At 40.2% G+C, this 288,358-nt stretch overlaps 1 protein-coding gene and 1 pseudogene across 1 annotated transcript; one reads left to right on the top strand and one right to left on the bottom strand.

Annotated features, from left to right (window-relative positions):
• Positions 1 to 93,224: 93,224 nt before the first annotated feature.
• PHEX (phosphate regulating endopeptidase X-linked) lies at positions 93,225 to 265,475 on the bottom strand. The gene is made up of 22 exons (XM_087726489.1): positions 265,041 to 265,475; positions 257,945 to 258,019; positions 251,219 to 251,380; positions 214,043 to 214,129; positions 212,048 to 212,274; positions 210,255 to 210,323; positions 209,163 to 209,279; positions 204,826 to 204,909; positions 204,420 to 204,565; positions 193,628 to 193,721; positions 192,992 to 193,120; positions 188,472 to 188,573; positions 154,845 to 154,922; positions 140,573 to 140,676; positions 121,738 to 121,796; positions 108,288 to 108,342; positions 99,697 to 99,764; positions 99,245 to 99,375; positions 98,779 to 98,844; positions 98,543 to 98,647; positions 97,895 to 97,971; positions 93,225 to 94,723 (listed from the first exon to the last, which is right to left on the bottom strand). Exons 1-22 carry the CDS (start codon positions 265,162 to 265,164, stop codon positions 94,621 to 94,623), a joined length of 2,262 nt encoding a protein of 753 aa, XP_087582615.1. The 5' UTR covers positions 265,165 to 265,475; the 3' UTR covers positions 93,225 to 94,620.
• Positions 132,463 to 133,381, top strand: LOC148043334 (E3 SUMO-protein ligase KIAA1586-like; annotated as a pseudogene).
• Positions 265,476 to 288,358: the final 22,883 nt, after the last annotated feature.

Genomic DNA, 288,358 nt, shown 5'->3' with positions numbered 1-288,358 from the left:
TCACAGCAATATGCATGCAAACTTTGGGGCTCAAAATATCCCTGCCATTTCGGGGGTTCTATTGGGGATCAGAGCCATCTCATAGGGATGGTGAGGAACAGAGGCATGTGTAGGCACAAATGGGGAAGTCACAAATCCCCTGGAGTGCCAGCAATAGCCTCCAACCCAATGGCCAGGAAGACAGCCATTGTGAGCTGCCATAAGCTGAGATGGCCAGAGAAGGAATGAGAAGAAAGCAAGGTGGATCATCTGGGTGTGACCATGAGACTATCTTGAGATACAGTGTATTCTTTTCTTTTTTACTCCATGTTTGAAAAGCGCTAAAAAGAGAACATCAAAAGTTGGGGGAGAGTGGACTTTTGACTATTCCCCCACCTCCGGAAGCAGCAGCGAAAAAGTGGACACCATAAAATAAATAAAACATTAAATGAATTTGAGGACTGATTTGAGAATGGAAAGCAGATTGGACAGAATGGGTTTTCACTAAAAAGTTTACACTGATTGATTCTATATTTGAAACTCTGAGATTTGCTTTTGGAACTCTTTTTTCCCATTAATTGAAAAATGGGAGTAAACTATAGTGCCATCTAGTGGTGCCAGAGGAAATATATTAAATTCAGTCAAAGAACAAAGAGGAAGATAAAAAGACATTCCCTTAGATTTTTAGATTTTTTTTAGATTTTATTTGTGATTTATAGGCCGCCCTTTTCCCTGAGGGGACTCAGGGTGGCTTACAATTCATGGGAGGGGGAGTGCAAGACAAAACATAAGACAATACGTGAATAAGAAAAAATAAAGCAATAAAACACAACTTTCATTCAACATTCGGGTGGGGGCGAATTAAAATCTTATCCCCAGGCCTGACAGGATAGCCAGATCTTAAGGGCTGTGCGGAAGGTCTGGACGGTGGTGAGGGTGCGAATCTCCACGGGGAGATCGTTCCAAAGGGTCAGAGCTGCTACTGAGAAGGCTCTCCTCCGCGTAGTCGCCAGTCGGCACTGACTGGCGGATGGAACTCGGAGGAGGCCTAATCTGTGCGATCTAATAGGTCGAAGGGAGGTAATCGGCAGGAGGCAGTCTCTCAAGTTAGAGACTTGGTAGAGTGCTTATAATAACTGTATCTTTAAAAAGGAAACAACACCAATTGTGTACTTATATTTTCTCTTTTTCTTTTCTCTTTTCCCCCCTATGACTTTGGAGCTTTGGAGCTTTGGGATATTTTCTATTTGGACTTAATTTTGGAAGACATCCTTTTTAAGCTATTTTTTTTCTTTTCCCCTTTTCTCTTCCCTCCCCTTTTTATTTTTCGGAGAGTTGGAGTTATTAAGGTGGATTATTTCTACTTTTGCTTTTTATCATTTTTTCTCTCTCTCACTGACTTTGTTCCTTCTGCGATTTTTCCATTTTTGATGGGGAAATACTCCACGTGAATATAAAACACATTTGGATTAGGATAACAAGAACCTGAAGATTTGAAAATTAATTTTGAATAGGTGAAAGTTGATTATCTGGGGGTAAAATTTGGTTGGTTTGGTTGGACTTCAGGATCCTAAAATTTGAATTACAGTTTAACTTGGAATTTGGATTACAAAATTAAATATAAGGAGCAAGATGAAGAAAATAACAGCATATTCATCAGCAGCAGCAACATCTTCTAGCCCTACAATACAAAAGTCATCAAAGATTAAAACACAACAAGACAAAACTAGTATGGAACTAAAAAGTATATGCTACAGGCTATGCATGAAGATCTTAAGGAAAGAATAAACAAAGTAGATTAGAGAATGGAAGAACTAGAAGAAGAATTAAAAGAGGTTAAGGAGATGTTGGGAAAAATGAACAAAGACTACAGAAGGTGGAAGAGAAAGTGGAAGTATCAGAAAAAAATGGGGAAGATGGACTAGAGACTTGCAATAACGGATAAGAATCAGGAAAGGATAAATATATCCTGGGAAATGGATAAGGCTGATTATTACTTAAGATTCCAAAATATTGAGCAAGAAAAAAGGAACTTAGCCAAAAGATTGCAGAGATTTTAGCAGAAGCATTAGAAGAGAGTAAGGAAAAGGTGTTAAATGGGATCAATATAAATATATAGGGTACATACAAGGTATGCCGTGAGAAACAATCTGCCTAGAGAGCTGTGGTGGGTTTCAAAATTTTTTAGAACCTCTTCTGTAGGTGTGACCTGCTTTGTGGGAGTGGCTTGCCACCCATGTAATCAGGTGGAAGTGGCTTGCTGGCCATGTGACCGAGTGGGAGTGGCTTGGCATTCATGTGACCAGGTGGGAGTGGCCAAGATGATGTCACTGAATTATTTGCCCTAATGGATGATCTACAAAAAGAAGATATAAAAAGGAAATTTATTATTTTGTGCACTTACTACTTAAATAAGATTAAAATTACACAAAACAATAAAAGAGCTATTTATAGAAGGAAGATAACTGTCCTTATCAGTCTTCAATATCACTGACTCCAATGAATGGCCTACACAAAGAAGAGACACAGAAATGAACTATTTAATTGCATGCACTGCATTAGGATGAAACAAACACAAAACAATAATGACAGCAACTTACAAAGGAAGGATGACTGTCCTAGCAGTCATACTCTGTTGCCTCCTCATCCTGTTAAATAATACTAACTGCAGAAGAAATAAAACAATATTGGACTTGATTGTGGTTGAGGACCACAGGTAACAGAAGGGACCTCTGTTTTCACCCAACAATGTACAGTCTTTTCAGAAAAGATGTCCCACAACAAACAGGAAAGATATAATTTTTCATCTAAGAAGTTAAATCAAGAATGAATGTCATAGGTAGATTCACAGAGCAATGCAGATTTCTTTTTCTGAAATTTATTACTGAGTTCAAAAAACAGGAATATACGAATTAGGTTCAGTACTTAGGACAGACCAAGTAGCTATTAAAGAGTTAGTGGTGTCAGAGGAGGATTGGGTTTACCTGATTGGGAGTTATATTACCAAGCAACAAACTTGATGTGGATTAAGGAGTGGATAAGACTAAAAAACTCTAGATTATTGAATATAGAGGGTCATGATTTACTGTTGGGATGGCATGCTTTTTTATGGTATAAGGGAACTAAAGCACATGGTTATTTTAGAAGACATTAAAAAAAGGAGGCCTTGTTATTAAATTGGGAAAAGGTTAAAAGATTACACTACTTAAAAATTCCAATCTGGATATCAACGATTGAAGCATTTTCATACCCAATAATATATAAAAAGGAACAAACAGTTAGATATGTTGAAATATTGAATGCAGAGGATGAACTCAAATCTATTCAAGAGTTGAAACAAGAAGGAATAGAAATGAATTGGTACTCATATGTACAAATATAATCTAGATATAATGAAGATGTATTTACAACAAAATGAGTTAGATAAAATTTTAACAGGTACTGATGAAAGTGTAAATTAAAAAAATTATATGGATATTTATTGGAGGTTAATTTACAAGAAGAACGAGTTAAAGAAAATATGATAGCTTGGGGGGAAAACTTTGGGCATGGGATTGATTTAGAGAAATGGCAGAAATTGTGGTCTCAAAATTATAAAATGACAATGTCTACTGCATATAGAGAAAATTTGTATAAGATGTTTTATAGGTGGCACCTATCCTCAATGAGAATTACAAGAATGTCCAAGAATAAATCAGAAAAGTGCTGGAAATGTCATCAGACACTGGGCTCATATTACCACATGTGGTAGACTTGTATTGAAGCCAAAAGATACTGGACTAAAATTCACATGTGGTTGGAGAAAATGGTACACAAACTGTTGCAGTATACGTGTAGGCATGCATATACAACAGAAGTAATGATTAACCATATAACAAGATCAGTAAAACAAACTGCTTAACTCTAGGCATTAATTAGATCAGTAAAACAAACTCTTGACTCTTAACACTAAGCAGATCAGTAATCACAGACTCTTAACTATAAGCATTAATTAAGTCAGAGGTTACAACTGATTAACTCTCAAACATTAATTAAGGATTAGAAGTTTGCATGCTGGTAAAAGATTTATTGACTATGAGTATTCTTTAAGTCTACATGGAAGTAAATGAGTTACCATATACCATAAACTTGTACAACCATGATTGGTCCACATAGACCATGTGAATCCACCCTTTCCTTGTGTATGCTCAATAAAAGAGGCCTCCGGATTCTATTCCGTGTCGGCCCATCCCAAGAGAGACCTGCCTCCGAGTCTTCTTTTATCATTGGCTTCATGGGCGACCCACGGAGAAGTCGCATCTGGTGACCCCGACGTGATCTTGCTGATCAAGCACGCCGCTTCATCTGTCCCATTTGGCACCCCCATTGCTTACCGGCGAAGGAACGCCTCTTGCATACCAGGACCGGTCGTCGCAGACGGAGCATCCTCCCAGAATCGTGAGTTATGGGGGCAGAATTCTCTAAGCCTCAGGTTGCACACCTTTTTGAACTTAGAGAATTGGCCAAATCCTCAATATTAACCTTAAAAAACCATGGGAACGTTCTCCCCATCCCCTCAAAAAAAGATCTTACTACATAAAGGTACTTAAAAGAAAAGGGAAAAATGTTGAGGTTTCTTTTTTCTCTTGTCTGTTTGTCTTTTTGTCTTCTATGTAACCACGTGGTTTGTTTGTTAAGATTTGTGCCTTCCCTAATTTAACAGATTTGTGCTGGGAATGTAGGATGTGAAAACCTGAGAGTTCTGTTTTTTCCCTTCTTATTTTCTCCTTGTTCTTGTGTAAATGTGTGCCTAAGTCTTTGTGCACCCTCAAGGTAATTGTAACTAAGATGTCTTCAATCCAAAAGACAGGGATTTTAAAGTGTTCAAAGAAAGAAAAGAGTAAACTGGCAGAAATTGCCTTCGCTCAGTTTGTTCCCCCCCCCAAAAAAAGAGTACAGAGAAGTGTTTTTTCCTTCCTTCCTTCCCTTTGCCTTAAAGTAACAACCCAGGAAATGTTTTAAGTTCATTTACAGGAAAAGTTTCATCCTTGCTTCTGTCGTGTGTTTAAATGATTTTACCTGTTTATTTCTTTCCTGAAGCATGTGAATCCAGACCCCATTTTGCATCTGTGATATCCCCATAATGTTACCAGTTTATCTGTTTAGTAACTGATGATTTTACCTTTTTTTAACTCTGCCTGCAAGCTTTCTACCCTCCCCAAGCCCCTCCCTTACCCTTAATCCCCCAACAATGCCTTTTCTGTGGGGGAGGGAACCTTGTTTTCATGTTTTTCAGGCCTGGAAGATTTACTCTTCAGGTGAGTAAAGATTTTTTTTCTTTTGGGGGAGGAGGAGAGTGTTGCCTTGTGTGTGCATGTATAAGATGAAGGAAATTCCTACTAAAGGTTTGCCTTCAACCTGAGTAAAACCCTCTGCACATCTATCTGGCCAACCTACTCGAAACCTGGCCTCTAGAAGACAGTTTTCATTTAGATTTTATAACAAATTTGCTGATTTTCTGGCCACCATCAGATGAACTGAAGAGAAGTTCTACCTGAGTTTCTTCCCCAAAGCGATTAAGGAGTCCACAGGGATATGTTAGAAAGCTGTTAATAGTTGTCTTGTAAAAGAAAAGTAGAGCTCGAGCCCCACCCAGATGCAAATGATGTGTTAATAAAATATCTATATATCTTGCTCTTTAAAACTATGCCAGCGCTCTGCTGGGAGAGCTAAGAGTTTGGACCTTTAAAACTATGCCAGCGCTCAGCTGGGAGGACCAACCTGGAACCCTGGCCTATGCAAACAATGTGGACAAACATCTCTATACATTGTCTCTATAAATCTTGACCTTTAAAAATATGCCAGAGCTGCTGGGAGATCAAGATAGAAATGGAACATCCCAGGGAGAGACAGATATTAACAATTTAGTGTTTAAGGAGATAGAATGGGCATAACTTCGAGCAAAAGTAAGAAATTTAGCAGCTAATGAGGTAAAGCCTGACTGAATGGGAAGACCTAGGTAATTGGACTTGATTACTTTGATGTAATGTCTATTAAAAAAAATTCTTAGGTGTGCATCTAATAACATGTAGAATTGAATTGATGGTGATATGTTTGATCAGCTAGCTAAGTAAATAAATAAGCTTGGGCTTGAAGCTGTGGGGGAGGGAAGAGTAGTTAGGATTTAAGCTGCTCTCTGAGTTTCCCCACTGCTTGGAGAATGAGCCACAAGTTCTCCAAGGAAAGAAATTTGAAGATTTAAAGTGACAGAACCTCCCCCAGGCCTGAAAGTGTTGTTTCATGGTATGTGTGCATATATGTGTGCATGTGTGTGTGTAATCATTTTCAGACCTGGAGGGAAGTTGAGATCCTTAATAATAGAAAATGGAGCTCATTGGCTTATGTACAGCTCCCTGAAATAATTGTAATAATTGCTTTGTATGAAAGAAGAATGAAATGGGATATTTTTGTATGTGAAATTAATTTACACAAGCAGTCTGATTGCAGTGCAAATGTATGTCGATGGTAAAAGTTGGTATGAATGTACTTTAATTTCTTTCATATAAAGAAACAGTAAGTTGCAAGGTTGTTTAATGGTATGTGTGTGTATGCTTGTGTGTTATCATTTCCAAACCTGAAGGGAGGGTGAGATCCTCTAATAAATAAAATGAAGCTTGGTGGCTTGTGAAAAAGCTTCCTGAAATAGTTATAATGATTGGTTGGCATGAGCAAGCATGAGCAAGCATGATTGCAGTATGAATGTATATGTCCCCAATGCCCCAGAAAGTGATAACTGAAGAGATCCAAAGACCTGTGATTGCCTGCGTGACCCCCCCCCCCTCTTTTCCCTCTGGGTCATTCTTTGGAGGGAAGCAGGAGAAATGGGGAGAGTGTGTGTCTGCTCATTTTGCAGTGAACGTGTGTATGAAATGCCCCCAGAGATACCTGTGAATGCCTCTGTGCATCCCCCCCCCTTCTTTCCCTCATTCCCTTTTGGGTCATTGAAGGGGGGATGAAGTTTTATGCTCACTTTAACTATTTTTTTTCCTCTCTCTTCTGAGAAATTTGGAGTAATTGGATGACTTGCTCCTTCACCCTTACCTTTCACTGTTATCTTTTCATCTATAAAAGTTATGCAATTACATTTTCTTTTCTGCTCTGAATACAATTTTGATTTTTTCTCTTTTCCTTCTGGAAATTTTTGAGGTTTAAAATGCTTAATTAAACCTATAAACAGAAATGATTTTGAGATATTTTGTTTACATTTGTAAATGTTCTAACATACTTGATGAGAATTTGCTTCCATCTGAATGGAATCTAATATTTTGGAGTGTTGACTCAAAGTACCTCTTTTTTTAATTGTATTTTTTTTAAAAAAGCTGTTTTTCTTCCCTTTCTCTTTTACACCTGAGTGCATTTTAAAAGCTTGTGAGTCAAGATGCTCTACCCTATGATATTTTGTTTGTTTGTTTGCAACACAAGTTGTTGTTCCTTTTGAAAATTTACTCATCTTACTGCAAAAGTGTTTCAATCATAGAAGCAGTGGGAATGTCCTGTTCCATGAAATTTACATCGTCTGCCTTCTGGAATAATGTTTGGATTTCCACATTTGGACAGAAAAGAACTGTATACTTGGCCTCTCTTTTTCTTTACCTCAGAAACAAAGGACTGCTAGCTCAAACATTAACTCTTGAATTGGCTGCTGGTGATTGCATCCTGATAAAATCTGACATGAGGAGAAAAAAAAAACTTACCCAAGCCTGGGACAGACTCTACCTGACTGACCACTCTTATCAGCAAGTTAAGCCTAATGCCGTCCAGCAGATATGAAAGAATGGACTCTGAGATGGAGAAGTAAAGACCAAAAGACTTTCTTCCATCCCCAGAAGACAGCTGTAAAGACTATTGGGGAGGATGAAAATTGATCCTAAAGTTTTTTTTTCTTTGCTTCCTTCACAGAAATTCATTGTAAGGTTTCTTTCTTGTCTCATTTATATTGTAATCAGTTTAATGTATTCATGTAAGAATTGTATTTTGTGAATGGCTAGCACAGCAATTTTGAACACCTTGGATTTATGTCTGTTGGGAGGGAAAGTTTGTCCAAAATGTCTGTATTTTCTGTATTGTAGAAGCAGCTACACACACACACACCAAGAAGAGAGAGAGAGAAAGAGAGAGAGAAGAGCCTATTCAGAATTAGATTGAAACTATCTCCTCCACACACAGTTTTTCCTAGGTTGATTTTTGCCCCAGGCACAAAAGCCTGGATTGCACATTAGCTAAACTCAATTTGGCCTCACTAAAATAAGAGCCAGGGCAGGTTCAAGAACCATCCCTTTTAAAATGGGCAGCCTATAACTTACAGGGAAAGCAAGGCTGTGGATAACTTTTAAAATTTCTGCTTGTTTAAAACCTGTCTGGAAGCTCATATAAAGTGATATCTGATACTAATTGGCATGGAAAATTGGATACTGTAAATTTCTTTCCAGAAATTTGTGCCCAGGTTGCTAGACCTTCATGGTTGAAAGCTATCTGGGAGCCACTAAAGAGATCTTCTACTGTCTCTCTCAATGCTTTTTCATCAGAAGAATTAGATCTTCCTGATCTGACCAATTTTAATCTTTTGTCAAACACATGTGCATTCCACTCACATGTTTTGAAGAAAAAACAAAAGGAAGGGGAGTATGTGGGAAATTTAATCTTACAAATTCCTGTCTTCAAAATTGATGAAACTGGCAAGGTAGTGGCCGATCTCACCGCGGACTTGCGGAAATTGGTTCACGTACCCGTGCAAAAATGGATAGGATTAATGGATGATGCAGGCTTCCTGGGAGGAATTTTTCGCAATTGGAAACAAGCCGCCTTCATGGCAGGCATGGCGCTCCTAGGGTTTCTCCTTTTGCCCTGCTTAATCCCAGTGCTCCGAATCATCATTCAGTCCACAGTAGAAAGTATGACACAGGGCAAAAACATTAACACAGCAACCTTTGACTCGCAACACAAAGCCCTGCTAACAGCCTTCTCTGATGAAGACCCAGAGAAAGACAATACTCCCTTCCGACTCCTCAAAATTTAAAACAAAAGGAGGAGATGTTGCAGTATACGTGTAGGCATGCATATACAACAGAAGTAATGATTAACCATATAACAAGATCAGTAAAACAAACTGCTTAACTCTAGGCATTAATTAGATCAGTAAAACAAACTCTTGACTCTTAACACTAAGCAGATCAGTAATCACAGACTCTTAACTATAAGCGTTAATTAAGTCAGAGGTTACAACTGATTAACTCTCAAACATTAATTAAGGATTAGAAGTTTGCATGCTGGTAAAAGATTTATTGACTATGAGTATTCTTTAAGTCTACATGGAAGTAAATGGGTTACCATATACCATAAACTTGTACAACCATGATTGGTCCACATAGACCATGTGAATCCACCCTTTCCTTGTGTATGCTCAATAAAAGAGGCCTCCGGATTCTATTCCGTGTCGGCCCATCCCGAGAGAGACCTGCCTCCGAGTCTTCTTTTATCATTGGCTTCATGGGCGACCCATGGAGAAGTCGCAACAAACACATAGATCTTAAACCAGAGATATTTTTATTGGAAATTATACCAGAAATCTATAACAAAGACTTAAAATATTTGATTGTAAACATTTTAACAGCAGCTAGAATCGTATTTGCAAAAAACTAAAAAAATGAAACAATACCAAAACAGGAAGAAGTTATTCGAAAAATAATGGTGTGTGCTGAAATGAGTATATTGACATTTGAAATTAGAGAACAAGAAGACGAGCAATTTTATAAGATATGGGATTTGTTTTATCAGTGGCTGGGAAAAAAACCTGGAAATGAAAAATGTTTTACTTATGTTTTAATTGAAGGAGTTAAGTGATAATACAATTATGTTGTGAAATAAATTAATAACGATATATATGAAATAGATTAATAATGATATATGAAAGACACACACACACACACACATATATATATATATATAGATAGAGATAGAGATAGAGAGAGAGATGATATATAGATGATATAGATGATATAGATATAGATATAGATATAGATATAGATATAGATATAGATATAGATATAGATATAGATATAGATATAGATATAGATATAGATATAGATATAGATATAGATATAGATATGAATTGAATAATTTAGAACTCTTTCCTTTAAAATGGATAAGGATAACAATGAATTTATGTATACTTGATAGAGGATTGGTGATATAATGTATAACCCTAAGTATATATTATAAAGATATCTTGCTGTTGATAAATAATTTTAATAAGGAAGTAATCAAAAATTGGTATATATATGAAGTGAATATTTAGAATACCTTGTTGAAAAATGAAGAATAACAAAACAGTGATATACAAATATAAATAGTTGGTAATTTTTTTAATATTGTAAAAATATTCAGAATGGGATAAGTGATTATATAAAGGTATATTGCTATTAAACAGACAATCAAGAATGTAAGGGAATTAGGTTTATTGAAAAGAAAAAAATATTAATCGTAATTGAATATATGTTGTACAATGAAAGTGAGGTATTTAGTTATATTAGATGGAAAATCTGTGATTGTATATGTAATTGAGAATATGGATGCAAAAACACTTGTAACCAAATAACATGTTGTATGTAATGGATGAGAATTTTTAATGTTTTTAATGCTTAAAAATAAATAAAAAAATGCAAAAAAAAAGAGTTAGTGGTGTCATGGTTAGAAGCAATGGTAAAGCAAGATACGGATTTAAAACCAGTAATATTTTGTTGGGTATTTCAAAGGGAATACAATACATATTTAATTTTACACATGTTAGCAGCTACTGGAATTGTGTTTGCACAACACTGGAAAAACAAAGATATTTAAATGAATACAAGAATGTGCAGGAATGAATAAATTGACAATTAAAATCAAGGCGGCTTCGAATACTTTTTCACATGGGGTTTGTTTTATCAATGGCTAACTAAAAGAAACAGAAATTAGAAATCTAAAAGTATGAAAGTAAGTAAGTAAGATCTTTATTACGGTCAAAAACCAGCAATATACATTTGTTTTTACACTATATTAAAAAATACTAACATCAAAATATAATTAAAAGTATTGACATTAAAAGTAGATAATAACATTATGGTTCAAAGATTGTTAAAGGTATGTCCAGATAATTGGTACAAGATGGTAATATACTGTAGCCAATTTTTTTCTTATGGACATTGCAGCAGCACAAAACTTTGCCACTGCATACGTGGTAACCGGGTTAGTGTCCTGGAGGAGAAAGCCTAGATAAAAATTGTCTGCCCTCCCTGGCAATCTCTCTAATAAGGGAAGAATATATGCAGACCTACAAGCTCTGTATAGCTCGCAGTGTAATAGTACATGTGAATTATCTTCCACTTCTCCTTTACCATATATACAAACGTGTTCGGCTTTAGGTGTTCTCTTATACCTGCCCTGAAGGAGTGCTGAAGGAAGAATGTTAAATCTGGCTCTGAAGAATGCTATTCTTTGTTTTGGGGAGATCAGGTCATTTAGATATCTTGCCGATTCCCACACACCCTGTTTGATTCTGTCCCTACTGTGGAGAGGCAACCTATTTAGTTCTTCTTGGAACTCCATGTCCCTCATTCTATTGATTACTACTTGCTTTGCTTGCTCAAAGCCTAAGGGACATTAAGAATAATGGTGAGAGCCCATAAGAGCCCAGCTTGTGATCTATTGCTTGTTTCCAGGGGGAAGGGAAATTGTCAGTCAACACTAGTGGGGACAGTCCCTCTGGAAAGAAATGCATTTTAAGCCAATAAATGATCATCATCTTCCAGGCTCTTATTTGAATTTGAAGCATGCCTGTCTCAATTCTTAACTGGGCATTTGGAGTTCCATTGGGAGCAGCTAAGATGGCTCGCAGGAATTTTGTTTGAATGGTTTCTAACAAGTCTCTCTTTGCAAAGATTTCTGTTTGTGCCCCGTAAAGAATTTGTGCCAATGTTTTGGCCTCAAAAAGTTTTAAGGCAGCAGGTACTAACTGACCTTCACCTGTATAAAAGAAATGTTTGATTGCATTTAAGGACCTAATGGCTACTTGCAATGTGTGATCCAGGTGTGCCTTCCATGTCCCTAGCGAGTGGAAAACCACACCAAGGTATCTAAATGTTCTAACCTGTTCCAAACGATATTCTTCTATTTGCCAGGAGTATTGGCTTGGTCTTTTAGCAAAAACTAAAATTTTTGATTTATCAAAGTTAAGGACCAGCTTGTTTTGCCTGCAATAGCCGAGTGTTGCCCTAATTGCTCTCTTCAGTCCTATGGGGGGTTTGTGAGATGATAGCGGCGTCATCAGCATATAAGAGAATTGGCACTTTGCGTTGTGCTAGGTTAGGAGGATGGAAATCAGGATTCTGTAAAAGATCAATCAGGTGATTAATATAGAAGTTGAAGAGGGAGGGGGACAGGATGCAACCCTGCCGTACCCCTTTTTGTACCCTTACTGAGCCGGTTAAACTCCCTTGGGGATTGCACCTCACTTTCAGGGTAGAATTGGCATACAATTTTTGTATGAGGAAGAGGAGGCGTTTATTGATAGTGGTGCATTATAACTTCTCCCAGAGGGTGATCCTGGATATTGAATTGAAGGCCTGTTTAAAATCCAGGAAGGCCACAAAAAGAGAGGACTTTTTTATGTCTGTATTTTTGTACTAAATGGTGGAGTACCAAGATATGATCCACTGTCGATCTTCCTTCTCTAAAACCGGTTTGTTCGTCTTTGATTATCTCAACTGAAATTAGCCAATCTTGAAGTTTATAATTTAGGTGTTTGGCATACAGTTTACTAATAACACTTAGAAGACTAATGGGTCTGTAGTTGCCTGGGTCATTTCTATTCCCTTTTTTATAAATTGGTATGATAATTGCTACTCCCCAATCTCTAGGCATATGGCCTGTATTGTCTATAAATGTAAACAGTGATGCTAAAAGTGGAGCCCACCAACTGGCGTTCTTTTTAATTATCTCTGCCAGGACATTATCAGCTCCGGGTGCCTTATTAGCCTTTAGGGCTCCAATCAACTGGGATATCTCTTCTGGTGTAACAGGGGGCCAGTGAGGAGTGTGGTCCAAACTAGCTTGGCTCTCCTTGGTTACATAGTCAGGATCTGTATAAAGCTCCCTAAAGTACTCTTCCCAGGCATGAATTGGAACCTGATTTGTTGGGGGTACAGGAGGTTTTCCCAATCCCCTGGTGATGTACCAAAAAAAGGATGTATTTTTTGTCCTGACTGCCGTAATTAGTCTATGCCAAGACTCCTTCAGGGCCGCACTTTTCTTTTCTTTTAGAAGGTTCTTATATTGTGCTTTCAGCTGCTTTAAGTAGTAAGTGTGCTCTTTGGAGGGGGCACTTTTACTTTTCTTGTATTCTTCATTATATATCTTTTTTAGTTGAACGCAATCTCTATCAAACCATTTTTTGCTTTTTGAAACTAGCATTTTGGGGTGAGCTAGTGATCTGTTACTGAGAACCAAATTCAAGATTAAAATTAAGGATTCAAACCCCTCTAGGTAAGATCCCCCACAGTTATTTCTTAGTAGAGATGTACGTAACTCTATGGTTTCAGGGGCTAATATCCATTTGGTAACTTCCTTAGCGTTTTTCTCATTCCATTTAATTTTTAGCTGGGTATTTTGAGTCTCTAACCTGGGTAGGTAGGCTGTGCCTGCCCTTAGAGAATTCTGGTGCAATGTGAGAGTAAGGAGTATTGTATTATGATCACTTTCCAGTCGTGAGTCTACCTCAATCTTCTGTAAGAACTTCAGGAGGTCATATGATATTATCCTGTAGTCAACTGTGGATTTTCTTCCTTTTGCATCTTGGAGCGAAGGGAAGGACGCGACAAGCGGGTATGCAAAACAGCAACCTTTATTGTGAACAGAGTAACTACGATTCAACGTGGCGTGGTTCGCGCCAAACATTTATACCCCCGGGTTTGAACGAGGAGCCAATGGGGCGTCGAGTAGCTCGACCTATCAGGGCGAGGATTGAACCGGCTCCGCCCGGAACCAATCAGAAAGGGAGTTCTTCCCGCGCTTGTATTCCCGCGCTAGTATTCAACACCCCTCCCCCCCTAGTCAAAGGGTTCCTTAGGAAGGGCAAACATAGTCTTTCAAGTAGGTGGGACGGTGACGTTCCCGCCCCGACCTTCGTGGCTCCCCGGCGGTTATCGTCGGGGGGGAAACCGCCGGCGGAGGTGTGTCCGTGGTGGGGCGGTGAATCTGCGACGCGGTTCCAAGAGATGGCGCTGGCCCCGGGCCCGGTGCCCGATGTCCATTTGCCCGGGGTGGCGTCTCCGTGGCAACAGGAGCGTCCGACAGTGGCCCCGTGCAGTCTGGTTGGGGTGTAGGTTCAGAGTCTCGATAAGGGCTTCGAGGAAAAGAGTAGCCGGGTGAGGCGCGTCTGTCCGCAAAGTTCGTATCGGCTTGTCTCCTGTTCCCCGAGTGGAGGCGGTCCGTTGGGGGGAAAGTCATCGAGGGTGGCTCATGCTGAGAGCGGGTGTCTGAGAGGTTCGGGCCGTCTGTTTCCGCGGGGAGGCGTCGCCTTAACTGGTCCACGTGGCGCCTCCATTGTGTTCCATCGGCCAGGCCGACCCTGAAGGAACAGGGGCCAGTCAGGGCTGTGATGGTTGCGGGAACCCACCGTGGATCCCCAGAAAAGGAGCGGGCCCATACAGGATCCCCTAACTTAAATACGTGGGAAGGGAGGGCCCCCAGGTTGCTCGGCAGATCCCCAGCGTAAAGTGGATGGAGCCTGTCTAGGGGGGTTCGCAATCTCCTACCCATCAAGAGCTCCGCAGGACTTTTATTTGTCGTTGGGCAGGGAATTGAGTGCTGGCTCAAGAGGTAAGCCGCCACTCTTTCCTGCCAGTCGCCCTGGTCCATGCGGCCCAAGGCTTCTTTGGCAGAGCGAACTGCGCGCTCCGCCCGGCCGTTGCTAGCTGGGTGATAAGGGGCTGTGGCTGCGTGTCTGATTCCTTGTTCGGCCAGGAATTCTTGGAACGTGGTGGAGGTAAACTGGGGCCCATTGTCCGAGACTATCACATCCGGTAACCCATGTGTGGCGAACATCTTACGCAGGGCCCTCACTGTACTCTCTGCTGTGGTGGAGGTCATGATTACCAGCTCCACCCACTTGGAGTAAGCATCTACTACTATCATAAAGTTTCGGCCGTGGAAGGGGCCTGCAAAGTCAATGTGTAAGCGGGACCATGGGCCTCTAGGGATTTCCCACTCACGAGGGGCGGCTGTGGGGGGATTCGGCCTGGAGTTTTGGCAAATCCTGCATCGGCCTACGTAGTCTGCAATTTCCGAATCTAACAAGGGCCACCACACATAGCTACGGGCTAAGGCTTTCATTCGCGCTATGCCTGGGTGGTTTTTGTGGAGTGCGGGCAGGATTCGTGCCCGCAGAGCTGTGGGAATCACTACCCTATCCCCCCAGACAAGACAACCCCCGTGAAGGGCGAGTTCGGCTTGTCGTGCTTTAAATGGTCGGAATTCTTCCGCTACCTTTTCCGCGGGCCAACCCCTCAAAACCCATGAAGCTACTTGGGATAGGACGGGGTCAGCCTTAGTGTAAGCTGCGACGTCCGCGGCAGAGACTGGGAGGTCGGATTCGGCTATGGACAAAATAGAGAGCGCGGGCACGTGGGCTGTGTCCGTCTCTGGCAAGGGGCAACGGCTCAGGGCGTCTGCGTGCCCTAGCTGCTTACCCGGACGGTATAACAGCGTATACGAATACGCCGTCAGGAACTCCGTCCAGCGTGTCATGCGGGGAGACAAAATGGGGGGGGGGGTTGGCTTGTCGCCTGCCAGTAGCCCCAGGAGTGGCTTGTGATCCGTGACAAGGGTGAAATTCCTACCATAAAGGTAGTCATGGAACCGCTTAATGCCGGACACTGCAGCCAGGGCTTCTTTATCGATTTGGCTGTAGTTCCGCTCCGTGGAGGAGAGTGTCCGGGAATAGAAGGCTATGGGGGCCTCCGAGCCGTTCGGGAGGGCATGGCTCAGGACCGCCCCTATACCATAGGGAGAGGCGTCGCAAGTCAGAACTAGGGGCATCTTATCGCTATATTGAATTAGGACTGCCGACGAGGTCAAGATGTCTTTTATAGCCGCGAACGCGTGCGCTTCACGGCTACCCCATTGCCAGGCCGCTGACCGGTCAAGCAGTCGGTGTAGCGGCTCAGCTAGCGACGCCTTGTGGGGAATAAAAGGGGCGTAGAAGTTTAAAAGCCCCAGGAACGCCTGCAATTCCGCCCTAGAGGTGGGTGCGGGTGCGTTTTTGATAGCGGCGACTTTGGAAGGAGTGGGGTGGATGCCTTGGGCATCAATGAGGAACCCCAAAAATTCTACTTGGGGAACAGCAATTTCGCATTTGCTGCGCTTTAGTTTCAGTCCTGCCTCCCTAAAACGTGTGAGGACCTCCCGCAGTGTTTTCAGGAGTTCCGAGTGGCTGGGGGCGGCGACCAGGACGTCGTCGAAGTAGGGAACGACGCCTGGGAGCCCGTGGAGCAACCGCTCCATGAGGCTCTGAAAAATCCCCGGGGCAACCGAAACGCCGAATTGGAGGCGGCGGCAACGGAAAGCCCCACGGTGGGTGACGATGGTCTGGGCTGTAGCCGCATTGTCGTCTACGGGAAGCTGCTGGTAGGCCTGTGCCATATCTAGCTTAGCGAAAATGCGGCCCTGTCCTAAGGAGTGGAGTAAGTGTTGCACTACGGGAACCGGATATGGATTTGCCTGCAGGGCCAAATTGATGGTCGACTTATAGTCGGCACATATTCTCACCGATCCGTCGGGTTTGACCGGGAGGACTATGGGGGTTTCCCAACGGGCGTGATCTACGGGCTCGATTACCCCTTGCTCTATAAGCTTATCAAGTTCAGCGTCTACCTTTGCTCTCAATGCGAAGGGGACCCTGCGTGCCTTCAGCCTAATGGGAGCGACCTGGGGATCGAGGCAGAGGGAAATGGGGGTGCCCTTATAACAGCCCAATTTCCCATCGAACACATCTGCGAACTCATCTAGAACGCTATCTACGGTGAGGGGAACTACCCTGTGCACCCCCTCTATGGTGAGGCCCAAAGCGGAAAACCAATCCAACCCAAGGAGAGCGGGCAGATCGTTCCTGACGATTAGAACTGGGAGTTTCCCCTTAAAATCTCCGTATTCCACCCGGATGTGGAATATTCCTGCCGTGGGAATCCCATTTCCCTGGTAGTCTAGGAGGGAGACCCCGACGGGGCGCAATTTGCTCTGGGGAACCCCGGGACAAAGGCGGGAAAACAAGGCCCAAGATAGGAGAGAACGGGAAGACCCGGAGTCCACCTCCATTCGACAAAGCTGACCTTCGAGTCGGACGGCGGTGCTGATTTTGCGATCGCCGGCGGGAACGTGGGACGCCTGGTAGACCACGCAGTCGGCGCTGGAGGGCTGGTAGGTTGAGTGGCAGTCCTCAGCTCGCCTCGCGGGACGTGGCTGTTGGCGGCGTTGCGGTGCCTGGCGCTGGTCGCTGGGCTGCATAAACGATGGGGCTGGCACGAGAGCCCGGCAGACCCTGGCGAGGTGTCCTTCTCCTCGGCAGCGGCGGCAGACGGCGGAACGGAACGGGCAGGATGCGCGGCTGTGGCGGCCGCCGCATCCGCGGCAAGGTGCGTTTGAGGCTGGCTGAGCGGGCGTCGGTGGTTGCTGGTGTGGCCTCCGCTTCGGCTGCGTACTCATTTGTCCGACGGTTTCCTCCTCCTCGTCTTCAGCAGGAGAGAGTTCGTCGACGAGGTTCGTCTGGGTGGAAGGCCCCGCGGCGGTTTGCGCGGGGGGTTTCAGCTGGAGGCGTTCGATGTCGGCCGTGGATTGTTCGGAGAGCTCCGCTGCTCGCGCGGTCTCCACGGCTTGCAACAAGGTAATTTTGTGATTCCGGAGCATGCGGCTGCGCAAATGCACGTCGCGGACCCCGCATACAAACTGCTCCACGAGGTTCTCCTCCAGGTCTGCAAAATCGCACTGGGCGGCCACTGTGCGTAAAGCCTCTAGAAACTGGCTGATGGATTCGTTGGGCTTTTGCACTCGGCGGCGGAAGGTGAAGCGGCGCGCGATCAGAGAGGGTGAGGGAGCGTAGTGGTTTCTCAGCCTGGACATCAGCTCGTCCCACCCAAGTTTGTAGGCTGGCCTCGGGGCGGCCAGGGCTCTCGCAGAGGCGAACATGGAAGGCTCACAGCAGGACAAGAAGAAGCTGCATTTCTCCTCGTCGGTCTGTGCCTGGTTCTTCGATGCGATTAAGTAGCACTCGAAACGCTCCATGAAGCCGTCCCATGATTCTCCGGCGGCTCCGAATGGCGCGAAAGGAGGAAGCGATGATGCCATCGTGGTGTGGAGCCAGAGAGAGGGAGGAAGGGCGGAGAAAATTTTGCGTTCGCTGCCGGAGTTCTCAGCCTGAGGATAGCTTTCGTGCTGGTTCAGACGCGGTGGCAGCTGGCTTGTTCTTCTCCGTGGTCGCGGGAATCGGAATCCCACCTTCGTCGCCAGTTTTGCATCTTGGAGCGAAGGGAAGGACGCGACAAGCGGGTATGCAAAACAGCAACCTTTATTGTGAACAGAGTAACTACAATTCAACGTGGCGTGGTTCGCGCCAAACATTTATACCCCCGGGTTTGAACGAGGAGCCAATGGGGCGTCGAGTAGCTCGACCTATCAGGGCGAGGATTGAACCGGCTCCGCCCGGAACCAATCAGAAAGGGAGTTCTTCCCGCGCTTGTATTCCCGCGCTAGTATTCAACACTTCCTGCTCCCCAGTAAGTATATTCTGCTGGGAAATCGCCCCATGGGGACGATTTTAAGGATACAAAGATCCAAACGTTCAGTCATTTGTCTTACACATAAGCCTGCCCGATTAGCTTTAGGGTCTTTAAATTGTCTGGCATGCAAAGATTCATCTGTTGCATTTTCATCATAGTGAATCTTAAACTGCTTATATAATGCTTGATCATTTGGACCCATCCTAGCATTTAAGTCCCCCCCCCCTATAATTATTGCAGCTCTGGGGAATTTGGCTGAACAGCCAAGAATAAAATCTTCTATGCTGTCCCAAATCTTGTTAATCACATTATTCTTATTAAGTGGAGCAATATAGATATTGAAAAGCAAAATCTCCACCTGTTTAAATAAGAGTAATGTAGTTACAACCCATGACTGGCAGTGGTACACATTTAAAATGCAAGGATGTATTAACTAATGTCACAATACTCCCTTTAGCTATCCCCACCCCACCTTGCTTGGGACAGCCGGAATTGAGTTAACCCAATAGCCATCTAACTGAATCTCTGTGGAGGCCCAGGTTTCCTACAAGAAGAGGATGTCAAATTGTGATATATAGTCAAAAAAGAGTTGGTCTTTTGATGGGACAGATCAACCTGCTATATTCCAGGTTATAAGGGAGAGTGGGTCAACTTTTGGAGCTCATCAGGAAACTTGATTTATACAAAGGGAAGTTGTCTGGTTGTTACCATGGATTGAGGTATCATCGCACACTGAATTGGTCTTCTTTAAAAATAGGGAGGACCCGTCTAGGTCATGTGTAGACTCTTGAGAAACTTGTTCAGGGTAAGAGGTTTTAGCACCAGCTAGCAGAGCTTGCCATTCCAAAGCCTCTTCTCTGTGTGGGGGGCAAGGCGTTATTAGGTCATCTTTCATTCTTTGCAATGGTGGCTCTGTTGTGAGTCGACTCTCAGTATCTTGGTTTGGAGCTGGTTTGGGATTTTCACACAGGGATGAAAACATCTCCATCTCTACTGGGGTCTCTAATACCCCCTTTGGGTCTTGGCTTCTATTTTCTATGATCTTGTATTCATGTAATCTCTTGTCTTCTTGGGGGGGGGGGCGTGAGAGGCTTAATTATTGGGGAAACCAGGTCTATAAGTGGCTCTGCTGTGTCCATTGTGACCAATAAGGATATCTTTAAATTTTCTAGCTTGAATAATATATTGTCTTGTTCTTTCCTTGGGAGAGCACCAAAAGCGTTAATGAGGCCAGCTTCTGTGCTGTTAAGTATCTCTTCTCTGGGCAAGACTGGTTGACTCCCACTATCATTCTCTTTCTTTTCCAAGGTTGAAAATGAGGTGGTGTCATGCACCTTGGAGGCTTGCATGTTAGCTATTAACGGAACAACCCTTTCCTCACCAAAGACTCTGATGGGAAAGATTTGGAAGGAGGCTAAAAATGCCTTCATCTTGAATAACACCTGTGGTATGGTGGGCGATGTGATTGTTGTAATTGAGGGAGGGATTCTTTCCTGATTTCTTCTTTATTGATACCTTTTCCTCTCGTTGCCCTGTCTGGGGGGGGGATTGTTTTTCTGAGAGGACTGCCTCCTTTTATCTGTCTCTTTAATTGTTTCTCTGGCTCTTTGCTCTATTTCCTTTTCCTTATCCTGCGAATGGGAGTTAATCAAATCTTCTGCCAGAACTTTAGTGGGAGTTCTTGGGGCCCGATATTGTATTTGGAGAAAAACAGCTAAATCTTTTTTCAATGACTCTACATCATGTTGGATGGCAATTAATTGTTCAAATATTGAAACCACCGCTTGCGCTGTGAGAAGGCATTGCTTTGCCATAAACTTGGTTGAATTTTCCCAGGGTAAACTCTCCATACTCTGAATTATCTGGTTGTTCTTTGCCTTTTTAGTCTTTAACTTAGACTCCATAAAGGAAGTTGTTGGGCTAGTTGTTTGTGATAAGAGCTGGCTTTCATTTTGTCCCCCCCCCCCACCAGATCAGAAAAGTCTAGTAAATGCTGATTTGCCATATCTTTTTGCTGGTCCTGTTCTAATCTCTCCAGATTGTTGGAGATGGGGAGGTTAGTTTTACTCACAGATCTCTTGCCAACAAAGAGCTCCTCAATTCTTGGTTGTTTTGCTGTCTTCACTGGAGGGAGAGATCCTGGGCTGGTGCCATAGCATTTCTTTCTTTTTCCCATACTTATTTAATTCTTCGGCAGCAACAAAAGTTTTTGTTTGTATTATGTTCTACGCTGTTATCTCTACCAAAAAATGTTAATTAAATAAAAAAGAATCCAGTAGGAGTACTAAAAAATGATAAAATAAAATAAAACCAGGAGGCACTGCTGCAAACACACTCCAGCTGCACGGGCTGCAACTCCGCCCCCCAAAGTATGAAAGAAAACACCAATTATGTAAGGAAAGGTCACTAAAATGTATAAGAAAATATTATTAGTACTTGATCATTATTAATGTGTAGATAACTGCAGAACATTACACACACACACACACACACACACACACACACAAACTATGACAGCACCAGGAAAACACCAAAAGTATAGCAGTTTCCCCCAAAAGACTGCAGATGAAACCAGTTTTTCCCCTAACCCTAAGGAAGTAAAGACAAAGCTACTGGAATAAAAACCATCAAGACATTGTTGGAAATTATAAAGGACAGTGCCAGGAAGCTCACAGAACCAGAAACCACCAAACAAAACACCAGCTGAAAGGTAAATTTTAAATATACCCATTAAGACAAATAGCTCCCCTGGCTCCCCTTTTCCTGTTTCCTGGCAGAACTAACCCCCAGGATAGGAAAGACAAAAGACCTAGGACCAAGATTAATCCAGGAAAACAGGAAAACAAAAGCAGGGCAATCAGAAACCATCAAAACCCATCAAGCTGCAGGAGCTCACAAAGTAGCACACAACATATGAAAACAGCCATGGAGTCACTTGGTTATTGCTGCAAGAAGCAACCACCTCACAATTACCTCAACAACCAGGTTGCACACAGAAACACACAAAATCTTGCAAAGCTGCCTTGCACCAACCTGGCCTGCTCATAGAAAAGCAGCCACTTTGAGGCATGTACATTTTATGTGCCTCAAAGTGGCTGCTTTTCTATGGGCAGGCTAGGTTGGTGCAAGGCAGCTTTGCAAAAATTTGTGTTTATTTCTGTAGTGAATTCACTACAGAAACATACAAATCTCCCAAACCATGTACCAACCTCTCATTTAAAAGCAACCTATTGCATCACAAATAAAATATTTCCAAAAAGCAATAGCAATAGCAATAGCAGTAGACTTATATACCGCTTCATAGGGGTTTCAGCCCTCTCTAAGCGGTTTACAGAGAGTCAGCATATTGCCCCCAACAATCTGGGTCCTCATTTTACCCACCTCGGAAGGATGGAAGGCTGAGTCAACCCTGAGCCGGTGGGATTTGAACCGCTGAACTGCTGATCTAGCAGTAGCTTGCAGTGCTGCATTTAACCACTGCGCCAGCAATAACATTTCTTGTAATAAACATTTTCTGAAAACAATAAAAAAATTATTCTCTAAAAACAATGAAAAAAAATTCTATAAACAATAAATTTGAAAAACCATTTAAAAATATTCTATAAACAATACATTTAAAAAAAAACCATTTAAAATATTCTATACACAATAAATTAAAGAAAAAACATTAAAAATATTCTATACACAATACATTTTTAAAAAACCATTTAAAATATTATATGCACAATATATTTTTTAAAAACCATTTAAAAATATTCTATACACAATACATTAAAAAAAACATTTAAAAATATTCTATAATCAATAAATAAAATATTCTTTAAAAAAACATTAAAAGCATAAAGGAAAAAAAACCGAGTCACTTACCAGCAAGCAGAATCAGTAGCTCTATGATGCAATGGATTCAGGCAGCAGGCAGGCAACCAGGCAGCAGGTAAGCTGGACTGGAGGGACACAGGGACAACCCAGTCAGATAGGTCTGCCACCTGGCAGGATTAGTAAGCCAGGCGAGGCTGGGGACTGGGTGGTGGGATTGCAAGAAAGGCCTCAGCCAAGTGCCACGTGGGCCTGTGGTCTAAGCAAGCTTGAGGATCGGCTCGAATGAAGGCCCCAAAGGATCCCCGGACTTACCCAGAGTGCAGAGCCACAGCAGGCCACTCCAACTGGCTTTCCGCTGCCCACCCCCCACCTACTTTCGGCCATGTGATATATGCAAGCCTGTGGCCTTCGTGAAGGACCCAGGCTTGTGTACCTGATCTGCTTGCTGTAGGCTCCTGCTGCCACCCACCCCCGCCTTCGGGAAGGCCCCAGACTTGCATACCATAGGCGCCTGCTGCTGCCAACCCACCACCTACTTTTGGCCATGCAGTATACGCAAGCCTGTGGCCTTTGTGAAGGCCTTCCTTCACAAAGACCCCTGGGTCATGTACCTGATCTGCTCGGCATAAGCTCCTGCGCTATGCTGCTGCCCACTCCCACCTACATTCGGCCATGTGGTGTATGCGAGCCTGAGGCCTTTGCGAAGGCCTTCCTTCTCAAAGGCCCTGGGCTCACATACCCGATCTGCTTGGTGTAGGCTCCCGCTGCTGCCCATCCCCCACCTTCATGCTTAGTTGCAGCTTACCTAGGCAGCAATAGCAGCAGGGAAGGCAAGCAAAGCAAGGATCCGATCAGCAAGCGACGATGAGAGAGCCAAACAGGAAAAGAGGTAAGTAGGCCATTCACACTGTGGTTTAAATCGGGCTCTTAGAGGTGGTGTGATTGGTGAGCCAGTCAATCAGTGAGCGGCGGGCGGGGCAAGCATAGTTCAGATGGGTGGGGGAGCAAGCAAGAGAGCGGTGACAGAACGGGCGGTGCAAGTGAGCAAGTGAGCGGCAACCGGACGGGTGGGGAGAGTGAGTGAGGAGGGAGCATTCTGGTACTGTCCCACCAGACGAACAGGTTCCAAAAAGTACACTAAATTTCATGAACGGGTTCTGGCGTACTGGTGCCAGAGAGGTACATGTAAGATTTAGTAAGAAAACATTAAGATCAGAGATTTTGCAGGTTGCAAGAAATACTATGATAAAATACAAAGCTAGAGATAGTGCTGTTAAAGCAAGTACCAAGAAAGGTTATTGACCCAAGAAAAGAATATTAATTCTTGAACAAATGTTCAAATGTCTGATTTAAAAAGGAGTGAATTTCAGATGGCTAATACTAGAAGGGATATTAGTGAATTGGCAGTAATAAAGATACAAACTGGACTCGATATTTATGAAAAAAATTTGGATTACAAGAGGAAGCGAGATTGAGAGAGGAAAGAGGAATTAAATATCAAGAAGAGAAGGAGAAAGAATCAAGAGAGTTAAGTAAAGAACAAGAAGAAAGAGAGTTAAGAGAAGAGGCAAGAGCAATGGAGATGAAAGAACAAAGGGAGATAAGAATGACTAGATCAACTAAACCCACAAACAAGTAAGACATGGAAGAAGAGATAAAAATGATTTCAATAAATATAAGCAGACTAAATTCGGCAATAAAAAGGAAAATAGCATTTAATAAACCAGAGAAATTAAAGTTAGATATTATATGTCTGCAAGAAGTGCACATAAAAAAAAAACAACACAATTTTTTTTGGACTATCCAAATTTGGAAACGTACACATGGCACTTGCCTGTCAAAGTAAAAGAGGGGTAGCACTATTAAAAAACAATACAATCAAAGCAAATATTTGAGGATGAGGAGGGGAGAATGCTAATAGTAGAAATAACAATGAACTGTAAAAAAATATTGTTGGTGGCAATATACGCACCAAATGAGAATCAAGAAGAATTTTACAGGAAATTACGCAGAAAGCTAATAAAATATGAACACCAAGACATGTGTATAATAAAAGATTTTAATTAATGCAATTGTAAATAATGAGCTGGATTTTAAAACTACAAAATTGAATAAGAAGCTAAGAAGAACCCTCCCTGAAACATTCTTTACAATGATAGTTGAATTAGGTCTACAGGATGCGTGGAGAAGAAGACACCCAAAAGAAAAGCAATATGCATTTTATTCAAACAGGCATATGTCATGGTCAAGAATAGACATGATTTGGATGACAACAGGATTAATTGCTAGAACACATAAGATTGATATAGAAATGAGTATGTGGGCAGATCATAATCCAATACCAACAACTTGGAAAGAACAGAGAAAAAGAATGAGATGGACATTAAATCAAACTCTATTAAATGAAAAGGAGTTCCAGCAGTACCTGGAAAAAGAATTAACTTTCTTTTTAAAAAAAAGAAAAACAGAAAAGAGGATACGTCACTGCAGAATGTGTGGGATACCAGCAAAGCATATATTAGAGGACTGGTAATGACATATTCAGGAAAAAGGAATAAACAAAACAGACAAACACGAAAGAAGATGGAGGAGGAATATAAGAGGTTGGAGATAGAATTACAGAAAAATCCACAAAATATAAAGATTAAGAATCTGATGGACTTGTAAAAACATAAATTGAATTCAATGGAAAATGAAGAAGTGGCAAATAAAATAAGATCAACAAGACAAAACTGTTTTGAGAATGCAAATAAATCAGGATGATGGCTGGCATATAAGATGAAAAAGGAGAAAGAAAAAAAAATGAATCAATTAATAGCTCAAGAAGGAAATATATGTTACCAAAATGAGGAAAAGAAAAAAATAGTGAATAATTATTATAAGAAATTATATCAATGGGAGAAAGTAGTAGAGGAAAAGATAAAAAATTTTTTTAGAAAAAGCTGAAACATCTAAGATTCCAGAAAAATTTAAAAACACACTGGAAGAGAGAATAACAATGATGGAAGTCATGGAGGGAATTAAAAGACAAAAAAATGGGAAAACACCAGGGCCAGATGGATTGCCATAGGATGCCATAGGATACATGGTTATTTTCAGAGACATTATGTAAGAAATGGCTTATTTACAGTATGGGAAAAAGTGAAAGGAAAACATTACTTGGAAATACCAATGTGGCTTTTAACAATGGAAGCTTTGACACATCTGAAGTTTAGTAGTATGAGAAATATTATTAGATACAAAGATATATTATTGATGGATTCAGAAACCAGTCATAGCAGAGTATCCAAAATGTCCGTCTGCCTTTGCAGAGTTTATTGCTTTTTATACAGTTTTTCACAAGCAGCAAAGAGTATATGGCAACAGCATCATTATTGGCATATTCTCTTTGTCAATCTCTAAGAACATCCCAGCCAGGGTAGAGTTTCACATATCTAGATGGTTCCTGGTAATGGCTGGTGGTGCTAATTAGGTGAGCTCATAGACATTTGAGGTAAACAGTTACTGAGACGTGGCAGTTTGCTGTTCACGGCCTCTACGTAACCTTTATATGACCTCTATTTCCACATCTCACTCTTTTCTATTTTGTTAGACAACGTATTGTAAGAGGGGTTAGTGAAAGGGTCGTAATCAGGAGAGGAACATCCTTGCAGTTGCTTATACAAGGCATATATCTGACTGTTGTGGCCAGGGGTGGGTTTCAAAAATTGTTCGAACCACCTCTGTGGGCGTGGCCTCCTTTGTGGGAGTGGCTTGCCGCCCATGTGACCGGATGGGAGTGGCTTGCCACCCATGTGACCGGATGGGAGTGGCTTGCCGCCCATGTGACCGGATGGGAGTGGCCTGCCACCCATGTGACCTGGTGGGAGTGGCCAAGACGATGTTATTACTAGATATTACTAATTACTAGATATTATTAATATTACTAGATCATTATTAATGCATAGATAACTGTGGGACATTACACACCCACCCACACCCACAAACTATGACAGTGCTAGGAAAACACCAAAAAAATAAAAATCCCCCCCCCCCCCCAAAAAAAGAAAGACTGCCAATGAAACCAGTTTTTTTTTTCCTAAGCCTAAGAACAGGAAAGACAAAGTCACTGGAATAAAAACCATCAAGGCAATGTGGAAAATGATAAAGGACAGGCACTCACAGAACCATCAACCACCTCAGAATTACCTAAACAAGTAAGGTGACCAGATTTTCAGATTGGTAAAGAGGGACACCATTGACCGTGGGGGGGGGGAGCTAGGCCGCGGCAGTTACTGCCAGCCTGCGACCTTGCTAGGGATGTCTGGTCACCTTAATTATATACATCCTCTCTCTCTCTCTATCCATCCATCTGTCTATCTGACTGCCTATCTAGTTATGGTATCCCTCCCCCTCTTTCCCCCCTCTCTTTCTCCATCCATCTATCTGCTTGCCTACCTATCTCTCTCTCTTTCTCTCTATCCATCCGTCTATCTGCCTGCCTATCTGTCTATCTAGTTATGGTCTCTCTCTCTCTCTCCCTCTCCCTCCCTCATTATCATCTATCTCAGTGTTTCTCCACCTTTTTATAAAAATAATTTTTTTTATTTTTTTTGTTACATAGACGACACATACCCACAACAATAAAAACAAAACAAAACAAAAAGAAAAAAACCCATCATCACATATAGCATGTCGTTTGGTTACAAGTGTTTTAACATTTATCATTCTTATACATTTATTATTTCATTTAATAGGTTACAGTTTGGGTTGCTTTGTTTACCATCCCTTCCTCCTGTTATAACACCACCTTATTTTCCCTTTCTTTTCTCCCTTCCTCCCTTCTCTACTTTCTTCCTTCCTGCTCTCCTTTCCCTTCCTTCTTCCTGTACCTTTCTCCTACTCCTGCTCTTCCTCATCCCCTTCCTACCCTCTCTCCTCCTCTTTCTCTCCTTTCCATCCTCCTCTCCTTACCTCTTTCTTTTCACCCTCCCTCCCTTCTCTACTTTCCTCCTTCTTCCTCTCCTTCCCCTTCCTTCTTCCCTTCCCTTTCTCTTACTCCTGCTCTTCCTCTTCCCCTTTCTACCCTCTCTCCCCCTCTTTCTCTCCTTTCCATCCTCCTCTCCTTACCTCTTTCTTCTTTCCCCCATCTTCCTTTCATTCTCTCCTCCTTTCTCCCTTTCTCCCAACTCCCTTTCTGGGAGTTGAAGTCCACACACTTTCAAGTCTCCAAGGTGGAGAAAGACTGATCTATCTAATTCATATAATTATTTCTCCCTCTCTTTTTCACTCTCTTTCCAGCGCACACACGCAAATGCATAGGGCAGCCCACCTCACACACAGGTAACTCCGGGAGGTTTACGGGAAGAGGACAGCCGACCACTCAACCACGCGGGGGGGGGGGGCAGGATTTCGCCAAGAAAAGTTAACTTTCCTGCGAAAGGGGCCGGCAGCCTCTCAGCTCTTCCCGGCCGGGAAGACCTCCCCCCACTTCCACTCCTGCGACCCTCCTCCCGCCTCCTCGGAGCTTCAAGCAAGCTAACTGGGAAGGCTGGGGAAGAAGAAGAAACGGAGGCGCGAGGTCAGCGGTCCTTGGGGGCGTGGCGGAAGCCCTGCAAAAGCGCTCCTTTCCCAGCTCGGCTGCCGTTGTTGCTGCTCATGGCAGAAGGGGAGGAGGAGGAGGAGGAAGAGAAAGCAACGGGGCGATCCCTGCAGCCGCCCACACGGGAAAGGTGCGCTTTGACAGGGCTGCCACAGCCCTGCAAAAGCGCCCCTTTCCCAGCTCGGCTGCCGTTGTTGCTGCTCATGGCAGAAGGGGAGGAGGAGGAGGAGGAAGAGAAAGCAACGGGGCGATCCCTGCAGCCGCCGACGCGGGAAAGGTGCGCTTTGACAGGGCTGCCACAGCCCTGCAAAAGCGCCCCTTTCCCAGCTTGGCTGCCGTTGTTGCTGCTCATGGCAGAAGGGGAGGAGGAGGAGGAGGAAGAGAAAGCAACGGGGCGATCCCTGCAGCCGCCGATGCGGGAAAGGTGCGCTTTGACAGGGCTGCCACAGCCCTGCAAAAGCGCCCCTTTCCCAGCTTGGCTGCCGTTGTTGCTGCTCATGGCAGAAGGGGAGGAGGAGGAGGAGGAAGAGAAAGCAACGGGGCGATCCCTGCAGCCGCCGACGCGGGAAAGGTGCGCTTTGACAGGGCTGCCACAGCCCTGCAAAAGCGCCCCTTTCCCAGCTTGGCTGCCGTTGTTGCTGCTCATGGCAGAAGGGGAGGAGGAGGAGGAGGAAGAGAAAGCAACGGGGCGATCCCTGCAGCCGCCGACGCGGGAAAGGTGCGCTTTGACAGGGCTGCCACAGCCCTGCAAAAGCGCCCCTTTCCCAGCTCGGCTGCCGTTGTTGCTGCTCATGGCAGAAGGGGAGGAGGAGGAGGAGGAAGAGAAAGCAACGGGGCGATCCCTGCAGCCGCCGACGCGGGAAAGGTGCGCTTTGACAGGGCTGCCACAGCCCTGCAAAAGCGCCCCTTTCCCAGCTTGGCTGCCGTTGTTGCTGCTCATGGCAGAAGGGGAGGAGGAGGAGGAGGAAGAGAAAGCAACGGGGCGATCCCTGCAGCCGCCGATGCGGGAAAGGTGCGCTTTGACAGGGCTGCCACAGCCCTGCAAAAGCGCCCCTTTCCCAGCTTGGCTGCCGTTGCTGCTGCTCATGGCAGAAGGGGAGGAGGAGGAGGAGGAAGAGAAAGCAACGGGGCGATCCCTGCAGCCGCCGACGCGGGAAAGGTGCGCTTTGACAGGGCTGCCACAGCCCTGCTAAAGCGCCCCTTTCCCAGCTCGGCTGCCATTGTTGCTGCTCATGGCAGAAGGGGAGGAGGAGGAGGAGGAAGAGAAAGCAACGGGGCGGTCCCTGCAGCCGCCGACGCGGGAAAGGTGCGCTTTGACAGGGCTGCCACAGCCCTGCTAAAGCGCCCCTTTCCCAGCTCGGCTGCCGTTGCTGCTGCTGTGGGCGGAAGGGGAGGAGGAGGAGGAGGAAGATAAAGCAGCGGGGTGGTCCCTGCAGCCGCCAAGGCAGGAAAGGTGCCCTTTGACAGGGCTTCCTCTCCGGAGAGGTGTTTTTTAAAAAGAAAAACCCTGCAGGCACCCAGCGACAGGGGCTAGGAACCCGGAAGTTAATTACTTCCGGGTTCACTGATGAACCGGATCGCAAGAACCAGTGCGAACCGGTAGGAACCCACCCCTGGTTGTGGCCCAGCAGGAGCTGTTGGGGCTGCAAACATACTCCGACAGCGAGGGGCCTTATGAATCGGCTCTGGAAGAGCTGGAGGACCCTGAACAGGGTTCCGACTCCGAGCAGGGCGCAGAGAGGCTGGTTGGCCACCAGGAGGTGCCTGAGGCATGGAGCAGCAGTGAGAGCCGAAGGGAGTGTGCTCATGATGTCAGGCCTTGGAGTAGTGATGAGGAGACAAGAGAGGCGATCCTGGATGCCCGGCAACGCCGGGCAGATCGACAGAGAAAACAGCAAAGCAGTTACAAAAGATAATTGGACCCAGCTGGTTGTAATTAGGCTCCTCTCAAGATTGTATTTAAGGAGGGACTTTGGGAGGAGTCTGGTTTGCAGGACTTAACTTCATTCTTAACGCTGGAGAAGCTGTTATCTGTCTCTGTCGAAGTCTGAGTTGATGCCAAGGTTCTTATCTGTTTGTTATACTTGGGCTTTCAGCCACCGAGATTTATGTTTCCTGCTAATAAAGTGCTGTAGAATTCCAGTTAAGCTTGTCTCGGCATTCGTTACTGGATGGAGGAGGGGGTCAGAACACATGACCCTGAGGCAGTGTGGGAGGGGGTTTAGGGCAAAAAGCTGTGATACATATATTGCAAAAGGAAGGAAGACACTGAACAAAACAGTACCCTCTAATCAAAATAGCACAAACAATGACTAAATAACATAGGACATTTCCCAATAAGCCTGTGGGCAACCAAGCCCAAAAGCTTTCCCACCAAGATCCTAAAGAATCAATTTTCAAATCAGAGACCAAATTGTGTAAAATATTGAGCTGGTGCTGGATTGTTTGTGATTCATCTGAAAGATTAAAACAACACATTCCTTCAAAACTTTCACAACCAAGTGCTGGCGCAGAAGCAAATAATCAATAGCAGTGCAATTTTGTAAAATAGCCTTTTGCAAAGCTTGCAACTCATGGTTAATTGCTGAAATAGCTAAAGAAGTAGCATGAATTGTTTTTGCCAAATTACACACAACAGTGTTCATGTTAAGATGAGCAGGAGAAGCAAGCGCTGGCACACCCACTATAGATATAGTCAATGCTACATATTCCGCTTTATTAAGTAAAGCTGTCTCAGAGTCACAAGTGCTATCTAGCGTGACTCCACGTCAAGAATGGTTTGACTGAATTTGCTGTTTGGAAAGCAAAACAGGAATCAACCGGCTGAGACAACACTGTGCTTCACTAATATTAGCAGGAATGTAATTAAAGATTTCTTGACCACATGTAAAAAACCATCCTTGCGGGAGCCAACCATGGGCAAAATTAAAGGAAGTCTCCTCAATAGCTGTGCAGTTTAAAACAAATGAACTAATATCAAGACAGTGAGGTTTTTTACTTGAAAATGTACAATTAACTATTTTTCTGCATGTTATATTCTTAGGGACTGCTACTACCGGGGTGTACAAAGCAATTGCTTCAGTGGGTGGATCATAGATAATCAACCCTCAACTAGATATAGTCTCATAGTTAAAGTTTTCATTTAATAGAAATCTACTCAAGCTAGTGAAGTTTTGAATTACTGCAGACGTGGTACAAACAGGGAGCAAGCATGTAGAAAGCAAATTTTCCATGTCATACGATTCAGATAAACATTGACATCATTTTGTGTGATGTTAGCTAGCTGCATCCATAGGTTTTGCTTCATTCACTGTTCAAGCGAGTGTTTGGGTGGAATGACAGCTGCTGTCGCTAGAAGGCAGCAATTAACAATCAAACAAACAAATGATCAAGAAACTATATAGCTATTTACTTAGAATTAAATTAGAGGAAAAATAAGTAAAAGAAACAATGATAGTATGGGCAAAAAACTTTGGTTACACGATTGAATTAGAAAAATGGCAACAACTATTTTGAAGGAATTATGAACTAATAATGGCAGCAGCATATAAAGAAAATTTATATAAAATGTTTTATAGATGCCACATGCCGCCTGAAAGATTAGCAAAAATGTTTAAGCATAAGTCAGCTAAATGTTGGAAGTGTCATCAATTATCAGGATCATATTACCATATGTGGTGGACTTGTAGGGAAGCAAGAAGTTATTGGGTAAAAATACAAACATGGTTAGAGAAAATGTTACACCGACATGTAGAGCTGAGGCCAGAGGTATTTTTATTGGGTATCTTACCAGAGAAATATAATGAAGAAGACACATACTTGATCATGCACACAATAACAGCAGCTAGAATTGTATTTGCACAGAATTGGAAAACAGACAAAATCCCGTCAGAAGGAGAGATAATAAAGAAAATATTGGACTGTGCAGAAATGAACAGGTTGACTTTGAGAATAAAGGACAAAGAGGAATTGGTGTACTTCAGGAAATGGGGGCGATTTTATGATTGGTTAGAAAAGGAATATGAATAAAAGACTACAGATTAAGTAGCCCAGATGACATACTATTTAATTAAGGGGAGGGGAGGGGAAAACAGAAAAATGTCAATATACAAATATATAGTTAAAAGATGATATATGTGGAATTATTATAATGAAAATAAAATGAGGAAGAGGAAATTTATTTTTATGTATTTGTATTTGTATTTTATTATTTGTATGCCGCCCTTCTCCGGGAGGACTCAGGGCGGCGAACAATTCAAGGGGGGGAAAAAAGGGGAACATAAAAGACAAAATACAAATAATAAAAGTAGACAACAGTTGCACAACCATACATGTCAAGAGGGGAGGGAACTCATCACCCCCAGGCCTGCCGGCAAAGCCAGGTTTTGACGGCTTTTCGGAAGGCCTGGAGAGAAGTGAGGGTCCGAATCCCTGCAGGGAGTTCATTCCAGAGGGCCGGAGCTGCCACAGAGAAGGCCCTCCCCCAGGTAATAGCCAGGTGGCATTGGCTGGTAGATGGCACCCGGAAGAGGCCAACCCTGTGAGATCTAATGGGTCTGTGGGAGGTAATTGGCAGCAGGCGGTCTCTCAAGTACCCAGATCCAATACCATGAAGGGCTTTATAAGTTACGACTAGCACCTTGAAGCGTATCCGGAGACTGATCGGTAACCAGTGCAGCTCGCGGAGGATAGCTGTAACGTGGGTGTACCGAGGTGCACCCACAATTGCTCGCGTGGCTGCGTTCTGGACGAGTTGAAGTCTCCGAATACTCTTCAAGGGCTGCCCCATGTAGAGCGCATTGCAGTAGTAATGTAAATATGAAACCAGGTTTGCTTGAATCCCACCACAAAAATCCATCAGAGTGAAGAAGAAAATAAGTAAATGCAACAACCGAAAGAGGAGGGAAATAAGAAAGGAGAGGAACTAAGGGATGAGTAGGAGAGTGGGAAGGAAGGAGAAGAGAGGAGGAGTGGGGGAGAGGGAGGGGGAGAAGAAAAGAGAAAGGAGAGGAGGAAAGAAGAAGGTAGAGAAGGGAGGTTGGGAGGATGAAGGAGTAGGGTTGTTGTAAAATAAGATGGATGTGCAGGGTGGCAGGAAATCAACCCCAATTATATTTTTAAATGAATTGTGATGAATGTTAAAAGACAACATATAAATATTAATAGTACTTTTGAGAATGTATATTTGTGAATGTATATATGAGAAAGAAAAATAAAACTTCAAAAAAAATTCCTAGTAACTCTGTCCCAGAGATCTCTTATCCAGTGAGCTACTCTGGCTTAAGACACCTTGGGATAACCTGAATTTGAATCTTGCTAAGGTTAGCTACTTTATCACCACATTTTACTGTACTATCACATGTGTGTATCAGCTGAGACAATGTTGTACAATACCTGGACTTGAGTAAGGATTCCTGTGCCTTGTTACATGAAGATACATTAGCTTCAAATAACTTGTAAATTAAGATCCAGCCAAAATGAATCAGAGATAGACTGATTTTTAAAAAATGTAAATATATTTAACATCTAAGCTTTGGAGAAATTCAGTCAAATGGAGTCAAATAGTCACCCATTTTTTTCAATTGATAATTAGATTGGAAATCTCAATTGCAATTCTAGAAAGTGTTGGTTAATAAAATATTAATATTTAAAATTACTGTATGTTGAATACAGGTACATCACTTTATGACCATAATTGAGCCCCAAATCTTCATTGCTAAGAAAGACAGTTGTTAACTGAATTTTGCCCTGTTTTATGACCATCCTTAACTGTTATCAAGTGAATCATTGCAGTTGCTAAGTTAGTAACACGGTTGTTAAGTGAATCTGCCTTCACCATTCACTCTTCTTGTCAGAAGGTGGCAAAAGGTGATCACTTGATCCCAGGACATTGCAACTGTCGTAAATGCATGCCAGATGCCAAACATGTGAATTTTGATCATGTGACTATAGAGATGTGTGAAAAATGATCATGTCACTTTTTTCAGTGCTATTTTAACTTCAAATGGTCACTAAACAAATAGTTATAAATCGAGGACTTCCTTGGTTAAGACATTGCTTCCCTAATCAATATATACTAGAGTTTCATTCATCATTAACTGAACTGAACTTTTCTGAGAGAGATTTTTCTGCTCTACAACTTTACTCTCCTGAAAGTCGGCCTCCTAATGATTCTGTTTTCCTGCCTGCAGGTAATGTGGAAAATTTGGGGAATTCTTTTTTGTTCGGCTTCAATGTGGCTCTCCTTGTGAATGAGAAATAGAATTCTTGCATCATGAATGCAGCTGAAACAAAAAAGCAAAAGCTGTTTTTTCTGTCTTCCCTTGTAATCTGTAAAACTGACTCCAAATCTTCAGATGTGCTGTAGAACAGATGGAACTCTGTGGGCTTAAGATGAGTGTGCTGTCCCAACAGTATATCACTAATGTAGGAATTAAGAAGTGTCTCCTTTAAGAAACTACCTCATGGGAAATGTAGCCACCTTATGGGAAATGTAGGCAGAACTGCCTTGTATGTAGTTCCATAACATGTGACTACATCTGTGTTCCCTGATTGGGCAGCGGTTATTCTGCCCAGGAAAAGTGATTTATTGCCAGTCAGACTTTGAATTGCCTCTTGTTAATCGAGATGGCAGCAGCCTTCTCATCTCCCCTCAATGTCTCCATTGGTCATCTGTGTTCATCGGGGGAATAGGAAACCACAGACTTTTTACACCATGTAATAGAACAAGATCATGGAAAGTCAGAAGTATCTTAACACTGAACTGTAAGTTTTGCTATTAAGAATGCCTGATAATAAACTTGATCTAAAGGAACGTCCTAAGCGTGGAGTTTAGCTGCCTGCCCCAGGCACATCTATACCACTGGGGCAGAACAATGAGGCAAAACAATTGTAGGCCATGATACAGTATTAAAATCTCATCCAGATGTTCTTGGTAGCAGTAGGGAAAGAAACTTGTCAGGAATGTAGTCTAACAGTTGGGTTAGCAATATATAAGCCATGATAGTAGTACTGTATCTTTAAGTACTGCTGTAAAAGTGATTGGTTGCTGTTACCTCAAGTGGCCATAAGATGGAGCCAGAATGACTGTTAGCTCTCTGTTTGTTAGATGCTGATCATTGGATACTCCTTGTAGATATGTTGTGTATTGCTCAGCATGAATTACTGTGAGTTTTGCTACTGTTAGCGACTTTGTGTGCTGAACTGATTATATGATACTGGACTGTGTTTTTTGGATCACTCCTTAACTGAAAACATTGATGACTGACTGTATTAACCGTGTATGAATTGGACTGTGCATACCTCTATTTCCACAGAAGTAAAATACTATCTGTTTTACAAATTCAGTGTCTCCATATGCTGGTTTATGTGTTCTTCCACACCACTCTCACTACACTTCTCTGCATGCCCTCGTTCTAACGGGGAGCTTACCTAACAAAACTGTCTCATGTAAAAATGTACCTCTACTCAGAGATGGTATTCAGCAGGTTCTGACCAGTTCTGGAGAACCGATAGTAGAAATTTTGAGTAGTTCGGGGAACTGGTAAATACCACCTCTGACTGGCCCCGCTCCCACCTATTCTCTGCCTCCTGAGTCCTAGCTGATTGGGAGGAAATGGTGATTTTGCAGTAACCTTCCCCTGGAGTGGGGAGGTAATGGAGATTTTACAGTATCCTTCCCCTGTCATGCCCATCAAGCCATGCCCACCAAGTCATGCCATGCCCACCAAGCCATGCCCACAGAACCGGTAGTAAAATGTTTTGAATCCCACCACTGCCTCTACTCCTTTCTAAAGTTTAGGCATGTTTGCCATAATCATCAACACAATAGTTTGTGTTTTGTTATCAGCAGCAGCCGATAAAATAATGGAACTTTCACAATATGATGAGCTTCATTTAGTAAAGTAAAGGAGAAAAGCTGTTAACTTTTAATGTTTAGTTTTGGATTTTGTATAGTTCTCAAATTTCAGTCTGCATAGTTTTAGCATTTTAACATATTTTAATTATTTTTCTATTTGTTGTATAAGCAAAGTAACCATTTTTATGGGTGGCATAAAATTTAATAAATAAATAATAAAATATGCAAACATATTTTGCAAACATGTCAATTCCTTAAAAATTAATACATAGTAATGCCATTGCCTTTTCAATAGTCAGCAGACATTTATGCTACTAGCGTTAAGCTCTTTCAAATTCAAGATACTAGCTACTGTACACTCTATTTATCCTTTATAATGATTACAGAAATTGTATCTCTTCCTTTCCATTTATATATAAAGCAACTGCCCAAATTTTCTTTGTAGAGTGAGATGGGTGGCATTTAAATTTAATAAGTAAATAAATTCTGCTTGTTTCAGCAAATGTGCAGGTTATAATAACATGGAAGAGATTTCAACCTTCTATAAATTACAATATGCAAATAGAAAACGAGTAATAAGTAACCATTTTATCAGTCTTCAAAAGAGGAATGGAAGGTAATGACACTTGGGTGGATTTAAAGGACAAATAGGATGCCCATTTCATCCTTTAAATTTCCCCCTCCCCCTCCCATAAACTTCGATCTAGCCTACTTTTGGAATGCAGCCCTTGACATAACTGGGAAACCACCCTTTAAAAGAGCATTAAAATTAAAGTGAATCTTTCCTCATATATTGGATAAATGATCAGAGGATCCTCATACTGTACCTATTTTTATTTCTGAGGGTGGGTGGGAGAGATATTTAAATGTTGGATATAGGTATATTTTTTGGATGATGCTCTCTTTGGGGAATTGGTTCAATTTTTTACTATTTTTATATGTTAAATTGTCCAAAATTTTGGAGTTGGACAACCTACACATCTGAAATATAAATGAATAAATACACCTGATGTGGTCCTTCAGCCAATTAAGTTGCACATGGTTTGGTTTTTGCTTCTCTTAGCAAGTCATCTGTCAGAAACTTTCATGAAAGACAGTCTCTTAGCCAACCATTTTGTGTCAACCTTACTCTTGACAAACATGGCATGCATAATTCAGTATTTTCTTGACTTGCTGATGATTTGTCTTTCAATTCTTCACATATCCATATAGATGCTGAGAAATAGAATTGCCAACTACACAAACATATGCAGGAATAACATGTTAGGCAGTACCACTGCTGTGAGTTGACATAAGACACCATGACCTCTGACCTGAAGTCCTTCCATCATGCAGTAGAAGACAGATAAGGAAGAAGCTCAGGATGTCTTTAGGTAAGGACAACATGTTCTATAGTTAGGGCTTGAGAGTATAATCTTGCTGTTTTCCTCTGACTCAGGGAATGAACCCTCCAGCAGAATCTCAATCTTCTCAGCATTGCAAAACTCTTAAACATTAAAACTAAGTGAGGAATTTATGTGAGGGTCATTGTGGTTTGAAAGGAATTACCTTGTTATAGATTGGCTGCCTATGTGTTTCCAGTTGGCTTTACATTACTGGTGGGATAGCATCAGAGTTGGGTTCCTCCCATTACAGTCTGATAAGCCAGAAGAGGTAGTGAAAATCTGGCATACCGGACCGGACTGGTAGTGATGGCAGCCTGGCCATGCCCCCCGTACTAGCGAAAGAAAGAAACAGCCAAGGAAGGAAGAGGAGCAGAGGCCGTGGCTGTTGGAAGAAGTGCCCGTGCTTCGTTCTCTTTGAGAACCGCGTTGCTTGCTGTAGGGAGAAATCAGGGGGAGAGAGGGAGGAGAAAGCTGAGGTTCTGCTAGGGATGGCCTTCTCCTCCCTCTCTCCCCCTGATTTCTCCCCGGCTGCACTTGTGGAGGAAGGAGGCAGGGATGCTGTCTGGTTCTTGCTTCCCTTAGTGCTCGCCAACGCCGCCCCTGTAGGATGGAGTGCTACCGCTCCCTCCCCATCGGTGCAGCCCTGCTTGCCCTGCTTAGCTGAGTGGCTGGCTGGGAAAGCAGCGAGGGGGTGAGTGACAGTGAGTGGTAAGAGAAGTGAGTGCTGGCCAGCATCCCAGCCTCCTTCCTCCGAGAGCAGGGGAAATTGATGCTCCTTTGCCAGCCACCAGCTGGCAAAATATTTTTTTGCGGTTCTGTGGGCATGGCTAGGTGGGGGGGGGGGCATGTGACTGCGTGTGTGTGAGAGTGACATCAAGTAGGCCACTCCCACTCAGTCACATGCCTCCCCCTCCCAGCTACACCCACAGAACTGGTAGTAAAAAAGTTTGGAATCCACCGCTGGATAATATTATTTGATGTTTTAATTTTAAGAAGAGCAAAATGTCTTCATTTGAGACTCATTTGGAGATATTCAAGAGCTTGTTTCTCCACTTTACTTTATCGGAATGATGGTGGGGCTATCTTGAGTTTGTCTAGTATATTTAATTTGCTTTGTTTTCCTGCACAGATTTAATCAATGCCCCTTAATTTTCTTTTCTCACTTAAATCTAATAGCATAAGTTTTCAATTGGAGGCAGCACAAAATGGGGCTTTTGCCTAAAATATTTAATTTTTCCTTAGAATATACAGAGCTATATTTCACCAGATCTTTAAGGGAAGAATTATGAAATTCATTCTGAGCTGGTGATTTTTCACATAATGCTAAAATTGAGGTTTGGAGGATATTTGGAGGGGCGCATAAAAGGACAGATATGGATGAATGTCTACTGTTTCTTTTGATGCCAAGTGCAATTTTCACTGCATCAGACAGATTTAGAGAAGAGAAGAAAACTTATTTTTTATTTTTATTAGGGAGAAACATTCCTTTAAAGGGTTTCTTGCCAATTCAAATGTAGACTTCTGAATTAATGAATTTTGCCCTCCTGATTGCTGCAGACAAATGAATGAAATTGCCTCTTAGACCGAAAATGATCATGTCTCTCACAGCTGATCCAAACGGAATATTAAAAAAATTAAAATCAAAAGATATTTAGTTCTAGATCACACTAATAAATACCCCGTGGCTTCTTATTTTTGTTACCTTAACAAAATTATTTTAGAATAAGTTTGTGAAGTAGCCAGCACATTGTCTACTATTCAAATGGTTGCATCTCTATGTCTTTGCTTGTCTTATCAGTGTATTATATTTAGTCCTCCACTTATTACTACAACTGAGCCCAAAATTTATGTTGCTAAGTTATTAAGTGAATTTTGCCCCATTTGACAATTTTTCTTACTACATTTGTTAAGTGAATCACTGCAGTTGTTAAGTTAGTGACCCAATTTTTAAGTGAATCTGGCTTCCCCATTGACTTTGTTCAGAAAAAGGAGGATTAGGACTTCCCGATTGGGAGCTTTATTATCAAGCAACAACTCTCACCTGGATAAGGGACTGGATCAATCTAAAAAAACAGAAGATTACTAACAATAGAAGGTTATAATTTGGAACTGGGTTGGCATGCCTTTATCTGATATGGGAAAGACAAAATTCATAGCTATTTCCAAAAACATTTAATCAGAAAAGCTCTACTTCAAATATGGTTAAAAATAAAAACAAAACACTATAACAAAATCCCAATTTTGCTATCCACCAGGGAAGCTCTGATATATCTGAACATATTGGACATAAATAAGATAATAAGATATACAGACATATTAGATAACCAAGAAAGACGAAAAACAAGGCAAGAATTGAAAGAAGAGGGAATAGATATAGGCTGGTGGCCCATACCAGGTAAGGTATAAAAAAGACAGGGAAAGGGATGGACTTTATAAGGAGATACAAGAGCTAGATAAAATCTTACAGGGAACTGAAGAAAAATTGATTAAAAATATATATCATTATTTATTAAAATGGAAGAAGAAACTGTGAAAGAAACAATGATTACATGGGCGACAAATTTTGGGTATAGTAGAGAATTGGCAGAATGGGAAAAAATTTGGGAAATAAATTACAAATTAACGATGGCAACAGCATATAGAGAGAACATGTACAAGATGTTCTACAGATGGCATCTCCCACCAGCGAGAATTGCAAAAATATTCCCAGAGCGCTCACCTACCTGTTGGAAATACCAACCAACAACATGGCACATACTACCATATGTGGTGGACATGCACATCTGCGAAAAAATATTGGAAAAAAATTAAAGTTTGGCTAGAGGAGATTACTACACACCAAATTGCATTAAAACCTGAATTATTTTTGTTAGGAATTATAAAAGGAAATTATGAAAAAAAATTAGATACTTAATTCTACACATAATCATGGCAGCAAGAATTACATTCGCACAAAACTGGAAAAATAATTATACACCAAAAGAAGAAAATGTAATAAAAAAATTGGAATGTGCAGAGAAGGATAGGCTGATGAAAGAACTAAAAGAGAAAGAAGAATCTGAATATTACCCCGTATGGAATTTGTGGTATAATTGGCTAGAGGAAAGTGGGGTGGGGAAGCAGGAAAGCAAAAAAGAAAGGAAGGAAGATTGACTTTGTTTGTCAGAAGGTTGCAAAAGGACTCAGGACACACTAGGTGTCATAAATATGAACCAGTTGTCAAGCGTCTGAATGTAAATCACATGACCATGGGGATGCTGCAACAGTGCTAAAGATGATCATAAGTCACTTTTTTCTATGCCATTGAATGGCCATTAAACAAACTGTTGTAACTCAAGGACTACCTGTATTTTGGCTTGCTGCCTACTTAACAAATTTAGGTAGGCTTTATGGAACACTGTAATAATATTATTTTCTCATTTTGACTCTGAAGATCTACAAGAAATTCCTCTGTACCCCAGAAAAAGGTACAGTGGGATTCTGGTATTTTCTTATCAAAAAGAGAAGGAAAATAATGTTTTCCCTCTCTAAAAGGAATGTATGAATTTAATTTTTTAAATCCCTTTTGTCATAAAACAAGCTGCTTTAAAAAGAATCAGGGACAGAAATAAGGACAATGTATTACTAAGCATTGTGTTATATACTACAGTACAACTGCAGAGATTACTAGCCATTTGAGCTCCACTAGTTAGAAGCACCAGTTGATAATAAATGTGCATACAGCCTGTTCTGCCCCATATATGCAAATCCTGATTTAAGAAGGAAGAGGAGCAGAAGGATCAGGATTAACAGCTTGCCTAACCTTATCTTGAAGAACTAGATCTACTGTATATCTGGCACTGATGAAATTGCATTCTTCAGCCTTGTGAATTCATCTGCATAGAAGCACCAATATGCTTCCTTCCTGTCTTTGACAATATATTAAGTATTGTATTTACAACCTACTTCACTGCCTTGGCAACAAGGCCACTCAGTGCTGCTGCCCACACACAGCTTAACATAGAATAGTTTCAGGACAACAATGGGTGGGTTCCTGGCTGGCCTTTCTCGGTCCTTACAAGTTATTTCCTGGAATGTGAGAGAAGGACAGCTGGGCAGGCAAATCCAGGTATATGAGTCAAGGCTGCTAATTGAAAAATGCTTTTTAAAAATATAAATCCAGGGCTTAATATTCCTGTGGTAGGAATTTTTTTAAAAGAACACTCTGTGATTTTAAAGCCCTCATTCTCCTCCACCTTCAGAGGGCTGTCAGGGCTGGTGGAAAATTCTTTCTTTATTCAATGTAGTAGAGCAAATCCATTCCCATTCCAGTTTTACTTCCCCTTCCCCCTTGCTTTCCTCCTTTGCAAACAAAAGGGTGGGAGAGGGGATAGAAGAAAGAATAAAATTGGTCAGGAAATAAGGAAGCCATTGGGAAATGTGGAATGAAGATTGGGTACAGGAGATGCTAAATTAATTGGCTGATCTGCACTTACTGTTTTGGACTCATTTTCACAAAGATTGATGGGGTTGGCATATTTGAGAAACAAATTCCCCTTTTTATTGCTGTTAGTTATCAATCAGGCTCACCTTGTTTGGGGGCTGGGGGGCACTAGAGCATCATATATTAAACCAAAGAGCAGCCAGCAGTGTCACAGAGTCTTGCAGCACTCCATAGCATTTGACCAGTGGGATAGGAAAATGTCTCAACTGGGATGAGAAAGGTAGTGGGATGTTCTGGTTGCTGTTTATCATGGTTCAGACCAGGGATGGGTTTCAATTTTTTTTTACTACTGGTTCTGTGTATGTGGCTTTCATTCCCTCCTTTCTTCCATACAGATTTCCTACAGCTCTGAACCCTTAAGGCAAACCAAATACAAGTGGTCCTTGCTTAATGGCCGGTTGCTTAGCAAGTGTTCTAATTTATGACTGACCTCTCAAGAACTACTTGATCTGTTTTTGGAGTTTTGACAGCCATGGGCTCCCTCCCTCCCCCACCTCTTTTTTGCAAGAAATTTTTATTTTTATTAAACAAACACAAAAAAAATCATAATCTTACAGTACATCTTGTAGAAAGTGTGTCAATTGGTTACAATTAGCTTTCGTGCATCTCTTCCACAGTCATTACTTATATTCATATAAGATGAATCTTACTATCAACATAACATAGTTCTCATTTGACTGAAGTTGTTTTAGTGTTCTTTTGCCTAAAATAATCCATAGTTAAAAACACAACCACCTGATGGCATTTCATTAGTTATTACAAAAATCATCCAATAACCTTAAGCCTTTATAACATAGTCTAAATAAAGATTAGTTGACAAAGTTTCTAAGCCCTTTTTTTCCCAAGTCACTGTTTACAATTTGTGTCCAGGTTCCTTTTGTTATGGTAGTACATGTATACATCAGTAACTGTATCCCTTATCATTATCATTTCATTATTAGTTGTTATAGTTAATATTGATTAACAGAAGATCCTTTACCGTTTATATCCATTTTCTTCTTATCAAACCAACACATATGTGTACCTTATTGCCATTATCGATTATTTATTTAACAGAACAATCTAAAAGTTACTAAATTAGAAAGAGAGTGGGGACAAAGAAAAAGATAAGAGAGAGAAAGAGAGAGAGACCTGTTTAAGTGAACCTTGTGGTCATTAAGTGAGCCTTGTGATTATTAAGCGAACACTGTGGTTGTTAAACAAGTCCATTTCCCCCAATGGGCATTTTAAAAGAGAAACCAGAAGTTGTTGTTGGAAACTGGCAAAAAACATAGAAATCCTCAGTCACATGATTGTGTGGGATGTTGTAATTGGTCATAAGAGAGAGAAAGGAGGAGCCAACGTCGCGATGGTATGGATGTGCGGTCTCGATGCTCTGAGACCGCCGCCGATACTTTTGCCACTGGGTGGTCCAATCGGACCTAAACCGTCCGGAAGAGATGATGAACAGAAAGACCACGTCTTGCTGATCTCAGGGACCCCGCAAAGTCCCTGATTGATCAAGCTGGCGACAAAAGGCAGCCTAGGTTGATGAAGTTGGGATGGCTTTGGAATGGAAGGAAACGGAAAGAGAAAGTGTGTTCATCTGGTGAGGAATCCTTTCTGTTTTGAAAAAGACTGCCCCCCAAAACCTTATTTTTCTATGCTAAATTAAATCCTTAAGCAGAAGAAGTAAGCGGTGAAATTGACCTGCAATATAATTCTAATGGTTGGGTTAGCAATATATACATTATGTAACAATGTTGTACCTGTTCCTTTACACATACTATAAAATGTGATTGGATGCTGTATTTCTCAATCGGCCATAAGAGGGAGCCAGAATGCCTGTTAGCTCTCTCTCTGTTTGTTAGATGCTGGGCTGATCTGGAAGTGCTGTGAGCTATTGTAACTTTTGCAATTATTAGCAAACTTTGTGTACTGAACTGATTATATGATACTGGACTATGTTATTTGGATTATCCCTTAACTGAAAGACATTGATGACTGACTGTCTTATCCATGTATGACTTGAACTGTTTGATGGACTCTGATACCTCTATTTCCATGAAAGTAAAAGTCTATTTAAACTGCAGTGTCTCTATATGCTGGTTTGTGTGTTCTCCGACACAACTCTTACAATGCTTCTCTGAACGTACTTGCTCTTCCAGCGGGGAGCTTACCTAACACTGGTTATGGGCCCAGAGTGTACCAGACGTAGCTAAAGGAGAGTTGGTGTTGATACACAAAACCGCATATGAACAGCTGTTTATTTAGTGATTGCACTATCCTGGAGAAGATAGCGAGCGACCCATCATCAAGCCTATCAATGATAACCCGGTTGGATGGAACAAATTGTGTTTCCTGGTCTATGAAATGCAGTCTACTCATGCGTAGGGAAGGTTTATGGGATGCTGAATAGAATCCACCGGATGTAACTGCTTGGAATCCAGATAACGATGAAGATGCCAAGAAGATAGCAAATTTTCAGCGATGCAATGAACAGGCATTGTGTATTATTGGTCTAACACTGAATGACCAACAATTAATACATATTTGTGGAGAAAATTTTGCGCAAGATGTTGGGAGAATTTGAAGAGGATTTATGTCTCACATGCAAACTGTTTAGGCACGTCTTCTGAAAGGTGGAGATATGTTAGCTCATTTAACCTTCATGAAAGGGGTTCTTCAGGAGCTAAAAAAGAATTATTTTTTTCTGAGCTACATCAAATTTATATCATACCCTCCTCACTGGATGAGAGTTATGATGTTTTTGTATCTTCTCTTGAAGTCCTAACCTGAAATGAACTAACAGTGACTGACATTACTGCATGACTGTTGGAAGAGTCAAGGAGAAGTATGGCGAGGGAACAATTGAGAGAGTAACCACCACAACATGAGGAGCCACTTTCTACTGCCTATACTGTTCAAAAATGTTTTTCTTGTGGGGCTAAGGGACATATAGCTAGGTTCTATAAAAAGGCAAAACAACAGAATGCCGGAAGAGCTAGAAAAAATGCTAATGTAAACTTATGTCTACTTTGGCTATGTCTAGCAATGCACCGGTAAACCATGATTTGTGGGTTGTTGATAGTGGAGCATCACAGTGCATTGCTAGAGATAGAAAAAGGAGATAGAAATAGAAAAATTCAACTTACTATCAGTTAGGGCTCTGGTTAACATTGGCTATGTGGTAAGCTTTAGGGGAGATAACTGTATAATTGAAAAAGAAGGTAATATGGTTACTGCCAAATTAACAAATGGTTTATACATTATGTCTGAAAGCTAACTCAGTTTATGATAATGTGAAACCACATGATGAATGTATACATTTACTACATAGATGTATGGGGCATATTAATTTCAAGATGCTGCAACAAACTGTTAAATTGTCAGAAGGAGTAAAACTAAAACCATGCAATAAATATTTAAACTGCAATGTTTGCAATCAGGAGAAGAGCAAAGTTACTCCAGCAAACAGACTGAATGGTTTTAAAACAAAGGAACCTCTGGAGGTTGTTTTTGCTGATTTAATTGGAACTATGAAACCCAGTTTGGGAGGTGCCTGTTATGTTTTGAGTATCATGAATCATTATTCAAGATACGGTTTCTGTTATTTAATGAAAAATAAAACAGAAACATTTCAGCATTTCTTTAATTGGCTGAGGTTTGCGGAAAGAAAGATGAAAGCCAAGGTTATTACTGTTGTAACAAATAACGGGACTGAGTTTACAAACCAGAAATTCCAAACAATGTTAAGATCAGCTGGTATCGAGCACAAACGTTCTGCTCCTTATAGGCCACAACATAACTCATTTGTAGAACGAAGGGGGCAAACATTACAGGCCATGGCTTGAACTATGATAGCTGTTTCAGGTTTGTCGGAAACTCTGTGGGGTCAAGCTATGATGTGTTGTAACCATGTTTTAAATAATATGGTGAATACAACCACCGGTGAATTGCCATTGACTAGGTGGCATGGCAGAAAACCTGATTTAAGTTACCTACATACATTTGGAGCCCCAGCATGGGTGCATATTCCCTCACAAGTAAGACTGAAAGGGCAGAAAAGAGCTTGACAGTTATTTTTTGTAGGCTACGAGGCCAACCATAGATCGTTTAGATTTTGGGAGAAAGGCACAACTAAGGTTCACTGTAGCACTAGTGCTAAGTTTATAGAACACATGGGGTGGAATAAATTAGAACCAACTGACAATGTAATTATTGACACCCAGGTAGTCCCTAGTGATGAAATAGTAAAACCAGCAATTAAAGAGGAAGTGCAGGTACAGGAGGAACTAGAAAAACAGGAGCAGGTGAAACAGGAGAGTCCACTGGTGAGCCCTGAGTTGCCTAGACGTTCAACCTGTGTAACATGACCACCTGACAGATATCAAGCTACTATAGCGTGTCAAGTAGATAAAGTTCCTGCTACTTATCATGAATTAACCCTGTATCCTAAGGAGGAGCAGATAGTTTGGAAAGCAGAAATGGAAAAGGAACTGAAATCCTTACAAAAGTTAGAGGTGTATGAAGATGTAAGGTTACCCCCAGGTAAACATGCCATAGGATGTAAATGGATCTACAAGATTAAAACAAGGGTAGATGGGACTGTTACCCATAAATCCACATTGGTAGCACAATGCTCAGTCAGCCAATGACTATGATGAGGTATTTGCACCTAGTCTAAAGGCTACAACATTACGTGCATCATTAGTTTGGGCAGCTAGGCATGGATATGAAGTGAATCATTTAGATGTAGAGACAGCATACCTTCATGCACCGTTGCAACATACTATATATTTAAAGAAGTCTTTAGGGTTAAACACTGGTAATAACACTGATTAAAAAAGAGTCTTTATGGCTTAAAGCAATCAGGCTATGAATGGAATCAATGCATAGTGAAGGAATTAGCAAAAATGGGTTTTAAAGCTGGCATAGCTGATCCATGTTTGTTTAAGAAAGAAAGTAATGGTGTGATTTCATTGTTGCTATTGTTCACTGATGACATAACATTAATCACTAAAACTGAGCAAGAAGCTACTGAGATTATAACACTGTTGAAAACGAAGTTCAGTATAAAACATCTCGGTGAGATTAGGCATTATCTTGGTTTACAAATAGATAAAACTAGGGGAGGATACAAAATCTCACAAACTGAGAAGATTAACCAGCTACTCAGAACGTTTAGAATGGAACTGTGTAAACCAGCTAAAACTCCAATGGGACTGGAATTTAGCCATGATGTTGTAAAAGCCCTATGTTTGATAAAAGTATTTATCAATAATTAATTGGTAGTTTATCGTATCTGAGTAATTGCTCAAGGCCCGACATAGTATATAGTGTAAATCGATTAGCCAGGTTTAATGCTGAACCTACTGAAAGGCATTGGCAAGCTGCTAAGAAGATATTAAGATATCTTAAGCAAACGATGCATTGTATTTAGAACCTAGAGATGATCTGAGCTTGACTGCATATGCTGATGCAAGCTTTGCTACAGATGCGTCTACATGGAAATCAACATCGGGGTTTGTTGTATTTCTGGGAAAGGCACTAATTGGATGGTGGTCTATTAGACAAACACATTTTAGTCTATCGACTATGGAGGCTGATTTCTCATGTCTGTCATTATTATGTACAGTTTTAGTGTGTTATAAACAACTCCTGTTGGATATGGGAATTAACATATGAGAGCCTATTGTTGTTCATGAAGACAATCAAGCAGCAATCCAGATGGCATCCAATCTTGCTGTAAAAACTAGGTCAAAACACACAGATATAAGATATCTGAATGTACGGCAAAGTGTGAATAGTAAATTAGTTTCACTGGAGTATTGTATGTCTGAAAACAACATCGCAGATCATTTTATTAAAACCCAAGGTAATATAAAGCATAAACGTTGTTGCGAGGAATATGGAAACTTTGTGTACTGAACTGATTATATGATACTGGACTATGTTATTCGGATTATCCCTTAACTGAAAGACATTGATGACTGACTGTCTTATCTGTGTATGACTTGGACTGCTGGATGGACTCTGATATCTCTATTTCCATGAAAGTAAAAGTCTATTTAAACTGCAGTGTCTCTGTATGCTGGTTTGTGTGTTCTCCAACACAACTCTTACAATGCTTCACTGAACGTACTCGCTCTCCCAGCGGGGAGCTTACCTAACAGGATTATTTTGGATAGTATTTTTTTTTCCTTTTGTAATTACACTTTGTGGATTGAAGTGCTCGCAACTTTTTTTTCCTCTCCTCTTCTTAAAGTGAACGGACCGGTTTTTCTTCTTCAACTTTTTCTTGCTTTACTTTTTAACTTAAGGATTAAAATCTCCTTCTCTACTCTAACAAAAGTTTCTATTATTTGCTATTAAACTCTATTTAAGAATTTTGTTTTCCTTAAGCCTCAGACAACATCAGAGAGTGAAAGGAAGCAATACTGCCGCTCGGAGGCTAGAGGCTAGAGTTTCTGAAACTATGCATTCGTTCCTGTTTCTCCTTTGATTTCATTGTCTTTGTACTTCAAAGTTCTGTAATTAAAAGTGATAAGAGCCAAGGGCATGAAATGTTTACACAGCAGTCCTATGAGAGCCTTACTGGCACTGGGAGGGCGGGGGAATGGAACCTCTTTCTTGTGAAGATTACAAATCTAAGATAAATATATATAAATAAATAATATATAAATGTTTAACCTAAATATATATATATATATAAATGTGAGTGCTGGGCAGGGACTTGAACTTTTGTTTGGGTGGGGAAAACCTGGAAACTTTCCAATATGACATCTCTAATAAAATGGAACTTTGAGGAGCTTCGAGCCTCAGAATCTTCTTTCATTGGTAGTGTTATATGGAACCCTGACATTAACCTGAATCCCTTTTAAAACCTCAACCAGCTCCCCCGAACCCCAAAGTGCTGTCCCAGGTCCTGATCATCAACCTGAAACCATGTGGTGTGAAGACTCAGGGAAGATGGAGGAAGACAAGAAAACCACAGAGAGGCATATACCCCCAACGAGAATTGCAAGAATGTCCAAGAATAAATCAGAAAAGTGCTGGAAATGTCATCAGATACCGGGCTCATATTACCACATGCGGTGGATTTGTATTGAAGCCATAAGATACTGGATTAAAATTCATATGTAGTTGGAGAAAATGATACACAAACACATAGACCTTAAACGAGAGATTTTTTATTGGGAATTATACTAGAAATCTATAACAACGACTTAAAATATTTGATTGTAAACATTTTAACAGCAGCTAGAATCGTATTTGCAAAAAACTGGAAAAATGAAACAATACCAAAACAGGAAGTTATTCCAAAAATAATGGAGTGTGCGTAAATTGACATTTGAAATTAGAGAACAAGAAGACGAGCAATTGTATAAGATATGAGACTTGTTTTATCAGTGGCTGGGGAAAAAAACCTGGTGAGGGTTGCTGTTTTCCCAACTGCTGAGCCACCCGGTCAGCATAAAATATCAGTGAACAATTAGGAGTAAGCCTTTTGAGATAAGAAGCTGAGATGAGACGCTTCTCTACAAATCTTCTTCTTTTTTTAAAACTTTTATATTCAAAGGTTTTATTTCTTTTAAAAAACAAATATTGCATCATTCATCAATCATTAAAACATCAAAGTACAATTTTTTTGTATGCCCCTCCCTCCACCCCTCCAACCCCCTCCTCCACCCCCCACTTCCCAGAACCCGTACACGGTATGGATTTTTAACACAGTCTAAAATCTATTGAGAAAAAAGAAATAAAGAAATTAATGACATTCTACATTGACCTTAGCTTCTTCTTGCTGAACTAACTTTAAACAATTTAAATCATTTCTGATCTTAAGCATAGGCTAACTGGAATTTCTTGGTCCCATATTTATTTTGTATATAGTCAATCCATTTTTTCCAGTCTCGTTTATATCTCTCATTTGAGTGATCTTTAAGATATGCCGATATTTTAGCCATCTCGGCTAAGTTTGTGACTTTCAATGTCCATTCTTGAATTGTAGGCAAGTATTCCTTCTTCCAGTATTGCGCCACCAACAGTCTTGCTGCCGTTATTAGGTTCAGAATCAAGTTAGTCTCTACCACTGTAAAGTCAGTACATATACCTAGTAAAAATAACTGAGGAGTAAACTTTATCCTTCTTTTAAAGATATTTTGCATAATCCACCATATTTTTATCCAGAATGTCTTAACCTTTTGGCAGGTCCACCATTTATGATAGTATGTAGCATCAAGAGAACCACACCTCCAACATTTAGGCTGTACATTCGGATACATAGAAGCCAACTTTTTAGGATCTAAATGCCATCTATAGAACATTTTGTAAAAATTTTCTCTCAGATTTTGAGCTTGTGTAAATTTCACATTTCTTACCCAGATTCTTTCCCATGTATCCAACATTATTGGTTCTTCAATATTTTGAGCCCATTTTATCATACAATCTTTAACTAATTCTGCTTCCGAATCCATCTGTATTAATACATTATATATCCTCTTTATATGCATTAAGCTTTGATCTCTTATTTGTTTAAACAAATTATCCTCAACTTGGATAAAACCAATTTTTTGATCTATTTTCCACCTAGCCTGTAATTGCCCATACTGGAACCATGTTTGAACTACCTTCTCCTCTTTTAATACCTCTAAAGATTTTAATTGTAATACTCCCCTTTCCGAGGTAAGAAGCTGTCTGTAAGTAATTCTGTCCTGTTTTTGTGCTATATTCATATTTTCAATTGCGTGTCTAGGAATTGCCCACATGGGTATATTGTATTGGTATTTTTTCCAGACCCACAGTAAAGCATTTCTTAAAATATGACTTTTGAAATTCTTATCCAATTTTTTGTTGAATAACAGGTAAGCATGCCAACCATATACCAGATCGTGTCCCTCAATATTCAATATTCTATCATTAGTTAAATGAGTGCAATCACTAATTACAGATAATGCCACTGCATCATAATATAGTTTTATGTTAGGTAGTTTCAAACCTCCTCTCTCACGTACATCTTGCATTATTTTCATCTTTACCCTCGGCTTCTTTCCTGCCCATACAAATTTGTTGATACCCTTCTGCCATTCTAGAAGATTCACATCTTTTTTAAGTATAGGTAACATTTGGAAAAGAAATAAAAATTTTGGTAAGATGTTCATTTTCACTGCCGCTATCCTACCCAACAAAGATAAGTGCAATTTCTCCCATTTTTTCATCTCTGTCTGTATACTATGCCAAAGTGGTTCATAATTATGCTTATATAATTTCCCATTTGAAGTTAAGATGTTAACTCCAAGATATTTGACTTTTTTAACTACCTCACATCCTAGCATCACTCCTAATTCTTCCTTTTGTTTAGTATTCATATTTATAGCTAATATTTTTGTTTTTCCTAAATTTATTTTAAAACCAGATACTTGACCATATTGATTAATCGTATTCATTAAGACCATACTGGATTCCTGCGGTTGTTCCAATATTATAACCAAATCATCCGCAAAAGCGCGGACTCTATATGCTTGCTGCCGAATCTTGATCCCTTTTAAACCATCCAAGCCCCGTATTTTATTCAACAATACTTCCAAAGTTATAATAAACAATAATGGGGACAAAGGGCAGCCCTGTCTTGTACCTTTTCCAATCTGAAAAGAGTCTGTTAAACTTGCGTTGACTATGATTTGTGCTGTTTGCTGTTGGTATATTGCTTTAATTGACTGTAAAAATTATCTCCTATCTGCATTTTTTGCAATATCTTCAACAGAAATTGCCAGTTAACTCGATCAAAGGCCTTCTCAGCATCCAAAAATATAAACGCAGCAGGGATCTGGTTGTTCTTTCCCAAATATTCTAATGCATTAATAATTAATCTGACATTACTACTATAAATTACTAAATTACTATAATTTTTTGGTTGGGTAGTATCTTGGTCTTCTTTGGGTATCAAGGATATGAACGCTGTCTTCCAAGATGGAGGCACTTTACCTTCCATTTGAATCATATTAAATAATTCTCTAAGAGGTTCTACCATTTCTAACTGTAAGTTTTTATAGTAAACCGCTGTCAAACCATTTCTACCTGTTGCTTTCCCTAACTTTAATTGCTTAATTACCTGCAAGATTTCCCCCCAGGTTATTGGTTGATTCAATTTTTGCCTGTGCTCTTCTCTAACTGAAGGTATTTTCTCTTTACCTAAATATTTGTCTATATCTAAACCATTAATTTTATCCCCTTTATACAGTTATGTAAAAAATTCCCGAAATGTCTTTTGAATCTCTTCCTGTTGAAAGACCTCCTTCCCTCTGTAAATCAGTTTAGATATATTTCGAGTTTTCCTTTTTTTCCTAATCTGATAAACTAACCATCTGCCAGGTTTGTTTGCATTACAAAAAGTATTGTGTTTTGCATATAATAAATTAGTGGCTACCTGGTCAGAGATCAACATGTCAAATTGAGATTTTAATATGTTAATAGCTTCCTTAACCTTTGTATCGCCTGGGTTCATTGTTAACTCCAACTCTTTTCTCTTAATTTCCTCTTCCAGTTCTGTTCATTTTAACCCTTGTTTATTTCTATGTGTTTTATTTATATTCATCAGCACTCCTCTCATATATGCTTTGCTTGCATCCCATACGAATTCCATAGATGTACCCTTATTCATATTCAAAACAAAATATTCAGATAGCAATTTTTTACAATCATTAATATACTTTTCATATCTAAATAAATTTTCATTCAATCTCCAAGACCTTCTTGCCTGCACTACTCTTCCCAACTCCATCCAAACTGGGTTATGGTCCGAAAGGACCCTAGCCGCAATCTTTGTCTTCTTGACCCTAGAAAGCAAATCATTAGTGGTTAGTATAAAATCAATCCTTGAAAGGGATTGATGCCTATCAGAGAAGAAAGTGAAGTCATATTCCTCTGCATTTCTTTCTCGCCAAATATCTCTCAATTCAAAGTCATCCATGATGTCAAAGAAAGGTTTGGGTAACTTTGCTCGCATCTTAGTATTTAGGCGGGAAATCTTCTTATCTCTCTTAGTGTCTATCACTCCATTCCAATCACCCAATAGTATACAGGAACTATAGTCCCACTGTACTAATTTAGCATGAAGATTTCTATAGAATCTATCTTGCTGTTGATTGGGGGCATAAATTCCCAAAAGTAATGTCTTTTTCCCTTCTAGGATTAGGTCTAAAGCAATATATCTTCTGAAGGGATCTGCTTCTATTAATTCAGCTTTCATATCTTTTCTTAAGTATACAACTATACCATTCTTCTTTTCCATAGCAGAAGCTACAAAATGTTGACCAAGTTTTGAGTTAATCAAATATTTTTGATCAGTTGACTTGATATGAGTTTCTTGCAAACAAATTACATCATTCTTAAACTGTTTGAGATAGTGAAATATTTTCTTTCTCTTCTGTGGAGAATTCAGTCCATTGACATTCCATGTTAAAATCTTAGTTGTCATCTTTGATTGGCTGAAGCATTTTTAGAGCTTCCTACATGGCCTGTTTAATCTTAGGCCTAGCTCCTCCCACTGCTTCCAGACTTGTTATTGTAGTTCCTTGATCGAAGGCCGGTGATTGTTGATATTGTTGCTTTTTAGCTTGTTTCTCCATTCGTCTAGTAATCATGCGGCTAGGTCTTTGTTCCATAACACTTTGCGCTTCTAGAAGAGAGAGATGCTCCATCTTATCTGGTGGTTGTGTAGTTTGCTGTCTATCCTGTCCTTCTTGTGATCTTCCTCCAGGTCCAGATGGTGCAGGGTATCCAGCCTTCAAAATATTATAATAAAAATCTCGGGCTTTCCATACAGAGTTGAGGCGATATCTTTGCCTATCAAATGTAAATATAATGCCAAATGGTGCATCCCATCTATACTGTATCTGACGATTTCTGAGTTCTTCAACCAAAAAAGCGTAGTCTCTCCTGGCTCTTAACATTTGAGGTGGTATCTCTTTCAAAACAATCAGGTCTTGACCGCCAACTTGAAGCTTAGTGTTATAAGACGCTTGTAGTACCATATTTCTAAGCTCTCTTGTAGTGAAGTATATAACGATGTCTCGAGGAAGCTGCTTCTGCTTTGCCAGCCAAGAGTTAACGCGATAAGCTTTGTCGATTTGCCAGTCAAGGTTGGTCCCTGGTCTTCCCATCAGGCGGTCAAAAGCTTCTGATAGGATCTGTTTCAGTTTCTCCTGTTTCTCCTCACGCAGCCCCCTTACTCTTAATGGGAACTCCATTTGTCGATACTGTATCATAATAATTTCTTTTTCAGCATTTTCCACTTTTTGTTCCACCACCTCTGTTTTCAATGTCAAGTTGGTATTGGTGTCATTAAGATCCTCTAGACTATCCTCAATTCCAGAAACATGTTCTGTCAATACAGTTACAAGTCTCAGCATTTCTTCTTTAATTTTAACAACCCTGGCATCGATTTTCTCATACAACTCCTGTTTAAGTCCTTTTATTTCACTTTTGATTTCTTCTTTCATTTCTTTTATTTCCTCTTTTCTCTCCTGCCTTATCACCTCTCTATGATCTCTAAGCTTATCTTCCATTGTAATTGTCTGTGAATTAAGAGCCACGCTTAATTCACTCAGGAAAAATTCTTTCGTTAACACATCCCCAGCAGGGGGCGTAGGAAGCGGAGGCTGCAGCCTTGTGCCAGGCACTGGGGATGTGCCCCTGGGAATAGAGGGTGACGGCTTCAAATTAAAACTTGGTTTTGAAGCCATTTCAAAATTTATCTTCCTGCAATTAATAGCTTTAAGCAGCTTTAAGTAAAGAAGCTGATTTTCTCCTTTTACTTTGAAATTTGAGGCTTGGCAAAACTTTCAGTGAGTAAACATTGTAACAAGACAGTTCAGCAGATTCATCACCATTTAACTTCCAGATAAGCAAGATTAATGAGGGAGTGAAAGTCTTGTAAAAATGAAACTAATTAAAAAGCTTCTGCTGGCTGATTGTAAAACAAGTGATAAGCATGCTCCTTTGAAATTTTGAGTTCTTGTGACAATTAACAAAAAGTATTCATTATTACCAGAGAAACCAGCCTGCTCGGCGCCATTTTAAAAGCCTCTAAGTAAATAGATTTTCAGAGGAGAAAAAGAAAAGAAGCTAAAATCTTGATAAACAATTATTGTTCACGCAAACGGATCCAGCTCGTGATAAGATTAAATCAATCAAAACTTTGAATTGAGTGGGGGAGACCTACTTTGTTTCGCACAAGGCAGTTTGAAGTTCCCAGCACGGAGGTCGTTCTGCTTTGGGCTAGCCCCCCTCTCTCTGCAAGCACAAAAGCTGCAAAAATTGAAGAGCATTTGCCAGCAGAACTATTTCTTCTTTCCTTCTTGCCTGAAGGGTAAGAAAACCTGTTAAGACGTCAGATGGAAGATCCTCTAAACAGGTACGTAGCCAGGAATTCAGAGGCAGCTGGTTTTTTGCTGCCACCACCAGCAGGCTCCACCCAGGAAGTCTCTACAAATCTTCAAAGGTAAAAGTAGTTTCACTTTTAAAATTTATTGCCACTGGCAAGAAGCCCAGTCTGTGGGGGATGGAAAGAAGAGGTATGAAGGAGCTTATTCTCAACGCGGAGAATGGATGGCATGAAGATCTGATGAATGGAGATTCCAGCCACCCTCATGCAGTCAGCTCCGATGGAGATCCCGGACCATTCCGGACAACTAAACGTGAGTGCATACTACTCCTCCTTCCCCCAGCCAAGGCTTGGAAAAAACCCTGGAGTGGAAATTTTGACTCCTTCCAAACAGGGGTAATTGAAATGAACCAATGCCCTGCAACTGAGTTGAAGATAGAATCCCTATCAAGATGGGATTTTCAACCCAGCCAGCAAGAAGGGATTTGGCCAGCATCTTTCACTTGCCAGCCACCAGAAACTGAGCTGCAGCTAGTGGATGAAGCACCACTAAATTGGGTTTTCTTCCCAGAGTATGGTTAAGATTCCAGTGGGCACCTCCTGGACTATCAACATGGGAAAGTTCCCCAAGCCAGCAGAGGGGCCCTTGGGCCAGAAATCCTCCAAGCCAGCAGAGGGGCCCTTGGGCCAGAAATCCCCCAAGCCAGCAGAGGGGCCCTTGGCACATAACCCCCCCTAACCAGCCATCATTGGGTGAACTGCAACCTGTGAATCAGGCACTCTCGGGATGGGTCTTAATCCCAGGTCATGGATGGAAGGGATTCCAATTGGTACCTGCCCTTCCTCAGCAGATGGCACCATGGCAGACAACTGGGCAGTGGCCAACCAAGGGATTGACCTCCCCACTAATTCCAGTCTCCCCTGCAATGCCCCAAAAGGTTCTTGCCCAACCTTCCTACAGAGAAAAGTTCTCAACAATGGAAGAAGGGATTACCAAGGGGCAACCTACAGCTACAGAATGGATGGTGGAAAAATGTGATGAGGTGGTTCCTAAGTTTAGAGATATAACTAGGTCCCTTTCCTCGTGGGGGCCAAAAAAATGCCACCTTTGCTGTCAACTTGGCCACAAAGCGTGCTTGGCTCCAGTCCCATTGCCACAAACATGCACACCAACCGCCACAGTGGAAAAGAGAAGGCCCCAGATACCACTGCAAAAGAGTCATTTGGGCCAAAAACTTCTAGAAGAGGATCCCCAACTTAAGGTGACAAAGAGTCCTACCAAGGGGGAGGCCTCGGAGGAGGAAAATGCTGAAGATGACCCAATGGTGAATGCACCCATCTGCCATTTCTCCTTCCAAGTGCCTAAGATGGGGTTGGAGGGGGAAGTTGAAGCAGTTGTGAGCACCAGTTGCGCTCGATGTTTAATCAGCACGTCGATTGTCAAGCAACTAGGCATAAGCACAAAACCTCTAGCCTGTCCCAGTCGGGTTGAGCAGGTAGATGGAATGCTAATTGGAGGGGCCCAAACCATGCTAGTAAATGATCTGGTGAAGTTACAAGTGGGCTGCCACTGCGAGCTTCTCAGATTCATTGTGGCTCCGGAGATGCCGGAGAAAATAATCTTGGGGCTTGCATGGCTTGACAAGTGGAAGCCTACGATAAAGTGGGAAGACGGTGGTAGGAAATTGAAGATGGTGGTTGAGCCGCTACCACCGATGGAGAAAATGAGCCAGCCAGGGATGATTGAACCCAAGAGCCCAGAACCTGCAGCAGAGACAAAAACCCCAGCTGTCCAACAAGTATCCAAAAACTTGTTGGGGGATGTTTTGTCGAGAAAGCTGCAGCATGACAGTAATGGAAACCAGGATAAGCTGATGACAGCTATGTAATTGGCGCTCCCAACAGACCAGTCTGGAGTGCTACAATGAGTAACCAGCCCTAACAGACCATGGGAAGAGGTCGCAATTGTGCAACAGCAGTGGAAACAGAGTAATCTGGACAGTTATGGACTTGGTTTCCAAGCAGGCGCACTTCATTGCTTGCTCAGAGTTGCCATCGGCAAAGAAATTAGCGAAAATGTTTGTGAAACACATCCCAGAGCAGTTTGGCCAACTCAGCATGGGCAGCGCCACTCAACTCCTTGGCACCGAACAGGCTAGATGCACCTTGGCTCAACCAACATTCACTTTCCCAGGCTAAGAAACCACAGCACCAATGAGCAGAGCATCTACTTCCTTTCACTTGGCATGGAGTGGTTTGGTCCATAGCCTCAAGCATCAGGCCGGACCTGCTGTGACAGTGGTCACCATGAGACTGCAGGTGACTGAGCCTACTGAGCCAGCCCAGCAGGGACCGCAGCAAGGATTCTGGAGCCCAAATACTCCACCACAGCAGCTGGTCCTTGGACTGCTGCCAGCAAACCAGATCCCTCCTGGATGGGCATTCTACTCTGGCCAAGGTTGGGTGCAATACCAGTGAATGCCTGCCCAGGTCCTGCAACCAATGCCCTTCCATCAACTCGGGCAATTCCAGCCGCTTGTTGTCGCTCCACAACAGGGACCTCCCTAGATTACCCAGACTACTGGATATCCAGTGGAGGGGTGGAAATGGATCCAGGGAAAGTAAAAGCAGTGCTAGACTGGCAACCCCCATACACCTGCAGGCAACTTCAAAGCTAAGACTACCTAGCAAAAAGCTGGGACCTAAATTTTTAGGTCCATTTCCAATAGTGAAAGTAATTAATCCAGTGACAATTCAGTTTAGCCTCCACCGCATTCTAGGGAAAATACATCCTGCATTTCATTGCAGCTTGCTGAAACCAGCCCTTGGGTCTCGCTTGAGACTTCAGACTCAGGCACCTTCTAAGCCTGTAGTACAAGGGGAAAGCCGTTATTAGATAAAAAGATTTTGGACTCCAGAATATATAGGGGTCATTTACAATATTTAATTCATTGGAAAGAATACCTTTGTCTTTTTTAAAAAGTTTTTTTTTTATTTTCATACAAATAACTTACCATCTTACCATCAACCCCCAAAGACTATCATTTGTTTTTCTGCTCTCCATACACCATATTTATACCCTATCCATCGCTTTTTTGCCCCTTCTCCCTCTCTTCTCCTCCATACTTCCTTTCTTCCATCAGCCTTCTCTACTTTCCCTTCCTCTCTCCTTCTCCTCTTTCCACTCCTTTTTCTCCTTCTCTTCCCCCTCCACTACCCTCTCTACTAACCCCTCTCTTCCTTCTCTTGTCTCTCTTCTCTCTTCCACACTCTTCATCTCATTTATGGTGTATTTCAGCATCTGAGCAGACTCCATTTAATATTGATGGTGTTAGTAATTTCATTTCAATAAACATCTTTCATATTAATAATTTTAATATATATCCTCCTTTTTTTAAAAAAGGATATGTGTGTGTGTGTGTGTTTGTGTCTGTGTCTGTGTGTGTCTGTCTGTGTGTGTGTATGTATGTATATATATAAAAATTATATTTTAAACCTCCCCCCCCCAAGCTTATTTTTTGGGCGAAGTGTGGGCCTGGTTACTATTTCCAGCTATTCTCATCATAATATTATAAAGTTATACATCATTACATGCCCCCAATTTTCAGTTCTGCCTTTATAATCTCAGTAATTTTTCCATTATAAATATATTTCAAGTTCCCTCTCCATTTTTTCCATATTTTTACTTAGCTTACATTTAATCATCTTTTAGTTAAAATACTTGCTATTCAATGCTTATTACAAGCAAATGTTCTCACCCAGTGGCTTCATGTAGATGTTAAATAGGAGGGGGGACAGGACTGAACCCTGCGGCACCCCATATGTAAGGGGCCTAGGAGTCGACCTCTGTCCTCCAACCAACACTGACTGCGACCTGTCTGAGAGGTAAGAGGAGAACCACCTCAAAACGGTGCCTCCCACTCCCACCTCCTGCAACTGTTGCAGAAGGATACCATGGTCGATGGTATCGAAGGCTGCTGAGAGGTCAAGAAGCACCAGGATAGAGGAATGTCGTCTATCCCTGGCCCACCAGAGATCATCGGTCAGCGTGACCAAAGCAGTTTCGGTGGAGTAACCAGGCCTGAAACCCGACTGGAAGGGATCTAGATAGTCTGCTTCATCCAAGGACCGTCGGAGTTGAAAGACCACCACCTTCTCAACAACCTTCCCAACAAAAGGGAGATTGGAGACTGGACGGTAGTTTTTAAGGACAGCTGGATCCAGAGAGGGTTTCTTAAGGAGGGGTCTCACTACCACATCCTTTAAGGGCTGCGGGAAAGATCCCTCCTGTAGAGAGGTGTTAATAATCCTCCGGAACCAGCCTCGTGTAACCTACTTCCTGGCTGAAACCAGCCAGGAGGGACACGGGTCCAGTAAGCAGGTGGAGGCACTCACCACTCCCATGGCCTTGCCTACTTCCTCAGGAGTAACAGGCTGGAACTCACTCCAAGAAATCAAGGCCCACCCTCAGCATCTCAGCAGGTACTGCCCAAGTGGAGTCCAGGTCTGTCCGAATCTGAGCAACTTTATCCGACAGAAACTGAACAAATTCCTCAGCTCTTCCCTGTAAGGGTTCCTCCGCATTCCTCCCCTTCAGGAGGGAGCAAGTTATCCTTAACAGGGCGGCCGGGTGAGATTCTGCAGATGCAATAAGAGTGGAAAAATGAGCACATTTTGCCACCTGTATCGCCACTAAGTAAGACCTAATAGAGATTCTTAACTGTGTTTGGTCAGATTCGGAGTTACTGGCCCTCCAACGTCGCTCTAGGCATCTCTTCTGGTGTTTCATCTCCTGGAGTTCCTTGGTGAACCAAGGAGCCCTCCTGGATCCACTGCTGCGGAGAGGCCACAAAGGCACAATCCGGTCAAGAGCCCCAGCTGCCGCTGTATTCCAAGCAGCGACCAAGGACTAAGTCGGATTGTGGGCAAGGGAGTCAGATATCTCCCCAAGCTCCGTCTGAAATCCCGATGGGTCCATCAGGCCCCTGGGGCGGAACCATTTAATCGGCTCCACCTCCCTGCAGTGGGGGAGTAGTTTCTGAAAATCCAGCCTCAGTAGGAATTGATCTGACCATGACAGGGGCGAGATCTCTATGTCATTCAATTCCAGATCACGTCTCCGTTGCCCCGAGAGAAACACGAGGTCGAGAGTGTGTCCCGCTGTATGAGTCGGACCCTGAATTACCTGGGTCAAGCCCATGGTTGTCATGGAAGCCATGAACTCCTGCGCCCCATCAGAGCATTCACCAAGAGATGGCAGGTTAAAATCCCCCAAAACTATCAGTCTGGGGAATTCAACCGCCAGTCCGGCTACTGACTCCAGGAGCGCAGGCAGGGCTGTTGTAACACAGCTGGGAGGTAGGTACATTAGCAACACACCCACTTGACCCCCTAGGTCCAGCTTCACCAGAAGGGATTCACACCCGACAATCTCCAGAGCAGGGATCCCACGAGGAACCAATGATTTTCGGATGATGGCAGCCACTCCCCCACCCCTTTCTTGGTGTCGTGGTTGGTGGAAGACCTGAAACCCTTCTGGGCACATTTCAGAGAGTGGGACTCCTCCCTCATGGCCCAGTCAGGTTTCAGTAATACATGCCAGATCTGCTCCCTCATCTAATATTAAGTCCCGGACGAGGGGACCTTTATGAATCACAGACCTGGCATTTAGCAACAGCAATCTGAGGCCAGGGCCCTGACATCTCTTGCCACTTGGTCCTTGAGATGAATTATCAAGGCCGGAATGAGGGATCGCTGTGATGTAGCAAACCCTCCTTCCCCGGTAGTGGCTAGCCCTGAAGCTCCCATCGTACCTGCCTCTCCCAAACGTAACTGGGATGCTCTGGCCTGTCCCACCCTCCGTAGACCCCTCCTCCCCTCCCATGGCCTCCACTCTCCTCAGCAGGCCATTCACCTCATACACTCCGGGACAAGAGGTGGTTCCGGGCCCCCATCCACTTCTGTTTCTGCACTCAGTGGAGGGGGTTCCAGGCTGCACTCCCGGTCCCCTCATATATACCAAGCAGTCATACTCAACATACACACCCCACTATAACAATAAAACAGTAGGTACAATAAAAACAGGGTAAAAAGTTAAAATTAATAAAAGTGGGATCATTCACTAACATACATACTCAAACACTCCGCATACCAAGACAGTTTGCGTGGGTCTTAGAAACTCACAGCCTGTGCACACACAAGACATTTTTAAAATCCACAGGCTGTGCACAACACACACTCTTCCAGCCCCTCTGTCTCTCCCCTCTTCCTGGATTCACTCAGACGTTTTTAAAACTCATAGTCTGTGCACACACAAGACATTTTTAAAATCCACAGCATGTGCACAACACACACACTTCCAGCACCTCTGCCTCTTCCCTCTTCCTGGATTCACTCAGACGTTTTTAAAACTCAGCCTGTGCACAACAAGACATTTTTAAAACTCACAGCCTGTGCACACACACTCTTCCACTCTTTTAAAAATGTCTGAGTGAATCAAGGAAGAGGGATGAGGCAGAGGGGTTGGAAGCATGTGTTCCTATAGTATCTTCCAGCCCCTCTGCCTCTTCCCTCTTCCTGAATCCACTCAGATGGTTTTTACAACCCACAGTCTGTGCACATGTACACACACTCTTCTAGCAGCCCCTCTGCCTCTTCCCTCTTCCCCAACATCCTCCTCCCCACCTCAGTCAATCACCAGTTCTTTCTTCTTCTGGTGCTTCTTCTGAGAACTTTTCAGCAGCATGGTAAGGATGGGCAAATGAAAGAGCGAATGGGGGGAGGGAGCATTCTGGCCAACGGGTACAGGAAGGCACACTAAATTTCACCATCCAGTACATCCGTACCGGTTCATACCGATCCGTACCGGTTGAAACTCACCTCTCACTTATGTATATGTATATTTATATGTATATGTATGTGTATGTGTATGTGTATGTGTATGTGTATGTGTATGTGTATGTGTATGTGTATGTGTGTGTGTGTGTTTGTGTATGCTTCCCTTCTTCCTCTCTCCAGTCAATCTTCACCCCCCTTATCCTTTCCACTTCTTCCTAGTGAGCCTTTTATCCCAAACTCTAAGCTGCTGCTTTTTCTTTCTACTGGGTGTATAGTCTTCCTTCCCTGACTTTTTCATCACCCTCTGCTGCATTATTTCGCATATCCTCCTCAAAGTTATCTGTCTCCCTGTCTTCTTTCCCTCTTTTCTCTTATCACTCCTTTCTTTCTTCTCTTTCTTCTCTATGCCTGTCTGGCCATTTCCTTTCTTTTCTTCTATAATCCCATTCCCTTTCTTTGTTGGGACATATCCCCCTTTTCAATTTTCCCTGTGCCACTGTCAAACCCAGTGAAATCTTTTGTCTGTTTTTCATTTTCTATTGCTTTTTCTGTAGTTCCACTTTCTTTTCCTTCTTCTTCCCTTGAGCTTCTTGTTTCTCCTTAATTTCTAACTTCAGAATTCTATTTAATTTTTATTTTAGTGACTCATGCATTTTTATAATCTCACATATTTCTTCAAATTCCCAACTTTTCATAATGTCCAGTTTAAAATTTACACTTTGTACTCTTTTATAATAAGTCTCAGTTGTATAATTATAATTTAAGTTCCACAGTTTCTTCTTATTTTCCAATTCTAATCCAGCTCCAATATTCCAGTTCAGCTAAAAAGAAAAGAAGAAGAAGAAGACACTCTTCTTTTCTTCCTGTCCAGGTGCAAAACCAAATGATCAGTGCACAATCAAAACCTCCTAAAATGGTGAAGTTTCACTTTCTTTGTTCTTCGGCTAGTGTTTTCTTCCCTCCAGCAAATGGCTCCATTCCTCTATTCTTTCAACTTGATGATTTTCAAAGGTATAACTTGGTAGTTCTAAGTCCAAAAATTGCAGACAGGGGAGAAACAATGCTTTTTCTTGATTTTTCCTCTTGTTATTTTCCACCTCTAGTTAATTAAGGTTGCTTAAGATGTGTAAATTAGAACAAATTAGAACAAAGCAAGTCTCCTTAGTATCAGTATTTTAGTCTCAGTTCCCCACTCCTTTTTTTTCCATGAGGTTCTCAATTGTCAATTAATCTCTTTTAAAGACACAATCTTTTCAAATCCATATTCAAAGCTTCGGTTAGCCAATTCTCATTTCTGTCTCCAAGTTATTTAAAGCAAGCAGTTCACTTTGGGCTTAACGATTTAAATCACAATTTTTCCCCTTCTCTTCCTTTCCTTTCCTCCAAATCCCTAATCTATCTGTTAGTATTATTTTCTACTCACAAGGTTCTTTCCCGTTTCCAAATTGTGATTTGTATCAGTTGGTCATTTAAATCTTCTCACCAGATCTCAACACTCCTTCCAATCACTGCTCCTGCTCAATGCTTAGTCCAGATGCCTCAGCTTTGTAGCGGCCATTTTACAATGTCACCTCCCCCGCTGCTGATTTAGGGAGCTAATCTCTGACCTGCAAGGAACTAGTTACATTCCTCTCCATCTATTGAGATGCAGCTCCTTCTTCACTTTCCCTCCAGGAAAGTTCTGATCTGAAGATCCCCGCAATGGTTTGTCAGCCAGAATTAACGTGAAGCTCTTCAGAGGCCATGGATTTTCTGATTGTCTTGCTGAGGCACTTCTGGTCTCTCCAGGGTAGCCTTTGTCTTGTAGGGCATAATAATAGTAGAATAGTATAGTAGATACTGGAACATAATAGAATTACTGGGACATAATAATAACTTGCTATTTCACTTCTGTAAGAATTTATTTGCTCCTATAAGATTTAGATTTAGATTGCTTTTATTTATAGGCTGCCCTTTTCCCTAAGGGGACTCAGGGCGGCTTACAACCTATAGGGAGGGGATACACGTAATGACATATACAGACAACACACAATTAAAAAATAGAAGCAACATTCATTCATCATTCGGGTGGGGACGGATAATTGCTTTTGCCATTTGCTTCTACCAGTGATCTAACTTCCACTTGTTTTTCTGTACCACTTGACTTGAACTTTCATTACGGTGAGGGAAACCTGGAAACTTTCAGATTCAGGTTTTCCCAGATGTGCCAATACGACATCTCTAATAAAATGGAACTTTGAGGAATCTCAAGCCTTGGAGTCTTCTTTCATTGGGGTTGTTACTTGGAACCCTGATAGCCTCATTTAATTATATATAAAATTAATGAAAGACTGTTAGCAAAGGAGGAGACCAAGAGACTATGCTTTTATGCTGCTCATAGAATTTTGGAGAAGATGCGTATAGGTATATGTCAATTCATGCACTATTAAGTTTATCTGCCACAATAAACAAATGTTAATATTTTGGATAATCAATTATCAATAAGTAAGAATTCTGCTTGCAGTACATGTGGATGAATTTTGATGTCAATGTTTAGTCTCTTCCAGAGGTATTTTCTGTTAGCCACTCAGAGTTTAGAATGCAATGTTATTTGGATCTTAAGACCTCTGAATGATGGAACACTACATTTAGAAAGGAAATTAATTTGGCAATTTTTATCCATATATATATATGAAGTATTACCTGCCCAGACATGAGTAATTTCCATAGATGACAAATCAATCCAAGACAGGTGGCTTGTGTTTAACATTTTGGTTCATAATTTTGAAGACTTTGACATGACTGATTATGCTAAAGCTTGGGGCAATTTACTAAATTAATGAATTAATTTGCTAATACATGAGAATGATTAATTGAGATGCTTCTTTGGATCATATTTAGTGTAATGAAGCTTGAGCAATGACAGGTGCAGAGACATGGGTGAGATTCTGTACATTTTACTCACTTAAACACTCATTAAAGGCAATTAATCATCATGTGGTGGGTATTAGCCTATGCATGAATTAATGCAGAAAATGCTTGGGGCATAAACTTCAACTCACTGTCTGAGTCAACACTTTCTTTTAGGTTAATAAATTCATATTCTGCTCTCAGACGGATTAATAACTACAGTTCAGGCAGATTCTTGGGATTGTTATTTTGTCTTCTGAGGTTCAGCTCTTCAGGGTCATTTCATACATTTCTTTTTTCATCATACAATTAATCTGTTAGAACAGTCACAAAATGCCAAAATCTATTTCAGTCTATGGTAATATTTTTGTTATTATTCTGTAATCATTATTATTCTTGACAGAGATGTTATACTATTCTATCCTATGGAATATCTAATGAATGTGTCTGTAAATTCTGAAGTCACACAGTAGTAGAATTTGCATTACAGAACTAGAGTTCAGTTTGTTTCAAGTAGGGGCACAGTGGCCGGAAGGTTAAGATGCTGAGCTTCTTGACTGGAAGGTTGGCAGTTCGAGGCTTAAGTACTGCATAATAGAGTGAACTTCCATTACTTGCTCCAATTCCTGCCAACTTAGCAGTTCAAAAGCATGTAAATGCAAGTAGATACACCACCTTTGTTGGGAAGAGAACAGTATTCCATGTACCTTCAGCATATAGTTATGCTGGCTACATGACCACGGAAGCGTTTTTGGACAATGCTGGGTCTTTGGCTGTGAATCGCATATGAGCACCGCCCTCTAGAGTCAGATATGATTGGCAGGGAAACCTTTTTGTCTTGTTTCAAATGTTTCAAACTACTTTTTTAAAAAAGGTCTCTTAGATGGGTCATTTGGGTCAAACTCCTATTAACTTTATGGACAATCACCTAACTGGCAATTCCATTTAAACAAGATTGGATCCAGGTTAGTAGCTGGAAAGGAGATCACCAGAAACTATGAAGCCTATACCAAGATTGGGAGATTACAAAAAATAAGGTGATGGCAAAATAGTTCTATAATAATGTCATAAAATCTACATACATTGAGGAAAAATGAATCCAGTTAAATCATCTAATAGTTTAAACTAAATAAATAAATAGATGATGATGATAATGATGATGATGATGACAGAGGTGGGTTCCTACCAGTTCGCACCTATTTGGTAGAACCGGTTCGTCAAATCTACCAAACTGGTTAGAAGAGGTTCCACCAGTGGACCCGGAAAGCAGGCCACACCTACAGAAGAGGTTCCAAATATGTTTGAAACCCACCACTGACACACACACACACTCACACTCACACAGAGAGAGAAAGAAAAAGAGAAAGAAAGGAAGAAAGAAAGAAAGAAAAAGTGAGAGATGAAAGAAAAAAAGGAAAAAGGGACAGAGAGACAAAAGGAAGGAAAGAGAGAGAGAGAGAGAGAGAGAGAGAGAGAGAGAGAGAGAGAGAAAGAAAGAAAGAAAGAAAGAAAGAAAGAAAGAAAGAAAGAAAGAAAGAAAACACATTGCTGGCAAACCACTCCCACCAGGTCACATGGTTGGCAAGCCACTCCCACAAAGGAGGCCACACCCACAGAGTAGGTTTGAAAATTTTTTGAAACCCACCACTGGATGATGATGATATACTTTATTCATGAAACATGAAACTCAGTCCACTGAACATTCAAAAATGGATTACAAATACCATTGACTGGTGCTAATGGTTGATATGGTTTGCTGCTAATGTCCTAGGTATCAACCAAGTACCTTCTTAAAATATAAGATGTTCCGAGTAGCACAGGTTTTTTTTGCAGTTCTGCTGGTGTTATTGCAGAAAGCTGCAATTTGTTGATGTATCTTATAAAATTCTTGGACATGGTACCAAGTACCACGATGACAATGGTTATCTCTCTTACATGTTTCATCCATAGCCATGTAGTTTCAATTGCCAGGTCACAATATTTCATTATTTTTTCTAGCTCTTTTTCTTCGACTCTGGCATCTCCTGGAACAGCGATATCAATAAAGTGTACATTTCAGCCTCTACAACTGTGATATCTGGCACGTTGTGCTCCAAATGACAATCTGTTTGTATTCAAAAGTCCCATAAGATCTTCACCTTTTCATTTTCGATGACTTTTTCCACTTTATGTTCCCATGACTTTCTAGATACAGATAAATCATATTTTTTACATAATGACCAGTGGATTAATTTAACAACTCGGTTGTGTCTAGCTTTGTAATCAGTTTATGCAATTTTGCTGCATTCACATATTAAATGTGAAACAGTTTCGACTTTGTTTATGCAAAGTCGGCAGTTTGGGTTGTCAGAGGATTTTTGTATCTTCACTTTCATAGCATTAGTTTGTAGTGATTGTTGTTGTTGTTGTTGTTGTTGTTGTTGTTGCAGATCCAGGCAGTGCGGCTTTTTGCATTTGACTGATGGTGATTTTGTCAATTTTTAACTGTTTTAAATGTAATTCCAGTGCTTTTGGAATAGCACCCAGTGTGCCAATTACCACTGGAATTACCACTGCTGGTTTGTGCCATAGTCGTTGAATTTCGATTTTTAAGTCCTGGTATTTTGCAATATTTTCATGTTACTTCTCGGCGACCCTGCTATCACCTGGTATTGCGATGTCTATGATTGTGATCTTATTTTTCTCAACCAGTGTGATGTCTGGTGTATTATGTGCCAGTATTTTGTCCGTTTGTATATGGAAATCCCACAAGATCTTGACCATCTGATTTTCGGTGACTTTTTCAGGCTGTTGTTCCCACCAGTTTGTTGCTGTTTTAATATTATATTTTTTGCACAAATTCCAATGGATCATTTGTGCTACTGAATTGTGCCGCAATTTATAATCAGTCTGCACGATTTTTTTACAGCAGCTGAATATGTGATCAACAGTTTCATCAGCTTCTTTGCAAAGTCTGCACTTGGCATCATCAGAGGATTTTTCGATTTTGGCCTTAATGGCATTTGTGCAGATAGCTTGTTCTTGCACAGCCAGGATTAGTGACTCTGTTTCGTTCTTTAATGTACCTGTTGTTAACCATAACCAAGTTTGTTCACTGTCCACTTTATCTTTTGAAGTGAGGAGTCACAGACTGGAGTGCATCCCTCCTTCTCCACCCACTAGAAGGAGAAGGAGCCTGAAACTGAAGCCATTTCCTCTCCTATGCAGCAGGTAGGCCATCCAGGGCCTGTAGCCCCCTCCCTCCCTCCAAACAAGAATCAAGGAAGATGGCCAGCCACATCAAGTGCAGGCTTACAGGGAGGAGGAGCAGGAGGAGCAATGATGAATGAACTGCCCTGCTTTAGGGGAACGTTTGATGGGGACTCAGACCAGCTAGCTCTATTCCTTGACTCAGCTGAGATGCACCTAGAACACTATGGATACCTTTACCCATCCCCCAGAACCATGTGAATACCATCACAGAGGAGCTAGAGAGAGAAGCAAGGGAATGGCTAGCAGCCCTCTATAAGAGGAGAGCTCCCCAATTGTAAGACATAGATGACCTCCTACAGCTGCTAGTGGCCAGATATGAGGCGGCAGAGGAGGACCGTATGTGGAAAATGAACTCAGAAACCTAAGGCAGAGGGGACGGCCCATCAAAGAACACATTTGTGAATTCAGGAAAGTCATTGGGAAATTCCCCCCTATACTGGTAGTGTATTTTTCAGAACAAGCAAATCATCCAGGTAACCGCCAAGACATCCCAAACTGACTGAATGGTTCCAAGTAGCCATAAAAGTAAATGGCTGGTTGAGTGCCAACGACATGAGAAAGCAACTGGACACTAAAGAGGAAGGTCAACCAGACCAGAGACCACCAAAGCCGGTCCCAAAACCATCCCCCTACAAAGACTGCTGAAATGCTGCAGATGCAGGGGATAGGCCACATGGCATCAGCATGCACAACCCCAGCCCCGAAACCAAGGCCAGAGACATCACCCAGGGCACAACCAGAACGAGGCCTCAAGCATGCCACCAACATGTCCCAGAAGGCCCTCCATGCTGCAGAGGTCCCTCCCACCTCTGGTGAAAGGAGGGGAACCCCAGGCAATGATGACCAGTTGCCAGAATCCTATTACACCAAGGACAAGGGCAAAAATGACGCAATGGTGAGTGAACCAGTTCACCCTTTCATTTTCCCAATATGCCTCACAGCCCCAAAAACAGGAACCCAGGGGACTGTTCAAGCCCTAATAGACTCAGGCTGCACTAGATGCTTTATCAACCTAACCACAGTCCTGAAACTGGGGATCAGAGCAAAAAGACTGGCCCACCCGATCGAGTTTGAACAGGTTGATGAGTCCCTAATGGGGGGAGCCTATGCCACCCACCTGACCAAACCAGTGAGGATAGAGCTAGCGGATCACTGGGAAGTAATTCGATTCATAATAGCTCCCCAAATGACAGATGCAGTCATATTGGGACACTCCTGGCTAGACCAGTGGGGACTAACCATCTGGTGGCAAGGAGGTAATAGCAGACTGAGGATAGCAAGGAGCCCCAACCCCTTCCACACCAGTAAGCAGAAACATCACCCATGCAGGGAACCCTCCAAAAAAGCCCACCAGAACAACTTGCAGCCACATCTGACAAAACTCCAGAGACCAAACAGATCCTAAGGGAATATCAGAACCTCACAGAAGCAAGGCTGAATGTGATGCCCCGCCACCCCACTGTGTGGCAGAGTGCACCATTGAAATTATCCCCGGGGCAAAGCTACCCAAGCCCAAAGTGTATGCCATGACGCCCTAGGAAATGCAAGAAATGCACAAATACAAAAACTTAGCAAGGGGGTTCATTGAGCCAGCCAAGCCACAGGTCAAAGCACCAGTCCTCTTCAAAGAAAACAAAGATGGAACTATGAGATTGTGCATGGACTTTAGAGGAATCAGTGCCGTGTGTATACATAATCTATACCCCTTACCCCTCATGAAGGACATGCTATCTCACCTAGCCAAGGGAATAGGAGGCCTCAATGGAGAAGTATGTTCAGGTTTCAGGAGATTAACATGAAAAACAGGATAAACCCGGCTGAGGTGCTTAGGCAATTGGAGGCGGACGGAAACAGGGTTGATGATCTTGATACTTGGAAACAGGCAAACATATTTTGGGCCCAACCTCTTTGACTTCTGAGTCGTTTGAAGAAACTTAGTGGATAAATAAACCCGATCACCAACCTTATAGTCATGGGGTTTAGACCGTTTCCTATCAGCCTGTTTCTTATGTGTGCGGTGTGCAGCATCCAACGCTCGGTGCATCAAAGGTCACATCTGCCGAAGGCGATCACTCTACTCAGAGAGTGAGGACACTTGTCCTACCTTATCTCCCTCTGAGTAAAAAAGAGATTAATGGCTGCAGTGAGCTGTATCTGGCCCCCAGGCCATAGTTTGAGGACCCCTGGCATATGAGGTACTATTGACTCATTTGGATCATTGTTAAGGTAAGACACAAGTACATTTTAATAGGACCATTAGTTTTCTGTGGGGGAGTTTTCCAAAATATCTTTGGCAAAACTGTGTTATAATTCTTCTGTCCCCATTCAATCACATACATGAATGATTTGAGTGCAATTACTGTTTCCAATTACATTTCTTTGTTAGTAATGAGATCAAAATGTATTGTAATAAAGGTTTGAAAATGATAATATGGCAACTCCAGATGTCCGAGGTGTGCTTGCAACTGCCTTCTTCAAATTGGTGTTCTCTATTCAGTTTCTGTTTCTTTCAGAATTCTGAAAATGATTTATATCATAGTAAACCATTCAGATAGTGCTACTTACATTCCCTTTGTTTTCTGATTTGTCATTCCATAGTATTAGCATATCGGCACCATAATAGTTTCCCCCCCCCCGCAATCATCGTTTTCTTTTTTAACCCTAGCAAAGTGCTAAAAGTGCATACTAAAGGTCATCCATGCTATTAGGCATAGCCTTGGTAGCATGAAAAAGCTGTACATCTCCTTTTGTATGATTTGATTTCATTCAGAAATGTGACTTAGATTATGTTTCAAGTTATGCTTTTGTTTTTGAAGTTGAACCATGTGCTGAAATTTGAGATCATGACAGAGAAAAAGAAAATAGATGCTCATTTGTTTATTTTTTTAAACACTACCTGAGTTTTAAAATCTATTTTCAAGGTAGATTATCCTTTTTTAAGTCTGAATTTAAATTTAATGTCGGCTGAATGAACTGGTAGAATGGAAACATTTTGAATATAATGTAAAACTCCAGTAATTTTGCAATATCTATTATAATAAACACCCCATCTAAAATTAATTTGTAATGTTAGACATAAATTCATATTGCCAAAACTTAATAATATAGTAAATTCATAACATTCATCATTCAAATTAGAAATTTGTCTGAAAGTATTAGGATTAAGTATATGAAGGTAAAACATAAGAGACACAGATATACAGATTTATTCATGTTTTATACATACATAAGCTTAAAACATAAGCAGAAGAAAATGAATAGTTAAAATAATTAAACATAGTTTCAGTTTGAGGATATTCTCACCAAGACAGACATTTCTGTGAATGACTTTAACTGCCCTTGATCTTCATGCAAAATTAACTACAACTCATCAAAATTTCATGCCCTGTAAACTAAGCAACTTTAGCTATGTACCATCCAGATAAAATAGTGAAGTGTGACCATGGCATTTAGCAATAACTACAAGATGAAATCGGCACAGGGTCAGAGTGGAAGCTATAGCATAGAGGTGAAGGAAAGTAATTATACATAATGTGCAAAAAAAATTAACACTCTAAAGAATTAGAATAAGGTCTGACAAACTCAAGAAAAAATAGTTTAATTCATTATTATTATATTAATTGATTATGAATCCGTGCCTTACTATCAGAACCTAATCTTATTTTAATTATCTGAACTGAATGATAAAAAATAAAACTGGGAATTTCCAGCTCTTAATTTTTCTCTTTTGGTTAAATATTACCTTGTTTTTTGCTATGATGGAATCCTTTAATTCTTTGCAGAGATGTCATTATAACAATTAAAATGAGCTAATACTTTAACAAGAGGGGAAAAATGAAAATCACCAACTTCTTTCTATTATTAAGATCTATGCTGAGTCAAGTATGAACCCTGGGGACAGTGATGGCATGAACTGCTCTTAGCAATACATACATTTACATTCCAGTAAATCATACATGTTAAGCTCAAGGCCCACAGGCCAGATTTGGCCACACTGTGGTTAGATCTGGCCCATGAGGCTGCCCTGGAGACAGCAAAAGATTGGCCCCCACCACCTCAGTCCTAGCCCACCCTATCATCTTTCTATCTGCGCTTTGAATAATATTATCCAATTCGTGTGGTTCTGTTTCGATGTCATATAATTTTGTATCATTATTGTATTTAGTTTTGATTTGGAGGTAAGTTAGCCAGTCAATTTCCATGTTCTGTTCTGCCAATTCTTCAAATGTTTTTAAATTTCCCTGTCTGTCAATTAAATCTCTGTATCTTAGCATTTTGTTCAAATTGATAAAATTTGGATGGATCGTCCTTTCTGTCGGTGAGAGCCAATTCGGGATTTTCACATAGTGGTTTTTTTTTTAATTTTGAGCCATTTTTGCAATAACGCTCTTCTAATTAAATGATTTTGAAAGTATTTGTGCGTTTTATTTTTTTCATCCCATAGGAATGTATACTAGCCTGCTTGCAGAACGTGGCCTTCTAAGGTCAAAATTCTTTTATTCTTTAGCTCTATCCAATCCTTCACCAATGTTATTGTTACTGCTGATGCATATAAATCCCAATTTGGTAATTCTAAACCTCCCCTCTCCTTGCTGTCTTGCATTGACTTTAGTTTAATTCTCAGTTTTCGTCCCTGCCAAATGAACCTAGTGGTTATTTTGTTTAATTCTTGAAAGAATTTTTTCAAGAACTAATTCCAGTTTGGTTAACGTTAGTGGCCTGTTTATTGCCTCCCTTTGTTCTTTTGATATTGTTGTTACTTTTCTGTGTTTAAATAATGTTTTATTTTGATTTCCTCCATAGAGATAGAGATATCCATAGCATTCCAGGTGGACTTCAGCTGAGTCAAGGAATAGGGCTAACTGGTCTGAGTTCCCATCAAACTTTCCCCTGAACCGGGGCAGTTCAATCAGCAGTGCCCTTTCCTCCTCCTGTTGGCCTCTGTATGCTTGCATTTGATATGTCTGAAGATAGTGCTCAGTTCTAGTTTGGAGGGAGGGTGGAGATTGTCTGCCCTGGGCAGCCTTCCTGCTACAAGGGAGAGGCACTGTCTTCATCTTCCTTCTAATGGATGGAGAAGTGGGGCTGTGTTTCCATGTGCTTCTTGTCACCTCAGGAGGATCCACTGCTCCTCCCCTCTCTTTTGGCATGCATAATGGCCTTTCTTCACGGAGGGTGACCCAGTCAAATTCCTCCCTCTGTTGCTCTATGGAATTTCCCAGGGGCTCCATTTGGGGCTTTGGGGGCCTGGCTTGATTCCAGTCCAGCATCCCCTCCACTCTTTCCAGCTCACTTAGGGTCTTTCACTTTTTCTGGGAATGGGGGTGGGGGTTCAGCTATAGCTGTTTTTAGGGGTTGATTACTTACCTCCTCTTGCTTCACTCATCTTGGCTTTGATGCCTGATGGCTGCTCTCCACCTCTGTTCAGATAGCTGGCCTTTTGCCATTGTATTGTGAGTTCCCCCTCAGCACCTCCAATATTTAAAAGCAAAAAATGACTGTCTTTAAGGTACCCTAACGATGCCTGCTTCATAATAAGCTACCCGATATTGTAATACAAAAAGCAGTAATTTATTAACAGCTTCATTAGGCATTCTTCATTAGGCATTTCTTATTCGCAACCATATTTTTTGCTTTCTTTATCTGCTTCTGAACTTTGCCCATGTTCCTGTCCTCCCTTCAGTCTGTGTCATAAATCACGTTATCCAATAGCTTCACTCATCTCAACCCAACTACTGTAATCTGAGATCCAACTCCACCGATGCTCTGCATGGAATGTCAACACAGAGAGTTGACAATTACAGAAAGTGGAGGAAAAGGCAGAAACAACAGAGAAGAAGGTGGAGGAAATGGATTACAGACTTGCAATAACAGATAACAATTAAGAAAGGCTAAACATATCCTGGGAAATGGATAAAGCTGATTATTATTTAAGATTTCAAAATATTGAAGAGGAAAAAGGGGAGAACCTAACAGAAAAAAGGCAGATATTTTAGCGGACACATCAGAAGAAAGAAAGCAAGGAAAGGTTAGTGTTGCAATTGCAAATGATGGACTTTGGAGAGGGATTTATAAATATGGTTAAAACCATTTATAAAGAAAAACTGGCTAAAATGATGGAAAATGGGGACATGACAGAAAAAAATGCCTATTAGAAAAGGAACCAGGCAAGGGTACCCACTATCTCCATTATTATTTACATTGACATTAGAGGTTTTGAATAGAAAGTTAAGACAAGACAAAGAAATAAAAGGAATGGAAGCTAAGAAAGAAGAATATAAATTACAAGCATTTGCAGATGATTTAGTATTTATTTTGGAAGGTCCAATAGAAACAGGACCAATAGTACTTGAGCAAATAGAAATGTATGTAGAAGTAGCAGGATTGAAAAATAATAAAGACATCACAAACATTTTAGTGAAAAATATAAGAGAAAAACAGAAAACGGAAATAATGGAGAAATTAGATGTTCAAATAGTAAAGAAGATGAAACATTTGGATATACAACTGACTCCGAGATGTGTAATCATTAAGGAAGATAACTATTATAAATTAAGAAATCAAATTAAAACAGGTGTAGAGAAGTGGAAGAATTTACTGTTATCAGAATAGTGATAATTAAGTTGAACATATTACCAAGAATTTTATTTTTATTCCAAATAATACCAATAAAGCTTGAAAAAACGTACTTTGAAAAATTAAATAACAGGGAAATATATTTGACAAGGGAAAAAAAGAGAATTAACAAAAAAAGGTTTCACAATTCAAGAACTAGAGGTGGATTTGGTTTACCAATTTGGGAGTTATATGAAGCAGCAGTCTTAACTTGAATAAAAGAATGGCTCTTACTGAGAAATACAATGTTATTTGTCCCTCCAGTCTTTGGAGGGACATGATATGCAACTGGGTTGGCACACATTTTTGCGGTATGGGAAAAATAGAATGCATAGTTATTTTCAGAGACATTATGTAAGAAATGGTTTATTCACAGTATGGGAGAAAGTGAAAGGGAAACATTACATGGGTATACTAATGTGGCTTTCAACAGTGGCAGCTTTGACATACCCGAATATCAGTAGTATGAGAAATGTTACTAGATATAAAGATAAACTAACAGTAAGGGGAGAATCAAAACAGAAGAAAGAACTAGAAGAATATAGGATGGTTTAAACAAATACAAATACAAACAATATATGAAAAGGATGGTAGAGAATATGGTTTTAATTTGGGAAATTCAGAACTGGATAAGATACTCATTGGAACAGATGAAAAAATGATCAAAAATTGTATAGTTACCTACTTAGAACCAGTTTAGGGGAAGAAGAAGTTTAAAAAACAATGATAAGGTGGGCAAATTTTTTTGGCTACAAGATAGAATTATAAAAATGGCAACAACTATTGGAAATGAATTATAAATTAACAATGGTGACAGCATATAAGGAGAACATGTATAAAATGTTTTACAGATGGCACATGCCACCTAAAAGGCTAGCAAAAATGTTTCAGAATAAATCAACTAAATGTTGGAAGTGCCATCAATTGCCAGGATCATATTATCATATGTGGTGGACATGTAGAGATACAAGAAGCTATTGTGTTAAAATGCAAAAATGATTAGAGAAAATGGTACATCAGCATATAGAGCTCAGACCAGAGGTATTTTTATTGGGTATTCTATCAGAGAAATATAATAAAGAAGATACATATTTGATTGTACACATAATAACAGCAGCTAGAATTGTATTTGCACAAAACTGGGAAACAGATAAAATCCCATCAGAAGGAGAGATAATAAAGAAGATATTGGATTGTGCAGAAATGAACAGGTTGACATTGAGAATAAACGACAGAGAAATCAGTGTCCTTCAGAACATGGGGGCAATTTTATGATTGGTTAGAAAAGAGATACAAATAGAAAGAGAAAGGGAAAAAGCAGAATAAATAACTCAGATGACACATTATTAAATGGGGGGGGGAATGGAAAATTATTAAAATACAAGTATACAAGTTGAAAATGGTACAAGTAGATTTATTATTGGGAAATAAAATGTTAGAGAGAAAATTATTTTTATGTAAATATAAAGTTGGGATCGCTGAAATGCCACCCCGAGAATCCATCAGCGAAAGTAAACAATGGAGGGCAACAATGGAAAGGAGGGATGAGGAGGAGGGAAAGGAAGAAAGGACAAAGCAGAGGAAGCAAGGGAGGGGAAATAAGAGTAGGACAGAAGATAAGAAGGAGGAATGGGGGAAAGAGTGGGGAAAAAGAAAAGAGGAAAGAGAGGAGGAAAGAAGAAGGCAGAGAAGGAAGGTTGAGAAGATGGAAGGAGCAGGGTTGTTGCAAAATAAGATGAAGGTACGGGGTGGCAAGAAAGTGACCCTCTGTGTTTTCTATATTTGTCAGAAGATAGTGATAAATGTTAATAGTACTTATGAGAATGTATATTTGTGAATGTATTTGAAAGGAACAAATAAAAAAATTATATAAAAAAAAACCAGGTCATCTGCCGCCTGACATTGCCATGCTCAATTGTGAGTCCATCCAGTCTTTCATCAATCCCTCCTTGTTCCAGAATGACCTGCCTGTTCACTCCACCAACCTGACTGTCCATAGCCTGTGCCACATGATGGAGATGGGCCATCCAAGTATGAGGTTGCCAACATTTGGGACTCCTGGTGGCTGAAAGGATGGTTCCAGTATTTATTTGAGTGGAAGGGTTATGGGCTGGAGGATTTCACCTGGGAGGATGCTGCGGCCATGCATGCACCTGCTTTGGTGCAGGCCTTCCACAATTAATTCCCATCATGTCCACACCCAGATTGTCAGACCTGGGGGAAGAGTCTTGCAATGAGGGATAGTGTTATGGTCCACCAGTGGCCAGCAGAGCTAGCAGCAGTGTCGGACAGTGAGGAGGTTGGGGAGGAGCATGGGCCAGTCCTGGAGGCTGGGAAAGGCTCGAATGAGGGTTCTGCATCAGATGCAGAGATGGGGCAGAGGTTGTTTGGCAGTGATCAGAAACTACGGAGCTAAACAACAGTGAGGCAGAGGAACAGTTAGAGCCTGTTCCCAGTGTGCGCATGCGCAGAGCTGCCAGAAGAAAAGAACAACTCGGAAATTAGGGTAGACTTGGGAGTAAAGTCACAGATGGAAGGTGATTGGCCCCTCCCATAAGAAATAAAAGAGGAGCGAAAGAGGAGTGGGCTTTTTCAGGAAACAATTCATTTGTTCGGTCCTTAGTTTCATTTCAGGAGTGTGAAGATCTGTCCGTGAATTTCAGAGACTCTGTGCTCAGTCTTTCCTTGCACAGCACCTCATTTGGAAAATATTTACATGGCAGCTTTCCAAGATAGATAAGATCTGTACTCATAAATATTCCTTTGAAATAATGTTTGCCAGGCCTTGATAAATGTGAATGAGAGGAATTCACATTCGTTTAATAAAAGGGGTTTTGTCAGGACCAGGATTCTGCCTCATGCTTTCTCGGGAAGCCTAGGTAAGAGCAAAGATTTCCAATGGAGGGGTAAACACAACGCTTTCATTTACAACCATGGACCTATCAGCTATCACTTTTCAGTACAAAGTCACTTAACCTCTGCCATTCTCACTGTTTCGGGACTGAAATACCCTAGACAGATGCCCTAGTAGTGAATGTGCAAACTGAAACAAGAAAATTTATCTTCTGCTAGAACTGCCCCAAGTAATCAGTTTTTTGCAAGTACATTACCTCCGATGGGTTGACAGAATATTAATCTATGTTTTCCAAGCAATGTGATATGTAATTTTTTTCCACTGCAATGTCATCAGAGCTGAGAAAATGCACACTATTATTCTGTTGGAAGCAGCAGCAGCCACCATATAACATTACAATTGTAATGTTGACATTACAATTACATAGCTGTGTAATCTTATGATTGACAGGAAAATAATGGCTACTAAAAGATTGCTTGATTTTTAAAAGAGAATTGTTTTTACTTAGATAAAAACTGTTTTCAGAGCAGGCACAATCAGAAACCTTTCATTTAAGACATTTATTGGAAGTTATTGTTTATTACTATTATTCCTCACTACATTTTGCTAATGGCTGGCACTTTTAATAAATGGTATCTTGTCTCTTGCTCTCTCATTTTTCTCATTGATGGAGAGGGAATGAACAAAAATCTCTGCTCATAATGACACAGACAGGTAAATTAGGACAGCAAGATAGCTAAAAGCATAAAGTGAAGGCATAAAATATGAGCCTCCAATATTCTGTGTAATCTAAATAGGGACATAGTTGCAATATTATTACAAGTAACATATCCATCTACAAGTTTCATTCTTTTCATGACTAAGCATTATGGTAGGCTACACCAGTGTTTTTCAACCTTTTTTGTGCAAAGGCACACTTTTTTCATGAAAAAAATCACGAGGCACACCACCATTAGAAAATGTTAAAAAAATTTAACTCTGTGCCTATATTGACTACAGGCGGGTGTTTTTCCCACGGCACACCTTACACTATGTCACGGCACACTAGTGTGCCGCGGCACAGTGGTTGAAAAACACTGGGCTACACAAATGGTCTATGGTATATTACAAGCTTGAGGCTCACTGGGCTTGGTATAGTAGCGTCCCAAAAGTAAAGAGGCAATCCCCAAATTTTGGAGTGGGGTGGATTTCATATTTCTAAAGAAGTAAAGTACAAGTTTAAGATAGATATTTTAATTTTACTCATGGTAAAAGAGGGAGTTTTCTCCTTTGCTCTAAGGGCTGTAAAAGCAATGTAGATGGAAGAAGTCAGTCTAAAGCCCAGACTTTTTTTTGTTAATTTCTTCAAATATTCTTTCAAAAAATAAAATATCAAGTAAGTTATAAGGTTTTCCTGAGGATGACAGACATAATGCAAACCATGGACAATTGCCTATGCAATTCCTTCAGTATCAATGGGCGTTTTGCACATATTCTGAGTATGTGGTGGCGCAGTGGTTAAATGCAGCACTGCAGGCTACTGCTAGATCAGCAGGTCAGCGGTTCAAATCTCACCGGCTCAGGGTTGACTCAGCCTTCCATCCTTCCGAGGTGGGTAAAATGAGGACCCAGATTGTTGGGGGCAATATGCTGACTCTCTGTAAACCGCTTAGAGAGGCCTGAAAGGCCTATGAAGCGGTATATAAGTCTACTGCTATTGCTATATTCTTTCTGTCCTTATTAGTGGCGAGTTGCAGGCAGTACGCCCTGGTACGAGTATACCGGAGCTTACCCAGAGCCTACCATTCCAGTATGGTGCTCCGGAGGGCCCACCCACCCACCTGCACTCCTTACCTGTCTTTAAACCCTTTGGTGCTTCTGTGCAGGTGCAGGGTGCATACAGCACCTGCATGATACTCAGCCGAGCAGCTGAAGCATCACAGAGGCTCGCAGAGATGTTGCTAGACAATAAGATGCATGAGCACACTCTGTGTGCATGCGCGCACACAACACATGTTCATGTGGAGGACGTCGGGCCCTGTTGCAACCATACCAGTTGCAATGGGATCTGGAACCCACCACTGGTCCTTATAATCTATCATCCCTGAATGATGCAGTCCACATGAAATATTATGGACAACTGATGATATTGTCCAGATATTTCTACATGTGTGTCAGCATTTTAGATGCTTTTTTCCTAGAAAACAAATGAAAACCATTCTAACCAATATTTAATGTAGCATTCCCAAAGCTGGGATTTCCCAATGCAACTCCAAAATTTCTAGCAGCATAGCTTGTGATAGTAGCTAGGAAAACTGAGAATAGCTATCTCAAACTTTAGATCTGGTAGGTTTGCTCTTATAGCAGTCAATTTAGATTCTGTCTGCTTTTTCACTCAGAAAGGTAAGATTAGGTAATTTAAGGATGCTGAAATCTCATATATTCTTAATTGAAACCTCATAAAATGTCAGCATTCATATCTTGAAACCCATGAATAAGATTTACAGAAGTAGCAGTTACATGCAATTTCAAACATTTGAAATTGTTAGTTTTTCATTTTATTTTATTACAGAACTCCTTGAACATAATTTAGGGTTCATTCTGGATTTTGTGAGCACTTTGTTGCTCATCTGAGTAAGAAATTTTCTCTCCCTTTAGGACTTGCTCCTTTTTTTGAAAAGTTTTTTTTAATTTTAATTGAACAAAAACACAAAAAAGGAATCATCCTTCATTACATCTTGTAGAAAGCGTGTCGATTGGTTACAGATAACTTTTGGGTGTTCCTTCCACAGTCATTACTTATAGTTCATATTAGATTATACACTCTAAATCAAAAATCTTTGTATATCTTACTATCAATGTACCACAATTCTCATCTGACTACAATTATTTGAATGTGCTTTTACCTCAAATCATTCATACTTGAAGACACAACCACATAATGGCATTCATTAGCTATTTCAAAAATCCTCCAATAATATTACACCTTTATGACATATTCTAAGCAAAAGTCAATTAATAAAGTTTCTAAACCTTTCCCCCCTCCCCCCAACTCGCGGTTTAGAGTTTGTATCTAAGTTGCTTTTGCCAATACCAGAGCATGTATATATTATTAAATATCCATTGCCATTGCCTTGTTGTTATTATAATTGGATAAAAATCATTTACTATTTACATCCCATCTCCTCTCGTCAGACCCAAAAAACATTATACCTTTATGACAAGATGCAAATAAAAATTTGTTAATAAAATTTATAGGTCTTTTTCCCAGATCACAATTTGCAATTTATATCCAAATGTCTTTTACTAGTTTGCCAGTACATGTATATATCACTAAGCTGTATCCATTATCATTTCATAGTTATTGATAACTAAAAATTAACTAATTTTTTATTATCAACTTTCATTGTCAACCTGTATCTTTCCAGTAACAAAACAGTCTTATCTCTCTTGCCAGTTGTGGTGTCAGTCTTCTTTTTATCTCCTTTATAAGGTTTTTATAGACTTCTCTCCACACTTTGTTGCTTGAAGGATCTCTCAGGTAATCTCGTTGCCCTCCAGCTGTTATTAAAATTAGCTTGGTTGTCAATTGTGCTTCTAAAAAAAAAATCTCTTCTTAAATCCATCACCATTTACCCTTTTTTTTCTTCTATATCTTGGAATCTGGGGTAGAGCTCCAGTTCATCTAATTCCCTTTTCCATATTTCCTTCTTTCCACTTTCACCCACATTTGCTCCATTAATAAATTCATATATTGTCTTGTCTTTATCTTCTATGTCTTCATTCTCCCCTTTAAATTTTTGGGCTCCAACCCCTTCATAGACACTAGTCTTTCCAACTTCTTCTCAATTCTCTTATATCCTTCCAATAGATTTTGAATTCCAGCCAAGATATTTTGGAATTTTAAGGTTTCCTCATCTGAATATTGATCCATGTTTCCAAAAAAGGAGGAGGAAAAGAAAAAAAACTAATAGCCACTGCCACTCTAGCCTTCCAGGCCTCTTTTATTTTTCATTTTAGGTTGACTTAAACACAAGTTCTTTTATGCTCTTCAAATGAGAAGTGTTCTGTTTCCCCCGCTTTCTTTCCCCTGCCAGAATAGTTCTCAAAAGCACCTGTGAAAAAAATTCGTGCCCTTGGCTCTTTATCAGTTTCTGTAAACAATTTGCAAACCCTTCAGCTACAGAGTCAGTAAGATCAAAAAAGAAAAGAGAAGAGATACATTGTTTCAAAAATTCCAGCCTCTGACCATTGAGTGGCAGTGTTGCTACTTTTCACTTTCTAATATAGGAAACAAAGTTCTTTAGATTTCTTTAATGAGATTTAATAACAAGTAATAGGAAGAACTGTTAAAATAAAAAGGAAAGTTTTAATCCAGGTAAAAAAATAAAGCAACAAAAAGCAGAAGAAAAAAAATTAATCTGTTCACTTTAAGAGGAGAAATGTTGCGAGCACCCAACTGTCAGGCGGGAGATATCTTCAAAAAACATCACCAGGATGGAATGCTGGACAGATAACTTTGGCGGGAAACTCCCTTCCTCCACATGCGCAATGAGATGGTCAGGCCAGCGTCTAGAATTTTCCTCCATCACATAATGATTCCCCTCCCAAATACCATGCCCCCCCCTCTCCGTTTCAATGGCAGCCGAAGCAGCAGCAAAGCAGAGGCTGACACTAGCCTTAGCTTTCAAACAGTTCATTTAGTGACCAAAGTTATAATGGCATTGAAAAAAGTGACTGATGACTATTTTTCACACTTAGTGACCATTTTCACACTTAGCAACCGTTACAGCATCCTCATGGTCATGTGATCAAAATTTTGATGTTTGGCAACAGATTTGTATTTATGATGGTTTCAGTATCATGGGGTCATGTAATCGCCTTGTGTGACCTTTTGACAAAGTCCAGATTCACTTATGTTACTAACTTATCAGCTGCAGTTATTCACTTAAGAACTGTGGCAAGAAAGGTGGTATAATGGGCTTAGTGACCAAAGTTACAATGGGATTGAAAAAAGTGATTGATGACCATTTTTCACACTTAGTGACCATTTTCACACTTAGCGACCATTTTCACACTTAGCGACCATTGCAGCATCCTCATGGTCACCTGATCAAAATTTTAATGTTTGGCAACAGTTACAATTCATATTTGTAAATTGTAGTATGTTGAAATAAAAAAAATTACAATACTGTTTTTGCGTTGTATGAAAATGTTTGTTGCTCCGTATAAAATTTTTAATCAAGCCCCCCCCCCCGGTCAAAGGTGTCCCTCTTTACCAATCTGTCCCCACTATTGTTTATTATGACTTGTTGAATAAAATACGGGGCTTGGATGGTCTAAAAGGGATCAAGATTAGGCAGCAAGAATACAGAGTGCGCGCTTTTGCGGATGATTTGGTCATAATATTGGAACAACCACAGGAATCCAGTATGGTTTTAATGAATACGATTAATCAATATGGACAAGTGTCTGGCTTTAAAATAAATGTAGGAAAAACAAAAATATTAGCTAGAAATATGAATACTAAACAAAAGGAAGAACTAGGAGGGATGCTAGGATGTGAGGTAGTCAAAAAAGTCAAATATCTTGGAGTTAATATTTTAACTTCAAATGGGAAACTATATAAGCATAATTATGAACCACTTCGGCATAGTATACAGATAGAGATGAAAAAATGGGAGAAATTGCACTTATCTTTGCTGGGTAGGATAGCGGCAGTGAAAATGAACATCTTACCAAAAATTTTATTCCTCTTCCAAATGTTACCTATACTTTAAAAAGATGCGAATCTTTTAGAATGGCAGAAGGGTATCAACAAATTTGTATGGGCAGGAAAGAAGCCGAGGGTAAAGATGAAAATAATGCAAGATGTATGCGAGAGAGGAGGCTTGAAATTACCTAACCTAAAACTATATTATGATGCAGTGGCGCTATCTGTAATTAGTGATTGGCTTACATGTTATTCAACAAAAAATTGGACAAGAATTTTAAAAATCATATTTTAAGAAATGCTTTACTGTGGGTCTGGAAAAAATACCAATATAAATTAAATGACAAGATACCCATGTGGGCAATTCCTAGACACGCAATTGAAAATATGAATATAGCACAAAAACAGGATAGAACTACCTACAGACAGCTTCTCATTTTGGAAAGGGGGGTACTACAACTAAAATCTTTAAAGGTATTAAAAGAGGAGAAGGTAGTTCAAACATGGTTCCAGTATGGGCAATTACAGGCCAGGTGGAAAATAGATCAAAAAATTGGTTTTATCCAAGTTGAGGATAATCTGTTTAAACAAATAAGAGATCAAAGGTTAATGCATATAAAGAGGATATATAATGTAATATATAATGCAGATGGATTTGGAAACAGAATTAGTTAAAGATTGTATGATAAAGTGGGCTCAAAATATTGAAGAACCAATAATGCTGGATACATGGGAAAGAATCTGGGTAAGAAATGTGAAATTTACACAAGCTCAAAACCTGAGAGAAAATTTTTATAAGATGTTCTATAGATGGCATTTAGATCCTAAAAAGCTGGCTTCTATGTATCCGAATGTACAGCCTAAATGTTGGAGATGTGGTTCTCTCGATGCTACATATTTTCATATATAGTGGACCTGCCAAAAGATTAAGGCATTTTGGATAAAAATATGGTGGATTATGCAAAATATCTTTAAAAGAAGGATAAAGTTTACTCCTCAGTTATTTTTACTAGGTATAAGTACTGGCTTTACAGTGGTAGAGACTAACTTGATTCTGCACCTAATAATGGCGGCAAGACTGTTGGTGGCACAATACTGGAAGAAGGAAGACTTGCCTACAACTCAAGAATGGACATTGAAAGTTACAAATTTAGCCGAGATGGCTAAAATATCGGCATATCTTAAAAATCATTCAAATGGAAGAAGGCGGGGCTTAGCAGTGAGAAGACAGAGTTTCAGGCCATTCCTGAAATTCCCCTATTCCAGAGGAATTGGACGGGTCATTTTCGATCCTAGTTGTCCTGAAGAGACAGTGAAGGTTTGGGGAGATCCAGTGACCTCAGAGATATTCGCAGGTCTCGGGGGGGGGGGGGGGGGCTCAGAATTCAACCCCTTTTGCCAACCCTTTCTGGATTAGCTGTATGCTAACCGAAACTGCAGGTAGCCCCTAAGAATGGTAGAAGTGATTTCAACTGGTAAGTTGATTTTATTACTCAAAGAGAGACGGTCCGCATTAAAATCTAAGCTAATTGAAACCAAAGAACAGAAGAATCTAGCGGCGAATTGGTTTTTTTTAATGGATTTATGGCTGGTGGTTACCCTATTTCTTAAATGTTTTGAATGCTGTTTACGTGGATAAAGGAAAGTTTATTTTACTTCAACACTCCCTCAGGCTCTCCTTAAATGGGCTGTAAACCAATTTACTATAATTTGGCTTCTTATAACTTGACACTTTTACTGCTTGGTCTAAGATCAGATAAGATTGCATAGCTCCCAGAGTGTCCTTACTTGCAAATATCTTCTGCGTCACATCATGGCGTCTATACTTGCTTCAAGTGATTCGTTTCAAATGATTTTTTCCGCTTTTCAAAAGTTGTTTGATACATATGAAAAATCTGAAAAAAACCTGGACTACCTGTTGTTTTTAACATTAAAATATGAAGGAAAGAATGAGAACGTTGAATGTTTGAGTGCTCCTGAAATTCAAATGAAGAATGTCAGAAAGGAAGTCTCTCAACTTGCTGACACATCGGGTGTCTGGTCTACTTCGGAGGCAGAAAGAGAAAGAGATGCAACACTTGAAAGAGGGGCAGCCATACAGAAAATTTATCTCAAAAGACAGATTGCAGGAGGAATGAGAAGCATTAAAGAATCTATACTTTATGAAACATTATTTGCAGAATTTTCGATACCACCCTTGAAAATCAAAGACAAATTGAGTGGAATAAGTCAAGGACAACGTTATTACACCAGAGGCACCCTAAGCAAAAAGGTGTGAAGATATTTCTGTTTGGATTTGCTTATAAAAATGTTTGGGGAACTTGTTTTAAGAATGGCAATAGGACTAAGGAAGTTTTGCTATTGGAGAGACATAGGCTGATAGATTGAAGAATACAATTGAAAATTAGCTAAATCTAATTACTCTTATTTGTAATAGATATAGCTGAATAATAATTGATATTGATAGTAATGTATATAATGTGGAGTTGATATGATAAATAATAATTGGATATGAGAAAGGAAGGTTGGAAATATTTTTGGATTATATACAAAGGGTATTAATCACAATAATTATCACTATTAAAAAATAAAATAAAATATATACAGTTAAATGTTAATTAATATGGGGAAAATGTTATGATATATGATATAACTACATAAAAAAGGGAGAATGATAATAAACTATACTGCATGGAAGATGGAATTTTTGGTATTAAATATTATGCATGTTCAGCTAAAATAGGATATGAGGATTTGATGTTAATAGAGGATTTTACAAACAAGTAAATGAAATGTCAGCAGGTGTTATGGATTAATTCTTTGGCATAGTTAAGGATGAAGGATGTTTAAATAACTGTAGTCAACTAAAAGTGGAGGTATATTGATGTTAATATGGTAAACATTTGAGTTAAGATATTTGAATTAATATGAATTAATGGAAGAGATGCACCAAAACATGTTGTAACCAGCTGATATACTTTTTTTTAATATAATATATACCTGTGTTCTTTTTTTGTTTGTTTTTGTTTTTTGTTTTGTTTTTTTCTTCCCTGCCTTGTCTTTTGTTCTTTTTGTCTTTTTTTATTTTTTTATTTTCCCACTGGTGCGGGCATGTATTGTTTAAGATTATTATTTTTACTAATATTTTTAAATAATAATTACAGTCAAATGAAAATGGATATATGATGATGGTGATATGTATGAATATTTGAGTTAAAATGCTCGAGTTAACATGAGTTATGTTTGTTGACTGTGGAGGAGATGCACGAAAGTTTATTTGTGACTGACTGACACACTTCCTATAGCATGTAAAGAAAGATGTTGTACTTGTTTTAAATTAAAAATTTAAAAAAAATTAATAAAAAAATAATTCAAATGAAAGATATAAATGAGACTGGAAAAAATGGATTACTATATACAAAACAAATATGGGACTAAGAAATTCCAGATAGCCTATGCTTAAGATCAAGAAAGATTTAAACTGTTCAAAGTTAGCATAGCAAGAAGAAGCTAAGATCAATGTAGAGATGTTATTAACCCTTTTTTAAATTTCTTATTTCTCAATATATTTTAGACTGTGTTTGTTAAAAATCTATACTGTGTACGGGCTCTGGGAAGTCGGGGGGAAGGAAGGTGAGGTGTTGGGGGGAGGATGGGGGGAGAGAGGGATATATACTAGGTTAGATACGATGGTTTAGATCTCAATGTAATGCAATTTCACATGTATACTATTTTTCTTTAATTTCTCTGTAAAAATAGGATAAGTTAACTACATTGACATATAGTGGAGGTACACCAAGGGGAGGAGGAGGGGATAGAAGAAAGATGGGTAGAGAGGGCGGGAGAGAGGATGGGAGGGAGGGTGAGAAGGAAGGGAGGGAGTGGATCGGGAGAGAGGAGTGGTAGAGGGGGAGGGGAAGTAGGGTAGAGGGGGTTGATGGAGGGAAGATAGAAAGTTGGAGGTGGGTGGAAGAAAGAGGTGTATGGAGAGTGGAAGAGGTATATTGGGTTTCTATTTTGGGGGGTATTGTTGACAAGAGGAATTGCTGCGATTATTGTTTAATGTTGTATGGCCCCGGCTACGCCCAGTATATATGTGAGTGTATGAAAATGAAAATGGAAAATAAAAAAAATCTTTTTCACAAAGAAATGTTTTTAATTAATTGTGTTTAGGAAATCTTATTTTAAAAAAAGAAATGTTATAGCTTTTAGAAAATATTTTATTTGTGATGCAATATCTTGCTTTTAAGTGTGCAGGCTGGTGCATTGTTGGTGAGATTTTGTGTGTTTCTGTAGTGAGTGTGAATCACTACAGAAATAAACACACAAAATCTCACAAAGCTGCCTTTCACAAACCTGCATGTATCAAAGCAGCCATTTTAAGGCACATAAATTAAGGCTGTTTTTATATGTGCAGATTGGTGAAGGCAGCTTTGCGAGATTTTCTGTGGTTCTGTGTGATAACTGGTTTTTGAGGTAATTGTGAGGTGATTGCTTCTTGCAGCAATCACCTTTTATGTGACTCCATGGCTGCTTTCATATGTTGAGCTGTGTGCTGCTTTGTGAGCTCCTGCAGCTTGAAGGGTTTTGATGATTTCTGATTGCCCTGCTTTTGTTTTCCTGTTTTCCAGGGTTAATCTTGCTCCCAGGTCTTTTGTTATTCCTATCCTGGGGATTAGTTCTGCCAGGAAACAGGAAAGGGGGAGTTCCAGGTGAGCTATTTTTAGCCAGCTGATTCCCTTTGTCTTAATGGGTGTACTTAAGAATTTAAGTCTTCCTTTCAGCTGGTGCTTTTGCATGGGGTTTTCTTAAAGGGGGAAGGGCTTGAGTTTCTTGGCACTGTTTTTTGTGGTTTCTGGTTTAGTGAAGTTTCTGGTACTGGCTTTTATGATAATACTTCCCACAATGCCTTGATGGTTCTTATTCCAGTAGCTTTCCCCCCCCCCATCCTTAGGGTTAGGGAAAAAAATGTTTCATCTGCAGTCTTTTGTGGGGAAACTGTTGTTATTCTTTTGGTATTTTCCTGATGCTGTCATAGTTGGGGTGTGTGTTTGTAATGTCCCGCAGTTATCTACACATTAATAATGATCAAATACTAATAATATTTGCTTATACATTTAAGTGACCTTTCCTTACATAATTGGTGTTTTCTTTCATACATTTAGATTTCTAACTTCTGTTTCTGTTAGTTAGCCATTGATAAAATAATTTGAAAAGCTGCATAGTTATGGAGTTCCTGCCAAAGTCAGCTCCAGTACCTGGAATTCCAACTCCTCTAGCAGAAGAACCTGAGCATTCAGGGAGTGACTACAAAGACCCATTGGTAAGTGGGACTGTTGAATTTATAATCCCCATATAAATATTAATCCCACTAATGGGGAAAAAGTAAGACTTAAAGCATTGTTGGACTCAGCGTGCACGAGGAACCTAATAAGCCCTCCTTTAGTTGGAAGACTGGGGCTCCAACTAAGGCCATTCAAAACTCCAGTCTCTTTCTGCCAACTCGATGGTTCCATTAAGGGAGGCACCCCAGCTACGTGTGCTACTAAATTGCTGGATCTCACCATAGCAATTCACTCGAAAACCATTGCTTTCATCGTGACACTGGGGTTGGAGTGGTGTTTAGTTTTGGGACTAATCTGGCTAAAGAAATGGAACCCGGGAGTGGACTGGATGGAGGGGACCCTCAGATTCCCTAATGGCCCAAAGGAAGGAGACTTACAAGGTGGGAATGCCATGTTGTGAGGAAGTAGCTGCTACCATGATAAGCAGACCCCTACTGGACATCCCCAGAGAATACCAAGACTTTACTGACATGTTTAGCCATACAGCTTCAGATGAACTCCCCCCTAAGGATTGTGCCATTGAGATTCTACCAGGAGCTAAACTACCTAAGCCAAAAATGTATGGCATTACCTCTCGGAAGCTGGATGAACTGCACCTATTCATAGAAAAAAACTTTGAGCGCAGATTCATCAAATCTGTCAGATCCAAGGTGGCTGCCCAGGTACTGTTTTGAGGGAAAAAGGATGGCTTGTTGTGCCTATGCATGTACTATAGAAATTTGAATGCTATTTTCAAAAAAAATATGTATCCCCTACTTCTGATGAAAGACATGCTGGCCCATTTGGCAAAGGGGAGGATCTTTTCCAAATGAGATTTAAGGGAAGCTTATTACCATATCTGAATTGAGGAGGGGGATGAATGGAAACTCATGTTTAATTGCCCACTGGGGTGCTTTCAGTTCAAAGTTTTGCTGTTCTGACTCCAAGGTGCTCTGGCCATTTTTATGCAGCTGATTAATGAAGTGCTGCATGAGCAATTGTACAAGGGTTTTTTTTTTTTTTATCTTGATGACATATTGATTTACACTGAAACTAAGACTGAACATGTTAAGTTAGTCCGGGAGGTCTTGAAAAAGCTAAGAGCAGCTAAGTTGTTTGCCAAAATATACAAGTGTGAATTCCATCAAGCTAAAATATATTACTTGGGATATCAAATCTCCCACCAAGGAGTGGAAATGGAGTCCGCAAAAGTCAGGGTGGTGCTGGAGTGGGGGACCCCTTGCACCCGCAAGCAATTGCAGAGCTTCTTGGGTTTTGTCAACTTCTATTGTCAATTCATCCCCTCTTTTGCCCAGGTAGCACTTTCAATTACTTATTTGTTGAAAACCAAAGGGGTAGATAAGCTGAAACCCAGCCAGCTACTAAAAGGGTCTATGGAATGCCAAGCAGCATTCTGAAAAGATCTTCTTTTGGCTGAACTGGTGTTAAAACACCTGGATCTGTAGAAACTGTTTGTAATTCAAGCCAATGCCAGTGATGTGGCTGACAGAGCAGATCTACTTCAAGAAAATGAAGAAGGCAAACCTCAACCATTCACATACATCTCTAAAAAATTAACTGAAACTGAACAAAGATGGGCGATATGGGACAAAGAGGCATTTGCAGTCAGATGGGCTCTCCTGACTTGGAGACATTTCCTGGAGGGAAATATAATATCCTTTCAGGATATTTCCTTTTGTGTGCCGACCACAAGAACTTAGAAGCTCTCAAAACCACAAGGAAAATGTCCCCAAAACAGGTCCAGTGAGCACAGTATTTCCAACCGTTTAATTTTACTTTGAAGTATTTACCAGGGGGAAAGAACTTTCTGGCAGACACCCTGTCCAGGCTACCAAATACAACAGTGCTAAAGCAGAAGTGATTAAGCCCATACTCATGGCTTCCCAGCTGCCCATCAAAGTTGTCACATGCTCCCAGGCAAAGAAAGACCCTCTCCACCTTAGACAATGCCACCATCTCGGAGATCAAAAAAGCATTGGAAACAGATGAGTGGTTTTGTACCCATAAACATACCTGCACAATAAAGAATGGGTTAGCTTGGGTGGGAGACAAAATGTATTTCCCAAATAAGGAAAGATTGAAAGCTATGCATGCCTATCACGACTCCAGATTAGCTGATCACTTAGGTTTTGTAATAATTATACACTTACTAAAACCAACTCTGGTGGCCTTCGTTGAAGAAGGATGTGGAAAGCTATGTAGCAAGCTGTCCCATTTGTACTGCTGCTAAGCAAGGCAGGGGAAGACCCCCAGTCTACTATAGCCAGTGGCAAACCCTTCAGCACCCAGGAACACAGAAATATGGGTTGTCATGGATCTCTTTTCGAAGCTCATGACACTTCATACCATGTCAAAAGAGCCATACAGCAAAAACCTTAGTGATCAGCTAATCTGGAGTCGTGATAGGCGTGCATAGCTTTCAATCTTTCCTTATTTGGGAAATACATTTCGTCTCCCACCCAAGCTAACCCATTCTTTATTGTGCAGGTATGTTTATGGGTACAAAACTATTTTATCTAAATAAAATAGTTTTGAAGTTTATTTGGCAAGGGAAAAAAGCAAGTATAAAATCAAATTTTTACAAGATGCTAGAACTAGAGGAGGATTGGGTTTACCTTAGCTAAGCTATTTTTACTATACATATATCATTTGCACGGTACACCTCAATACACTATTTCAGATAGAGGGTTCCAATTTACCTCCATGTTCTGGAAAGCCTCCTTGGACCTTCTCAGAACCAAACAAGGACTTAGTGTTAGATCCGTGTATATGCCATTCTTCAGTGGACAGAGATAGGGGGTTGGATTTGATGCATTTATTCTTCCTCCTTTCTATGTCTTGCCTTGCATGTTATATAACCTTTCACCTGATTTATAATGGTTGGCCATATTTTGGGATATATTTATCACCTAGATGCAGTTCTCTTAAGGAGGACAACTATACTAGACTAAAACAACAAATTGCGACTGACTTGATGAAATGGGAAAATCTACAACTATCAATGATGGGAAGAATCTCTACAATCAAAATGAATATTTTACCTAGAATTTTATACCTGTTCCAGACAATCCCAATCAGACTAGGTAAGGACTTTTTTCAAGATCTAAATAAAATAGTTTTGAAGTTTATTTGGCAAGGGAAAAAAGCAAGTATAAAATCAAATTGTTACAAATACTAGAACTAGAGGAGGATTGGGCTTACCTGATAGGGAGTTATATTACCAAGCAACAAACTTGATGTGGATTAAGGAGTGGATAACACTAAAAAAAACCTCTAGATTATTGAATGTAGAGGGTCATGATTTACTGTTGGGATGGCATGCTTTTTTATGGTATAAGGGAACCAAAGCACATGGTTATTTTAGAAGACATTATATAAGGAAGGCCTTGTTATTGAATTGGGGGAATGTTAAAAGATTACACTACTTAAAAATTCCAGTCTGGATATCAACGACTGAAGCATTTTCATACCCAATAATATATATAAATGAACAGTTAGATATGTTAAAATACTGAATGCAGAGGGTGAACTCAAATCTATTCAAGAGTTGAAATAAGAAGGAATATAAATGAATTGGTACAGATGCAATCTAGATATAATGAAGATAGAAAATCAAAAGATCTTTACAACACAATGACTGAGTTAGATAAAATTTTAACAGGTACTGATGAAAAAGTAATTAAAAATTATATGGATATTTATTAGAGGTTAAATTACAAGAGGAACAAGTTAAAGAAACCATGATAGCTTGGGGGAAAAACTTTGGGCATGGCATTGATTTAGAGAAATGACAGAAATTGTGGTCTCAAAATTATAAAATGACAATGTCTACTGCATATAAAGAAAATTTGTATAAGATGTTTTACAGGTGGCATCTACCCCCAACGAGAATTGCAAGAATGTCCAAGAATAAATCAGAAAAGTGCTGGAAATGTCATCAGACACCGGGCTCATATTACCACATGTGGTGGACTTGTATTGAAGCTAAAAGATATTGGACTAAAATTCACATGTGGTTGGAGAAAATGATACACAAACACATAGATCTTAAACCAGAGATTTTTTTATTGGGAATTATACCAGAAATCTATAACAAAGACTTAAAATATTTGATTGTAAACGTTTTAACAACAGCTAGAATCCTATTTGCAAAAACCTGGAAAAATGAAACAATACCAAAACAGGAAGAAATTATTCGAAAAATAATGGAGTGTGCTGAAATGAATAAATTGACATTTGAAATTAGAGAACAAGAAGACGAGCAATTTTATAAGATATGGGATTTATTTTATCAGTGGCTGGGGAAAAAAACCTGGAAATGAAAAATGTTTTACTTATCTTTTAATTGAAGGAATTAAGTGATAAAACAATTATGTTGTGAAATAGATTAATAACGATACAATGAAAGACTGATATATGTGTGTGTGTGTGTGTGTGTGTGTGTGTGTGTTGTATTTGTGCTGATAAATAAATAAAGGGAGACTAGTATAGATCTATTTCAAGCTATTTAGCTCTCATCAGCTAGCCATACCCTTACTGGGATTCGTACCTGGGCTGTATTACATTTAAGGCAGATGTGTTAACCACTAAGCCACAAGGTTCTCCTCCTTTATCAGCTGAGCCAGGGAAATAGGTATGTATTTAGTGTCACAACCCCTGGTATGCCCAAATATGGGAGGGAGCCTACTGCTTCCTTTTCTCTGTCTATCGGCTCGTCACAAGAGACCATCCAGACAGAAACCCAATATTTTTTACTGTTGCCTTTAAGATCTCTTGTGGTGATGTGGAAATAACTTCCTACCTACATATCTTGCAGCCCCAATCTTCCAATAAAATGGCCCTTTAAATGGCTTTTGTTTCAAAAGTTCTGCTTTCTTGAGAAGACTAGTGAGGCAGGACCTTACACGTATCCTTTCCTGTTATTGTGTTGCACTCACTGTGAGCACAATATTTAACTATGGCTAAGGGGTGCAGTGGCCTAGTATCTAACACACTGGAACTAAAAGGTTGACGATTCAAGACCCATGTGACAGGATGAGCTCCCATTATTGCCCCAGTTCCTACCAAATTTAGCTGTTCAAAAGCATGAATATGCAAATGGATAAATAGGCACCACTTTGGTCAGAAGGTAATAGCGTTCCATGCACCTCAGCATATAGTCATGTCAGACCACAGAAGTATCGTCAGACATTGTGGCTCCCTCAGTTTGGAAACAGAGATGAAACCTTTACCTTTTAAAGACTTGATTTAGAATTGCCCTGATATTCTCCATATAATATTAGCATAGATTCTCCTTTATAGGCAAGTGAATAGTGTTTGATACTTGGATACCTTTCTTCTTGTTCACATTAAGAAAAAGAAATCAAATATATATATATATTGGAGTAGCCTTGCTAGATTTATTTATGATAGATAGATAGATAGATAGATAGATAGATAGATATATAGATAGATAGATAGATAGATAGATGATAGATGATAGATGATAGATGATAGATGATAGATAGATAGATAGATAGATAGATAGATAGATAGATAGATAGATAGATAGATAGAGTCTTGCTGTATTTGGGTCTTTTCCCGTGGAAGAATTATAAATGACACTTTAAAAAATATCGCTTGTTCTTATCTACATACATTTTGAATTATCCTGTGCTTGTGAGAAACCATTCAATAATACCGGATCTGGTTGTGTCAAGCAACAGGATGGGGATGCTACATAGCAAAATTATATTGGTCTGCCCTTGATCAGTGAAATTCTGAAGCAATAGTAGGCCAGTGAAATGAAGGCATAATTTCTACACAGGATCTCAGAAGGAAGCACTACCAAATTCGACAGGAATCTGCACCTCGATTCATTGTAGTATTTTCTGGACAGTTGAAAGCTTTCCGGAATTCCTCAAAATTACTCATAGCAGCAATAACTCTAAAATGGAGAAAGGAAAGGTAAATTTGCAAATTAGTTTAATACTGTGCCTCATATTCTTAATACATATACTTGTAGTGATTTCAGGCTATAAAACCTTCATTTTGATTTTCTGTAGAAAAACATGTGCTAGGATCCAATCTGGGTTGATCACTGGGACCAGCAGTTTTATCTTCTGAGCTTTCGGACCTGTACTGATAGGACCTGTTCGGACCTATCTTCAGGAAACTCTGACAGACTGAAACAGAGTGAACACATTCTGCTAGAGAGAATTCCCTGAAGATGGGCTCCAATACAAGCCAAAAATCTTGGAAGACAAAACCACTGGTCTCATATTGACCCATATTGGATTGTGAAATATTATTCTGGGACACATTTATTTGCCTGCATTCATGAAACATGCTAACTCAAGCTACCACTGCTATGGCATCATACCATTTCAGATAACATGTAAAATACTTTAAACGGTTCACCACCCACTTCCTAGGTACATTAGGTGACAATATTTGATAGTGATTTCAGGCTACAAAACCTTCATTTTGATTTCCTATAGAGAAACGTATGCTAATTCAAGATAGTTCTGCTACTGCATCATACCATGTCAACTACCATATAAAATCTTTTAAAAGGCTCACCACTTTAATGTATACATTAGGTAATGTTATTTGATAAGTTCTGGAGACAAGACGCCCAAGGCAAGACATAATCTTGTTGATGAGGATATACCATTAATTTGTATAAAGTCATTCCAGTTTTTCAGGCATTCTAGTCTCCCACTTGTTCATTGCCTGCAGCAGCCCATTAAACAGGGATCTCAACAATGCTGCCTGAAATTTTATCCTGATAGTTTTCTTTCCCGAACATTGTTGACATATTACCAATAATTCATGTACTTTATATTAAATTTAAATTTACTTTAAATTGTTGAAGCTGTTTTTTCATTAATCCATTTGATCCAGTATCATTCAGGCTTTTCAACATTATCTAAACTCCCTTTTTTTTAAAAACTAGAAAATTTGTGTCATAATTCAATTATTATCCTTCACTGCCTAACTCATCATGTGGGGGAAGCTATATTACTGGAAGATGTATTTTCTCATTCCAAATGGTTATCCATGTGAGGTGCTTTTAATCCTTCTCTTTTGGAAGATATTTAGGGCAACAAATCTTTTAAATACAGATAAAAATAAAAGGATTCCTAGCACTTTTCTATGGCTGCAATTACATTTCTAAGGATGTATGAAACAGCTCCACAGTTAGGGATGAAGAAGAGAACTGTGTCATTTAATTTGCTGGCAGGAATAGTCAACACTCTAGATCCGGGATGGCGAACCTATGGCACGCATGCCACAGGTGGCACGCAGTCATTTTTAGTGTATGCGAGGCATTGCCCTGTCAGCTCCAGTGCGCATGCGTGCACTGGCCAGCTGACTTTGGCCTTCTTTTGAGGCCATTTTTCACCCTCCGGAGGCTTCAGGGAAGCTCCTGAAGCCTCCAGAGAACCTCCAGGGGGGAGAGGCTGTTATCGCCCTGCCCAGGCTCCTAGAAAGCCTCTGGAGCCTGGGGAACGCAAAAAAGCGCACCAAAAGCTGGGGGGAGCGCTGGTCATGTGTGCATGCACATGTGCACTGGGGGTTGCACACATAGCATTATGGATGTGACACACCCGCGCACAACCCCCCTGTGCTCCCCCCACTTTTGGCACAGGAGCCAAAAAAGGTTAGCCATACTGCCCTAGATGATAGGCTCAAGATCCATCTAGATCTTGTTGGATTTGAACACTGGGCCCTATCTAACAAAATGAAATTCAATGTAGAGAAATATATAGTGTTACACTTAGGCAAGAAAAACCAAAAGTAGGGTTAGGGTTAGGGTTGTAGGAACTGGGCATGGCTAGTCGGTTGTAGGAACTGGGCATGAAGAGAAGTAGCATGGGAGACAGGATAGCAGTGTTCTAATATTTGAGGGGCTGCCACAGAGAGGAAGGGGTCAAGCTATTTTCTAAGGCACCTGAAGGCCAGACAAGGAATAATGGATGGAAACTGATCAAAGAGAGATTCAACCTAGAAATAAGGAGAAGTTTTTTGGACAGTGAGAGCAATCAACCAATGGAACAGCTTGCCTTCAGAAGTTGTGGAAGCTTCCTCACTGGAAGCTTTCAAAAAGAGACTGGACTGCCATTTGTCAGAAAAGGTGTAGAGTCTCCTGCTTGGGCAGGAGGCTGGACTAGATGACCTACAAGGTCCCTTCCAACTGTTAATCTATTGGATGTTGAATACATTTCTCCTTTAAATATTGGCAGGAAATTGCACTAAAATTGCAATAGAAATTCCTGTTCTAGGAAAGACTGATGATTTCAAAAAATAATAATTTAAAATACTATTTCATTAATTATAATTGTATATAATATGTTTTATCATAATTATTTAAGCTTCCTACATTCACCAGGTGGCACTCAAAAAATTAAAAAATAAAATACAGCATTAAAATACAGCAGAACAAATAAAAATCAGTGTAAAAGCATTCACCTCACAGAAATAATGGAACAATTTGGGTAATGAAATTGTGCTGTTCGGTCAAGAGAGTCCTATTTCACAGCATGCTAAAATGCACAAGCTTTTGCTGGATCCAGGATAAAGATAGGCAAGAATTACCTTCAATTGTGTAAATGTTTGGATGTGTGCATTTGCACGCACACAAAAACTACACAATCCTTCTTACCCACATTTCTAGACCTGGTTTAATGTGTTGATAAGTAGGGTCAGTTGACCCATATCCATGATTATAATGCTACACGTAGATTCAGAATACTACAATAAACATTAATAAATTAAAATCCACACAGCTAAATGTTACAGAGAAGAGAAACTACTATCTGGAAAGAAGAAAAACATTTTCCCTACCCAAAGTTATCTCCCTTCTACTGAACAGCTTCTTGAAGCTGGAAAAACAAATATCCGAAAATGATGTATTATAAATATCAAGATGGAAATAAAGTGAATGGAGACAAGTACATATGCTATTGTATGAGTTCTTGCAGAACAACAGAGTGGTTAAAAGAAATTGTCACATTTCTTAACTGATCAGAACAGCTGTTTATACTAGTTTTATTATACCTGCCTGATTTACTGTATTTTGGCAATTGGGAAAAAAGGAAGCAACTTAAAATACCTGAACTGAGGAGGACTGTGAGTTCCAGTGTAGATTTGTTCTCTTGCAGCTTCTGGTTTAAATGAATTGCACCTCACCTAAGATACATAGTTAGATAATTAGATAAAATAACTGGTTAAATAATTCTGAACCTCTTTCATGATCCAGCTTGTAACCAATGACACACGTAGTTGTCTGTACTCTGTAGCCTAGGTAAATCAGAGAGAAATCATGCACAAAGCCATCTAACATTGTGCTATAAAAAGGAACTTGTGCTGCCTTTGAAATTTCTTTCTCTTCAGCAACTAGAAAGCTCGAAAAGAGAGAAGCATCAGTTAGGAAGCAGCACTGAAATGTACTTTTGGTAAGGTATTGTAGAAAGAAGAATCTGAAGAGAGGCCTTGTAATTTGTTTCTAAGGGAAGGGATTGGTAATAATCTACAATTTATGACAATAACTATAAGTATAATCTTTATTGTTATTATACAATAATAAATACAATGAAATTGGTTATGACATTATTTTGGTAATCAAGCAGACTTGTCTACTCATTATACAGTGAATATCTATCTATCTATCTATCTATCTATCTATCTATCTATCTATCTATCTATCTATCTACACACAGAGACACTGTATATTCATTCTGAAATGTTGTGTACTACTCACATGAGCATAACTCAGAAAAAAGAGCTGATTATGGGTGAAGTCAATGCCTGGTAGTACAGCCTCTTCCTCTCCTTGTCTCTTTTCTTTGATCCATTTCCTATAGGCCTGATGAGAGACATAATTAAGACATTGAAGGCAGTGCAGGTTTCACCAGCCCTTTTCCCTACAATATCATATTGGGGTGTGTGGGGATGGACCCTGTATTGGTCTGCACTTAGAAAAAAAGAGCTGCCTACCCGGAAAGCCTCTCGCAATCCTCCATTATCTGCAATGTTTTCTGCCAAAGTTCTTTTTCCTTTTATCTAGGAGTAAGAATAATGTAAATTATCATGGTTTTTCAATCCACATCAAATATTTCATACAACTGGGGTGGTGAATAGTTAAGCAAGCATATGTGCTTAATTCTCTTCCTTGCCTCTTTGCCTTGAAATTAAAGGAAAAAATGAGGCAAAGCATTGGAAAATAACTAAGTCTTTAAAACCTTTGCCACCAGCCACAGTAGCCAGCTGTCACTAGATGAAATCATATCTCTCTTGGTATCATGCATCACTGAAAAAGCAAAATGTATCTAGTTAAAAAGAGAAAAAAATTGTTACAAGCTATACAAAAAGCCAAACATGTCATGATGATATATTACTGCTGATTGTTCCAGATTTAGTTTGATTGATCCAAATCAGTTTAAGCCAAAACTCCTGAACTTACATTCAACCCTGCTTGCTTCCAATAATAGCTGTTGTACTGATTGACCATGCATTTTGTTTTCTCTTTGAATTTTTCTTCTGACTGCAAGGACCACCAAGGATTCAAATTTCCATTCTTGTCATATTTGCGACCTGCATTTCCATTTTCAAGAAAAACACAAAGCATAATATTAATAAAAACATACAGATTTTTAAAAACTTAACCCAGAAACATTTCCTTTAAAAGAATCACTTCACTATTTATGTAAATCTTAAAATTTGCATAAATATAAATTTATATTTATAAAGAATTTAATGCATGATTAGCTATTTTCATCTAAAAGACCAGAAACACTACATCTCCATATTGCTTTAGAAAGTACATGAGGTTTGCATTTTTTTCCTATAGAAGTTAGGAGAGGGCTCCAAAATTAGTCATTTTTTAACCAAATTTTAAGAATTTAAATAACTCACCATTGTTATCAAATCCATGAGTAAATTCATGTCCAACAATTACTCCAATAGCACCATAGCTTAATGACCTGAAAAAGAAAAGAATTTTGAGATCCAGTAGATTACAGTTGTCAAACTCGCGGAGTCATGTTGCTATCATGTGATGTATCATGACAATTTTCCCTTTCGTGGAACTGGGGTGGACATGGCCTGCTCATGACACATCTGGCCACCAGTTTGATACCCATGCAGTAGGTGGAGAAAACAAAGCAGTATAATTTCCATTCAGTTTTATGTAAACTGAAAGAAAGTATATCTAAAGATATCATTGAAGAAAGCCACTATCATTTGAAAAACATTAGCTGATTTTTTTAAAAAAAAACTTAGTTTGTAAAAAGCAAATGGAAATTAGGTAATATACACAAAGAAGTACATTTAACCTCTCTGACTATATTAAACACAGTGCCACCTCATACATGTTTTATTTAACAGTCACATTGCATGTTTTTATATTAATAGACGAATCACAGTTCAGTGTTACACTTCTAGCAATCATTTTCAAGGCTGCTCACAATTAACCTTTTGGAATCAATTACCACCCCTCCAGTATCAAGGTAGATAAACTTTGTATTTGTCACAACAGAGTGAAGAGCTTCTCTTAACAACTATTTTTCCCAAACCTTCAAAAAAAGCTCAAGTTAATTAAATTGTCAAAAGAGTACTGAATTTCTTTTTTCCATATAAGCCAAATATGGCTCATAAGCTGTCTTAAATCAAAACTGATGGAATGAGGTCTAAAGTATAACTAGTCAAATGTATTAGAATGGAGTATGCTTGCAGTAATACCAAATCGTTGGTGCTTATTATCTATGCCCTTATTTGTAGATATTTATTCATAATAAGATGTAAGAGTAAACATTATTTAATGTCATAAAAATATAAAAGGTTTTTGTAATCTTGGTTTAAAACCACAAAATGGGAGAAGATGGAAGGGAAAGGGAAGATGTGCAAGTTTAGTTAAATACCAGACTAAAGAGATAAGTTTCTAAAATATTCTAAAGAAAGGAAACCCATAGTTCTCATGTTTTTAAGAACTGAAATATCAGGAAGAATAAAGGAATATGGAAGTAGTCCTGGAATGAAAGCATAACTTTTAGTTATTGAAGGGTCAACTTTTCAATGAAGAAAGTGAACCTTGATTGATTACTTCCAGAGGATGAGTTTTCATCTCACTTTATTCTCAGAAATCACTTGAAAGCTAACATTTGCTGGTTTTCACATGAGCTGAATTCAAAATGGTAAGACAGACAGGAAATCATATTCCAATGAATTACTTCTGAATCCAACCAATAACAGAATTTTAAAAGTGGGATTCAAAGAATATTCTGGCCCTGAACTGTCAGATCTGGAATAACAAAAATCCTGTTGCTCCTTCAATGTGTACACAAACATTCAATTGTCATGTATGAGGAAGGAAGGAAGGAAGGAAGGAAGGAAGGAAGGAAGGAAGGAAGGAAGGAAGGAAGGAAGGAAGGACACACTATTGGGAAATAGGACATTTTTTCTGCTTATATAAAAACACTTCTGTTGACTGTAATACCCAAAAGATAATATGGCATTTTTACAACCAGACACTTTTCACAGTAATTTTAATAATGGCTGAATGCTGCAGTCTGAGTCATTATAAACCCATGGCAGGGAAAGATGGCTCCCTGAGGCCAGAGGCTAGGAGTTGAATAATATAAAATATAGGTACAAGTTGCATATATAATGAGGGAAATTCAGATTTATTACTTTTTTAGAGAGATTGTGAAGTTGGTTCGGAAAGTTTTGGAAATGGAATTAAACTTTTGGAATTTGTATTAGATTGTACTCCTATTTCATTTTCTGTTATTTTGTATTTTATTTCTTGAGGACATTGAGAAGCTAAAACAATTTTCTTTAAAAGTGCAAAACTAACATCTGTGATAAAATATAGTGGGTGAAACATGAGGAAGTCACTACTGGGTGAACATGTACAGAAGTTGCACATTAAACATAAGAAAGAAGTGCAAGAAACAAGTGCATTGCATTTCCAAAGCTCTCAGAAAATCTCCCTCCATTTAAAGATAATTATTAATGAAATAAACAAAAAAAAATATAGCAGTAATTGTATTTTGTGTGTGTGTGTGTATGTGTGTGTGTGTATTAAAACTTCCAAAAACACAAAACCATATAATTTTAAAATACAAATATATGTTTTTAAAATATGATTAAATCTGGGTTATATTGAACTCAATTTATTACAGTCATAAAGCCAGATTAAACTGTTGCATACCTCTATATGTATAACAGAAAATCAAAGCAATATGGAATGTTTGTATGTAGGTATAGATAGATAGATAGATAGATAGATAGATAGATAGATAGATAGATAGATAGATAGATAGATAGATAGATAGATAGATAGATAGAGTGATTGTAGATAGATCTAAAAATATATAGAGAGCCATCCTGATATAGTGCTAAGGCATCAAGTATCAACTTCTAAAGCATTGACATGACTATTATCAGGCTGGCATGGAAGGGGAAATTCCATGCATGCCTTCGGCCGGAGTCGGATCTCATGTCTACAGCCTAGTTGGAGAATATGAATTATGATGCAGGACAGAAGGGAGGGGATTACAGGGGTAAAGTTTAAACGCAATTAAGCGAAATAGCAATAGCAGTAGACTTATATACCGCTTCATAGGCCTTTCAGGCCTCTCTAAGCGGTTTACAGAGAGTCAGCATATTGCCCCCAACAATCTGGGTCCTCATTTTACCCACCTCGGAAGGATGGAAGGCTGAGTCAACCCTGAGCCGGTGAGATTTGAACCGCTGACCTGCTGATCTAGCAGTAGCCTGCAGTGCTGCTTTTTAACCACTGCGCCACCTTGGCAGTTTTGGCTCCACAGGAGTCCACGCCAGAATGTCGATCCTAATAAATGATTGGATTTCTTTTGAACTTTGTCTGGAGGCTTGTAAATTAATTAGGTCGTCTTCTGGGAACTTCACATCAAGCTAGAAACCAGAAGATAGTGGTTCTAATCCCATAAACCAGCTGGGTAAATTAGGCTAGCTATTCTGTAGGTATGGCCTGCTTTGTGGGAGTGGCTTGGCAGTCATGTGACTGGGTGGGAGTGGCTCAGCGATCATGTGACTGGGTGGGAGTGGCTTGGCAGTCATGTGACTGGGTGGGAATGAGAGAGAGAGTTTGTTTGAGTGAAGTTAAGAAACACACACACACACACACAGACAATAAAAACAAATGACAATTACTTAAATTACAAATAAATTGAATTCCTCCCCCCTGCCCCCTCCCTCTGACCAACATACCTTCCAGCTACGCCAAAATTCCAGATTTGGTCTAGCTAGGCTCCAGGGCCAGGCAGGCTAGGATAGTGGCTCCTAGAGCCACCACGTGCCCTCTGCAGGAAGAGGCCCGAGAACTATGGGCCTCATTTGCATACTAATTTTTTTGCTTTTAACCCTTGGTTAACCCTTAAAAGGCAAAAAAATCCTTATTCAAAGGAGGCCCGAGTTCTCTGGCCTCCTCCTATACTTAAACACTATATACACTTCAAATCACTGTGAGTTGAAGTCTGGTAGCAACTAGCTTGGCCTTAATTATTTTAGAAAAAATCTTTAAAATTCCTTCCTTTTCCTCAGGAGACTGGTGAGGCCCTGCCTCCCCTGCCTCTAGTGAGTGCACGTCCCTGAGATAGATAGATATATACATATACATACATACATACATACATACATACATACATACATACATACACACACACACATACATACATACATACATACATATATACACACACACGCACACACACATACATACACATATATACATACATACACATATACACATACACACATATATACATACACACATATATACATACATACATACATACCTATGCATATGTATTATAAAAAGTACATTCAAATTTAATAAATTGTGTGATATAATCTACAGATGGTGGTACAAAAGTGGGTGACTTGGAGGGATACTTTTGAGTCCTTGTCTGAAAGAAGTAACATTAAATAGACTAAAAGGAGCAGTACAGTAATAAATGGCCTAGAGTTTAGCCATTACCACATGGACAAAATTGGAAAAACATAGAAGTATATTTAAAACCTCCCAAAAGGACTGCTGCAGGTAACACAACCAGTCTGGGTAAAGTGAAATCTAGATTGTATGGAAACAGATTATCCCATCTTCTACATCTATATTTTTAAATACAAAGTCATTTTAAAAACTGGCAGAAATCACATCTTTCAGAAAACCTCTCAAAGAGATGGACACAAAAGCCAGCCAAGTCTGAAACGACGGATGAATGTAACTATCCTGGGGATGTCTATTATAAAAACATAGCAAGGAGTTAATCAGAAAAGCCTGGAATGAACTCTGGGATTTCCCATTGCAATCTGGGACAATTCAACACAAGCTTCTAAATATTGAGTCATGGTGCTGCAGTGGCTGGAATGCAGTACTGCAGGCTGACTCTATCCACAGCCAGGAGTTCAATCCTGATCAGCTCAAGGTTGACTCAGCCTTCAATCCTTCTGAGGTCAGTAAAATGAGAAGCCAGACTGTTGGGGGAGTCAGCAATATGCTGATTCTATAAACTGTGTATAGATGGTTTCAAATAAGAGTTATATATCTGATTAGCAGTCTGAGTTCAGCTGCTGTTGGGATAATCTGCATTCCTAATGACTTGTCATGCAGAAGAATTCACTGAAGAAGAAACTTTGATTAATGCCAAGGAAGATCTCTTCTTATTGAAATTATGTTTCCTACTCAACACACCACCCACAGGACCAAAATGGGGAGGGAGGAAAGGTTATTTCTTTTCTCCATTTACTCTGTAGTCCAACACAAAATCAGAATCCCCCATGCTTATTTTGAATTTACTATAACAACACTCCATCAATGTCACTGCAGATTTTCAAAGAAACTTTCATTTGACAATCCGTAACATGGTAATTGCCCTCTAAATCATATCCGAAACTTACAGTATATTTATTTTATTCCATCCTCCCCAAAAGCTCATTTGTATGTCATAAAATAGTTCTTACAGATTTTATTTTTATCTCTGATAAATTCCATTACAAGCCTGAGGTTAAAATTATATATTTCAAGAATGGAAGCATCCCATTCTATGACAAGTTTATTATTTTAAATTGTACTGAAGACAGGTATGGCATCAGATACAAAGTACAATCTTAAAAGTAAGGCTTTTCAACTTTTTGATAATATCAGGGAGTGTGTCTGGAATACAAAAAGGAGTGAAATCTCTATCTATTGTTCCTCAGGCACTCAGCAGTAGTGGAAAAATAACACAACATTACCAGTATATTATTTACATAAACTTTAAGCAATGAAACTTTTAACTACATATTCACAAATATAGGATAAGATATTCACAAACATTTAAAATTGTCAGCTTAAAAATGCCTACAGCAAGGATGTCAAACTGGCTGCCAGTGGGCTGGATGTGTCATGTGCAGACCACGCCCACTCCAGCTCTGCAAAGGCCAAAACGTCATGATACATAATGATACATCACGTGATGCAATCGAGTTTGACATCCATCTAGAGATAGCTGTTAGAGAAAAACTAACAGAAAGCAGAGGAATTGGAGGTTTTTTATTTTAAAAAATGCAGAATGGGTGAAAAAATATGAGCGTTGATATCAGAATGAGACATAAATCCAGGGGAAGATCAGAGGAAGAAGGAATGTTAGTGAAAAGAAGAAATAACTTACCAAGTTAATAAAGGAGAATATTTGTAGCTCAGGATTGAAATGTGGGGTCCTTGGTGCTCTCTGAGCTTGCTTGTTTTCTTGCAGACATTTCATTACCCAAACTAGGTAACATCATCAGTGGTAGGACACTAGCACGGATGATTTACCTAGTTTGGGAAATGAAAATTCTGCAAGAAAACAACCAAGCTCAGAGAGCACCAAGGACCCCTCAAAAACAACTTAGGAATTGGTCTAATAAAAGGCTCAGGAAATAGTGGCTGAATTTTACACACTAGTTCAGCAGTTCTGAGTTAATATAGTGGTAAGAGCATGTATGCAGGTTTTTGGTTCTCCAATGGTTATGGGTGCAAACAGCAAGAACATTTTCCATTATCAATAGTGTTCTTGTTGTTAATGATGCTTGGTCTTGAAAATGGTTATTGACATGGACTAAGCCTTCAGCAATAGAACAATCTCAAATATAGTTTGATATGGTTAGGGAATGGGATGGATAAACAAACAAACAAAAAACAAATAAAATGCTGTTTCTTCCCAAGCTGTTAGCTTCCTCCACAAAATATCATCAAAGATATATAATTCCTTATTTTTGGTTTCTTAATTAATAAGCACACTAATGTATAAGTAGCAATTAATACTTTAATTTCAGTGCATACATTCTCAATAAATGTTGATTTCACAACACAAATCCTATACATGGATTCTACAAGGATTTCAAAGACCGTAACTACCATGTTTCCTTGAAAATACGACAGGGTCTTATTTTCTTTTTACCTACAAAATATGGCTTGGGCTTTATTATAGGGGGAAGGTTTATTGTTTTTGGGTTGCAGGGTGGCTGCTCTTTTGCAAGCGGGCTCCCAAAGAGCCGGGCACAGCCTCATGGGCGAATGACTGTGTCACGCTGTCACAGCAGTATAACAGAACAGCCATGAAGTGACCACGCTAGCAAGGAGCCACCTGGCAAACCCCCTTTGCAGCCGGGCACAGTGCCATTGACTGACCTAGGGGTATCGCCAAGCCGTGTGAGCGCCTGTTTGCCGCCGCTTGGCTCCCGTGGCTTGGTGCCTTCCAAATGCCAGTGAATGGTGCTCTGAATGGCTGGAGAGGGTGGTTGCACGAGCGGCTGTTCCACTCTCGTTCACCCACCTCCCAGCCTCATGATGCATGACCCAGCTCTCATTATGGAGCCAGGGCACCTCCACCGCCGCCATCCCAGCCTGGCTTTTTCCATGGCTTCCAACCCAAGTCTTTCAGCAGTGGCTGCTCTGGGCGCATGTCTATGGTTGTATGCAGGCAGCTGGCCCACAACCATAGAGCATGGTCCGTAATGGTCCGTAATGAGAGCTGGGCCATGCATTGGGAAGTGGGTGAGCGAGAGTGGAACAGCCACTCGTGCAACCCCCCCTCTCCAGCCATGCAGAGCACCATTCACTGGCATTTGAAAGGCGCCAAGCTGCAGGAGCCAGGCAGCAGTGAACAGGTGCTCACGCGGCTTGGCGATACCCCTAGGTCAGTCAATGGCACTGTGCCCGGCTGCAAAGAGGGTTTGTCAGGTGGCTGCTCATGAGTGTGGTCGCTTCATGGCTGTTGTGTTGCACTGCTGCAACAGCGCAACACAGCCATTCGCCCATGAGGCTGTGCCTGACTCTTTGGGAGCCCACTCACAAGAGAGCAACTGCCCAGCAACCCCCCTCTTCAGCTGGGCGCAGTGCTGCTGACCAATCTAGTGGTATCCCGAAGGCACCAAGCAACGCGATCACTTCCCCCAGGTTCCCATGGCTTGGCACTGTTGAGATACTGCTAGGTTGGTGAGTGGCACTCTGCCTGGCCGGAGGTGGGGGGTTGTCCAGGGGGCTTATATGTGGGGGGTGGATTATATTTTTGCCCACCAGAAAAATGTGGCATGGCTGTATTATGAGGACATGTCATATTTTCGGGGAAATATGGTATCAAACTTTGACCCAGGCAAAAGATCTTAAATTTCTACTTTCTGGAATCTAGTTCTTGTCACATTTCATGATTTGAGAACTAGATTCTCAGAGATACTCAGCTTTTCTACTTTATAATTCAATTTCCATTGAGACTATAAGGAGGCAAATTCTGATGATATAAAGAATTTATGGGGGAAATAATCTTGTGGGGTAACAATTGTAACAATTATTGAAAATATTAAAATAAAAAAGTGAAACCTAAGAACTATTTCTAATCTCATAAATAGGAATTGTGTGTTTTAAATTCCAGAGACATATTTAACATTAACAGGTTTTTTGTTTTGTTTTGTTTTGTTTTATATGTGTGAAAACTAGCAGCTTCTACATGGATCCATGGCTAACATTAGTTAGTTTTCTAAAAGTATTTATTGCAATACATGAACAGGAATACTTAATTCATCTCTGCTTGCAGCCTTTCATTTTATAACAGAGTATTTAAATACACAGGGAAGGAATGGAGGCTGCTGATAAGCTCTGCAAAGAAAACCTCAGTAAAGCAATTATGGGGAGAACTCCTTTTCTGTCTTTACTGTTTGATCACCTGTTAAAAAGTGCATGAGGATGAATGAAAGAGGGCAGAATGCATGTACATATCTCTAATGAACTGAAAACAAAACAAAAAATAAATAAATAGGTATTATCAAGAAAGCAGTTTTTTGTATTGATCTATATTTACAATGCCCCAAAAGTTAAAGCTAATAGAACATGGTTAATTGCACATATATTTAGGTTTCCAGTTTCTTGCTTCAACAAGTATGCTAAAACTTTTAATAATATTTATGTATTTGACTTTGTTAGTATTTCACATAAAAAGACTTCTTACCTAGGATATTCAGTTCCCCAGAAGAAGGGCTTCTGGAGTTCTCCTGCTGGAAACCCTATAGTGATTTTAGAAGAGGAAGAGAAGAAGAAAGAATTAATTTCATTTCATTTTATTATATTTATATGCCGCCCTTTTCCCCCAAAGGGGACTCAGGGCGGCTAACAAATCAAATCAGGGAAGGGGGGGTACAGACAAAAAAAAACACACGAAACATAACAATACATAATTTAAAAACACACAACAGTCATACCATTCGAAATGGGGGCAGCAGCTCTTTAGCCCCAGGCCTGTCGGAACAGCCAGGTTTTAACGGCTTTGCGGAAGGCCTGGAGGGTGGTGAGGATTCGAATCTCCACAGGGAGTTCGTTCCAAAGGGTCGGAGCAGCCACAGAGAAGGCTCTCCTCCGGGTAGTCGCCAGTCGACACTGGCCGGCAGATGGAATTCGGAGGAGGCCTAGTCTGTGGGATCTAATTGGTCTAGTGGAGGTGATTGGCAGCAGGCGGTCTCTCAAGTACCCACTCACCAATTCAGTCTCACCAAATAAAGAAATCTGAGATTTAGACAAGGTAGAGCATCTGATACTTTCTGCATACAAGGGCAACACTTGGTCTAATAGTTTAAACAATGAATGTAAACAATTTAAATAATGAATCTCAGTCAGAAGCATTGTATATCTTTATAGGAAGCCCTTCCTTCCATCCTCACAGCTAAAATTCAAGCATTCAACCATTATACCTCAGAACTGGCTTGTGTAGTCATTCTATTGGGAGGGTCGGGTTATAATCCAAATTTGGTCCTGATGACTAAACAATTTTAAATTGTGTCACATTATCAAAACAATCTCCTATGCACAACTTGAATACATTTACTTAACCTAGGAATATATAAATAGTGTTTTGACCAGCTTTTTATTTAAAGTATTACAATATAAAAGTATATAAAAGGGTGGAGGGTAACTGCTTTTTATTGTTTTGTTATTGGATTTTTATTTTAGCAAGCTGCTCAGGCAGCCATATAAATATTCTAAAATAAATAAATAAATTTTGTGACTTAAAAAAATGTTTAGGCTTTTTCCATAGACTTAGATATTGAAATTACAATTCTCATCAGGCCTAGGTGGCCAAACTAAGCTATTTATATAACATTGTTTTATATAGGTGCTTATGTAGGTAGCACAAAGAAAGCCTAGGAATTACAGTAGAAATATAAGAGAGAGCATAGAACAACAAAAACAAATAATTTCCAAAAACCTTAAATACTAAGAAATATATAGCAGAAACTCTAGGTAGAAGCTTTAATAAACAGGGAAGGAGAGAATAAACATTTCCATGAGGGGAAAAAATTAAAAGGAAATACTCAAAACATGACTGGATAAACCTGTAAATAAAGCCTTACCACATTTAAATGTTCCTTTTTAAAACCCTAAATTAATGCTTGCAAGGGACATAGCCTTTGGGTAAAATATAATCAGATAGTTTTGTATAGGAAGCTAGAATAAAAATATTGTTATATCTGAGTTGACTTTATTCAACTGCTGACTCTATAAACTGCTTAGAGATAGGCTGTAAAGCACTATGAAATGATATATAAGGCTAAGTATTATTGCTATTGCTAAAGCTCATTTAGCAACTAGACATTTCATAAGCAAACTGTATAGCTATTTTACCAGCTCTGCGTATCCTCCAAAGTTCTTATACAGTACAGATGAAATGGTCATTCCAGAAATGTAGAAGACCAGGAGGAAAGCCTTCTACCTCCCAACAGTTTGGGGCAGCTTAGAACAAACACACTTTTAGAAAACTTTTGTTTGTTTGTGTGTTTACTTTTAATGTTCCAATTTATTTACTTCACTCAATTTCTACACCATTCCATTCTCACGGAATCAGAACAGTATACAACCACAACTATAATTTAAGATTAATATCCAAGCCAAAATAATGCTAACTATTAACAGCAACTAACCTATGTGCCCCCATACTGGAGTAGAATCAAAGGTGGTATCCAGTCAGTTTGGACCAGTTTGGGCAAACCGGTAGCAGACATTTTAACTGGTTCAGAGAACCGGCAAATACCACCTCTGGCTGGCCCCACCCCCACCCGCCCAGTCACCTGGTTGCTGCTAGCCCACCCACCCGCTCACCACTCTCCCCGCCCAGTCGCTCCTCACTTTCTTTGCGGCACACTGGGTCCTGCTTGCGCATGCGCACAGTCTCTGCTCTGCAGCTTGCCTTTCTAAGTTGCCTTCCCACATGGTGCCTGCACCCCAATTGAGCGGCCCTGATCTGCCTGCTTACAGGTAAGCCTGTGAGTTGTGCTAGTCCCCCCACCACTATCCCTGAAGCTTGCTGGGGGGGGGCACCATCTCCAGGACTTGCCGAAGCCCTCCTACCATCCCAAAAGCTTGATGCACACACACCCCTCACAGTCCCCGGAGCTTGCCTGACTGGCTTTGCCATCAGCACGACCCCATCCCACACACAGCACTGGCTGCAGCCTAGTTAGCTTCCCCCCAACCATCCCCGGGCTCATCTGGCTGGCTAAGGTGCCATCATGGGCCCATCCCTTGCCCTGCCCCACCTACTTCAGCAGCAGAAGCCTCGAGGCAGAAATAAGCATGCCTGGGCAAGCGGCCTCTCGGGGAAGCGGGGTTGGGATGGATGCTCATCTCCAAAGCCTCCCATTTCTCCTGCCCTTTTCCTCTTACTGCTTCCTGAGGCCTCAGCCTCGAGGGGCTGCAGACTTTCCATGTGCCTCTGCCAGCCTGAGTGCCTGCCCTTCAGATACCAATGGGGCCAGCACCCGCCAGTGCTCAGGGAGAGTGGGCAGATGTCCAGGGGCTGCACCACAGTGGAGCAGCAGTCTCAGCTCCAGTGTGGTGTCTCCCCCGAGAGCCACCTGCTGTCAGCCTTACCTTCACAGGCAGCCACGCGCTGGCTTCATTGGGATCTGAAGGGCATGGTATTCATGTGGAAGATCTAGAAAGTAAGGCCGATGGTGGCGGCGGGGGAGAGAGACCTGCTACACTCAGCCAAAGAGCCTTCTTGGGGAGACATGGCAAGGCTTGCTCACCTTTTGGGCCTGGCGCACTTGACTTCCACAGGGCCTTTGCGTAAGGTGACCAGATTTTAACATTGGTAAAGAGGGACACCATTGACCCCGGGGGGGGGGGGTTGATTAAAAATTTTTTTTTCACTTAACAAATGTGGCAAGAAAAATTGTAAAATGGGGCAAAACTCAATAAATTTCTCACTTAACAACATAAATTTTGGGCTCAATTGTGGTCGTGCATTGAGAATTACCTGCTACTGCTACCTGATACTTCAGTGTTACTTCATTCTGCTGTAGCATTAAATTTCATATAGAACAAGCTTGTTCTTTCAGAATTGTGGAATTGTTATATAACTGTCTACCTTTAGAAAAGTTTCTCTTGAGTTAAACTCAGCTCCTATAATTTTATTGATATGTCATAATTTTCTTAGCAGTAGTATGGAAATTGTCATTATTGCTTTTGGACAATTTTTAATATTTTCCTATTAAATATACAGTACTGAGAGTCCCAGGTGGATTCTCCTCCAATTATTAGCCAGGTTCAACCCTGCTCAACTTTTTGAGAGCAGGCAAAAGCAGCCAGGTTACATCCCTACAAATTGAAAGCTCTCTCCCTCCCTCTCTCTCTATCTCTCTCCCCTCCCTTCCTCTCTCTCTGTCACTCTGTGTGTATGTGTGTGTGTGTGTCTGTCTATCTCTCACTCACTCACTCACTTACCCTGTGTGTGTCTCTCTCTGTCTCTCTCCCTCCCTCTCTCTATCTCTCTATCTCTCTCCCCTCCCTTCCTCTCTCTCTGTCACTCTGTGTGTATATATGTGTATGTGTTTGTCTGTCTCTCACTCACTCACTCACTTACCCTGTGTGTGTCTCTCTCTGTCTCTCTCCCTCCCTCTCTCTATCTCTCTATCTCTCTCCCCTCCCTTCCTCTCTCTCTGTCACTCTGTGTGTATATATGTGTATGTGTTTGTCTGTCTCTCACTCACTCACTCACTCACTCACTCACTCATTCACTCACTCACTTAATCACTCACTCTGTGTGTGTCTCTCTCTGTCTCCCTCCCTCCCTCTCTCTCTATCTCTCTCCCCTCCCTTCCTCTCTCTCTCTGTCACTCTGTGTGTATATACCAGCCCATCCGGGAAGACGAGTAACATGAGGGCGATCCCTCATGTTACTCAGACCAGCTGAGCCTCCCTGGACGTCACAGCAGCAGCAGCCCCAAGTGCGCCGATCTCGGCGTTTTTTGCATTGGGGCGTGCTGCAAGAAGAGGGAGTGAGTGAAGACCTTTTCTAGCCGGCACAAAGGACTTCCTCAGACTTGCTTTGCAGCAATCCAGAAAAGGTCTTCACTCACTCCCTCTTGCAGGCTACCCCATGCAAAAAACGCTGAGATGTTAAGCAAGGGAAACATCTGTTGCTTCAGTTAGAAAGGAAAGAAATTTCAGAGCTACGGCTGGCATCTGGCTGGCAAAGGCTTCCCACTGACCTCCCCCCCACACCTCTGAGTTCCTGATACATGGAATTATTTCAGCAACATCTCCCCCCACTACGGCACCCCGCCGGCCCCCCTCACACATCACCTCTGCTCCGTTCTCCAGCAAGCCTCATGGGTTTTTTTTGCCTTTAGGAGTAAGAATGTTTAAAAGGCTTTTTTTTAAAATTTGGAAAAAAAAGATGATGCAGGTTCTGCAAGAGCAAATCTCCATCGCACGGCTACTTTTTTTTCTTCCTCCAAATAATGGTCACCGCTTATTGTAGCGAGTCAGCCTCCTAACTTCAGTCCAGGCTCTGCAATTACCTTCCCTCCCTCCCCCCCAAACCCGCAGAAACAGGAGGGAATCAGTCATTATCATTAGCACTCTCTCCCACGCCTAGCCTCCCCTTCGGAGGTAGGGGGTGGGGAAGAGCAGATCTCCCAGGGACACAAATATTCCCCAAGTGGCCACCATCCGCTTCTCGTAGCTCCCCCCCCCCCCGAAAATGGGAGAGGAATGAAATAATGTTATGCTTTGGAAATGCAGATCTCCAATGCCAGGTCCATGCCAGGAGGTTCGGGGCTTCCCTCCAGGCCACCTGCACAGCCAGCAGCCGCGTCCACAGGCTCCATGGGGAAAGGCGGGCCATGGGAAGGGGGAGCAAGTGCGCTCCCCGCCTGCCCGCTCCAATGTTGCCCGCCCAGTTCCCAAACCCTCTCTTCGGAAAGAGTTCTCCAGCAGCCTCTGGCAAGGTGTTTTCCCCACCCTGCTCGGGCCGAAAGCAAATAAAGCAAATAAAATATAAAATGCTGGTTTATCTTTCTCTGCTGCTTCTCTCCCAGGCTGGAGCCGAGAGGAGATCCTTGTCCTAGTCTTCCTGCTGCCCCCATGGCACGGGGAAAACGGATGGTACTTTGTCCCTTCTGTCTCCCCGTTGCTCAGAAAAGCAACTCTGGGGAGGTCCTTTGGTGGCGGCAGGCGTCCTAGAACCTGCCTGCTAGCAAAGGACCTGCCCAGAGTTGCTTTTCTGAGCAACAGGGAGACAGAAGGGACAAAGTACTGGCCAGCTGGGACGGGTATACAGGGCTGGGGGCGGGGCAGGCTTACTTCCGGGTCTGGTCACAAAAATCGGGACTTTTTAAGAACGCCCCGGGACACGGGACAAATTGTGCGAAAGCATGCCTGTCCCATGAAAATCGGGACGTCTGGTCACCTTACCTTTGCATGACTGCTGTCCACTTGCCTTTCATTCCACCTTGGGTCCTGCTGCCCGCATCTAGCCCATGATAGGGGACACACTGTTTCTGGGCTGGGCTGGCCAGTGGGTTGGCGGGCAGCCCTCAGGGGAGACACAGTGCTGGGGCAGAGACTGCTATTCCACTGCGGTGTACATGTACAACCCCAGAACATCTGCCCACCCTCCCAGAGCAAATTGGGCCTTCAAGGTAAGGAGACATGAAGAACTTTCAACTGCAGGTTTCTAAAAATCTTATTAAAATGAATGTCTAGAGGCAGCTCTTTAACTCTTAGCTATTTAGCTCAGGAATAACAGAGTTGAAAGGAACTTTGGAGGTCTTCTAGTCCAACCCCCTGCTCAGGCAGGAAAACTGAGGATGCCAAAATCTGGGAAAGGTGTCAGAATAACAGAATAACACTTAGAAGGGACCTTGGGGGGGGGGGGGACACGACCCTATACCATTTCAGAGAAATGGCTGTACAGACTTTTCTTTAAAACTTCCAGTGATTGAGCACCAGAACTTCTGAAACAAGCAGTTCCACTGGCTAATTGTTCTCACTGTCAATTGAATTGAATTGAATTTTATTATTTGTATGCCGCCCTTCTCCGGGAGGGACTCAGGGCGGCGAACAACTCAAAAGGGGAAAAGGGGAACATAGAACAAAATACAAGTGATTAAAACAGGCAAGAATCACACAACCACACAAGTCGAGAGGGGAGGGGAACTCATCAACCCCGGGCCTGCCGGCAAAGCCAAGTTTTGACGGCTTTTCGGAAGGCCTGGAGAGGGGTGAGGGTCCGAATCCCTGCGGGGAGTTCGTTCCAGAGGGCCGGAGCTGCCACAGAGAAGGCCCTCCCCCGGGTAGTAGCCAGGTGGCATTGGCTGGTAGATGGAACCCAGAGGAGGCCAACCCTGTGTGATCTAATGGGTCTTTGGGAGGTAATTGGCAGCAGGGGGTCTCTCAAGTCAAGGAGTTTCTCCTTAGTTTTAGGTTGTTTCTCTCTTTGCTCAGTTTCCATTCATTGTCACACTCTTGAGTAAAGCACTCGAGCCATTTCCTCCTTTCAGTGTCCATGAAAATACATCTATAGCAGTGATGGCGAACCTTTTTTGGCTCACGTGGCAAAAGCAGGGGGAGCGCAGGGGGGCATGCACGGGCGTGCCACACATGCACAAACTTTCCCCCTCTATGCACAGGCATGCAAGACCAGCAAACCCCCTGCCTTTGGTGCTCTTTTTTCGCCCTCCCCAGGCTCCAGAGGCTTTCTAGGAGCTTGGAGAGGGTGAAAACTGCCCTTTAGGAAGAATTTTTCTATTAAAATACAGGTAGCCCTCAACTTATGACCACAATTGAACCCAAAATTTATGTTGCTAAGTGAGAGATTTGTTAAGTGAGTTTTGCCCTTTTTTGCCACAGTTGTTAAGTGAATCATTGCAGTAGTTCAGTTAGTAGCATAGTTGTTAAGTGAATCTGGCTTCTCTATTGACTTTGCTTGTCAGAAAGTTGCACAAAGTGATCACATGAGCCCAGGATACAGCAACTATCCTAAATATGAGTTAGTTGCCAAGCATTTGAATTTTGATCCTGTGACCATGGAGATGCTGCAATGATTGTAAATATGAAAAACGGTCATAAATCACTTTTTTCAGTGCTGTAACTTTGAATAGTCACTAAATAAACTGTTGTAAGTTGAGGAACGAGTGCCCCTGTCTGGCCTGCCTCCATTCAAAGCCCAAAAAAGAAAAACCCCAACTATTGAAGTAGAGAAGTGGTACTTTTACTGAGTTTGAAATGATAGCAAGATATGAGCTAAAAGGCATGAAAGTTTCCCCAACTTCCTCCACCCAGGGACCCAGGCTGAATGTCCAATCCTCATTCCACATAGTGTCATGTGGGGCACATCTTCAGGTGTTTTCATCCATCTGGAGTTCCAGGCTGGTTGGCAAGGGTAGGTTTCAATTTTGTTTACTACCACTTCTGGGGATGTGGCTTGTTTGGTGGGTGTGGCTTGTTGGTCATGTGACTGGATAGGCGTGGCTTCATGGCCATGTGACTGGTTGGTCATGTGACTGGGTGGGCATAGCTGGTTGATCATGTGGACATGGACAACTTGAAATCACTCACATCAAGGGGTCTGGCCTCTCCTCATCTCAAAGGCCTCAATGAGATACAATTTCTCTTTCTATTTATTTACTACTAAACATCCAAAATATACTATTTAATCCTATGTATATATGCCATATGTGTACATACATATTACATAGTATAGAGTGTGTATAGGTATACAAAAAGATACATAATCTTTTTGTGTTATATTATCTACTATATATACTGTATGTGTATGTACACACAAACACACACAGAGCTCTTCTAAAACTATACACATTCAACTTCACTTACTGCATTTGGAAAAACACACCCAGAGTCCACTTTCGGCCACACATTTAACTATAACCTCTGTACATTAGAACATTACACATGCCTTCAGATGTTATTCCCTAGCTTGCACATGACTGTTATGTGGTGGAAATATGGTGAAACTCACTTAACAACATTTTTGCTTAGCAACCAAAATTTTGGGCTCAATTGTGGTCACAAGTCAAGGACTATCTCTGCCTTCCTCTACATGACAGCCTTGTCCTAGTAAACCCCTTCTCCTTTCTGGCAATTTTCCTCTCTGTTAGAGGCACCAGATTACTCATTACTAATAATACAAGTTTTACAATTACTATTTCAGCCCCAAACTGAATAAAGATAAATGACCTCACCATTTGCTGCTCAATACCTGTATTCATATAAATAGACACACATTGACACACAAAAGGAATGGAAACATCTGGTCTGAACACAGACACGCACAAACACACACACACACAAACACACACACACACACACACACTCATTTGCAATAAGTACAGAATATTTGCCATAACTTCTCATATCTGGTAAAGAAGTCCATTGCACACAGAAAATATTGACACTATTTTAATTACTATTAAAACTGGAAATTTGGATAATACCAATAGACATCAGAAGAAGAGGAGGAGGAGGCAGTTTGCCAGTTTTAGATAGGTCTGTGCCAAATATGACAAAATAATCCAGGCGAATAGAATAGAATAGGAGAGAGATTCTCCACCGTTCCCTCTAAGCTGCGCAGAGGCGCGGCCGCACACGTGTCAACAAAACACCGCGCAGCAGTTTCCAACTGCCGCGCAGTGGTTTTTATGAGACGCCTTCCACCATAATAGGAGAGGAGAGCCAGTCTGGAGACAGCAATCAGTTCTAGATCCACAAGGCAGAAAGTAAGTAGCTCAGAGAAGGGGTGTGGGGGTTGGGAGAAGGCATGGGACGGGCATACAGTGCTTGGGGGGCTTTGAAACATGCTCTTTCTAATCAGAATGATTTAACAGAGTTTCCAATAGGTATTTTTTTGGAAAAGCGGGCTGAAGATACCCTATTTTTGGTATTTTTACAAAAACTGTCAACTTTACACTCAATTTGTGAACTATTGGAAAGCAATAGGAGAATGACATTTTATATTTGAAAACCTTGTGTTGCTAAGTTATTATGCACAAAGTTTCACATTTCTCATACCTTTCCTTCCAGAGATATAAAAAGCCAAACTTTAACCTTTTTTTGAGCTGCAGTCATTTTCAGTCAACTTTGCTCCAACTTATCTAGATGGAGATCACTCATGAGAATGTTTTTTTTAATTTTGTTTAATAGAGCACAAGTTGTCCAAGATGGTCAAGTTTTATTTCTCTCAGCAAAATATTGCAGGAGATATTATGTCTCAAAGTTGCTGAAACCTCAGGGTCATACTGTAGAAGGCTGGGGTATGGGGGCAAACAAATGACTATATCTCCGCCCGCAAGTATTGCATTGGCAAATGTAACACTTTACTAATGTTCATTTGTAACATGTGTGCATTTTCACACCAAATTTCATCAAAATTCATTATGGTCAAGCAGGGCACTTTTTTGAAATCAGACCACTTGACATGGCCCAGGGCTAAAAGAGAATGACTGGCCTAGAGTCACCCAGCTGGCTTTGTGCCTCAGGTGGGACTAGAACTGAAGAGTATCTCAGTTTCAATTTATGCCTTAACAAACAACACTGGACTGGCCCTCTTAGCAATATATGTATTCTTTAGCAATACATTCAATAGTTGGACCTTCCTGTTCAATTATCTTTGTTCAGCCATGCTTGCCTATTGCCAATTCTATCAGAGAGTGAGTTTTATAAATGATTTGATGTCTTTCTATCACAAACTCTTCTGGTTGTATCTGACACCTCTCAGCTTCTACTGAGTGTAAAATCCTCCTTACGAACCCTGCTCTTTCAATTTAGCAAGACAATCCTTAGTCTGGCATACAAAATTAATAAATAATAAAAAATATTATTCTTAACATTAAATTCCATAAAGAATTTTGACCTTAGAAGGCCATGATTTGCAAGCAGGTTGGCATACATTCCTATGGGATGATAAAAATAAAATGCACAAATACTTTCAAAAACATTTAATTAGAAGAGCGTTATTGCAAAAATGGCTCAAAATAAATAAAAAAAATCCATTATGTGAAAATCCTGAATTGGCTATCACTGACAGAAAGGACGATTCATCCAAATTTTATAGATATGAATAAAATGATAAGATACAGAAACATAATTGATGGACAGGGAAAGTTTACTGGCTAACCTACTTGCAAATCAAAACTAAACACAATAATGATACTAAAATATATAACATCGAAATAGAATCACACGAATTGGATAAAATAATTCATAGCTCAGATAGAAAGATGATAGGGAGAATATATAAATTTCTCCTGAAGCATAAAATGGAAGAGGAAATTGTGAAAGAACAAATGATAAAATGGGCACAGAACTTTGGCTATAATATTGAATTGGATAAATGGGAAAAAATTTGGGGAACAAACTTAAAAATGACACTATCAGTTGGATACAAGGAAAATCAGTTCAAAATGTTTTACAGATGGCACTTGGCACCAACAAGGTTAGCTAAAATCTCAACAAATACCTCTCCATAATGCTGGAAATGTGAATCAATACATGGAACATACTACCATTTATGGTGGACATGTGATGAGGCTAAATTTTTTTGGAAAAGGGTCAAAAAGTGGCTAGATATAATAACAGGTGTTAAAATAGAATGGACACCTTAAGTTTTTTTTATTAGGAATAATGACAGCGAAATATAAAAAAGAAATTCAGTATTTAATATTACATATAATTACGGCGGCGAGGATTGCCTTTGCCCAGAAATGGAAAAACAAATTAATTCCAAGCGAAGATGAAATAATAAGTAAGGTTATGGACTGTGCTGAAATGGACAAATTAACAAAAGAAATCAAGGGAAAAGAAGAAACAGAATACTACCAAATATGGAATAAATGGTATAGGTGTATAGGAAAGAAACAAGGATCAATGAAGGAAGACAACAAAGCCGAAAAATAGTAGTTAAGGAGAATTAACACATATATATGTATCCAAGTGGTTGAAATTTACTAGAGGTAATCAGCCAATATAGCAGACAGATGAGTAAGATAAGAGGGTTAAGAATGGTGAAATGCAAATGAAATATAATAGAAGGGGAAACAATATAAGGTGAGCGATATCGATTGGCAATTGCTATTAGAAAGAACAGGAAGCTTCTGTTCATATTGTATTGTGTAAATGTGATGTACATCTAAGTTTTGTGTGTATTTTACATGTTTGTAAATAAATTTTTTTTAAAAAGAAACGTGTGCCAAACTTAACAGGAAAAACTAGCTGGATTTGTTTATTCCTAAACCATCTAAGAAAAATCAGCCACAAATTATTATGTCAGGTCTGTGATCATATGGCCTCAGATCAACAAAACTTTCAAGGATGGCATGCATTCATGCATTTCATTCATAGCTAATCTGTTATCTAAAAATTTTGAATGAGAACAAACTCTTAATGCTTAAACAATAGGAACCATGAAATCTTGCCTAAAAATGATTACATAAGTGGTAGAAACATCTATAATGTTAGAACAAACTTTTAACAACCTGCCTCCATTGTTCAAAATTACTTATTCTCATTACAAATTACAGCCTAAATCATATAAATATAATAAATAAGTTACTGTATTTTTCGGAGTATAAGACACACCTTTTTCCCTCAAAAAAGAGGGTAAAAATCTGGGTGCGTCTTATACACTGAATACAACATTTTTGGTCTACCGAAACCTCCCCCCTTTGCAAAAATGGACATGCAGAGGGTTTGGGAGGCTTGCAAAGTGCTCCGGAGGGCTGGGGAGGACGGTTTTTGCTCATGTTCCCCCCCCCAGTCCCCAGGAGCACTCTACAAGCCTCCCAAACCCTCTGCATGCCCCTTTTTTTTGCAAAAAAACCAAGTGTGCAGAGGGTTTGGAAGGCCTGAAGAGTGCAAAAACTTTTTAAAAAAAATTACCTCTTCAAAATCATGATGTGTCTTATACTCTGGTGCATCTTATATTCCAAAAAATATGGTATATGAAACAATGGAAGAAAATGAAATGTTTTCCAGAATTCCATAATAATGTGCATTGCATATGAGAACCATTTAAGTCAGAAGTGGTATTCAGCAGGTTCTGACCAGTTCTGGAGAACTGGTAGCAGAAATTTTGAGTAGTTCAGAGAACTGGTAAATACCACCTCTGACTGGTCCTGCCCACATCTATTCTCTGCCTCCTGAGTCTCAGTTGATTGGGAGGACATGAGGATTTTGCAGTAACCTTCCCCTGGAGTGAGGTGGGAATGAAGATTTTACACCCACCAAGCCATGTCCACCAAGCCTCATCATGGCCACCAAGCCATGCCCACAGAACCGTTGTAAAAAAAAATTGAATCCCACTACTGCACTTGGATAACCCAAGCATCCAAGTTGAGGAAGACCTGTTCCCTAATTTTCAAAGATTTAGAATTATTGTTCTTTTGCCAGGATCAGAATAATAATGATGGGTTTTACACTTAAGCAGTGATATGTTTTTGAGCTGAAAGGTTGGGCTGTAGTTTTCTGGTGTCCTGACCAGCAGCAAAACTTTTCCAGCTAGAAAACTAGATAACTGCCATTAGACCCAAAAGCTTATCACTGCTTAATTGATGGCAGGCATAAAAACATACACCACTATACAGGTTTATATTGCCTCAAGAAAGCTGGGTGACATTGTAAATTACTAGAGAGTGAATGGTCTTAATGAGTATGGGGCTTGCTTGCTTGCCTGCCTGCCCGCCTGCCCACCTGCCTGCTTGCTTTGTGGATCTCTTGATTTACTAGTGACATTTGTATTCGAATCAAGAGGTGATCAGATGCCTTATTATTTCATAAGGTAATATTACCTTAAGGTAATAATGTTAGAAGGGATATTTTTATGCAATCTGTCCTTCCTTCCCTCCCTCCCTCCTCCCTCTTTCTCTCTCTTTCTCTATTTATATCCTGAATATGTAAAACCAAACACAATATATGTACATACTTGTAAACATGGTATTAGTATTTTTTATGACACAGTTTTTTATGCACACTAAACCTAGTGGGCATTTTTGTGCAGTATGAGAAAATAACCGTTTTAAAACTGTGAGAAGGAGCACTGCTTGTAGAAGCTGAAGAATATTCTTTTTTCTCAGATAAGTTATTAAATCATGATTTAGTCAAGTACTCACTGATTTGATTTGTAGACGAACTGTAAAAAGCATTCACTGTTGTTGGATTAACAAACCACCTGTTGAAAAAGAAAAAGAAAAGCAGATTTGGTGTTCTTATTCTATGAATCAGAGAAAATCTGTCACATTATGTCTATGTTCCCCCTGCCCCCAAATATCAAGTTCCTAGAAGTGGGGGAGGGTCATTGCTCTTTTTGGCTAAATTTGGATCTCCCTCAATATTTAAACTACAATTGCAGAGCCTGCCATTCAAAGCCACAGCAGGCACCTTATTATTCTGTGTGCTAAGAAAATCAGGATCCAACTATGTAGCAAAGGATGAAGACTAATAATCTGTAAAAGTGGTTCAAATAGTAGTCCTCAATCTATAAGTGTTCATTTAACAACCATTCAAATTACAATGCCCTTAGAAAACGTCACTTATGACCTATATTTACACCTACAGCCATTATACCACCCTCGTAATATGATTGAAATTTGGGAACTTGACAACCTGACCATATTTCTGATCAATTGTAGCCTCCTGCAGTCACATGGTTTGATTTGCAACATTTTTTCCTGATGTCCAGAAGAAAAAAAAACCTGCCTTTGGGGGAAACTAGATTCACTTAACAAAAGCAGTGATTCATTTAACACACCATAAAAATTATGGTAAAATTGGATCTGGCCCAATTTACAACTTTAATGACTTACAATGGCAATTTTGATCCAAATTGTGGTCATAAGTCAAGGACTACTTGTACAATGGAGTAGGTATCTTACATCCTTGATCAAGCAGGTATCCTATATTTGACATTATAGCTAAGGGACATACAGTAAGCTTCCCTTTTTCAAATGAAATTTTAGAAAATGCATTAAGTATGGATATCAAAATATCAAAATTATAGGATTTATGCGATTAGACAACATTCCCTTTGTATTCACCATTTTATCAGGTTTTTTAAAATAAATCATTAAATATACTTGTGTAGTATTATTTAATTTTATACAGTGATACAATATAACAATTATTTTTATTATTCATTCTATATTTTAAATATCAGTAATATACACAAGGCTGAGAATCACTGAATTGATATCTATTTAGTTATAATCCAACAAACTTCCTACCCTGCACCCTTCTGGAAAACATTTTCTAATAAAATGATAAGATGGAAGATATTTCTGTAAGAGAGTAGAAGATGAGTGACATCCAGGCTGAGGAATCAGGAGAAAACATTTAGCAAGTTTGCCTCATTTCGATTTCAGAGTCATTTACAGCAGCAACCATATACACTAATCTGAAAAGAAGACCCACAGATGCTTTAAAAGAAGTGGCCTTAACTAGGATAACATTGAATGCCTTTTTGGAATGACCTAGAGTGGCACTAGGTCATTTTTATTGGAAATCTAAAATGTCATTGCACATTCCAAGTCTCCACAATGATTGCAACCTTTAGCATCATCTCTTAATCTTATTTTTTCAATTGTCTCAGAGCTTGCTTTCAGTAAGTTCTAACCTACAGACCTCCACCAGCCTTAACCCAAAGATATCAAAGCTATATCCATAAGTTTTACAATCACTTAAGATAGATAAATATTTAGTATGCTTCTTAAAAAGTATAAACTTTTATAAATGTTTATTGTTTGAGAGTAACATGTTTTAATTTTCTATACATTTATATTACCTATACAAAAATGTCCACCAGACCCTTTATTACTGTACAGAGGTTATAGCTTTGCAAGAGAAAATTAATGCCAATAAAATTTCCCATATGCAAATACAAAACCAATAAAGAGCATCATATTGATACCGGTGTTGGTGATAAGAGGTGACTTTTCTTGTTCTTCCACACACTGATATAAACACATGAGGATGGAATGAAGCTGCCCTAAATAATTCCATTACATAATCCAGAGTCCCAAACATTTGTTAGATTTGTATGTACCATACAAATACTTCAGGAAAGATTCCCTTTATAGATTCCCCTTTTGTTATGTTCAGATATTTAAATTGGGTATTAAATACAGTCTGCACATATTCCATATGGACACCAGATGGCAATAAAAGCTAGAGTAGTCTTGTTTTCTTCCTGCCATCTACTGGTTATCCAGTAGATTTCAGAGATCAGATTTTTCATGCTTCTCTAAATAACTGGAAAATTGTAGAATAATAATGTAGGGCTTGCTTTTTAAATACAGGTTATTGGCTAATTACAGAACAGTTTGTAAAAAAAGGATTATTTATGTGGCTTTGCTGTAACATATCTTTCCAGGCTATCCTTTATTGCAGAATTCTAAGTTAAGCAGAAAATTCACCTACAGTAAATTTAAAATCTGTAAATATTGAAAAATCTTTACAACTTACCACTAGCTTCCCAAAAAGTTCTAAAATTCTTCCTGCAATTTAATGTCTCAGGACAGTGTCATTCAATCCTTCTCATTTTATTTGTTTGTTTGTTTACAAGATTTAAAGGCCACCTAACACCAGAATAACTCTGGGCATCTTACATTAAGAATAGAAAGCAATACCAATATGTATGTCTATGTACATTTGAACTCTTCCCTGTCTTGGAAAGTTCATAGATTAGTCCAAAACTACTAATGGGCATTTGTCCTGGCCTAATGGAGGATTTCATAGCCAGTTAAATGGTAGAAAATGGAAGATACTCAGCCATACTATCTGGGATGGGGCTATAGGAATATTTTGAAGATTTCACCGTAGGAAATTACAGTTTGAGTTAGTATTCTGGGTAAAAAAAACTGTTATTGCAATGCTTGTCGACTTTGGAATTAAAGCTTTAGCTCCTTCTGAGATATCTATATGGATGACTATTACAAATAAATGGGCTTTATTTTTATGTTTGGATGAATAAAATGGGTTACCATATCCCCAGATTTGAATGGTCTGTATTATCAGACTCTGAAAACCTTGATTCCTGACCTATGTAAAATGAAAGGCATGTGTATAAAATATATGTATTTAAATTGAAGTGATTTAGTCATTATTAATTTGTCTACCATATTTCAATAGGTTATTTTACATTTAAATTGAATATGCATGTCAGCTTACCATGGTTTGCCTGCATGTTTCATATTAATTAAATCATAGTAATTTTAAAATGACTGAGTTTTCACTATTCCAATATTTCAAGTCTTCAACATCAGAAGACATAATTTTATTTCATTATATTTTCATAATGGTCTTAATTAGCTCTCCTTAGCATTCTCTGTCTTTTGAAGGGAAAGTCATTGTGAAGTAATGGTTTCACAGTAGTCCAGGAAAATCCAAATCTGTGAAATCTTGGGGGTGGGGGGTGGGATTGATGAAATTTTCAAAGTTTCAAAGTTTGATAACACTTGTATGCTCCCCAATCCCGTAGGACTCCGGGCGGCTCACAATACAAATAAATCAAAAGGCATAGAAAAAAAGAAAAGATAGACTTAAAAACACAAAGCCATTACATTGTTGTAACACAAGCCCTGCTATTTTCTATATCTATCACTACATGATAAATTAGAGCAGGGGTGTCAAACTCAAGGCTCATAGGTTAGATCTGGCCCATGATGTGGTTAGATCTGGCCCATAGTGCCGCCCTGGAAATAACAAAGGACCAATCCACAGAACCTAACCTCAGCCAGCCCAGGCTGATCAGGCACTGATCTACAACCTGGTAGCAGCCATCCAGGCTGGAACATGGTCAGCATTAGATCTGCAAAGCCAGCCTGGAGCCAATGAGGGCCTGCTCCTGCCCCGTCCCCTAGGCACACGCACAGGAGGTTTGGCATCCCTGGGTACCATCTTGACCCACACACTGACTGCATTCTCAGCCCTTCCCTTTCACCCAGGATGCCAGCACTTGCCACCTCCTGTGCACACACCCAAGGGTGGGGCTGAGGCAGCGAGGTGGTCTCTCGCTGGCCCCAGGGCAGCTGTGTGGGTCAGATCTAAGGCTGACCAGGTTCAGGCCTGAATGGCTGCCATAAGCTGTAGATCAGCACCCAGTTGGCCGAGGTGACGTAGGCCGGTCCTTTACTGTTTCCAGGGTGGCCCCACGAGCCAGGGTAAGAGTATGGCAGTACGATCAGTGGCTGTGATGCCAGTGGCCATGGTTTTCCCATGCGGGGGTTGGGGCAGTCCCAAAGAAAAGGAAGCCTCACTGGCTGTGAGGCCAAGCTCAGAAAGGGGTGAGGGAAGGGGGAGGGACTGGCAGCACTTCCTTTTTACTGGGACATTCCTCACCCAGTTGGAAAGCTTGTGCCTGGCATCTGCCCCTGGCACCCACAAGCTTCCACATCCTTTGAATCCACCAGGCAGGAGTTCCACCAGCAAAGCTGGTCGGGTTTCCTGATCTGTAGATGGAGGAAAGGGTGCCAGAGCCTCGCCTCATGCCCTGCGATCTGAGGTGGGGTCTATGGACAGTGCTTGGCCATCTCGTTATCATGCAAATGCCCTTTGGCCAGATCTGGTACAAGCCTCAGTTTGCAGAGAACAGAGGCCTAAACTACTGTAGCATGAAATCAGTAGTGCAAGATCTCATGCTACTGATCTTGTGTGATCTTGCGCTATAGTACTGCACGAACTTCAGGGCATTGGTACTTGTGCGCAACTTGAGCAACTTTGAGTTGGCCAGATTGAGTTGGCCATGCCCATCCAACCATGTGACCATCTGGCTATGCCCACCTGGCCCTTTGAGAGCAACTATAATACTGATCTGGCCCTCAATGAAATTGAGTTTGACACTCCTGAGTTACAGCTTTTGGCAAAACACCAAGATGCTGTTTATTGTTCTGATTCAAGCAACAAGCTCCTAGAGAATTTCTGATTCAGATTCAGTTGCTTTTTATCCTCAATGTTCAACAATTGAATTTACACAGCACAGGTCCACAGCCTATTTTATATCTCGAAACTATGCATATAAACTTGTTCTATGAGAAAAAGATAGAATGCACTGTAAATCTAACAAATAAGGTCCTTTGCTATTTCCAGGGCAGCTCCATGGGCCAGATCTAAGCACCCCACAGGACTTGAGTTTGACACCCCTGATCTAGAATGCCTTCAGGTTTGAATGTTGTAGATTCCCTTCTTCATCCACCAATTGGCTTATCAGCTTTTGTTCTCTTTCCTTTTTCAACTTGTAAACCAGCCAACATCGTGGTTTATTTGCATTTTCAAAGAAGTTTTGTTTTGCCAATTTTATTTTGTTTGCCAGGTCCTCATTTTCTATCAAGTTCAGTTTATATCTTTGCAGTTCCAACGTATTTTTTACTTTTTTATTTTGTAGGTTTTTCTGCAGCTCCATCTAAAAACTTTTAAATTCTAATTCCAACTTCTTTTGAGTTTGTCTATTATGTCTATTCTTTTTCCCTATATATGTCATTGTGAGGTCTCTACTATATGCTTTAGAAGTGTCCCATAAATTCTGTAATGATGTGTCTTCCTTTCTATTTTCCTGGAAGAAATACATCAGTTCTTTTTCCATATATTGCTGGAAACTTTTTTCATTTAATATTATTGAGTTTAAAGTCCATCTCCCCTTTTTCCTCTGTCCCTTCCAAGTCATTGTTATTGGGTTATGATCAGCCCACGTGCATATGTCTATCTTGAGTGTTTTGAGTATTAACTCTGTTGACATCCATATCATATCTATTCTTTAGTAGGATAAGTGTCTGAATAGAAAGTATATTGTCTTTCTTTCGGGTGTCTTATTCTCCAAACATCTTGCAGATTTAATTCTCCTGCTATCGTGAAAAAAGTTTTGGGTAGGATTTTCCTCAGCTTCTTGTTCATCTTTGTGGATTTATGGTCTATTTCATTATTTACAATTGCATTGAAGTCTCCTAGTGTACATATATCTTCATATTCATATTGTATTATCTTTTTGTGTAGTTTCCCAAAAAATTCTTCTTGTTTATCATCTGGAGCATATATTACCACTAATAAATCTCTTTCTCAAATTCATCCTTATCTCCACCGTCAGTATTCTCCCCTCCCCTCCCAAAAATTATATCTGATTGAATTGTCTTTCTAATGTATAGTGCTATTCCCTTTTTACTTTGGTCAGCCAGAGTTGTGTATAAATTACCTAGTTTTACTTGTTATAAAAGTTTCCTGTGTTTCTTTCTAATATGTACTTCCTGTAAGCATATAATGTCCAGTTTCAATTTCTCTAATTTGTTGAATATTTTTTTCTTTTTATCACCGAGTTTAGTCCATTTATTGTATATTTATTGAGATTACTTTTAATTCTTCCTCCATGTCATTGGTTTATAGGTTTAGTTGATCTAGTCATTCTTAGCTCCCTCTACTCCTTTATCTCTTTGGCCCTTGCCTCTTCTCTTAACACTTTCTTTTCCTGTTCTTTCTCCATTTCCCCTTGATCTTTCCCCTTAGCTTCCTGGCATTTGGTTCCTCCCTCTTCTCTTACCAGCATTGCTTCCTGTGTTGATATATGTTGTTCATAAAATAATTCTGCTTTCTCTAGTGTATCTAACCTGTGCCTTTGTTCTTGCCAGTTTACCAAGATCTCTTCTGGAACCAGCCATCTAAAACTCACCCCTTTCTTAATCAGACTCTTAGTCAGGAAGTGGTATTCTTTTCTTATTTCCCTAACCTTCCTTGGAATTTGCTTCAATACCACTATCTCTCTACACTTGTATTTAATTGTGGTACTTCTTGTTCCTTGCAATACTTCAATTTCTAAAGTTTTTTTAAAATAAATCTTACATGTACCTCTCTGTGCAGGCTGTTGCTCACTGCACATCTTGGATGTATTCTAAATGTTTTGTCCATTCCACCTAAAATATATTTCTTACTCATTTCTGTGACCCCTGAAAGAATTTCTGCAATCTTCTCTGCTAAATTCTCTCCTTTCTCCTCTTCAATGTTCTGAAATCTTAGGTAGAGTTCGGATCATTCCATTTCCCAAAATATGGTGGATTCATCTTGCTTTCTGTCAATTATTAGCAATCTATGATCCATCTCCTCCACTTTTTTCTGTTATTTCTGCTTTCTTCCACCTCCTGCAGTCTCTGCTCATTCTTCCCCATCATTTGCTTGACTTCCTTCAGTTCATCTTCCACCTTGCCCACTTTCTCTTCTACTTTGTTTACTTGCTCCTTAAGATCCACGTGTATGGCTTGCAACATACTTTTTAACTCCAAGGTAGTTTTATCTTGATGCATTGTTGTGCCTGTTACTTTCTGTGTCGCTGAACTGGGCAGTGTAGCTGTTGCAAATGCATATGATATTATTTTCTTCATTTTAGTATTTGGTTCTGACATTGTTGTGATTGAGTCATAGTTGAATTTTATAATCCAAAGGGTAAATTAGTAAATTAATTGTAATCCTGAAGCTGTCCACAGCAGCTCAAACACCAGTCTCCAATAAACCAACCCCTGTTCTTGGACCCAGTCTTCAGGTTCTTGCTACCTTAATCCATTCATTTTATAATGCCAATGTGTAATAAAAAAAGAAAGAGAAGCAAGGAAATAAGAGAAAAGAGGGTTGGTATAGAAAAATAAAAAAGGCACTCACCCCAACAAAAGAGACAAAAAGAAAACCCACAAAATTAATTCCACAATGGTAATCCACACTTTGTTGCTAAAAGAGGAGAGAGAAAAGACGAGATGAGTAAAAAAAGGGAAGAAAAGATAAACATTTGGGTAAGCAAAAAAGGACCCAAAGTAGCCAAGTGAAAAAAAGGCAAAGAAAAACAAAGAGAAAAAAGAACTTTTATTATAAATTGTCTGGATTATCTAAATTCTTCTTCCAATAAAGGGGAAAAAGCAAGAGGGGAAACAAACACAGTCAGAAAGATAGTGTAGCAAAAGAATACAACACTGTGTTTACACAGGTAGCCTTAATTTCTTTCTTCCAGAGAGACTTTATCAACAGTTCAGTGTTATCAACAAAAAAGTCAATTCTTTTTAGCCAGCTTCCTTCCTTTCTTTTCAATCAGCTTTATTCAGGCAACTTTTATTTACCACCAGATGGCAATGCAGACCATGCAGACCATGCAGACAAGTAATTCATTGTATTTGTCTTTTAAATCCATAGCTCTAAAACCAAAGATTATGAGAAAGTCCAAATAAAGAGTAAAAAGTCAAAATTCCAATTTGTTTTCAAGCCCTTAAACAGTTAAACAATTATCAAGAGCTATTATTTCTTTTATTCTGTTAATGGCTCTGTCTGTTCGCTGCTAGCACGAGAGTGGGAGAGCTTTCTACCCCCCACTCCCCCCTGTCTCCTGCCACTCTTTCTTTAAAAAGTTTTTAACTGGAGATTAAAGTTAATTAAAGGGATGTTGTATTTAAGGCAATCTTATTATCTCACCCAGCCGGTCAATTCGCTGATTTTCCAAGCTTGTTGCAGTCACCCAGCTGGGCAGCTCATAATGGCTACCTTCCTTGCTTTAGGTCAGGGGCATCGCAAGCAATTTTGCAATTTTGCAGGCATTTTAGGGGAATTGCAGGGATGCCCCAATCCCTTGCCTTCCCTGGGGTCTCTGCCTGCATGCACCTCTGTCCTCAAGCTATGGCCCCCCAAGTGAAAGCAATTTATCTGGCCAGCAGCCTGTCATGCTTAGCCAAAGTGTCGCAAGGGGTTGGTGTGGGCACAGGTGGGCTAAAGCAGTTTGGGAGTCTTACCTGTAAAAATTCCCATGCAGAAAGCACTGCAGTGGAGAGAAGCAGCCAGGTTCAATCTCCAGCATCAAGTTGCAGCTGCTTCCTCCAGCCCTTGGTGTTGAGTGAGTCTTGGTTGCTCACTGAACATGCTCTCCAGGTTGGCGGATGCTTCTCTCTGCCACTGCTGTTTCCTCACATCTTGTGCAGAACAGCAAAATGTAGCAGCCGTGATGTGAGCCACCACTTTCCTTGAAGTCTCTTCCCCAGAAAGCACTGCAGTGGAGAGAAGAATGCTTCTCTCTGCCACAGCACTTTCCGGGGATGGGACTTCGAGGAAAGCAATGGCTCACATCACAGCTGCTACATTTCACTGTGCTACGAGCTCTCCCAGCAAGAGCAGCAGCAGAGAGAAGCAGCTGCTGACCCAGAAAGCACATGGATGCCGTCAACACCATGTGCTCTCTGGGTCAATGGCTGTTTCTCTCCACCATTCCTATTGCCTTGTCTGCATGGCACAGCGAAATGTAGCGTAGCTTTCCCAGCAACAGCTCTTCTATTCCTGGCTCAAGGACTTACTGTATCCTAATGGCTGTCAGGGAGGGTAGGGGCCTCCAGACCAGCTAACCTAGGCTGTCTTGTCCCAGGCTTGGTTGAATCCCCAATGATGAATCATGAAGTGTGACACTTGTATTCTGAAAGGATGTTGCTGGGCACTTGCTATTGTGACTTAATGACTTTGAAGTTTGACCTGATTTGGATCCTGAGTGAGGGCTAATAATCCTATCACCCTGGAGGCTGGGGCTGAAAGGTTTTTGTTTTGTAGTAGATAGGAATAGGATGGCCCAGTCTTTCTGGGGCTGTCAAAAAAGGTGGGGGCTGCTTTCAAAGAGCATGTTTTTCCTTTTCTCATCCAGGGAGGTATAATATTCTGCCTTTTTATACTTCCTAGAATATTTCATTCTTCTAGGAGATGGGTTGTTGCTAACTTTCTACAGAATAAAATAGTAACAAGAATGTTTGAATACTAGATTTGGTTACATCTGATTGTTTTTGTGTTAACTTTTTTGAAATAGATAATTATGATATAATGGCTTGCTGGAAGAAATTCCCCTGATTTGTTCACAGCTGGGGCAATTATTAAGGTGATTGCTCTGAATTCTGTCTTCCTGTCTTAATGGGCTAATCCTATTCCTGGGGCTTTGTCTTTCCTATCCTGGGGGTTAATTCTGCCAGGAGAGAGGAAAGGGGAAGTTCCAGGTGTATATAATGGCTGTACTTAAGTGCTTCTATTGCCAATTGTTACTTGGGCTGCTCTGAGTTTTCCCAAAGGGGGAAGGACTGGCTTCAGTTTCTTGACACAGTTTCCTTTTGTGCACTTCTCCAAATTTTATGAACCATTTCTTGGCTGGAAAACTGCTTAAAAAAACAGGCACACTGAAAAAGAGAAATGCAACATAGCCACCAAATATAGAAAAATGATTAGCTGTTCTGACCCCCCCCCCCCTTCTCCGTCCAGGAATGAAAGCCAAAAGCCAGTAACTAAAAAGGTTTCTTTTAATCAGTCCAAGCTCTTGTTGGCTGTAAGCCCAAATAAACAAAGATAATTAGCTCTGGCAGAAAGTCCTATAACTCACACCAAAATGCAAACCCGGCTTCTCTTATCTCAAACCACTTATCCAAGTTAGCTTCTCTCGGTTTGTGAACGCGAACAAGAACAATCACTAGAACAGGAACGGAACGTTGACTTCTGCCACCAGGGCGTGGCACCAGCAGTCTCTTTATACACAGGAGAGGATCCCGATGAGCAACAGCTGCTCGCAATCATCTCCTGTAAGTACTCAGTTGTTCCTTCCGTCGAGTAACCTTTCAATGGGGTGCATCCTGCAACAACTCCCAAGTGTTTCCCTGAACACTCCCTCTGATCCAATGCTCTGCCGCTACCCGGTGGCCAACGGCTCCTACCGGGCCACAACAATTAGCTATCTTACTGATAAACAAGGGTCAACAAAAACATCATTCAATCTGTATCGTTAAGTATTGAAGTTCTGTCAAATCACAAAATGCTTGTTCAATTTCTTTTCATTCTGTTTCATTAAACTTTTATTTTTAACAATGATAATGGGTAAGCAAATATAAGGACTGATTCTCACAGCCTTACTTTAGAGCTGCTTCTTATGGTCATATTTAGCTACTGATGTTCACTGAGAGTCCTATGTTGGTGTGGAGGTCTTTTAGTCCAAGCTCCTGCTCATGCAGAAAACCCTATATTATTTCAGACAGTTTGTATTTGTACATTACAAATTGTCCACAGTAATGGATGAAAACAGACTGTACATTGTTGGGTGAAAATGGAGATTCCTTCCATTACCTGAAGTTCTCAACTTACAACCACAATCGAGTCCAAACTACAAGATAGGGTTGTTTTTTTTTGCAGTAGCCCTTAACAGTATGAAAAGGCAACAGAATTTGACAGATTTTTTCACTAAGAAACTTAGATCGTAATCAGATACAACAGAAGTGGCCTTGGATGATCCAAAACAGTCACAAGCACAACCACTCCAACTTGGAGAAAGCAGCACGTCAATTACTGAAAGAACAGATAACTCCAAAATTGAAAATAATCTCCCTGACTTCTGGACATTGCACAACAGTATAACAACTTTAAAGAAAAATATGAGGGACTGGTAATTTCAAACAAAAAGTTAGGTTGCCAGTATTGTACAAAATATAACTTTACAAAAGAAAAAAGGGTTCAAGTGTCAAAAGAATTGAAACATTTCCAGGTTGAGGCAGTAGGAAAAAATAAAGAGGTACAACAAGCTTCTCTAAGAAAAAATAAATAAAAGAACATTTTTCATCAACAGCTTCCACAGAGAATTTAAAACAATGTGAGCAGGATGCAACAAAAGGAATAGATAAGATGACTGGCAAATATATAAGTACTACTTATAGAGTATTCAATACAGTTTACAGCCTGGCACAAAGATGCAAACCATTTTCAGACATAGAAAATGAGATAGAATTAAAAATTGACTAGATATGGGAATAGGATTGCATTCACTTAAAAGTGCAACAGATCCCTTCCGTTACCTACAGGCCTTCACCTGCAACCACAATGAAGTCCAAAGTACATTGGTTTTTTCTTTTGCAGTAGTAGCCTTTAACAGGATGAAAAGCCAACAGAGTTCTACCACTTTTTTCAGCAAGAAACCAAGACTGGAACCAGATACAATAGAATTGGCCTTGGATGATCTGAAACAGTCACAAGCACCACCACTTGAAATTGGACAAGACAGCAAGTCAATTATTGGTGATTCTGAAATTGAAAATAATCTTCCTGACTGCTGACATTGCAACAGCATAACAACTTTAAAAAAAATATAAGGGACTGGAAATTTCCAACAAAAAATTAGGTTTCAAGTATTGTGCTAAAATTGACTTTACAAAAGAAAAAAGTGTTCATACAGCAAAAGAATGGAATGAACAAGCTTCTCTAAGAAAAAAATAAAAGAACATTTTTCATCAAAAGCTCAGAATTTTTCTATAGGGAACTTAAAACAATGTGAGCAAGATGCAGTAATAAAAGGAATAGATAGGGTTAGGGTTACGGATGACTGAAAAATATTTAGGTACTACTTGTAGAATATTCAATACAGTTTACAGCCTGGCAAAAAATTGTAGGCCATTTTTATTCATTAAAGGAGTGATAGAATTGCAAATCAAAAATGGAGTAGACATGGGAATAGGGTTGCATTCACGTAAAACTACAGTGAAAGTAGTGCATTCCATTGCGAAAGCCACTAAAACAAAATTATTTACTACAATAATTGAAAATAATCTCAAAATATGTTTGATTATTGATAAAGCATCAACACAATCTAGCAAACCAGTTTTTATACTTTACTTAAAAGTTGAGGATTCAGTTACCTCACCAACAATTTTTGTTCAGCTATTGAATTAGAAAAGTTGAATTAGAAAAACAAGATGCAGAGACAATATGTTCTTCAGTTATTGAAAGTTTAAATAATGTTGGGTTTACTAAGAAGTACCTGGGGAAAAAATTAATAGGATTTTGCTCCGATGGTGCCAGCGTTATGCTTGGGAGAAAATCTGGAGTAAGCACTAGAATAGCAAAAGATTTTCCAAACATCATAATATAGCACTGCTTAAACCATTGCCTCCAACTTGTTTTAGATGATTTGATAAAGGAAATAAAGCAAGTAAATCATTTTAATTTTTTTATTATACACTATTTTTCATCAATCCAATAAGAACCAAGGTATACTTTTCAACAGGGACGTGCAGTCAGGGGAGGCAGGGGAGGCAGGGCCTCACCAGTGTCATGAGGAAAAGAAAAGAATAATTAAAATAATTAAAAAGGCTAAGGTAGTTGCTGCCAGACTCCAGGGTCACAGTGACTCTGAGTCTGCTTAGTGCTAACTGCAGGGGGAGGCGAGAGAACTATGGGCCTCCTTTGCATAAGGAATTTTTCGCCATTTAACCCTTGCTCAGAGTTAAGCAAGGGTTAAAAGGTGAAAAATTCCTTATGCAAAGGAGGCACGTGATTCTCCCGCCTCCTGGTCTGGGAGCAGCAAATCGTGCCTAAGTTGCTTTTTTATTTAATTTTTTACATTTTCATCATGGCGGGTGGACAAGAGGAGAGTTGAAATCCACAGCTGGAAAAGGTATGTGGATTGGACAGAGGGAGGGAGGGGATTCAAAATTATTGTAATTTAATTTGTAATTTTTTATTGTGAGGAATTTGTGTGTGTGTGTGTGTATTTGTGTGTGTGTGTGTGCATGTGTTTCTTCACAGAGGTGGGGTCGGAGGAGGCGGGGGCGAGGCAGCGGAGCGCGGCAGCGGCAGGGTTGTTCTCACTGCTGTCTCCAACAGGCCAGGCATCTCGCGTTTATGTCCGCCATAAACACAGGATGCCTGGCCTGTTGGACACAGCGGTGGGATCGAAGGAGGCGGGGGTGAGGCGGCAGAGCGCAGCAGCAGCAGGGACGTTCTCGCCGCTGTGTCCAACAGGCCAGGCATCTCGCGTTTATGTCTGCCATGGTGGGCACGGCAGGGAAAGGATACTGCAAAATCTCCATTCCCACCCCACTCCAGGAGAAGGATACTAAAAAAATCTCCATTCCCACCCCATTCTGGAGCCAGCCAGTAGTTCTCTGAACTATTCAAAATTTTTGCTACTGGTTTTCCAGAACCTGTCAGAATCTGCTGGATTTCACCCCTGATCATGCTCCATTATCCTGTAGCTGTAAAAGGCAGCAACAGACACTGTCTTCTTGTGGGAAACCTTGGTGTTTGGGTCACACTGAGGTATATTGATGTAATAGCCATCTTCTCCATGGCAGAACATCAGAGGGTACTGGAGAGCCTCATAGGCATGGTGCGTCTCACTGATTTGTAATAACCTATTGTCTCTGCTGTGGAGAACAATATCTCTCTTCTCAAAACCCTGGCTGACAATGAGAACAGCCACTTCTGTAGATGTGGGGGCATTGAAATTACCTCAGTGCTCTCCAGAAGGCTTCTGTACCTCTGGACAGCAGAAAGAAAGCACTTTGCCATTAGATTCTTGTGGGTGAGAGGGCTGTGTAAGGATTATGGGGAGGGAGCAGAGGTGGGTTTCAACCGGTATGGCCCGGTATGGCCAAATAGGTCGTAGAAATCTGCTGTACCGTAGCGAACCTTTAGGACTGATGGCCTGGCCATTCCCCCATACAGGTATGGTCTTCTGGCCTGGGCCCTCTCTCTCCCCCCATCTGCCCAGTTGCAGCTCGCTCGCTCACTCTCTCACCCCATCTGTCCACACCATGCTTGCCCCCCCCCCACTTGCTTTGCTGCAGGTGCCTGTGGAGGGGGGCAGAGTTCTGCCCATCTGCCTTCCCCTAAAGAAGCAACTGGGTGGGACCTGGGATGGTCAGTAGCCTGCACACTGCTGCCATGTGACCGCTCTGGGGGCTCAGTGCCTGCTCGGACAAGGCTGCAGCCGGCAATGGGATGTGAAGGTGTGGCTGTCCAGCAGAGCCAGGAGTGTCCTGAGATTAGTGGGGTGGTGGGGAGGTTGCGTTGGGCTGAAGGCAGCAGGGAGGCAGCTGCTGGGGCCCCCGGGTGCATGCAATGGGACGCGAAAGCTGCTGGGCAGCCGCTTCTTTGTATCCCATTGTTCCTTTGCATCCCATTGAAGTTGGCTTTCTTCTGGCTATCCTTCCTCTCCAGAGCAGGTCTCTCCCAGCCAGGAAGGATCCCCATGAGAAAGCCAACTGCAACAGGATGCGAAGGAGCAGCCGCCCAACAGAGCCAGGAGTGTCCTGAGGTTGCACTGTGGAGAGGTTGCACGGGGCTGGAGGTGGCAGGGAGGCAGGTGCCGAGGCCGCTGTGGGTGCCTGCAATGGGACGCAGCAGCTGCTGGGTGGCCGCTCCTTTGTGTCATGTTGCTCCTTTGAGGCCCATTGCAGTTAGCTTTCTTCTGGTGATCCTTCCTCTTTGGGGCAGAAGGTTTCTCCCAGCTAGGAAGGATAGCCAGGGGAAAGCCAACTGAAGCCAGGAATGGAACACAGCAGCTACTTCGTCCCTAACTGCGGCGGTTGGTGGGGGCAATTGTCCCTGAGCAGCCGCCGTAGCTTCACCAGAACTGGCTCCGCTCATCTGCTGTAGCAAGCGCGCATGAAAGCAGGTATTGTGGCCTGGCATTGCCATGGTGGCAGTAGAGGGTCACGGAGGGGAAGGGCCGCTGTGGGGCTCTCGGGGCCCAAGTCACCCCCACCCAGGGGCCTAGGACGTCGTAACGTATTTTCGTAATATGCGTGCAGATCCAAGCAGTGCGGCTTTTTGCATTTGGCTGATGGTGATTTTGTCAATTTTTAACTGTTTTAAATGTAATTCCAGTGCTTTTGGAATAGCACCCAGTGTGCCAATTACCACTGGAATAATCACTGCTGGTTTGTGCCATAGTCGTTGAATTTCGATTATTATTATTATTATTATTATTATTATTATTATTATTATTATTATTATTATTATAAACAAATAAAATAAATAAATAAAAGTTTAATTGTTGAAATGCATTTAGTTGCTTTCCTGCAGCCCTTTTAGGCCCCCAACTCGAATCCTGCATCCTTCCTCCAATGTGCTCTACTCCAACTCCCATTATCCACAATGGATGAATAGGGATTGTGATAGGCCGAGGATCTCTTAAGAGGGGGCGGTGACCAAGCAAGAGCAATTCAAAGGGGCGACTCCTGAGACTCCTGAGGTGGAGGCTTGTTGTCTTCTGTTCTGCAAGGGACTGCAAGCATCCCATAATATCCTTGACCTTTGAGCCTTTTTCTTCCCCTCCAAGGATCAAAGGATCCTCTTTGGCATTTTAGGGAGGTGGAGGCTGAGTTTTCAAATGGCAAGTCTGGTTATGGATCTCTTTATTTGGGGAGGGGACTTATGCACCAATCCACAGCAGCCCTGAACTCTGGATTCCCCTCTTGCATTAAGGAAAATAATGATAAGTGATAATAAATGTATTTCTTTTATTACTCTCTGTGCATGTATGTGTGTGTAATAAATGACACAAAAATTGGGATAACTTCTCCAGAAAAGAAATATATAAACTATACAATTGTACATGTATGTGTATAAACAAATACTATATGTATTAATATTAGTATTGTATGGTGTATTAGTATGGTATGGTAATAGTAATAGTATTGTAATAGTATAGTACTATATATTGTTTAGTATAGTGTATAGTGTATAGATATAGCACAGCACAGCACAGCACAGCACAGCACAGCACAGCACAGCACAGCACAGCACAGCACAGCACAGCACAGCACAGCACAGCACAGCACAGCCTTTATTGTCATTGTACAAAATAAATACAATGAAATTGGTTTTAGTCTCACTGGCGCCATCCATGACAACAAATACAAACAACATAAATAGTATAAGGAATAATCCCAATGCAAGCAATTAGTGGAAAAGAAAAAAGAAAAAGAAAAAAACTAGTCATACATTTCTACGTGTGCATGGAGTGATTGTGATTGTGTTTAAGAGTCTGACAGCCCAAGGATAGAAACTATTTTTAAACCTCTGTATGTGTGTGTGTATTTGTGTGTGTGTGTGTGTATGTATGTATGTGTGTGTGTATGAATTAGAAAGAAAGAGGAAGGAAGGGAGAAAGGGAAGGAGGGAGGAAAAAAAGAGAGAAAGAGAGAAAGAAAGAAAGAGGAAGGGAGAGAAAAAAGAGAGACAAAGATAAAAAGAGAAAGAGAGAAAGAAAGAGAAAGAAGGAAAGAGAAAGAAAGTGGGAGAGAGACATAAGAAAGAAAAAAGGGAAAGAAAGAAAGAAAGAGAGAGAGAGAGAGAGAGAGAGAAAGAGAACTTATGACCACAACTGAGCCCAAAATTTTGGTTGCTAAGCAAGAGCATTGTTAAGTGAGTTTCACCACATTTTACAAGTTGGCCACACCCACCCGGTCACATGACCACCAAGTCATGCCCTCAAAATAGGCCACGCTCACAGAATAGGTAGTAAAAATTTTGAAACCCACCACTGGGAGGGAGGTGGACTTTACCACCACTGAAGCACATCCCGGGACTCTCATCCTGCCACTTTAGAGCACGGCACCAGGCACAGGGTAACTGGGGTCCGAGATCAACAACCTTGTCCCTGGAGTAATCAATCTGAGGTTCATATTTAAAACCAGACAAATACTTATTAGTCCAAGGCATTGATCTCATTTGTGACTAATTAGCATAGGGGTTATTAGAGATATACTTTTTTACAGCCTGTCTACTGACCTGGGGATGAGTTTGATGATACTTGTGTGCAGCTTCCCTTACTTGCATTTTTCTAATCACTTCTGTAAATGTTTTTTCTGTGTTTTTGCCTCTTTCCCCTGGTGTTACAGTAGAAGGAATAGATTCATCTGAAATGGGGGCGGGGAGATCTGCCTCTGCCTACCAGCATCCATTGGTATTCATCTGGCTAGTGTCCTGTCAGTGTGTGAAAGAAGTGTCCTGTCAGTGTGTGAAAGAATTGAGGGGTGTTTGGAAACTGAAACAGTATTTGCCGCATGAGAAAGCAGACAGGAAGGACCCTGGCTGTGGCTTAGCTCAACTGTTCTGTAGTAAAGCTGCTTGCTGCTGTGAACCAGAAACTGAGACTCCTCTCCTCTGCTTGTGTTTTGCATTTGAAACAGATTTCTTTTGAGGTGGGGAGTGGGAGTAGAATTCCTTAGCATCAGAGGGTGGAACAGATTTATTTTCAGGTGGGAACGGGGAGTAGAACTCCTTAACATCAGTGGGTTGTTTTGAAAGTGAAACAGTATTTGCTGTGTGAGCAAGGAGGAAATAGGAAGGAGCCTGGCTGTGGCTTAGCTCAACTGTTTTATAATAAAGTTGCTTCGTGCTGTGAAAGTAAAACTGAAACTTGATCTCCTCTGTGTTTTGCATTTGGAACAGATTTCATTTCAGGTTGGGAGGGGGAGTAGAACTCCTTAGCATGAGAGCATATTAATAATCATATAGGAAATACTAATGCTCTGATGGTCATTTCAAAAAATCCTTTCTTAGTGAGCACCTAGAAACCAAAAAGAATATACATGGCAAATTTGAAGTTTGTAGGCTTTACAGTTCTGGAGATTTTGTGATGATGCATGAGTAGTATTTTGCTTTTATATATGTAGATAGAGTACCTGGATACCCATGCTTTGCGCCGAAACTATGTGATCAGGCTATGCAGGAGAAATCTGATTCAAAATCTGTTGGCTCAGAGGTGGTTGGTGATTGAAACACATAAGGAAATATTGCTCCCACCACCTTGTGTCCAGAAGCAGTTCCATAGGTGGAAGACATAGACATTTTCGTGAGGTACCGACTTTTAGTACTGTAAGGAGCCCCAGACTGCTCCTGAGTGAAAGGAGTGGAATGTCTGCCAATTTGAACTGAGGTACCAGAATGTGACAAAATAAATAGAATTAATTTTCTGGAGATTTTGTGATGAATGGTATTTCACTTGTACATATAATAGATTACAAAAAACTATTCAGTTCTAAACCAGGCAAACCAATCATTTTAAAATATTATCAGTTTCAGTACAATAGATTGGGGATGAAAACTAAATTTTGTCTTAAATTATATTTCTTGTATATTAATTGTCTGATCATATTTCATCTCAATACTTTCCCCCCCCCCTCCCCACATCCCTTCCCAACTCACTCTGTTTTGGAGACTTCTTTTCTCAGCCAGTAGAAATCTGATTGGGCCACATGTTTGCGAGTCTGAAGGACATTGCCAAAATAGTCTATTTCTGAAAACTTCATCTGAAAAATAAATATAAAGATTATGCTAATATAATTTAAACAGAAATTAACAACCTTAATATACTAAACAAGTAAAATATCAGAATTTAAATATTCTGGGGAAAAATGCTGCCTCCTCCTCCTCCTTTTCTACATTGTGATCCAAAACCAAGTCAGGTACAATACAAAAATATAACAGCGTTATAACAGTTTAATAAAAATTATACTTCTAATAACAATGTTGGATATATAATTAATTGAAGCCAATATATAGAAAAATTAAAATGGTGATATTAAGACCTCACTCATTGATTGGGTTTGCTATGTAGTCTTTCCATTAAGACTTTTTTCCAGCAAATTAAGAGTGCCACACAAATGTACATCTTACAATGTTTTGCCCTAGAACAGTGGTTCTCAACCTTCCCAATGCTGCAACCCTTTAATACAGTTCCTCATGCTATGGTGACCCCCAACCATAAAATTATTTTCATTGCTACTTCATAACTGTAATTTTGCTACTGTTATGAATCGTAATGTAAATATCTGATATGCAGGATGCATTTTCATTATTACAAATTGAACATAATTAAAGCATAGTGATTAATCTGCCAATCTTGGTTTGGGAGAAGATCCCTGCCTGCCTCCAGCAGCAGTTTGTGGTTTACATGTGTTTCACTTTATTAAGTTTACTTTTTTTACATTCCATTCCCCCCACCTACCCACCCAGTTTTCTTTCTTTCTTTCCATTTCTCCCTCCCTTTTCTTCTTTCCTTCCATTCCCCCTCCCCTTTCTTCTTTCTTTCTTTCCATTCCTCCCTCCCTTTTCTTTCTTTCTTTCTTTCCATTCCTCTCTCCCTTTTCTTCTTTCTTTCTTTCTTTCCATTCCTCCCTCCTTCCTTTTTCTTTCTTTCTTTTTTCTTTCCTTCCATTCCCCCTCCCCTTTCTTCTTTCTTTCTTTCCATTCCCCCCACCCTTTTCTTCTTTCTTTCTTTCCATTCCTCCCTCCCTTTTCTTCTCTTTCTTTCTTTCCATTCCTCCCTCCCTTTTCTTCTCTTTCTTTCCATTCCTCTTTCCCTTTTCTTCTTTCATTCTTTCTATTCCTCATTCCTTCCCTTTTCTTTCTTCTTTCTTTCTTTCTTTCTCTTTCTTTCTTTCTTTTTTTCTTAAACACAGATTAAGAAGTTGCCCTTTAAATGGGATTTTAAACTGAGTGTCAGCGTTCCAAGTATCATGTAGAATTAAATCAGAGTCCAAGGCAAAACAATCCTTAAAATTCCAATTTAATAAAGCAGACATTTTAGAACATCTGTGTTAATCCCATTTCTGGAAATTACATCACAATTCCACCCAGTTAAAAGTTCATGATCTTGTCCCCACACCCACAATTCATCACATGGTCCAATCTTCTTCTTCCACGCTGGCGTCTCCACCCAGCTGCTTCCGGTCAGGTGTTAAAGTGCGGAGGCAAAAGATGACCTTGGTCTTCTAGAAAAGAATGATAACAATACATTCCACAATCCAACTCCTGTCTATTAGCCCCTCCCATCAACTATACTAATGAAACAGCATAAGAGAAAGTGTGGCAGGCCAAAATTCTAAAAGGAATATAATTGCAGGCCTGACATGGAGGCTTAAGATACATCAAACTGTGCTTCTGTCCCAAGTGGAATTCCTCAGGACGGAAGGAATGGGTGGGCGGGGCCTGTCCTCCTCCCCTCCGACCTCTCCTGCCAATCCTTCCCAGGGGCCAAAAAGTCTCTGAGCTCAGTTTAGCCCGCAGGATTGGACCGGCGGCAGGGGCGGCAAAGGCAGCATCCAGGCCCAAAGCGGCTTGAATCCCGGCATGTGCCTGCCTGGGTAAGAGCCCGTCAGCTGAAGCGGGAGGCCCGACTGCCCTGTCGGTCTCCTGCTCTCCGGGCGCCTTCGAGCCCCTGTGCAGGCCCCTCAAATACTGAAATACTGCTATCATGTCACCCCTGATTCTTCTTTTCTTTACAGTAGCCAAAATCTGCAACCATTCTTCATATGGCTTAGTCTCCAGGCCTTTGATCATCTTTGTTGCTCTTCTCTGAACTTTTTCAAAGTCTCAACATCTTTTTTGTAGTATGGTGACCAAAATTGTTGCAATATTTTACTAGGGTTTTGTAAAGCAGCACTAATACTTCTTGTGATCTTAATTCTATACCTCTGTTTATACAACTCAGGATTGTATTAGCTTTTTTGGTTGCTGTTGCACATTGCTGGCTCATATTCAAATGATCATCCACTAGGACTCCAAGGTCCCTCTTACAGGCCCTGTTTTTGAACCAGGTCTCACCTAATTTGTATTTATACCTTTGATTTTTCCTGCATATATGTAAAGCTTTGCTTTTCTCCACATTAAAATTCATTGTGTTGGATAGGGACCATTGTTCAAGTCTGTCAAGATCTTTTTGGATCCTGATCTTGTCTTCCAAGGTGTAGGCTAGTCCTGCCAGTTTGGTATCATCTGGAATCAATTGTCTCTTCATATTTACAAAATCCATTCATTGCATTGATATATAAAAAAACTAGATGTTGAATTAAAAGACATCTATCTAGCAAATATGTTCATGCAAAATGGTTTCCAAGTAATTTACATTATTCTGAATGACATATGAACATACATATTTCATTGAAAAATATTAAGTACATAGAAATATGAAAATATTTAAAAGAACTAAACTCAAATGAACATTTCAGTGCAGACTTTATTTCAAGGAACAATCTCCACTTGGATGCCAATTAAAAGTGTACGCTCTTTCTCTTTCTCTTTTTTCTCTTTACATTATTTATCTCAGCTTTGAGTTCTATCCATCTTCACCAGTTCTTGTTGGGAAAAATTGTCAGCAATGGTGCAAAGTATTAAAAGTTAGCTTAGTACTGTTTACATCAGGGTGTTAGAAGTTTCTAATCTTAAATGACTGAATTGTGATCTACTTAGTGATGTTGTTTGCTTGACTGAATTTAGACTTTTCCTTATAAAAACATTAACAGCCCAATACCTTGATGATCCTATAAAATCTGATGACTCAATTACACTCATACAGATGTATTTGGCATAATATCAACCTTCTCTGATAGGTACCCTGATTCTTCTTTTTATGTAATTGCTATTTATAGCACCTAGTTTTCTATCTTTCGTTCTATAAAAATTATAAGCATTTAAAGGTTTACTTCTACTTTATCTGTTTCTCTTTAGGTATATTTAATTTGTCCATTTTTAAAACTTTGTCCTTGTGATTGGCAAACCGCAGCTCTAACAAATTTAAATTATTCAAACTTATGATCAATGTCTCTATGTGTTTCCTTTTCCCATGATCAAGGTACATTTCCACACCATGAACTGGTGGTGCAGAAATCAATTCTTAGGAGACATTGCTTCTAATCTGCTAGTCACCAATTGACTATTAGGCACAAGTTTTAGCCCTACAAAGATGTTATCAGTTATGTATAACAGGCTATTTTCTGTCTGGCTAAAAAGATAATCCTTTGCTCTTTTATTAAGAATATCAATATTAACCCTTTCTACTAACTAATATTGTTAGAATACATACTGTATATAATCTTTGTGACATATTTTGGATGAGTTATTGATGGGTATATCAGCATCAAGGTTCATCATACCTAGTCAGGGGACACTGATTGGAGGAGTTGAGTGTATGCATATTTTTTGTTTGTGACTATTTGTAACAGGAAGATTAAGATTCATTCAACTTACAACATGTGATCTTAGAATAAGCAATATTGACAGAAGGATACAGGTTTTTTTTTTTAAAAAAAAAACAGATCCCATAAAGTCTGTACGTAAAGGACTACTATATTGCTACAGAAATGCATGAAACCAAAGATGAAAACCTCCTAGAATACATATGGGTCTATATAAAAGAAAAAAAAGAATGACATGGCCATAGGTGTATACTATACCCAATAAAGCAGAAAAATTAGATGTTCTTTTTGCTAACCAATTAACAAATATATGTAGGAAACACACTACAATAGTAATGGGAGACTTCAATTATCTTGACATCAATTAGAAGACTAATTTTGCATCAAATAGGTTCCTATTCAATCTAGTTAACAAATTTGTTGTCCAAAATATAGAGGAGGGAACTAGGGGGATAGCCATACTGGACTTAATTCTTACAAACAGAGAAGAAGTGATAGGGGGAGTTGAAACTGCAGGAACATGCAGTGACCATGTCATACTAGAATTCAACAAAATGCAAACACAAGCAATAGAACATACCAGAGTCTTAGATTTTTAAAGAGCTGATTTTAACAAACTCAGAGAGAACTTGGGAAAGATTCTTTCGATGAAAATCCTAAGGGGGAAAACAACTCAGAAATCTTGGGAAACTCTGAAAAATATGATCATAAAAGCCCATATGAGCACAATACCAGTGAAAAAGAAATACAAGAAATACAAGAAGAAACCAGCATGGCTGCACAAAGATCTCTCTGACAAATTGAAAGACAAAAAGGACAAGTACAAAAAATGGAAAGAGGAACACACAACTAAGACTGATTATCAGCAGATAGCCAGAATCTGCAAATATAAAGTCAGGAAAGCAAATGCTTAGAATGAACCAAGACTTGCAACAAAAGTCAAAGAATTTTTAAAAAAGTTTCTTCCAACATATAAAGAACAAGAAAAAAATCAAGGAAACAATCAATCCATTAAAGAGAGAAGACAGCAAGGAACAGGCAGCAGAGGAAAAAAAACAGAGCTGCTTAAATCATTCTTCGCATCGGTCTTCATGTAAAAAGAAACTATAGCCCAACCTGCCAAAAACTGTAAAAGACAAACTAGAAATAAAAGTTAAAATAAGCAAATGAAAATGGTAAGAAAACACCTGTCTGATCTTGATGAATACAAATCACTGGAACCTGATGGAGTACATCCCAGAGTTCTAAAGGAGCTGGCAGATGGCATCTCAGAACCACTGTACCACATCTTTCAAAAATCCTGGAGCACCGACGAAATACCAGAGGACTGGAAAAGAGCTGATGTGGTTCCCATTTTCAAAAAAGGGGGAAAAAACAGACCCAGGAAACTACAGACCAATTGGCCTACCATCAATACCTGGGAAGATACTGGAAAAGATAATTTTAAAAAAATCTAGAAATGAGTAAAATAATAACTGTCAGCACGGGTTTGTTAAAAACAGATCATGTCAAACCAATCTTATTTCATTATTCAACATAGTGACTAAATTTGACTGGAAGGAGGAGCCATGTTGCGATGTTACAACGTGCGGTCTCGATACTCTGAGACTTCCATTGACACTTTTGCCGCTGGAGGGTGCTTTGAGACTTAAACCATCCCATAGAGATGGTGATCAGGAAGACAAAGCCTTGCTGGTCTCAGGGATATCACAAAATCCCTGATAGACCCAAGGGAAGTGCTTCAAGCCAGTGGTAAACAGGCAGCCCCAGGCTGATGAAATCAGGACGCTCCAGAAGGATGGAAGTGAAAAGAGAAAGTTAGTCCATCTGGTGAAGTATTATTTTCTATTTTGCTAAAGGCTGCCCAAAGAAATGTTTCTTTAAAGCCAAATTAGATCCTTAAACAAAAGAACTGAGCGACGAAAATAATCCTAATGGGATTGCTGTGGAAAGTTTTTTTTCTTTGTAACTAATTTTTGTGGATTGAAATGCTCATAACATTCTTCATCTCTCCTCTTAAAGTGAACGGATTGATTTTTTTTCTGCTTCTTGTTGCTTTATTTTTTGACTTCTGGATTAAAATCTTCCTTTTTATTTTAACAATTTTTCCTACTACTTGTTATTAAATCACACTAAAAAAAAATCTAAAGAACTTTGTTTCCTATAGAAGGTGAAAATTAACTGTCACTCGGAGGTCAGAAGCTGGGTTTTTTGAAACAACGTATCTCTCTTCTTATTTGACTTCACTAACTTTGCAGCTGAAAGATCTGCAACTTGTTTACAGAAACTGATAAAGAACCAAGGGCACGGACTGTTTTCACAGGTGCCTCTGAGAATTATTTTGGCAGGGAAAGAAAGTTTTGGAAACATGGATCAATACTTAGATGAGGAAACCTTAAAATTCCAAAATATTTTGGCTGGAATTCAAAATCTATTGGAAGGATATGGGAGAATTGAGAAGAAGTTGGAAAGACTAGTGTTCCTCACAGCAAAAGATGATGGAGTTGGAGCCCCAAAAATTAAAGGGGACAATGAAGATATAGAAAATAAACATAAGACAATAGATGAATTTATTAATGGAGCAAATGTGGGTGAAAGTGGAAAAGCGAATTCGACGAATTGGAGCTCTACCCCAGATTCCACGATTCAGAAGAAAAAAATACTAATGATGATAGACATAAGAAGAGAAATTTTCTCACAAGCAAGATTAACAACCAAAGACAAGTTAATTTTAGTAGCAACTGGTGGGTAACGAGATCAACTGAGAGACTCTTCAAGCAACAAAATGCAAAGAGAAGCCTATAAAAACCTTATAAAGGAGGTAAAAAGAAGACTGACTCCACAATTGGCAAGAGAGATAAGACTGTTTTGTTATTGGAAATATACAGGTTGACAATGAAAGTTGATACATGTATTGGCAATTTAGTAAAAGAAATTTGGATATAAATTGTAAATTGTGACTTGGGAAAAAGACATATGAATTTTATTAACAAATTTTCATTTAGATCTTGTTATAAAGGTGTAAGATTTTTTTGGGGGGGGCTCTGATAAGAGGAGATGGGGCAAAAATAGTAAATGATTTTTAGCCAATTATAATAACAACAAGGAAATGTTAATGGACACTCTTTAACAATATATACATGCTATGGTATTGGCAAAAGTAACTGGGATATAAATCCTAAACAGTGAGTTCAAAGTGCGGAGAGAAGTCTATAAAAACCTTGTAAAGGAGAGAAAAAGAAGACTTACACCACAATTGGCAAGAGAAATAAGATTTTTTGTTATTGGAAAGATATAGGTTGATAATGAAAGTTTATAATAAAAAAACCAGTTGATTTTGGTGACTAATAAGTAGGAATTATGTAACTCTTGGATTGTTTTAGATTGTTATCAAATGTTTATTCACTAACAATTAATTAACTATAACAATAAGGAAACGATAATGGATATAACCTAATGATATATACATGTATGGTAATCTAGCAAAAAAAAAAGATATAAATTGCAAATTGTGACTTGGGAAAAAGACCTATAAAATTTTATTAACAAATTTTTATTTAGATATTGTTACAAAGGCGTAAGGTTTTTTGCTTTGGGGGGGGTCTGACGAGAGGAGATGTGACATAAATAGTAAATAATTTTTAGCCAATTATAATAATAACAAGGAAATATTAATGGGTATTATTTAACAATATATACATGCTAATGGTATTGGCAAAAGTAACTTGGATATAAATTTTAATCAGTGAGTTGGAAAAAAAGGGGGGGGAAGGTTTAGAAACTTTATTAATTGACTTTTACTTAAAAGATGCGTAATGTTATTGGAGGATTTTTTGAAACAGCTAATGAATGCCATTATGTAGTTGTGTCTTTAAGTATGAATGATTTGAGGTAAAAACATGTTCAACTAATGACTGTGGAAGAAAGGCACGAAAGTTATCGGTAACCAATCGACACACTTTCTACAAGATGTAATGAAGGATGATTCTTTTTTGTGTTTTTGCTTAATTAAAATTTTAAAAAAATCCAAAAAAACCACAACATAGTGACTAAATTAGTAGACCAGCGAAGCACTGTGAACATAATATACTTAGAATTTAGCAAGGCATTCGACAAAGTAGACCACCACCTTGGTAAGCTAGAAAAAAATGAGATAGATACCATCACCATCAGATGGATTTGTAACTGGTTGACAAATGGTACTCAATGAGTAGTCCTACATCTACATGGAGAGAAGTAAGCAGTGGGGTACCATGAGATTCTGTCCTAGACCCATTCTACAGCTTCATAAATAACTTAGATGAGGGAATAAAAGGGGAATTTACCAAATTTGCAAATGATACTAAACTGGCAGGAATAGCCAAAATCCTAGATGATAGGCACAAGATCCAGATGGATCTTCAGAGACTTGAACACTGGGCCCTATCTAACAAAATGAAATTCAGTGTAACGAAAAGTAAAGTCTTACATTTAGGCAAGAAAAACCAAAAATACACATATAGACTGGGTGAAATCAGGCTTAATAACAGTAACTGTGAGAGGGATCTTGGAGTCTTAGTGGACAAACAATTAAATATGAGCCAATAGTGTGTGGTGGCAGCCCAAAAAGCCAATGCAACCCTAAGTTGCATTAACAGACGGATACAATCAAGATCAAGTGAGGTACTAATAGCACTCTGTAAAGCCTTAATAGGACCACACCTAGAGTACTGCATCCAGTTTTAATCACTGCACTATAAAAAGAATGTTGATACTCTAGAAAGAGTGCAGAGAAGAGCAACCAGGATGATTAGGGGAATGGAGGTTAAAACATATTATGAATGGTTGCAGGAACTGGGCATGGCTAGTCTAGTGAAGAGAAGGACCAGAGGAGACATGATAGTACTGTTGTAATATTTGTGGGGCTGCCACAGAGAGGAAGGGATCAAGCTATTTTTCAAGGCACCTGAAGGCCAGACAAGGAGTAATGGATGGAAACTGATCAAGGAGAGATTCAAGCTAGAAATAAGGAGAAATTTTCTGACAGTGAGAACAATCAATAAATGGAACAGCTTGCCTTCGGAGGTTGTGGGAGCTTCATCACTGGAGGCTTTCAAGAAGAGATTGGACTGCCATTTGTCAGAAATGGTGTAGGGAGTCCTGCTTGGGCAGGAGTTAGACTAGATGACCTACAAGGTCCCTTCCAATTCTTTTAATCTGTTGTATGTTAAACAAGAGGTTTTTAATAAAGTTACCTGCATTGTTTATTTATATTTGTTCTGCTGGATATGAGAAATAGAGCTGGGAAGAAACAAGAAACCTGGTACCAGACAGGCTCCAGTAGTAAATACAGCACCACATATGCTATCAGCAACTCAGTCTAACAAACTAGCAAGCAGGCTAATGTGATGAAAGAGCTAGGATGGAATATTTGTATTTGTAACAATGAGAAAAAGAACATAGATATATTTGAAAGGGGGAAAATTTTGTCAGTTCCTTTTTATGAAGAATTAGAAATGGAAAGTAGTCCACAGTGACCACCAATTTCCCACAATACAGAAGGAAGGAGAAGAAGATGCATCTTGAACTTCCAGATGCACCCAAAACCTCCCCTTCAGTAAAGTAAAAAAATGGCTTAGGATAACACCAGTGATACTCCAACTGGATGGAACCATTCTTTAGAGCATGCCTCTCTGACTCTCAAGGCTAGGAAAAAATATAATTGAAAAGCCCGTTGATTAGAAAACCTAAGAGTTGAAGGCCTACAATTTAAAATCTGGTATAGACAGGCAAGCAGGCTTCTCTTTGAAGAGTAAAAACATCTTAGGTTACCTATTCAGCATTGTTTGTTTCAATTAAAAACATTTGGTTCTCCTGAGAGGTAATGTTGCTTAACAAAAGATGCCATGTAAATAATGTAAACAATTAAGTGGAACTCAAGAAATATACACAGCAACATACATAAATGAAGCTCTTAGAAGTTATTACTCCTTTACTTCTAGTGAGAATTAATTTAGGTATAATATTAAATATATCCTGAAATTATTACATTTGGTTTGATTTATAACACAATCTCTTTCTTCCTCTCCCTCCCTCCCTTCCTTTCTCCTGTTGTGGTCCACCGGTGGCCTGCGGAGCTGGCAGCAGAGTCGGACAGTGAGGAGGTTGGGGAGGAACATGGGCTACTCCTGGACTCTGGGGAAGGCTCAGATGAGGGCTCTGCATCGGAGGCAGAGAGGGCGGCCAGGGCCATCTGGGAGTTATGTGCTGCCTCTGGAACCTCCAGAGTTGGACATCAGCAAGGCAGAGGAACAGAGGGAGCCTATTCCCAGTGCGTGCAGGCACAGAGTTCCCAGAAGGCAAGAACAGTTAAGACAAAAGGGATGATTCAGGAGTAAAGCTTGGAGGTGATTGGCCCCTCTCATAGGACATAAAGGAGAAGCAAAGACACATGAGCTTTGTTAGATCGGGTGAATGGATGAGGCAGACTCAGGCTAACAGTAACAAGAGTTCTTTATTAGTCAACACTATGTACAATCCAGCAAAGACTCTGTCTGGCAGCAGCCCTTTTATAGGGAGCTGTCAGACATCTTAACTAATCAGAGGACCTTGGTGGAAACTATCATACTGTTTATCAGTATGTAACACCCCTCCCCTCTTAGTTGGGCTGATCCAGCTGGTTACGTACTCACGCAAGTAAGTGGGTTTTCTGGTGACTCGCTCTGACCTGCGCAGTTCAGTTTGCACTGGAATCTTGGGTCAGGTCAGATGGACCTGTGGTCTCTCTGGCTTCACCTGGTTGAAGCTCCTGGAACTTTCCACAGAGCACGGCTGGAGTTTCTGGAGCCGCTTCACTCAGTTGGTCCCCAGCCAAGAGCTCCAGCCAAGAGCCCCAGGAAAGTCTGTGATGACCTCAAAATCCCGGCCATACAAATACTTGTGGAACCGTTTTACCCCAGCAACTGCAGCCAAAGCTTCACGGTCCAGCTGGCTGTAGTTGCGCTTGGCCACTGACAGGGTCCTTGAGTTACTTACTAGCGATGGGGGCTTTGGTTCCATTGAGCATGCGGTGGCTGAGGACCGTGCCAATGCTGAAAGGAGAGGCATCGCAAGTCAGGACAAGGGACAAAGTCTGGTTATATTGGACCAGGAACATGTCCACTGACAGCAGTATCTTAACTGTGGCAAAAGCTGTGGCCTTGGCCTTTCCCCAGGTCCATCTGGCATTCTTGCCAAGGAGCTGATGCAAGGGCTCAGCAACAGTAGCTTTCTGTTTAAGAAAGACACTATAAAAATTGAGAAGTCCAAGGAATGCCTGCACCCTGGTCTAATTGGAGGTGTGTGGGCTTCCTGGATAGCTTTAATGTTTTTATTTGTTGGGTGAATTCTGTAGCTGTCAATCAAATATCCCAGAAATTCAACCCTTAGAAAATCAATTTGGCATTTTTCTCTTTTTAAACAGAGACCCTTTTCGCTAATTCTGGTCAAAACTGTTCGTAATCTTTTAAAAAGTTGCTCCTTATTTGCAGCCGATACCAAGATGTCATCAAAATAGGGGACAACTCCTGGTATCTCCTGCAAAAGCCATTACATGACACTTTGGAACAGTCCAGGGGCCATACTAACTCCAAATTGTAGCCGGGTGCATTTAAATGCACCCCTATGCCGCACAATGGTTTGGGCCTCCACTGTGGTACCATCTACAGGCAATTGCTGGTATGCCTGCACATATCTAATTTAGCAAATACTTTTCCCGGGCCAAGGGATTGAAGTAAATGCTGGACAATGGGCACTGGATAAGCACTCTGTTGTAGGGCCTTATTTAAGGTGCATTTATAGTCTGCACAGATGCAGACAGACCCATCAGGCTTGACTGGGGTCACTATAGGGGTCTCCCAGTGTGTGTGATCAACTGGCTCCAGAATCCCCTGGCCAATTAGTTTGTCCAATTCAAGGTCAATTTCTGGGTGGAGGGCAAAAGCCTCCGAGGCTTTAATCTAATGGGGGCAACGTTGGGGTCCAAATTAAATGAAATTGGGGTTCCTACATACTTGTCTAGTGCCAAAGATGTCCTCAAACTCTCTCATTATCTCTTCGGTGCTGTCGTCTTTAATGGCGTTGATGCCGGTCACCCCCAAGCCCAGAGATTCAAACCAGTCTAAGCCTAGGAGACTCTGCAGGGCTCCACCAACCACAGTAACAGGAAGCAACCCGTCAAATTTTAAAAATTGCACTCAGAAGGTCCTTTGACCCAAAATGGGGATTTGGTTCCCCTGGTAGTCCCTTAGGCATATCTCTGGAACCCTCACCTTGTGCTTCCATAGATTAGGGGCAGCCTTTTTCAGTGTGACCCAGGACATGATGGTCAGTGATGAGCCGGTATCTATCTCCATGCTGCATGGAGACTCTTCAAGGAGGATGGAGATCTGCACTTCTTGTTCTGCAGGGTGCTTGCTTGCCCAATGATTGTTTGGAATGTGTCTTCAGCATCTGTGTTCTCTGCCCTCTGCTGCAGCTTCCATTGCTCTCGCCGGGGTGGATGTGGCCTTGCAGCCTGCGGAGCCTGGGTTTTCCGTGGTGTTGGAGTTGGAAACTTGTTCCTGCAGGCTCTTGCAATGTGCCCTCTGTGATCGCAGCATTGGCAAATGGCATCTCGGAAACAGCAGGCAGATTGCTGATGATTTCCTTCACAGCCGGCGCAAGGGGAGGAACAGAGTTCAATTTTTCACCCCATTCTCTGCTTCTCTCTGCGCATGTGGTAGACCTCATCTTCACTGTCAGAGAGGTCTCGCTCTGTAGTCTCATAATGCACTTTGGCTGCTCTGCGCTTGCTCTTGGGGCTGTTTTTTCTCTGGAGCATTTCCTTTGACTTGGTCGAGGACTCTGTTGCTCTGACCTCGTCTAATGACATTTGCAGTGTAAGGTTGGTCTTTGCCAGCAACTTTCACTGCAGGTTGCTGTCTCGCACCTTGCAAATGATTCTCTCTAGTAGCAGTTCATCGAGATTGCAAAACTCGCAATATGCTGTGGCCTTACGAAGTGCAGCAACATATTGGTTGATTGTTTCACCTTCCTTCTGGATATCGAGGTTGAATTCGTGCCTCCGAACATATTTAGATGGTTTGAGAGCATAGTGTGTCCTCAGCATCTGTTGAAGCACTGACCAAGCCACTGACTGTACCGGTGTTGGCTCAGATAGGCCCTTGGCGGTGTCGAATCTGGCCACATTAGCTCAGGAACATGGCTCATCAAACCTCATCATATACGAGTCCCAGTGCTCGGTGGCTGGGTCGTACAAAGCTGATGGGGTGTGCATAGTCATCTTGATTTAGTCAAGGCAGATTTGAACATGCCACTTAAAGATGGTCACTTGATGCCGTGTTTAGCTCCAGGCTGGATTGTGTTGCTGGGTTGCCAGTCAGCTCTTTTTGTGCCTAGTTGCCTTCCAATCCCATCCTCCTCACCAGTGTTAGATCGGGTGAATGGATGAGGCAGACTCAGGCTAACAGTAACAACAGCTCTTTATTAGTCAACACTATGTACAATCCAACAAAGTCTCTATCTGGCAGCAGCCCTTTTGTAGGGAGCTGTCAGACGCCTTAACCAATCACCTTTGAGTATTTTCCTGATGGATCAGAGGACCTTGGTGGAAACTACCATACTGTTTATCAGTCTGTAACAAGCTATTTCAGGAAGCAACTTTGTTCATGCTGGTTGGTTTACATTCTGAAGCTCCGTTTTGACTCTTTGCTCCATGTGGCATTGCCACGCTAATTACCAATTAGGTCTTTGGCAGCATTTCAAGGAAGCTAAAGATGGGTGCTTATCAGCCTTATTCTGAAGGACTTTGGCAGATTTTTGTCGGACTCTTTGCAAACTATTTTTGACTCATTACGGGCTGTGAATGAACATAATTCACAGCCTTTGAAATAAAAAGAGGGTTTTGGGAATAAGCCTGTGCTTTTTACTGTACCAGGAAACCTAGGTCAGAACATATCTCTTTCCCCACCCCTCTCATTCTGGTCTATGAGAAGATAAATATTTCCTTATTTCCAGGGTGTACCAAATATGAATGTAGCAAAATAGTTATTTTATTTTAAATCAAATCCCAAAGTCAGGAACTTCTTTTGAAAAGTAATACAATTGTGTCAACAAGGCCTCACTGGACAGATGGGCTTTATCATTTCTCTAGTCATTCTTTGAAGTGCCTAAGAAGGGAGAGAGCCACCATCCAATTCACTAAATGCTTATTATACTGCCAAAAAGCTTATGAGTAAATAATAAGGGCGGAGACAAAAATGAGGTAAGGAAGTTAGGCTGCATAAGAGAGAGAAGGTGCATAATGGGAGGATGATTGGATTTAGCACTATTTAGCACTGTGTAAATTATATTTGTAATACACTTTGCTCTGGTTAAATCTTGAACATTCTACATGGTGAATGAGCATATGAGCATATATACATTTGGCATTTATAACAATAACTGCAACAAGTAATAATTGAAAATAATAAAATGAAACTTACAGTTTTGATGCCTTCTATAATATATGTATCATTCATTATAAATCCGGGATACCCCACCTTTGCCAAAACTGCTTTTGCCTTTAAAAAAAATGGATAAACATGACAATGACAATGATTATCATTTAAAGTAAATTTTAAATTATATGGTAACCTTAATTCCACTTGTGGTTGTTATTAGCATTAAAAACAGGAAATCTGTATTTTACTTTCCTGCAAAGAACAATAACAATAGCAACAAATATTTTTCAGAATGTTATTTGTCCTTAGTAAGTATACCAAATTTCTGTTACATTTCAAACAATCTACGTTGGGGATGGTTAGTGTTTGGATTTTTTCATGCAGAAATATGTAGTTTTCACACGTCAAATGTTGCTCATAAACACCAGTGTTCCATAGCTGAAAAAGTCTTGGAAAATACTGGGGAGACGGGGGGATGACTCCTAGCCTATTCTGCTCACTGTCCATCCTACTGTGCTGCTATCTTGTTTTAATCTGATCTAACTTTTTTTCTTTGTCTATGAAGATGCGCAAAATATTTTACGCTGCATTCTTTCTTCTCAACCAAAGGACTCCAAATTTGGCTATGTAGTGCTTCTGCTCAGCAGTTACTTTTTCTTCCCTAAAAGGTAGTAAGCTATACAGCATGATGACTGCTTCTATGATAAGCAGTTTTATATACAGATTGTTCAAATCTAGACATTCTATTTTGGGGGGATGTGGGGGAGAAGAACATTGTTGTGACTTCTAATTTGAACCAGATGATAAGAATTCTCTTTCATCTATGATAACATATAAAATAAGAAAAGCCATTTGAAAACCTTTCAAAAGTAATGTGTCAGAGTGAATGTACTGTATTAATTAGATTAGAGTTTCAGTAAATGGAATTATTTGTCTATATATCTTCTAGGTAAAGAATACTTTGATTATCTAGATTAGCGTTGGCGAATCTTTTCGGCACTTGTGGAAACGTCACATGTGCGCATGCTCATCAGGGCCATGCTCCAGAAAAGCTGAACTTCTGGGTTCTAGCGTGCATTCGTGCCTGGCGATTAGTTGGCTGGCGTGCATGCGCAGGTTGGTTTTCAGCACTGCTGCACACACACGAAGGGACCATACTCCAGAAAAGCCAAACTACTGGGTTCTGGTGCACATGCACACACTGTTTTTTGGCACTGCTGTGAGCGTGAACAACAACTCATTATCGCACGTGCATGTGTACCAGAAACCTGGAAGACAAACAGGCAAGGCATGCTGGGTGACATGACTTTGGGCACACATGCCATATGTTCACCATCACGGATCTAGTTTTTTGTAGCCCAAATTATATAGCCTGGCTAAATGTAAATGTAAATTAGACAGAAGATGAGATTCTGTAGGAACCAGTCCATTAGGGTTAATAGTGCTTAATATCTCTAAAGAAGCATATAGGTAGTCCTCAACTTGTAACAGTTTATTTAGTGACTGTTCAAAGTTACAACAGCACTGAAAAAAGTGGATTGTTTTTCACACTTATGACCACTGTGGCATCTTCATGGTCATGTGATCAAAATTCAGATGCTTGGCAATTGATTCATATTTAAGATGGTTTGAGTGTCCTGGGGTCGTATGATCACTTTTTGCAACCTTCTTACAAGTGAAGTCACTGGGGAAGCCAGAGTCACTTAAAGCCATGTTACTAACTTAACAACTACAGTGATTCACTTAACAACTGTGGAAGGAAAGGTTGTAACATGGGGCAAAACTCACTTAAATGTTTCACTTAGCAACAGAACTTTTGGGCTCTATTGTGGTTGTACATTGAGGACTACCTGTACTGATAACTATTAGGAGATAACGATACGCGTTCATTGTTCTTTTACTTCTTTTGGGGGGGGGGGTTCTAGTTCTCATTTTTTGCTAAGAGGCAGTGCTCAAAACAGTTATAAAAGAAATGTCATTCAGTTTCTGAAAATTTCTTCGTTTTCTAGCCTTAGCCCACATGGCTATTTTTTTTAATTATGCAGACTAAAGCAGTAACGCATGGGAAAAATCTTGAATATCATGATACACAGACATTGTAAAAGATTTAAATGAATTTTAGTATGAATATCTTACCACCTGGAAATAAAAAAATCCTGCTACCTTGTTTTACACAGAGAATAATCTGATCTTTTGGGTACTGTACCAAACACTTTAACTTTAACAATAGCTGCCCTTAGCTACTCCTTCTGGCAATAAATTTTATTAGGCCAATCTTGCTAATCCCAGATATGTATTTGTCACTTGTGGAAATATCTTGACTTTACAATTAACTGAGATAATTAATATGTGACATCCTGCAGAAAATAGTTGGGAGATTAACAGCAGCAGCAACAGAAACAGATGAATCCTTAAGCAAGACAGAGTCCATTGTGATGCAAATATTCTCAGTGACCGAAAAACAATAGAAGACAAATGCTATGCAGAACAAAATGGGAAATAAAATAAATAACAAAATAGAACATTTGTTCAAAATTTTCCAAAAGGGGCATCAGAGCCTCACAGGTTTTTGTTATTTTCAAGGAAAACCATATCTTATTGTTGTTTGGTATATGATTGATTGACACTATAATTACTATTAGGTTAACATACCTGATCCTCTTATATTCAATTCAAAATGGCAAGTGAAGGTGTCAGATCCCTTATGTGATATTCCCATTCAATTAGAAGGAGGGGGGCCTCGGAGTTAAATCACTAGCAGTACCTGTACCAACTGAGATTTACAACTTTTACAAGTGGCTTCCTGTCATCAGAAGATTGGAGGTCCCAGCACCTCTGGAGGGATGTTTATGATGGCCATGTGGGATATCTTACTTTAATGTCTAACTAGAGATAGCCATGGGGACGTGTGTTTTATTCGACTCTCAGGGCAAAAGAGTTAAGGAAACATCTTCACACTTGTGTATTGGCCAGAATCTGCATTCTGACAAAGGGGAGGGGTCATTATCAATTTAATCCCACTTGCATTGCCTAAAGGATTTCAGATGCTGCTTTGCCTTTAATGTTTCCATCCTGCTTAATTAAAGGTTCCTTTTGAAATAATCCGTTTCAAGAATCTTTACTTTCTTAAGTTAGGAGAGGAGTCATTACAGGGGGAAATGTTGAAATTTCAGCTGATCTAGTTTTTAAATGTCCTGGTAAGTCATAGAGGTCTTGCATGTCTTCTAAAGTAGTCATTTAAAGCAACTAAGAAACTTAGTATTGCATCCATGCTTTTTAGTATAGAGCATTAAGCAAACAGGAGGATAATAACTTTAAGAGCTGATAAATTGTGACCTTTAAAGAAAACACCTACTCATTTTGCAGCATGAATAATTACATAGTTTGGAAAATAATGAATGTGGATGAACTAACCCAACTTGGCAAATGATTTACAAGTAAACTAATTGTTGTAAATATTGATCAAATGCCACCACTAAAGATATTTCAAATCAAAACTAAGCTGTATAACATCATCTGAATCTGGGGGTGGTGATGTTAAAACATGATCAATTGATCATCAAAAAGAAACATTACTGTATCATTTTATTTCAATAATATATATCCATATTTATTAATTTCCATACTTCCTGGATGGGTCTGGGAATTGAGTCCTTTCTTAATCCACGAAGCGAGCAATCTCGCAGGGTTCCAAGTAATACACTCATAAGAAGCAGAACTCCAAGGAAAGTAGTTTCCTCAAATAACAGGTTTATTGGGAATATCTATTGGCACAGGCCAGTGAAAACCAACTCTAAAGGTTTCAGCAATTTTCACCTAATTAAAAGTTTCCCCCCTTTCCCAAACAGGCAAAACTATTTTGGCTACAAAACCCCAGTTATCTCTATTCCCCCCCCACCCTATCGCTCAGTACCATTGTGGTAGCACTGAAGCCCCCAAAATGGCCTTGATCAAACTAGCTTCATAGTTGACGGCTCCCCTTAAGGAAAAAGAACTTCCTGCAAGGGAAAAAGAAAAATCACAAAGAGGTTACTTAGGATTCAATCTAGCCCCCCAGATCTCCCCCTGGAGGTCCTTTAGGCTTCTGGGGGTATTTCTCATGAAATTGCTTAATCAATTTATCAGCTTTCACATCCCAACTCTTGACCCAAATAGCTTCTGACAGTGGATATCCTTTCCATTGTACTAAACAGTGCAACCTCCCCTTGTACAATCTTGAATCTAAAATCTGTTTGACCTCAACAGAGACATGGTGAGTCTCTCCCTGTACTACAATTGGTTTTGGGACTGCCTGATCTACTGGCCTGAGCTGGAAGCCTACTGCTGGCTTTAACAACCTACTGTTAAAGATTGGATGCACTTTCCCCAGCAGGAGGGAGCTTAAGCTGCACGGTAACACAATTAATCACTTTCACTATCAGAAAAGGCCCAATAAACTTGGGCCCTAACTTCTTGCAAGGGAGCTTTAGCTTCAAATACTTCATTGAGAGGTAAACTTAACTTTCCATTTGGAAAGGCACTTGTTGGCTTGCACTTTATGGGTTTTTGCTGCTTCTCGAAGGGCTTGCTTAGTATTCTCCCACACTTTCTTCAGGAACTCCATCCATTCAGCCAATGACATGGATGAAGGTGGCTCCCTAGGGAGTTCAGGCATGGGGATGAACTCCACACCTCTGGTGACTTGGAAAGAGGTCAACCTGGTGCTAAAACGCACTGTGTTGTTGTAAGCCATTTCAGCAAACAGCAGCAACTCCGCACAATTTGTTTGTTGGTAGTTGACATAGCACTTCAAGTATTGCTCTAGCATTCCATTCGCTCTCTCTGAGACCTCATTGGTACTCAGGTGAAATGCCAAGCTAAGCCCCTACAAGGATGCAATGGACTTTATGAATTCCCTCCAGAACTTGGTGGTGCATTGGACTCCCATATCAGAAATGATCCTGCGTGGAACCCCATGCAGGCTATAGATGTGTTTTACAAACAACTTGGTCAGCTTATTTGTGGACAGGAGACCGGGGCAGGCTATGAAGAGGGCTTGTTTTAAGAACACATCTATTATGGTCCAAATGGCAGCATTTCACCCACTATCAAGGAGTTTTATGATGAAGTCCATGGCAATCTCTTCCCAGGTTTGAGATGGATCTGCCACTTGTTGGAGCAGTACTGGGGGGGGGGGGTTATGGCTTCCCCCCCCTGGCTGCACAAGTGGTTTCTGACAATTTTTTGGAGTTTTATGCACAGAGTTGCAGGTTACCCCATATGTTCCTTTGAAGGAGGATTGCTGTAATGGCCACATTACTGACATCAGCTTGAACCATGAAAGTTTAGGAAGCATGCCAGCTTATCTAGATCCCTGTTGAAGATGGCAGCAGGCAGGGGAGCAGGGTGGGCTGGAGGTGCTGCCAAAGGTGCTGCTGGGTACAGTGGTGGCACCAGGGCTGAGATCCATTGGACTTGAAAGCAGCAGTGTCCAGGATAGTAAGCCCAACTGGGAGGTATCTGCCAACCCAGTGGAAGTTGGGGCTATTGAGGCAGACTAGCAACTCATTAGCACCTTTGGTGAACTCCACTGCGGTCCTGGACAGGACTGCACTAATTAAGATGGTGGTGGGGATAACTGCCCAGGTTATTGAAGTGACAATCTGTACCTACTGGAGAGGGATTGTCAGGGTCCACTGGCTCAGAAGCATCCTCATGCACTCAGGCCGACATGACTGCTCCAGGCTTCCAAGGCTCAGTCTATTGAACCTCTCTGGTAATCCCTCTGGGGCTATGAACCACTGTTTGGTACTTTCAGTCCCCAGAGTCATCCAGATCTAGCAGTCCCTTTGCCCTCCACTTGAGGACTATGGTCATTGACTCCCTGGTCAAGTTCACTGGATGATCCCTTACTGATTCTTGGGACAAGGTTCAGCATTTGAAGCTCTACTCTGCTTGGTACAGTTCCCCAGTGGCCAGCCACTTGGTATGGACTTTGGTTAGTTTCCATCCACTGTTTTTTGTTGTGCTTTTTGATGCTTTGGAAACTAGATCCAAAAGTTGTAAATGCTGCAACAAGAGATTGGACAATCATTTGTCTGAAGTGATGTAGGGTTTCCTGCCTAAGCAGGGAGTTGGACTAGAAGACCTCCAAGGTCCTTCCCAACTCTGTTATTCTAGTCTATTCTAAATATTGGAACAGTGCTATTTTATTGTGCTGTTTTATTGTGAGTTGGACTAAGGAGAAATTTCCTAAGGGTGAGACCAAGCAAGTTGGCCATGCCAACCCAATCCCATGACCCATTTCTCACAGAAAAGGTAGCCACAATACCTGGGTAGGTGTGGTGGGATGTGTGTCAGGTGACTGGTTGGGAGTGACATTGAGTTGGCCACACTTACCCACTCAGATGACCACCCAATTATGCCCACCCACTGACCACCAAGCCACACCCACAGAACCGGTGGTAAAATAAATTGAATCCCACCACCGGCCTGTTTCCCAGGCTTCAATCATTTCCCTGCCTATCTTTGTACCTACATGCCAACAATCTTGTAGCTATGAAATTGAATGTATGTCCTTGTTCATTGCAATGTGGAATGCATTATAGAATCTATCAGAAAATGAATGGAAGAAATGTGGAGGATGTCTAAAATCTATTTCATTTTACTGTATTCAGTATCAAGACAAACATCCACTCCTGCATTTTACACTAATAATGTAGGCAAATAGGCACTGCATCTATGTTTAATGAAGGGCATAAGGAATTTATTTAAGCTGTGTTTACTTGTTAAAAAAACATTTTAATCTACAGTTCACTCTGCAGATTATTTTTTTCATTCCAGTGCTTACTAGAATGATTTGTTGACTGTATTTATAAGTTTTTAAAAGTTTAAACAAATTGTCTTACGTAATGCATGATTGTATAAGGGTTAGACATTGTTTGCAGTTAAGCACTGACACTTTGTTCTAGTGGAATTTTTTTTTAAATTGTTAGATCATAGTCATTACCTAATGTAGGCAATCAGTAGGTTCTTCTATAAAAATTATTACTATGCTGTTGTTATTTGTTGAATAACTGTTGACTCCAAGGTCTTCTTTATTGTATGCATGTAACTTTATTGTATACATGTAATAAATGCATGCACGGTTCGGTTTTTAGGTAGGTAATGAGCATAGCCACAAGTATTTTGATCACACAGTTCAGTTAATCTTTTCGGCTATGCTGTTCTCTGGAAATAGTATGGCAGCTGGACAGGGTTAAATATAATTTCCTTCACTTCTCCAATTTTCCATAATCTGTCTGCATTGTGCTCAGGTTATTAATGGAATTGGCATCTCCATACAACTGATTGAGCACTGAAGCAGTCAGGTAACAAGGGAGAAGCCGATGGCAGCAAATAATCTAACATCAAAGGATAAAAGAGTATTAAACATGTCATAACAAATGGTTTCAGATCAAGCCAAAGTAGATGAAAAGCATCACATCTGGTGAGTGAACCCATGCTTTTGTGAATTAGATGCATATAAATTAAAATTGCTTTTTTGAGGGTGAAAGTTACTACCTCAAGAGATGTAAACTGTAAACCATAATGATATCATGTGTTCCTGATGCTTCTTATTTCCATCCCATCCTATTCAAACCCATTAATGCAGGCAAGATATGGATAGCATTGGATTACAAATCACATAATCAATATTAATCATTAGGCTAGGGATACTGTATATTATTTCGAATATTTCGAAAGCGCTTTAGCTTGTGAATTTATTTTATCTGCAAGCGAGATAATATTTCGAGAGATGAATGATTTGGTAAGAGACTTGAATCTTACTCAGATCAAGGCTGAAAAGCAGGAATTTATTGTTGCCAGGAGCATCATCTTCATGGTTCAGACATCGTGAAAAGAGTTCGTTCTTTACTTCACCGAGGAAGACAAGTTGGTTTATTGCATCGATGTCAAAGGTTTGATTTGATTTGATTTTGATTTCTGGTTTATTTGTATGCCGCCCTTCTCCACGAGGGACTCAGGGCAGCGAACAACTCAGGGGGGAAAGGGAACATAAACAACAGTACACATAATTAAAATGCATGAAAATCACACAGCCATACCAGTCGAGAGGGGAGGGGAACTCATCAACCCCAGGCCTGCCGGCACAGCCAGGTTTTGACGGCTTTCCGGAAGGCCTGGAGAGAGGTGAGGGTCCGGATCTCCGTGGGGAGTTCATTCCAAAGGGCCGGAGGTGAGGTCTGATGGGTCAATTTAAAATCCAATATGATTCAGAGCAATGGTGTCTTTTTATAGATTCTTCAAAAAGAAGTCTCAAAGCAGTTTTACTCCACAACGGTTTTTACGCTTCCATACCTGTAGGTCATTCCGTACACTTGAAGGAAACCTACGAGAACTTGGAACTGGTTCTTCGTAAACTTAAATATGAAAACCATGGTTGGCAAGTGTGTGGGGACTTGAAGGTCTTGTGCATGCTGCTCGGGCAACAAGCTGGGTATACCAAATACCCTTGTTTTCTGTGTCTATGGGACAGTCGAGACCGACAAAATCACTGGACCAAGAAGAGTTGGCAGCCGAGGATGCTAACAGTCAGTGAAAAAAATGTCCTCCGAGAAACTTTGGTACCTTCCCATAAAGTTCTTCTACCACCTCTCCACATAAAATTGGGATTGATGAAGCAATTCGTAAAATCACTTCCAAGAGATGGAGAATGCTTCAAATACTTGGTCACCAAGTTTCCATGCCTGTCGGAGGCAAAATTGAAGGAAGATGTGTTCATCGGACCAGACATTAGAAGGCTTATAGTTGATCAAGAGTTTGTCAATACCATGATGGATCCTCAAAAAGAAGTGTGGATTGCATTTAAAGAAGTCATACAGAAATTTTTAGGCAATAAAAAGATCCTCACTACAAAAAGATCATCGGAAGAATGCTGAAAGCATTTCAAGCTTTAGGTTGCCTGATGAGTTTGAAAGTGCATTTCCTCCAGTCCCACCTTGACTACTTTCCTGAAAATTTGGGAGCTGTGAGTGAGGAACAAGGTGAATGATTCCACCAAGACATTAAAGAGATGGAAAGGAGATACCAGGGAAAATGGAGCATTACAATGATGGCAGACTACTGTTGGATGCTTCAGAGAGACATTCCAGATGCTACTCACAAGCGTAAATGCACTAAGAGGAGCCTCACAAGGAAGAAGAATTGAGTTTAGTGTTTGTAGGTGAGCTCATTTCAGTTCAAAAAAGGATTTTCATGAAAATATTGTAATAAAACTTTAATTTTATAAGTCTGTTTCCATTTATTTTGAGATATTGTCTTACATAACTGTTCTGACCCCCCTCCTTGCTTGTTCACAAATGATAGCCAGACAGAACTTCAACGGAAATATCTTCATCAGTCCCGGCTCAAGCTGGCTGCGAGCCCAAAATAAACGTAGATGAAGTCTATGGCAAAAAGTTACACAGCAAATGCAAAAACAAAACTCTTACAGCAAACCAGGTTTACAGAAAGCAAATCACTTATCCAAGTGCCTCTTTGAATCATGAACACTAACTCGAACAGGAACGGAACTGAACTCATGAACAAACAAACAACATTGACTTCTGCAACTAAGGCATGGCACCATCAGTCTTTTATCCACAGGAGGAGAGCCTTAACGAGCCCCAGCTGCTTGTTATCTTCTCCCAGGAGCATCCTGAAACCACTCAATGATAGCAGTTCCAAAGGCTCCTACCCAGCCACAACACTTAACATAGTTACCTAAATTGTGAGGAAACGTGATGTCCTATGACAAAATGGAGGTCATTTTTGGATTCAGTGCATCAAAAAACATAAAGATTATGTGGAATAACCAAAACAGCTCTCGAAATTTTTTTTTTTGCAGACCTGTGATCCTAATTAAAGCCCTATGTACCATGTTTCCCCAAAAATAAGAGAGGGTCTTATTTTCTTTTGACCACCAAAATATTGATTGGGCCTTATTATCGGGGAAGCTTATTGTTTTGGGGTTGCCGGGTGGCTGTTCTCTTGCAAGCGGGTGCCCAAAGAGCCAGGCACAGCCTCAGAGGCAAACGACTGTGTTGTGCTGTTGCAACAGAGCAACACACCTGCCATGAGGTGACCACACTCATGAGCAGCCACCTGGCAACTCCCCTTTCTAGCCAGGCAGACTTCCACTCACCGACCCAGTGATATCCCAAAGGCACTAAGCCGCATGGTGTTCTGCCCTCCCCCCAGCTCCCGTGACTTGGCACATTCAGGATATCCTTAGGTCAGTGCATGGCGCCCTGCCTAGCTGGAAAGGGAGGTTGTGCGAGCGCCTGTTCCATCCACAGGTGGTGTGCCTCCAAGCCTCACCATGCCCTGGCCCAGCTCTCCCTGGAGGGCCAGGGCGCCACTGTCATCATGGCGCTCTGAGCATAATCTATTCTCCGGCTTCCAAACTCTGGAGATCTGCAGCTGAGTCTTCTGGGGGCTTATTTTTGGGGGAGGCCCACCCGAAAAATGTGGCATGGCTTTATTATCAGGACATGTCGTATTTTCAGGGAAACACAGTAGAAATATTTGTTTGAAAGTGTGGTATGGGGTTAATGGAGCCCTGACTAACAGGAGTCACACAAGCAAAGGGATAAGGCAAGGGTGCATTTTAGCCCGATTACTATTTAATTTATACATCAATGACTGTCCAAGATTAATGAAAGACCCTAGGATGCACACACCAATGATCCTGTAGAAATTGTAACATCTTGCTCTATGCTTATGATATGATCCTATTATCACAAGTAGGATTGCCTAAGCTACTAAAGAGATTTAGCTACTACTGTTAGGATAACTCTCTAATTATTAGCAAATCCAAATAAAAAAATATGGTGTTTGGTAAACATAACCAGAGGCATAGATGGTAACTAGATGGGGAACCAATTGAACAGGTTAGCCCCTTCATATATTTTGGCATAACTTTTCCAAGACCGGATCTTGGGCTTGTAACCATCAATGGAGTACACTTAGACCAAAAGCTCACTTGAATCTATTACTCAAATTAAAGAATCACAGTTACCCAGGCTCCCTAGCACCACTAATCACAATATATCAGTATATAAAGCTAAGATAATCCCTATGCTCCTGTCAGGTATGCCTCATTCAAAATCCAAGAAAGAATAACCCCAACTCCATTTGATTAGAGAAAAGTACTTTTACTGGATATGAAATGAAAACAACGAAAATGAAGCAAGATCTGAAAAAGCGTGAACTTGTACATATCAAACGTTTGCTCCAGCTCCAAAAGCTGTCATGTGGGATATATCTTCGAAGGGCCTCATTCAGTTGGTATGCAGAGACAGTTGACCTTGACCAAATCATAACACAAGCCATCAGCAAGCACAGAAGATGGTGAGAACAAACCTTCCTAAGCAATACCTCCTCTAGCACCTATTCCCCCACAAATGCCATGAGCCCCCACCCTCCCCGTTTCTATGGCAGACGATAGCAAGCAGGCAAAGTAGAGGCTGACAGCTCCTATACAAAGCTAAGGTTTGACGTTTACACCGTATTACAGCTTCTGTAATAGGATGTAAACATCATAAGCTTCTCATTGCAAAATTTAGGCTTAAATTGAAGAAAGTAGGGGAAAGTACTAGGCCACTCAGGTATGAAGTAAATCATATCCCTGATGAATATACAGTAGAGGTGACAAATAGATTTATGGAATTAGATGTGATAGACAGAATGCCTGAAGAACTATGGACAGAGGTTTGCAACATTGTACAAGAGGCAGCAACTAAAACCATCTCAAAGAAAAAGAAATGCAAGAAAGGAAAATGGCTGGCTAAGGAAACTTTGCAAATAGCTGAGGAAAGAAGGGAAGCGAAAGGCAAAGGAGAAAGAAAAAGATACACCCAATTGGATGCAGAATTCCAGAGAATAGCGAGAAGAGATCAGAATGCCTTCTTAAATGAACAGTGCAAAGAAATAGAAGAAAACAAAAGAATAGGGAGGACCAGAGATCTCTTCAAGAAAACTGGAGATATGAAAATTGGAGATATTTCATGCAGTGGGCATGATAAAGGACCAAAATGGCAGGAACCTAACAGAGGCAGAAGAGATTAAGAAGAGCTGGCAAAATTACACTATACACAAAACTATACAAGAACAAGCTTAACGTCCCTGATAATGAAGATGGGGTGGTCACTGATCTCGAGCCAGACATCCTAGAATGTGAAGTCAAATGGATCTTAGGAAATCTGAGCAACAACAAAGCTTGTGGAGGTGACAGTATTCCAGCTGAATTATTCAAAATCTTAAAAGATGATGCAGTAACAGTGCTACACTCAATTTGCCAGCAAATTTGGAAAACTCAGCAGTGACCACAGGATTGGAAATGGTCAGTTTACATTCCAATTCCAAAGAAGAGCAATGCCAAAGAATGTTCAAACTACTGCACCATTGCACTCATTTCACATGCTAGTAAAGTTATGCTCAAAATCTTACAAGCTAGGCTCCAGCAGTATGTGGATTGAGAACTACCAGAAGTACAGGCAGGATTTTGAAGAGGCAGAGGAACTGCCAGGATAGTGGTCTCAGAGTGGATCTGACCAAAGTTTTTAAGAGGCTACTATGGAATACTGGGTGTATCTTCCCTTGCAGTCAGGGCAGTTTCACTTGCACTATGACTGGGTTGATGATCTTTATTATGGGGAATGGTCCCATAAACTTTGTCCCCAGTTTCTTGCTAGGGAGTCTTAACCTCAATATTTTGTGGAGAAGTAAATCTTCCCTCCCACCTGGAATGTGCTGCTTTAGCCAGCGCTTTTTTGACATTCTCCCAGGGTGCTTTTAGCATTGACATCCAATCAGTCAAGCTGACTGAGGAGCGGGGATCCCTTGGATACTCAAGCATTGGGATGAAGTCCATGCTACTCACTATTTTGAATGGTGTTAGTCTGGTGCTACTGTGAACAGCATTATTGTACGTGAGCTCAGCAAAAGACAGAAGGTCTGCCTAATTGGACTGCTGATAGTTCATGTAGCACCTCAGGAACTGCACTACCATGGAGTTCAGTCTCTCTGCCCCCCCCCCCCAGTGCTTGGGTGAAAAGCTGAGCTAAGGCTTTGGGATGACCCAATGGACTGCAGGAACTCCATCCAGAACTTAGCCATGAACTGGACCCCTTTGTCTGAGGTAATTCTTTGAGGTATTCCATGCAGGTGGTAGATGTGCTTCAGGAACAGTTTGGCCAATTGGTGAGCTGAGGGTAGTCTGCTGCAGGGTATGAAGTGTACCTGTGTGGAGAACAAGTCTATTACAGTCCAAATCACCGTATTTCCCCCACTTTTCAGCACTTCTACTATAAATTATATTGTGATCTCCTCGCATGGCCTTGTTAGCTCTGCTACTGGTTGTAGCAGTCTGGGGGTTTTCCTGATTGTCTCTTCATTGTGGCACAGATGGTGCAACTTTAAACTTAACTGTCCACACCTTTCTTTATGCCCGGACAACAGTGACAATGAGGGCAAAAATGACCCAATGGTGAGAGGACCAGTTCACCCTTTCATTTTTCCAATGTGTCTTTCAGTCCCCAAAACAGGAAGCTAGGGGAGTTTTCAAGCCCTAATAGACTCAGGCTGCACTAGATGCTTGATCAACCTGACCACAGTCCTGAAACTGGGGATTAGAGCAAAAAGACTGGACCACCCAATCTGGTTCAAACAGGTCGACAGGTCCCTAATGGGGGGACTGAACCAGTGAGCCTAGAGCTAGCAAATCACTGGGAAGTTTCCAGTCCGTCATTTCTTTGTCTGGGAAAAAAGTGTTTGGGTGCCTATGAAGCACTTGAGAATGGAGCAAATTCCCAAGCCCTGGGAAGTCCTGTAAGCCATTGTGATCACAGGCAAGCAGATGGTGGGAGGGAATGGGCAGGTGGCTGCAAAATAAGACATCCATGAAAATAAGACCTAATGGACCTTTTGGTCCAAAAACAAAAAAATAAGACCCAGTCTTATTTTAGGGGAAACATGGTAATACAGAACTGATCCCTTTTAAGGTAGCAACAGGTAGAATTTGTGCCCATGATGGAATACCCTAAGGAACCATCCTCATAAATAAGCTTCATTGAATGAGTAGGTTCCCTTCAAAATGCCTGGAGAAACATGAGGAAAGCATGAACTAGAGCAATGGAGAGTCAGAAAATCTAGGGAGACAAGAAATGATTGTCCCAGAGAACATTCCATATAGAGGACAAAGTGTATCTGTCTACAAAGTATTTAGAATTAAGGCTAACCTTAAAAAGTGAGGTCCGGGGGCTTCCGGATGGGCGTGGTCTGAGAGGAGTTGTTATTTTTAACAGATCCGGATCCTTGGCTGCATTAAGCTGTCTAAACAGTTGACAGTTTGATTACCTTTTCTCCGGGCATAGGAGAAGGAGGTGAGAAAGCTGTGTTTGGGTAGCGCTCCATTTACCCACCCACCCCCAGAACATAAATCTGGGGGTGGAAGGAGGGGGACGCCCGGTAACATAGTGAATTATCTGCGTCAAGGACTTCTCCTGCCTTTTTTGTAGAATGAAGGCATACGTCCACCCTCAGCTCAAGGATTGATTTATTACTGATTCCAACACGAGCAGAGCTGATACTGGAGAACTTCTAATTGTATGTATTAAGACTTTAACTCCATTCTTTAAATAATTCCTTCTTACAAACTACTTGCTAGAAATACACAGAAAATGGCACCGAACAGCTTTATAGGCAGGGTCAGGCTCCGATACCACAGATTTTTACGGAGCTCAGAACATTTAAAGATCATTAAATCAGTAGTGATTTATTACTAAACTAAATAGTAATTGCTGGACAAGCAGCTTGCCTGGATTTAGTAATTGGGTGAAGAAGATTAAATGTGGAATGGCCTCTGAGCAGCAAAAGATAAATGCCTCTAAGAGCGCTGGTAATTCACCTGCTCCCGGAACTAAATTACAGTCACTACTCCCCCCCCAACCCCCTCCTACCCCCGCAGGGGAGCCTTTGACCTGAGAAATACTGCAAAAAGATCTAAGTGTGGCCTTAGCTGAGGCCTTAAAAATTATGCAGCTGCAATGGAAATTAAAATACAGGAAAAGATATCTGCTACCCATAAGGAATTGTCAGAAGAACTTATGAATTCAGTCCAGATTCAGAACCAGCAAATTAGAGACAAAATTTTAGAGGCTTTTAAGTGCCTATCTGGTTATGTATCTGGAATCGAAGATAAATTGGAAGATCTTAATGAATCCAATATTAATCTGGTAACGAAAATGGATGTGGTTCAACAAAAGGTTGGTGATGCAGAAAATGAAATTATAATGCTGCAGTATAGACAGATGGAATTTGCCTTAAGGATAAGAGACCTCAAAGAGAAAAATCAAGAAAATTTGAAGCAGATTTTCTCAGAAGCTTTTGATCAATTGATGGGACGGTCAGGAGGGATTTTTGATTGGCAGATTGATAAGATACATTGTGTTAATTCCTGGCTCGCCAGACAAAAGCAACTCCCAAGAGACATTGTGGTGTATTTTGCTACGAGAGATATGAGGAATTCGATATTGCAAAAGTCTTACAAAACTAAGCTTCAAATTGGGGGTCAGGAGGTGACTGTTTTGAAGGAAATACCACCCAAAATGTTGAGATCGAGGAAAGACTATACCTTCTTAGTCGATGAGCTCAAAAATCGTCAGCTACAGTTCAGATGGGAGGCCCCAGCCGGGCTAGCAGTTACTTACCAGGAGCAAAGATATCGTCTTAACTCAGTATGGAAGGCTCAAGATTTTTATAATAATATGCTGAAGGCTGGACATCCCCCCCCTCCAGGACCCAGAGAAAGAGAACAAGAAGGACAGGATAGACAGCAAGCTACCCAAGGATCACCAAGGCTGGACCAACTTCCTCTCTCAGAACAAGAAGGAGAGAAGGAGCAAAGACAAACCCACATGATTACCAGGCGAATGGAACAAGAGTTAAAAAAACAACAAGCTTTACAACAGACACACACTACCGTCCAAGAATTCACAGGTTTTAGTTCAGAAGCAGTGTGTGGAGCCAGGCCGAAAGCCAAACTACAGAATTTCCAGATGGCTCTTAAAAAGCTTCAGGGAGCTAAAGATGACAACTGTTCATCTCTTGGAACTTTAACGGTTTAAACTCCCCACAGAAAAGGAAGAAAATAAATCATTATTTGAAACAATTTAAGAATGACATAATTTGCCTGCAAGAGATTCGTATTAGATCAACTGACCAGAAATATTTGATTAATACAAGACTTGGACAACACTTCGTAGCTTCTGCTCCTGAGAAGAAAAATGGTATAGTTATTTACTTAAGAAAGAACATGAAAGCCGAATTAATTGAAGCAGATTCTCAAGGAAGATATATTGCAATGGAACTGGTATTAGAAGGGAAAAAGATACTTCTAATGGGAATATATGCTCCCAATCAACAACAAGATAAATTTTATAAAACGCTCCATACTAAGTTAGTACATTGGGACTATAGATCTTGCATATTAATGGGTGACTGGAACAGTGTTATGGATACCAAGAAAGATAAGAAGGGTCTCCGGCAAAATATCCAAATGCGAGTGAAACTACCCAAGTCCTTTTTCGATATGATGAATGATTTCGAACTGAGAGACATCTGGCGAGAAAGGAATGCAGAAGAATATGACTTTACATTTTTCTCCGATAGACATCAATCCTTTTCTAGGATTGACTTTATACTAACAACCAGTGATTTGCTTTCTAGGGTAAAGAAGATGAAGATATGTTCCAGAGCTTTATCAGATCATAGTCCGGTTTGAATGGAGCTGGAATTTGGGACGCAAGCAAGAAGGACTTGGAAATTGAGTGAAAACTTATTTAGATATGAGAAAAATATTAATGAATGTAAAAAATTGTTAAGAGAATATTTTGTTTTTAATATGAATAAGGGTACATCTATGGAAATGGTCTGGGACGCAAGTAAAGCGTATATGCGAGGAGTTCTAATAAATTTAAATAGGTTACATAGACGTAAATGGGGGGGGAGAACCGAACTAGAGGAAGAAATCAGGAAGAGAGAACAGGAGTTAATACTAAACCCAGGAGATAAGAAGATTAAAGAAGCAATTACTTTATTAAGAGCACAATTTAATATGCTGATGTCAGACCAGGTGGCTACTAACTTGCTATATGTAAAACATAATACTTTTTGTAATGCAAACAAATCTGGTAGATGGTTAGCATATCTGATTAGGAAGAAACAGAAATCTCGCAATATATCAAAATTACATTATAAAGGGAAGGAAGTGTATCAACAGGATGAAATTCAGAAGGTTTTTCATGAATTTTTCATAGGATTGTACATGAATGACAAAATACAAGGTTTAGATATAGATAGATACTTGGATAAAGAAAAAATACCCATAGTTAAAGACGAGCAGAGGGAGAGATTGAATCAACCAATAACTTTGGGGGAAATTCTCCAGGTAATTAAACAGCTAAAGGTAGGGAAAGCACCAGGTACAGATGGTCTGACATCGGCTTATTACAAAAATCTACAATTAGAAATGGTAGAACCCCTTAAGGAACTATTTAATAAGATCCAAATGGAAGGGAAGGTACCCCCATCTTGGAAGACAGCCTTCATATCTCTGATACCAAAAGAAGATTAAGATCTTAGTCAACCAAAAAATTACAGACCTATATCGTTACTTAACATAGATTATAAATTTTTTACTAAAATACTAGCAAATAGGTTAATGTTGGTTATTCAGCAATTGATTCATAATGATCAAACAGGTTTTATACAAGGGAGACAAATGAGAAGTAATGTAAGACAATTTGTTAACATACTGGAATATTTGGGAAAGAATAATCAAATTCCTGCTGCGCATATATTTCTAGATGCCGAGAAAGCCTTTGATCGAGTGAATTGGCCATTTTTATTGAAAATAATGCAAAAAATGCAAATAGGAGAGCACTTTTTACAATCAATTAAAGCAATATATCAGGAACAAACAGCACAAATTATAGTCAATGGAAGTTTAACAGATCTATTTAAAATTGAGAAAGGTACAAAGCAGGGTTGTCCCCTATCCCCATTACTGTTTATCATAACTCTGGAATTATTGTTGAATAAAATACGGGGATCAGATGATTTACAGGGAATCAAGATTAGGCAGCAAGAATATAGAATACGTGCTTTTGTGGGTGATTTGGTTATAACATTAACCCAACTAGGAATCTAGTAAGGTTTTAATGAATATGATTAATCAATACGGCCAAGTGTCCAGATTTAAAATAAATTTAGGGAAAACAAAGTTAAAAATATGAACACTAAACAAAGGGAAGAATTAGAAGGAATGACAGGATGTGAAATAGTTAAAAAGGTTAAATATCTAGGAGTCTATATCTCAACCTCAAATGGGAAACCATATAAGTGTAATTATGAGCCACTATGGTGCAACATACAGACAGAGATGAAAAATTGGGAAAAATTACAATTATCTTTGTTGGGAAGAATAGCAGCAGTGAAAATGAATGTTCTACCTAAATTTTTATTTCTTTTTCAAATGATACTAATACTTTAAAAAGATGCAAATTTGCTAGAATGGCAGAAGGGCATTAATAAATTTTTATGGGCAGGGAAGAGAATAAAATTAAAAATAATGCAAGATGTGCGTGAGAGAGGAGGTTTGAAATTACCAAATTTAAAACTATATTATGAGGCAGTCGTTTTATCGGTAATTAGTGACTGGATTAATTTAACAGATGATAGAATACTTAATATCGAAGGGCATGATTTGGTATATGGTTGGCATGCTTACCTGCTATACGACAAAAAGGTAGATAAGAATTTTAAAAGTCATATTTTAAGGAATGCTCTACTGCAGGTCTGGAAAAAATATCAATACAAAATAAATGATAAGATACCCATGTGGGCAATTCCTAGACACGCAAAAGAAAACATAAATATAGTACAAAAACAGGATGTAATTACATACAGACAGCTTCTCACCTTAGAAAGAGGTGTATTACAATTAAAATCCTTGAATGTACTAAAAGAGGAAAAGGCAATTCAAACATTGTTTCAGTATGGGCAGTTACAGGCCAGATGGAAAAAAGATCAAAAAATCGGTTTTACGAAAAATGAGGATAATTTACTAAAACAAATTAGAGATCAAAGTCCAATACATATAAAGAGACTATATATGGATTTGGAAACAGAATTAGTTAAAGACTGTATGATAAAGTGGGCACAAAATTTTGAAGAACCAATAATGGGAAAAGATTTGGGTAAGAAATGTAAAATTTACACAAGCCCAAAATTTGAGAGAAAACTTTTATAAGATGTTTTATAGATGGAATTTAGATCCTAAAAAACTGGCCTCTATGTATCCGAATTTACAACCTAAATGCTGGAGATGTGATTGTCTCGATGCTACATACTATCATATATGGTGGACTTGTAAAAAGGTAAAAGCATTTTGGATAAAAATATGGTGGATTATGCAAAATGTTCTTTAAAAAATTGTAAAGTTTACCCCTCAGTTATTCTTGTTAGGTATAATTACTGATTGTACAGTTATAGAGACTAACCTGATTTTGCATTTAATAACCGCAGCAAGACTGTTGGTGGCACAATACTGGAAGAAGGAAGATTTGCCTACTATTCAAGAATGGACATTAAAAGTAACAAACCTAGCAGAGATGGCTAAAATATTAACATATCTCAAGGACCATTCAAATGAGAGATATAAACTGGAGTGGAGAATATGGATTGACTATACTCAAAATAAATATGGGACTAAGAGATTCCAGATAGTTTATGATTGAAGAAACAAGGAATGATATAATCTGTTTAGAGCTAGCCTAGCAAAGAGAAGTTAAAGCTCAAATAAAAGATGATACTAACTTTTTTTAAAGTTTATCTTGGAATATCTTTGTTAAAGATTTATACCCTGTATTGGTTCTGGGAAGTCAGGGGAGGGGAAGGTTGGGGGGGTGGAGAGGGGAGGGGAAGGGAGGTAAATATTTGTAAAAGTTTTTTTTTTCAAAATTTTCAATAAAAAAAGTGAGGTCCGAAGTATATAAGGTCTTCCCAGCCAGGATGCTGGAAGCAAAATGGGTTTGGGGGTGATGGCAATGAAGCGATCGTGGACTGCAGTACCTGAAGTGGTGTTGGTGCCCAGAGGCACTGTCTTGGGTGACCGGAGAGGCTGCTGAGGATGCGGGAAGCCCTGCTTGAGCTGCTTGTGAGTCCCAAAACTGCTGTAGCTGCCTTCAATTCCCAAGTGAGCCCCACTATCTGGAGCCAATGGGGCACACACAACCCTCAGCCTCGACCAGCACCAGAAGCCCAATCAAAGCCATATCAGCCTCAGAGTGGCTGGGAGGGACAAGGAGTATGGCTGGGTGTAATTCGCTACTGATTCAGGTGAACTGGACTGGACCGGCAGAATTCCATCACTGTTTAAAGATCATAAACTGAGTCACAGTGGAGCTCAATATTCCCTGGATATTGGGAAAAGTGCACCCAGTGTTTCATTGCAGTCTGCTTAAACTAGTGGTGGGATCCAGACTAAGACCAGTGGCGAAAGAGGATCCAGATCCCATCACAGTGCGGAACAAATAACATTATGAAGTTAAATGAATATTGGATTCCAGGCTATATAAGGGGAAACTCCAGTACTTAGTACAATGAAGGGATTACCCAATGTCAAAAGCATGGTGGGTGAAAGCTCAGAATATGAAGGAGGACCGGTTAGTGAGGTGATTCCTTGAGAAGTATCCCCCAAAACCTGGGGCACAGTTTGCCAAACAATACTTGGACATCTAATTGGATAATATGACCAGCACTAATGGTGTGGAGGGAAAAACCCATTGTTTTAACTATGTAAAAACTGTGGGAATTAGGTAGAACTGGTTTTACATTCATATTGTGCTGAAATGATGTACTCAATAAAGTTTGGCATTATGAGATTGGATCATCTCAGTTTTGCTGGCTTGGTTGGGATCATCAGCCGGAACCTTGACATTCAGATCAGTAAATAAAATCAAAGAGCCAGTGTAGTTAAGGTGTTAAACTGGCACTAGGAGAATACATATTCACTGTCATCAATAGATGCCCACTATGATTGAGGAGGACATGATGGCTCAGTGGCTAAGACACTGAGGTTGTCGATCAGAAAAGTGGCAGTTCAGTGGTTCGAATCACTAGCACTACGTAACGGAGTGAACTCCCGTTACTTGTCCCAGCTTCTGCTAACCTAACAGTTTGAAAGCACGTAAAAAATGCAAGTAGAAAAATAGGGACCACCATTGGTGGGAAGGTAACTGTGTTCCGTGCACCTTCAGCATTTAGTCATGCTGGCCACATGGCCATGGTGACTTCTTTTGGCAGTGTTGGCTCTTCGGCTTTGAAACGGAGATGAGCACCGCCCCCTAGAGTCAGGAACGACTAGCACATATGTGCGAGGGGAACCCTTCCCTTTATGATTGAGGATAAGTTACTCTTCACTCAACTTAACCTCATAAGGTTCTCATGGTGGGAAGAGAGAGAGCACTATATATGGGGCATTAAGCCTCTGAACCAAAGACAGAACACAAATCTAACAAATACTTCAAACATACTTACTGGAACAAAGAAAAAAAAGCACACATCACAGAGTCTCCAATTAGGTGGTAATTTTTTAATTTAAGAATTGGTTAATGTCTGTCAGGCCTACAGTCATATTCTTTTTAGGATCTTTGGCCTGCCACACACACTCTCTCTCTTTCTTTACTATGATGTTAGTGGGGAATTGGGAGGGGGAATAGTAAGGAGTAGAATGTTGTTGTCAAAATAAAATATTCCTTTCTAGAAGCCCAAGGTCATCCTTTGTCTTTGCACCTCTGCACCTGACCGGAAGTGGATGCGTGGAATTGCCAGTGTGGCAGTGGAAGATTGGACCATGTGATGAACTTGTGGGTGTGGGGTCAAGGTCTTGAACTTTCAACTGGGTGGAAAACCCAGGAAGCTTTCAGATTCGGGTTTCCCACGGGTGTGCCAACATGTCTCTCTTATTAAATTAGAACTTTGAGGAAAGCTCTGTCCTGGACTCTGATTTAATTCTGGATGATATTTGGAATGCTGACAATGTCAGTGTTTCTAGTATAAATATTTACTGGATGTCAGAATTATCAGCATGTAGCATCATTAGTCAGATGCTAGAGCCCAAGGGTTACAAAAAAGCTAAAATGTAACCTTGGCTTTTTCCATTCCCAGCTCTCTGTAGTTCACTTAGAAAACTGCCATTTATATTTTCCACAATATTACTGACAAAGTATGGTTCTGACCAAATGTTTGCTAAGGAACTCTCAAAATGCTCAGTTTAACATTTTACTTAAGTTGTTGAGAGCTAATTAGTGTATTATTGCTGCCCTCTGCTGCCCATTAAGAAGCTGTTCAAAGAAGTCTATAAGTGGCCATCAAGTCAAAAGCTTGGAGCTGCCTTTGATAAGCAAGCACACCAGTTGAAGCAGCAGTCAATATCTTCCACTTTATCTCAGGTTTTATAGCTACATTGAACAGGTCATGTTAAAGTCAGACCATAAAGGTTTTAAAATTAGAACGCCAAGCCGAATATGATTTCGTTATATTTAAGTACAATGACAATAAAGATAATACTTATGATTACTATATTTTTCTGTGTATTTCTCTATCTAAAAGTAAACATAACTAGGCTGTTACATTTGCAATGGAGATTGTAGAAAAACAAAAATAAAGATAGTTTTGTTGTGATTACTTTATTTTAATATTTTAGGCAACTAGCATATTACTACCCCATAAAGTATTAAGGATCTCAGTCCAATTCTCCATTAAAGTTACAGTGAAGCAGTGGAGTAGTCAAAAAATGTATCTGATGAATTTTATTATCTGTGATTTCTTAAAGAGCATTGTGCTAGGCTATTCTTACTGTTGACATTTTTCACTTGGCATTTGACTGTTTACTGAATGCACTAAGCCATTTTTTATTTCATGATTTATTTCATCAATTTAATAACAATTGATAAGATATGTGTATATTAAACCACAAATTAAACAACATTTATAATTATTGTGTGCAATGTGTAAACCAGCGATGGGTTCCTACTGGTTTGGACTGGTTGAACTGAACTGATAGTTATATGGCGGCCTGGGTCGTTGGAACTGGCAGCAACCCAGGCCTGCCACACCCCCGAACTGGTTCCCCAGTCTCTTCTATCATCGCTGGGATGTTTCTGCGCATGTGCAGAACAATTTTCAGTCAACTGCACATGTGCAGCAAAACGCAGCATGCATGCACACAAGCAAAGCAAGCAGTGTGCGCACAAAATGCCCTCTCAGCAAACTGGTAGTAAACCGGTTAGGAACCCACCACTGGTGTAAACCTATATTTATACTATTTTTACCACTGAAATGTTTTCCATTCTTTTACTTGCAAATCTATGAAATATACATATAGCTATTTGAGATATGTTTGAATATTAGTAGTTCAGGTTGGTAGTTGGGCTGTTGGTTTGAGCTCTGAGCTTTGCAATTTGGTTCTGAGACATTGTCTGATTGTTGATTGGCTGATTGTTGATGCTCTTTGGTTTTAAGTACTGTCTGCGTGGTGTAAATTAGTGTTGTTAGTTAATGGATTGTTTCAAGCCTGTTTTTCCATCAAGTCAATAAACAGATATATTGACATCAATCCATTCTACCAATCGCTGACAATGAAGGAACTGCATCAACCACAATCCCAAAAATTGTATTCAAACTGAACAAACAGGCATCCATCATTATGCCACAATAAAATCATAACTCATCAGCTCACAAGAAATCGGAAGTTTTGTCGTTGCTGCTGCTGTTTTTCTGGTTTTCAAAATAAACCAGTTGCTCCTCCTGCTTCTTTGAGTCAGTTCTTTTAAATAGTGAATAATTCATGATTCAGAAAATTAAGAAAGATCTGGAAAATTGGGGGAAATTACAATTATCATTAATGGGAAGAATTCCCATCGTTAAAATGAATATATTACCAAAAAATTGTATTTTTCTTTCAAGTGGTACCGATTAGCCCAAGGAAAAACTTTTTTATAGATTTAAAAAAATTAATTGCACATTTTATTTGGTCAGGGAAAAAACCATGAGTTACATTAAAATTGCTACAGGACAGTAGAGAAAGAGGAGGATTTGGGAGCTTTATTATCAAGCAGTGGCTCTCATCTGGATAAGGGACTGGATCAATCTAAAAAAACAGAAGATTACAGACAATAGAAGGTTATAATTTGGAACTGAGTTGGCATGCCTTCATCTGATATGCAAAAGACAAAATTCATAGCTATTTCCAAAAACATTTAATTAGAAAAGCTCTACTACAAACTTGGTTAAAAATAAAAACAAAACACTACAACAAAATCCCAATCTGGCTATTCACCATGGAAGCTCTGATATACCTGAACGTATTGGACCTAAACAAGATAATAAGATATAAAGATATATTAGACAACCAAGAAAGACTGAAAACAAGGCAAGAATTGAAAGACGAGGGAATAGATATAGGCTGGTGGCCCTATTTACAAATACAGACAAGGTATAAAAAAGACAGGGAAAGGGATGGATTCTATAAGGAGCCGCAAGAGTGATAAAATTCTACAGGAAACCGAAGAAAAAATGATTAAAAATATATCACTATTTATTAAAATTCAAAATGGAAGAAGAAAATATGAAAGAAACTATGATAAAATGGGCAATAAATTTTGGGTATAGTATAGAATTGGCGGAATGGGAAATTTTTTTGGAAATAAATTACAAATTAACAATGGCAATGACATATAGAGAAATCATATACAAGATGTTCTACAGATGGCACCTTCCACCAGCGAGAATTGCAAAGATTTTCCCAGAGTATTCACCTATCTGCTGGAAATGCAACCAACAACATGGAACATACTACCATATGTGGTGGACGTGCACATCTGTGAAAAAGTATTGGAAAAAAATAAAAGATTGGCTAGAGGAGATTACTAAAGACCAAATTGCACTAAAAATTGAATTATTTTTGTTAGGAATTATAAAAGGAAATTATAAAAAAAGATATTAGGTACTTAATTCTACACATAATTTCGGCAGCAAGAATTACATTCGCTCAAAACTGGAAAAATAATTATACACCAACAGAAGAAAATGTAATAAAAAAATATTGGAATGTGCAGAGATGGATAAGCTCACAAAAGAACTAAAAGAGAAAGAATAATCAGAATACTACTCCGTATGGTATTCAATACATTTTTCACATTTGTATCAGCTAAAAAGCATTACATGTACTGTTTTTTATCTAAGAACTCTGAAGTTTTCTTTTAAAAGAACTGTAGAAAATTAAATCCTACCTGTTTTTATTTCATCACAATCTGGTAGTGATACAGATACTGCCTGTATTATGAGTGCCCTCAGGAAAAGAATTTGCAAGCCACTTCTACCAATCAGATCAAACAAGGAGAAGAGACATTTTCTTCCCTTTTACCTCTGACTATTCAAATGTTTTTAAAGTGTCTTATTACCTTATGCCTAGCATTTGGATGAGTTTCCCCTGAAAGTTTAAAATGAAGAATTATAAAATACAGTCTCAAAGAAGCCCCCGGAAATTTATGAATAGACATTTATAGCTGCATATATTCCTTATGTCACCCAAAATATTTAAAACATTATACATTAAAAAAAATGTTTTCAAGCTGTTAGGCAACATATGTGCTTTCTGGAAGATCAAGTATTGGAAAGCTGCTTCACATAAAAGAAGCCCCATGTAGAAAAAGACCACAGCAGAGTCAGAGCAAGTTTCCCACATCAACAAATCAGTTTATCATAGTTTCTAAGAAGGAGGCAAATAAGGCACAGTAAGGGTTTTTTTTGGGGGGGGGGGGGATTCCTTCCCGCTTTAACAGAAATACAGATGAAGGAAGATAACACAGATCTTAGAATGGGGTTGTTCTTATTGCAGATGAGAGCCATTAAATTCTATTTTTAGACAACAAAAGAAATAATCATCTGTTTCAGTGCAAAAAGTGGTAACTAATAATATCAGTGAACATAATGCATAATTATATGCTAAAAATATTAAGAATGAAAGAAACAGAAATGGCTAGATATTTCAGAATGCACAGACATGAGCTTACAGGAATTAAAATACTTAGTTACAGACAATCCTGGAAATTATTTTCATCAAGTCACAAAGGGTTGGAAGGAATTGAACAACTATTACTACAAATTCCATTTTTACAAAATATAAAACATATCAATAAAAAACTTTAAAAAATAAGGGAGAATAGTTTTAAGAACTACTGAAGCATCAGAAAATTTACAAGTTTTTTATATATATTAAATTTCATGAGTTAATAATTATGTGCACCATAATTCCTGACTGAAAATATTTGAGACAATTAGGTTGGTACTTTTAAATTACGGATAACATGAGGCTTTGGGAACTGAACTTTTAACCACAGTTGCTGAAAATTGGTGGTATAATTTTATGTTGGTTTGAATGAAAAACATTAAAAAATGTTTTTTAATGCTTTAACACAGATTTAACAACCAGCCTAAAGAACACATGCCTTCCTACTTTGCATTATCCACCCCCATAATTGCATAGGGTCCCCAACCCTCAGGCCACAGACCAGTACTGGTACGTGGATCAAATGGTATTATTTCCATTTTATTTACTGTGGTGTATTTCTCTTGGGTTTGTTCGACATTCCATGGACGAGAAGTTAACCGGAAGCTGAGAGACGTCACCTAAAGCCACACCAATACTGCACATGCGCAAAATATCGTGATATCGGGGCGCTCTCTTCTCTGTTCACCGGTAGTTTCTCATGTTTAACAGTGCTTGGTGTACGTGTATATTGTGTTTGCTCAAATTTAACCCACAAATTAGCAAAAATGAGTACGAAACAGACGTTGTTAGAAAGTTTCCTTGAGAAAAAGAAAAGGCCCAGTGAAGAGACAGAAGAAGAGCCTTCAACATCAAAGAAACATAAAACTTTTAACAGACAATACCATGAGTCCTACTTGAAATATGGATTTATGGGGACAGGTGATTCCCACACACCAACCCCACTCTGCATAGTTTGCGGCAACCAGCTCTCTAATGAGGCAATGAAACCTTCAAAACTGCTTCGCCACTTGAACGCCAAGCACCCTGGATTAAAAGACAAGCCCCTGGAGTATTTTGAAAGAAAAAAATGGGAACACGAAGGACAGAAGAAATTTATGAGGGCCACCACATCAATAAAGGAGAATGCACCGAGAGCATCATATTTGGTGGCTAACCGTATTGCTAAGGCTAAAAAGCCATTCACTATTGGTGAAGAATTGATCTTGCCCTCCACTAAAGACATTTGCTGTGAACTTCTAGGAGTGGCTGCTGTGGAAAAGACAGCACATGTGCCTTTGTCGGCTAGCACTGTGACTAGGCGCATTGAGGAAATAGCCGAAGACATTGAGACACAATTGTTGGAGAGGATTAATACATCACCATGGTATGTACTCCAGGTTGACGAATCTACAGATATCGACAACAAGGCAATACTACTTGTTTATGTGCGATATCTATATCAGGAGGATGTGCATGAGGATTTCTTATGTGCACTATCTTTGCCAACCAACACCACAGGAACAGAACTGTTCAAGTCACTGGATGGTTATATATCAGGATAACTAAAATGGTCCTTTTGTGTCGGCATATGCACAGACGGAGCTGCTGCCATGACCGGACGACTGTCTGATTTAACTGCTCGGATTAAGGAGGTTGCACCTGAGAGTGAATCTACACATTGTATGATTCACAGGGAAATGCTGGCAAGCTGAAAAATGTCACCGGAATTTAACAGTGTATTGATTGATGTCGTTAAAGTTATTAACCACATCAAAGCACATGCCCTTAACTCGAGCCTGTTTGAGCAGCTTTGTGAGGAGATGGATTCAGAGCACAGATGCCTTCTCTTATACACAGAAATAAGATGGTTATCCAGAGGAAAATCGCTAACCAGAGTATTTGAATTACGAGAGCCATTGCAAAGATTTCTCTCAGAAAAGAAGTCACCGCTGGCAGCACATTTCAGTGACAAAGTATGGGTCGCAAAACTGACTTACCTGTGTGACATATTCAGTCTGCTCAATGAACTCAATCCGTCCCTTCAGGGGAAAATGACAACTGTTTTCAAGTTGGCAGACAACGTAGCTGCATTTAAAGCCAAACTGGAGTTGTGGGGACGGCACGTGAACAGAGGCATTTTGGATATGTTTCAGACATTAGCGGGGATTTTAGCTGGGACTGAGACTGAGCATTCATTCTCCCAGTTGGTGCACGATCACCGGTCTTTGCTTTTAAAGGAGTTCGAGCGCTACTTCCCAAGCACGAAAGACCCACGAACTGGTAAAGAATGGATCCGCAACCCATTTGTCAACAAACCAGGCGAATCTAGCATGTTTTTGCAAGAAGAAGATCAACTGCTGGAGATTGCAAATGATGGCGGCCTTAAAACTACATTTGAGACAACAACTCTGCTGGTTTTCTGGATTAAAGTCATGGCGGAATACCCTGAGATTGCCACCACAGCACTTAAATCCCTATTGCCATTTCTGACATCCTATCTGTGTGAAGCTGGGTTTTCTGCAGTGATAGCAACCAAAACAAAACAACGGAATAAACTGGACATAAGCAACACACTTTGGGTGTCATTGTCTCCTATTACCCCCAGATGGAAATGTCTCATTGCAAAGAAACAAGCTCAGGGTTCTCATTGATTTAGCATTCTAGTGAGTTAAAATGTTAAGTCACTTTATATTCATTTTTTGGTGTAACTGTATTTTATTTTGAAGGCATGTTTAAATACAATTAAATTAAAATTATTAAATCAAAACAATCTAAAATAGAAACAATCAATGCACTCCCCTTCAGCGGGCCATGGTAAAATTATCAAACATTGACCGATCCGTGGCAATAAAAAGGTTGAGGACCACTGCCCCACACCATCTTAAATTGAAATTTCAAATTTGATTTTTCTAAATAAATTATATAGTGTTAAGCTATATAATTTAATATAATCTTTAATATAATCAAATATATTGTATGGTAATAAGTTCTATTCAGTAGAAACTGTACTTGACTATATTGACAATATTGTAATATATCAGACATACAATGACCCAGATATATTTCATTTTAAACCATTTTTAGATTTTTATAAGGTATACAAATAATGAACAAATAAAATAGTTGATGACTGTGTTATTGGTTTGGTTTGGTTTGGTTTGGTTTATTGGATTTATATGCGACCCTTCTCCCAAGGACACAGGTCGGCGTACAACATTAAAAAAACACATATTACAAAAGTTAAAAAAAATTAGATAGAATATCCAAAAAACAAACCCAATTAAGATTCACAATAACATTTTTAAAAAATTCAATTAAAATTAACAACAATCAATAATTTATTTTGTTTTGTTCAGGCCAGGCTGGCTTGCTGAAAAAGCCAACATTTTAGGGCACATCAGAAAGACCGTAGGTCAGGGATTATACAAAGCTCCGGGGGCAGCTCATTCCAGAGGGAAGGCGCTCCCACAGAGAAGGCTCTCCCCCTGGGGGTTGCTAGCCGACACTATCTGGCCGACAGCACCCTGAGGAGGCCAACTCTGTGGGATTGCACTGGACGGTGGGAGGCTACCGGTGGCAGTAGATGGTCTTGCAGGTATCCTGGGCCTAAGCCATGGAGTGCTTTAAAGGTCATAATTAGTACCTTGAATCGCCCCCAGAAGACAACCGGCAACTAGTGCAGGCCACCTAAAAGGGGTGAAACATGGGAGCACCTAGGTGCCCCCATGATAACACACGCAGCTGCATTTTGAACCAGTTGAAGCCTCCGGGTGCTCTTCAAGGGCAGCCCCATGTAGAAAGGGTTACAGTAGTCCAGGCAAGAAAGCACGAGGGCATGAGTGACTGTGCACAGAGCATCCTGATCCAGGAAGGGACACAACTGATGTACCAGGTGAACCTGGTAAAAGGCTCCCTTGGTCACGGTGGTCAGGTGTTCTTCTAAACTAAGCCGCGTATCCAGGAGGACTCCCAGGTTGCGGGCCCTCTCTGAGCGGTTAAAATTTCTCCCCTTATCATCAAAGATGGAACAAGATGCACAAATCAGGATGATGGAAACCACAGTCACTCAGACTTGGAGGGATGGAGTTTCAGCCTGTTCCTCCCCATCCAGATCCACATAGCCTCCAGGCATTGGGAGATCACATTGAGGGATCGTTTGGGTGGTTTGGGATAGAGATGAAAAGTTGGGTATCATCAGCATATACCCCAAAACCATGGATAATCTCACCCAGCGGTTTCATATATATGTTGAATAGGAGGAGTGAGAGAACCGACCCCTGGGGCACCCCACCTTGGGGTCGATCCCTGCCCTCCAGTCAACACAAATTGTGATGAATCTGACAGGTAGGAGGAGAATCACCGTAAAACGGTGCCCCCCACTCCCAACCCCCCGAGTCATCACAGTAGGATACCATGGTCGATGGTATCGAAAGCCGCCGAGAGGTCTAATAGGACCAGGACAGAGGAGCAGCCCCTGTCCCGGGCCCGCCAGATATCATCGACCAATGCGACCAATGTTATCTCCGTGCTGTATCCGGGCCTGAAACCCAACTGAAATGGATCCAGGTAGACAGCTTCATCTAGCTACAAAGCGAAAGTTGGAAACCGGACGATAGTTGGCTAAAGAAGCTGGGTCCAGGGAAGGCTTCTTAAGGAGGGGCCTCACCACCACCTCCTTCAAGGCGGTGGGAAAGAACCCCTCTCTCAATGAAGCGTTGGTAATCGCCTGGAGCCAGCTTCGTGTCACCTCCCGGGAAGCCAAGACTAACCCAGAGGGACACGAGTCCAGCACACAAGTGGCAGCACTGAGTCTCCCCATAATCCTGTCCATGCCCTCAGGGGTCACAGGGTCAAACTCATGCCAGATGGTCTCCACAAGATTCATCCCCGTTGACTCGCCCAAATCTACCCAGTTAGAGTCCAAGCCTGTCCAGATCTGAGTGATTTTATCCTGCAGATACTGAACAAATTCTTCAGCCCTCTTCTGCAAGGGGTCTTTCCCAATTCCTTGGTTAAGTAAGGAGTGGGTCACCCTAAACAGGACAGCTGGGCAGTTATCTGTGGACGTGATAAGAGCAGAAAAATGTTGCCGTTTTGCCGCTTTTATCACCACTAAGTAGGATTTAATATGAATTCTTAGGCAAGAAGGCCATCTCCGGGAAAGGAGGAGTTCCCAAAGGGAATAAAGTTCTGTCGCAGTATAACATAGAGGAGAATGTGGCATCAACCAAACGGGATGACATCATGGAGAGATGGAATGAGGAGATGACATGTCCACGGGGGGGGGGCAGCCGACAGTGTACAAGGGGGGTAGCGGGAAGCTTATGTCCATTATAACAATGGTCGGTGTTAAGGAAAATATGTAAGAGTAAGGGCCAGATGTCAAAAATGCAGCATATGATGAATTGCGAGGTGTGAAGTGGCTAGTAATGGTGGCGATGAGGACAGCAGTGGCAGTAGCGGCTGCTCCAACTTCAACAACTACAGCAGCTAGGCTCCGTCCACGTCATCTGCACTCATATCCATCACCAGGTCCGCACTCCGTTAACCCAGTCCATATGGTCACAAGAGCACTGTTCCCTCTAAGGTGCGCGGCTGCGCAGCCATGCACATGGCAAGAAAACACCGCACAGCTGTTTCTAACTGCCACGCAGTGATTTCTGTCACAGGCTCCGGAAGCTGAGGGGCCTCAGAAAATCTAGGGTTAGCACGGGTGCGGGGACGGCGGCAGGAGCTTACATAGCACAGCCAGTCTCCTAGGACCTCCTAGGCACCGGCTGCACTGCTCATTACTGTCAGTCGCCCTGTGTTCAGCAAAGCAAACGCGGGGAAGTCCTTTGCAGGTGGCTAGAAAGGACCTCCCCAGACTTGTTTTGATGAGCACAGAGCTATTGACGGGAGTTTGCGCTGGCCGTGGCCGCTGAAACTAGCATCAGTCACTCTGTGTTCAGCAAAGCAAGGCCGGGGAGGTCCTTTGTGGGCAGCCAATCCTAGCCGCTTGCGCCTGGCTCTGCGACTGAAGTGAACCTGCAAAGCCCCCGCCACCACCAGAATATCTGCTGCCACCTCCTCCTCCTCCATCAGCACTGCCGGATTTGCCGCCCGACGCTGCAGCTGAGGTGAAGCCGCCAAAGCTCCCATCAGCACCCCCGCCCATGGCAGTGGTGCCTCTCCCTCCACGCAGAGCACCTGAGCTGGCCCCGAGTTATCCCTCCCCCTTCCTCCTCTGCCATGCTTTTGAGGAGCCATGAGCCTGCGGGAGCTAGTAGGAAGGCGGCAGAGGGAGCGGGAGCAGGAAAAAAAGGCTTCATGGCTTCTCAAAAGCACGGTGGAGGTGGAGGCAGCAGCAGGGGTAACCCAGAGCCCAGCTAAGGTGCTCCGAGCAGAGGGGGAGGCACCGCCTCCGCTGCCATGGGTGGGGGCGTCAGCAGGAGCTTTGGCGGCTTCACCTCAGCTGCAGCGCTGGGCAGCAAATGTGATGGTGCTGTTGGAGGAGGAGCAGGAGGTGGCAACAGTTATTCTAGTGGCGGTGGGGGCTCATTGGCATCTTCAGCGACAGCTCTGTCCCCTGTGAAAAAAATCTGAAGATGGAGCAGATTCACGCAGATGACGTCGCTGCAACATGACTGGAGGAGGAATTCTGGGAGTTGAAGTCCACAAGTCTTAAAGCTGTCAGGTTTGAAGACCCCGGGATTTTTTTTTCCTAAAGGGTTAGGAGTGCAAGGATCTTGTAACTTGACAGCTTGAAGACTTGCATGCTTCAAATGCCAGACTTTCTGAGCCAACATTTTGGTTGCTAAGCAGGAGCGTTGTTAAGTGATACTGATATTATATAACACTTTTAATTAAGTGGGTACCTTGAATAAACATAACTTTGAATTTCAAATAATACTGATTTTGTTGTTGTCTTAGGTGACATCTGTGAAAAAAATTCAGGTGCGCAGGCATGAAAATGTGCCGCTCAAACACTATTTTCTGCTCTCACTGAAAAAAAAATTAGAGGGAACATTGCACAAGAGTAGGGGCCAAATGGCCAAATGACACAGTACGGTGGCCCAGGCAACGGTGGTGATACTGGAGGGGGCCAGAATGAAGCTCCCCCAACCACACCCATGCCAACTACCGAAGTCATCTTCTGCTGACATCAATATCCATGCCAGCTGCCTCAGCCACTCCCCTCTGATCTAATTTATCATGTCCATAAGCAATAATAATCACAGATGTACAATAAGGGGCAATCCAATAATTCCAATCAATTCCAGGAATTGAATAATGTCAGAAGAGAAGTCTTGAAGCCTTACATTAATAGTTTCTCTCCAAATGAAAACTGTTTATTTAAATATAATTATTAACTTGTTCTATTTAAATGCAAAATGAAAAATCAAATAATTACCATGACAATAAAGATTTAACTAAATACAAGATGCAAACCATAGAATTTTGCAACAAACATCCAATCCTATTTTCAGTTCTTTTTTTTTTTTGCTATGCATTCATATATGATAGTATAGAGTGTATTTCAACATCCTTACCTTTTCAACAGCTTTTCTTTTTGTATCGAAATCCATCCAGTCATTTTCATTTTCCAACATGTCTATAAAGGCCCATCGAATACCTTCAATCAGCTCTGCCATCTGAAGGAAACATTATCTCCTTGAAAAAGATTCTATTTTCAATCCAATACCATGAGGGGAAGAAATCTACATGGAACAAACATGTTTCTGTGCAACTTGCAAGCATGGATCCACTTGTGCCTTTAGTTATACAATCGTATTTGCATTATTTTGCTCAACACATTCCCAGACAATAATATGGATAAATTGAACATTCTTCAAGAACAAAAACTAGTTTAGAGTAATAGGTCTGTATGACCTTCAGAGACCCTAATACACTTTAGTTTTCTCTATTTTTGTCCTATGGCCCATTTTTAGTATCCTAAAGGTATTTTGTGTTCCCATAAGTTTTTACCAGTGGTGGGATTCAAATAATTTAACAACTGGTTCTCTGCCCTAAAGACTGGCTGGGTAGGTGTGTCTGGATGGTCAGGTGTCTGAATGAGTGTAGCCAACTCAACATCACTCAAAACCAGGGATGCCTCATCTCACCTGGCCTCTCCTTGCCATGCCCAGCCATCTCTCGTCCCTCTACTCAACTCCTTGTCATGCCCGGCCGCTCACCTAGCTGGAGCTAGTAGTTTTCAAATAAAAATAATGCTTGCATTGTGCAAATAAATAACAAATATCTTCACTTCAGGTTTGATCCATCTTGCAAAGTATTACTGCTCATTCTAGTCTCCTTTCCTACTAACAGATCCATCTCAGATTGTAATTTGCCACAACCTCTCTTGTCTTTTGCATCATTCTATTGAAGATTATTCTGAAATATTATCTGTGATGTTTGCAGCTTTACAAGTTTGTTTCCTCCAACCTGGTTTTTGCCTGCAATTATTTTGACATTCCTTCTTCCTTTTTAAACAAAGTAGTGGTTAAGGTGCTGGCCTAGAAACTAGTCCCATTTTAGGCTTAAAAAATGGCTGAGTGATTAGTCACTCTCTCCCAGCCCAAACCACTTCTTAGATTGTGGTTGTGGGGAAACTAAGAGGAGGAAGGAATATTATATAAATTCTCCACCTTGAGTTCCTTATAAAGTAATAAAGACAGGATATACATCTAACAAAATAAATAAATCATTTGTGAGAATGATGTACTTCCAAAGTTTTTATCCACTTTTTTGCTTTATTCTTCAATGATGGCATAGCCTATGGAATTATTACCTGTGCCACATGCCAGGGTTATGTGGGAAAGCATCAGGTAAACACATCCATGTGACTAACAGGCAATGACAGAAGAAATCACTAAGTAGGTATATTAAGACAGAAAGGTGGAGGCATCGGGTGCAAAAAGCAGAGGGCCTCAGGGAGAAGAGAGCTGAGTCATCCACTTTTCATCAAACTTGCACAACCTAGCCAACTACAGAAAGGTAGGAAAGTCATCCATTCCTCTTTTATGTGCTCTTTCCATTGGAAATTTTCAGATTGTTTCAAACTGACAGGGCAAAATTGCCCCAGCTCTACAGAAAGGAGCTGCTCAGACTAATTGAAAGCCTGGGCATGCTGCCAAAAGCCATTAATGACTGTTACACTCTTACTTCCCCCTCCCCTTCCAGGATCCCCACAAGCCCCATTTTGCCTCCATGGGGGGCTTCAGGAAGGCCTGCTAGGCCCAAAATAGGGCATGGTGGCACTATTTTAGCAAGCCTAGTAAGCCTTCCTGAAGCCCACTGGGAGCAAAAACAGACTGTGGGAGGAGGGGCTTCAAGGGAGAAAGAAAGAAAGAAATCCTCACCATTTGGGGATCCACTGTGCATGGAGCAGAGGTGTTCAAACTTTGCAACTTTAAGACTTGTGGATTTCAACTCTCAGAACTCAGCTCTGCTGGCTGTAGTCTTAAAGTTGCCAAATTTGAAGACCTCTGGCATGGAGCTTGAGTTGAAAGCTTATTGAAAGTGCGGCTAGCTATCAGAGATGGGTTCCTACCGGTTCGCACCGGTCCGGTAGAAGCGGTTCATCAAATCTACCGTCATCAGTGCTGGAAGGGAATGGGGTTGTGAGGAAAGGAGAAGGCAGAGAAGTAAAGGGACAGAAAAAGATAAGGAGGGAGAGGACTGTGGGATCCTTTGGTGTTCTCTGAACTTGGTGGTTTTCTTGCAGGCATCTCATTACCCAACCAGATGTCATCATCAGTGATAGAAAAATGAGGTATACAGAGAGAAGGAGGAGGAGAAGAAGGAGGAGGAGGAGGAGGAGGAGGAGGGCAATGACTGTGTGGTCCTTGGTGCTCTCTGTGCTTGCTTGTTTTCTTGCAGATGTTTCATTACCCAAACCAATTATTATCATCATCATCAGTGCTAGAAAGAGTGGGATATATTGAGAGGAGGAAGAGGAGCGGGGGGGGGGAGGGAGATGACAGCGGGGTCCTTGGTGTTCCCTGAGCATGGTGGTTTTCTTGCAGACATTTCATGACCCAGCTAGGTATCTCACACCGATGACAATAAAACATCTGCAAGCAAACCATTGAGACCACAGGACATTTATTTCTTCATTTATTAAATTTATATGTCTCCTGCCTCGTGGTCATCACAAACTCCTCATCAGGACCTTCCACAATGACCGGCCTCAGAATTACATCTCCACAATCTCAAATTTTATTTATTGTGTATAGAATATTTTAATAGTTTTATTTTAATTTATTGTGTATAGAATATTTTAATGATTTTATTTTAATTTATTGTGTGTAGAATATCTTTTTTAAAAATTATTTTTAGGAAATTTTTATTTATGTATTGTTTATAGAATATGTTTATTACAAGAAATGTTATTCCTTTTTGCAAATGTTTTATTTGTGATGCAATATGTTGCTTTTAAGTTCTTCAGGTTGGTGTATGGTTTATGTGTCTCAAGGTGGCTGCTTTTCTATGGGCATGCCAGGTTGGTGCAAGGCAACTTTGCCAGATTTTGTGTGTTTCTGTGTGATACCTGGTTGTTTAGATAATTGTGAGGTGGTTGCTGGTTCTGTGAGCTTCCTGGCACTGTCCTTTATAATTTCCCACAATGCTTTGATGGTTTTTATTCCAGTGGCTTTCTCTTTCCTGTTCTTAGGTTTAGGGAAAAAACCTAGTTTCATCTGCAGTCTTTTTGGGGGAAATTGTTATTTTTTGGTGTTTTCCTGGCACTGTCATAGTTTGTGTGTGGGGGTGTGTAATGTCCCGTAGTTATCTACACATTAATAATGATCGAGTATTAATAATATTTCCTTATACATTTTAGTGACCTTTCCTTATATAATTGGTGTTTTCTTTCATACTTTTAGATTTCTAATTGCTGTTTCTGTTAGTTAGCAATTGATAAAATAAATCCCATGTGAAAAAGTATTCAAAGCCTTCTTGATTTTAATTGTCAATTTATTCATTCCTGCACATTCTAATATTTATTCATTTTCATATCTTTGTTTTTCCACTGTTGTGCAAACACAATTCCAGCAGCTGTTAACATGTGTAAAATTAAATATGTATTGTATTCCCTTTGAAATACAAGTAGTAAGTAGTAAGCTACTTACCTTCTGTAAGTAGCTCTTATTGTTTTGTGTACTTATTTTAATCTTATTTAAGTAGTAAGTGCACAAAATAATAAATTTCCTTTTTTATATCTTCTTTTTGTAGATCATCCATTGGGGCAAAGAATTCAGTGACATTATCTTGGTCACTCCCATCCCATCCAGTCACATGACTGCCAAGCCACTCCCACCCGGTCACATGGCTGGCAAGCCACTCCCACAAATCAGGCCACACCTTCAGAAGAGGTTCCAAAAAATTTTGAAACCTACCACTGGTTCACAAAGATATTGAGTCTAAATTTGGTGTCTTAGCTTTGACTCTTTTGTTTTTGCTATATATTAATAAATTTTTGTTATATTACGTATATTTATAAAATTCAAGAATGTCCATTAGAAGTAATATGCTCTCTTTCAGTGTTCAATAGGCCCTAGGACAATATTTTCATTGCTAATACATATAATGCATATAAATGGTCTATTTGTGATGGACATGGTGGAACAAAGCAATATAATTGGTACCAAACTCTAGCATGTATACTGAGTGGAAACAACATTATAATTTCCTCAGAATCCTATCTTGAAATGTCTGCATTCCCTTATCTACAGTGATACAAAACTCAGGTTTTGTGGAACAAAATGCAGCAAAATTGGTACAATACTATGTTAAATGTAGCAGTTAGTAGTTAAGACAGCTATTTTTATCTAACTCAATTCAAAGACAGAAAAACAGTTATTCATTTCTACCCAGCTGGTCCTAAGTAAACTATAATATCTATTTAACCTTAAAGAATTCATATGTGATTTGTTCCTGAAGCTGGGACTCTTCATTTTCCACAATAGATAATATTAATTCCCTAATGTTGTATAATTGCTCTGAACTCTTCTACTATTATTTACTGAGTTAAAACAATCAAACAAATATAAAACAAAATAAAACCTACCATTTCTCTCTTATCTTCTTGGAAATGTAGTTTTACAAATATTTTGCCAACAACATATGGGAGAGCACTTTCTACGAAGTTTACACATTTATCCCATCGAGGCACTAAAGATGCTGTTCCCTGGATTACCTGTGTGAGTTAAGATTGATATATTATGGTAAGTTCCAGTATAGCCTTTTCTGTAGCTGTGCAGAGCAACCCTACCCTCCTTGTCTTCTTAAAGGCCATTAAGACCTGGCTTTCCCCCATAAGCATTGGACCAGGGTGGGAGGTAAGCCCAGCATTTGTGTTTTTGTGATGGAAGCATTACAGTACTTGGTAATATGTAAGACTTTTTTATTTTCTGTGTTCTATTAATTGTTAGCCATTGTGAGTGAGTTTATATAATATAGTTGGGCATATAAAATGTTCAAATAACAAAAAAAAACTCTAAAGATTCCTTTAAAAAAATTGTTGTCAGGTTCCAAATCCCAATGAGATAGGAAAGGTTAGAAGTTCAATACACATTGACCTCTAGAAAAGCTTTTGGTTCAGGTGGGCTAGATCGAATTACAGTAGTTCATGAAATATGGGTATGAAATGCTGTTATTGATCTTATTGGCATGGATAACATGGATATTGATTTCTCATACTTACCCTTGAAAATTCTAGCCATCTATATTGAAAACGTCGACTGAGATTGAATATTCTTGAATAAACCATTCTCCATACCAGATAGTTGGCAATAGTCCTGTAATACATACAAATGAAGAGCAGTTAGATCTATGTGTTTCAATGTACAGCCAATACTAGAACTATCCATAAGTATTTTTTTAAAGTTATTCACTGCAATATCAACTTACTTAGAATTAAATGAAAAAAGTATGAACTGACAAAAACATATTACAGTAGAATGAAGAGACTGCATCATAATTGCCACAATGTAAATAAGTCAGGACATTTTCTTTTTGAATATCCTGAATTGGGATTTAGGTCTAACAGTTCTGTGGGTCTAACAATTCTGTGGGTCTAACAATTCTGTGGGGTGGGTTGAGACAAGAAAGTCACTGGTGTAGTCACCCACCCACCCCTTTTAATAACTTTTATAGTATTCATTAGTATAGTTTTAATTAATAAATCATAATTAAAAATTGTCACTAAAAAATAATAATAAGCATTTTGAATGTTTTAGCTGTTACAGCTTCAGAAAGGCATATAAATCAATTTCTTAATGGCATGTTCCATACTGCAGCCAAATACATAATTCCAAGGAATATAGTAAAAATATTGTTTATTGGAAAGGATGTTGCTCTGCTCTTCCCGTGTAATCTGCAATATTCTGGACAGTTAATAGCTGAATCAATGTAATCACAAGATCAATATAAACCTTAAAAAATGAATTTGATAAAACAGAAATATAGTGTTTCTGCTGTATGTATCCAATGCTACAACATCTGCAGCATCTTGGGTGTCATACTATGAATAATGATATACCAAATCACTTTAAGGCTAAATTATTTAAGCTATATAAAGGATGCTAAGTAATTAAATATTGCAAATAAACAAACATCTCTAAAAGCTTAGTCTGAAAGAATAAAATACTTTTAGACATATTTTGATCTTTGACTTCTTCATAAATCTTCATAAATGGCTTAGATGAGGAAATAGAAGGGGAACCCATCAAATTTGCAGATATCACTAAGCTGGCAGGAATAGTCAATACCCCAGAAGACAAGCTCAGGATCCAAAAAGACCTTGACAGACTTGAACAATGGGCCCTATCCAACAAAATGAAATTTAATGTGGAGAAAAGCAAGGTTTTACACCTGGGCAGGAAAAACCAAAGGTACAAGTACAAATTAGGCAAAACCTGGTTCAAAAACAGTAAGTGTGAGAGGAACCTTGGAGTCTTAGTAGACAATAATCACTGAGTCAGCAATATGCGGCAGCAGCCAAAAAAGCTAATACAATCCTTGGTTGTATAAACAGAGGCATAGAACCAAAATCATGTAAAGTATTAGTACCGCTTTATGAAGCCTTAGTAATACCACACCAGGAATACTGCATCCAGTTTTGGTCATTACATTACAAAAAAGATGTTGAGACTTTGGAAACAGTGCAAAGAAGAGTAACAAAGATGATTAAAGACCTGGAGACTAAAATATATGAAGAACAGTTGCAGGATTTGGGTTTGGCTAGTCTAGAGGAAAAGAAGGACTAGGGAGGACATGATAGTAGTATTCTAGTATTTAAGAGGGTGCCACAAAGAGGAGGGGGTCAATTTATTTTCCAAAGCACCAGAAGGCAGAACAAAAAGCAATGGATGAAAACCAGGAGTGGGTTTCAAAAAAAATTACTGCCGATTCTGTGGGCGTGGCTAGGTGGGTAATTGAGTGGGCATAACCAAACTTGACGTCACTCATGCACACACACACACTCAGTCACATGCCCTCCCACTTAGCCATGCCCACAGAACCACAAAAAATTCTGTTTTGCCAACTGGGAGCCTGGCAAAGAAGCCTCGCTTTCCCTGCCGCTTGCAGCTCTTGGAGGAAGGAGGCAGGTAACCGAGCCCTGGGCGGCATCTCTGCCTCCTTCCTCCCGCTTCAGGGACAGCCAGCCTCTCCTGCCCCTGCACCCTTCACTCACCTTCCAACTGGAGGCTCTGTCGGTGGGGCACCTCCCATTTTGCCTCCCTCGAGACTGGGTGCAGTGGAACCTACAGTGAGGATGCATCCATGTCTACTATTACTATTACCAGCACCAGCAACAGTGGGGTAGTGGCAGCGGCGGCTTGTCTCTACTTCTGTGGGCATGGCTGCTCTCTGCTCCCCATGCTTTGCAACCTGGCTGGAGATAACTGCCGCTGAAGTGTTGCTTTGCTTGCTGCAGCCTGGACACCAGGTAGGCGGGAGTAGCACTGTCCGAGTTTGGGGAAAGGTGGCCAGGGGCCAGGCTGCCACACCCAATCCTCTGCTGATCCCTAAAGAAGAGGATGTGGCAGATGATTTGCTCATACAACCAATTATCTGCCACTGCTTCTTCTTTAGGGGTCAGCAGAGGCTCGGCTATGGTGGTCCAGCCCTGGCTGCCTTCCCCCAAACCCAGACAGCACTACTCCCACCGTCCTCCCTGGTGTCCAAGCACGGGGAGCAGAAACAACCATGCCCATAGCTTCTCTCGCCAGGAGAGGATGAAGAGATTAAGATACAATGCAGTAAAGCAATGTATTAGGACATCTATACTTTACTTTTATGAAATACCATATATCATGACTTTTAATGTAATGTTACAATGCAAAGATATTTGTGAAAGGAATCCTATTTTTATGAGACAGCAGAAGTTCATGCTATTGTCACTGCTCTTAACCCAAGAACCTGAGCCCATGGAGGCTCCAACTTCTCCCATGGGAAGTTTAACTCTGATCCCAATCCAAGGCCCCAAAGCCATGAAGGCCCCCCCAATGGCTTGAGAGGTAGAGAGGCAGTGGCTGATCGGCATAGGCACTTGGCTCTTGGAGGAAGGAGGAAGTGTCGCTTCCCTTATCACCCGCCACCACCCACTCGCTCACTGCTTTCTCAGGAAGGGCCTCGAGAGGCTTTGCTGAGCCATCCCAGAGCTGCATGGAGGCTTCCCCACTGGGAAACCTGACCTGCCACTCCCACGAGAAGTTCAGCCTCACTCGCTGGGCAGCATTTTTGGGAGCATTGAGGCTCAGCCTTGTCTCAGCTGGCTCCCTTCTGAAGTTAGGAAGCCGGCGCTTTGCTCCCAATGCTGCAGAAGCCCAGGCTGGGGCACTTTGTGCAGGTGTCGTGGCAGGAAGTCCCACGGTGCCCATTCCTTCAAGTGGGGGGCCTGTCAAGCAGGGCTCAAACTGGCCATAGGGCAGGCAGGGGGCCTCCAACCACCTCCCACCACAGCGAGCTGCCACATCCTGTTGCAGCCTCAACCTCCCCCTCCATGCCGCTTCCAGGCCCTCACAACCGCCACACCACACCACATTGACCTGGGGGTGCTCCCAGTTCTTCTGGGCGACCACACCTTTGTGCCCCATTGCCGGCTGCAGTTGGGCCTTTGGTGGCCCTGCTTTCTCCTTTTTCCCCTTTTTTAAAATAAATATTTTTATTGCACATTTTCCCATACATGTCTCTATCACATGATTAACAGATCTGTGACATTATCCATACAACTGGAATCAATATTCAATGCATTGTATACTCTCTATTTCCAAATGTTCTAACTCTATGTACATTTCCATTTCTTGTTTCTCCCATACCATACAGTATTCCAAATCAGCCTTTCCCTTTAACTCTAATGTGAGTTTGTCCATTTCTGCACAATCATATATTTTTTTGGATTACTAATCCCTCTGGTGGAATACTATCATTCTTCCAATATTGCGCAAAAGCAATCTTTGCCGCCGTTATTATTTGTAACATCAGGTACTTTAAGTTTCTATTGTACTTTGTCTTAGTTATCCCTAGGAGAAACATTTCCAGTTTGAATTCAATTTGACATTTAGTTAACCCCTACAACCAATTCTGTATTTTCAACCAATATCTTTTTGCTTCGGGGCATGACCTCCATGAATGAAAGAAGATACCTTGTCCCTATTTGCATTTCCAGCATTTTGGGTTTAAATTTTGGAACATCTTAGCCAGCCTCACTGGCTCTAGATGCCAACGGTAAAACATCTTGTATTGATTTTCCTTATAGGACACAGATTTCGTAATTGTATAATTTTTGTTCCAAATTGTTTCCCAGTCTTCTAATTCTACGTTGTGTCCAAAATTTTTGGTCCAGGCAATCATTGATTCATTTACAACTTCCTCTGCCCTGTCAAATTTTAGTAAATAATTATAAATTTTGGTTATTAATTTTCCCTCTGGGCCTACCAACAGTTTTATCTAATTGTTGTGATTGAATATTGAATCCACATTCCTCAGCACTCACCCTTTGGCCTCTGCCTCCCAGCAATTTGTCTCCTTGCAGCAAACAGTGCACAGCGAACAGCCTGCTTCAGTTTCAGCACAGCCCTATTAGCATAAGCAGCTGATTGTTGGCCTCCCAACCATCAACTGTTTCAGGCTGTTTCAGGCAGGCAGCAATAGGCTATGGCAATCCCTGCAGCCTGAAGCAGCTGATTGTCAGGAGGTCCGGCTATCAGTTGCTTGTGTTAAATTGAAAGTGAAACTGAAATGGGCTTTTTGTTGTTTGCTTCAAGGAGGCTGGCATGTAGAGGCTGAGGCAGATTGAAGAATGAGACCAGGCCCACACTCACAATAGCCACACAGAATACTACCAAAAAACATCCACAAAGAAAACAACCAAAAACACAAACTGATGAGGAGGCACGACCCAGAACCAGAAGCCAAACTGCTAAAGCACAATCAGCCTCTTCAAAACCCCTCCTACCCTCACAGGAAACACAACCTCCCAAACAATCAGAACAGAACACCCTTCCACCAAATATTGACACACTTCCACCTAATCAAGACACACCCAAGCCCCCATTCAATCAGTTTTAATCCCCTACTGGCAGTTAAAACTTAATCCCCTACTGGCAGTTAAAATTTAATCCCCTACCAGCAGTTATAAGGGACAAACAGCCAAGATCCCACACTACTCCTGGAAACACCAAACCTGAAGTAGTCAGCAGCAGCCTGAAGATGACGAATGTGACTTCGTCGAAACGTCGCAAAGACATATCCAATTCTACGCGGGAGAAAACCCGAACAACTAGAGACCTACATACTAACACCCGCGAAAACCTCAGAAAACATATATATATATATATATATATATATATATATATATATATATATATATATATATATATATAGATATAGATATAGATATAGATATAGATATAGATATAGATATAGATATAGATATAGATATAGATATAGATATAGATATAGATATAGATATAGATATAGATATAGATATAGATATAGATATAGATATAGATATAGATATAGATATAGATATAGATATAGATATAGATATAGATATAGATATAGATATAGATATAGATATAGATATAGATATAGATATAGATATAGATGATATAGATATAGATATAGATATAGATATAGATATAGATATAGATATAGATATAGATATAGATATAGATATAGATATAGATATAGATATAGATATAGATATAGATATAGATATAGATATAGATATAGATATATATATATATATATATATATATATATATATATATATATATATATATATATATATATATATATATATATACTTAAAGTCACAACCCCTGGTATGCCCAAGTGTGGGAGGAAGGTCACACTTCCACTCTCTGTCATTAGGCTCGTCACAAGAGTCCATCCAGACAGAAACCCAATATTTTTACTGTTGCCTTTGTTATATTTGTGTTTTTATTTGTGCTGATAAATAAATAAAGGAAGACTAGTATAGATCTATTTCAAGCTATTTAGCTCTCATATGGCTTATATATATGGCATATATCTCAGGATATGGCTAGCTGATGAGAGCTAAATAGCTTGAAATAGATCTATACTAGTCTTCCTTTATTTATTTATCAGCACAAATAAAAACACACATATATATATATATATATATATATATATATATATATATATATATATATATATATATATATATATATATATATATATATATATATATATATATATATATATATATATATATATATATATATATCAGTGACGTGCGGTGAGGTTGATACCTGGTGAGGCTCAGCAGGGCAGCGGTCGGCCTCGGCGGGGGGGGGGGGAATTTGCATCACGGGAGCAACCAAGCGCCCGGGTCTGCAGCAAAGGCGCTTGGTGGCTCCCACGATGCAAAGTGCCCCGCTGCCCCCCCGCTGTCCCGGCCTGCATCCGCTGCTTCTCCAAGCTCCGACGCTGGAAGTCCCGGATCGCCTCTGGGGGAAGGCTGAGTGAAAAACGGAGCGAAGCTTCTCCGTGGCCTCCCGGCACTACGCAGAGGCTCTCACAGGAGCACGTGTCAGCGGCCGGCGGCCTGGAGCGGCCCTGGCTGTGAGACAAGGGAGCACTTAAAGCAGCCGCTGCTGCCGCCGCCACCGCCCCGCCGGGTGTGTGTATACACACACACACAAACACACACAAACACACACACACACACACAGTAAGGGCAGTGAGCCCCGGGCCAGCATCCCTGCCTCCTTCCTCTGAGAGCCCACTTGAGTGATGGCCAGCCTCCCCCGCCGCCATGCCCTTGCCTCACTGCCCATGTGGAGCCTCGACTGGTGGGTCACCTCTTGCATCAGGGCTGGATAGGTGTCAGCCCAAGCTGATGAGGCTTGGTGTTGGGACCAGCAGTGGGGAACCCACCAAAGAGGTACCTCTTTTGTCTTTGGATGTTGCAAAGAAGTGGTGGCTCTGGATGACACTGTGTCTGCTTTGTTCTCCGGTCTCTCTCCTTCCCTCACTTGGCTGCTACCACTGGGGTGCCACCAGGGCAAGCAAGGTGTGTGTGTGTGTGTGTGTGTGTGTGTGTGTGTGTAGTGCACGGACCATTCAGCACTGAGGTACAAGCAACCGGAGCGGCAGGAAAAACAGGGTTCTTATCCAGTCTCCCAGCCTGCAAAACAGAAATTTTCACCTGTTCGGTAGGCATGGCTAGCTGCGAGGGGCATGTTACTGAGTGGGCATGTGCATGAGTGATGTCAAGTTGGCCACACCCACCCAGTCTCATGCCCCCCCCACCTAGCCACATCTACAGAACTGGTAGTAAAAAAATGTAGAACCCACAACTGGTCTATAGCGTCAAAAATGAGGTATTTGGTAGCACCTTTTCTGATTAACAATTTTTCTCAAAAGGCAGAAGCTTTTTGTGAGCTGCATCTCACTTCATCAGAAAAGCTTCCATCTGTTTTTTAAACATTAGTCAGAAAAGGCACTGTGCACCCAGATTCTTTCTAGTTAACTAGTTAAGGAGGGCAATGTAACTAGTTAAGGAGGGCAATGTCTGCCACCAAGCATCACAGGTTGATATGGAAACTATCACCAATCACTTTCTCCAAAGTGGGGGTGAAAAAGGATGCGAGAGGTTGAATGGAAGGTTTATGGATCTAAAGTTGCTTAACAGATGGCAAACACCAAGGAAAAGGAGGGAGAACAGGAGAAAATAGGAGGGGCTCTTCCCAATGCTCTAGTTAATGCAACTGCTCCCTTGTGCCTTTTCTGGGGGGGAAATAGCCCAAGGGAACATGGGTGAAGAAGTTCATAAGGTGAAGCTGGAGGAGCAATGGTATGCTGCAAGGGCATGGCTGGGAAAGTGATCAATAAACTTTCAGTTCTCTTGTCCAGGGGCACCTGGAAGAAGCAACTTTTGATAGCTGGGGTTATCAAAACACGAATGGAATAGGCAAAATTATGCTGATCCTCCCATGGTGCATTGCACAAAAAAACAAGGGAACTGGTAATGAGTCTAAAGCGCTGATTTTCTTGGATTTTTAATTGTTTAACAAATGTAATGAATCCTATGATCCACCTATCTTTAGTCTGGTGTGGCTAGTGAGCTTTCTTTGTGAATTGACAGTTTCCACTTTCTGCAACAGCTGAAGTTATTCAGCCTTTTGATTACAACATCGTATCCTTTTAGACATGAGTCTCTGGCTGTGGTTTGACAGTTTAGAGGGGGGAAACAGGAGGTGTTCTTTTTACTTTTAGCGTCTTGCGTGTTCTTTTCCTTGGCTTCTCTCTTCCTTAGTTTTTTTTTTATTAATTGAGGTGAGGGTTTCCTTTGGGGAAGTTGTGTCTTTTCTTACACAGTCAAGTACAATTATTCCATTCTGTGCCAACTCCACCCTCATGCTTTGTAATTCTCTTTTTGGTGACAGAGAAATCGCTCTTCAAACTTTTCATTTCCATCATTTCCCCCCCCCAAAAAACGGGACTTGGGGAATCATCAACTCTCCAAACCTTGTAAGTAGCAGCTTCACTCTGGGATTGAAGGCAGCCAGGTTAGAAGGGAGATGGATTCCCAACGCACAATGACAGATTGTGCAAATCCTGCAAGAATGGCTAATCAATCACCAGGTGAGGTGTGAGTGGAATCTATTTGATCTCTAAATTCACTACTAACTCCACACTGATGCAGAGAGTCAGCATGACATCCCAGCTGCTCCTAGTCCTTGAAAACCTGGAGGGTGATTGGCTGAAGGAATGGGCTACTTCTGCCCATCCTCTTCCTCCTCTATAATATAAGAGTGCTCAATGCCTGGAATGCTCTACCTGACTCCATTGTTATATCCTCTAACCCTCACAGCTTCAACCTTAAACTGTCTGCAATGGACCTTACCCCATTCCTAAGAGGTCGGTAAAGGGGGCGTGCATAAGCACACCAGAGTGCCTAACGTCTGTGTCCCCATCTATTTGTATTCATTTCTTTTGTTTATATCCATGTTTATATTCATACCCGCTATCTTGTACGTTTGACAAACTAATAAATACAAATAATTCCTATGTAGATATGAGGTGGGGGGGAGGGGAAGAGGAAGAGAAAAAAAGCATGGCTAGGCAAGGCAAAAGAAAACATCCGCAGCAACTGTTAGACAGATGATTAAGTCATTCTCCTGGTCTTTTCTTTCCTCTCTCACTTCTTCTTACATCTCTGTTTGATTTCCTTCACTCTGCTCTTGGACTTTTGGGGAAGGTTCCCCCCCCCCACCTGAAAACCATATGTGTTCTTATCCAAGAAGTGAGACGCCTTCAAAGAAAAATCAGAAAGTCCAGTTGCCTCTTGAAAAAGCACCTTTGGGACATAGAAGTGATACTGTTCTCCAAACTAAAATGCATCCTGCATTCAGTTGAACACAGACCCTGTCCAGCTCAGGAAAAAAGAGCTCCAAATTTAAAGATACTTAGCATTTTCTCAGACGTCTATTTGTGCCCAAGTTTGGTGAATTTGCATTCCCATCACCTGTAAAACCTTGTGAAATACAGATATTGGTCCCATTTTATAGATAGGAAATTGAAGCTGGGAGAGAGACTATCATGTGTGAAATAGAAAACTAAATCAGTTCTTCTTCCTTGAGGATATAGTATTTAGTTGAATATTTCCACTGAAGACATAGTATTTCAAATAATCCTATTTACCCACACACACATAGATTCCTTCTCAACATTTTATAGATTATTACATGTGACCTGAGCTAGCATCTCCTGAATGTATCAATCTCAGTCTAGATGTTTAACTCAGATTCCAAATATACATGAAAATGCTTAGCTTGTTGGCAACCTGCTTTCAAAGCAGACCAAGGCTGCTTCTCCACTGCTGGACTTCGCTCTTACTGCTACAGACACTGACCCTGCTGCCTTGCTGCACACAGGGAAGGAACTTTTGGGCAGCCATATACCTTGCTCCTTTCCTTCAGCAACTGGCTAAAATGATGGCTGGGGCTTCGTCAGTTTCTTGCAAAATGTGATTTGCTGATTGTAGCATGCATTTTTATGCACATAATGCATTTATTACGAAATGCATCCTCTGAAGCCCCATTCTGGGCTCAGCAGCATCTTTCTGAAATTCCTTCACTTTGTGGAGAGAGGGAACGAGCATGGAATTCGACTGCCTAAGTCAGAGTTGTCCACGGGATCTTGACACAAGTCATTTTCTCACAGGGGGAAACCACCCAGGAGGGGAGGGTCAAGGCAGGGTCAGGCCAAGGCAAATCAGCTAATTTGCCAAACTGCACATAAAATTAACAAGAGTTGTAGTGAACTGGTGTGAACCAGCTGAATCCCACCAGTGTCAACTCTCAGTCTTTGAGATAGCTTCAAAGGTAAGACTGGATAATATGTCAGAGAGGGGAGCTGGAAAGCAGGTTAGTGTGGTGGGGAGGGAATGGGGATTTTGCAGTAACCTTCCCCCAGGAGTGGGAAGGGAGTGAGGATTTTGCAGTATCCTTCTCCTGCCACGTCCACAAAGCCACACCATGCCCATCAAGCCACACCCACAGAACCAGTAGTAAAAATTTTTGAATCCCACCACTGGTAGAAGGTTATGCAATCAGAAGCTACTGCTTCTTCATGTTCTCATGAAATGGTTCTTTTACTTCTTTTTTTTTCTTTGTCAAATAGATAACATAGTTCATCACATTGAAATATATTGCTAACATTTATGAGACCTGTATGCTATCACATTTGGAGAATCTCATGTTAGGGAAGGCTGTTCTGACAGTAATATTATCTAAATTAAAGTCATGTATTTAATGCATTTGTTTCTGCAAAGCAAATGAAAAATCATTATAATAACTTTTTAAATCTATGTTTTGATCCTAAAAAGCAAGTTTCATGATGAACTGAAAGACTTCTGCAGGAATATATTATTTCTTGGTATGAAACTTCAAAGTACATCAGGAACCAACACTTTGTTCTAAAAGTCCAGCAGAAAAACATCAATGATAAATCCTTACTTTTTCCTTTCTCTTTCTAGTATCCTGAATAAATCCTTAAAATACTGGGGCACTCGGACAATCACATTTTCTGAAGCATCAATGTCCTTCAGGTCAGGATAGAGTTTAGTATCGATCAACTTCTTGATATATGCCAGCCAGTCAAACTGAAAGATATATAAATGTTTAGCTTTTGGCTCATAAAAAAAAAAGTTGAGTAAGTTTTCACCTGACTGCAAAGTTGAAGTTCACTGCACATTGTAAATATTGTATTTTAAACTTTTCATAAAAACAGCTGCATTTAACTATGAACGTATATATTTAACTATTTTAATTTAAATTGCACCTTATGCACATCTAAAGCGGCTTTCAGTTTAGAAGGATAAATATCCAGTCCAATCATGCATTATCAAAGTTGTTTTCCAACCTGTGGGATCATGCTGCTGAGTTCTGATATGTTCATTTTGTTATACATAGATTCACTGGTTCGATTCTCAGGTGGAATCATTATCTGTAAAGATACATGTAAACAAATATGCTACTAAGAAATCCACTCTGACTCTATTAACATCAACAGATCTTTTCATAATTCCTTCACTGAAACAAACATTATAGCAAACCTGCTGATATCAAACATAATTATTTTATAATTATATATAAACAGCCACTTTTCTGTATAACTATTTTAACAATTTTCTTCTACTGTATATATTATAATGAATATAATTTATGCTTCTAGTTTTTTGCTTTTACAGATAACTCACAATCATTCATTTCTTGTAAAACACACAGAGTAATTGTCAGTTCTATATTTTATTTGTGTTTATCTATAAATAACATAAACAACAAAAGGCACATCAGGTACCAGTGTCTTATCCCCTGTTCAGAGTTCAACCATTCTCTAAAATTTAGTTCATTTTCATTAACTTTACTTCTTTACTTTACTTTACTTTACTTTACTTATATACAATCACATTTATCACATTTAGTAACTTATTTTTCACATCATATCCACATAAAACATTCCCTAATTAATTATATTCACTTTGTCACACATTTCATTTTAACCAACATACAGTGAACTATTTTAATTACATCCAAACATTTCTCAGTGTCCTCCTGAAGAGAAAAAATCTGGCCAGTGTAAAGATTTATTGCAGTTCTTAAATTTTATTTATTGTTTCTCTCATATTCTTTCAGTCAAAAATCAACTAAAGCCTTTCCAGATGTGCACAATTAATAAATCCTTTTAAAGTTTGCATTCAGTCTTGCTAATTTTCTTTTTGAAGAGAATATTAATAGCTTTTTTCCAATTATTAGACACAGATGCTGAATTCTCATACACACTAAAAAATATATCATAAAGCCACTCTTTAAGTAAATTATACTCATATTTTACCTAGAGCCTTTCAATTTTTAATATTCTTGCAGCTTTTGCTACTTTTTCTCCCTACAGTAAATAGGTTATAATTTAGGTTTGCTCTAGTTTTTTTGCTATTTATGTATAACTTGTACCATACACTTTTCTATATAACACTTATCCTGAACTTTGACACAAGTAATTGTCAGTTCTGTATTGAAAGCCATTTTATATTTATCCATAAATAGCTTAAACTAGCCATATCTTTACATTATTGCAAAATGTTTGGTCAGTACATGAATGGTTATTTGTCATTTTGTAAAACATTTGTTTAGGCCTTGTTCTTCAAATCACTTTTATGCTTTAAATTGTGTTCTTATTAATTAACCAGTTTTTTGCTTGCATGCTTCTTTGTTTTATTTAAGTTCTGCTTTAATTTCTAAGATTCCACCCTGTTTTCCCCTGCTTTATATCTTTAATATACAGGGGAGTTTTCCTTGTGGCACTCTCCCTGTTTCATACTGGTCAGTGCCTTGTTATGTGTCTTTTGCATTTATTCATTATGCATTTATACATTATAAATGTTTGATGGAAAGTTTTACTCCATTATATACTGTATCTTGTAAAGGTATTTTTATTACTTCAGTCCACTCAAAAAGATATTTGTCTCAAAAATTAGTTTTAAAAAAGTATTTGTACACATATTTATTTCTTTTAGTGCCTTCTGAAACCTTAGAGCAGGGATGTCAAACTTAATTTACAATACAATACAATACAATAGCAGAGTTGGAAGGGACCTTGGAGGTCTTTTAGTTCAACCCCCTGCCTAGGCAGGAAACCCTATACCATTTCAGACAAATAGCTATCCAATATCTTCTTAAAGACTTCCAGTGTTCTTCTGGAGGCAAGCTGTTCCACTGATTAATTGTTCTAACTGTCAGGAAATTTCTCCTCAGTTCTAAGTTGCTTCTCTCCTTGATTAGTTTCCACCCATTGCTTCTTGTTCTACCCTCAGGTGCTTTGGAGAATAGTTTGACTCCCTCTTCTTTGTGGCAACCCCTGAGATATTGGAACACTGCTATCATGTCTCCCCTAGTCCTTCTTTTCATTAAACTAGACATACCCAATTCCTGCAACCGTTCTTCATATGTTTTAGTCTCCAGTCCCCTAATCATCTTTGTTGCTCTTCTCTGCACTCTTTCTAGAGTCTCCACATCTTTTCTACATTGTGGCCACCAAAACTGAATGCAGTATTCCAAGTGTGGCCTTACCAAGGCATTCTAAAGTGGTATTAACACTTCACATGGGCTGGTCCTTTACTGTTTCCAGGGTGGCCCCATGGGCCAGATCTAAGTACCCCGCAGGCCAGATCCAGCCCCTGGGCCATGAGTTTTCTACATTGTGGCCACCAAAACTGAATGCAGTATTCCAAGTGTGGCCTTACCAAGGCATTCTAAAGTGGTATTAACACTTCACATGATCTTGATTCTATCCCTCTGTTTATGTAGCCTAGAACTGTGTTGGCTTTTTTGGCAGCTGCTGCACATGCTTTCATTGAGGCTGCATACGGGTTATGCTTGACCTTGGGGTGTGTGGCCAGGGGGCATGGCCGACTCAACATCACTTGTGTTGGGGACACCTATGGTGGCCTGAGCACTCTGCCAGCAAAAATGGGCTCCCGAGCTCCATTTTCAGCTGCAACAGCCTCCTACAATTCTCTGCCAGCAAAAACAGAGCTCATGAAGACCACACGCAGACCTCTCAAGCTCCATTTTTGCTGGCACAGACACCATGGGCTGGTCCTTTACTGTTTCCAGGGTGGCCCCATGGGCCAGATCTAAGTACCCCGCAGGCCAGATCCAGCCCCTGGGCCATGAGTTTAACATCCCTGCCTTAGAGGAAAAGGGCCTTATCTATCATGCTATTCCTGCCAACCGCTTTAGGTATACCAGATCAGGAAATCTATTTTACAGGAAGGCTAAAATTATTTTATTATGCTTAGATATAAAAACATTATCTTGCAAATCTTACTGAATTGTACTTCTTCCTTTTTATACTTCAATGAATTAGGGAAGCATCTGCCTGAGTTATTTCTGAAAATAATCTTGTGCTGGACTTAAAGAAATACTTTGCCAAGCTAAGGTTCCTACTTATTTCTTGTCAAAGTCATCTTGCATCATGGTAAAAGTTCCAACATTGAGAACTATGTGTGTGACTTTGCAACACAAATATAAAATAGACAAAAATGTCATTGCAATTTCAGGATATATATTTCCATACTTCCCTCAGTTGCCTTAAATAAGAGCTAAGGTCTCTTATTTAATAACTATCTTGCAAACCAACATATTGATTGTATTTTACTTATTAGGAAGTGCATGAAGCATACAGTTATAGTAAGCTTTAAATATCATATTTGATTATGATTACATATCCTTTCTCTGACCTTTCTCTATAAGCAGGGGATACTTAATTTAAATTTAATGTTTCTGATCATCTTTTTTCAACATTTATTATAGTCAAAGACCAGCATAAGAAGGATGGGGTACAAAAAAATTAAAAAGATAAAAAATACAAAGTACAAAAATAAAATTATATAAAAGACTAGAAAGTATAAAAACAAAAATCTAAAAAGGAATCTTAAGTACTTACTGAATCACTGGTATCAATAGAATTAAAAACATTGAAAATTATATATGATTAAATATCACTGAAAATATATCTATGCCAGCCAACCTGAAACTACCAGAAAGTTTGAAATATCAAAAATGAGAATATTTTTCACCCTAAGTGGCTAACATTTATTATATGTATGATACTTCACATTATTTGATTGCAAAGAACTGTGGTTCAAAAGAAATACAATGAAAAGAAGGACCAGGGTGACATGATAGCAGTGTTCCAATATCTAAGAAGAAGAGGGGGTCAACCTATTCTCCAAAGCATCTGAAGGCAGGACAAGAAGTAATGGATGGAAACTAATCAAGGAGAGAACCAACCTTGAACGAAGGAGAAATTTCTTGACAGATAGAACAATTAATTAGGGGAATGATTTGCCTCCAGAAGTTGTGTATGCTCCAACACTGGAGATATTTAAGAAAAGATTGGACAACTATTTGTCTGAAATGATACATAAATGGTAAATGCTTGAGCAGGGGGTTGGACCAGAAGGCCTCCAAGGTCCCTTCCAACTCTATTATTCTGTTACTCTGTTATTTAAATGTTATTCCAAAGATAGCTAGAAGAAAATAACAGATGCAGAAGAGGCAACAGCAACCAAGATGGCACACTGTTTTGTCACTGAATTCTGGGAAAGAACAGTGCTGAATGGAGAAGTAAATCCAGGGTACTTCTGAAAACTGGCTACCACAAGTGCAGTTAAAATCTATACTTAAAAGGGCACTAACCTCAGCAATTTTTATTTCTAATTTAAGCACTGACTTCATATCCAACTCTGCATGTGACGCATTGGCACCCAAAAGGACTGAGGTATCAACCATGAACTGGAGCAAGGCATCTCTGTACTACAGTGGGTTAAGAATTCAGATATTAATACAGGAAACAACAACAACAACAACAACAACAACAAATAGCTCAACCAGATAACACTTCTTACCTTATTTTACCTTGAATAGTCTAACATAGCACATTATTTACTCATTTTTATTTTTAATTTCAGTAACAGTATTGCATTTTGATATTATTTAATAGTAAATCTTGCTAGCAGAATTAGCATTAATATCATCACAAATATTAATTAGCATGACATTTGCATTAATCAGCATACATTGAGAAAGTGGATCCCTAGCTTTCTTCAAAAGTTTGGTTTTGAAAGCATATTGAGGAACCAGGATGTGAACTACATCTGTACTTCCTTTATTTTTCTATGTTTTCAGGGAATATTTATGTACATATTCACAAAACAAGAAGAGAACTCAGACTTGTGCAATGTATGAATGATTGTACTCAGCAAGACATCCTTGGTTGCAACTCATTAATTAACAAAGAAGATTGTGCTGCAAATAATGGTCAATATTGAAAAGGAACAGGGTCACGGAGCAGGGCAGAGTTCTAATGATACTAAGTAACTGACATATTGGGCATGTTTAGAGTAGGGGGAACATGTCGGAATGTGTTCAAATAGTCAATTGCTATATACCATTTTTTAAATCTTCCCCCATATTTACCTACTATGTTGGGAATGATATGTAATTATTGTATAACTAGTAAGTGATAAGGTATATATTCTCACACAATTAAGATTTTCTTTCAGATCACTTTTCATACAATTTATGTAATTTTTTAGCAGAAATATCATCTTTATACGATGTATAGTGTACAAAATATAAAGGAATGAACACTTAGTTTCCAAGCCTGGTGTTTTGCAGATGTGCTTGGATTTCACCCCTAGAATCCAGCTAGCTTTTGGGAGTTGTAATTCCAGATAGGCTGGGAAAATATCCTGAATATACTTAGGTGATTGAGTAAATAACACTCACAGATTTAGCTTCTGTGGTATTGTCCAGGTAGACTTCCCGTGCTGATAGAGTCAGAGATGCTTGATCTAACTATATAAATAAAATAAGAATTACTATACATTAGATTTACAAAAACACAATTTGGAGGGTAGTTCTATAACCAGACTTCAATGATAAAATCAAAGATCTTAGAGAAACTACTTGCAAATAGATTTGTAGCAGTATTCCAATACCAACATCCATTGCAGTATTATAAGTTAAAGGGGATGGACAGAATTCAAAAGACACGAAAATGTACACAAAAGCATTTTATTTATTACCCTGGATATTCTGCATTTTTGACAAAATCAATATGTAGATCCTGAGGAGTTTTAATTTACAAAAATGTGAATATTTCATAGCAAGGCAATATAAGAACTACACATTTCTTCAAAAATTAGAATATAGCAATCTACTTTCTGTAAAGAAGATTACTGAAAATTAAATTAGAAATGACTGTAGAATGCCATCAGGAATACTGTTACATTTTTCCAACTTTTAGTCATTTACATACATACATACATACTAATAACCAGATGTCAGGATGTTGTTGAACACAGATGTAAAAGTTTTATAAATACTGTTAACAAAATTAGCTGAAGGCTTAATTAAATACAGATTTAAAATATGCTGTACCTTCTTGCATATGTGGTTAGGGAAGGAATTCTCTGGCGCATAAATAGCTCATGTTCATGTGGTACTACAAAATTGCATTCCTTCTTTCTTGTTTAATTTTGAATGCTAAGAAGCTATCCAAAAGCTTACATCCTATCTCTGCATGGCTCCCATAATTGAACCTTTATATACATTTATATATAAAGTTAATAACTAACTAAATAATACATCTATGATGTGTTTATTATCTCTACGTTTGTTCCTATCTTTTATACACCATTACAATCTGCATGGACTTCTAGACATGTTTATTTAAGACAACAATATAATAATAAGAAATACATTACAGGACTAGCAGTGGCATATTGTCATCATACCAAATGTTTTCTACAATTGCGGTTTCTAGGAGTTTGAAGATGACCATTAAGATGGGCACTGATTAGACCTCCAGGGAAGACTGTCACATAATGCAAGGACCACAATGAAAAAAAACAGTGGCTGTAATAAACATGGGCCACATCCCCAACCACTTTGTCATTGGGGCCATTAACAGAGATTGTCAAAGAGCATACATCAGGTCATTCAATTCCATGTGAAAGAACTGAAGCAGTTCGGCCAAACCGGTAGTGGAATTCAGGCCTGGGTTACAGAACCAGCAGTTACCCGGGCCTGCCATGCCCCCGAACGAGTTCCCTCGCTGCTGCTTGGCCACCACCATTTTGGATTTTAGTAACTGCACATGTGCAGTTCACTGTAAATTGTTCTGCACATGCACGCATAACAATTTACATTGAACTGCCCATGCACATGTTGTGCGCGGGTTGCAAATCAGCAGTAACACCGGCAGCAACCCATCCCTGGCCTGAAGGTACCTAACAGCCAAGCCATATAGGGCTTTTCAAGATAAAACTAGCAGTTTGAATTGCACTTCAACCAATGCAGAATGGTTGTTTCTTGACTGTTGTGGTTCACCAGCAAGCAGACTACTGTATTTTACATTATCCAGTTTCTAGTATAGATGGTCTTTAAAGCCAGTCCTGTTTAGAACACATTGCTGCAGTCCAATTGCCAGGATCTGCTACTCCAGATTAAGGACAAAATACTAAATAATAAAATGAAATTAATTGAAAATACCACCTGTATGGTTTCCTTAATAATACCTTTATGATGTGCTCATTAGAAGCCTTATCATCTGAAGCCACATATAATCGGATGAAAACAGAATTACTATATTGTCCGCGAAGAGTAGCAAGGGTCTGGAGCATGCTGAACTTCCTTTCTGACCACAGACCTCCGGGCCCAATGTTTGATTCCAGCACAGGCCAGCGAAATGGAGAATGCTTCAGCATGTTTAGAAGTGGTTTTGCATCAGCTTTTTCTATCTTATCTGCGAAAATGAAAAAAAAATCAGTCAACATAAGGTGTCTTGAAAAAAAATCCACTTCTAAAATACCTATGCTGTATATTGTTGGCAACAAAAGCTCGCTTTCCTATCATCATGTATATTTCTCTACATCAAGTGAAATGTCACCTAGAACATAGATTTAGGCTAAACATCAGCCACTTTGAATAGCTTGTCTTGGCATAGAGAGCAGAAAAATGTATTCGCTTGCCAGTGGTGGGATTCAAAATATTTTACTGCCGAATATCACCTCTGGTGTTTGCCATTTGTCTGTTCAGGCCTTGACTGCTGTTCAGTCACGGGCAACCTTCAGAGCAAATGCAAATCATCCAGGTTTTTGACTCATTATCAGAGGTAGGTTCCTCCCAGTACGGTACTATACGCCAGAAGAGGTAGTAAAAATCTGATGTACCGGACCAGATTGTTAGCAATGGTGGCCTGGCCATACCCCCGTACCGGTGAAAGAAAGAATATCCCGCTGTCCCAGAACTGTGTCACGGAGTAAGGGAAGTAGGTCTTGGGAGAGACCTTCCTTCCCTCTTCAGAGAGCCCTTGTGGAGGGAGAGGAGGCAGCCTGGTTTGAACGCGGGCGTGCGTTTTAGTGGCCGGTGCCTCCGCTCATTGGAGCAGATGGAGAAAGAAAAGAAGTGCGCGATAGTCAAGGGTGAAGGTGCTTCCCTTTGCCTTTGGTAGTGGTGGGGGGCTGCTTTATCATGCGTCACCTTCCCTCACTCAGCTGCTATCGCCAGGGTGCCGCTAGAACAAGCGGCACTGGGGCTGGAGAAAGAAAGGAGGTGCATGATAAAGCATCCCCCACCACCAAGGGCAAAGGTGAGCACCTTCGCCCTCCGCTAGCGCGCACCTCCTTTTCCAAGATTGGCAGGATGCCTCTCCCCACTCCCCACCATATGGGACTACACCCTGCAAGAGATTTCCTAGCCCAGGATCCTCGGAGAAGCTCATCTACCTAGAGTTGCCAATCCTTCTGCCATCCCAAGAGGAGGCTTCTGCTGCCACCTTTACAGGCACTGCAGAAGCGCACAACTTTCCGTCGGCTTTTCACTCAATAGCGTGGATCTGTAGCCCTTAGGATGCCACCATAGCCAGATTCTCTCTCTGACTGCAAAGCACCACAACCAACCAGGCAGCAGCCTGAGTAAGGCAAGGGCACATGGGGCGAAGAGCGCTTTCTCCGTCTCTTCTCTGCTGACCTTGCAAAAAACAGGGTCTCCCCCCATCCAGATGCTCCTGGCTGTAAAGGCCCGTATAGTGGGGAGTGGGGAGAGGCATCCTGGCAATCTTGGGAAAGGCCTCTCTTTCCTTCCCTCCTGCGGCATCAATCCGTAGTGGGAGGGCATGGACCATGGGGAAAAGGAGGCTTGTTTGTCAGCCTCCCAGCTGGCTAAACAGAAATTTTCACCAAATGGAAAGGATGTGTGTATGTGAGAGAGCGAGGAGGGGGGAAGACAGAAAAAAAGAGTAAGAGATATATATGAAACATATGTGTTTCATACACAAATATCAATAGTAGCCTATGACATTATATAATTTAAGTGATATAATATTGCACAGACTGAACTGCAACCAGAAACAATTGCCCCATTGCACATATCTGAAATGTAAAATTCCCTGTACAGGTACATTAGGACTTTCTAGATTGTTTTGAATTAATTTTGGTACATCTTTCTTCTCCTAACAGAGACTAACAGTAGTGCACCATATAGTTTCTAACAGTATGGAAATAGTTACTCACCCTCATTCATACATGAAGAATAAAGTATCTTGGCCTTCTGTACAGCTTCATTGTCTCGTCTTTTGCTAAGTGGCTTTTCAAGGAGAGCTGTAAAGAATAGATATTTTTCCAAGACATTTATTACTATCAGAAAACAATTCAAAATGCCTCAATGTAGATAAGATGCCTGAATTTGTGGGAATATTTGTTTAGATATTTAGATTGGCTGCCATGGACATTTTTTGTCTGAGGGACTTAGAAAATATTAAACTACACATGATGAGAAGTGTTGCGTTAAATGTTATACTCTGTTTTGGAATGTCATCATTGACTGGAATGTCATTGACATTAGAATGAATATTAAACACCGAAGAGACAAGCTGAATAGCTCTCTCCTATTCTTGGTCAAAAATGGGAACTCTAATACATTCTTGCATTGTAGAATACTCCTATTCAAAATTCTGGTAGAGCCAGCAACAATTATATAACATCAGATACATTTTCACCTTTTATTTTATTGGTAAGAAAGTGATGATGTTGGGAACTTTTGGGGAAAGCTTCATTCTTCTATTATTATTCTACTCAAATTATAATTAAATATCTGTCTCTTATATTACATCATATATTGCATTTATTATATGAAAGGTTAGGTTGGAATCAAGAATTCTAATTGCATAATATTTCCTTAAAGAAAGAAATGTCAGATGTTATTTAATATACACATCTGAAAATAGAATGAGTATGTACACATTTATGACAAAACAAAGGGTGGAGAAAATTGGCCGTTATTGTTGTTTTGAAACATAAATAGGGAAAGAAGTATTTTTTCCCTTTCCTAAATGATTGAAATAGCAAAGAAATTATATCAAATTAACTCTAGTAATGCAGGGTTTGACCTAGCAAAGTTAAAATTGTGCCTGAGAAACAATGAGGTTTTTCTCCTCCATTCACAAGGACATTACATATTTTGAAAGAAATGTAAAAGTCAGTTATCTTGTTCCCTTTCTTTAGCTGCCACCTTAATTTTCCTGAAACCATTCTAAATATTCTGGGGAGTGGGTGGGTTAGTTTGATCTTACAGAGAGTTGGAAACAGGAAATGGAAACAGTAGATGCCAAAGTTGGTATTTAAGTGAGCTTCAAAACAGTGAAATGTCATAATTTGTCTCATGAGTCACCCATGCAGTCCAGTGCAGGTTCAAGGGGTTCATGCTCTTTCACTTAAGCTGTTGAAATTTTGTAAAATTTTGTACATTCACAGAATTTACCTAATCCTGCCAGAAAGGCAAAGAGACATCTGTAGATGACTTAGAAAGAGAGTGTGAGAGAGACAGTGAGTTTGATCCAGCAGTTAAGGCATCAGCCTGAAACCAGGAGACTATGAATTCTAGTCCTGCCTTAGAACTGAAAGCTGGCTGGGTGACTTTGGGCCAATCACTCTTCAAATTTCTGTAACAATGGATGGATCAATGCTTGGTTGATCTGTTAAAATAAAAAATGGACCTTGCACTTGGAAAATGCTAAGGAGAGAGTGGGGAAGGGAGGGAGAAACACAAACACATATTCATACACAATAAAATATAGTAGATTCCTGTTCTTTTATACTTTATACTTTCTCTCACTCCTGTTTACTTCAAAGGTTTGTTGTAAGACTATTTGTCAAGCATGCCTCCCTCAGTAACCAAGAAAGAAACCTCTCACTCCAATGTTTGTGGAATTAAAAGTACTTTCACTGGTTATGAATAGATAGCAGCGAAGTAACGCAAGGTCTGAGGCAGAAAAGCGCGAAATCATACATATCAAACTTTTGCCCAGCCCCTCCCTCCAAAAACTCCCACCCCATTGCCCAATCTGCATCTTCCTTAGGTGTCATGTGGGTTGCATCTCCAAATAGCATCATCAGGTTGGTACGCAGGACAGTTGGCCTTGACCAGGTCCAAACATCAGCCATCAGCATGCGCAGATGATGGTGAGAACAAAACTCCCTGTTTGACAAATCCTCCTATACTAATTATTCCCATCCCAAATACCATGCCGCCCCCCGTGTTTCCATGGCAGCCAAAAGCTAGTAAGCGAAGCTTCTAGAAAAAACAATGGTTCCTTGACTATAAAATATATTTATCAATAATAATCAAGTCAGCTTCCATTTTCCTTCATAATATAGCTGCTTCTCAAAAACAACCGTATTCAGTATAAGAACACTGAAAAAGACTTTTTTCCCTGAGTTACTATTTCTCTACTTTAAATTGCATTGTTCTTTGAATTTGGATCTCAGATGAATTGGATGGAACCAGGGAAGGGAAGGGCTCCGTCCTATGCTGCTATTGTCTTACAAACATACAGTTAGAATATACATCATCGTTTAGGATATAAGCCTAAATAGGATACACTGTTATCCTAAGAGTAAATAGTAATTATATCCTGTTAAAATGAAGTCTATCCTCTACTAAAAGCTAAATACTCCTACAGGATTATTTTCTCTCAGAAAAAGAACTGTTTTGAAACTAACTGTGTATTTGTGGTAAAATGTTGCCTCTAATCTTACTTGCTATTTCTAGCCCCTGCCACTTTCCCAGCCAACAAACAATCATAATTTCACTCTAGATTGCATACCCTTCGACTTCCTTCACAAATTAAATTTCTTCCACTTAATTTATGAAGGGGAAAAAATCCTACCTATGAAAAGTCAGGCCTAAAACACTTTGGCTATATTCTTGTCCTATCAAGAGTAGAAGTGGGTGAGGTGGGGTGATGGTATTATTTTCTGAGATTAAGCCAATTTTCCACCTCTCAAATCGTGTCCCCTGAATCAATATTACCTGTCTTTCGTCCTTCCAGTAATTTTGAGTGTGTACTTCAAGGATATTTGCATTGCTTCAGCACTGCTTTCTTGATGCCATTTTATTTGGAAGAGGAAGTTGTTTTTGTCATTAATTGTCATACCATATGATTACAATACTGGAAAATTATTGACAAACCTCCATTACATCTGTGAATCAATATATTTTAAGAAAATGTGGTTGCATATATTCATAGGTTGTATAAACATAGGCATAGAATCAAGATCATGTGAAGTATTACTACCACTTTATAAAAACCTAGTAAGACCACACCTGGAATGCTACAATCAGTTTTGTTCACCATACTACAAAAAAGACATTGAGACTTTGGAAAAAGTTCAGAGAAGATGATCAAAGACCTGGAGACTAAACCATATGAAGAACAGCTGTGAAATTTGGGTTTGGCTAAAGAAAAGAAGAATTAGGGGTGACATGATAGCAGTATTCCAATACTTGAGGGGCAGCCACAAAGAGGAAGGGGTCGAATTATTCTACAAAGCACCAGAAGGCAGGACAAGAAACAATGGTTTGAAACTACCGTAATCAAAGAGAGAAGCAACCTGGAATTAAGGAGAAACTTCCTAACAGTGGGGATAATTAACCAGTGGAACAACTTGCCTTCAGAAATCGTGGGAACTCCATCACTGGATGTTTTTAAGAAGAGTCTATACCCCTGGTGGCGAACCTATGGCACACGTGCCAGAGGTGGCACACAGAGCCTGCTCTGTGGGCATTTGTGCTCTTGCAGGCTCTTTTTTCTCTCCACTGTGGCTCCCTGTTGGGTGATCCCACCACTGGCTGGTCCCGCCCCTTGCCCTCCCCTCCCAGTCACCCCAAAGGAGTCTTTGAGGGCTGAACACTGAGAGGCACGGATTTCCTCCACCTTCTGCATTCCCACCCCGCCCTGAAGCAAACCAAATGGGCCAGAGTCTCCCCACTAAGCAACCCTACCAAGCCCACTTGCAAACTTCAAACATTTGACTTGCATGTCCCTCCCAGACAGCACCAGCACCACGACAAGGAAGGGGCAAGCCCTGCCTGCTAGGGTCTCGCTGGCCAGAGGTGGGGCTCCACGCCACCACCTCTCAACTGGAGCACCACATTTATTTGCTTGCTGATCACTTCCAAGGAGGGAACTGCATTCAGGCTACCCAGGCCCCCACTGCAAGGGGAGAGAGGGAGAGGGAAGGGGAAATGTCTCCCCCCAGCAGGATTCAGGTTGGAGTTACCTTATTTTGCATTGATCTCTAACGCTTGGCTTTGCCTGCCAACCTCCACTCCTCTCCCCCTCCACAGCCCAAGTGGCTGGATTCACACAACACATGAAGCTGGGCAGGAAAGCATGGATAGATGGATGGATGGATGGATGGATGGATGGATGGATGGATGGATGGATAGATAGATAGATAGATAGATAGATAGATAGATAGATAGATAGATAGATAGATAGATCAAATAGGGAGAGAGAGGGAGAGAGAGGGAGGGAGAGAGAGAAAGAGCGAGACAGAAAGAGGGAAGGAGGGAGGGAAAGAGAGAGAGAAAGAGAGAAAGAGAGAGAGAAACAGAGAGACAGAGAGAAACAGAGAGGCAGAAAGAGATAGGGAGGGGGAGAAAGGGAAAGAGAGAGAAGGAGGGAAAGAGAAAGACAGTAAGATAGAGAGGGGGGAATGAGAGAGAGACAGAGAGAGATGGAGGGAGGGAAAGAGAGAGGGAAGAGATGGAGGCAATGAGAGAAATGATATTACAAAAGTTTTTCTGTTTTATTGTTGCTAAAAATATTTTAAAAGCAGAAAAAAAGTGCATTTATCCTGTTTTTCTTAGAACAACTCTGCCTTGTTTGTCATTATTTTACGTAGTAAAACCTCATTATTCAGGTTAAATTGCCCTGATGGCACTTTGCGATAATTAAGTGGGTTTGGGGGTTGTATTTTGGGGACCTTGTTTCTAAAAAGTTCGCTATCCCTGGTCTAGACAGTCACTTATCTGAAATTGTATAGGTTCTCCTGCTTGAGCAGAGGGCTGGAAGACCTCCAAGGTCCCTTCCAGCTCATTTATTCTATTCATAGGAGTAAAATGGTCATTGATAACAGGCAAAGAAGGTAGAAATTAATGCGGAAAGCTGGGAAACAATTGTTTAGTAAGATTTGAATGTGTGATACACATCTTTTACCTTAAAAGCTAAATATAAAAAACATGGAATTTCAGTTTATAATTTATTCATAAGGTGGGAAATTCATGTCAAAACTCCAGGGTTTATTGACAGACTTTATGTAAAATGCCCATTTTCTTCACCTTTCGTAGGTGAAATTTTAACCACAATATCTTGATGGGGCAAAAGTTCTCTAGATTTTACTTGAAAAACCCTCAAAACATATTTAGTATTCTAGATCTAGGAATCACTGGACAGTTTGAACAATCACCATGTTGTTTCCTTGGATTTTTTTTCACCCCAGGACTATAAGAATAGCTGTTACTGATTCTACAATTTATGGAACAATTAATCAAATGGATTATTATTACAACATTTTTTGAAAGTAACAACTTCCCCTCCCCACTATGAGAGCAGTTGAAATATAACATCTCTGTTGTGATTGTTTAGGAAAGGGGAGAGCAGCTGAAAAATCAGTTAGCTAAAATCAGTTACTTTCCCCCAATTTTTCTTTCCTTAAATAAAATCTGTGGTGCTTGGGTAACTAATTACCAGAACAAAGAGCTAATCTCATCATATTCTTTTCTATTAGCACTTCTCTAATCTAAAAATATACAAATCATACAGGCAAGTACAAGTTATCCTTCTTTCTATTCCTACAAGGTTTTTAGAAATATTTTCAACTATGTTAATTAAACACTGCTTTCTATGGGCTACGGAATGTCATGTCTCCTACTTAACAAGTTCAAGCAAATAGATTTATCATGTTGCAAAAGTGTGTTTATTTATAGCTACTTACTGGTAGCTACTTACTAGTCACAAGTTCACCATAAGTAACTGTGTCTCTCTCATTGCCTATGTGGTTGATAGATGCAAAAAAGGGAGAGTCTATTGGTGCTGATAAACTGCACCAATAATATTAAGATTGCAGTGACAGGCATATCAGTATATGCAAAATGTGCACACACCAATCAAAGTTCAACAGAACAGTCCAAAGCCAATACAATCAATGCATTTTCAAATGTACTCTACCGAAAAGTTCATTAAAAAAATAACAGAAATAGAATATGAAAATATATGTTTAATAGGTGATTTCAATGCAATAACAGATATTTTAAAAGATTACAAAAACAATAAAAGAAACAAGAAAAAAAGAACATTACCAACTACATTCTTTGAAATGGTGCAGGAACTGAGTTTACAAGATGCATGGAGAGAAAAAAATATAGAGAACAAACAATATACCTTCTACTCCAATCCACATAAATCATGCTCAAGGATGGACATGGTCTGGATGACACAGGGATTTAGAAGAGGTACAGAAGAGATTGAAACAATGATTAATACCTGGGCAGATCACAGTCCAATAAAAGTGATATGGAAAGGACAGAAAAAAAAGAGATGGACAATGAACCAAAATATATTGAAAGATAAAGAATACATAACAATGGTAGAAAAAGAAATGAAACTCTTCTATAAAGTAAATAAAAAAGAAGAAACATCACTACAAAATTTGTGGAATACAACAAAGGCATACATTAGAGGATGACAATGGCATATTTGGCAAGAAAAAACAAAAGAAGAAACAAAAACAAGAACTATTAGAGGAAGAAAAAAATTGGAAGTGGATCTGCAAAAAGATCCACCAAAAACCAAAGCAAAGGAAAAGAGTGAGTTGATAAAGCATAAACTGAATTTGATGACCCAAGAAGAAATGGTTCAGAAAATTAAAACAGTAAAGAAAACTTTTTTTTTGAAAATGCTAATAAGCCGGGGAGATGGTTAGCCCACAAACTAAAAAAAGAAAAGGAGAAAAGAATAATACACCAACTACAAGATGAAAAAGGAACCATGCAACACTGGAGGGAAGAAAAATAATAACACAAAGTTTCTTTGAAAAATTATATAGTCAAGAAAACAGCAGAAGATAACATTGAACAATACTTAAATAAGATGAATTTTAAAAAAATTGGGGAGACGAAAAGAGAAATATTAAATGGAAAAATTACGATGATGGAATTATCAGAGGCAGTGAAGAGACAAAAAATTAACAAGACACTCGGCACAAATGGAATGCCTGTTGAATTCTATATGAACATATAGGAACAGTAATGCTGGATTTGTACAACGAAGCACTTTCAGAGGCTAAACTACGGAAAACATGAATGGAAGCATACATAACACTTATACCCAAAGAAGTTTCAGATCATCAACAAATAAAAAATTACAGACCCATTTCATTGTTGAATACAGATTACAAAATATTCACATCTATAATTGCGGAACGATTAAAAAAATACTAAATGAAATTATTCACACAGTCCAAAATGGATTTCTACTAAAAGAACAACTGAAAAATAATTGGAATTGAGCTGTGTCGTTTACCATAGTGTTCATTTCATGAGTATAGTATATTTGGAACAGTTCAGCCTCTCTCCAGCTTCGTCTCGATGGTCCCTTTATATGTGTGGCTGGGCTGCGACCGCACTCTTTCCCCTTCCTGCCCCTCCTCTGACTCACTTTGGCAATTTCCACCAAGGGGAGCCAAAGCCCTTTGGCCTCCCCCTCCCCTCTCTCCCCTCCCCTCCCGCCAGGCCTTTGCTGCCTGCACCATCCTTCAGCCACCTCCTCCACCCTTAAGGCAGCCTCCTCCCGCCCAGCCCAGCAAAGCTCCAGAGGAGGCAGAGGTGGAGCGTCTCCTCAGCCTGGCCGGCCATGCGTGCTCTCCACCCCCCCCCCTCACAGCGAGCCAGCTACAAGACAGCTCCTATGGGGCGGGGACGGCTGTGTCAGCCTGAGGCTCAGCAGGCCACTGGGTGCTTTGTGAGGCGGTGGCTGCAGTGGTGGCAGCATCTCTGGATGGAGCCATGGCCAGCGGGGGCTGCCTTGCATCCACATCACTGGGATGGCTCCTTCCTCCTCCTCCTCCTGCTCCTCAGGGGACACCATCTGCCTCCTCTTGCCACCGCTGCTAAGGGAAGCCGGGTCAGGGGACGGCCTCCTCCTCCTCTCCTCCTTAGCCCGGCCGGGCTGGCGCCTGAGGGAGGCATCATTGTGGTAGGTGGCGGCGTTGGGCCTTCCTCCTGCTGGCCCCAATGGAGCAGCAGCTGCAGCAGCAGCAGCAGCAGCAGCAGCAGCAGCAGCAGCAGCAGCAGGAGCCTGACTCAGTGGCAGAGGCATGGGAGAGGAAGAAGATGGCGCAGCCCATGATGCTGCCTTGGCAGACTGGCAGCAGCAGCAGCAGCAGCAGCAGCTTGGAGGACTTCCTGTCTGGCCTGCTGGCCCAGGTGCTGCCACCTCCCCCGGCCTCCATCGCCACCTCCGTCTTGGTCTCCTGTCCTCCCAGGGTGCCTCCGCTGCAGAGCCTGGCGCTGCTCTCACAGGGAGAAGGAGGCGTCAGGGGTCCGGTGGGCACCCAGTTGAAGAAGACGAGCAGCTTCCAGATCACCATCATGACCCCGGTGTAGATCTCGGTCAGCCTCAGCTCCAACAACAGCATAGCCGAAGAAATGGAGAGCTACGAAGACCTGGACGAGTCACACACTGAGGACTTCTCCTCCTCCGAGATCCTGGACGTCTCACTCTCCCGGGCCACCGATTTGTGGGAGCCCGAGCGCAGTTCCTCCGAGGAGACACTCAACAGCTTCCATGAGGCCAAAAGCCCCAGCGCCGTCTCCCCCAACCAGCCTCGCCCAGCCCAGCAGCCCCGAGGTCTGACCAATGGCAGCACCCACCTGCCACCTCACTATGCCCACGGGGGACACCCCAGCCTCCCCCCATGCTGGGGTCCCCCTGTCCATGTCTGGAGGGGCCCCATCCAGCCCATCGTTCTGGAGGCTGCCTGTCACAGGGAGCTTGGAGGGTGCCAGGCTGGGGCCTGCAGGAGCGTCCTCCACCATGACTCACTTCCATGCGGGGGCAGCCTCTGCCAGGGGAGCCATGACCGGTGCAGTAAGTGGCAGGGCCCGCCAGGTGGGCAAGCCCCTCACGCACCTTGCTGCTGCTGGCAAAAGCATGACCCTGCCTGGAGGGAACCACCCTGGGAATGTTTCTTTCTTCGCATGCTTTTGGTAAATGTGCCTGGTCCTAAATCTTTCCAGCAATTGAAAATTGTTTCTCACATGGACAATTATATGTTGCATGTTCTAGAGTCGGCAAACCAGACAATCTCTATATCTGCACAGACAATGGAACAACAAAAAATATTGTATACCCACAAGCATTGTGAAATTAAACATATTAGAAACTTGCGCTTTCTCTTTTCTTTCTTTTCCATTTAACCAGACTGGGCCACAGCAACATGTGGCCAGGTACAGCTAGTATGAAAATAATTATGAACACACTAGAATATTATAAAGCACATCCTGAGAAACAAGTTGCACTGATTTTTTTTGGACACTCAAAAGGCCTTTGACAATTTGAATTGGCAAATTCATTATTACACAATTAAAAAACTTGCAATTAGGAGAGAAATTTGTGAAGATGGTAGAAACAATTTATTCGATTCAAACAGCGAAAGTACTAATAAATGGAAACGTTACAGAGAAGTTTAATATTTTGAAAGGAGTAAGACAAGGATGTCTCCTATCACCTTTATTATTTGTTTTAAATATTGGATATACTACTAATGGAAATTAAAAGGGAACAAGAAATAAAGGGACTAAAAATTTAAAAAGAAGAATATAAAGTTCAGGCATTTATGGATGATTTAATATTCATTTTAGAAGAACCATTAGAAATGGGGTTAATACAAAAAATTAATACAAAAAATAGAGGAATTTGACAAAGTAGCAGGACTTAAAATTAATAAGAACAAATCAAGGATCATACCAAAAAATCTTACCAAAAAACAAGAGAGAGAACTGGAAGAAATAATGGACATGCAAATAACAAAAAAGGTGAAATATTTAGGAATTTGGCTAACAGGAAAATGTTCAACACTCAAAGAAAACAACTATAAAAAGATAATGCAACAAATTAAAAAAGATTTGGAAAATTGGAAAAACCGGTAACTTTCGCTTACATGAAGAATAGCTGCAATTAAAATGAACGTCCTGCCAAAACTTTTGGTTTTATTTCAAATAGCACCAATAAATTTAGGGGGGAATTACGCTGGCATGCTTTCATTTGGGATGGGAAAAATAAAATACACAGTTACTTCCAAAGGCATCAAATTAGAAACGCTGTATTGCAAACATGGCAAAAAATTAAAAGAAATCATTATAAAAAATTCCAATTTGGTTATCGACTATGGAAGCACTAATCTATCCAAACATACTAGATATAAATAAAATAATAAGATATGAAGATTTATTGGACAATCAGGAGAAATTAAAAACAAGACAAGAATTTAAAAATCAGGAAAAAGATATAGACTGGTGGCCAGGCGTGATTTTCTTTTTACTATCTATTTTGTGGGTATGGCCTATTTTGTAGGTGTGGCTTGGTGGTCATGTGACTGGGTGGCGTGGCCAACTTGATGTCACTCACCAGGAGATGTCATGGATTGGGTAAAATGTAGTGAAGTTCACTTAACAACACTCTTGCTTATCAACCAAAATTTTGGGCTCAATTGTAGTCATAAGTCAAGGACTATCTCTGCCTTCCTCTGCATGGCAGCCTTGTCCTAGTAAACTCCTTCTCCTGTCTGGCAATTTTCCTCTCTGTTAGAGGCACCAAAATAATCCAGACAATGTAAGGTTTCCTGCTGCAGCAGCGGGTTGGACTAGATGACCTATGAATAGCCTTCTAGCCCTAAATTGCTAGGCTGTTTTTCTTTTCTTTCTTTCTTTCTTTCTTTCTTTCTTTCTTTCTTTCTTTCTTTCTTTCTTTCTTTCTTTCTTTCTTTCCTTCCTTCCTTCCTTCCTTCCTTCCTTCTTTCCTCCCTCCCTCCCTTCTTTCTTTCTTTCTTTCTTTCTTCCTCCCTTCCCTCTGTGGGAAGCAACTCCCCCCCCCAATAGCTGTTGAATGTCACTTTGCAAACCTAAGTAACTTTTCAATTTAAAGCAGGATTCCAAAATTTGCAGCTTTAAGACTTGTGGACTTCAACTCCCAGAATTCCACAGCTAGGCATGCTCAGTTCCGATTTAAAGTGACATTTGTTTTTCTCCTTTGCTGAATCTCCTGGGTGAAAAGTGAGTTTGCTTCCTTCTTTGTTTCTCCCTCCCCTCCCTCCCCCTCTCTTTTACTTTTAAAGCTTTTTTCCCCTTGAACTGACAGGGGGGAAAACTTTTTTTTTTAAAGCTTCTGATAAAGCTTCTGACGCAGTGGTGGGTTTCAAAAGTTTTTAGAACCTATTCTGTAGGTGTGGCCTGTTTTGTGGGAGTGGCTCGGCAGTCATGTCACCGGGTGGGCATAGCTTGGTGGGCTTGTGACCGGGTCAGTGTGGCCAACTTGGAAAATGTGGTGAAACTCACTTAACAATGCACTTGCTTAGCAACCAAAATTTTGGACTCAATTGTGGTCATAAGTTCTCTTTCATGTCTTTCTTTCTTTCTTTTTTCTTTTTTTCTTTCCTTTTTCTCTTTCTCTATCTTTGTCTCTCTCTTTTTTCTCCCCCTCTCCCTCCATTCCTTCCTTCCTTCCTTTCTCTCTTCCTTTCTCTCTCCCGCTCCCCTCTCTCTCTCACACACACATCCCTTCCAATTATAGTCATAGTAGATATATTCTATGAACTAAAACTGGTGCCCAATAAATCCTATGATTATGGCATTCTGTGTCCTACAATCCAATTCACAGAGCTCCCAATTCAGCCTCTTAACTGAATATGGTTAGTCGTCCTGTTATCTTCTGGCTGCAGTTCCCGCCTTTTTAGCAGAGCAGCAGAGAGGGCTAATTTCAAACGGCTTTTTTTCCTTTTGCCAAAGTCCGATTTGTCTGCTGCTCGGCAGGTGACCTGGTGGGTGTCTGCAGGTGTTGGGCGCACTACAGAAGGCACACACCTCATACACACACACACACACACACACACACACACACACACACACAGACCATGCTTGCTGCAAGGCGCATGTGTAAGTGAGACTGGATCAGCTAGGAGGCTGACAAAAAAGAAGCCTCTGTTTCTCCACTGCTGCGACTTCAAGAGGAAGGAGGCGGGGATGCTGGCCGGCACTCTCTTCATTTACAGCCCCCCCCCCCCCCCCCCCGGCCTGGCTGGGTGGCAGGCTTGGAAAGTGGCTGTGTGTGTGTGTGTGTGTGTGTGTTAGCATAACCACTTTTCCCTTTGCCGTTTAAAAAGAAAACAAAGCTGGAAAGGGAGGGGGAGACACATGGCCAAAGTTTTAGGAGAGTTTTTAGAGAGACCTCTTGCTCATTTCTGCTCTTTTGCTTGGGGTGGTGGGGGGAGAGAGAGAAACAAGAAGTAGATTGCCCAGAATAGTAAAAAGACCCTTCATAAAGGTCCTTTTGATCCAGAAAGCAGGAGAAGGTGCGAAAGGAGGAGAGAAAGAATTTGAGCTTCTTTTCTTTTCTTTTCTCTTTTCTTTTCTTTTTGGTCAAAGCTGAAGTTGTTGACCCTTTCCCTCCCAAAGTGGAGAGAACCAACATCTGGAATCACGTCTTCTCGGGAGCTCTGGTCTTGGTGACAATCAAGAGTCAACCAACACCCTTCAAGTGGCTTGTTTGAGATAGAGGTGTGTGTGAGGAAACACGCACGCACACACAGACATGCACCCAAGACTTCTTTGTATGCTTTGCAATCAACAAAAACCTTCACCCCCACCCCCTGAAACCCGAAGCAAAGGCTGCATTGGCACAAGATGTTTCACCAGTTTAAGGGAAAAGGTGGTGAGCCTGTTTGGTGAATTTAGAACCCTGGTTCTACTTTTGGACTTCCTTCTGCTTCTCCCTCCCCCCCTCTTCTTTTCAGAGGCTTAGCCTGGGGAGGGTGTGAACCCAACAACCTTTTTCCAATTAGGAGACCACGGAAAATATTCTCTAAATCACCAGCCCGCAAAGTGTGGTGGGGGTAAACGCAGCTGAGGTGTTCCCTAATGTGGCACAATCTTCCTGGTGTTCAGCTCTATTTTAAATGAGGCAGCTGTCAAAAAAAGGGAGAGCAGTGCGTGCCACATGGGCTTGTCCAAGAGCTGAAGAAGGAACAGGAGGAGAGGATTTGGTTCTTGGACAAGCCCATGTGGCACGCTCTCCCTTTTTTTTGACAGCTGCCTCATTTAAAATAGGGTGGGGGATCCATGCAGAGGGAGCATAGCGAACCTTCTTCTGCTGCTGTTTGACCACACCACATGGGGGATCCATGGAGAGAGGCAGAAAAGATGGGTTTCTTCCTTCCAATTGGAAACAAGGTGGCTGTCAAAGACAAGGCAGCACGCCCCGCGTGGCATGTTCAAACAGGAGGGTGGTGCAGCGCTGCCACCCTTGCCCTTGGGGCTCTTCTTGCAGGACATGATGGCTGGCACTGCTTCAGGATGCCCCGGCTGCCAGCTCCTCCGCACACAGCGTTGGCGGCAGTGCGTTGCTGGATGGTGGGCAGGGAGGAGGAGGGTTCTGTGCTGCTGCCCTTGCCCTTGGGACTCTTCTTGTGGGTCATGCTGGCTGGCACTGCTACAGGGTGCCCCAGCTGCCAGCTCCTCCATGCACATCCTGTCCGGTGCCTGTCCTCGGCAGCGTGGTACATTCCCCTAAGCAAAGGAGGAGGCAGAGAGCTGGGAGGAAGAAGGGGGAAACCCTAGTTTGGGGACTTCTGCCCCTTGTGCCGTGCTTTGCAGCCACCGAAGCCCTGCACAGACCTCTTTGGGTGCTGCTGGGCAACCTGGTTCTGGGGGGGAGGGATTCCCAGAACCAGGTTGCCCAGCACCCCAAAGAGATCCGTGCAGGGCTCTGGTGCTGCAAAGCATGGCACGAGGGGCAGAAGTCCCCAAACCCAGTGGGACACTGCAGCCCCAATAGCAATAGCAATAGCAATAGCAGTTAGAGTTATATACCGCTTCATAGGGCTTTCAGCCCTCTCTAAGCGGTTAACAGAGTCAGCATATTGCCTCCACAGTCTGGGTCCCCATTTTACCCACCTCGGAAGGATGGAAGGCTGAGTCAACCTTGAGCCGTGAGATTTGAACCGCCAAACTGCAGCTTAGCAGTCAGCTGAAGTTGCTGCAGTACTGCACTCTAACCACTGCACCACCTCGGCTCTCCCTCCCCAGCAGTAGCAGCGCGGCTTCTTGCAGCAGCACACCTCCCTGATCAACCTGCCTTATGGCACCCTCTTCAGCCTGCTCTGCCTGGAGTCAAGTTGGCAGCAGGCAGCTCTCACTAGGGTTTTCCCCTTCCTCTTTGGGAACTTTTTTTTCTGAATTCAGGAGAAGACTTAAAAATAACAGCAATTGAAAGGGTTCTACTTCTGATGTCAAAACAATTTGAACATCTTTCTTTGACAGCACATGGTCGATCTTGTTGTAGTCAGAAGTTAAGAAGGGTCAAGCCTGGCTAACACCAGCTGAAGAGCAGTCAGGGATTATCAGAACAGTACATTAGAGTCATCTCAAAAATTCAACAGCAAACTTTACATAACATTATCAAGAAAAACAAATCTACAAAGTCACTGGAAGTCTTTATCTGCTTAAAAATGTTATCTTTTTAATACTAAGCAACTTTGCATTTTACGTATCTATCCTACATAGATCAAATGCAAGACACTTTGTGAATGCAATTTATCCAGAGTGAAATGACTTTTTACTTTGTCTGTAATAAGGCTTGGGATCAAATTCCATAAGAGATCCAATCTAAGAAAAGGTTGGGCAGATTTTTCTGAGTCTGGACTTAATTGTAGAACACTACTGCATTCAGAAGGGTCCATAATTTGGTGCCAGGATCTTAAGAGTCAAGATTTACAACTTGATATATGGAGGAAGGAAAATTTGCCTTTTTGATCCCTCAAAGAATAGTTAATGTAGATAATACTGAGATCAATGGACTAATAATCTGTGCCCCTTCCAAGCAAGTTCCCATGACCCTTGTTTTGTTCTGTGATGAGTTGCTAAAGTAGGACCTACATTTTTTTTTTTTAGAAAACCTCAAACTTAGAGTTGTGGCTTTTCACTCCCAGGAACTCATGATTTGACAAACACAGAGACTTTAATTATAACATTGCAAGAGTGCAGTAGTGCATTCCAGAAAGGTTATAGTCAAAGCTCCAGAAACAAGGAGATGCTGAAGATAGACATCTGGGGTATTTAGGAACATAGAAAATGCTAAGTATATACTTTGCTTGCTTAAAATAAAAATGGAACCACAAGTCTCTAAAATTAGGCTCAACATTTTAAATCTTGTGCTGGTCCCTTCTCCACAGCTATAGAGATGGGTGGGGGAGGAGGCAGGGAGAGAGGAAGAAAGGGAGAAAGGGTCTTAAATCCTGAAAAGTCTTAAACATTATTTTAAAAAGAAAGAACCTATTTTCTGAAGGTTTCTGATGATTCAATTTTCCAATATCATGCTTTTAGTAACCATTTATTTAGGTGTATAATATTGTGTTTTGCTAACAGTGATTTCTTTAAAGTTCAGTTCCCTTTCCAGGAGAAAATGGAGAATCTTATGTTTTACATTTTCATTTGTAAAATGAGATTGAAGATGAGATAATATGGTCTGTTCCCAAATGACATTATTATTTGGTGCCTTCAAGTGAGACACTGCAGCCCCAATAGCAATAGCAATAGCAGTTAGAGTTATATACCGCTTCATAGGGCTTTCAGCCCTCTCTAAGCGGTTTACAGAGTCAGCATATTGCCTCCACAGTCTGGGTCCCCATTTTACCCACCTCGGAAGGATGGAAGGCTGAGTCAACCTTGAGCCATGAGATTTGAACCACCAAACTGCAGCTTAGCAGTCAGCTGAAGTTGCTGCAGTACTGCACTCTAACCACTGCGCCACCTCGGCTCTCCCTCCCCAGCAGTAGCAGTGCGGCTTCTTGCAGCAGCACACCTCCCTGATCAACCTGCCTTATGGCACCCTCTTCAGCCTGCTCTGCCTGGAGTCAAGTTGGCAGCAGGCAGCTCTCACTAGGGTTTTCCCCTTCCTCCGCCCAGCTCTCCGCCTCCTCCTTTGCTTAGGCTCCCCACTGGGTTTGGGGGCTCGTGCCATGCTTTGCAAGTATGGTAAGGTGGGAGGAGAGAGAGAGAAAGATCGAGCAGCGACCGGGAAGGTGAATTATTTGGTGCCTTCAAGTGAGATTCTGATGCCTGGCAACAGCATGTTTGTAGTTTTTTTGGCAAGGTTTGTGGATGTAGTTTGCCATTGCCTCCTTCCTAGGGCAGAGAGAGAAGCATTGGCCCAAGGTCACCCAGCTGACTTTGTGCCCAAGGTAGAACTCGAAACGATGTTTTCCCAGTTTACAGTTTGAGTTTCTAGTCTATGCCTTAACTACTATATCAAACTGGTTCCCCAACTCATTATATATGTTGTTTACAATCTCAAATTTTTACAACTAAATATTCAAAGCAACTTTTGAAGCATAAGAAATGGCAATAAAACTTTCTTTCTGTAGATGTAGAAATATAAAAATTAAACTGGTAAGATTGCCCATTTCATGAAATTGTACTCTGTATTTTAATTCAAATATTAAATATTTTAAGTACTTTTAAGCTAAAATACTTTAAAAACAAAATTAAAAGACTAAAACTAAAGTCACATATCCCTTAGATTTTTGTAGCCTCATTGGATTGCTCCCTATAAGTTTAAATTTATCACTTGGACAAATGCAGAAGCCTTGCACTTTATTGGTGTAATAAACTCATTTCTTGAAATATTTACACTTTCTATCCTAATAATGTTTTGACAGTTGGATCTATAATTAATATGCTTAGTGTTTGTGTCAATCAATCAGTGTGCAGTAATAAGCAATTAATGAGGATTTAATTAATATGCATTTCCAGAGAGATTTGATGAACATTCAGCCGTACATCAAATAATAACCTGGGAAATCATAATCAGCTTCAAAAGAGTTAAATCAATCAAGAAAAATAATACCACTATATTTTCTCTCTTGATAAGGATCAAAGTTGATGTGCCACCTTTGAAAATAGTATGGAACATTTTCAAGAAAATCAGATATAGATAAGTAGAGCTACATTTCTAAAACATGATTCAATTTATTAAATCATATTATGCCTAGCCCCCAAAGCAAATGTGATAATAACTCTATTAGTTACAAGACTAGGATTATGCATGCACTGTATGTATGCATATTTTAGTAATATTTTAAAACATAGGTAGCGCTGAGTTGTCCCAAAGGTGCTTTTTCAAGAGGCCACTGGACTTTCTGGTGTTTTTTTTAAAGACATTTTGTTTCTCAGATCAGAAGCGAAATGTCTTCAAAGAAAAACCAGAAAGTCCAGCTGCTTCTTGAAAAAGAACTTTTGGGACAAACATGACCTGGAGGGCTGAGAATCTCCATAGACATTGTGCACTTAAAATTCAGGTGAATACATGAAGAAAGAAAAAAGAAGCAGCAATCATAATCACTTTTGGTGATGTTTTGGAGAGCACAAAGAGTAAAAAAAAACTAAGATGCATGTTTCTGCTCTTGACAAGAAGAATGGATGATCAGTATTGCCTTGACCCTTCTCTGAGAGTATTTTGTAATTTTTAAGACTGACGCTTGGGGCCCATAAAAGGATCCTGATGTAGTTATATTATCACCGATATACTACAAGGTTAGACAGAGATTTCCATTGCAATGATATGTATCTTTCTAAAGTACATTTTTCTAAGGAATTAAAAACTGTTTGGAATCTACTATTCCCTTCAAATTTGGAGTCTTATTCACTTTCTGTAAATCTACTTTGCAGTTTGATTGGTGATTTTTGAACTCCACAGATTTTTTTGCAAAATTCTTAGGAGAGAACTCAGTAGAACTCAAATATCTTCTGACATATTTTACAGATATTTCATTTCCTTATGCCTTCAAAGTATTTCCCTTATCCAGTCCTATAATAAAAAACCTGTTTTGTCATGAAATAACCACCATTGTGTATAGTGTGACATAGATAATCTAAGAAGTTTTTTGTTATCTTTCTTAATCTGAACTCATCAGTTATATTGTGATTATTGTAATGTCCTGTCAAAATAACCAATGGCTTATTTTTGAGTTTTTGAGTTGCGTTTATTTATAGGCCGCCCTTTTCCCTGAGGGGACTCAGGGCGGCTAACAACTTATGGGAGGGGAAGACATACAATAACATAAAAATACAGTATGTAATTAAGATCAAACAACATTCATTCAACATTCGGGCGGGGGCAAACTATGGTCTTTACCCCCAGGCCTGGCGGGATAGCCAGGTCTTGAGGGCTGTGCGGAAGGTCTGGAGGGTGGTGAGGGTACGAATCTCCACTGGGAGATCGTTCCAGAGGGTTGGAGCTGCTACAGAAAAGGCTCTCCTCCGCGTAGTTGCCAGCCGGCACTGGCTGGCAGATGGCACTCGGAGGAGGCCTAATCTGTGAGATCTTATGGGTCGAGAGGAGGTAATTGGCAGGAGGCGGTCTCCCAAGTACGCAGATCCACTACCATGGAGGGCTCTATAGGTAGTAAGAAGCACCTTGAAGCGCACACGGAGGTCAACAGGTAGCCAGTGCAGCTCGCGGAGGATAGATGTTATGTGGGCGAACCGAGGTGCACCCACGATCACTCGCGCGGCCGCATTCTGGACTAGCTGAAGCCGCCGGATGCTCTTCAAGGGCAGCCCCATGTAGAGCACGTTGCAGTATTCCAGCCTAGAGGTCACGAGGGCGCGAGTGACTGTTGTGAGAGCCTCCCGATTCAGGTAGGGTCGCAACTGGCGCACCAGGCGAACCTGGGCAAATGCCCCCCTGGTCACAGCCGACAGGTGGTGATCAAAGGTCAGCTGTGGATCCAGGAGGACTCCCAAGTTGCGAACCCTGTCTGAGGGGTGTAAATTTTGACCCCCCAGCCTGAGCGTTGGAACACTAACCAAATTTTTGGGAGGGAAACACAACAGCCACTCGGTCTTTTCTGGGTTGAGTACAAGCTTGTTAGCCCGCATCCAGTCTCTAACTGCTTCAAGACCCCGGCTCATCACATCCACCGCTTCATTGAGTTGGCACGGGGCAGACAGATACAGCTGTGTATCGTCCGCATATTGGTGGTATCTTATCCCGTGCCTCCGAATGATCTCGCCCAGCGGTTTCATGTAGATGTTAAATAGTACGGGGGACAGGACCGACCCCTGTGGCACCCCATATGATAGGGGCCTCGTGGTCGATCTCTGACCCCCGACCAACACCGACTGCGACCTGTCCGAGAGGTAGGAGGAGAACCACTGCAAAACAGTGCCTCCCACCCCCACCTCCCGCAGTCGTTGCAGAAGGATACCATGGTCGATGGTATCGAAAGCCGCCGAGAGGTCGAGGAGAACCAAGATGGAGGCATGGCCTCCATCCCTGGCTCTCCAGAGATCATCGGTCAATGCGACCAAAGCGGTTTCTGTGCTGTAACCAGGTCTGAAGCCGGACTGGAAGGGGTCCAGGTAATCGGCTTCCTCCAAGGTCCGCTGGAGCTGGTAGGCCACCACCTTCTCAACAACCTTCCCAATAAAGGGGAGGTTGGAGACTGGACGGTAGTTGTTAAGTACGGCTGGATCCAAAGATGGTTTCTTCAGGAGGGGTCTCACCACCGCCGTTTTAAGTGCGGCGGGGAAGTGCCCCTCCTGAAGCGAGGCGGTAATAACCGCTTGGATCCAGCCCCGTGTCACCTCCCTGCTGTTAACAACCAGCCAGGAGGGACACGGGTCCAGTACACAGGTGGAGGCACTCACAGCCCTCATGGCCTTGTCCACGTCCCCGGATGTAACATCCTGAAACTCAACCCAGCGATGGTCAACCAAATCGTCCTCTCATGCCTCGGCTGGTTCTGCAAAGGTGGAGTCCAAATCCGACCGAAACCGAGCAACTTTGTCCGCCAAGAACTGGGCATAATCTTCAGCCCTACCCTGCAAGGGGTCCCCCGTATCCCTCTTATTTAAGAGGGAGCGGGTTATCCTAAACAGGGCGGCTGGACGGGACTCGGCGGACGCAACCAAGGTGGCAATATAAGATCTCTTTGCTGCCCTAAGTGCCCTGATGTAATCCTTGGTGCAGGTTGTTAAAAGTGCTCGGTTCGGTTCGGATTTATCGGACCTCCACAGGTGCTCTAGGCGTCTCCTCCGGCGCTTCCTCTCCCGGAGCTCCTCGGTGAACCAAGGAGGCCTCCGGGATCCGCCGCCTCGGATATTGACAAGCTAGACTAATAAAAACTTATCAAAGGATCATATATTTCTTATTATAACCTCAGTAGCTTCAGGAAAATAAGGGATGTGCCCACCCCAGTACTCGCCAAAAAATAATGTAGAAATTTGTTCACATTCTAAAATGCCGCATAAGCAATAATATATTACTACAGTATAATCAGTGCATTTATTACTACTGCTATGCTAAATATTCCTTAGATGGGGATGATTTTTACTAGAAATAGGGCAAGACCTTCTTTCTATTTACATTGGGTGCATGAATTTATTTACATCTTCTAAAGCTGCTGTTATTTCTCCCTCTATCTTTAAAATCATCACATTAAATGCAACAACATATTTAAAGTAACATGTAGTTTGGCCCTGATCCCTAAATTTAGCACTCAGGACTGCAAATGTTGTTGAATTACAATACTGAACATTCTACGCATTGACTCTGCACAGTTCAACAGACATGGAAAGCTTATGAGCTTCCATTTCAGTTAATTGGTGCTGCAAGAACTAAATCAGGGAGGTTGATTTTCACTCTTTGTACATTTGCTTCCTGATATCTTAAATTTCATTCTTTTCAATGGTAATTACAATAACTAGAAAAAATATGGAATACAGAGATAACACTGAAGGTAATTTATATACTTTGATACATACTTTGCAGATTTTGGAATTCGAGGAAAAGATGATGAATCATTTTGATGGAAAATAAAGGTTAGTTAAATACTGTATTTCACAATACATCCAACCCCAAAGCTAAATAAAACTGTTCACCTGATCCAACAGCATAAACTCCCAAAACTCAGAAGTGGTGTCTCTCTCCTAATCAAAAGAAGTCTGAGGAAATCCTGTGGCTCACATCATGAAGAGCCATGAAAACCTCATTGGAGGAACAAATTATCCTCTATTATTCCTCTTCAGGTTTTCCACATAGCCTTTATGAAGACAGTTCATCTAGCTAACCTACACAATTTCTGACTTTTCTACCATTTAATTCAATACATTTGGTTAAAATGAATTAATACATAATTATTAAGAGAATTCAAGAGTTGTGAAAAAGGAGATATGCTATTAAATCTGTTATGTAAAATATATTAGTTATTCAGCTTACAGAGAGCCAATGTGTCTCCTAAGTACATTTATCACGTATTAAATCATCAGTTAATATAATCCATTATCCATTCAATGATTGTTAAATCTTATATATCTTACTTTTAAAAGCCACAGCTACAACATACGAAAATATATCAGCATAAAATTTATGATTATTTAAATTTTTTATCCCTTTATTGATAATAATAAAAAATTTACATTGCAAATTTTTCCATACATGTCTCTATCACATAATTAACAGATCGGTGACATTATAGCAGTAGACTTATATACCGCTTCATAGGCCTTTTCAGGCCTCTCTAAGCGGTTTACAGAGAGTCAGCATATTGCCCCCAACAATCTGGGTCCTCATTTTACCCACCTCGGAAGGATGGAAGGCTGAGTCAACCCTGAGCCGGTGAGATTTGAACCGCTGACCTGCTGATCTAGCAGTAGCCTGCAGTGCTGCTTTTTAACCACTGCGCCACCTTGGCTCTATCATACATTATCCAAAATGTATGATTTAAATACACTCCTTTTTCAGACTCTTGGGGTGATTTCTGTGTTCTCGACTACTAATTCTAGATTTTTCTTATTCTGCACTGCTGCAAAGCTTCCATAGCTGCAAGTCACCATTTCCCTGAGGGTTCTAAGAGATATAGGGGCAGCTTTACCACCTTCTGCACAGCAGCAATCAGGTCTTTTAAAAATCAACTGAAAACAATAATGGACCAGCAACAGTGGAAACATAATGTGATTTGCAGCAGCTTTTGTATTTCTCATTGGACAAGGAGGGGAGAATTTGACAGCTTTAATAATTTGATCAAAATGATTAATAGTGTTTTCTAGCATCATCCAACCATTGTGCTGATATACTGTAGTAGTATCATTAACAATAACTAGATGATGCTATAAGTCTTAGCATCTGAAAATCTATCTGTGGTTAATTGTGACCTTTCCAAAATTGTTTCTATGGATGAGGAAAGTGTTTTGGGTATGGAACATATCATAGATTTACAAGGAGGGAGAATTAAGAATTTTCTTCTAGGTCCAGCTAGATACAAATAATTTTAATAGTTATTCAACTATTAATTTGTGGGTAAAAAAATGTTTTGCTACTTTCAGAGAAATAAATTTATCATTACTATTTAACAGCAGTGCAGATAAAAGCACTGCCTTTAAATAGGATTAGAGTATTAAGTGCCCCAGAAGTTTAAATAAAAGAGGTGTCATCAACTTGTGGCAAATATGCCTATAAAACAGGCAATAAATAAAAACAAGAAGAACACTTGAATGCATTTGGGTCATTATTAAAGCGGGGGAAATGACATTGCCATAGGTCTATACTATAGGCCACCCAACCAAATAGAGGAAGTAGATGAGCTTTTTGCTAGTCAGCTAACTAAGGTATGTAGGAAAAACACCACAATAGTAATGGGGGATTTTAACTACCCTGATGTCAACTGGGAGACAAACTCTACACCAAGTGGAAGATTTAACAGGTTCTTAACTTAGAAGAAAAAAACTTAGAAGACAACTTTGTTCCCAAAAAGTAGAGAAGGGAACAAGGGGATCAGCCATATTGGACTTAATTCTTACTAACGGAGGAGAAATGATAGAAAGTGTTGAAGCTACAGGAGTCTTGGGGGCAAGTGATCATACAATATTGGAATTCAACATTACACAAACACAAGTAGTAGAACAAAGTCAAACTAGAATCTTGGTCTTTAAGAGAGCTAATTTCAATAAATTTGGAGAAAGCTTGAGAAGGATTCCATGGATGAGAATACTCAAGGGGAAAACAACTCAAGAAAGTTGGGAAATTTTGAAAAGTGAGATTATAAAATCCCAGTCTAGCACAATACTAATGAAGAAAAAAAATAACAGCTCCCAAAAGAAACCAGCATGGCTGCATAAAGAACTCTCTGACAAATTGAAAGACAAAATGGATAAGTATAAAAAGTGGAAAGAGGGGCTTATAACTAAGGCAGAATATCAGCAATAGCCCGAGCCTGTAAAGATGAAGTGAGGAAAGCTAAGGCTCACAACGAAGAAAGGCTGCAACAAAAATAATAATAATTAAAAAACTTCTTCCAACATGTTAAAAACAAGAAAAATGTTAAGGAAACAATTGGTCCAGTGCTGGGAGAAAGTGGCAAGAAGGTGACAAGTAATAGGGAGAAAGCAGAACTATTTAACTCATTTTTTGCATCTGTCTTTATACAAAGAGGAAAAAAACAGTCCAGCCTATCAAAAATAGCACCACAAAAAACAGATTACGAACACAAGTTAAAATAGGGAAGAAAATGGTAAGTGAGCACCTGTCTACCCTAGACAAGTTCAAATCACCAGGACCGGATGGATTACACCCCAGGGTTCTGAATGAACTGGCAGATGAGATCTCAGATCACTGAACTATATCTTTCAGAGATCCTGGAGCATTGGGAAACTGCCAGAGGACTGGAGAAGAGCTGATGTGGTTCCCATCTTCAAAAAAGGGAAAAAATAGATGCTGCAGACCCATCAGCCTGGCCTCAATACCAGGGAAGTTTCTGGAAAAGATAACCAAGCAATGAATTAGCGAACACCTAGAAGTAAACAAAGTAATAGCCAAAAGCCAACATGGGTTTGTCAAAAACAGATCATGCCAGACTAATTTTATTGCATTATTTGACAAAGTGACAAAATTAGTGCACCAGAGGAATACCGTTTATATAATGTACTTGGACTTCAGTAAAGCATTTGATAAAGTAGACCACAACCTACTACTAAATAAAGTAGAAAAATGTGGGTTAGACAGCATCACCACCAGATGGATTTGTAACTGGCTGACAAACCACACTCAATGTGTAGTCCTCAATGGAACTGCATCTACATGGAGGGAAGTATGCAGTGGAGTACCCCAAGGCTCTGTTTTAGGCCTAGTACTCTTCAACATCTTCCTCAATGATTTGGATGAGGGGATAAATGGGGAACTCATTAAATTTTCAGATGACACCAAGCTGGCAGAAATAGCCAACACCCCAGAAGATAGGGTTAAGATACAGAAGGATCTTGACAAACTTGAACATTGGGCTATGTAACAAAATGAAATTCAATGGTGAAAAAAGTAAGGTTCTACATTTAGGCAAGAAAAAAAATGCACAGGTACAGTATATATGGTACCTTGCTAGATAGTAGTAACTGTGAGAGGGATCTTGGATCTATTGGACAACCATTTAAATATGAGCCAGCAGTGTGCAGCAGCTGCCGAAAAAGCCAACACAGTTCTAGGCTGCATAAACAGAGGGATAGAATCAAGATCACATGAAGTGTTAATACCACTTTATAATGCCTTGGTAAGGCCACACTTGGAATACTGCATTCAGTTTTGGTCGCCATGATGTAAAAAAGATGTGGAGACTCTAGAAAGAGTGCAGAGAAGAGCAACAAAGATTAGGGGACTGGAGGCTAAAATATATGAAGAACGGTTGCAGAAACTGGGTATGTCTAGTTTAATGAAAAGAAGGACTGGGGGAGACATGATAGTAGTGTTCCATTATCTCAGGGGTTGCCACAAAGAAGAGGGAGTAAAGCTATTCTCCAAAGCATCTGAGGGTAGAACAAGAAGCAATGGGTGGAAATTAATCAAAGAGAGAAGCAACTAAAAACTGAGGAGAAATTTCCTGACAGTTAGAACAATTAATCAGTGGAACAGCTTGCCTCCAGAAGTTGTGAATGCTCCAACACTGGAAGTTTGTAAGAAGATGTTGGATAACCATTTGTCTGAAATAGTGTAGGGTTTTCTGCCTAAACAGGGGGTTGGACTAGAACCTCCAAGGTCCCTTCCAACTCTGTTATTTTATTCTATTCTAACATGGGCTGTGGATTCTATGGTACCCAGGTCACCCATATTTCCAACTTAGACTAGGATCTTAAATTCAGGGTTGATTATTATCCAGATGTTCATCAAGGTGGGATCAAAACCATGGTATTTAATTTTCATTTTGGGGAAGAGACTGTTCAATGTTTATACAATATCACAGTATGTAAGAAGCATAAATCAAAATTTATTACAAGTCAATTACAAACATTGCTCTAACAATTGTTCACAGTGTAATCCTACACATGCTTATTCAGAAAAATGTCTAGTCAGTGGGCTCTTTTTCAAATAAGTTTTCATTGGATTGCAGCCTCAATTAATCCAAGTAAGACTGGCCTGTCAGCCCAATTAAAGTATTTTATTAGTCTTGATCAAGAACTTTGTATGTCAAAATCTTGGCATTTCTCTCTAGTTTATATTGCTTAAGCTCACTTGGTTTACATGCCTTCAAATTCTTATAAATTGTAATGCAGTATCTTATAAGCAGTGAAATACAACAGTTCACTGGTAAATTATGTCATCAGATTACTTTTAATGCAAGAGAGATTTGACATTAAAACACTTCAGGAAAATAAAGACCTCTCCTGGATTCTGCATTATTACATGGCAGTTGCTTTCTATCTGCTGTCTTCCAACAAGGCTGAAAGATGACTGTTAGAGAGTAGAAATGTAATGCATCTGGAAGATGCTATGGAGAAAGAAGATTCCAGAGTAAGGTTTCACCAAAAGCAGTTGTTTCAGAATCCAATTATTGTTCAACATATGTCTAGCATTCATGAATGCATGGCATCCAGTCAAAAAAGTTAGGATGGCAGCTGTAACCATGCTATCAAAGCATATTCCTCTCTTGCATGAACATATTCAATTGTGAAATTCAATTGTGAAATTGCAGCTATCCTCTTTACATTTTTGAACAACATTATGGATGTCTTTCCTGAAAGTCAAATTCAAAAGTAAATTACTTGAACTTTTTGTTTTTCAATTTATGAAAATTGATGCATGCTAATCCCTAATATAAGTTTAATGAACTTCAATTGATCTCTGAAATTCTGGAATAGAACATAATCAACCAATGAAAATATATATTTCCAAAAAAATCTCTGATTCTACATTTGAATAATATACAGATGCTAGAATTATCAGGCCAAATATTATCAGGTGATTATTACATCTGGTTTAACAGTTAAAATATACTGCTATCCAATAATTTCTTGCTACAGCTTTATAATATTTGAGGAAGAAAACATCTTGACATTGCAATCCTGTTGATGTCAACAGAATGATCTTCCATACAAACAGATATCTAACACTTTCTATATCAAACACAAACATCAGAAAAATATTGATCATCTTAGTTGCTCTTCTCTGAATTTTTTTCCAATGTCTCAACAACTTTTTTGTAGTGCAGTGACCAAAATTGGTTGGAGTATTCCAGGTGTGATCTTACTAGGGCTTTATAAAGTATACTAATACTTCACGTGATTTTGATTCTATGCCTCTTTTTATACAACTCAGGACTGTATTAGCTGTTTTGGCCGCAATAGGACACTGCTGGCTCATATTCAAGTGATCATGCACTAAGGACTTCAAAGTTTTTCTCATAGTTACTGTTTTTCAGCCAGGTCTCACCTAATCTGTACTTATACCTTTGATTTTTTTTCTACCTAAATGTAAAACTTTGCTTTTCTCCACATTAAAATTTATTTTGTTGGATAGGGCCTATTCAAATTTGTCAAAATCTTTTTGGACCCTGAGCTTGTCTTCTAGGATGTTGGTTATTCCTGCCAGTTTAGTGTCAACTGCAGATTTGATGAATTCCCCTTCTATTCCATCATCTAAGTCATTTATGAAGATATTGAAGAGTACTGGGCCTAAGATGGAACCCACTGCTTACTTCCCTTCATGTAGATAGTACCATTAAGGGCTACTCATTGAGTACAGTTTGTCAGCAAGCTACTAATCCATCTGGTAGTGATGTTATCTATTCCATATTTTTTTAGCTTACCAATAAGTAGGTTGTGGACTACTTCGTCAAATGCCTTACTTAAGTCTAAGTATATTATGTCCATGGCATTTCGCTGGTCTATTAATTTAGTCACTTCATCGAAGAATGAAATAAGATTGGTTTGGTATGATCTGTTTTTAACAAACTCATGCTGGCTACTAGTTATAACTTTAGTTGTTTCTAGATGTTCACAGATCTGTTTTTTGATTATCTTTTCCAGGATCTTCCCAGGAATTGGTGTGTAGTTCCTTGGGTCTGTTTTTTATTCCTATTTTTGTAGTTGGGAACCACATCAGCCCCTTTCAAGTCCTCTGGTACTTCCCTGGTGCTCCAGGATTTTTGAAAGATATGGTATAATGGTTCTGAAATAACATCTGTCAGTTCCTTCAGAACTCTGGGAGGTAATGTCAGCCTCTGCTTCGCTTACTTGCTATCGGCTGCCATAGAAATGGGGTGTCAGATCCCTAAACATGATACTGTCATTCAATTGGGAGGAGAGGGGCCTTGGAGTAATTTATTGGAGGTGCCCATGACAACTGATATTTTACAACTGCTTTCCTGGCGCCAGAAGGACAGAGATCTCAGTACCTCTGGAGGGATGTTTTTGATGGCCATGTGGGGTATCTTACTTTAATGTCTAACAAAAGATAGCCATGGGAATGTATGTTTATTCAGCTCTCAGGGCAGTTGGTAAAGGAAACATTTTCACACTTGTGTATTGGCCAAAAACTGCATTCTGACAAAAGGGAAGGCGTCACTATTACTTTAATTCTACTTGCATTGCCTAAGGGGATTCAGATGTTGCTTTGCCCTAACGGCTTCCATTCTTCTTAGTTAAAGGTTCCTTTTGAAATAATCTGTTTCAGGAGTCTTCACTTTCTTAAGTTAGGAGAGGAGCCCTTACACGGGGAAGGTGGGGGCATGGTATTTAGGATGGGAATAAATGGTACAGGAGGTGATATGAAAAAGAGAGTTTTCTTCTCACCATCTTCTGCGCATGGTGTTTGGACCTGGTCAAGGCCAACCGTTCTGCATACCAACATGATGAAGCCGAGGTGGGGCAGTGGTTAAATGCAGCACTGCAGGCTACTTCAGCTGACTGCAGTTCTGCAGTTCAGCTGTTCAGATCTCACCAGCTCAGGGTTGACTCAGCCTTCCATCCTTCCGAGGTGGGTAAAATGAGGACCCGGATTTTTGTTGGGGGCAATATGCTGACTCTGTAAACCGCTTAGAGAGGGCTGAAAGCCCTATGAAGCGGTATATAAGTCTAACTGCTATTGCTATTGCTATTTTGGAGATGCACCCCACATGACACCTAAGGGAGTTGCAGATTGGACACTGGGGTGGGGTCATTGGAGGGAGGGGGCTGGGTAATCATTTGATATGTATTTGTTCACACCTTTCTGGCTCAGATCTTGCTTTACTTTTGCTGCTATCTTTTCATAACCAGAAAAAGTATTTTAATTCCATGAACAATGGAGTTAGGAGTTTTCTTTCTTGGTTATTGATGGAAGCAAACCTGACAGGTAATCTGTTGGGTCTGGGTGATTTATATTCCTCAAGGTCATTCTGAGCATTTGCTTTCCTGACTTCATCTCTGCAATTTCTGGCTATCTGTTGATATTCTGCCTTAGTTATGTGTCCCTCTTTCCACTTTTTGTACTTGTCCTTTTTGTCTTCCGGTTTATCAGAGAGATCTTTGTGCAGCCATGCTGGTTTCTTCTTGAATTTCTTGTTTCTCTTTTTCAGTGATATTATGCTGGACTGGGCTTTTATTATCACATTTTCCCCATGCTTCTTGAGTTGTTTTTCCCTTTAGGATTTTCATCCATGGAATTTTTCCTAGGCTGTCTCTGAGTTTGTTAAAATCAGCTCTTTTAAAGTTTAAGATACTGATTGGATTATTTTCCATTGCTTGTGTTTGCATTATATTGAATTCCAGTATGACATGGTTACTTTCACCCAAGGTTCTGGCAACTTCAACTACCACTTCTTTATAAGTAAGAATTAGGTCCAGTATAGCTTTACTTCTAGTTGCCTCATCCACCTTTTGGATGACAAAGTTGTCACCTAGGCTGATTAGGAATCTGTTTGATCTCCCACTTGGTGCAGATTTTGTCTCCCAGTTGATATCTGGATAGTTAAATTATTCCATTACTATTATGGTATGCTCCCTACATACATTTGTTAACTGGCAAACAGTTCATCAAACAGTTCATATACATTCTAGATCTTTGAACATTTGCATTTCTGTACATATGTAGTGATCTGTTACATATAGTGCAACTGCACCTCCTCTTTTTGTTGATCTGTTTGTTTTGAACAATTTGTATCTATCCATTAGTACATTCCAGTCATGGGTTTCATTCCATCAGGTTTCTGTAATGGCAACTATATCATACCTACCCTTGTGTACTATTGCTTCTAGTTCATCCTGTTTGTTTCCCAAGATTTGAGCATTTGTATATAAGTATTTAAGACTTTTATGCCTGCCCATGTGTATGTTTCCTGCATCTACTACTTGTTATTGGAGTTTTTTTTCTTTTTTCTCATCACTCCCTACCTCATTGTTTGAATTATTTTCTTGGGATCTATGATTGGTTTTTGTGTTCTAGGGATTCCAAAGATTGGTCATCCTTCCCCATCAATTTTAGTTTAAAACCCTTCTGATGAGTTGGGCAAGTCTTTTTCCAAGTTCATTTTTCCCTGTTTTCATGAGGTGCAATTTCATTAATTTTTTGTCTCAAATCTGCTTTCCCTCCCTCCCTTTATCTTTACATGAACTAGGGAAGGTCTTGTGTAAGATGGTTACTCACTTTATATTGTTGACTTGGGCTCAGGCCCCTTTTACCTGTTGCCTTGATAACAGCTTTTTCCTGCCCCTCAACACCATTCTTTGGCCTTCTACAAATAATAATTTATTAACCACAACTCTTAATGAATCTTTTGCTACCAGGAAAAGCACATGGATAAAAAATATATAATGATTTGTGATTCAACAGTAAAGGAACGAGCAGTCAAGAAATAATCTGCTCATTAGTACTTGATAGAACAGCCATGGAAGTCTTGGGAAAGGTATTCAACTGTCATAATGAACAGAATAGTGTAAGCAATTATATTCTCTGTCACATACTATTGAAGCAAAAGTTGGATTTTGAAGAAGCAGGATAAGAAATGTATTGATGCTTTTGAACTTTGAGGTTGGAGGAATCCTCTAAGATTGCCATAAATAGCAAAGAAAACAAACAGATCACAGATTAACAGAGTTGGAAGGGACCTTGTAGGTTATCTGGTTCAACTAGCAGACCCTACACCATTTTTGACAGATGGCAGTACAGTCTCTTCTTGAAAGTCTCATGATGAAGCTCCCACAACTTCTGAAGGCAAGGTGTTCCATTGGTTAATTGTTCTCACTGTCAGAAAATTTCTCCTTATTTTCAGGTTGAATCTCTCCTTGTTCAGTTTCTAGCCATTATTTCTTTTCTGGCCTTCAGGCACTTTGGAAAATAGCTTGACTCCCTCCTTTCTATGGCAGTCCTTAAAATATTGGAACAGTGCTATCATGTCTCCCCTGGTCCTTCTCTTCACTAGACTGACCATGTCCAGTTATTGCAACCGTTCATCATATGTTTTAGCCTCCATTCCCCTAATCATCTTTGTTGCTCTTCTCTGCACTCTTTCTAGAGTCTCAACATCTTTTTTATAGTATGGTGATCAAAACTGGATGCAGTACTCTAGGTGTGGTCTTACTAAGGCTTTATAGAGTGGTATTAGTACCTCACTTGATCTTGATTGTATCCCTCTGTTAATGCAATTTAGGATTGCATTGGCTTTTTTGGCTGCCACCACACACTATTGGCTCAATAGTTTGTCTACTAAGACTCCAAGGTCCCTCTCACAGTTACTGTTATTAAGCCTGATTTCACCTAGTCTATATGTGTATTTTTGTTTTTCTTGCCTAAGTGTAAGGCTTTACTTTTCTCTACATTGAATTTCATTTTGTTAGATAGGGTCCAATGTTCAAGTCTGTCAATCTGGATTTTGAGCCTATCATCTAGGGTTTTGGCTTTTCCTGCCAGTTTAGTATCATCTGTAAATTTGGTAAATTCGCTTTTTATTCCCTCATCTAAGTCATTTATGAAGATATTGAAGAGTACTAGGATCTAGGACAGAACCTTGTGGTACCCCACTGCTTACTTCTCTCCATGTAGATGTAGACTACTCATTGAGTACAGTTTGTCAACCAGTTATGAATCCATCTGATGGTGATGCTATCTATCCCAACTTTTTCTAGCTTGCCAAGAAGTAGGTTGTGGTCTACTTTGTTGAATGCCTTACTAAAGTCTAAGTATATCACGTCCATAGTATTTCACTGGTCTATTAATTTAGTCACTTCATCAAAGAATGAAATAAGATTGGTTTGGCATGATCTGTTTTTAACAAATCCATGCTGACTGCTAGTTATTACTTTATTCATTTCTAGATGTTGGCAGATCTGTTTTTTAATTATCTTTTCCAGTATCTTCCCAGGAATTGGTGTGTAGTTTCCTGGGTCTGTTTCCCCCCCACCACTTTTTTTAAAAGATGAGAACCACATCAGCTTTTCCCCAGTCCTCTGGTAGTTGCCAGGTGCTCTAGGATTTTTGAAAGATGTGATACAGAGGTTCTGAGATAACATCTGCCAGCTCCTTCAGAACTCTGAAATGTAGCAATAGCAATAGCAGTTAGAGTTATATACCACTTCATAGGGCTTCCAGCCCTCTCTAAGCGGTTTACAAAGTCAGCATATTGCCCCCACAGTCTGGGTCCTCATTTCACCCACCTCGGAAGGATGGAAGGCTGAGTCAACCTTGAGCCGGTGAGATTTGAACTGCTGAACTGCAGATAACAGTCAGCTGAAGTGGCCTGCAGTACTGCACCCTAACCACTGCGCCACCTCGGCTCAATGTAATCTATTCGGTCCCAGTGATTTATATTAGTCAAGGTCAGATAGATGTTCTCTCATCATTTTCTTGCTTATTTTAATTTTTATTTCTAATTTGTCTTTTACTGTAGTATTTTTGGTACTTTGGGCTATCATTTCTTTTTGCATAAAGATTGATGCAACAAATGAATTAAGCAGCTCTGCTTTTCCTCTGCTGCCTGCTACTTCTTTGCCATGTTGTTGCTTTAGTGAACCAACTGTTTCCTTGATTTTCTTCTTGTTATTGATATGTTGGAAGAAACTTTTTTTATTATCTTTGATTTTTGTTGCAAGTCTTTGTTCATTCTGAGCCTTTGCTTTCCTGACTTAATCTTTGCATTTTCTGGCTATCTGCTGATAATCAGCCTTAGTGAAGTGTCCCACTTTCCATTTTTTGTACTTATCCTTTTTGTCTTTCAGTCTATCAAAGAGATCTTTGTGCAGCCATGATGTTTCTTCTTGGATTTCTTGTTTTTCTTTTTCAGCAGTATTGTGCTGGACTTGACTTTTTATGATCACATTTTTCAGAGTTTCCCACACTTCTTGAGTTGTTTTCCCCTTAAGGATTTTCATTCAAAGAATCTTTCCCAAGTAAACAAGCAAATAACCAAACAAAACAATCCAGAGTTCATTTCAGAGTAGAAATGACCAGGTACAGATTTTCCGACTCTGAACACATTATGAAAAGATCCAACTTTGTAAAGAAAACTTTGATGTTGAGAAAAGTACAGGGGGGACAGCTGTTGGACTAAGCGGCTGTGTGAACGGGCTGCTCTGCAGTGCACAGCCAATTTCCAGCTGTCTGGTGGGCTTTTGTAGCCGAAAGGGGGTCTCAGAGGGACACCCAAAAGGTGGATGTTCTGCGGTTCATGAACAGATGGTGAAGAGTGGAAGTTTGTGGAGTGAAGCAGGAGAAATCTCTTGAGCATTGGACAGAGAGAAGATGAGCAATAACGGCCAACCTGAAGGGCTGACAGCTGGACAAAGTAAGTATGAATTAAGTGGAACAATGGTAGACTGTTCCTGGCCATAATTTAATTTCAACCATTGAAATTTAAAGAGATTGTTTTGAGGAGTTTCTCTGGTGGAAGAAACAATCATAACTGAAAGGAGGGGTGGAGGCAACCTCACCCGATCAAGAAAAGAACAGGAAGAGTTGGCAGGGTAAAGATAGGAGATTAAGGAGAATAAGACAGATTGGCTGGAACAATAGGAATACTCTGTTTTTTTCTATCTTCTTCATTTTACCAACTTTTTTAGGCAAAGGATATTATTGGAGTATCAAATTTAATGTAAGATTGCAGAAGAAGTTTGGAGCAGCACCAATGGGAGAGCGTGACAGTGTGAAAGTTTGGTGATTAATGGCTTCCCTCTGAAATGGTGACAGTGCTTTTTGAAAAAAGAAAATGAGATAGGGCAACATTTACTGGTCAAAGAGAGAAAATACTGGTGAGATATATATGGAAGGGAAGCTGAAAGAAGGGACTATTTTGGCGTTTTGGCTTTTTGAAGTACTATTGACTATTAACTGACTATCAATTCAAAAAAAATTGAAGTCACACAGAGAGACTTACTTATTTTAACAGACTTTAGTTGAACTTTAGCTGAACTATATTAAAAATATTAAGATCATCAATAAGTATTAATAATATTATCAATAATATTACAGTGGTAGTAATAGTGAAATAGAAAGAGTGTGATTAATACAGGTTTCATGGTTGCTTTCAATAGTGACTTAAATTGTGATATTTAACCTCAATATACCTCGATATACTCTCATATAAGAGTTAATTGTGTATGTTTTATAATTGTCTATATGTGATAACAAAATAGAATATTAATAGCTCATAATAGCTGGAAAGGTGGAGGCTTATATTGATGGGAAGAAAAAGTGGGAGAATTTGATAAAAGATGAGTTTGTGAGAAGGCTGTTAAAAATAATGAGTGTTACCAATTTAATGAAGATCAGGACAGGGAGAAAACAAGGTACTCAATTAACAGGGGCAGCCCCGAGCCCCTTAGGCCAAAAATGCATGGAGGAAATGGTTTAGAGGGAGAGGTCAAATTCATTTAAAGACCTTCAGGTCATAGTACAAGGTATGCAAGAGGTGATGAAACAAAACCATGAGGAACTGAGAAAAGAGATTGGAGAGGAATGATACAGAAGAACTAAAGGAGAAGATGCAGGTGATGGATAAGAAATTTGAATCCTTCCAACAACAAATTATGAAAAATGAGCAAAGATTACAAGACATGGAAGTGAGAATAGAGTAAGAAGAAAAAAGAGTAGATGTAATTAGTGAAAAATTAATTCAGGCCAATAAGAAGCTTGAAAATACAGTTGTATTTTTAGAGTCTGAAAAATTGGTGCATTATCTATGCTTCCAAAATGAGAGGAGAGAGAAGACCTGCTGGAAATCATGGGATAATTATTAATGAAAGCACTTGGAATTGAGAAGGAAGAGATGCTGATGGAAATAGATGAGACCTATAGAGTACAGACAAATTATGCAAGGAGACATAATTTACCAAAGGAAATACGTTAGATTGGTGAAGAAATCAATCCAAGATTAAATATTACACAGAAGAGATGAACCAATAGAATATAGAGGGAAGCAATTAATAGTCCTGAAACAAGTACCAAGAAGGATCAGAGAACTGTGAAGACCTTACCAATTCCTGACTTCCAAATTAAACATATATAACATCAACTTTAGGTGGCTGATTACGGAAGACATTATGGTCACGTGGCAGGATAAAAGACACAGAATAGACACCGTGGACAAGGCAGAGGAATTCTATAGTCAATATATCAGTAATGAAGAAGTGGAAGAAAAGAAAGATTTGGAAGGAAGAGACTCGAGACTAGTGGAAAAAGAAAAGAGTGTGTTACAAATTAAAGAGAGAAGTGAAGGAAAGGAAGAAATGATGGAGAATTATGAGGGAAGACACCAGGAAGCAAAACAAGTTAGAACAACAAGAAGCACAAAACCAAGGTATCGATTAAATTTGGACATTATAGCAATACAAGAAGTTCATATAAATGAAAAACAAAAGCAGCTATTAGAATACCCCAAACTAGGGATCATATATAATGCAGCGTTGGAAGAAGCGAAGATACCACAATCATGGGCGGAGGCAAATATCACGCTAATACCAAAACAGAATTCAGACAGGATGCTAATTAAGTATGGATAACCATATGCTTGTTAAATACAGACTACAAGATATTCACATCAATAATAGCTGAATGTTTAAAAAGATTCCTAGATGAGTTTATACACACAGATCAAAATGGTTTTCTACCAAAATGACAAATGAAAAATAACATAAGAATAATATTAGATGTCTTAGAATATTATGAGAGACATAGTGGAACACAGGTGGCATTGTTATTTCTAGATGCACAAAAAGCTTTTTGCAAAGTTAATTGGAAATTTATGTTACAACAATTGAAATATATGGAATTTGGCAATAAATTTTTAAATATATTTCGGGTGATATACTCCAACCAAGAAGCTAAAGTAATAGTGAATGGAGAGGTGACAAAAAAGTTTAAAATCCAGAAAGGCATGAGGCAAGGGTGTCCTCTATCCCCTTTGTTAGTCATATTGTCTCTAGAAGTGTTAACAAGGATAATACGGAAAGAAACTCAAATTAAAGGACTGGAAATTAGGAAATAAGTCTGAGGCTGATGGAGGTATTAGAGGACTATGGGAAAGTAGCAAAATTGAAAATTAATAAAGATAAAACTAAAATGATATTTTAAAATATGACGGAGAAGCAGAAGGAGGAATTGGCCAAAGGAATAAATATCCAGATGGGGGAAAATGAAATATTTAGGAATTTATATAACGGAAAGGTGTACATCAATCACAGATAACAACCATGTTAAGTTAACAAACTATATAAAAGGAAAATTGGAGAGGTGGAAAAATTCGAGATTCTCCTTCATGGGAAGGATAGCAAGGATCAAAATGAACATTCTACTGAAATTATTATTACTGTTTCAAAATATCCCAATAAAATTAGATAAAAAGTACTTTGGAAAATTGAATAAAATGACATCAGAATACATTTGGCAAGGGAAGAAACCAAGGATTAAATTTAAACTTCTGCAAGATGTAAAAGAAAAAGGCGGATTTAGTGTACCAGAATGGGAATTATATCATAAAGCAGCAACACTTACCTGGGTAAAAGAATGGATAGATTTAAAAAATAATAGATCGCTAACACTAGAGAGCCACGATTTACATTTAGGATGCCATGCCTTCCTGTGGTACAGGAAGCAGGTAGCACATCAATATTTTCAGAGACACTTCATAAAATAGGGGCTATTAGAAACATGGAATAAATTAAAGAGGAAAATTTATACCGATTTGGCTATCAACATTAGTGCACCCAAACTTTATTAATCAGGGAAAACAGGTTACCTATAAAGATAAATTAGATAAAAAAGGGAGATTAAGATTGAGGCAAGAGTTAAAAAAACAAGGGATAGATCTGGAATGGTGGTCTTACCTCCAAATCCAATCATGTTACTCAAAAGATATGAAAGAGTGTGGCATTAATGGCAATAGACAAGATCCTTTTGGGGATAAATGATAAATTGATTAAGAAGATTTACAATTTTTTATTGGAATATAAGATGGAAGAAGAGCAGATTAAGGAGACAATGGCGGTATTGCATGGGCGATAAACATTGGCTATAATATACATATGAATAGATGGCAAGAACTATGGGAAAGGAATAGGAAGGACCCAGTTAGAGATAGATGGCCATGGAGAAAATTTGTGTGATTGCTAAGAGTTGGCATCTATAATCAACCAAAAACAAAATCTATGCATTAACAGTATCACCTTAAGTGATAGCCACCTGGCCTTATTTAGAATTAGGTGGCATACAAGTTTAATGAATTATTTTATCAGCAACTATCCAATACACTAAAGTTTGTTCTTAATAAGTAGAAACAAATGAGGACAACAACAAAAAGCTACATGAAGCAAATTAGTTAGCTAAAGTCCTTCAGCAAGGATCCACTTACCTTTCAATTTTAGATCTACATTATGTCTCAGCCAAGAATAGGTTCCATAACTTGAATAATCTTCTGGCATTGGATTATCTTGAAACCATCCTTCACAGGCAAATCGGAAAAAGTTATCACAGGGGTCCACAGACACATTTAGCTTGCTTTTGATGGAGGCAGCTGGAAAAAGTTATATAATTTCATAGATCATCAGTTGATAATATTAATTGCTATACAAGAGATGCAAATCACTTCCAGATTTATGATTACTATTTTCTGGCTTTATATATTCCCTTTACTTCCACATAATTAATCTCACCATTTAACCTATCCCATCTGACTTTGTTCAGATAGGCTACGATTTCAAAAGGAAATGAAAGAAAAATGAAAGGAAAGAAATCTTTCTTAAGCATTGGCCAATCTCACTTTCCTTGATTTTCATGTTATGGATTTTGGGCTATTCAATAACATTTTGGCTTTCATTTTTCTGGGTGCATCTGGATTTTCACTATCTGTCACTGCAACTAGCCTTGCTAAAATCTCAGGGAATCTTTTGGTTGCCACGTCTCTTCTCTTCATCTTCCTTTAGCTTGTGGTTATTGAGGTGAACAGGGCCCTTGATGCTGTCAGTGCCACCACCTATTAGTTAGATCCTTGTCCCTCCTGGATTGTGAAAGCCTCTAGGATGGTGGCCAGTGGGCAAGTCCAGGAAGTGATTAATATGTCACTGAAGGAAGGGACATTTCAGAATGCTTTTAAGCCCTGATTTGTCCCCTCCTTTAAAAAAACATCATTGCATCCCATCTGCCTGGACAATTTTTGTCCAGTTTCCAACCTTCCTTTCATAGGGAAGGTTGTGGAAAAGATAGTTGCCTGGCAGCTGCAGAGGATCCTAGATGAAACAGATTATTTAGACCCCTTTCAGTCAGAATTCAGGCCTGGTTATGAGATGAAAACTGCATTGGTTACATTTGTTGATGATTTCTGGTAAGAGCGGGATGGGGATAGTGCAAACATTCTTGCTCTCCTTGACCTCCCAGTAGCTTTTGAAACCATCGATCATGGTATCCTTTTGGGCTGGCTGCAGGAATGGGGATGAGTAGCAAAGTTCTGCATTGGTTTGGCTCAGTGGTGGGATTCAAAACTTCTGTGGGCATGGCTTGGTGGGCATGGCAGGGGAAGGATCTGCAAAATCTCCATTCCCTCCCCATTCCTGGAGAAGGTCACTGCAAAATCCCCATTCCCTCCTGATCAGCGGGGACTCGGGACGCAGCTAATAGATGGGGGCGGGGCCAGTCAGAGGTGATATTTACCAGTTCTCTGAACTACTCAAAATTTCCATTAATGCTTCTTCAGAACTTGTCAGTGCCTTTCCTGGATCAGGACTCCCTATGCTCAGTAGTTCAGGCTCTAGCCATCTCACAGTTGGACTATTGTAATAAGCTCTATATGGGGCTACCCTTTAAGAGTTTTAAAAGCTACAGTTGGTGCATAGTTTGATGGCTCAGACAGTTTTGAGGGACCAAGAATGGCCCTGTAACATCACTGCTCTGTGAGCTGCATGGTTGTTGGTCTGCTTCTGGATGCAATTCAGGGTGTTGGCGCCAATTGCATGTTTAAAGTCCTTTATGAATTATTCCAGCTGGCGGCATCCAGGAAGAGGACCTTCTCTGCTGTTGCTCCTGCCCTCTGCAATATCATGCCCCCAATGTGAGATTGTACCCAAGGGTCTAAAGACCTGGCTCTGCCATTGGCCTAGGGTCCCAATGTTCCTCCATTTATGTCTGTAAGCCACCCAGGTTTATCACATAGTAATTTATGGGTGGACAATACATTTTATAAACAGATAAGGTTGGATATTGAAGGAAGATTGCCTGACATTAAGTAAGATCTCACTTTGCACCCATCCTGGAGTTAAAAGCTTCCATGGGGGGAGCACCCAAATGTCTAACCCCTGTAGCGAGCAGGAGAAGATGATGGCAGGGATCACAACCAGCCAACAACCAGAGGATGACTGGCAGGCAGCTGAAAGAGAGAATCTCGTGATGACCCATACTTTACACCTTCTTCAGGAGGCTTGGGAACGACGACGCTTCCATGAAAGTCTCACTGAAAGGGAGAGTGGATTATTCAAATATTTTGGCACTGAATGCCAAATATTCCTCTTCTTGGAGTGAAGTACAGAGGAGATCCCAAAGAACTGGGGTTTTTTGGGATTACATGCAAGAGTATGGTGAGGATTTTCCATCAGAAGCGGCCAAAGTTAGAAGTGTTATTATGACTTTGGAAGGCAAAGTGGTTGACTGGATGGTAGCTTTGCGTAATGATGATTCCCCCTGCTGAGGGATTATAAGGTGTTTATGACATCCCTGAGGAAATGCTTTGATGACCCCCTCCTAAATCAAAAGGCAAGAAGCAGGATGAAACCCTTAACCAAGGAGGGGAGGCCTGAGGCTGAGTACACTCAGCAGTTTTGTGAGCTGTTTGTGCATATGCAAGGGTGGTCCGAGGAGGCATCAAAAGCAGGAAAGGAGGGGTATCAGGAGCCCAACTGCTATGCTAGACATGGCCCAAAACTGACCCCAACTGGTGGGAAGGAACCTGTCTGACAGCTAGGGAGCTGCTGTGAAACTAACTTAGCAGTTGTCACGCATGAGAAAATTGTGGGAGAGGAAAGAATTCTGAAACAATATTGGACCTCAAAGAGGCATTCAGTGAAAGGGTTTCTGACAAGCTTCCCCCCCACCGCGCCACAGATTGCAGCATAGAGATCCTCCCAGGACAGAAACTCCCTAAACTGCAGATTTATTTGATGACCCCACATCATCAAATTATGCAACTTCATTGATAAAAATTTAAAGAGGGGTTCATTCAACCAGCTAGGCCACGGGTGGCCGCACCGGTCTTATTCCGAGAGAAAAAAGATGGCTCTCTGCGCTTATGTGTGAACTATAAAAATTTGAACGCCATTTGTGTGGAAAACACGTACCCTTTGCCCCTCATGAAGGACAAGTTGGTGCACTTGGCAAAGGGGAAAATTTTCACAAAATTAGATTTAAGGGATGCCTATTACCGGGTCCAAATAAAAGAAGGATACAAGTGGAAGACTGCTTTCAAGTGCCCTCTGGGGTGTTTCCAGTTTAGAGTTCTCCCCTTTGGACTACAGGGGGCACCAGCCGTTTTTATGCAGCTGATTAATGAGGTGCTACATGAACACCTGTACAAGGGGGTGTTAGTTTACCTGGATGTCATCCTCGTGTACACAGAAACACTCGAGGAACACATAAAACTTGTACACTCAGTTCTGAAAAAACTCAGAGCCGCTAAACTTTATGCCAAGTTGTCCAAGTGCGAATTTCACCAAGAAAAAATTGACTATTTGGGGTATCACATCTCTCACATCTCTCATGAAGGTATCGAGATGGATCCAGAGAAAGTCATAGCTGTGACAGAATGGACAGCTCCTCGCACCAGCAAACAGCTGCAAAGTTTTTTGGGATTTGCTAACTTTTACCGCCAATTTATCCACTCATTCACTAGCATTGTTAAATATGAATCTTTTAAAATCAAAGGGGGAAGCAAAACCAAGGCCTAGTAAGCCTTTGAAATGGACTATGGAATGTCAAGCTGCCTTTGAGAAGTTGAAACGGCTGTTTGCAGCTGAACCTGTTTTAAAACATTCTGACATGGATGCACCTTTTGTGGTCCAAGCGGATGCAAGTTACATGACAGTGGGGACAGTGCTGCTCCAGGCGAACACAGATGGAAAGCTGCAACCTTGCACCTACACCTCCCGTAAACTAACAGAAATGGAAAGACATGGGCAATTTAGGAAAAGGAAGCTTTTGCAATCCGGTGGGCCTTGCTAACTTGGTGACATTTCCTTGAAGGAGCTAAGCACCCATTTGAGATATGGACTGATCATAAAAACCTTGAAGCGTTGAAAACCCTGTGGAAATTGTTGCCTAAACAAGTCTGCTGGGCACAACATTTTAACTGGTTTAACTTTACACTAAAATACATCCCTGGGGAAAGAACTTTATGGCTGATAAAGTTCCAGTCCAGGCTTCCCCAGTACAATGGGGCCAAATTAGTGATGATTCATCCAGTCATTCCAGCCAAACACCTAGCTGCTTTGGTGGTCACTAGGAGCCAGGGAAAAGTGGACTTGGAAGTTCCATCTGATTTGATGAAAAGACTGAGGGAAAGCCTTGCATCTGATGAATGGTTCAAGCTACACTCCAATGAGTGCACCATGCAGGATGGCCTTGCATGGGTTGAAGCGAAACTATATGTTCCTGCTAGTCTAAAAAGTGTTGTCCTTCAGCAGGCCCTTGACTCAAAATTGGGTGGGGGGATTTTGGGTTCGTAAAGACATTACATTTGGTTAAAAGATAATTCTGGTGGCCTTCATTGAAAAAAGACATAGAATCTTATATTGCTAGTTGTACTGTATGTGCCACTGCAAAGAGACCACCAGGGAAACCTCAAGGACTGCTTCAAAAGTGTCGCCCGACCTGGTGTCCCGTGGAAGGAGATATCGATGGATTTTATTGTCAAGTTACCAGAAAGCAAGGGAAATACTATGATCTGGCTGATCACTGATTTGTTCTCCAAGCAAGTGCATTTTATGCCCTGTTCCAAGATTCCTTCAGCAAAAACACTGACTAAACAATTTATTTTACACATGTATATGTTACATGGAGTTCTTAAATGCATTATTTCAGATAGGGAGGTCCAATTCACCTCCCTCTTCTGGAAACAGTTCCTGAAGCTAATAGGCTCTGCCCAGGACCTAAGCTCCACCCACCATCCACAGACTAATGGGGCCTGTGAGAGGGCTAACTTGGTTCTGGAGCAGTATCTTAGGTGCTATGTCAATTATCAACAGGATATTTGGGCTGACTTCTTGCCCCATGCAGTGGTGGCATACAACAATTCAGTACATAGCAGTACTGGAATGGCCCCTTTTAAGGTAGTGTTCGGCAAGGAGTTTGTTCCCATTCTTGAACTGCCTCAAGAGAAACCACAAATCTTATCTTTGTCCGAGTGGAGTAATCAGCTTCAAAGTCTCTGGCTTATGACTGGCAAAGCCTTAGATATGGCTCACAAAGCACACAAACGACAAGCTGATAAAAAAGGTCAAAGCTGAAAGAATACCAGGTTGAGGATAGGGTATACTTGTCCACTAAGTTTCTTCAGACTATCCAGAAATCGAAGAATCTTGGTCCTAAATATGTGGGACTTTTCCCTATTGTAAAAATTGTAAATCCTGTGTCAGTACAATTGGACTTGCCAAAAACCCTTATGTGAATCCATCCTGTGTTTCGTGTGAATTTATTGAAACCTGAACATACATCTTTAATGCACTCACCTCAACCCCCACCCCTGTTCCTCTCCTTATTGAAGGAAGGCAACATTTTGAGGTTAAATAAACCCTGGATTCTAGGAAACAAAGGGGACGAATTCAATATTTGGTAGCCTGAAAAAAATTCCTTCCGTCCCATGCTGAGTGGGTGAATAAGTCTGATGTTAGGGCTCCCACACTCTTGAGAAAATTCCATTCTAAGAATCCTGATAAACCCTAGGTGTGATATATATAATTTGTTATTGTTGCTGTCTATTTTATCTTCTTCTCCAGGGATGATGTCTTTTCCAAAGGAAGGCCAAATGTCAGCCTCTATTTTCCTTGCTTGCTATCGGCTGCCATAGAAATGGGGAGGGAGGGGGCTTGAGGTATTTGGGAGAGGGAATTATGGTGCTGGAGGAGTTATGAAGAAGGGAGTTTTGTTGTCACCATCTTCTGCACATGCTGGTGGCCTGTGTTTGGACTTGGTCAAGGCCAACCGTCTCATATACCAACTTGATGAGGCTTTTTGAAGATGCACCCACATGACACCTTAGGGAGTTGCATATTGGACATGGGGTTGGGAAATTGGGGGGAGGGTGCTGGGTAAATATTTGATATGTACATGTTCGTGCCTTTTTGGCTCAGATCTTGCTTTCCTTTTCACTGCTTTCAATTCGTATCTACTAAAAAGTACTTTATCTCTATTCAAATGGAGTTGAAGTTTTTCTTTCTTGGATATTGAAGGAGGAATGCCTGACAGAAATATTGATTACACTTGAATTCAACCTCAATCTGCCTAATAGGAGAACTTAAACAGTCATGAAATGCATGGATCCAACTGTGAACACCCAATTGAGTGTTCCCTGGGCAATGGTGATATCATCATTCAATCCTTTCAACCCGGAAGTTCTTCAGCACTCCAAACACAACACTATAGTGGTATTTCAAAGGATAAAGTCCCAATTATGTCCATTAGCACTCTCAAAATCTACTGTATCTCCTCCTGATTTGAGAGCTTTGTACATCGAATGCTATAAGAATTCTTCCCAGCAGCCTATCAGATGGTTTGGGTGAATAAAACCATTTCTAGAAGAAAGTAAGCTACCTTTAAAAGAATTGCCTCCTTCCTAGAAGAGGAATCACCTAACCCAAGATCTCCTGGTTTCCAGCTTGATGCCTTAACCACTATTCTAAACTGGCTCTCCCTGAACCAATAGAACTATTTTTTTTAAAAAAATATTTTTTTAAATAGTAATTACTATCAAGTTATCAATGGTTAAAATGGTTTTCAATCTATTGCAGGTTCCTGAGATCCAAAGGGAAAAAAAAGAGTTTACATCTCTTTGTACCAATATGCTTCATCTAAATTAAGAGAAAAGTAATACTTTACTTACCAGCTTCAATGCATTCAGGAGTCAAGCAATATTGATATTGTTGCTTTGCATGAAATTTGATGTGTCCTTTACTAACTGCAAAAAGAAAAGAACAACATTGTGGCTATCTTTGTCTCAACAAATATTTTTCATTAATCTAAAGACATTAGTTGGGTGATTGTGCCAATTCTGGTACAGAAGGAAAAGATGTCCATCTGTTGATACAATACCTTCCTCAAAACAGAAAATATTTTTATATATTAACAACCAGTTGTTCACTCACTACACCAGTTTGACTCAGAAGCAACACCTGTGAACCTTTTTATTACTAAATGGGGAGATAGGATAGGGTGAGGCAGATAATCTATGGTTGATAGGGTTTTGAACCTGATCTCCAACCTGATCCAAAAATTGTATGAGACTGGAGTCAGTCCAGAATTAATTTGCTAATCAACACAGCACTGAAATGTTTACTTGTAATTTGTATTCTATTCCCACAAAAAAAGAAAACAATTAAGACCCTAGGAAGAAACAGAAGCAGTTGTATTTAATATTCTTGTTAACTCTAGGTAAAAATAGAACTGGAAAATTTAGGTATGTTAATCTTAGTCCCCACCAGCTATCATATGTATTCGAGTGGTCATTTTGTGAGATTTCCAAAATCCAAATGCTCCGAACACTTATACTTGCCTAAGCTCTAAAATGCTAAAAGTGCTATATGCATCAACAAAAACATCATAGGGAAGAATAAACAGGTGGAAGGGGAAGAAGAGGGGAGTAAAGAGATTAACCTTTCCAGTTCAACAAACCCTTTGGGAAGACCTTAAGAACTTCTTTCATCTTTTGATAGTCAATGCTTCAGATTTTTAAAAGTGTTTCCTGTTTCTATAATTTCACAATGATTTTCCTCATCCTGTATTCTTCCAAATATTTTAGTGTGGCACATGGTCAGGAATCATGTAGCTTCATGACACATAGAAAAAAAAGATTGCCCTTTCTTGCTCTAATGGCTAACTTAAAAATATTTTATGTAATCCTTACTCTGCAGTGGTGGGTTGCCAATGTTTTTACTACTGCTGCGGGTGCACTCCCACATGTATGATGCTCCCACACGTATGACACATGCGCAGAAGCATCCAGGAGGGTGAGCAGAACTTCCCACTGTTGCTACTATCAGTTCGTCCAATCTGGCCAAACGGGGAGCAACCCACCTCTGTTACTCTGTATATTTGCCAGCATTCTTCATCCAAAAGGAATGACAAAACAAGTGACATACTATCATGATGCAAATTTCTACCTGTTGCCTGTGCGTCATGACAATGTGCTTGGACAACAGATCCTCAGTCAACAGGTCTGTTACATTTGGAGTAATCATTTGGGAAACCTGTACTTATTTCCCAAAAAGTTACTTGATGAGGAAAGAATTTTGCCCTATTGAGTGGCTAGATCCCCTATTCAAATTTTTCAGTCCTACAATTCTACGATAATGTAGGAACGATATCTACTACAACAAGGAATAGCAACCACACACTGCTAAATTTGGTGTTCTTATCGGAACAGTGCCTATTTGACCTGGAATTGATGGGCTTGTTTTTGGTACCCCTGTCATGTCAGATCACAGTCTGGTGGCAATGAGTTTCTTGAGAGAGGTACTCCTCCTCAGAGAAGCAGGATCTATTGGGTTGGTCCACCCCTGGCAACTAATGGGACCTGATAGGTTTCAGAAAGAAGTGGGTTTAAACCTGCAAATCTGCTGCATAGTACTGCTGAATTTTTAGTGACTGCTTGGAATAGGAAGGTGACTGATAAGATTGTGTCCATGTGACCTCTCCAATCCATAGACCTCTTTGTCCCTGATGGTATGCAGAGGAATTGAGAAAGATGAAATGAATGAGGAAACATCTAGAATGCTACTGGCAGAAGACAAGAGACCAACTCAATCAAACATAGATGACAGCTACTATTAAGTCTATCTTAATTTGAGTGGCTGAAGCATAAGTACATCTCTGCACTAATTGCACCTGCAGATAATCAGCAAGCAACTCTCCTTAAGGTACTTAAGGAGTACCTGGGGAAGGATAGAGGTCCATCTGATGGGACATGGTGAGAATTTGCTGATTTTCTGGAAGACAACATCACTCATCTTCATTCTCAGTTAGATGCCAGCATGGTTGCTGGTCTGGTGAAGGCATGTGGGGCAGGTTCTTGCCCAGTTATCTGTGAACAGTTTGACCCTGCTGCTCCTGAAGAAGTGGACAGGATCCTAGGGAGTATGCATGCAAGCATCTGTGTTTTAGACTCATGCTCCTTCTGGCTTGTGAAAACATCTTGGGAGGTGACATGAAGATGAGTTCTGGCAGTGATTAATGCTTTCTTTTGTGAGGAGCTTCTGCCTCAGCATTTTAAGAAGGATGTGATTTGCCCTCTTCTTAAGAAGCTGTTGCTAGATTCCTCTCCATTGGATGATTTTTGACCTGTCTCCAATTCCCTGTTTTGGGGAAAGGTTGTTGAAAAGGTGGTTGCATGACCATTCCTGGATGAAATGGATTGTCTAGACCCTTTCTAGTCAGGGTATAAATCTGGATATGGGATGGAAATGGCATTGATCATGCTTTTTGATGCTCTCTGACATGGGCAGGTTGGGGGTGCATCCATCCTTGTGTTACCTTTGCCAACCTTTGATAACATCGACCATGGTATCCTTCTAGAGCAACTTCAGAGGTTGGGAGGGGCGGCTTTATGTTGTCTTGGTTGACTTTCTTCCTCTGTGGCACTCTGATGGTGTTGATAGGAAGCAAGAGTCCAGCCCTTGACCCCTAGGGCTCAGTAAGCTGCTGGGTGAATCATCGCCAGCATGGATTGAGATATCATTAATATGTTGATGACACCCTGCTATATATCTTTGTCCATGGTGAGTTAAGTGATGCTTCAAGGCTGTTAAGAGCTGGATGGGCAGTAAGGGCTGAAATTGAACTTTGACAAGACCAGGTGACTCTGAGTTTGGGTTTTTTTGGTCCACAGAGAATTGCCATCTCTGGTCTTAGATGGGATGGCACTGCCTGGACAGTGTGTAATCTGGGGGTTCTCCTGGACTCATGACTCATTCTGGAAATCAGATTGAGTGCCAGTTATACCCTTTCCTGGATCAACAATCCCTGTGTCAGGCCTGCAGCCATATTCTTCTTGGATCTTTGGTCTACCACACCTTTTATTATTCTACTATGCCTTTTTCTATTGTGGGAAAATGGGAGGAGAGATTGTATGGAGTTACTTAATGTGTAGCCAAAACAAAATTCCTTCTAGAAAGCCAAGGTCATCCTTTGTCTCTGCACCTCTACACCTGATCAGAACTGGATGGGTGGAACTGCCAGCATGGCAGTGGGAGATTAGACTATGTGATGGATTTGTGGGTGTGGGGCAAGATCTTGAACTTTCAACTAGGTGGGGAAAACCTGGAAGCTTTTAGATTCAGGTTTTCCCTGATGTGCTCTCTTAATAAATTGGAACTTTGAGTAATAGTTTGCCTTGGACTCTGATTTATTTTTGGATGCTATTTGGAACCCTGACACCCTGCTCACAATCACTCACACCCTCCTGTCTTAACTATTGCAACACACTCTATATGAGACTACCCTTGAAAAGCATCCAGAAGCCCCAGTTGGTTCAAAATGCAGCAGCTGGCATGGTTCTGTGCAGACCCATGTGTGCACATTATTCACGTCTCATGCAGGAACTGCACTGGCTGCCAATTTGCCTCCTGATGCAATTCAAGATTTGTCACCATTAAAGGCCTACACAGCTTGGGACCAAGGTTAAGGTGACCAGACGTCCCGCTTTTGGCGGGACAGTCACAATTTTTCAAAATTTGTCCCATGTCCCGTGGCTGCATTGAGTCATTTTTTAAAAACTTACTATTTTTAAAGGGGGCGTTCTATTTAGGAACCGTCTCCCTGCTTCGCCTCTGCAGATTCTGCTTTAAAGCAGTGGTCCCCAACCAGTGGTCCGTGGTGGACCACTGGTGGTCTGTGAGAAAATTTTGGTGGTCCGCAGAAAAATGATTTGCATTTTTTATTTTATTATTTGCACTATTTATCTTTTTTTTAATCATATTAGTGGTCCGCGGGATTTAAAATTTAGTGGTCCCTGAGGTCCAAAAGGTTGGTGACCCCTGCTTTAAAGGACCCTCTTCTCCCCACACCCCCATCCTCCACACATACCCTTGCCTCCAGGAGAGCTAGCTGTCCCTTTAACTACTTGGGTTCCCACAGTCCTGCTTCATGGAGTGTGCTGAATCCAGATCCCTGCCTCTCCAAAGAGTTGTGGAAACAGAGCAGCAGAGACTCGGCTATCACTGCCATAGCCACCTCTCTGCTGCCATTTTTTTAAATCTTCCCTGGAGAGAGACCGAATCCACTCTGTGGGAAACAGAGGTGTTAGAATCCCGTGTTTCTCCCCCATGGGTGAAGACCAGAGTCTCTTGCTTTTCCCTCGGACGTCACCATGGAGATGAAATTCTTCCATCATCATCATCATCATCGTCATCATCATCATCATCATCATCATCATCATCATCATCACGGGAAGGAGGTCTTCTGCTCGTCACCTGGACAAGGTTGGGTGGCGAGGAGAGGAATTCCTACCCTACTGGCACTTGCAAATCCTGTTCAAAAAAATGCTCCAATTCTCATGGCAGGAAGTCCTGTGTATTTTGGAATAGACAGAGGAGGGGTGTGTGCAAAACTGATAAATTTAATCGATAAAATAAAGCTACCCCTGTGTGCAATTGCCTTGCATAGAATCCCTGAATGAGGAGAGACCTCTGAGGTCATCCAGTCTAGCCCCATCCTCGGCATAGGAAAGCATTCCCCAGCCATCAAAATCTTCATGTATTTGAACCATGAATATTTTTGCAGGCGACTTCGGTTAATTCCCATTTTTGTGACAGCCGTCTGGCGGCCTTGGGTGGGGGGAGGCTTTCTGGCAGTGGCAGCACGGCGAGGAGGAGGCTCGATCCCGGGCCAAGAGGCTCAGCCATCGGAAGGGTTTTTTTGCCCGCTTCTCTCGGGCACCGCTCTCTCTGCAGCCATGCCATGCAAGCCGCTGTCAGCAACCTGGTCTGGGTGAGCCGAGGGGAGGCAGGCGGGGATCCGGTTGGGAGAGTCTGGTGATGGGAATGACTTTTGAAAGGGTTTTTTCCATCCTGTAAACTGTTCAGAGAGCGCTATAAATAAAAGCACCATGAAGCATTATCCCTGCCATCGCCGCCTCCTCCTCTGCCGTGCTTTTGAGGATCCACAAGGCCATGGGAGCCAGTGGGAAGGCGGCGGAGGGGGCGGGAGCAGGAAAAAAAAGGCCCCATGCTTCTGAAAAGCACAGCGGAGGAGGCAGCGGTGGTGGCAGGTGTAACGCTTCATGGTTTTACAGCCCTCTTTTTTCTTTTTCTTTTTACAGCTCAGGTGCTCCGAGCCCCTCCCCTCCCTCCCGTCAATGGTGTCCCACTTTACCCATCTTAAAATCTGGTCACTTTAACCAAGGTATTTCAAGGACCATCTCTTCCTAGGGTCTCCATGGTAGCTCCCTGTGGAACATTATCCCCACAGACTGGCCTCCAGTTTGATACTCTTTCACAAGGACCTGAAAACCTGGTTTTGCCAACTGGTTTAGGGAACCCAGAATGGGATGGAACCCATCAAAGGTATATTGCTTATTGCCACCAGGAGGGAGAGAGTTATTGGTTTTGCTCTTTTAATATTGGGTTTTTTTATTTTTTGTAAACCACTTAGAGTCATTGAAAGTAAGTGAGTAACCATATAAATTCTCTAAATTAATTAAATAAATACCAGTTCCTAAGTAAAATAGATTCAGTATTATTTTGCAATAAGCGTCTTGTTTTAATAAGTACAGTCACATGGAATTTCCATGCTTTAAATTTGATCAGATTTCTAACATTTAAGAGTTGTGACTAGCTGAAAATACAAGCGAGGTGATGCAACACCCAGAAAAATACAGTATACTTCACTTAATCCTTCAAGGAAAGATTGAAGGCAAGCGAGATCCAGGCAAAAGATGAACATCATGGTTTCAAAATCTAAGGGACTGGTTTGGACAAAACTCAACAGCACTTTTTCGTGCAGCTGTTCGTGCAACATGATCACCAACATCCAATGATGGATATGGCATAAGAAGAAGAAAACACAAGTCATCTAGGGGCATCTGATAGGGGAAGGCTGCCTTGCAATTTCTCTGTGGAGCTCATTTGGTAAATGGACATTGACAATGAACCGCATTTATATATGTCAGCATGTGTTATGCCCAACTAAATGTCATCTTTCAGTTACTTTTAGTTTCAGTGGAACTGAAGAAGCAGAGAAACTCTATTCCCCTCTTAAGATTTAATTATTCATTTGGTAATCTCTAGTTTTAACAGTTCAAAAGCATAGATAAGAATGCACACCTAGGTTTCCTCTTTGATGTACACAATAAAGTTTAACTGAAATCAAATGGAATAAGAATCCTCAATTGAGATTATGTATGAATTTTGAAAGACATAATTTATTTTTATACAAAAGCCACATGTTAATTGTCAGTAATTAGAAGAAACAATGGTTTGTTTTTTTAATTCCAAAGTAACTCTTACTTTTTTTTTAACAAAAATGTTTCCTCCTTTTTAATGTAATATCAATTTATAACACTGGATTATGATTAATATTGCTATGGTTTGTTATTCAGAATTTATTCAAGGTTGTAAACTGTAACTTGATAAAATGCATTGGTATTTGTAGACCTTGGTTGCTTCTTAGTTAAAATGTGAGTAGCAAAAAAGGAATAAATGAATAATCCCAGTACTTGTTCAAACAAATAATAAGAGCAGTTAACCAAATCCTAAATTGCAAACTGCTGTAAAATCTTGAGAAGAAAAATAAATTTCAAGACCTTTCAAGCCTCCATGCAGTCTTTAACCTGGAAACAGAATCCTCACCAGTAAAACTACAGTAATTCTTCCAATTAGGGAACCTTACAATGTGATTAGAAGAGTAACCAAGGATGAAATGGTAATAGTACTACAGATAAACTTTGCAAAATTGCATTTATGCTAGTGCAAGTGATTGAAACTTACCCAGAAAAAGGGCAATGCCGAGCACGACCGTGCTACTCACAAACACACCAAGGCACAGTTTGAGAAGTTTCCTGGCAGCTCTCTTGTTGGTTGGAACCGACCTCCCTGTTGTCTCTCTTTCCATCAGGACAGATTTTCACAATTCCTTGAAAAAAAAGTCCTTGTTTTTCGTTCTTCTGCTGTTTGTTACTGTTGACTTATAGAGAAGTCCCATCCACGAATCCCTTCTTAAATCTCTGTTATCATTGAGTATTTCAGCAACTAACACTGCTGTCAAAACTCATTTCCAAATCTTTAACTCTTTCTAAAAGTGGGAGTGGAGTGTGTGGGGGGGGCATAAAACGCAGTATTAAATTTCTTCCTTGATCAGGGCTTGGAAAGGGACACAGTGAAAAATTTAATTTGTAGCTCTTGTTCTCTGCAAGCAGGACAATTTTTGTCAACAGTGCAGGGCAGAAAAAATTCAGTGTTGTCCCAATAAATCTTCTCCAACTACAACTCCTTTTAAAGCTCCAAGGGATGACTTACACTGCTTTTATTTTAGGATATTTGTTTATGACATCAAGTGCCAAAGATGAGAGTCATGCTTATGTGGAAGGCAAACTTGTTATTAAAACAACCTATATATGGGATATTTTAAAGGGAAGGAAATTGAACAAGTTATTTTTCAGTGCCAGTGGAGTTTCTGAAGGTTCTGTAGGAAGTTAGCACCTATCCCTCTCATAGAAGAATGAAATATTATATTTTGAATATTATATTTTGCCTAAAGGAGAAACATGTTTCTAAAGACACAAACTCAGAGCCTCAACTCCCTGCTCCACCCCACTCCCCAGCAGATATTTTGGTGCCAACCTATCTACAAGAAAAAGGCTGGGCCAGCTTATCTACAAACAAAAGACATGGTCCTCGGGACATCACAGTGATAGGCTGGCTGCTAAAGCAAGGTCATGGTAAATACTTGAAAGTAAATCAGGAAGAATGTAATTCTGGGGGTCTGTCTCACAAGAACAAACAATGCTTATCAACAGGAAATATGTGTGTGTAAAACTTGTAGCAATTATGAGTAGTTAGTTGATAAAAGTAACAACAATTAGACAACTTGCAGACCTCAGCTAAAAGTTAGGAATAGAGATGGCCAGCAGCAAATGAAATGTGTATTAGATAACTCCTGGAGCATTCATTAGCCAAGGCTTAGGAATAGGGACAGCTAGAGACCAAATAGAACACATTGTAGAATTATTATTAAATGTTTATTAGATTATATTTCTTGCTATCTCATCTTGTCCCACCTTCTCCTTTAGTGAAAATGTATAAAGCTTACTTATTCCTTTGTTCTTGGTTCTTGGCCTTTTGACCAGGAACTCTTTTCCTTGGAGTACTCCAGTAAAAAGCAATCAGAAAACCTGCACCTTGTGTCTGGCGTCCATCATTGGCTTCGACACCAGGCTCAGACCCGAATTGGGGACAACCATCTGGAGGCTCGTTCTGGGATTCCATGCTTGGATTCAATTTGATGACACCAAAGACTACCAGAGGAGGGCCTTGGATGGGTAGGACAGTGGCTGAAAGCTGTGTGATTGCTCTGAAATAAAACTCCCAGTCAGTGACCAAGACTGTGTAGTCTGCTAGCCACCCTCAGGGCTCATGAGTCTTTTGACAGTGATTGAGTACTCTGAAAAACAAGGGGTGATGCAGAGATCTGTGTGTCTCACTGATGCAAAGACTGGATTGATTGAATGCAATGAGCCATTGTCTAAATGAACGTCCACCCTCGGTAAGATCCTTGGTGACTTCTTAATTGAACTCAAAAGCTAAAGCCCTGAAGAAAGCGAGGAGCAGGAATAAGCTCTGGTAGAGGAACAGAAAGAGGCAAAATGTGGAGGAAAGGTAAGGATGGACAGGAGACATCCTAGGGGATAAGTGGTATCCGCCTGAGATCCAGCCCTAAGTAAGAGGCAAATAAAGGCAAAGACCAGACAGGAGACGTCCCAGGGGATAACAGGAATCCACCTGAGATTTGGCTTTGAAATGGGAAAATGGTAGCAAAAAGGCATCCAGGAAGAGCGACAGAGTTGCCAAAAGAGAAGCTGCCCAAAGATTTGCTGATGGATTGTATTTTGCTTGAGATATTAGGAGGACTAGATATAGGGATCAAAGGCAACCTTTTCTCATTATTGTATGTTTGTCTGACCTCAACTTCCCTTGGACAATCCAGGTGATTTTTGGCTGTTTCAGGGACCTCATAATATGGGACTTATTGAGCAACTAAAAGCAATATTGGGGAAATAAAAGAAACAGACAGAGATACAATACTTGAATTTATTTGTGAAACTTGTTAATAGTCCATTTCTGTTACAGGAGCTTGAGGTAGTATATGTGTTCTTATGTTGTGTCATTTCCAAGACTTGAGAGAGGAGTAAGACCCTCTAATAACAATAAACAAAAAGGCCTTATTATTATTTATTATTTTACTTTTTTTAAAAAAAAGGATTTGGAAAAAATGGAACTCATTGCCTTGTGAAAACTCCCTAAAATAATGATAATAATGATTGGTTTGCCAGCAGAAAGTATGAAAGGAAATATTTGTATGTGGATTTTTTTTTATTCAAGCAGTTTGAATGGAGGATAAATGTATAAGTATGCTGATGTGTAAATGCTTGTGTGTATTGACTCCCAATCCCCTGATTGTGAAAAGGGTTAATTATTTTGATTCCCTTTCTTATAAAGAAACCCAGTGCTCCCCTGGTTAAACTGGAGGACTCTGAGACTGGTCTATCACCCCCTACCTACTCATGGAATGAGACACCCCAGACAAAGAGATCCCAGAGAAGAGGAACAATGTAATCAAACAGTGAGTGACTCTTGTGACATCCAATCTCTTTCAAAACTAAAACCAGAGATGCAGACTCACTCAGAGAAAATATAGTGGTAGGAGGAGGAAATAGATTCTGTCAAGTGCTAGTTTACACACCATTTTCTACTTCTGACCTTTATAACTGGAAGCAACAAAATCCCAGTTATAGGGAAGACCCAGAGAAAATGCACTCTCTGAATGTCTGCCCAAGTGGGGTTATGTGTCCTTATAAGGACACATAATCCCACTTGGGCATACATTCAGACATTGATGAATGTCCTTTTAACACCAGAGAAATAGAGACTGGTGGGGGCGGGGGGGGCAGTGGAGTTAAAGAAGAAGAAGAAGATGCATGAGAATGACAGCCTCTGGGAATGACCCCCTCACAGAGCCAGAATGGGAACTGGATGATGATGGGGACAATATGAGGCTACAGAATTCTCCATCTTTAGTCTTATATGGAGTTAAATTAAGAATGTTACAAAAATATATGAAATAAGGCAAAAGAAAGATGAGGATCCTGAGGACTTTTCTTGAAAGAATATACCAGGATTTCAGGCAATACACTGATTTAGATCCTGAAGCATCAGATAATCAGAAAATGATAAACATGGTTTTTATAGGGAAGTCAGCAGAGGATATTAGAAGAAAGTTACAGAAAGCAGAAGGATATCTGTGAAAAGACATTTCAGAATTGGTTGAGATAGCTTAATGGAGGATAAGAAGAAATAAGAAATAAATTTAGAAGGCTCACCAAAACGCTATCTTCCTAGCAGATGCCCTTCAGCAGGAAAAGATGGGAGGAAGGGGGACATACTGGAAGAGGTGGCGAGGAGTGGGAGTTTAGGGAATCTGAAAGTAATATGGGCATCAGTGGTGGGTTACGACCGGTACGCCCCAAAACGGGCATACCAGTGCCTGCTGGGAGCATTGGATATCGTTCTGGTACAGTGCTTCAGAGGGTCCACCTGCCCATGCGTGCTTCTTAGCGGTATTTGAGCTCTTCGGTGCTTCCATGCACACACATGGAGTGTACGGCCCCTGCGCAACACTCCACCGAGCAGCTGGAGCATCGTTGAGGCATCACAGGAGGTAAGGATGCATGCGTGCAATGCACATGTTCATGTGGTGGATGGCGGGCCCCGTTGCACTGTACTGGTTGCACCGGGATCCAGAACCCACCACTGATGGGCATGGAAGAAGAAAGGTCCCCTTGGGACTGTACCAGTGTGCTGTATGAAGAAAAGAAGGATATTGGAAGAGTGGATGCCTGGTAGCTATAGCCATGCAATCAGAAAAAGAAGGGTGAAGAGGTCATGGTCAGGGAGCTGTTCCTCCCCCAACCCACCTCTGTGGAAGTCCAAATTGGGGGATTTAAATATAAGATGTTAATAGATATAGGAGCCAGTAGATCTGTCATTAACAGACCTATTGGTCCTTGGACTACAGACGAGATACCTTTTGTTGGGGCTTTAGGAAAGGCAGGAGGTGAAAACTTAGGGTATGGCCTCTCTACAGGACAGCAGAGACTGTTAGCCTAAAGAGGGAAGCAATCTATTAAAGCCCTCTGTTAATAGAAAAAAATTGAGACTCTTGGGGGGATGGCTGGTTTTTGTAGAATTTGGATTTTTAATTTTTGATTTATTTTCAAGCCCATTTATGATGCTGTTAAAGGGGGGATGGGAAAATATTTGAATGGATTACATAATGCCAACAAACATTAATAGCCAATATGCCTTTGGAGTCTTGCATGCCCATGGAACCTTATGAAAGGAAAGAGGATTTTTAAATGCAAGAGAATCAATAGTTAAATATAGCCCACAAAATTTAAAATTATTGGAGGTAATGTGGTAGAACCTGATGGAAAAATGGAAGATATCCAGCAAATGGAAAAAGTGGAGGCTAGAGTCCTAAAAACCCAAAGGAAAAATGAACAAAGAGGCAAGATAAATGTGGATATTGACAGTGAACTGAGTGTGGTTGGAGATGGAAAGAGTGGAACAAGGAAAGAGAAGATAGATGGAAAGGTGCTTTACTCCAGATTTCAAGATATAGAAGAAGAAAAAGGAGAAGAATTGATGGACTTAAGGAGAGAAACTTTGACAAAAACACTACTGATAACCAAAGATAAGCTGATGGCGGGTTTCAAGATTTTACAAGATATGTAACAAGCAACAAGTTGCAAAGAGAAGTCCAAACAAATTTGATTAAGGAAATAACCAGAAGACTAATTCCACAAATGCCAAAAGAAATAGGACTACACTATTACTGGAAAGACACAGGTTGAGATATGAAAATTAATAATAAAACACTAGTTAAATTTAATTAAAATTAGAGCATTATGTTAAAAATGTAGTGATAATGGATAAAGTTAGATAAATAATTGATAATGATAACAATGTATACATATGTATTGATTTGATAAGAGGGAATTTGGTATAAATTTTAAATGGTGAAAAAATGGGAAAAGGTAAGTTAAACTTAGTCAAACTATCGTTAAATAAATGACTGATAATGATAATGTCATAATTTGTATTGACATGAGAAAAGGGAAATTGGTTATAAATTGTAAACAATTATTAAGAAAAGAGGTCTAAAATGTTGTTATTAAACATAATTAATTTTTATTTTGAATGTGTTATAAAGTTATAATGTGGCTGGATGATATTGAAAATAGATAAGGGAATGCCATTATGTAGTTTTGTTTTAAATTTTGGAATGTTTGTTATAAAGGGACATTAAAACAACTATAGTCATGTGGATGAGGTATGATGATAGCAATATCATATATGAAGGAAGATGACTGTCCTTGCCGGTCTTCAACATCACTGACCAACTTGCTCCAATGAATGGCCTGCACAAAGAAGAGATACAGAAATGAACTCTTCAATTGCATGTACTACATTAGGATGAAACAAGCACACAAAATAATAGAAAAGGAAGATGATTGTCCTTTTGTGTGTCTTAAACATCACTGATTAACCACCTTGCTCCAATGAATGGTCTGCACAAAGAAGAGACACAGAAAGGAAGACTTTAATTTGCATGCACTACTACATTAAGGATGAAACCAGCACACAAAACAATAAAACAGCTACTTACAGAGGAAAGATGACTACCTTGCTGGTCATCTACACCACTACCTCACCACCTTGCTCCAATAACCTCCAACTATCTTCTCACCTCCGCCGCCATCCACCCGCAATTAGTCGTGGCCACACAGCCCTGCACTCTAAGCGAGCACAAGGATCACACAAAGACCACAATGATCCCCAGACTTGCCTAGAGCACAGAGCCGCAGGCCATTCCAGCCCCCCCCCCCCCTGTGCTTAGTTGCGGCCACGCGGCCTTGTGCTCTAAGCGAGCCCAAGGATCGCGCAAAGGCCGCAATGATCCCTGGACTTGCCTAGAGCGCAGAACCACAGGCCACTCCAGCTACCTTCCTGCCACCGCCCCCCCCCCACATGAAGTAGCAGCTTACTTACCTGAGGGAGGCAGCAATAACAGCAGGGAAGGCAAGGAAGGTGAGGATCCGATTAGCTAGTGAGCAACGATGAGAGAGCCAAACAGGAAAAGAAGTAAGTGGGCTGACTGCACCACGGAATATATAAGGCTCTCAGAGGCGGGGTGATCGGTGAGCCAGCAAATCGGTGAGCGGTAGGCGAGTAGGCAGGTGGAGCAAGCATGGTGCAGATGAATGGGGTGAGCAAATGACGACCAGGTGGGCAGGGAAGCAAGTGGCGACCAGGGGATCAGGGCGAGCAAGCAGGGGGGCATGCCAAGGGAGGGAGCGTTCCAGTACGGGGCCTCCAGAAGAACAAGTATGGGCAGGCGAGCTAAATTTCACCAACTGGTACGTCCATACATCACATGCTTCAAGGTTCGGTGAAGAAGAAGAAAGAGAGGAAAGGGCTGAAAGTTCCTGCCTTGATACTTTCTGTTCGGACCCACCTCTCTGTTTCCTGTTCCTGTGGAAGAAATGTATTCTGATTGGTTGTCAGACTCCCATGGGGCCAAGTTTGAGATTCCACATGCCATGTGGTGAGTTTCTGTGGATGACTAATACTATCATGCCTTAATCCCATCACCCTGGAGCTGGAGGGGGAAACTCATTGTTATGTAGAATAGACTGGCTGGGGCATTTTAATGGCCCATTAAGAAATTGGGGGCTATTAAGAGCGAGTCTGTTTCCTGCCTAAAAACATGTTTCTCCATTTCTGATCCAGGGAAATGTAATATTCTGCCAATATTTTCTAGGATATTTCATTTTTCTAGGAGAGGGGTGGGTTTTAACTTCCTACAGTATAAAGCTTACTTAATCCTTTGTTCTTGGCCTATTGACCAGGAACCCTTTTCCTTGGAGTATCCAATAAGAAGCAATCAGAAAACCTGCACCTCGTGTCTGGCGTCCATCATTGACAATCCAACAATAGGATTACCTCCCCACTTCTCTCTTTTTTCTCACTTGGAACTGAACCCGGACAGACATTTCTTCCAACAGTTCTATTGCAAACATTGTGCAAGAATAAAGCTGCAGTAAAGTGCTTTTTGAAGACATGAGAGACAAAATGTATTAAATAATTATGTTGTACCTGGTTGAAGATTGATATGCTACAAATGTAGAGTTTGTACTTTCAAAAGTTAAAGCTCGGAACAATTCATTCAGAAGAGATTCAAAGAAACTTGATTAAAACTTTAAAATAACAGACCAAAAACAAGAAAGTCATTTTATTTTATTAATTGTCATGCTTAAAATATAGATTGGATTGAAAGCATCACCTAATTTTATTTGTTTGCCTTAGCAACTTATAATTATATATCTGAGATCACTTGGAGTTATTCCTATGCTGTATTGTTGTTGATTCCTTGTATCAGCTTCTGTAACAGTTATTGTAGGGCAAAGTATGGTTTATTCTTAATTGGCTTGAGTGCTTCAGAGGAAATATATGGATATATAAAACCAAGTACACAAATCTTATCTATTCCAAAGCTGAAGCTTGGCATTGAAATGTGGTTGCAAATGACTAGCTGTTTGCAAGAAGTATAAATCTTTCCATTCCCCACCATCCAGTCAGAGCTGAAGAAGCTTCTTGGATGAGAAGTGAAACATCTTCAAGAAAAAGCAGAAAGTCCAGTTGCCTCTTGAAAAAAAACCACCTTTGGGATATTGCGATTGAACTATTTTCTTCCTTAAAGATTTATTCTCATAGTATCAATAAATCACAAATGCTAATTTCAATTTAATGTGAAAAACCTTTAAAAGGAAAATTGGTTCACTTCTAGGCAATCCAAATCAGAGTACAATGCTTAATTCATCTTAAATCCAATTTACTCTGATGTTATTTACTTCTTTATTTAACAAAAAGAAAAAGATATTGCAGTCTTCTGCTAAATGGAACTTGGCACAACATAACACATTTCAAAGGAGAAATCAGATATTGATTTTTGAGCCAATTTTCAAAATACAGATTATCAAATTGAAATAGAGGAACAGCCATCGACAGAAGGATCCAACTAGAGAATTTTCTTGTGCCACTGACACAAGAGTGGTGATTGTTATATGAAGCCTCTTGTCTGATCTGAAAATATAGACTCATAACTTTGAGTGCTATGTTGAATGCCATGCATGTGCTATATTTTTTGACAGATAGTTCCTTATTCATTTTTAAAAAACATATTTAAATACATTTCTGAATTTTTCCAGTGGTGCCTGCCTATTGAAAGATATTTTTCCCTTTAAATTTGGATTTAAAAGAGACCCAGAACAGAAATTGGCAGCTATTTGACAGACGGGAGATTTAACAGAAGAAAAAAGAAAGGGCAGAGACTAAAATGGAAAGCTTTAGAAGACTTTTATTCCCAAATAAAAAAATAAAAGAACTCGGGAGGAAATTCCCTTTCTTTTTTTTCTACCTTTTTCTATTTTTGGTGGAATAAATAGATTTACTAGTAGAATAGAATTAAATTTGGTAAATATAGCCAACGGTATATATTCAATCCAATGTGAGGGAAATAGATTAATATTATTACTTGCAGATAACTAATTAAATGAAATGTTTATTATATAATATTAATTTGGGGGATATGTTATTAATAGTAAAACAGAACAATAGATGGAAATGATACGTTAAATTTGATTAATTTGGAGAGGCCAATAATGATATTGTTTATATATTAAGAAGAAATTAAAATTAAGCGGGAAAATATGGAATGAAAATAAGATGACTGAAATGTAAAATGAAAATATGATGTAAAATGAACTATGCATAATAGAAGATGTAAAGGGGGGAAACCCGGACAACACTTGGTTTATAAAAAAAAGTTAAAATATGTAACAAAAAATTTAAAAAACTGTTTAAAAAAAGAAAAAAAGATATGTTTCCAATGACTGACATGATTGAGATTAAGCAGGATATTTTTTTTCCTCCACCAGGGACAGCAAACTTTTTCAGGAAAGAATGCTAACATTACGAGAAATCAGGATGTTTTTTTAAGCTTTGTTTTTCGTATGACATGTTTTTATGGCAGAAATTTGCATGTGCAAAGCTGGAGGTAATCTTAACTGTTACATGACCAAGAGCCATGTCTCACTTATGGGGATGCATATTATGTTTATACATAATGTTTTATGACTGAATCTGGAGACTGCAAGCAAAGCAGCCTTTCACAGAATATTATTTATGTCAGAATGACAGGTTTGGTAGAACACAAGACTACTGAAATAAAAGCAAATTATATCTACAGAAGTGTTTGATCATGGTCTCTAATGATATGTTTTGTAGACAATATATACATGTAGGATAAATTATATTTATCTGCTAGATTTGTAACTGATTAAATGATCATATCCAAAATTATATGGAGACATCTCTAAATCATTGGGAATTATTGAAGTCACCTTGGACAATATTTTTAATCCATTGCTATTCAATAGTTTTCTAAATAAACATATACATTATAAATAAAATGATGAAATTGGAGGGATTTATCAAAATTTACCAAGCTACAGAATTAGCGAAGACAAAAGCCACAATTCCATGACTTTTGCAATGTCACCAACATTAAAAACAACATACAACCCAAATCACAAAACCTAAACAAGATAGCAAGAGGAAAACCAAGCATATATGTAGAAGGATTTAGATTATCCCAAAGGTGTTTTTTCAAAAGGCTACTGGACTTTGTTTTTCCTTGAAGACATTTTGCTTCTCATCCAAGAACCTTCTTTTGTTCTGACTTCTTCAGTAAGAACCGTTAGAAATAAATCCTTACAAAAACTTGGATCAGTAAGAAAAGAATTTTCTTTTTTTTAAAACAAATTTTTTTATTGTTTTTATTACACACATAAAAAAGAAAAAACGAATTATCTTTCGTTACATCTTGTAGAAACTTGTCCATTGGTTACAAATACATTTCGTGTGTTTCTTTCACAATCATTACATATACTTCACTCAAATTAAGTTGTACATTTTAGAATTTATGAATTTTACTATCACTGTATTTGATTACAGTTACTTAAACTTGTTTTTATCTAAAATCATTTATATTTAAAGACACAACCACCTACTGGCATACTTTCACAATATCAATGAATCTACAATAACTTTACATTACCTCTCTGTGCGCATGCCCAAGATGGTGTCCTGTCGTGTTTGAGGAGAGCTTCAGGGAGATGATTGTCCTTCTCAGGGCTTGCAGGGGGTACCCTATCCCATCGTTGATTCCAGGTCTAGCTATGAGAATTTCCTGGGACCTTGGGGATACACTTGAGCTGCGATTTACTGCTTCATATCTGGAACATCGTGAGTGAAATGGGGCAGTGGGCGGTGAGAGGAGAATGAAGAGCATCGGCGGCTGCCGGCATGGGTGTGATCGGTGGCAGCGGCAGCGGGATGCCCAGCCTGGGGTCTCTGCAACCGGCGTGGGTGTGGGTGTAGTCATCGGCGGCAGGACGCCTGGCCTGGGGTCTCTGAAGCCGGCATGGGTCAGTGGCAGCAGCAGCAGGACGCCCAGCTTGGGATCTCTGCAGCCAGCGTGGGTGTGGTCAGCAGCAGCAGCAGCAGGACGCCTGGCTTGGGATCTCTGCGGCTGCCACTCCCTGCACCGTGGTGTTATCCTGATTGCTCCCCCTCCTCCTTGCTTATGGACATGATAAATTGGATCAGAGGGGAGTGGCTGAGGCAGCTGACTTCAGTAGTTGGCATGGGCACAGCTGGAGTGGGGGGGGTCCTTCATTCTGGCCCTCTGGTATCACCACCGTACTGTGTCATTTGGCCATTTGACCCCTACTCTTGTGACAATATGGACTGGGTTAATGGAGTGCAGCCCTGGCGATGGATATGAGTGCAACTGATGTGGACGGAGCCTAACTGCTGGAGTTGTTGAAGTTGGAGCAGCCGCTATTACCACTGCTGTCCTCATCGCTGCCATTACTGGCCGCTTCACTATCTCGCAATTCATCTGCTGCTGCGTTTTTGACATCTGGCTATTACTCTTACATATTGTCCTTAACACTGACCATTGTTATGATGGACATAAGCTTCCCGCTACTCCCCTTGAAAACTGTCGGCTGCCCCTGACAGTGGACATGTCATCTCCTCATTCCATCTCCCCGTGATGTCATCTCATTTGTTTGATGCCACACTCTCCTCTATGTTATACTTCAACAGAACTTTATTCCCTTCAGGAACCCTCCACTTTCCCGGGGATGGCCTTCTTGCCTATCAAGATGCTTCCTTAATGACAGATCTTGAGATCCCAAGAGGTGGCATGCGAAGAAGAGACTTCTTAGGGTTTTTTACAGGGGTTTTTAAATCAAATTTTAAGGGGGGAGCGGGGAGGGTTGATTCAGATGGCTCAGATAGGCTTGGGGGGGAGTCTGCCAGGACACAGGCCAGAGCTAACTAATGGCCGTGGTTTTGGAGTACGGTATCATCAATATGCTGATGATACCCAACTTTTCATCTCTACCCCAAACCACCCAAATGATGCCCTCGACGTGATGTCCTGATGCCTGGAGGCTGTGCAGATCTGGATGGGGAGGAACAGACTCAAGCTCAATCCCTCCAAGACTGAGTGGCTGTGGTTTCCATCATCCCGATTTGTGCATCTTGTTCCATCTATGATGATAGGGGGAGAAATTTTAGCCCCCTCAGAGAGGGCCCGCAATCTGGGAGTCCTCCTGGATACTCGGCTTAGTTTAGAAGAACACCTGACGGCCACGACCAGAGGGGCCTTTTACCAGGTTTGCCTGGTACATCAGTTGCGCCCCTTCCTGGATCAGGATGCTCTGTGCACAGTCACTCATGCCCTCGTCCTTTCTCACCTAGACTACTGTAATGCTCTCTACAAGGAGCTGCCCTTGAAGAGCACCCGGAGGCTTCAACTGGTCCAGAATGCGGCTGCGCAGGTTATCATGGCGGCACCTAGGTGCTCCCATGTTGCACCCCTTTTAGGAGGCTGCACTGGTTGCCGGTTGTCTTCCGGGTGCGATTCAAGGTACTAATTATGACCCTTCAAATGCTCCGTGGCTTAGTTTCAGGATACCTGCGAGACTACCTACTGCCACCGGTAGCCTCCCAATGTCCAGTGCGATCCCACAGAGTTGGCCTCCTCAGGGTGCCGTCATCCAGACAGTGTTGGCTAGTGACCCCCAGGGGGACAGCCTTCTCTGTGGGAGCGCCTTCCCTCTGGAATGAGCTGCCCCCGGAGCTTCGTATAATCCCCGAGCTCTGGTCCTTCCAACGCGCCCTAAAAAGTTGGCTTTTCCAGCAAGCCAGCCTGGCCTGAACAAAACAAAATAAATTATTGATTATTGTTAATTTTAATTGATTTTTTTAAAATGTTATTGTTAATCTTAATTGGGTTTATTTTGGATATTCTATTTAATTATTTTTAACTTTTGTAATATGTGTGTTTTTTTTAATGTTGTACGCCGCCCTGAGTCCTTGGGAGAAGGGCAGCATATAAATCCAATAAACCAAACAAACATCTTTATAACACATTCTAAAAAAAGAGTCAATTAGTAGGATATCTAACATTCCCTCCCCCTTTTTCCCCCCCAACTCACAAATTAATGCTTCTGTTGGATTTACTTTTACTGGTACACCTGTATATATCATTAAATATTATCCATCAACATTTCCTATTATTATTGTAGGTTAACTAAAACTTATTTATTATTTATCTCACCTCTCCTCTGCTCAAGCCCAAAAGTGATTATACCTTTATAACCAGCTCTCAACAGAAATTTATTAATAAGATTTATAGGTCTTTTCCCTAATCCCCAGATTGCAATTTATATGCAGATTATTTTACTAATTAAGGTTATCATTTCATTGTTATTATCGTGATTAATTACGTATTAACAAAATAAACGTTTAAAATCTAAGACACTCTAAGAGATGTTAACATTTCTACTTAATAATTACCAAAAATATCCATTAACATTTCCTTATTGTTATTATAGTTGGGAAAAAAATTGTTTACTATTTGTGTGACATCTCCTCTCTTCTGACCCAGATGAATTATACCTTCATAGCAAGATCTAGACAAAAGTTTGTTAATACAATTTATGTCTTTTTGCCAGATCCCAATTTAGAATTTATAGCCTGATTATTTATCTTAATTAAGGTTATCATTTAATTATTAATATCATAGTAAATTATATGTTAACGAATAAACATTCAATGATATTCTAAAACAGTCTACAAAATACTAAAATCCTTACTTATTAATCATCAAAAATTGGCTATTTTTTTATCATCAACTAGCATTATCAACCAGTATCTTTCCAGTAGCAGGGTAGTCTTATCTCTCTTGCCAGCTATTGTGTGAATTCTCTTTTCAGCTCCTTTCCAGGGTTTTGAACTTCTCTCCACACTTTGTAGCTTAGAAGATCTCTCATGTGGTTTCGTTGCCCTAGAATTGTTATTAACATAAGCTTAACTTTGGTTATCAAACTTATTTCTGGATAGGTTTGTCTTTTTAACTCCATCCTTTTTGCTCTTTTTTTTTTACCCCTGGGTCTTGAAGTTTGGGATAAAGCTCCAAATCGTCAGTCACTTTTCCAGCTTCCCTTCTTTCCACTTTCACTCACATTTGCTCCATTAGTAAGTTCATCTATTATCTTATCTTTGTTTTCTGTATTTTCATTCTCTTCTTTAATTTTTGGGGCTCCAACCCCATCATCTTTTACTGTGATACCCAATAGTCTATTCCATTTCTTTTCAAATCTCTCAAATCCTTCTAAAATATTTTGAAGTCCATCCAGGATATTTTGAAATTTTAAGTTTTCCTCAACTGAATATTGCTTCATTTTTCCAAAAGAAAAGAGATGTAAAGAAAAAGAAAAAGAGGAATCTGATGATTTCTGGCACTCTAACCTGTCAGAAAAGAAAAATTTCTTGAAGAATATATCTATATTTATTTTAAACCTTAAGCAAGAGCCAGGGTGGCGCAGTGGTTAGGGTGCAGTACTGCAGGCCACTTCAGCTGACTGTGATCTGCAGTTCAGCGGTTCAAATCTCACCGGCTCAAGGTCGACTCAGCCTTCCATCCTTCCGAGGTAGGTGAAATGAGGATCCAGACTGTGGGGGCAATATGCTGACTCAATTTGATAAAAAATCTGTAAACTGCTTAGAGAGGGCTGAAATCCCTATGAAGCGGTATATAAGTCTAACTAACTAACAAACAAACAAATAAATAAAAGCATAAGATCTTTTATGGTTTTCAAAGTAGAAGGGTTCTTGCCTTTTTCTTTCCTTTTCCTTCTTTTGCCAAAATATTTTCCAAACACACTTGCAAAACACTGTTCGTGCCCTTGAGTCTTTATCAGTTTTTGTAAACCAGTTCCAAACCCTTCCTTTGCAAAGTCTGTGAAGTCAAATAGGAATGAACAAAGGATACATTGTTTCAAGAAAAAAACTTCAGGCTCAGGCTTCCGACTGGCAGATTCAACCTTTTTTATATACTTTTTCTTCAAGTATCTTTAATATGATTTTATAATAAATAGGAGGAATTTGTTAAGATATTTAAAAAAAGTTTTAGTTTAAGCCAAAAAAATTAAAGTAGCAAAAAATAAGGAAAAAAATCAGTCCATTCACTTCAACGTTGCAAACGTTGCAATCACTTCAATCCACAAAACATTGTTACAAGCAAAAGCAAAGAGCTTTCTAAGGCAGTCCAATAAGGATTAAATTTGCTGCTTTATTCTTACTTAGAAGACTAATATCTTTAAAGAGAAAAAAAATTTTTGTAGGGCAATCTTCTGAAAGTAAAAAAAAAAAAAAAAAAACCTCACCAGGTGGAACACTTCCACTTCTTTCCTTCCGGAGCCGTCTCTGACTTTGTCAGCCTGGGGGCTGCCTGTTTGCCGCCGGTTGGAAGCGCTTTCCTTAGGCCGATCAGGGACTTTGTGGTGCCCCTGCGACCAGCAAGGTTTTGTCTTCCTAGTCACCATCTCTTTGGGATGGTTTAGGTCCTACCAGACCCTCCAGGGGCAAAAATGTCATCGGCGGACTTGGACTGTTGAGTCCGCACGATGTATCATCGTGACGTCGGCTCCTCCTCTTCCAAGAAAAGAATTTTCTTAACAAAAATAAAATAAAAGGCAGTTTGCAAAGTGCGGTGAGCTTGAGCAAGACTTCAACAGGAAGTTCTAGGCCCAAAGAACACACACCAAAATTCAAAAGGAAGTTTTTATACCCAATCCCTAACACGACAGCCCATTCCCTCCCCTTTGGTCCCATTGGATAGGTCCTCAGAGGCTACAACTAATCCGAGGCACCTATTAAGAATACATTAACCCTCTTCTCACCCCTTCCTGCCTACTTGCAGTAGCGGTTTTAATCCCCAACTAATCCCCAATGGTCTTTTATTTTTGAATGTTAGTGTTCCCCTCAGAACTGAAGAAGCTTTTTAGATGAGAAACAAAACGTCTTCAAGGAAAGACAAGGACAACCATAACCTGGATGACTGAAAATCTACATACACAGATTTAGAGATTAGTTACCAGAACACACACTGAAAAATTTACCATTTATCCTTAATATTTCCTAAGAGTACATATACTGTAATGTTAGGTGCCAGAAGTTTCCCCAAGCCATTGAGATGTCAAAAAGAGTGAGACGGGGCTTGCAAAAAATATCAGCTTTTATTTATGGCCATAGCAAAAGCTGGATAACAAAACTATATCCAAAACATACAAACAAAATGCATGTAAGGAATAGCCACATCTACGAGAGTGGCTCAGAGTATTATATATATTTTACACAGATAAAAACAAAGTTTACCTAATCAGAGACAAAGGTTTGTTATCAACATGTTCTTTAAAGCTTTTCCTTGTTCAGGCCACTGTCTCTGTCCACCTTATCTATGAAGGTAGCTCCCCCTTGGTTAAGTTTATTCTGCAGAATGCTTTCAGGATTTATGAGGCAGGAAAACTCCATACTCTGGTTCCCTTATCTATGTGGCAGGTATATCCAGTGTGCATGGGCAGTAGGGAAAAAAATTACACATGCTCCATACCAACAGATAGGCAATTGCACATAGGCAAACTTTCTACATATCCAATATAAGCCATTTGAAGCATGCCAGTTAAGAATTTCAGTACCCATGTCCGTCCATAACCCATTTAGTCTAGATGCATTTTCAAACGGATTACTAGGTTGTGTGAGGCTAATTCTAGACTAAAAGGTTGCATTAAACAAAGAAAAGACCCTTGCTAGTAATGTATGTTTTTTCAGATTAATCATTGCATTGTATTCTCCTCCTTTATGAAAATTATAACCATTACATTAAATCAAAACATCCTATATTTTCAGGGATTATGATATCACTATCTCTTAGGACTTCAAGGCAGGTTGATCAGATTAAATGTCCCAATTCTTACACATTTAATCTACTCAGCCTTCCACTATTACTGTATCACAAGGTTCTTCACAAGCACATACTGGTCCACAATCACAACAATGGTAACAACAACAACAACAACATTCAGTGATACAATTACAATCACAGAACCAACACATTTTGTAGAGTGCACAGTTCCACAGCTTCTTTTGGGATCTTCAGATGGAAATACAGAAGCCACCACTCAGGCAGGAAAAATCAAAAAGTTGGTACTCCTACAAGAAAAATCATAAACAAAACCCATTCATTCATTCATACCACGATGAGTTTATTCTCAGTGGGTCTTCTCCAGGAACCACTTTCCACTCTTTAGGTTTGTCAACTTGTCCTTTTATACATATGTAGTGGGTCCACCCTTGGTGATTTGTTCAGACTGATGTTTCAGTGGTCAATAGGAGTTGGTAGGACCTGCCCTGGCCTTGGTTAAGTTTATCCTCATGTCAGTTTTTAATCAGGACCTAATCATCAGGCTGGAACTTACAGACAGCAAATTTGTGAGGTAGGGATTGTGGTAGTAGTAATCTTTTGATTCTGAGGGAAAATAAAGAAGGGGATAGGCCAAGTATACAGTTCTTTACAAAAATGTATTTAGTTCATATTGTGGAATTTCCAAGTGTGGTAATGCAAACATTATTTCATAAGATAAAATATTAATTTTTGGCAGATTGAATTCTGAGCAAGGCCAAGAATGAACATTCAGTCCATGGCATAGATGAATTTGCATTCCACGGAACATGACAACACTTTTGCAGTAAAATGAGTCCCTTCGTTGGTGTTTATAGCTTCTACTCTTCCATATATCTAGATATTATCTGTTCCAATATAGGTTTTGGTGACTACTGCTGCAGTGGCTCTCATGGCTGGATAAGCCTCAACCCATCCAGTCAAGTGATCCACTGCACCAATAAATATTTAAGTTTCCCCAGTTGAGGTAGCTTAGTAAAATCAATTTGAATGCATTGAAATAGTCTCACGCTAAATGTTGCCCTCCCTTTTCTGTATGTGTAGGACTTGTTTAGTAAATCTTTTTCATACTATACAATGGTCACGTATTTGTTTTAGTTACTATATAAAATCCTCTAATGGCAGAAAGTGAAGAGGTACTAAAGAGCCTTGATGCGGGTGAAGAAGGAAAGTGCAAAAGTTGGCTTGAAACTCAACATTAAGAAAACTAAGATCATGGCATCTGGCCCTCTCAATTCCTGGCAAATAGATGGAAAAGAAAAGAGGTAGTGACAGATTTCATTTTCCTGGGCTCCAAGATCACCGCAGATGGTGATCTTGCAGCCAAGAAATTAAGAGGCGCTTGCTCCTGGGGAAAAAAGCTATGGCAAATCTAGACAGAATACTAAAAAGCAAAGACATCACCCTGCCAACAAAAGTGCATATAGTCAAGGCTATGGTTTTCCCAGTTGCAATCTATGGCTGTGAAAATTGGACCATAAGAAAGGCTGAGTGCCAAAGAATTAAGGTCTTTGAACTATGGTGCTGGAGAAGACTTCTGCGAGTCCCTTGGACTGCAAGGCGATGAAACAGTTCTGTTCTAGAAAAGATCAACCCTGGCTGCTCTTTAGAAGGCCAGATCCTGAAGATGAAATTCAAATACTTTGGCCACCTAATGAGAAGAAAGGACTCACTGGAGAAGAGCCTAAAGCTGGGAACGATTGAGGGCAAAAGAAGAAGAGGACGACAGAGAAGGAGGTGGCTGGATGGAGTCACTGAAGCAGTAGGCATGAGCTTAAATGGACTTCAAAGGATGGTAGAGGACAAGAAGGCCTGAAGAAACGTTGTCCATGGGGTCGTGATGGGTCAGACACGACTTCGCAACTTCGCAGTTTCAGTTTCAATTCTCAACAGTCTCAGATCTGTTTAAGTTCCCATTGGCTGACTTAGTTGCTATGCTGGCTGACCTTGTTACCATGTCTCTCCTAGTCATGAATATTCTAATAATTTGAGTTTGGATTAATTAATCAACCATTGTGGTATGTAAACTATGTATGATTTACTGCAGTGTTCTATTTGTATAGCAATCAATTTTTACATTGGCATTTTTTTCACATTTGTCAAATTTATTTATACATATTTCAGAAAAAAACTGAGAAAAGGAATATAATTTCTGCACATTTAAATAATATGGGAATGCTTTTATTAATGGTATACATCACATGCATGTGTTGAGAAATACAATATACTCCTTTTCAGCATCTATGGAATTTTAGCACCCGCACTGGAATGAGAATATATATATATATATATATATATATATATATATATATATATATATATATATATATATATATATATATATATATATATATATATATATATATATATATATATATATATATATATATATATATATATATGTATGTATAGCAGAGTTTGGTGATGAACCATGACTACTAGTAAAATAAAATAGTTTCATATATTGAAGCAGATCCCAATTCACAACAATAAAGAGATCCACAATGTTCATATGATCATAACATAGGAAGGCATCTACTGGAGAAGCAGAAGTTAGAGTACATAGATTGGATTCATAATTTATCTCCGAGGTGTCGCAGTGGTTAAATGCAGCAGTGCAGGCTACTTCAGCTGACTGCAGTTGTGCAGTTCGGCTGTTCAAATCTCACCGGCTCAGGGTTGACTCAGCCTTCCATCCTTCCGAGGTGGGTAAAATGAGGACCCTGATTGTTGTTAGGGACAATATGCTAACTCTGTAAACCGCTTAGAGAGGGCTGAAAGCCCTATGAAGCGGTATATAAGTCTAACTGCTATTGCTATCTCAGGATATATTTGTAACAAATAATAAATAAATAAAATAATTTAAGGACCACCACCCTTTAAATAAGTAAGTAAATAAATAAATACCTTAAGGGACAAATGTGGCTATATGGCAATATACCACATTTGTATCAGTAGTGGGTTTCAATTTATTTTACTACTTACAACTTGTGCGCGCTCACGCGACACTTTTGCATCCAGGCAGGTGGGTGGAACTTCCCGCCACCGCTGGTTCACCCAATCCGGGGCAAACCGGCAGAAACTCACCTCTGATTTGTAAGTGCAATTAAATGCCAGGTTTGGGCTGAGAGTATTAGATTTTTTTTTAGATATCAATGTTAACATGAATGTAATTTCTTAAGACATATTGCTGCTGCATGTCAGACATGTAACACTTATTATTGGACAACAGATAGGTAATATGTGTTTATATACATTTGCCTTAAAAGCAAAAAAATCAAATGGAAAAGGTACCATTTCCTTTTTTCAGTATCACTCAAAATACTGAGCAACAAAGTAATGAAATTTGGAGACTAATGGCCAGTACCAATATCGTCTTATAGTACAGAAGGAAAATATTTTAGGATTTCTTGTAAAATATTATCTATATAGCAAATTATTCAACCAATAATAGAAAAGATTGTTTGATAAACAACTATGTATTATGGGTGGCCTCCAGACTAGTTAAGACTTTCACGAAACATTATTTGAACTATGAATATATTATTTCTCCCAACATATCTAGTACATTCTATTCCAATATAAGAAGAATTAAAAATTAGGGCAAGGGAATACTTTAGAATGAAAACTCATGTTGATTTCAGTTTTGAAATAAAATTGTGAAACATTATGTGTGAGTAAAACTGCTGGAAACATTCCACAACCTATGTATGAATGAATCAAAATTGTTTCCTCTCTTTTTAGGAAAGTGGAAGAAATTAGTTCAATGTATTTTTAAAAGGTAACTCTAGGTTCATTATAAGCTTGAATGACTTCTGCCTAGGGTAGTCCCGGCAAGATAGGTGGCAAATACATTTAACAAATAAATGAATAAAGTTCAAATCAAGATATGAGGGTATTTCAAAAAATGCCATAATTAAACATATTTAAATATATGTATCTTACAATTCAATGCAAACCTAAAAAATTTTGTTTGCTTGCTACAGATATCCCAACTGTCAAGGCCATCTCCACGGTGACCCAGATGGCCGAACAGAGGGACTTCTACAACCCACGAAATTGCTTCATTGGGGAATGTGACTGATGACAGACCTTGGGGAAGGGGGAACGGATTCAGAGCCGGGGTGTGAATTAAGTGAGACCAGCGATGGCTTCACTTGAAGCTCCTAATATATAACTGGATTTCTTTTGAAGATTTGCTTGAGGCTCATTATTTAAGTCATGCATCGGTGGCAACCTTGACACCAAGCTACATTTTATCACTAATTTAAAAAAAAGAAACAAAGAATGCCAACTGATCTTCAGAAAAATGATTTTGTGTAAACCCATGTTTTAAAGCCACTATTAAATGTTGATTCATGCTTTCCATTCATGTTTGCCTACAAACCTCTAGTAGATTTACATAAAAGTATAGCTTTTCATTCATCAAAATGATTAATTGAAAGTTTGCTCTTTATCTCGGTTTATTAAGTGGCTTCACTCAACAAATACTGGTAATTCAGGAATTGTAATACAACTTGCTTTATATGTCTAGTTTGTTAGTATATGAGAACTTCAAGGTGGTAAATTCCAGTGTTTACAAAATTCAGTACCTATCAGGATTATAATAGACTATCCTCTCTTAACTACATCAGGAAATTATCTCTGAATTTCTCCATGTAGTGTATTGGCCTTTCATTAGAAATGGAGGGAAGAGTGTCTTTACACTTATTTTGGGAGCCAGTCTACAAACAGTCTTCTTTAATTAACAAGAAAATAATTTTATTGAATAATTTTTAAGATTGAAAAAAAAAAAGAATGGTACATTTTAATTCTTTTTTGCTTTCTTATTGCATCAACATTACAAGAAGAAAAATATCTCGCTTATAGCAACACATGAGCAAACAAAAAATCAGTACATATAGAATCTTGGTTGGATTTAAGAGTTGCTTTCCTGAAAGACCAGCTGGGGCAGGTCCTTATAGAGAGTTTCTAGCGTATTGTCTATTTTTAATGTTTAATGCTTTCTTACTGCATCAACATTATAAGAAGAACTATATCTTAACTATTATCAGGATCTGCTTAAAGCAACAAATGAGCAAACAAAAAATCAGTACATACAGATTTTACAAAAATATAATTTCACACCATGTGCAGAAGCATACCAGGAGACATCGATCCAATAATCTAATAGGCTTCCACATGCATATTCAAATAGCATATGTGCTAATTGATGGCTTAAGATCAATAAAATTTATCCCACCCATACGGCTGGGCTCAACTGGCACAAAATATAAATACAAGATTCCTAAATATCTCAAATCAACATGGTACACCAGAAATGTTTTAGGTCCAGACCACATTGAATAAAATGGGATGTGCTTGTGTTCTGCCATTCTGTTGGAAGGGGGGAGGGGAAAGGAGGCTTGCTGGCATTTTTGCATACTTTTGCTTTACTGCTTGGGAATTAGGGAGGGTCATTGTCTTTGGAGAAGGAACAGACTCTCTCCCAGCAGTTCCAGCCTGGTTTCAAGGCTGCAATGCCCTGAGGGTGAACTGTTATTATCTGCCTAGTATCTCAGCTGGTATCACTTTGGCTACAGGTGGACTAGTTAGAGGGTTGGACTTGGGTAAACCAAAGAATTGCGTTGTGCTTTGCGTGGGACTTTTCAGATGCTACCTTGCTTTCTTGCAATCACTTTCTCTCAGTAAAAGTTCTTTCAATTCAATTTAAGAGTCTTGGTTGGATTTAAGAGTCTTGCTTTCCTGAAAGACCAGCTGGGGCAGGTCCTTATAGAGTTTCTAGCATATTGTCTATTTTTAATGTATATTTCTCCTTCTAGGAATATTAGTATCAAAGCTAAAAGAGCATGTAAGCACTAAAAAGTCTTACATATATTTCAACTGTTCATATTTAATTTGGAAAAATAGTCCATCCCATAGTTTTAAGTTGTTCGATCTATTATTCTATTCTACTTACAATAAATACACAGATGGATTTTGATTGACATTTCACTACATACTAGTTAATTCAGTAACTATATTCATTTATTTATTCATTCATATTTTTGTGGTCACCCATCTCACAACAAGTGACTCTGGGTGGTGTACAATAATGGTGTACCAATAATGGTACAACACTATACCATTATTAAGTAGCTCGTAAATCTCTTTGCAGGTGGAAAGATAACAATTTATATCTATGTTGAAAAACAGATGAGAAAAGAAACTAAATACCATGTTTCCCAAAAAATAAGACAGTGTCTTATTTTATTTTGACCACCAAAATATGGCTTGGGCCTTATTATGGGGGGAGGGTTTATTGTTTTGGGGTTGCCGGGTGGCTGCTCTCTTTTGAGCGGGCTCCCGAAGAGCTGGGCAGAGTTTCAGGAGTGAACGGCTGTGTTGCACTGTCGCAGCAATGCAACACACAGCCATGAGGTGACCACGCTCACGAGCAGCCGCCCGGCAAACCCCCTTTCCAGCCAGGAACAGTGCCATTCACTGACCTTGGGGTATCCTGAAGGTGCCAAGCTGCATGAGTGCCTGTTCCCACCCCTCCGGCTCAGCGCCTTCAGAATACCCCTAAGTCAGTAAATGGTGCTTTGCA

The sequence above is a fragment of the Thamnophis sirtalis genome, unplaced genomic scaffold (genome assembly GCF_051295495.1).
Source record: "Thamnophis sirtalis isolate CommonGarterSnake01/CBP01778 unplaced genomic scaffold, rThaSir2_p1.2 scaffold_12, whole genome shotgun sequence".
Taxonomy (NCBI): Eukaryota; Metazoa; Chordata; class Lepidosauria; order Squamata; family Natricidae; genus Thamnophis; species Thamnophis sirtalis.
This window is presented reverse-complemented; position numbering and strand designations above follow the sequence as displayed.

What these genes read in the sequence shown, in the direction of transcription:
- PHEX (XM_087726489.1), bottom strand. Translation starts at nt 265,164, where the DNA reads ATGGAAAGAGAGACAACAGGGAGGTCGGTTCCAACCAACAAGAGAGCT. An exon ending in AAGAAGATAAGAGAGAAATG is followed by an intron (nt 188,574 to 192,991) that starts GTAGGTTTTATT and finishes TGTTTCCTTCAG; the next exon opens with ATGGCAGAGCTGATTGAAGG. An exon ending in TGGGGAACTGAATATCCTAG is followed by an intron (nt 99,765 to 108,287) that starts GTAAGAAGTCTT and finishes TTTCTTTTTCAG; the next exon opens with GTCATTAAGCTATGGTGCTA.